Source organism: Talpa occidentalis, unplaced genomic scaffold (genome assembly GCF_014898055.3).
Source record: "Talpa occidentalis isolate TD23 unplaced genomic scaffold, MPIMG_talOcc4v2.1 talOcc4.16, whole genome shotgun sequence".
Taxonomy (NCBI): Eukaryota; Metazoa; Chordata; class Mammalia; order Eulipotyphla; family Talpidae; genus Talpa; species Talpa occidentalis.
In genome coordinates, this window is record NW_023601653.1 from 76,458,204 (window position 1) to 76,739,710 (window position 281,507).

General features: G+C 48.0%; 10 protein-coding genes across 22 annotated transcripts in view; 6 read left to right on the plus strand and 4 right to left on the minus strand.

Annotated features, from left to right (window-relative positions):
- Positions 1-433: 433 nt before the first annotated feature.
- On the plus strand, positions 434-3,883 carry PRPH (peripherin). The gene is made up of 9 exons (XM_037514677.2): positions 434-987; positions 1,342-1,402; positions 1,594-1,689; positions 2,065-2,232; positions 2,348-2,473; positions 2,552-2,772; positions 2,870-2,919; positions 3,158-3,237; positions 3,495-3,883. The coding sequence occupies exons 1-9, from the start codon at positions 446-448 to the stop codon at positions 3,561-3,563; spliced, it is 1,413 nt and encodes a 470-aa protein (XP_037370574.1). The 5' UTR covers positions 434-445; the 3' UTR covers positions 3,564-3,883.
- Positions 3,884-13,843: 9,960 nt separating this feature from the next.
- Positions 13,844-20,450, plus strand: TROAP (trophinin associated protein). Its single transcript, XM_054696596.1, has 15 exons — positions 13,844-13,942; positions 14,176-14,324; positions 14,428-14,614; positions 15,118-15,275; positions 15,362-15,499; positions 15,646-15,734; positions 16,225-16,277; positions 16,713-16,804; positions 17,726-17,842; positions 18,247-18,330; positions 18,444-18,503; positions 18,722-18,856; positions 19,015-19,624; positions 19,865-20,058; positions 20,221-20,450. Exons 2-15 carry the CDS (start codon positions 14,181-14,183, stop codon positions 20,266-20,268), a joined length of 2,109 nt encoding a protein of 702 aa, XP_054552571.1. The 5' UTR covers positions 13,844-13,942; positions 14,176-14,180; the 3' UTR covers positions 20,269-20,450.
- A 495-nt stretch (positions 20,451-20,945) lies between these two features.
- On the minus strand, positions 20,946-24,471 carry C1QL4 (complement C1q like 4). The gene is made up of 2 exons (XM_037515361.2): positions 23,935-24,471; positions 20,946-21,862 (listed from the first exon to the last, which is right to left on the minus strand). The coding sequence occupies exons 1-2, from the start codon at positions 24,469-24,471 to the stop codon at positions 21,683-21,685; spliced, it is 717 nt and encodes a 238-aa protein (XP_037371258.1). The 3' UTR covers positions 20,946-21,682.
- Positions 24,472-34,377: 9,906 nt separating this feature from the next.
- DNAJC22 (DnaJ heat shock protein family (Hsp40) member C22) lies at positions 34,378-39,318 on the plus strand. 3 transcript variants are annotated; one of them, XM_054696824.1, is made up of 4 exons: positions 34,378-34,390; positions 34,813-34,932; positions 36,501-37,451; positions 38,963-39,318. In XM_054696824.1, exons 3-4 carry the CDS (start codon positions 36,618-36,620, stop codon positions 39,137-39,139), a joined length of 1,011 nt encoding a protein of 336 aa, XP_054552799.1. In that variant the 5' UTR covers positions 34,378-34,390; positions 34,813-34,932; positions 36,501-36,617; the 3' UTR covers positions 39,140-39,318. The 3 variants fall into 3 exon arrangements, with proteins under 3 accessions (XP_054552799.1, XP_037371260.1, XP_037371259.1); XM_037515363.2 differs by lacking the exons at positions 34,378-34,390; positions 34,813-34,932 and adding an exon at positions 35,302-35,389; XM_037515362.2 differs by lacking the exons at positions 34,378-34,390; positions 34,813-34,932 and adding an exon at positions 35,519-35,569.
- Positions 39,319-55,414: 16,096 nt separating this feature from the next.
- On the plus strand, positions 55,415-137,328 carry SPATS2 (spermatogenesis associated serine rich 2). Of its 5 annotated transcripts, none has more exons than XM_054696599.1 (15): positions 55,415-55,467; positions 58,071-58,160; positions 71,270-71,358; positions 83,710-83,971; positions 99,648-99,727; positions 102,049-102,157; positions 103,235-103,284; positions 110,268-110,529; positions 112,253-112,432; positions 114,957-115,092; positions 126,625-126,683; positions 131,194-131,303; positions 133,584-133,686; positions 134,809-135,023; positions 136,095-137,328. In XM_054696599.1, the coding sequence occupies exons 4-15, from the start codon at positions 83,947-83,949 to the stop codon at positions 136,404-136,406; spliced, it is 1,641 nt and encodes a 546-aa protein (XP_054552574.1). In that variant the 5' UTR covers positions 55,415-55,467; positions 58,071-58,160; positions 71,270-71,358; positions 83,710-83,946; the 3' UTR covers positions 136,407-137,328. The 5 variants fall into 5 exon arrangements, with proteins under 5 accessions (XP_054552574.1, XP_037370576.1, XP_054552572.1 ...); XM_037514679.2 differs by having other exon boundaries at positions 71,270-71,345; XM_054696597.1 differs by having other exon boundaries at positions 71,270-71,336.
- Positions 137,329-147,365: 10,037 nt separating this feature from the next.
- KCNH3 (potassium voltage-gated channel subfamily H member 3) lies at positions 147,366-163,566 on the plus strand. The gene is made up of 15 exons (XM_037514680.2): positions 147,366-147,450; positions 148,820-149,053; positions 149,439-149,573; positions 150,447-150,580; positions 150,992-151,235; positions 151,616-151,773; positions 151,861-152,068; positions 154,790-155,071; positions 155,373-155,572; positions 156,011-156,260; positions 159,629-159,846; positions 160,874-161,205; positions 161,637-161,743; positions 162,415-162,491; positions 162,603-163,566. Exons 1-15 carry the CDS (start codon positions 147,375-147,377, stop codon positions 163,197-163,199), a joined length of 3,252 nt encoding a protein of 1,083 aa, XP_037370577.1. The 5' UTR covers positions 147,366-147,374; the 3' UTR covers positions 163,200-163,566.
- Positions 163,567-163,585: 19 nt separating this feature from the next.
- On the minus strand, positions 163,586-172,802 carry MCRS1 (microspherule protein 1). Of its 2 annotated transcripts, none has more exons than XM_037514681.2 (15): positions 172,691-172,802; positions 171,368-171,487; positions 170,726-170,864; positions 170,218-170,356; positions 169,469-169,627; positions 169,202-169,311; positions 168,185-168,293; positions 167,758-167,896; positions 165,557-165,632; positions 165,188-165,216; positions 164,998-165,090; positions 164,717-164,799; positions 164,453-164,540; positions 164,095-164,222; positions 163,586-164,002 (listed from the first exon to the last, which is right to left on the minus strand). In XM_037514681.2, the coding sequence occupies exons 2-15, from the start codon at positions 171,375-171,377 to the stop codon at positions 163,916-163,918; spliced, it is 1,389 nt and encodes a 462-aa protein (XP_037370578.1). In that variant the 5' UTR covers positions 171,378-171,487; positions 172,691-172,802; the 3' UTR covers positions 163,586-163,915. The 2 variants fall into 2 exon arrangements, with proteins under 2 accessions (XP_037370578.1, XP_037370580.1); XM_037514683.2 differs by lacking the exon at positions 172,691-172,802 and adding an exon at positions 172,598-172,683.
- Positions 172,803-192,163: 19,361 nt separating this feature from the next.
- Positions 192,164-205,425, minus strand: FAM186B (family with sequence similarity 186 member B). Its single transcript, XM_037514684.2, has 8 exons — positions 205,209-205,425; positions 204,216-204,441; positions 202,157-202,339; positions 198,065-199,739; positions 197,421-197,613; positions 195,628-195,782; positions 195,048-195,233; positions 192,164-192,450 (listed from the first exon to the last, which is right to left on the minus strand). The coding sequence occupies exons 1-8, from the start codon at positions 205,302-205,304 to the stop codon at positions 192,414-192,416; spliced, it is 2,751 nt and encodes a 916-aa protein (XP_037370581.1). The 5' UTR covers positions 205,305-205,425; the 3' UTR covers positions 192,164-192,413.
- Positions 205,426-217,314: 11,889 nt separating this feature from the next.
- On the plus strand, positions 217,315-236,995 carry PRPF40B (pre-mRNA processing factor 40 homolog B). Of its 6 annotated transcripts, none has more exons than XM_037514688.2 (26): positions 217,315-217,347; positions 223,066-223,146; positions 223,915-224,058; positions 224,286-224,351; positions 225,018-225,045; positions 225,277-225,302; positions 225,436-225,546; positions 225,812-225,932; positions 226,012-226,036; positions 226,246-226,449; positions 226,667-226,796; positions 226,877-226,941; positions 227,480-227,644; positions 227,744-227,852; positions 228,189-228,339; positions 228,983-229,116; positions 229,763-229,877; positions 230,025-230,116; positions 234,312-234,428; positions 234,627-234,764; positions 234,953-235,048; positions 235,295-235,381; positions 235,586-235,763; positions 236,025-236,086; positions 236,199-236,342; positions 236,442-236,995. In XM_037514688.2, the coding sequence occupies exons 1-26, from the start codon at positions 217,345-217,347 to the stop codon at positions 236,532-236,534; spliced, it is 2,685 nt and encodes an 894-aa protein (XP_037370585.1). In that variant the 5' UTR covers positions 217,315-217,344; the 3' UTR covers positions 236,535-236,995. The 6 variants fall into 6 exon arrangements, with proteins under 6 accessions (XP_037370585.1, XP_037370587.1, XP_037370583.1 ...); XM_037514686.2 differs by having other exon boundaries at positions 217,317-217,347; positions 236,001-236,086; XM_037514687.2 differs by having other exon boundaries at positions 217,317-217,347; positions 234,953-235,039; positions 236,001-236,086.
- A 1,057-nt stretch (positions 236,996-238,052) lies between these two features.
- Positions 238,053-281,507, minus strand: part of FMNL3 (formin like 3) — a 48,311-nt gene continuing 4,856 nt past the window's right edge. Inside the window, 26 exon segments of the mRNA XM_037514685.2 lie at positions 238,053-238,089; positions 238,799-238,915; positions 239,029-239,152; positions 239,430-239,522; positions 239,836-239,937; positions 240,250-240,410; positions 241,046-241,175; positions 241,277-241,357; positions 241,486-241,554; positions 241,645-241,879; positions 242,573-242,775; positions 242,958-243,082; positions 243,169-243,237; positions 243,926-244,205; positions 245,451-245,552; positions 245,914-246,063; positions 246,357-246,467; positions 247,067-247,141; positions 248,093-248,186; positions 248,505-248,581; positions 248,731-248,839; positions 250,016-250,168; positions 252,898-252,981; positions 256,051-256,127; positions 256,362-256,442; positions 258,364-258,447. Of these exon segments, the coding sequence (XP_037370582.1) occupies positions 238,824-238,915; positions 239,029-239,152; positions 239,430-239,522; positions 239,836-239,937; positions 240,250-240,410; positions 241,046-241,175; positions 241,277-241,357; positions 241,486-241,554; positions 241,645-241,879; positions 242,573-242,775; positions 242,958-243,082; positions 243,169-243,237; positions 243,926-244,205; positions 245,451-245,552; positions 245,914-246,063; positions 246,357-246,467; positions 247,067-247,141; positions 248,093-248,186; positions 248,505-248,581; positions 248,731-248,839; positions 250,016-250,168; positions 252,898-252,981; positions 256,051-256,127; positions 256,362-256,442; positions 258,364-258,447 (2,961 nt within the window). The 3' untranslated portion in view covers positions 238,053-238,089; positions 238,799-238,823.

Below are 281,507 nucleotides of genomic sequence, written 5' to 3' on the forward strand. Positions count from 1 at the left end.
ACCTGGACCCCTCCTCCGTGGAGCCAGAAGCCTGCCCTTTCACCCCAGTCCTCCTAGTCCCCAAATTGTGCCACCTCCTTCAAGCAGGGCCTACCCCAGCTCAAGGTAGGCCCCCTCTAGGCACCCGCTCCGCCTGCTGGCTGGGGGGCGCTGACTCCCCAACCGCCCCCCGCCCGCCGTGGCTGCCACTCCTGCTTCCTTCCCAGCCAGCAACAGGGGGAACCGAGTGGGCAGGGCGCCAGCCGGGAGGGAGGGTGCGGAGCGCCCTCTTCTCCGCAGGGGTGTGGCATCCCCCTCCCCACATAGCCCGCAGTCAGGCCAGTGGGAGGAGCTGCCCGTGGCCCCCCTGAGCCCGCAGGGCCATAAAGCTGCCTCGCCGCGGCCCGAGGCTCCTTCCCAGCATCCGGACCTGCTCGGCCTGCGGCGACTCCCATCCTCGGCCGCCATGAGCCACCCGTCGGGCCTCCGGGCCAGCGTTTCTTCCACCTCGTACCGCCGCACCTTCGGGCCGCCGCCCTCTCTGTCCCCCGGGGCCTTCTCGTACTCGTCCGGCTCCCGCTTCTCCGGCGGCCGCCTGCTGGGCTCGGCGTCGCCCGGCTCCTCCGTGCGCCTGGGCAGCTTCCGCGGGCCCCGGGCGGGCGCGGGGTCTCTCCTGCGCCTGCCCTCGGAGCGCCTGGACTTCTCCATGGCCGAGGCTCTCAACCAGGAGTTCCTGGCCACGCGCAGCAACGAGAAGCAGGAGCTGCAGGAGCTCAACGACCGCTTCGCCAACTTCATCGAGAAGGTGCGCTTCCTGGAGCAGCAGAACGCGGCCCTGCGCGGGGAGCTGAGCCAGGCCCGGGGCCAGGAGCCGGCGCGCGCCGACCAGCTGTGCCAGCAGGAGCTGCGCGAGCTGCGGAGGGAGCTGGAGCTGCTGGGCCGCGAGCGCGACCGGGTGCAGGTGGAGCGCGACGGGCTGGCGGAGGACCTGGCGGCGCTCAAGCAGAGGTCAGGGGGCCGGCGGCGGCCGTCGGGGCGGCTGCTCCTCCCGCCCTTCCCCGCCCCCCCTCCAGCCGCCCGAGGGAGTGGCACCCCGGGCGCGCCCTGGCAGCATCCTCACCCTCGGCCTCGCGGCCCCCCTCCCCGCGGCGCTGCGCCCCTGGAGAGGTGAAGGGGGGGCTTCCACGCCTCCCCCGGGTGCAGACAGGCCTGGTCTCAGGGAGACAGAGAGAGAAATGACCAACCCGCCAGGCAGCCCGCAGACCCCCCTCAGAGTCCCCGCAGGAGCACCATCGTGGGGGGCGCCGTCTGAGGGCCGAGCGGCGACCTGGCAGCTCAGTCCCGGCCCCTTCTTCCCTCCAGGCTGGAGGAGGAGACGCGCAAGCGGGAGGAGGCAGAGCACAACCTCGTGTTCTTCCGCAAGGTGGGCGCGGGCCCCAAGGGGCACCCCGCCTCCGCCCCGCCCCACCCCCTGGCCTGCGCGTCCCGGGGGCATTTGTGGGCGCGGGGGGGGGGTGGGCGCCCAGAAATCTCCCGAGGTGGCGAGGAGGGCCTGGCCCCTCCTCGGCCTCAGCAGCCCCTCCCTGCCGTTCACCCCTGTGCCACCCCACGAAGGACGTGGACGACGCCACCCTGTCCCGCCTGGAGCTCGAGCGCAAGATCGAGTCTCTGATGGATGAGATTGAGTTCCTCAAGAAACTTCACGAGGAGGTGGGGGGCCGGGGGTCAGGGGAGGCTCCGGCGCCGGGGGGGCTCGCTGGAGCGGGGACACGAGGTCTGGAGGAGATGGCGGGTGGAACGTAGGATTCCTGGGGAAAGACGTGGGGTTTGCCAGAGACAGCCCCACAGCCCCCCTCTACAGGTGGGGTAACTCCCACCCCTGCGCCACCTGGCGGCGAGCCGCGGAGCTGCACCCCGGGAGCCGGACCGCGCGCGGGGGGCCAGCCCGGCCGGGACGCGGCCCGCGCGCCGCGCTCCATGGCGCCCCCGTCTGTTCACTCGGCCGTTTCTCTCCTTCTCTGCGCCGACCGCGCGGCGCGGGCGGGGTCCTCGCCGCCCACTCGACCTCCGCGGCCCGGGCCTCAGGAGCTGAGAGACCTGCAGGTGAGCGTGGAGAGCCAGCAGATGCAGCAGGTCGAGATGGAGGCGACCGTGAAGCCCGAGCTGACGGCGGCGCTGAGGGACATCCGCGCGCAGTACGAGAGCATCGCGGTGAAGAACCTCCAGGAGGCAGAGGAGTGGTACAAGTCCAAGGTTCGAGACCAGGGCGGCCCCGGGGGCGCCGGGAGGGACAGGGCCCTGGGGGCTGGGGGGCCCTGGGGCTGGGGGGGCGCGCGGGCTCTTCACACCGGCGCTGCCCGCCCCGCAGTACGCGGACCTGTCGGACGCCGCCAACCGGAACCACGAGGCCCTGCGCCAGGCCAAGCAGGAGATGAACGAGTCCCGACGCCAGATCCAGAGCCTGACGTGCGAGGTGGACGGGCTTCGCGGCACGGTGAGTGCCAGGCTGCGTGCCCGCCCCTGGAGGGCGGGCAGCCAAGCTGTGCCCCCCTGACCTCTTACCACCCCCCAGAACGAAGCTCTGCTCAGGCAGCTGCGGGAGCTGGAGGAGCAGTTTGCCCTGGAGGCCGGCGGGTACCAGGCGGGCGCCGCGAGGCTGGAAGAGGAGCTCCGTCAGCTGAAGGAGGAGATGGCCAGGCACCTCCGCGAGTACCAGGAGCTCCTCAACGTCAAGATGGCCCTGGACATAGAGATCGCCACCTACCGGAAGCTGCTGGAAGGCGAGGAGAGCCGGTGAGGGGCAGGGCTGGACAGTGGGGGGACTGGGGGTGGGTGTGCAGGGAAGGCCTGGGGCCTGGGCAGGGTAGCTGATCACTTGCTCCGCCCCCAGGATCTCCGTGCCAGTCCATTCCTTTTCATCTTTGAGTATAAAGAGGACTGGTGAGTCTCCCACTCCTGGTTCCCACCCTGTGGCTCCCCTTGTGCACTCTGCCCTGATCAGCCTCTTCCCAGGGCTCTGCGGAGAGGCTGGCGGTGTCAGGGATCTGCAAGCGCTGGTCTGCGCTCTCCTCTGCTCCTCACACCCTCCTCCTGCCCTCCCCTCGCAGAAGTGAGGGAGGGTATGAAAGAGAGAAATTCCAAACCTCCTCCCTTCTACCCCTCCTCCTGCCTTTTCCAGTGCCTGAGATGGAGCCTCCCCATGACAGCAACAGCAGGAAGATGGTTCTGATCAGGACCATCGAGACCCGGGATGGGGAGGTGAGATGGGCCACTTGACCCCAGAGCCCCATCATTCCCCATGTTGTTTCTGAGCCACACCCTGCAGCTGATCCTAGGGCTTTGTGGGTTGGTTGCTCTGGGGTAGGAGGGAGGCAGGGTGAGCGATCAAGGTGGGTGGATAGACTCAACCTCAGCTGATTATGTCAGGGAGGGGGCACATGCCCCAAAAAAGCTCAAAAGGAGGGTGGTGCTGAATGGGTTGTGCCCCCCATCCCACCCCCATGTCTTTTCCACAGCAAGTGGTCACTGAGTCCCAGAAGGAGCAGCACAGTGAACTGGACAAGTCTTCTACTCACAGCTACTGAACCCTTTGGTCCAGAGCTCCCAGATCCTGCCCTAGACCTTCTCTAAGCCCAAACCCTAATGCCAGGCCTTAGTTAGTCTCCTCTCCTTCTGCATGTGTCTAGGGGATGGCAACAGTCACCCATACTGTGGCTAGTGGCCAAGCCCTACCCAGTCAGCTGTAGCTGGCCCCTCCCTCCCCTAAATATAAACATGACCCATTTGTGCCCCTTTTCTTGTCCTGGTAAGAGGCTGGTGGTCCCCAGGGCAAGTACTCCTGCTGCGGACTACTTGGGGTGGGCTAGTGTCTGAGCTTCACTTTTGAATGAAATAAAACCACTGTCAAGAGAACTTTCTCCAGCGCATTTTGTCTGTGGAGGTGGGGGTGCTTGTGGGAAGAAAATTCAAGTTTCCCCCCTTGTCTCCAGTGATCTCTTTTCTGACTCCTGCCATCTCAGCTTCCATGATGCCTGTGTAGTTGTTTATGTTTTCTGACTCTCTATTCATTCCTCCTCAAATTCAATTCCCCATGAATGTCCAGTTGCCTGGTGGTGTCCCCTCAAACTCAGCATGTCCAAAACAGAGTTCCTTATCTCCCTCCCCACCATTGGTGGTCATGTTCTTCCTACTGGACCCCCTACCCTACAAGAGGGCACCACTAAGACCTTGTGCCCGAATTGGAACTCATCTTATACCCCTGTCTTATACCTGCTCCCATTTCTGTTCATTCTACTTCTTAACTTCCCTCTTAACCTCAGAGACCTCAGGGTGTTTTTTGATGCCCACTGATTTTTGAAGGTATTTTATGCTACCTAATTGTCTGCTATGTAAATGTCTGGTATTTGTTTTTATCATTCTGACTTATTTTGCTGCATATAACTCTCTCAAATTTGCTCCATTTTGTTGAAAATAACTGCATCTCATTCTTCATTGTGGTTATATAATACTCCATGGTGTGCATAGACCACAACTTCTTGATACAATCAGTGGTCAAAAGACATTCAGGCTGCTTCCATGCCCTAGTTATCATAAATAATAATGCTGTAAACATTGTGGGATAGATGGGGTTTTTTGTACATGGTTTCATGTTCCATGGATATATGCCCAAGAGTGGGATTGCTGGGTGGTATGGTATTTCCATTTAAAAAAAATTTTAAGGTAAATCCAGATTGTTTTCCGCAATGGTGGCACCAGTTTACATTCTTACCAACAAAGTGATAAGGTTCCTTTTCCTCCACATTCTCTCCAACACTTTTTGCTTGTTGGGTTTTTTTTTTTAAGCTTTATTAATTTATGCATACGCGAACTGGGATACAGGTCAGAGGTGTGGGGGGGTGAGAGGATTCACCAGAGACAGAGTGGGGAGCAGAACAGGCAGATTGACTGAAATACACTGCTGAGGGGAGCAGTGGGCAGGTCAGGAGAGGTCTGCTGCTCCGTGTGGGTAGCCCCCGGCCAAGGATTGAACTCGTGCTGTGGTGGCTGCAGATAGCTTCACAGGTTGCATCTTAACCCCTTGGGCCACCAGGGAGGCCCTGGGGGTCTTTTTAATATATGCTGTTTTCATGGGTGAGATGGTAGTTTATTGTAACTTCACCCCGCTTCTCTCTTATTAGAACTGAAGATGATATGTGTTTTGGCCTTCAGAATATCCTCTTTGGTGATTTGTCTGTTCATATCTGCTTCCCATTTATTAATTGGAATATATTTTAGAATTGTTGAATTGTGCAAGTTTTTATTTATCTTGGAGATTAATCCCTTATTAGTTATATATTGTGTAAATATTTCCTTTTATTCGATAAGTTATTTATTTGATTGTCTTCTATTTTTTTTTCACTGTGTAGAAGTTTTTTAACTTGAGGTAATCCCAATTGCTTATTTTTGTTTTTAATTCCCTTGTAGTAGGAATAGAATCACCAAAAATATCTTTAATGTTGATGTGGAATGTGTTGCCAGTGTTTTCTTCTATGTATTTCATTGTCTTAAGTCTAAATATTTAATCATTTGGAGTTTACTTTTGTGCGTGGAGTCAGCAACCCAACTTCATTTATGTATGAATTTCCAATTTTCCCAGCACCATTTATTTATTTTTTTAAGGTTTATTTATTTATGCATACAAGAACTGGAATACAGGCCAGAGGTGTGGATGGTGAGAGGACTCACCAGAGACAGAGCAGGAAGCAGAACAGGCAGATGGACGAAAATACACTGCCGAGGGGAGCATCAGGCGAGTCAGGAGAGGTCTGCTGCACCATGTAGGATGCGCTCTGGCCAGCCAGCAGATTGAACCCGAACTCTGTGCTGCAGAGCCTGTGGACCGCCTCATAGTGCGGTGCTAACCCCTTGCACTACCAGGGAGGCCCAGCACCATTTATTACAGGGACCATCTTCTCCCCATATTATGGTCATCACTGCTTTATCATAGATTAGATGGTGATATGTACATGGATTTATTTATGGGCTCTTGATTCTATTCCATTGATTCGCATACCTATTTTTGTGCCAATGCCATACTGTTTTTAATACTGTGCTTTATTGTAAGTTTGAAATCAGGTAATGTGATACCTTTGTTTCTCTCCTTTTCCCTTCAATGTTGTTTTAGCAATTTGAGACCTTTAGTGGTTCCACATAATTGTCAATATTTTTTGTTCAGTTTCTTTGAAAAATATTGCTAGTATTTTGATGGGGATTGCATTAAATGTACATATTGCTTTAGGCAGTATAGTCATTTTGGTTAGATTGATTCTCCCCATCCATGAAGCATGGAATACCCTTCCATCTCCTCATGTCATTATGTAAGTCCTCTAGTAACAACATCTATAGTTCTTATCGTATAGGTATTTTACCTCCTTTATCAGGTTGATTCTGAGGTATTTAATTCTTTTTGAAGCAATTATAAATGGAATTATTTTCTTAATTTCTTTTGCTTCTTGCTAACTCCAGGGTCATTAGTAGAGGCTGAAAGATGCTTTTACTCACAGCCTGGGGTCCTCGTGGCTGCTTCACAGACTAGGGTAAGGCTGTTCTGATGTTAAACCCAGGCAGGTGGCTTTGCTCTCTTGCCTGCTAGATGAGGGAGGGGATCCCAGAACATACAGTGTTTTCTTTTTTTCAATTTTTTAAAAGATTTATTTGTGCATAAAAGAACTGGCCAGAGGTGTGGGGGTAGAGTGGTGAGAGGATTCACCAGAGACAGAGTGGGGAGCAGAACAGGTGGATCTACTGAAATACACTGCTGAGGGGAGCAGTGGGTGAGACAGGAGAGGTCTGCTGCACCATGTGGGTCACCTCCCTGACTGGGGATCGTACTCGTGCTGCAGTGGCTGCGGAGAGTTTCATAGTGCTGAGACTTAACCCCTTGTACCACCTGGGAGGCCCCACAGTATTTTCATACAGGTTACAGTTCAGTGGAAAAGCCAGATCACACAAGTAAGCCAACAATTAAATATTTAATTGGAAAATTGGAAGTGAAATAAGGAAAAGAAGAAAACACTGTGAGACTAATAGTACAGGAAGTAACAGAGATCTTTCTGAAGAAGTGAGAGGGAAAGTAAAATCTTCTTAATAGTAAAAAATAAATGTAGCTAGCATTTCTTGAGTGCTGACTAGCTACTGGGCCCTAAATTAATTGAAGAATTTATTCACTGGGGCCTCCCTGGTGGCACAGGGGTAAAAGTCTCAGTGCTATCAAGCTATCACCAGCCACAGTGGCCTGAGTTCTGTCCCTGGCCAGGGAGCTACCCACATGGTGCAGCAGATCTCTCCGGTCTCACCTGCTGCTCCCCTCAGCAGTGTATTTCAGTCAATCTGCCTGTTCTGTTCCCCATTCTGTCTCCAGCGAATCCTCTCACCCCCTGCACCTCTGGCCTACACCCCATTCTTGTATGTATAAATAAATAAAAATAAATCTTTAAAAAATAAAAGAATTTGGGCCTCCCCGGTGGCATAGCGGTTGAGTGCTGGGTTGCAAAGCTGCCCGCAGCCTCTGCAGCGCGGGTTTGATCCCCGGCTGCTCCCGGCCACCTGTTGGAGGGTCCCACATGGCGCGCAGGCCTCTCCTGTCGCCCGCTGCTCCCCTCAGCAGTGTACTTCGGTCCTTCTGCCTGTTCTGCTCCCCGCTCTGGCTCAGGTGAATTCTCTCACCCTCCGCGCTTATGACTGTACCCAGTGCTTGTATAAATAAATAAATAAATCTTCAAAAAAAATAAATATAAATAAAAGAATTTATTCACTGGATCCTCAGAGCAAATTCTGAGATGTATGTAATTATTATGTGTATAATTATATAATAATTATATCCCCACTTTATAGATGAGAAAGTTTATAGGGGAAGCAACTTGTTCAAGGTTATATGGTTAGTAAGGAGGAGATGGTGTTCTAACCTAAGTGGCCTGACTTTGGAGGCTGGACTCGTTGCTGAAGTTGAGGAGTTGAGGAGTCAGTTGAGGAGTCAGTCCTCTTGGGGGAAGAACTAAAAGTCCAGAAAGATCTTGCAGTCTTGGAGGAACTGAAGGAAGACTAGTGGTGGCAGATGCTGTATCCTTTTTTTATAAACTTGGAAAAATGGAGAGACTTGACTAAGGTTTGAGGGCTAGATAGTAGGAATGTATCACTGTTCTTTTCCTGATGTTGATGGCTGCGTTGTGTTTTGTTGTGTTATGCTTTGTTAGCATGAAATACACACTAAGGTATTTGGGGAGAGATTTGGCAACTTACATGTAAATGGTTGAGAAAAAAAGTTCTTTGTACTAGTATGCAAAATTTCTGTGAGTTTGAGATTATTTACAAAAACATGGTAAAAGTCGGGGGGAGTTACTCTTTGTTTTTTTACAAAAAGATTTTATTTATTTATGTGTAGAAGAACTGGGATATAGGCCAGAGATGTGGGGTGGGGGTGATGGTGGTGAGAGGATTCACCAGAGACAGAGTGGCAGACCTACTGAATACACTGCTAAGGGGAGCAGCAAGCTAAACAGAAGAGGTCTGCTGGCCCATGTGGGTAAGCTCCCTGGCCAGGGATTGAACTCAGGCCCGTTGGGGTAGACCTTTGCTGTGGTAGCACTGAGCCTTAATCCCTGGCCACCAGGGAGGCCCAGGATTTACTCTTTGGAGAAATTTTCAGTGCTTTTCCACAAGTGAAGGTTGCCCCTGACACTACTACTGTTTAATATAATATTGGAAATTCTATACACTGAAAACCAAACCAAACCAAACAAAATATGAATAATAAAAAACCAATAAGTATAAAAACTGAAAAGGAATATGTAAAACTGTTTTTATTTGCAAAAAAAAAATAATTATCTCTATAGAAAACCCAACAGAATCAATAGGCAAGCTAGGAAAACCAAGAGTTCATTAAGGTTGCCAGATAGAAAATCAATCATATTCCTCAAAGACCAAAGGGTAATATTTGCAATGTCTAAAGTGGAAATGGAATTAATATGCAGCAAGATCTTATAAATCAACAAGAATAGAGAGGAACACTAATAGGAAAAAATGCACAAAGAATGTGAGTAGGCATTTCAGAGAGCAGGAAGATCTATTGGGTAAAAAGAATATAAAGTGCCACTCAAAACAACTGGTAATCAGAGAAATGCAATTTAATATTATCAGGAGTACACTTAAAATAAAATTATAAAAAATTAGAAAGTGGTATAATATCAGTGTTGGAGAGGATAGATATAAGAACTTTTAACTAATATTACTGAGAGTATAAATAGCTACAAACCTTCTGAAAAAATATTTTGATGATATTTAGTAAAGTATGCATGTCTCCTGACCCAGAAAGTCCACTCCTGGATATATATAGTGGAAAAGTTCTTCAACAAGTTCACAGGGGACCATGTAAGAAGATAATTCTCTAGCATTGTTTGTAGAAGTGGAAAATAAATAGTATGATGGATACCTACAATGGAATCCTATGCAACTATTGTAAGATAAAAACTTTATTATATGTAGCAATTAGATGGATCCTAGAAGCAGAGTTGACTGGAAGAAACTAAAAACAGAATCATATGGCGATGACATTCAAGCAAATTAAAACATACAAACATCCTGTAGGAGGCTGAAAAATCTTCCTCCCCACATAGATGTCCATATCTTAATTTCCTGAGCCTCTGAATTTACCTTATATGGCAAAAAGAACTTTGCAGATTTTGTTTTTCTCGTAAATATTTATTTATTTTTATTTTATGCATAGAAGAACTGGGGTAAGGCCAGAGGTGAGGGTGTGTGAGAGAGGACTCACCAGAGACAGAGTGGGGAGCAAAACAAGTAGATCTACTGAAATACACTGTAGAGGGGAGCAGAGGGCGAGTCAAGAGAGGTCTGCTGTGCCTTGTGGGTTAGCTCCCTGATGGAGGATAGAATTCAGGCCTCGGGGGTTGATAGTGCTGATCCTTAACTCCTAGGCCACCAGGGAGGCCCTAGAACTTTGCAAGGTCCTTTGATTAAGGACCTTGAGATGGGGTAATTATCCTGCATTATATGGATAGGCCTGACCATGCACAGTATTTTTAAAAGAGGGTGGCAGGTGATCAGAATGAGGAATAGGTTTCCAATTTATGAAACAGGGACCACAGATGGAAATCCGTAAGTCCTGTGCAGACATAACTTGTTTTATTTTTTTTAAAGATTTATTTATTTATGTATACAAGAACTGGGGTACAGGCCAGAGGTGTGAGGGGTAAGAGGATTCACCAGAGACAGAGTGGGGAACAGAACAGGCAGATAGTCTGAAATACACTACTGAGGGGGAATAGCGGGGGAGACAGGAGAGGTCTGCTGCACCATGTGGGTACCTCCCTGGCTGGGGATCGAACTCGTGCTGCAGTGTCTACAGTTAGCTTCATAGGTTGCGTCTTAACCTCTTGTGCCACCAGGAATGCCCATACCTTGTTTTATTGTGCTTCACTTTGTTGTGCTTCACAGATATCACTGGTGTTTTGTTTCTTTTTTTAACAAATAGGTTTGTGATAATCCTGTGTCAAGCAAGTCTATTGGTGCCATTTTCCAATAGCAGGTGTCTGTCACATTTTGGTTACAGCATATTCCAAACCTTTTCGTTATTATTATATCTGTTATTGTGATCTGTGATCAATAATATTTGATGTTACTATTGTAACTGTTTTAGGGCACCATGAACCACACCTACATGACAGCAAACAATAAATGTGTGTGTTCTACACCAGCTATTCTCCTGTCTCTCCCTGTCCTCAGGTCTCCCTGTTCCTTGAGATACAACAATATTGAGAGCAAGCCAATGAACAACCCTGAAGTGGCCTCTAAGTTTTCAAGTGAAAGGAAGAATCGTAGATGTCACACTTTAAATCAACAGCTAGAATGATTAAGTTTAGTAAAGAAGATGTGTCAAAAACCAAGACAGTCTGATAGATAGCTAAGTCTCTTTCACCAGCTAGCTAAGTTGTTAATGCAAAGGAAAAGTTCTAGAAGGAAACTAAAAGTGCTGCACCAGTGAACACATGAATGATAAGAAAGTGGACAGCCTTATTGCTGATCTGGACAAAGTCTTAACGGCCTGGATAGATCAAAGCAGCTTCAACATCCCCTTTAGGTAAAGCCTAATCCAGATTTATGTCCCAACTCTCTTCAATTCTGTGAAGGCAAGGAAACTGAGAGACAAGGAAACTGCAGAAGAAAAGTTGGAAGCAAGCAGAAGTTAGTTCATGAAGTTTAAGAAAAGAATCGGGGTGCTTAACAAAACCTGTATAACAGCACACCTATTTATAACATGACTTACAGAATGTATTTTAAGCCCATCTATTGCTCAGGGGGATAAAAAGTTTCCTTTTAAAATATTATTGGTCATTGGGCCTCCCTTGGTGGTGCAGCGGTTGCGCGGCTACCTGCAGCCTCTGCAGCGCTGATTCGATCTCCGGCAGTTGGCGAGGGTCCCACACACACACACAAAAATAATAAAATAAAATAAAATATTATTGGTCATTGACAATACCTCTGATCCCCAAGAATACTGATGGATATTAATGAATGCCACTGGCACAACATCTGTTCTGCAGCCCATGCATCAAGGAGTAATTTTTACTTTCAAGTCTTATTAGATGAGAAATACATTCATAAGGCTATAGCTACCATAGATAGTGATTCCTCTGATGAATCTGGGAAAAGTAAATTCTACAGTAAATAGATGACATAAAGAAAATGTGTGACCATGGGAGGTCAAAATAGCAACATTACCAGGAGTTTGAAAGTTGATTCCAACCCTCTGAAGCCAGACCTTGAGGAATTCAAGACTTCAGTGGAGGAGGTGGAAATCGCAAGCGAACTAGAAATAGAAGTGGAGCCTGATTTGCTGCAATCTCATGATAAACTTAATGGACAGGGAGTTCCTTCTTATGGACGAGCAAAAAAGTGGTTTCTTAAGATGGAATTTACTCCTGGTGAAGATGTGAACATTGTTGAATGACAACAAAGTATTTAGCATATTACATAAAACCTAGATGCAAAGTAGCACCAACTTTGTTTTTTTTTTTTTTTTTAAAAGATTTATTTATTTATACAGGCACAGTCAGAAGCGCGGGAGGGTGAGAGAATTCACCAGAGCCAGAGCGGGGAACAGAGCAGGCAGAAGGACCGAGGTACACTGCCGAGGGGAGCAGCGGGCGGCAGGAGAGGTCTGCACGCCATGTTAGCATATTACTTAAAACCTAGATGCAAAGTAGCACCAACTTTGAAAGAAGTTATACTGTGGCTAAAATGCTATGAAACAGCACCATGTGCTACAGGGAAAGCTTTCATAAAAGGAAGAGTCAGCCCATGAGGCAAACTTCATTATTGCTTTATTTTAAGAAATTGCCACAGCCACCCCACCTTAAGGAAACACTAATCTGTTAGTAGCTATCAACATCAAGGCAAGAGCCACTTGTTGAAGGCTCAGATGATTAGCGTTTTTAAAGGAATGATGTATTTTAAAATTGAGCTAGGTTCTTTTTGTAGACAGCTAGTGCACTATTTGCGTCATAATAGCCTATGAAGCCTCAGCACATTTCCCAGGCCCCAAGAGAGGTAACCACCTCACTCTACGTGGGGTACTCTAGGTCCCCCGCAATTTCACACCCCTGTCTGCCAAAAAAAACAACAACAGGTGAGACCGGGCTCCCAATCCCCCAGGCCTGTGTATTGAATGGGTTCACAACACTGTTGAATCTTATTTCCTATCTGTGAAACGGTAACACCTCACCACAATCTGAGGCAGGGGTGAAAAAACTATTCTTTTTAGGGCCTTCCCTGGTGGCGCAGCGGTTGAGCGCTGGGTTGAGAAGCTGCCTGCAGCCTCTGCAGCGCCGGTTCGATCCCTGGCTCCTCCCCGGACACTGGCTCCTCCCCGGACACTGGCTCCTCCCCGGACACTGGAGGAGGGTCCCCCATGGCGCGCAGACCTCTCCTGCCGCCCGCTGCTCCCCTCAGCAGTGTACTTCGGTCCTTCTGCCTGCTCTGCTCCCCGCTCTGGCTCTGGTGGATTCTCTCACCCTCCCGCGCTTCTGACTGTACCCAGTGCTTGTATAAATAAATAAATAAATATTTTTTAAAAACCTATTTTTTTTATTTGTCTTAGGGTTCAGTTCAAGCTCCCCCAGTCCTCTACTCCCTCCTCCCCCCACGTCTAGGATCAATTCTTTTTTTTTTTTTTTTAAGATTTATTTATTCATTCATACAAAAGCTGGGGTACAGGCCAGAGAGGATTCACCAGAGACAGAGCAGGGAACAGAACAGGCAGATTGACTGAAATACACTGCTGAGGGGAGCAGCAGGTGAGTCAGGAGACGTCTGCAGCGCCATGTGGGTCGCCTCCCTGGCCTGCTGGGGATCGAACTCGTGCTGCAGAGGCTGCGGACAGCTTCATAGGTTGCGTCTTGACCCCTTGCGCCACCTGGGACCAATTCCCGGTCTTCGGCACAGTGGGCAGAGGATGCTCCCCGAGTGCCGGGAACCCCGCTCTGGCGGGGTCGGGCAGCCCGCCCGGGCCTTTCCACCGCCCCCGGCAGGGCCCAGGCTCCGCGACCTCGCCAGAGTCGCCAGGGCCGCGGCGCGGGGACCCCAGCGGAACGACCCTCTCCTTCCTGTTTCCCGTCACGCCGCGCTCCGGCCTCGGATTGGCGGAGGCGCCCCAGTCAGTTTCCCCGCGGCCGGGGAGCCGCGGGCCGGCCCCGCCCCCGCCCCGGGCCCCGCCCCCGCCCTCGCCCCGGGCCCCGCCCCCAAGGCCTGCGATTGGACGGCTGGGTCAGGTGCCCCGCGCCTCGCGGAGCGCGCACTGGCCAATCAGAGGCTCCGCGTATTTTACAAACTGGGGAAGTAGCTGCTGCAGGACCCCGGCGAGTCTGGGAAAAACGAAGGAAGTGGGAGCCGTCCTGGGGTGCCCGAGACGGTGCGGCGGGGGCTCTCGGAGGGCGAGGGCTGTGATGGCGCATAGGGAGGAAAGGCCGCTCGTGGGGCTGGGCCCTAGCAGGCTCGGGGTGCTGGAGGTGCACCCAGAAGAGCGGCCTTGCAGAGGCCGAGGGCGTCGGGGCGCTGGCATTTGGGCCGAGGTGTGGGAATATCAGGGTTGTTAGGAGCGTGGCCCGCGAACTCGCTGACCTTTGATCCCTGTCTCTCTTGTAGCCGACATGACCTCCCTCCAAGCCAGAAAGGATTCTGCCCCCCGGGGTGGATCCCCCACCCCTAGCAAGATCCCCGTGCGCCCTCACAGACGCCCGCCGCTCTCCGCAGTCAAGCCCGGCGCGGTGGACCAAGAGAACCAAGACCCAAGGGTAAGAGGGACCTGGTGGGGGAAGAGAGTGGGTACAGGAGGCAGCACACATCAACAGTGCACCCCAACGCTGAGCCCCAGCTTTTTGTCCTCCCCTCCCCCAGAGACCGGTGCGAAAGCTCAGTAGTCAGCACTTCCTCCGTGACGCAGCAGACCCCAGGCCAAAAGCTACACACCAAACAGAGAAATCCGAGCGATTGGGGGCCAGCACTCAGCACCGGAACCCCTTGGAAGAGCTCAGGCCCAGTCCTGGGGGACAAAGTGTGGGGCCTGGGCCTGCTCCCCAGACAGGTACCTGCTGGCAGAAGTCTGTGTCTGAGAATACAGTCTTGACTGGGTGGGAGGATGGCATCTTGCAGTGGGGTTTTAGTCTCCTGCTTGCTGAAGAGCTCTGGTCCCTGCTCCTAGAAATTCTTTGCTCCTGGAAGCAGTCTTCCTTCACCAAAATATCATCCTTGCTATAGACTTTCAGATCCCCTCGGTAACCATCCATTGCTTTGCAGTCTGATACTTTCCAGCACCTTTTACAACAAGCCGGTATTTGAGCTTGAGTCTGTAACCTCTCTATAGCTGATGACAGCTTTTTGAGAGGGGGGTCTTTCTCTTACTCATCTCTGCGCCCCCAGTGCCTGCCACATTGTGTTATATCAAGTTACTGGAACATTTGGTGAACTGAGTTCAATTGAACAAGGCTCTTTGGCTTTTTCTTTGCACTTCAGGGTGACTACACTCAGCTCCTGCCCCTCAGCCTTCCCTCTCCTGCTCCTTCTCATTTTCCTTCTCTCTCCCTGCAGAGGCTCCAGGGGCCATAGAGTTCGTGCCTGACCCAGCAGCCCTGGCCACCATCCTATCAGGCGAGGGGGTAAGGATCTGTCACCTTGGGCGCCAGCCTAGTCTGGCCCAGAGAGTACTGATTCGAGAGAGCCAGGGAGGCAGCATCCGGAGAGGCCAGGTAACGAGACAGGAAATGAGATCAGGCTGGGGTGGACTGAGGAGAGAATTCTGAGCCTGTGCTGACTGCCTCTTTTGGGGTCCCAGGGTGCCCGGGCCTCTGCATATTTGGCCCCCAGAACTCCTATGCACCGACTGAACCCTGCCAGGGCTTCCTGCTTCTCTAGGCTGGAGGGACCAGGCCCCCGCAACCAGACCTTGTGCCCCCAGAGGTCAGAGGTACTTGTGAGTATCCCTGAGGGACTAAATTCAGTGCTCCTTCCAAGCACAAAGCTGGGCTTTACGAGGAAATGGTAGACAGCGGGGTTCTGTGGAGACAGAGGTAAGACCTGAGGTTTGGGCCCACCTCTGACTCAGTTTTTATCTCCTAGAGTCAGAGTCCATCTACAGGGACTTCCTTCCACCCCTCTACTCACCCCCGTTTCCAGGACCTAAGAAGAGAGACAAGTGTCAGCAGTCGGTGAGAAAGAGGGGGTCATTTAGAAAAGAATGATCACATGTCTGATTAGTCTTAGAGCTGGGGCCTTCCAATGGCCTTAGGACTTCTCACCAGCCCAGGAGAAGCCCATGACTACACAGAGATAGCCCTTGGACTAGGAGTCAGGCCTTCGTAGCCAGACCTCAGTATGACATCAGTTTTTTCAAGGGGACCGGGGAGGGCGGGGGAGTTTGGGGACACAGATGAGTGTTCTGTCTCCTTTGTTTAGTGGCTGGAGCATAGACTGTGGCAATAAATGGGATTTGGGTTGATTCCTCACTCTCATCATTTACAGTCATACATCCCTGCCTTAACCTCCAAGCTTCACTTTCTTTAATCTGTCACATGAGGATAATGTTTGCATCATTTTTAGAGGTTGTTCTGGAAACTGAGAGGTTTGTAAAGCACTTAGTATAATGCCCAGCTTATGCTTGGTACTCAGTGACTCAGCTGTTGCCCTTATTGTCCTCAGGACCTCAGTGAGCCAGGCCTCAGGATTGCTCCTGGAGACCCCAGTCAAGCCTGGTAAGTGTGCCTGAATGTGGGTAAAGAACTGGAGAGGTGTGTTGCCTGCAGTGGAGAGCAAGACAAGAGAAAGCTCAGCAGGCTGGGGGAAAAGACCTTCATAGGCTAGAGGTTGGCCCAGTTGTGCTTGTGTCAAAGGAGCTGGTCTTCATTTCTACCCTCTCCCTGTCACTTCCTGCAAGATTTACTGTTCATTGTTCTGTCCTCAACTCCTAAGAGCCCCCACCACACCCCTAGCCTGCTCACACTATTTTGATTAGCAAGTATTTACTGAGCTAGTGCAGGATTCTAAGGAGGTACAGGATGGATCCCTGCCCCTTGGTGGTGCTGTGGAGGCTGTCAAACTGGCATATTCTCTTCCGGAGGTTGCAAAACTCTGTCGCAGACTTTGGTGGGTGTTCCAGATTCTATAGCAAACTTCCTGTCTCTTTCTAGCTTCTTCTTTCCCGGGAAGAGAACATGAAATTGTCACTCACTCAGATGAAGGAGGGGGACCCCTCGGTCTGGCCCAGCGGGTACCATTAAGAGTAAGCAAAGACATGACCTACACCAGGGTGAGATGGGACCCTCCTGGGGCCGGGGTAGTGGGGGAATCCCCCAGCTATAGTCAGCCCTGAGAATTATGAGTAGAACCTGGCAGTCCCCAGCAGGAGTTTTAACTGGGTTTGGATCTGCTTTAGATAGGCCCAAGCCCTCTCCAAGTGGGACTGGTCTCTGTTCACCAGGTGTGTTGGGCCTAGTACAGTATAGGTCATTTGTATCATCATCAAATCAGTGTTGAGAGTGAGACAGATCTGACACTTGTCAACCAAAGCATTCATTCATTCATTCACTCCACATGTATTTCTTGACGAGCTGCTGGAGGCCAAGCACTGTTCTAGGTTCTGGATATAGAGCATTAAATAAGTTGACATTCTAGAAGGGGGAGACAACAGATAAATACACATATAAAATAATATAGTATGTCAGATGGTGATAAGTTCTCTGCTTAAAAAAAGTATTACAGGGAGTAGAAGGGGTGGGGGATGATACTGCAGTTTCAAATAGTTTGGTCAGGGGAATCTCACTGAGAAAATGACTACGTAATTACCAAAAGATGCTGAGTGACTGAGCCAGCCATGGAGATATCTGGGGGTTCTAGGCCAAGAGAATTGAAGCTGCACAGGCCCTGAGGAGGGACCTTGTTTATTTAAGGATCAGCATAAAAGAGATGTCAGCAAGTGAGCAGAGGAAGGAGAATGGCCGACAATGAAGGTGGAATGATAGCGGATCAGATGGGCAAGGATTTATAAACCAGCATAAGACCTTGGCTCTTACTTAGAAAGCGATGGGGAAGGGAGGAGCAAGAAGGGGGTGATGCTTTCATTAGGTCCTGAAGGAATCGCACTGGTTACTACAATGAGAACAAGACAGAGGGGCCCACTCTTTGGCCTTGTTCCTCTCCACAGGACAGCCGAGACTCCCGCCTGATGCCTTCCCCTGGCCATGCGGTGCCACCTTCCGTCTCCCGTCCATCACTCTTTGGACAGGCTCAGCGTGTACCCTCCCCCAGCCCCTCAACCCGGGTTTGTACCTGCAAATTCAGGGGGCTGAGCAAGGGCAGAACTGTCTGGCTGGGCTCCCGGCTAGGTCTAGGTTTTTTTTTTTTTTTTTTTTAAGATTTATTTATTTATTTATACAAGCACTGGGTACAGTCAGAAGTGCGGGAGGGTGAGAGAATTCACCAGAGCCAGAGCGGGGAGCACAGCAGGCAGAAGCACCAAAGTACACTGCTGAGGGGAGCAGCGGGCGGCAGGAGAGGTCTGTGCGCCATGTGGGACCCTCCTCCGGTGGCCTGGGAGCAGCCGGGGATCGAACCGGCGCTGCAGAGGCTGCGGGCAGCTACACAACCCAGCGCTCAACCGCTGCGCCACCAGGGAGTCCCTAGGTCTAGGTTTTATCCCTGCTCAGGCCCCCTGTCTCTCTTCAGATCTCATATTCAGTGTTGAGGCGTCTTGCCAGTCACTCCAAAGCCCAGCTCACACCCATCCCACAAGCACCCAGAGTTCAGCAGGTAAGAGGTCCTAGGGGAGGCCATGACTGGGGAAGGAAGGAAAGTTATGACAGAGGCAAGAGAGATTGGGCCCCATCTGCGGGTGCCTTGCTGACATGTCACTTCTGTCGCAGGCCCAGGGGTTGAGCGGCCTCTCCCCGCAGTCTTGCCCTGAAGAGTCTTCCGTGCCATGGGTAAGTGGAAGTCTCTCCATGCCGAGATCCTTCACTCTGTCCTATTGGCCTTTGGCCTAGCATTCTGCGGTGGGTAAGTTCTCCGGAAAAGCTACCTTACTCTCCAGTTCTCTGTTTCACTGCTGCCCGGCCTAACCAAAGTCTGAGGCCTCTCAGAGACCTTGGACTCAGCCTGGTCTTCCTGCCCCAGCCTGACTTCCTCTCCTTCCATGTGGCAGGATCAGATTTCCATACGGTTATTTGACCAGGAGAGTGGCATCAGGTTGCAGGAGGGGCCTGGGGAACCACCTGTGGCAACTCTTTGTAGCCCCCACTCCGGTAGGATTTCCAACCTTCAGATGCGGAAGATGCAGGTGGGTCTGTGGGACAACAGCTTTGATGCCTGATGGGCAGTGAAAGGGCCACAGAAAGGGGACAGGAAGAGAGGGGCATTTGGGAATACGTGTATGTAGGGACCTGAACCCACATCTTGACATCACAATGGGCTTCTTCCACGCTCTTCCATCCACAGCGCATCAATATTCTGCAGCAGCTTTTGCAACAGGAGGTAGAGGGGCTGGCAGCAGACAAATGTGCCCCTCTGGATATGGTTGAACTGCAGCCCATGCTGACTGAGGTTTCTAGAACTCTGAATGCCCCAGAACCTAAATCTGGGCCTTTCCATGTTCCTGAACTGTTACAGCACTCTGGGCTGCCAAAGCCCTGCCTTTTAGAGGAGTGTGAGGAACCACATCCTGGCCCTGGAACAGAGCCTGAGGTGGCTCAGCCCTGTCCTGTACCAGAGCCAGACCCCCCCGAGTCCTGCCGCAGAAGGGAGTCTGAGATTCCAGAGCCCTCTGCCCAGGAACAGCCTGAGGAATCAGAACCCTATCCTCCAGTAGAGCCTGGATCCCTTCAGGCCTGCACTCCGGGGCAGACTGAACTCCCAAAGCCCTCCTCTAAGCTAGAGCCTGGGGCGTCAGAGGCCTGCTCCCTGAAACCTAGCAATCCAGAATCCAGCCCACAGCTCTGCTGCAATCAGTGGGCTCCAACAACCACCAGCCTGACCTCTCAAAACCCAATTCGTACCAGTCCCCCTAACCACGCATTCCAGTCTCCAAGACCTCCAACAGGTCAGCCAGGTAAGGAGTTGGTTATGAACAAAGGAGGTTCACCTGTCTTGCTGGGAGTGAGCCCCTGCCTGCACCAGTGAGCCCATGCTTTCCTTCCTGCACTTTCTACTCTGCCCCAGCTTGGCTTTCCTGCATTAAGATGGAGGAGCTGTGACCCTAGTCCTGTGCTCCTGATAGACTTAGCCCATGAAGAGGGGGTGGGAATAGAGAACTCCAGAACCTGTCCTGACCTCTGGCCTTGGCCCTCAGGCTCCAGCAATCTGGCCCCTAGAACCCTGGGCCTGAGGCAGCGCCTCAAGGCCTGTCTGACCACTATCCGCTGCTTCCATGAGATCTGCCTGGATGACGAGTGTGCCTTTTACACCAGCCGAGCCCCTCCCTCAGGCCCCAGCCGGGTCTGCACCAACCCCGTGGCCACATTACTTGAATGGCAAGATGCCCTGGTGAGCCTTCCATCCAGTCAGGCTGTGCCCACACAGCAAGCCTGGTGTAGTAGGAAATGGGGGGCGGGGGAGGGCAGGCAACCTTGACTCCTCTACAGGGGTCAGCGGGGTTGGCTACAGTCCAGGATGACTAGGCTTTGACAAGGTCTTCTCTCTCGCCAGTGTTTTATTCCAGTCAGTTCTGCTGCCCCTCAAGATTCTCCATCATGAGGCCTCTGCCTTCACCCACTCCTGCCCTGCCCTGCTCCTTCCTTTTAGCTCTTATTTATTGTTGGCCCAAACCACTGACTGGAAGCCGACACCCTTTTGTCCTTCAATAAAGTTTCTAAAGTATCAAAATGTATTGTTTCTTTCTGATCTGACCCAGTGGCCTGCTGCTGCCAGTGCCCACACGGTGGCAGTGTCCTCCACTTTAGAGACCCATCCTGGCCACAGGGTCCCCCAGGCCACTCACCTGGAGCTCTCCTGAAGGGAGTCAGAAATCATCCCCCTCGGGCCTACGCCATCCCTCAGAAAGCCTCTTATGAGGCTCCTCTATGAGGAGGCAAATGTGGGCCTTTGGGGACTGCTCCTGGAAGACCTTGCTCCTCCAAATCAGTGTCAGTTCCAGGAGCCATTAGCTATTCCCTCATCCCGTAGACCTGTTCCTACGTCAGGCAGAAAGAAGCAGCAGCCCGAGGTCTTTGGAATCTTCCTGTTAGTGCCACTGTGGTTGGTACCTCCCCCCCTACAGTATAAGAAGCTTCCTGAAGCGGACAGCCCCCTCATGCCACAAGGCCGGCAAAGCCCTGGGCAACTCTCCTTTTCCCCCTCCAGAGGCAGACCTCACCAGAAATGACTGAATCTTTGCCTCTGGCGGAGTGACAGGCGGGGTGGGAGTCCTTGAGAGGAGTGAGGAAAAGGGTCAGGCACTTGCCCCCACTCTGTGCACCAAGTTAAGAGGCACACACATTCTCCAATTTCCTTTATTGGAAGAGGCGATAGCAGCTATAGCCCCAGGGCCTAGCTGGGATGGGGATGAAACAAGGACTGTACAGAATGAGCTTTAAAGGCTAGGACAGAATTCACTGGTTCCTCCAGTTCTTAGGAAAGTTGCCTCAGCCAGAGCCAGGAGCCTGATAATGGAGGTGAGGGGAGGAGAGGGGTGGCCAGAGAAAGTCTTCATAACACAGGACCAGCCCGACCCCTTCCCAAGCGCTCTGTTCTCACTCCGATGGGCTCCTCCTTTTTCTCTGCCTCCCAAGACGCCAGGGCTTCCTTCTGCTTTTGGTGCCTCTAGCTCCAACTAATGAAAATGATCCCCAATCGCCTGCAGAAGAGAGGACTGCGGCCTCTCCCCTTCCTGCTCCCACTCTCACAGGCATGTAGGGTGTGGGTTGTCCCTTCCCAAGTCACTTTGCTCCAGCTATGGCCCAACCTCTGCTCAGCAGCCACTAATGCCCAGGAGCACCAAGAGTTGGCCAATAAGAGACCTCTAGGGGAGGGGAGGGGCGGCGAGCCCACAGTCAGCTCTCAGAGGATGGGGTGGGGTCTTGGGTCCCGGCGAGCTGAAGGCGTCGATAAGGAGGGGAGTCGAGGCGGAGGCAGGCGCGGGGCAAGCCGGGGCTGGGGCTGGGGTCCCGGCTCAGTCCGGGTAGATGATGAAGCCAGAGAAGGTGCTGTACTTGTTGGTGTTACCGCCGTGGACCTTCCCGCCGTCCAGCTTGATGAAGACTTCATCGCCCACATCCAGGTGCAGGATGACGCTGTTGCTGGCGTAGTCGTAGTTCTGGTCTGCGTCCTGAGCAATGGCGCTGGCCCGGACCTAGAGGGAGAAGAGGGAACAACCCACTGAAGTCTTGTGCAGAGCTGGCCGAACCGAGTAGAAGCACCTGGGCATGTGAAGGTGGCGTGAGGGTAACAGGCTGCAGGGGCCGGAGGACAGACGAGGAAAGACCAGGACAGACGCTGGATCGCTGGGCTGCTCAGGCTCTGCCACTCACTGGCTGTGTGACTTAGGCAAGTGTCACCTCTTCTCTGGTCCTGAATTTGAGCTATAAAGTGTAAGTAATAATAGAACCTTATCTCAACATTGTTAGGATTAAAGGAGTTGTTGTCTACCAAGTGTATTAGTTCAGTGTCTTGCACATGGGCAATGCTGCATAGGATTTGATCTATTACCGTTTTAAAAAAAAATATTAGCTTGTTAGGATAATTAAGATTCTAAACCCGCTTTGACCTCCTAAACTTGCGTTCCCTTCCCCCACTGACAGGACTCAGGTGTGTCTGGCAGCATGCAAGGGGCAGACCCTGAGAAGGTGCAAAAAAACACGTTCTCCCCTGGCTTGCTGGGTTTGCCGCCTCCTGGAGAGTTCGCGGGTGCACGGACCTGGGGGGTCGCCTCCGCTCCATAGGGAGCCCCCTCTGCCCTCTGGACTTGCTGCTGCTGTTGCCGCCGGCAGCCAGCCCCCTGCCCAGCCCCCCTCTTCCTGTCCCGCGGGGGCTGGTTATTAACTCATTAATTATTCATCATTATTCTAATCACTATTTACCGTCCCCAGGGCCGCAGCGCCCGCGCTACAGAATACAGAGTGGGAGCCCTGGGGCCCCGCCCCTCGGAAAGCAACACTCTCTGGTTCCACAGCCCCCCTCCACCCCTCACCTATACCCGCATAGACTATACACAGCGACTCTGTGCCATATGCAGACAGACAACTCTGTTTTCACACCTTTGCACTCCACAGCCCCAAGACACACTGAAATCACACACACTCTCACTCCCTTACACACACATGCTATCTCACGCCCATACAGGCACACAAACACACTTCTTTTCCCAGGATTCCTGGGGTGATCCTGCTGGGAGGAGACCCCAATGCAGCAGCTACAATCTTGGAGCTGGGGAGTGCTGCAGCCATAGCATAGCAGGACCCAGGCTTGGAACAGCCCGCCAGAGCAGGCCAGGTGCCCCAGGCTGTGGCCAATCCCACCCCTGGGAGGGGGGGCATTCTGAGCTCACTGCTCTGCCCCAACCCCAGCTCCTATGGTCTGGGTGGCTCAGGTCACATCTACCTGTGGGGCTTTCATTCCTTCTATGAATGGCAAATTGGCAGTGACATCCACTCTGACCACCGCAGCAAGGAGTGAGCCTAGAGGGGAGGTCCCCAGGGAGGGTGTGGGGCCGGCCAAGGGCCAGGGTTTCTGCTCTGTCCCTTGCCTCTATTTTCCTTCTCCAAATCCCTTCCTTCAAGCCACCAGACTGGGCTCTGAGCTGTCACACCATTTCCCATCCCTGCCTACCTAGCCAGGATTAGATGAGGGCAAGACACTGTGGCTAGCTGGCATTAAGCGGCCTGGCAAACCAACGAGTGTTTCCTTCCCTTTCTTTGACTATCCAAGCTGAATGCCCCATAAACACTGCTCAGTGCTTGAGAGGGGGATTTCATTCTAATCAGAAGGGTCCAGACTCCAGGCAACTGGCCCCTTGCCAGACTTTCAACCCAGAAACCCAAAGACCAAGGAGGATTGCCCCAGAAGAGAGAACACCCCAATGTGGGGCCAGGAAAAAGAGGCTAATTGGCAGAGTGAAATACAAAAGAAGTTTAGTTATAGTTAAGAGTGTGCGGTAGCAGCTGCAGAGGCACTGAGTTGTGCACACTGGTTCTCATTCTGACCCCATTCCTTATGCTCCTTGAGACCTTGGGCAAGTCCTTTCCTTTCTCCAGCCGCTTATTCCTCCTTGGCTAAATGAAGCCATTTCTAAGTTCTTGGCAGCCTGGGTTCTTGGATTCTGTGGCACTGTTTGGGGAAGGGGTTCGGTGTTAAATAAAAAGGGGGGATTTAGAAGACCACCCGATGGGATCTGGGGATGGCAGGAGGGTGCAGGGGGGGCCTCACCTGTCCGTTTTTCATCAGGTCGGCCCACATGCTGGTGCCGTCGCCACCGCGCATGAGCACATGGTAAGCAAAGAAGTAGACTCCGGGCATGGGGCAGGTGAACTTGCCGCTGGCTGCTTCATAAGCATTGCCCACGTTGGTCACCACGTCGTCGAAGCGCAGCACCTCATAACCTTCATGTGGCCGCCTCAGGCCCGCGTAGAAGGCGATTCGAGGCACGTACCCCGCAGGGGGGGCCACCCCGCTGGGGCCTGGGCCTGGAGGACCTGGGGGACCTGGCCTGCCTGGCTCTCCCGGAGGCCCCCTGGGACCTGGCGGTCCCGGGGGTCCTCGCAGACCTGCTTTCCCGCGCCGGCCCACCTCTCCCTTGGCGCCGGGCGGGAATGGGGGCGCGGAGGCGGGCGCGCCGTCGGGTCCCGGGCCTCGCGGCCCGTGCGGGTCGCACACCATGCGGCAGCGACCCAGCATCTCGTAGTGCGCCGGGCCGCGAGAGCTGTGCACCAGCAGCGGGATGGCCACCAGCAGCAGCAGCACCATGGCCACCCCGACGGCCGCGCCCGCCACCCGCTTGCGGCGGCTCAGCCGCGACGCGGCCAGGGCCAGCAGATCTTCCTCACTCTTGGGCGCAATGGCGGCGGAGGCCCGGGACTCTCCGCGGACCCCGGAGGCGTTTAGGCCTGACTTGGGACGATCTCACCCCCACCCCCGACGGCTACCCCCAGCACTCCCGCCCCTGAGCACTCCCGTCTCAGCTGTGCGGTGCCCCAAACCTTCAGTTAAGGTGCAAGTTCCCCCGTGGGTTGCGCCCGAGGCAGTTCCCGACGGTTCAGGGCCAGTGGCCCTCCGTGACCCTCCGATTCAGTAGGACGATCCCGGGTGCCTGAAATCGGCGACTTCTCGGACGGCTGGTTTCTTACAGACCTGGGATGCCAGCTTTCCGGACGACTGCTTTCTCAAGGATGGCGTCGCCTCGGTCCCGGGCTACCCAGACGGATCGCCCCGGGGTCTGAGCGGGGACTCCGCTGCTCTCTGGACGTCCCGGGCTCTGCGCTGAGGGTGGCGTCCACCGGGCGCGACCTTCTGGCAGGTTGGCGCTCTGGTCTCTTGCAAAGCACAGACCCGTCTTTGTAGCCCCAGCCGCGGCCCCCAGCCCAGCTCGAGCCCTGGCCCCCGCCTCTGCCCCGCAGGGACGCTCCCCTCCGCGTCCCCAGCCCGGCTCCGCTCCTCCCGGGCGGCGGTGCAGGGCTGCGAGCCGCGCGCAGCGGGAGCCGCTTTAAGAGGCCGGTGGGCGGAGCGACCCCTGGCGCCCGGAGCGGGAAGCGCGGGGGCGGGGCAGGCGGGGGCCCCCACCCCGTCCCCCCGGGCGCTGGGCTTCTGCTGGCCTCGGAAAGGGTTTGCAGGGTTTCTGCCCGCGCCCAGTCCTTCCTGTCACCCTCGACCAGGAGTTGAGTATTCACAGCGTCGGAGGAAGCCGTGCACAGCTGCGGGGTGGAAGGGGGTCGAGGTTACACAGAGAAGGCAGAGGTGCACCCCAGGGCTGAAAGGAGCCCCCCCACCCCGCTCAAAAACAAAAAAAGTGGGGGAGGGAGAGAGAAGGAAAAAAGAAAGATAAAAGAAGGGAAGAGGGTAAGGGAGAGGGAGGGAGGAAGAAAAGGAAAAAGAGCACAAGCAAGAAGGGCAAGAGAAGATAAATATCCCACCCCTGACCCTCCGTGCCTGTGACCGAATCACACACCAGCGCGGTAAAGAGTTCAAGGCACGCGTCGGGCTGGATCCGCAAAGACAAATCTCCAGCCACCTCTACCCTCCGCCCCAGTGTTGCGGGTCTCAGAGCAGCTGAGAGGCTTAGGGAGCGAGTTGGAGTGAAAAAAACATTATCAGCCTGGGTGGGGGGCAGGTAGGAGAGGGACAGGGAAGCAGAGAGACACAGAGAAATCAGAGACAGAAATCCAGCTAGAGATGCAGAGACAGAGACAAATCTTCTAAAAGAGACTCACAGCCCCAGAGGGGGAGGGGGGGGAGAGAGAGAGAGAGAAGCAAGACAGGTTGACAGATCGAGAGAGAAATGTAAATGGTGCGCTGCAGAGAGACACCCAGGTCCGTGTTCGGACTCCAATGTGACATATCAACTGTGGGAAGACTCAGGGCGGGGCTGTTCTTCCAGCAGAGTGGCAGGCTCTGGGCCTGTGCATTGTGACAGTTGCTGGCAAGTGTGGACGTGACCATGGGACCCTGGCCTTGTGTGTCCCTGGGTGAGTGGGACTGTGAATTGTGTGTTGTCTTTGTGTGTGTATCGTGAGGGCTGTTTGAAGGGGGGTTTTGTATTTCTCCTTCCTCGTTTTTTTAAATTTGGGGCCCCAGGAATGCCATCTCTCAGGCTAGAGGCAGAAGGCAGCTCTAGCCCCGTTTGCCCTGGGGCCTACCCTAGCGCCATACCTTGTCCAGACCCCAGGGAGCTCCCCTTTTCCCCTTCCTCAAAGGTCTGCGTTTAGATGGAGACCCAGAGGAGTTGGGACCCAAATAATAAATGTTTGGGGGAAGGGTTTGAAGTTGGTTATGCAAATTAATGTAACTAAAATGCAGCTTAAGTGCCAGGCACTCTCCTGTGAGAGATGACTGTGTCTGTCATAGCTCAGGGTGACCAAGAGGGAGCACAGCTTTGATCGCTCTCTCTCTGCGAGGGTTCGGAGCACAGAGAAAAAGGCAGTGATTGCGTCCTTCCTAAGGGCCTGGCGCCTCTGGGGGAAATTTCTTGCTCACAGGGATACCAGGGTCAGAGGCAAGAAGAAGGGATCCAAGGACTGCAAAAGTGGGGATGTTTGCAGACCCTAGAGGTAGACAGCTGCAAAGGACCTTCTTAGAGAGGAGTGGCTAAGCCAGGCCTGTAATGCATAGGAATATGTCATGTAAAGTGGAGGGCATGGAGCATACAGGCCATGATTATTTAGTGGAAGGTGATTTCTTCACCTCTGGTTTCCCAAACCCCTTCCCTGCACCTCCCATTCCATAGTGATGCAGGGAAAAAGAGGTTGCTGAGAACAGGCCTTCCTACATGCTTGAAAGGATTGGGAGAGAAAGGATTGGCAGTCTGTGGGGGAAGGGCCTCCTCCTCCGACCATAAATACAAATTTTATTCAAGGTCTTTGTCACCATTTGTCTGGGGGGGGGGGTGCCTGAGGGCCATGTCAGTCCCATGCATGGCTAATTCCAGATCTGCTCCCCCAGGCTGGGTGATAGATGGATGGGTCAGAGAAGAGAGCAGGACAGGGCCCTCAAGGGCCACCCGAACCCTAGTTCCTCAAGCTCCCCTGACCCCAATTCCTGCCACTCCTCTCCTTTCTTCTTCCCTCTCCCCCTGACCTCCCTCCCCTTATCAGAAGCCTCTCTGCTAGTGCTGCTCCCCACCCCACTCATCCTACTCACCAAGGCCCTCTTTTTGAGCCCCTCTCCCAGGTTCCTTTCAGGTCCCAGCCCTCTTCTCCCGGGAGCTTTCCTTTCCTACCATCCCCAGCCCAAGCTGTGAGCTGCGGTGACCAGCAGGGCTGCCGGCAGCAGCGGGTATGTGTGGTGGGGGGAGCAGGCTTGGCTCACCGGGAGCTGAGGGGCCAGCTCCATGAATTTATTCATGTTCTGTTGCTCTTTCCCCACGCTCTGGAATGAAGCTGCCAGCTCACCAGGTCCTTATTGCTTCCACTGCAGCTGTCACATTCGGCCGAGGAGGGACCTGGGTAGGGTCAAGGCCAGGCAGTGCTCTTGGGCCAGAAGTCAAGTATCCAGACCCATGAGGAAATGCCAGGGTCTGGAACTATTTACCCAGAGCTGCTCAGGCAGTCACACTGGGAGCCTCGGAAATGGCGTGGTTGGGAATGGGAAGTGGCAAGAGAAGAGTATGTTGTAGGACTTAGAAGGGGAAGTGGAGGTGGGGGTGGCCTGATGGGGGGAAGGAGAGGGGAAAGGAAGCTTTTAATGAGTCTCTTAGGCTCCCCGCTTTAAAGGCACAGCCTTTAAATCCTGCCTGAATCCTGGCTTAACTGCCACCCTGAACTCTGCACTAATACTGATCCTCATCCCAAAGTGTACATTTGACTCCTCTCCAATCTTAAAATGATTCCCAGATGAAACCCAACCTTTGTCCTGCCTAGGAACCCCCAGATCTCCCCAGAATTTCCCCCAGGGCTTACAGCCAGGTGTGCCAGAGTTCTGAGGACCAGATTTTGGCTTTGCATGTGATTAGCATATGATTTGCATGTAATATGTGCCTTCTACTCCATGCAAGTTTTCATGTTAAAATTTTATGAAGTCTGTTAGAAAGGTCCTGACTCCTTGGAGGTTCTCCCCTTTTGTTCCTTCTCCTATATCCCTTGCCACTGACCCGGACCGCCTCAAGGGAAGAAAGGCGGTGAGGAGCTGAGCAATAAAGCGTTCAGGGAATGGAAGATCCTGCCAGTGTGATCTGCTCCTGTCACTTGCAGTGTAACTCCCACAAGCCTCAGTTTCCTCAACTGTAAGAGGAAAGGAACCAGCTGGCTAATGTTAAATTAAGATCCAAGGCAATACTTTTTAATCTTGCACTTTTTCCTTCCTGACCTTTCAGGGTCATTCATAGTGTGGTTCTCCCATCGTCTGCATGTTGCACACACCCCTCCCCACCTGCTTTTAGCTTCTGATCACACAGAACTGGCAGCAGGCTGGGTTACCTGTAACCAGGCCCCTGATGGTGAAGAGAAAAGAGGGTCGTTAAAGAGGGCAGGGGTCTGCATATAAGGGAGAAGTGGCATTATCGAGGGCTTAGTATTTCAGGGTGTTCACATGCAAGTGCAGATTGCACCCTGGCTGCACCCCGGAGAGACAGATATATTGTTTTCATTTTAAAGATGCGTAAACTAGGGCCCAGAAAGGAGAAATGGCTTGTCCTTTGTCGCCCAATAAGTGGCAGCCCTAGAACGAAAGTCCTGGTTTCCTGGCTTCGGTGTGGGCACTCTGGAGAAGAGAAATGTCAGCAGAGGTAGTGGGCAGGGCAAAGAAACAGGGCAGAATAAGCACTGAGATTCGAATGAGTTCAGGGGAGATCTGTGTGAGGCCAGCAGGGCTGGGCCTGGGCTCAGTGTGGCCTCCCTTCTGCCCCCGTGGGATGGAGCCAGACACCCAACAGGTGCTCATTCATGTCAGCTAAGGGTGTTGGCTGAAATTAGCAGCAGAGAACTATTCAGAAGCAAGAGAGGAGAGCGGAGACAGCCAGAGGGAAATGTGCCCGAGGTGGAAGGGAGAGAGAAGAGCTGTGGAGAGGGCTGCGGATCGTTCTCCTCCCGCCACGGGTGGGAAAACAGTCTCGGCTCCAGAGCCTGCGGGGCACTTTGCCCTGTTGCGCAAAGGGTGCGCTGGCCTCGGCCGCGGACAGGGAGCTTGGGCACCGCCTGACCTAGAGCTTCCCACGGAGCCCCTGGCACCGCAACTCCGCGCGGCCTGGCTTCGGAGGGCCGGCCCGAGCGGAGATCCACCGGGAGGAGGTGGAGGTTGCTTTTGAGGTGTCTGCTAGGCCAGAGCGAGCGCCGACTTACTTCCACCGCCTCGGACCCCGGGCCAGGTGCCGCTTCGAGCCCCAACCTCCCGCTGCACCTCCTTTTGCGTCCTCACTCCCGCCGTGCGCCCGCTCCAGCCTTCAGTTAATGAAGTGTGGCGAGCGGCCGCACAGACAGCTGTCAGACCCCTCATTTCTCGGAGGGGATATTGGATGCGCGCGGGGAGACCGACAGGTGAGCGAGCAGCGGCGGGGTGGCGCGGGGCGCCGGGGGAGGGGCGCTGCTGCCGAGAGCCGGGAGCCCGGGGGGCAGCGCAAGCCCGAAGCCTCGAGGGCTCGGCCGGGGAGGTCGGCCCCGGACGCCTCTTCTGCGGGAGCCCCTGGCTCTGTCCTCTTCTCGGAGGAACAGGAGACTTGGCAGCCCCACACCTCCCAGGCCGGGCGCCTCCGGCTCCTGGACCCGCACCCGGGGCCGGCCTGGCTGCCGCGTGCGCTGCGCCCAGCGGCTCGGGAAGGCGGCGGCGGCCGGGCGCCTCCTCCCACCTCCTGCATCCCTGCCAGCCCGCTCCCCCTCCCTGCGCGCTCCCTCCCCGGCTGCCGCGGCCTTTATTAGGGATTCCGCGGCTGTCGGTCCCGCCATCCATCCTGTCCGCCGGCAATTAGGCGGCCAGACAAAGAGCAGCTTCGGATGGATGAGGGTCCCGGCGGATCGGAAATGTGAAGGGTCAGCGCAGCCGCCCGCGGCGCCCCCGGGCCCCCCCCGCATAATCACCGGTCGCCCGTCACTCAGCCGGCCGCCCGGGAGCGCCGGGCCGGGCTGGGGAGGCGGCGCGGGCGGGGCCGCAGCCTGGGCGCCCAGGGCGGGCGAGCGCGCGCGCACCTGCCCCGGGGGCGCCTCCCGCCGGAGCCCCGCGCGCCAGGCCGCAGGCTCCGGGAGGGGAGCGGGCAGAGCCAGGCCCGGGGGCGACCGGTGGAGGCGGGCTCGGGATGACCGCCCCGGGCTCTCAGCGCGGACCCCGCGCGCCGGCCGCACGCGCCCTCTGCTGGGAGCCGCGGCGCGCAGCCCCGAACCGGGCCGGCACCGGGGACCCGCGCGCAGGACCCGCCCCGTGGGGAAACCGAGGCTTGGAGACCGTGCGTCTCCTGCCGGAAGAGAAGACCACGGCGCTCCTGTTCTGCAGTCTTTTAAGTGATACCCAACCCGGTCCACATCGAAGCCAGGGAAGCTCCAAGGCTGGGTCTGAATGGAACCGAAAGGAAGTTCTAGGAGTCCGGGTTTTACTGCGAACTCTTTGGCGCTAGCTCCCTGCTGACAAATCATCTCAATCTGACAATTAGTGGTCGAGTGGGGTGGGGGAGATCGGGGTTCTCGCCGCCCGGGCCGCTTAGCCTTCCCGGCGAGCGGCGGCGAGGTGGGCGGTGCTGGCAGTGATGAACGACTCTGGGGGGGGCCGGGCCCCAGAGCGCGCATTCATTACTCGACTGACAGGCGGGCGGCAGGCCGCGCGGGCCTTGAGTGGACGTGCTGGGAAAGAGGCCAGTGGCAGGAGGGAGAGTAAGGAAGACGTTTAATAGCCCCACCGCTGGGTCAACTCCTTGTTCCTGGCCTGGACTCTGGTATCTTGATTTCCTTGAGAATAGCCTCTGGGTGGCTGGAGCTGGCCCTGGTTGCAAGATTTGAGAAGTGGGAGGTGGGACCTGAGTCCTCTTCTCAGGTTAAGCAACGTAAGGACTAGTACAAGAAAGGATGTGTTCAGGCCTGAGATTAGACAGCTCAGCCTGACCTGGGAGGAACTGTGCAGGTGTGTATACCCACCGGTGGTGTGTGTGACAGGGATCGGCGGGTGTGGGTCCCACATGGAGGTCAGTCACCTCGTGTCAGTGTAAGGCATCCGTCAGCCTGATTTTGTCAGAGGAAGTGTGCGCTGTGTGTCTGAAGATGAGTCGCTGCTTCTCCCTGTGTCTGCCCCAACACATACACACACCACTTGCTGTCAGCTAGCTCTCTGTCTCAGTCCTGAAGGAAGGCAGTGAGCACAGTGGTGACAGCTGAGGTGTACTGCTTTGGGTGGGGGCTAGACATTAACCATGACAATGCTGGTGCTTCTTCTCTTCCTGAATATCATCTCTTCCCTAAGCTTCCTGAAAACCGGACATGTTGTTTCCAAAGTCTGCAGACCCACTGCTGAATCTTGGGGAAGAAAGTGGTTACTACTAGAATTTATCTAGTCTTACACTCCTACACACACACACTCTCCATCACATACACAGACCATCTCCAATATAAGATGTGATCCTTAGCCCATCTGACTCCCCCCTAACCCACCCCCCAGGAGGTGGTCATGGAGAAGGAGGGTGGGTTTCAGGAAGAGAAGGGGCAGATCATCAGAACTCCAAGAGAGTTCTTTCTTCTGGGTCTGGGCTAGCAACCCTAGGGGCCCTTACCTTTTTTTTAATCTCAAGTCCAGTTGCTAGTTGACAGCATGGGAGGATAATGCTAATTTTATTCCACTTCCTCTCCCTAATAACTTTCTTCCTTCACCTTGCTTTGCCTGCACTCTCCTCTCCAACTCTCAAACACACCCCAAAATTGAGCCTGGCCTCCTTCCCAGTACTGAATCTTCTGGGTCTGCAAAGCAAAGTCCGTGTGGATCTGGATCTCTGGTCCTCTGTTCTGTGTAGTGTGTCTTTCAGCCACTTTCCCTTTGCGTTGCTCTTCCTCATAGCTAGGGTATGTCTTGGGGGTTCTATATCTTTGTCTCTGCACCCCTCTTCGTGTCTACATATCTCCACATGTCGGGACCTTCCAAATGTGTATCCCTACATTTTGCATCTTTCTTTGGTGCCCCTGGAGCCTCTTCCCCTGGGACTATCAGTGCAACAGGGAGGCCCAGGGGATGGGGGAGGAAAAGGAGCTTCCTTCCTCCTGCAGCCCAAGGATGGTCCCACAGTGCCAGGGCCAGGCCCCGGCCAGGTCGCTTCTCATTCAGGGCACAGGCGCCCGGTCGATGCCCCGCTGTCCACCACCCGCTCCACGCCGCCCTCCTCCAGGCCCCCCGCTCCCTCCGCCGGCCTGGAAAAGGCAAATTTGACATTTTTAAATCCCGAGCCTTAGAGGGATCGATGCGGCCCGGGGGCCCCCGCCCGGGGTCGATATTCCTGATTGGGAAGCGGCCGCTGCGCCAAGCCCGCGTGTAAATCACCGGGTCTGGGGGAGGGGGGCGCGGAGCCGGGCGGGTCCCCGCGCAGGCTGGACTCCCGGGCGAGGGCATGGGGAGACCCACGGCCTCAGCGCCCCGCGCCCCGCCGGCCCGAGGGCCCCTCCCCCCCGCGCCCCGCGCCCCCCTGCGCCGCGGGCTCGGGCGGGCGGGCTCTGGTCTCGCTTCGGCGGCCGCCACCTCCGTTGCCCCTGCAGCCGCCGGGGAGGCCGGAGTCGGAGCCAGCCAAGCGGCGGCTCCTCTCCGGCCGCTCCCGCGGGGCCGGAGCTTCGGCGGCGGCTGTCACGAAGCCGACAGGCCCGGCTGGACGCGAAGGGGCGGGAGGCGGGGGTGGCGGGGGGTGGCGGGGGGTGGCGGGGGGTGGCGGGGGTGGCGGGGGCGGGGGAGGCTGGCGCGGCTGGAGCTCGCGGCGGGCGCGCAACAGATGTCTGCGGAGTCGGGGGACCGCGCGGTGGCTCGGGACGCCTGGCGGCGCGGGGCCGGGAGCGGGGGCGCGGCGGGGCGGGGGGAGGCCCAGACCTGGCGGGGGCGGGAGCCCGGCCTGCGGCGGGGGGCGCCGGCCCCCGGGGGCACGCTGGGACGGCCGGGCGGGGTGGGGGGAGCCCTCCCCGGGGGCCAGGCCGGCAAAGAACAGAAGAGAACCGGGGAGCGGGAAGTTTGGGCCCCACCTACAGCCGCCTCGGTGGCTCCTGGCCCCCAGTCCTCGCAGTTCTCTGCTGGAGAAGTCGAGGCAGTCGAGGCCGAGACGCACCAGGGAGGTTAAAAGCCGGATCAGCGGCCAGAATTCCTGCCGGGGTCTCTGGAGCCACCTGCCCGCCCCGGGTCCGCGGCGGGGAAATGCACCACCCGCCCCAGGCGAAGCTCAGGCGCGCCCCTCCTGCTTTAAATCGTCAGATCCCCCCCCCGACCCCCCATTCTCCACCGCGCGCCAGTTTATAGAACAACAATTTGGGGAAAACAATCCGGGCCGAGTGACGGCCCCGTAATTGTGACAAAGTGAGTGCGGGCGGCCGGAGCGCGCCGGGGCGGGCAGGGGAGGCGCCGCCCCCTCGCCCGCCCCCCGCGCCCCGCCGCCCGCTCGTTCTCATTCCGGTCACCTCCCGTCCCTCTCCTTGACTCTTCTCCCATCCTTCTCCCGGCCCCTGGCGCCTCCCTCCGCTCGTTCCTCCATCGGTCTTCGCTTTCCTCCCGGCGACGGCTCTTCTCCAGGCGCCCCCCGGGCCCGCCCCGCGCGCTTCGCCGGCGCCACTTCTCCATCCCTCGGCCCCGCGCGCGTCTCCATCTTCCCCTCGCGCTGCGGCCGCCGGCGGGTCCCTCGCCCCCGCCGCACCGCCCGCCCCTTCCTCGCCCAGCCCTCGCCGCCCTCGCTGGCCCTGGGGCTCCCCACCCCGGGAGGCCAGCGCTGCCCCCGCGCCCCGGGTTTGTCCGGCCTCGGAGCTGGCGACCGAGGGGTCCGGGGGGCCGGGGTTGCCCCTTCCCTCTCCCTGGCGCCGCTGCCTCCCTCAGCCCGCGCCGGGAGCCCGGAGCGAGTTTGTTTGTCCACTGGCGGCCGCCGCCGCCGGTTCTGTTTGCCGAGCTTAGCTCGCCGGCGCGCGGTGCGGGCCCAATTAAGTTTCATTCATTATTCAACGCCCCTGTCCGCCCCCGCCCCCAGCTGGCGGCTCCAGCCTTGGGGTCCCTCCCAACCCTTCCCCCTCGACGAGCCCCGGGGGGAACTAAGGTGAGCCGGTTCCCTCCCAGGCCCCGACCAGAACGGAGGGCCTGGGAGCGTGGAGGGAGCCGAAGCGCTCTGCAGAATTGGGGGAGGTACTTGGGAAGGTCCTCCAGGCTCCCCCCGTGCTCAAGTGAAAGCCCGGGGACGGTGGACAGCCGGGCCTTTCCCCTGCAGAGGAGAGCACCGGCCTCGGAAGCCGTGACTTGGCCAAGGTCACGTAACAACAGGGCAGGATTCGCGCCCAGGGCGCGGCCTGAAGGCACCGCGCGTCCCGGGCCTGTCCCCGCGGGGCCACAGGGTGCTGGGTGGCGGGAGGGCTCTGGCCTAGCTCTTCTGCAAGGGCCTGGGCGCTCCCCTCACCCGCTCAACTTCTGCCCTGTTTTTCTTTTCTCTCTTATTTTAATCTGCCCCTGGTTGTCATCGCGCAGCCCGCGGGACACAGCAGGCCCGTGGCGCCCACTCGGGAGTTTCCACAGATCTCAGGCTCAGGCCTAGGTACAGTGACCCGCGACTGGCAGACTCGGAGGCGGGGCATTCGGCACACTCAGGTGTGTGTTGGGGGGTCCCCTCTCCGCGGGCTGTCGGCGGGTGTCTGTCTTAGAGGAACTGAAGGTGGAGTCAGCTCAGGTGGCCTCGAAGGGCAACGAGTAGAGAAAGAGGACAGTGCACCTGAGGTCAGGCCAGAGGCACCCTCTCTTTGTGGGGGTGGCGAGGGGCACTCCACGGCCTGCTTTGTTTTGTTTTGTTGGGGGGCGGGCGTTGTTTTGTTTTTGCATTTCCAGGGAACCGCTCGGGGCGGCTCACCCTGGCAAGGTGAGTCTGGGGACGCGCCAGCCCCGCCCTTCCGCGGGCCGCAGCGCCACCTGGCGGCGACGCGGGGCAGGCGGCGGCCGGGAGGGAGCCCCGCGGAGCCCCTCGAAGCCCGGGGGGCGGAAAGCGCCGGGACGACAGGAAACCTAGGGAGCCAGACCCGGGAGTGGGGCTAGAGGAGCCGGAGGCTGAAAGGTGACCCCGAGGGCCCGGGGAGGGCCTTGGGGAGGAGCCTGGCCCAGGAGGCCGGCCCGACTTCCGCGACGGCTCGCGCGGAAAGTCAAAGTCCACCGGGGCGGCCGGGGCGCGCGGAGAGGGGCCATCTTGACTCTGGGGTCAAAGGAAATGACCCGGCCTGGGGCCCGGGGTATCCAGGTACGGCTGCTCGCCACGGGGCTAGCGGGTTCTGGCAGCTGGTTTGGTCTTCTAGGGAATAATTCAGGCCCTTTGGAGAGACTTTGCAAGTGTGCCCTGGAAAGAGGTGATTGAAATGTGGGGTGCCAGGGTCTAGGTCGAAACGTAGTTTTCCAGAGCTGATTAAGTGGAGGGAATTCAGGGCTTCTTTCAAGATTGAGTTGGGGAAGATTTCATCTGTGGAGAGAGGGGAAGGCTGGAGAGGGGCTAAGACCTTGGCTAAGAGCCTGAGGACGGCCATAGTCGGGCGGGAAAAATGGTTGGTACCGGGGTCTTTTAAAATGTGTGGGCACTTTAGAAGGGTCTTCTATTTGCTCCGCTGCCCCAGTGGCATTTGGGGGTCAGTGTTCTGAGGGGAGTTCTAAAATCTAAGCGTCTGTGTTTTTACCTGTGTGCCGAGTTCTCAGTTACTCAGCTGAGAGCATTTAAAACATTCTCCCCCAAAGTGGCATCACTTTGGTTGTAAGAAATAGACCTGAGGTGCTGGTCCAAAGGATGTGGAGAAATCGGCATTTCAGGAAGATCTAATTCCATTATAATTGGAAGAAATGGTTATTGTGTTGGGACCTGCATATAGTCTTTTTTTTTAAAAAAAGATTTATTTATGTATACAAGAGCTGGGGTACAGGCCAGAGATGCGGGGGGTAAGAGGACTCACCAGAGCTAGAGTGGGGAACAGAACAGGCAGACTGACTGAAATACACTGCTGAGGGAAGCAGCGGGCGAGACAGGAGAGGTCTGCTTTGCCCTGTGAGTTGCTCCCTGGCTGGCCGGGGATCAAACTTGTGCTGCAGAGGCTGCAATTGCTTCCTAGCACAGTGCTTAACCCCTTGCACCACCAGGGAGGCCCCCCTGCATATAGTCTTACAGTTGCTTTTTTTCCATTCTTAAGGTGTATGGATAACTCTGGGGCCATGACTGCCATGATTTTCACAGAGGACCCCAGATTTCTGCAGTGTGAGCAGTGTCAAGTGCTCCTGGACTGGTTCTGAGAACTCTTGCCTAGAGAATGGCCAAGGGGCTCCTGGTGACCTATGCCCTCTGGGCTATAGGGGGCCCTGCAGGGCTCCACCATTTGTACCTGGGGCGGGACAGCCATGCGCTGCTCTGGATGCTTACCTTGGGAGGAGGTGGGCTAGGCTGGCTCTGGGAGTTCTGGAAGCTCCCAAGCTTTGTAGATCAGGCAAACAGAGCCCAGGGTCAGAGGCAGCACTCAGGACAGACACCCCCTCTGAGTCCCATTCGTTTTGTAGCCCAGGTGATGGTGGGCATGTATTTTGGTCTTGTGGCCCTCATTAGTCTTTCTTTCATGGCCAATTTCTATGCTGTGGGCCTCCCGCTGGCAGTTGGCCTAGGAGTCTTGCTGGTGGCTGCTGTTGGCAACCAGACCTCAGACGTGAAGAACACGCTAGGGGCAGCATTTCTCACTTCCCCTATCTTCTACGGTCGCCCCACAGCCATTTTCCCCATCAGCGTGGTTGCCAGCATTACAGCCCAGAAGCACCGCCGCTATAAAACTGTGGTGTCAGAGACACTCAGTGTGCGGCTTTACCGCCTGGGCTTAGCTTACCTTGCTTTCACGGGCCCCCTGGTGTACAGTGCTCTCTGCAACACAGCTGCCACCCTCCACTATGTGGCAGAGACCCTTGGCTTCTTCTTGAGTTGGTTCAGTTTCTTCCCTCTCCTTGGCCGCTTCTTGGAGTCTGTCTTCCTTTTGCCTTACCGGGTCTGGAGGCTGCTGGTGGGGGATCCTGGTTTCAGCAATGGCTCCTTCCAGGAGTGGGAGAAGCTCTATGAGTTCGTTCACAGTTTTCAGGATGAGAAGCATCAGCTGGCTTACCAGGTAAGGCACTCTTCCCTCTGGTTTCTATCTGGGATGATTCCGGGAGTAGGCTGAACATTACTGGAGCAGGTGCCCTTGTGTGGAAGTACTGTTTCCATGCCTGCTTAGTTAGTCCCGAGAAGGGTGTCCTAGCTTCTTTGCACTTCTGTGTAATTGGGTGATGGTGCAGGGCTCTGATAATGAGTGGGTAAAATATATGTGTTTATTATTTCCTTTTTATCATTTAACACATATAAACTACACTGGTTTTATATATATACCTACGTAACTACTGCTTAGATCAAGCTGTGGAATATTTCCAGCACTAAGAATGTTCCCTTGTGCCATCCCAATCTATATGCCTTTTCTCCATGGTAACCTCTATTCTGACTTCTAATATCTTTTTTTTTTTAAGATTTATTTATTTATTTATACAAGCATTGGGTACAGTCAGAAGCGCAGGAGGGTGAGAGAATTCACCAGAGCCAGAGCAGGGAACAGAACAGGCAGAATGATGAAATACACTGCTAAGGGGAGCAGCAGGCATGGCGGGACAGGGCTGTCGCGCCATGTGGGACCCTCGCCGGTGGCCAGGGATTGAACTGGTGCTGCAGAGGCTGTGGTCAGCTTCGCAGCCCAGTGCTCAAATGCTGCGCCACCAGGGGAGGCCCATATTCTGACTTCTAATATCATAGATTAGGTCTGCCCATTCTTGAACTTCATATAAGTAGAATCATGTAGTGCATACTATTTGGTGTCTGACTTCTTTCATTCAACATTATTTTTGTGAGATTTATTCAGATTATTGCATGTGTTGCAAATTGTTTTCATTGTCCTATAGAATCCCATTATATGGCTATACCCCCATTTACCCATCCACTCTATTGTTAATTGAACATTTAGGTTGTATCCAGTTTAGACTATTCTGAATAAAATTGCTATGAACATTCTTTTTTTTTTTTTCAAGATTTATTTATTTGTACATTCAAGAGCTGGGGTACAGGCCACAGATGCAGGAGGGGCGAGCAGATTCACCAGAGACAAAGCAGGGATCAGAACAGGCAGACGGACTGAAATACGCTGCTGCGGGGAGCAGGGGGCAAGACGGGAGAGGTCTGCCTCGCCATATGGGTTTCTCTCTGGCCGTCCGGGGATCAAACTTGTGCTGCAGAGACTGCAGATTGCTTCATAGTGCGGTGCTTAACCGCTTGTGCCACCAGGAGGCCCTGCTGTGAACATTCTTGTACATGTCTTTGGTGGACATATATATTTATTTCTCTTGCAAGCAGGAGCTTTTGTCAGTGTTGTGAAGTTCCATGTTGGGAAATGAACAGCTATGATTAAAGGCAAGTCCTGGTTCTTGCCATGATAACTTGTCCATGTTTCTACATATTGGAATTCCAACCTGACCTTTTCCTATAGGCAAGTAGAAGCCAGTTCCAGAGATAACCAAAATCTGACTTAGCACAGAGAGAACCAGAGGCCCTGACAATTTATAGGATTCTAATTTGTCAACTTCTGCTTTCCCTAAGGTTTTGGGTCTCCCAGAAGGGGCAACAAATGAAGAAATACACCGCAGATACCAAGAGCTGGTGAAGGTCTGGCACCCTGACCATAACCGGCACAAAGCAGAGGAAGCTCAGAAGCACTTCTTGGAGATTCAGGCTGCTTATGAAGTCCTGAGTCAGCCCAGGGCGTCCTGGAGATGAGAAGAAACTTCCCCTTGAGGAGGGACTCTTCCTGGCAGAGCAGGGAAGCTTGTGCCAGCCCAGCTCTGTCCATGTGGGACATTCCAGTAGCATTAAAGAGACTGCTTGCAGTGGAGATGAGAAAACCTTACAGTGGTGAGAGAGCTATTGTGGTAGAAGAATATATTTGTGTTTTGAATTCTGGAATTCTTGACTATTTTATTCCTGACTTTTTTCCTTTTTTTAAAAAAGATTTTATTATTTATTTTTGTATAGAAGAACTGGGGTGTAGGCCAGAGGTGGGAGTGGTGGTAAAAGGATTCACCAGAGGCGGAATGGGGAGCAGAACAGGCAGATCTACCCAAATACACTGCTAAGGGGAGCAGTGGAGCAGGAGAGGTCTGCTGTGCCATATGTGGGTCAGCTCCCTGGTGGGGGATTGAACTCAGGCTGCCGTCATGGTGACAGTGCAGAGACTTAACCCCTAGACCACTAGGGAGGCCCTGACTTTTCTTATAACCAGATAGCAAAATGAAAGACATATTATAAAACCAATGAAGTATCTTTTAGAGACTATACACCTTTATACCACCCCTGGTATATAGTAAGTGAGAGTGCAAGGTTATTTAACTGTGAGATGTAGTTCATTGAAGGAATTTTGTGGAAAATCCTCAGACTTTACATAGGTAGGTGGACTGGCTACATTCTCAGATCTTCTCAAAACTTGGGATCTGATTCTGAGCTATATACCCTGTTCCCTAGGAGTTTACTGTCTGATGGGCAGTAATAACACGTGCACAGATATCAAAGTGCCACGTTCACTGTTTTGAAGTCAGTGTCATAATTGGTGTAGAGTACATTGGGATATTGAGGAAGGGATAAATAAAAAAAAAAGGAATAAGTGACATTGTTTTATTGGTGCTCATGTAAAAATTCATGATTTTATAGCTCATGTGCCCTTACAGGGGTTTTTGGGAGACCCCAGAAAACCAGTAGCTTGAGCACCTCAAGGGGGCTTTATCTAATCCCTAAGTAACTAGCCAACTTTGAAAGAAATATCCCAGGATACATCAGGAAGCCTGGAGACTAAGAACATGTTGTTAAAATTAGGTAACTTCACACTTTATTTGTGTATATATCCCTCATACTTCCCTTTTTGAGGGAAGTGGACTCTGAATAGTATACGTACTCTTAAAAAGTGGTATTATTATTATTTTTTTAAAGTGGTATTATTTTTTAAGATTTATTTATGCATACAAGAGCTGGGGTACAGGTCAGAGGTGGGGGGGGGTGAGAGGATTCACCAGAGACAGAGTGGGGAACAGAACAGGTAGACTGACTGAAATACGCTGCTGAGGGGAGCAGCAGGCAAGACAGGAGGGGTCTGTTGCCTCCATGTGGGTTGCTCCCTGGCCGGCCAGGAATCGAGCTTGTGCTGCAGAGGCTGTGGACAGCTTCACAGCGCTGCGCTCAACCTGCTGTGCCACCGGGGAGGCCCCTTAATTGTTTTTTTTTTTTTAAGATTTATTTATTTATGCATACAAGAACTGGGGTGTAGGCCAGAGGTGCAGGGGGTGAGAGGATTCACCAGAGACAGAGTGGGAGCAGAACAGGCAGATCTGTTGAAATACACTGCTGAGGGGAGCAGTGGGCAAGAGAGGAGAGGTCTGCTGTGCCATGTGGGCCGCCACCTCCCTGGCCAGCTGGGGAATCAAATTCAGTGACTGGCAGTAACTTGATAGTGCTGTCTTTAACCCCTGAGCCACGAGGGTCGCCCCCATCCATAATTGTTAAGAAGATCTTTTATTTGGTTATAATTTGCTTCCCTGTAGTTTCTTTTTAGCTCTACCATCTCTTCCTACAAAGAATAAAGACCAATTAAAAAAAAACCCTTCTTGATAAGAACCTGCCCTGTATCTCATATTTCTCTAAATCTCCCCTTTTCCAGATTAAATATCCCCTTGTTTAAGGAAGCACTCAGTTTGACAGAAAGAGGATGTGTGGGTTCTACTTCTGCCTCTCATGTAACCAGCCTTCTGACTTTAAGCCACTTCAACACTCTGGGCCTCAGTTTTTTCCTTGCAATGTGAGGAAGGTGGTCTTCACTAACCTTTAAGATTGTTGCAACATTGGATTCTGGGTTCTTCGCTTTTCAACCCAGGCTAGTGATCAGTGGTTTATTTTGTCCTCTTCTGTCTGCCCTCTTGTGGACACTGTCTTGGGAAAAAAATCTTTAAATTTCTGGAGCAACAATATAATAGCCATGATCCCCAAATAAAAAAATTCTCTCTCCTTCATCAAACCATTTTCATTTATTCATGTTCTTTTCTAGACCTTGTCAATAAATGTATGTAATTAGCTTTTATATAACTGAATCATATCAAGGACAGAATTTTGTCGTTTCTCCTTCTCACTGATTCATAAGCATATACGTGAAGATTTTACATTTATGTATATGTTATATCATTGAGGTATATTTCATACACCACAAAATTCACCCTTCCATTTTATTTTTCATTCACCTTTTCAAAGTATAGAATTTAGAGGTTTGTAGTATGCATTCATCATGTACAGCCATCAACGCTAGATCCAGAACATTTTCGCCACGCCAAAAAGAAACCTCAGCCTTCATCCCCTGGCAATTACTAATGTACTTTCTGTCTCTATAGATTTGCGTATCCTGGACACTTTATATAAACGGAATCATACAATATGTCTCCCTTTATGTCTAGCTTCTAGCACTTGGTATAATGTTTTCAAGATTTATTCTTGTAGCATGCATTATCATTATATGTTTTTTATTTTATTTTTTCAAATAACACATTATATTTTAATGTTATGTAATATTCCCTTTTGAGGAGACATTTAGGATATATTTGTTATAAAAATGCTGCATCAATATCTTCATGTCTCTAATTCATCTATTCTCTTGAATTATTTCAGAATAAATTCCCATGGGTGGAATTACTAGGTCAAAGGGTATGAACATTTTTATGGTTTTTGTCAATATTGCTCTTAAATTGTGCCCAGAACTAAACGCAATTTTCAGATGTGCTCAGACAGAACAGGGTGTTGTGGGGCTATTAAGTTCTCAAGGTCTGGACAATATATCATCCATTAAATCAAGCAATCTTTAGAATTTACTAGCTTTTTTTGGTTGCTCATTGAGCTTATAGCCAACTGAGGTCCTTAGGTCTTTCCTAGGCACTATGAAAGCTATGTTTGCTTCTATTTTAGGACCCAGCAGATTTTGAGGACTCTGACCTGAATTTAGTGTTTTCTTTTTTTCAGTAACAACGTTATTGTCTTTTTTTTTTTTTTTTAGATTTATTTATTTATGCATACAAGAGCGGGGATACAGGCCAGAAATGCGGGTGGGGCGGGGTGGGGCGAGAGGATTCACCAGAGACAGAGTGGGGAGCAGAACAGGCAGACTGACTGAAATACACTGCTGAGGGGAGCACCTGGGCGAGACAGGAGAGGTCTGCTGCACCATGTAGGTTGCTCTCTGGCCAGCCGGGATCCAGTCGTGCTGCAGTGGCTGCGGATTGCTTCAGGCCCAACAATAACGTGCAGTCTTAGTAAGTTAGGAGGTTAGTATTCATTGCAATATTATCTAGGAACTGCAGATGGAGCTGTTAGGCTGTCACAAGGATACACCATGTCCTTTAATTCTTTTTTTAGGATCTGGAAGTGGAACATATTTAGCAGGTCCATTATCAGAATTCAGTTTTCCCCTTTTGTTGAGGAGAAGAGAGCTACTGTGAAGTTGGATTTTGGTGTTATTCAGGGTAAACTCCAATTGAAGCAGGTCTAGGAGACTCTGGGACAGTTAGAGTCCTCTGTTAACTGTTAGAGCTTTGCTTCAACACACAACCCAAGCCACTTTGATTTTTGAAGTTCACATCCTGAGAAACTGGGTGATTTTTTTGTTTGTTTCTCTTTGTTCCTTGCCAACCCCTTCCCTTACTTCAAGGAATTGAAACTTTTTCAACTAAGTGGATGGTTTTGCTAAGATGGGTTTTAAACACCATTAGCAGAAAATTTACAGTGTTCCCACCTAATGAGAGTTTTAGTTCAGTAATGCATTGCCCATTTCCTTTTCCTCTTCATCCCAAGTTATTTCTCCCCATCTCTCACTTGGACTTTGCCTGGTCAGTCTGTTTATTTGCAAACTATTATAACTTTAAGCAAGAACTTGGATTTCCTCGATTTAAATCTTAATGGCGATTCACCAGAATAGAGCAGTGCTCCATGTGGGAGAGTTGGAAGGGAATCATTGTAACCTACTCTGTGTCAGACCTTAGTCCCTTTTATGGGCTGAGAAAGGTTGTGGGGAATATCCTCTGCAGGGTAGTGACCCAGCTAGTATGTGAGCCTGACTTTGCAAGGGCCACTCAAAGGGGCATCGTCCTTAGCTTGCATAGGTCAGGCATCTTTCAGATGAATTAGTATCAGGAATGGAAGGGGCTGGGTATGGGGGAAACATAAATGTCTTCTGTTGATATCTTTCCCAATCATGTTACCCCTTCTGCCCCCGCTTCCATACCATCGCTGCTGTTTTTGGACTTGGTCCCTCTTTATTGCTTTCACTCCCGGGGTCTAGAGCTGAGACTCTGAGTTTACTGATTTTCTTTGTAACTTGGGTTGGAAAACAAATAATTGCTTAATTCAGGCAAATGGTATCATTACTGTTTTATTCAATGACTGGGAACTCATTGCTTCTTAGTTAATTTTTCTTCCATAGCTAAGAGATGGATAATTTCAGAGTCATCTCCTTCAAGCTCTAATTTTATTCCATGGGTGAGTTTCTTTGTTCTCATGTTCGTGCCCTTTGTTGACGTCATTCTTCTCTCCTATGATTTTTTTTCCTCTTTGCTACACATTTTACAATCCAGTTTAAGGTTTATCCCTAAGTGATGACTTCACTGATTAATTCTATCCAAAGCAATCTTTCTCCTTTGAATTCTTTCAGCATTCTTGTCCAGTTTGTATCATTTTATCAAGCATTTTCTCACATGTAGCCATGTAATTGTTCTCTGTACCATGTTTACAAGTCTTATCTCCTTAGCTATACCAAAGCCCCCAGAGGGCAGGGATTGTTCTCTTACAATGCAAATAACAGGACATTTACCATTTAGTTAAATTTGTTTTAAACTATTATTTATTATTTAATATTTTATTTAATATTTTAGAACCTCAATTTCCTCATTTGTTACACTAGGATAATGATGCCCTTATTGCAAAGATGTTGAGAGGATCAAATGTGAAAAGGTGTTGAGAGTGTTTTGTAAACCTTAAAACATTTTACAGAGGCTAGCATTATCAAGTTTTTAATAATGGTGACAAGGTATAAAAATAAGAGCATGCTGAAATTCCATGAATCAATTTACAGTGAAGCAGTGTCAGTTGTGTGTCTCACACACAACTGTTTTTAATAAACCTGCAGAGTATTAGCACGGAACTGAGAGTTTCAAATCTGAATCTGGTTCTGATATTGTCACTAATTTTGTGATGTAACACTTAAATCTTTGATAATTTAAGCCCTTTCCCAGTTCTAAATACCCAATACACAATTGAACTGCATATGTTATCCATGTCTTTGAACTTCACTTTTGTTACTGTAAAATGGGAAATGCTAACCTAATCAAATCCCTTTAATCGAACATTTTAGAATGGATGTTCAAAGGAACATTAATTTGCACAGAAGTCTTGGGAGAAAATAGCTTCCTTGGGGAGAGGTGCGTCCTGTATGGTGTTTTCCCTTTACTATTAACCAACCATATACCATATTAAGTACTTGAAGAAAACTGTTTAATGTGATTTTATCCAGTGGTTCCCAAGCTTATTAGAGCCTGGGATAGGTTTTTTTTTTTTTTCCTCAGATAACATCTATTTAGCATCCCATGAAACTAATTTTCTAAGATACACAGTTTGAACTGCTAACACGAATATTCTTAGGTATTAGAGGTAGTCCAAGCAAAGGGAAAAGAATATCTATATCTTCCTTTGATCTTTGTGCCTGTTATGGTTTGTGGCTTTAGCTTTTTTTTTTTATAATTTTTTTAGGTACTTTTTTTTTTATGATTTATTTATTTATACAAGCACTGGGTACAGTCAGAAGCGTGGGAGGGTGAGAGAATTCACCAGAGCCAGAGCGGGGAGCAGAGCAGGCAGAAGGACCGAAGTACACTGCTGAGGGGAGCAGCGGGTGGCAGGAGAGGTCTGCGCGCCATGTGGGACCCTCCTCCAGTGGCCAGGGAGCAGCCGGGGATCGAACAAGCACTGCAGAGGCTGCGGGCAGCTTTGCAAACCAGTGCTCAACCGCTGCGCCACAGGGGAGGCCCTGTTGCTTTAGCTTAATAAACAGAGACTTAAAAAAAATCATGTTCCTCAATTATAGACATTGATTATCAAGACTCTAAGATAATGGGCAAAATTTTTGTATCCATCAGATTAAGGTTTAACTTCGGCTTCATTTTCTTCCTACCAAAAATATGAACTCTGGGAATCAATCACTTCATACACAAAACATCAACTCGAAATAAACCAAAAAGCACACGTTAAGTTCTGATCTAAAGATCTATTGGAAAACATCAATGAGGTCAGGCTAAATATCTGCAGAATTCATATGCAAGGGTAAAGATTATGTCATGATTTATCTTTAGTTAAGCTAAAGATAGCTGCCACTCCATCATTAGGTACCCTGGGGTAAGTTAATTTTCTGAAGGTTGAACTGAAACATGGTATTTTGTATTGTTGTTTCAAAATGATCTTTTATAATCCTTGGCAGTTGCTCTAATCACTTCAGAAATTTGATTTTTTTTTTCTTCAGAGTAGCTCACAAGTATTATATGTTGAATTTATTACAGCATTTCCTTTCCTCCAAATATAATGTACAGAAGGATTTTAAACAATTTGTAACTATTTCAAAGCAAAGAAATGATTTCAAACCAATTTTATTGTGAAGCATACAAAATAGAAAATATATATGTAGCCTAAAGAACAGTGATAAAATTAATCTTTTTGTAAACCACGTCAAAAGCATTTTTGAAACATTTGTTCAATGTGCTTTTATAGAGAGGTTGAGTGCTGCATGGAGAAAGGATAGTTACATGGGCCATGATCTCCTCCAGCAAACCCCACTCAGCAAGACATGCTTTGTGTGACCACACCTTCTTGGAGTGCTGCTATTTTTTTGAGTAAAATCCATGTGAGGAGCCTATCCTGATTCCACCCTAGGGACTAAATATTCCTCTCAACCACTCTCAGGACTTTTCCCTTTGAGGAGCTCTGTTAACGCTGACATTCTTCATCTCATTAAAATTTTGATGTTGTTTTAACAACTCTCATAGATTGGACCTGGTGTGCTCCTTAATCCACCACCCTTCTCTTTGAGTGGGATACCCACCTGTAAAAACTCTCATTGGTATAGGGTTTCTCTAAGGAGAGGCATCCTGGCTTTCCTAACAAACTACAAAGTTTCCAAGAGTGACTTTTGGTAGGTGAAATCAGTCATAATGGAATAAGATCTTGGAATTTTAATCGTTTAATTCCTACTCTTCAATGTTTTCTGTTAACCATACGGTCCCTATTATCCTGTTCCTTCTCTATCTGGGAATAGGAATTGTGAAAGAATTAGTCACTCATTCCTTTGTGTTCCTACACCACCTTGCACTTTCTGTTTCAGCTCTTATCATGTTATTATAGTTAATTATTTAATAGCTTTTATTCTCCTTTACACCTGAATGCTTTCTGGGGGTGGGGGTGGGGGATAATGATCATGTTTTACTCTTTGTAAGTGACCTAATGCCTAAAACAAAGTAACACTCATTGTGTACTTATGTCAATTTAACTGATGGAGAACAGCTATTTGAATGTTTTGCTTCCATTGTACCTCAGACTTTGGAAGATTTAACAGTAAGCAACACATGGTATAGTACCTTAACTAGCCTTGTTTCTTTAGATCTGTAAACAATAATGTTGGATTAAATTAGGACTTATTAACCAGCCAGTGGGCTCCAGGGGATTTTGTCCTCAAGAGGATCCAGTGCGACATTAAAAAACAAGGAACAGGGCCTCCCTGGTGGCGCAAGGGGTTAAGCACCGCACTATGAAGCAATTCGCAGCCTCTGCAGCAGGAGTTCGATCCTGGGCCAGGGAGCTACCCACATGGCACAGCAGACCTCTCCTGCCTCGCCCGCTGCTCCCCTCAGCAGTGTATTTCAGTAGATCTGCCTGTTCTGCTCCCCACTCTGTCTCTGGTGAATCCTCTCACCCCTCTGCATCTCTGGCCTGTACCCCAGCTCTTGTATGCATGAATAAATATTAAAAAAAAAAAAACAAAACCCAAGGATCAGATGACTTCGTAGCACTCTTCTACACTCCATTACATGCACTAGGACTGATAGAATAAACGTGTGTAAAAACCAAAACAACTTCGTGCATGTGCTGTCTCACCAGACATGCACATAGATCCGCTCAGGTTGATCCATGAGGCCGACCCAGGGGCCCTTCAGCTTTTTTTGGCCTCCAAAGACTCTGAGGATAGAGTCCGGTGAATCTTTTCTACCCTGCTTGTCTAAACTTCCAGCCTTCGGCCAGTCCTGACCGACTGCTGACCGCGGCCAGGGGGTGAGCGCTCCACGCAGGCGGGACGGCGGCTGGACGGCACCGAACTGTCAGCCGCGGCTGCCGGGGCTGGGATCTGACCACGAAGACCGGGGAGTCCTGGGCAGTAAGATTTCCCGGCGGCGCGGCTGGCCACAGCCGCAGAAAGGGACGCGGGCTGCTCCGCCGACCTGAAGAGACTCGTCAGCGGACCCGGCCAGGGCGTCCCGCGGACGTGGCGGGGGTGGGGAACCCCCAAGCGGCGCGCGAGGCTCCCGGCGCCAAGCCAGGGCGTCGCCCCGCCCCCCGCCCCGGGACTTCCCCGGCTGAGGCGGCCGCCCGCCGCGGAGGCTTTTTCGGAGTAAAACTTGGGTCGGGAAGGAGGCGAAGGGGGAAACCGTGGAAAGTTCCGGGGGCGGGAGGCGAGAGAGCCGTGAGGGGAGGGCGGCCTGAGCGGCGTCCCGACGCGGGCCTGCGGCGGCGACCGTCCGAGGGTCCCCCCGGGCGCCCGCCTTCGGCAGCCTCCGGGGCAGTTTCGGCTCTTTCCGACAGTTCCGCGGGGCCTCCGCTCCCCGCCCCACCCCGCGCCGCCCGCGTTCCTGGGCCGGGGCCGTTCTGCGCGTGGACGCGAGCTCGCGTCCCGCCGCGTGCGCCCCCTCCACTTAACTCCCGGCCCGGCCCTCGGGGCACCCCCGTCCTCCCCGACCCCGGCGAGGCCCGCGCTGCTTCAGCTCGGGCGCGCGGCGCGAGGAGCGGCCACCGGCGCGCCGCGTCCACCTCCACGGGGCTCTGCCGCGCGCGCCCCCGCGGGCCGCAACGGCCTCGAGCCGGGCGTCGGGTGCGCGCCCGCGCGGGCACGCGCCTGTGCGCCGGCTGACTGGCGCGCACGCGCCCGAGCGGGCTCCGGGGCGGGGCGAGCTGCTCGAGCCGCGGGGAGGTCGGAGCGGATCCGCTGGCGCCCCGGCCCCCAGCGCGGCCGCGATTCCCAGCCCGCCGCCGGGCCGAGGAGGGGAGCCGGGAGGGCGCGGGGGCGGGGCGGCGTCCGGCTCGGCCGAGCTGGGGGAGGAGCGCGGCGGCGGCTCCGGGGAGAAGGAGGCGGAGGCGCTTTTCTCTTCTTCTCAGATACCCGAGCGTCCGGGACTCGGAGCCTGGAACTGGGGGGGCGCGGCGGCTGCTGGGGCCCGGGTAAGTGAGACGGGGGGTGTCGGGTGGGGAGTTGGTGGGGGACAGAGCGAGGAACGGAGTGGAGACGGGCTGGGGCGAGGGAAAAGGGGGAGGGGCCGTTGTTGGGGGTTGGGGGGCTGAGGGGCGGGGGCGGGAGCCCCTGGGGACCTGGAGTCCCTTGGCCGGTGGGAGGTTTCTGGGGTGCGTGGGGCGGGCCGAAGCCCATGGGTCCGACTTTGGGGGTGTCCAGAGGCACAGGCCGGGGAACAATGGAGTGAGGGGCGCTGGTGTGGGAGCGCGTGTGGGGTGTTGGGTTTTGAGAACAGAGAGCAGAAAGAACGGGTCGTTTGGGGTGAGAATTACGCCGAGTTGGGGATTCAGTGGGGGGGTGTGAGGTCGTCTCCGTGGGTGCCCGAGGTTCTTAGAATTTGGGGGGCAAAGTGGGATTTGAAAAAAGACAGAGAAGAGCATTTTGGGGACGAGGTGGGTGGGGAACGGGACAGAAAACAAGGTGAGGAGGCCGAGCAGGTCGGTGTGGTTGGGGCTCGAGGCGAAGCTGAAGGGGAAAACGAGCTGGGAGTGCACAGGGGAGGCGTCTGGAGTGGTGTCCAAGGCACTGGGGTTCTTAGAGGAGGTGGAGAGTTCTCTGGCTGTCCCTCTAAGGAATACAAGACACTCATTTAATAATTTGATTGCCATTTGCAGTCCGCTTCACTGGTAAAGCATGCTATAATGTTTATTTCCCGTCTGTTCCGCAGGTTACTGTACATAATTTGCCTGTGGTTAATGAAGCAGGAGAGGAGAGATGATCAAAAATAGGCATCTTGCTTTGAGTTAGTTCAGTGAGTGTGTAGTTCAGGGTATTTGCGGGGAGAACCGAGAGTTTGTTTTCATTCGAGACCAAAAGGTGATGAATAGCCTTGATGAAATCCGAGGTATCTGCACTTTGTTAGAATTGCAGTTTCTCACCAAGAAATGTTCATGTGCCATCTGCTATTTGTTTTATGCTTTTGGAAGAGATTTGGGTTCTGCCCCAAGAAATTCTTGATGTTGATTTCAAATGATCAAGCTGCCTTCATGCTTTCTAGTTTGAATTAAGGTGATTTGAAAATATTGTTTTCAATATTTTGACTATAACTCTTCAATAACCCTTGAAGAGTTCAAGGGTTATGATCTTTGTTTTTCTTTGACGCTTGTATTTCCAGACAAAATTGTCAGTGGCACTAGAGACAAGATTGCAGACTTGGAAATTGTGGTTACCTTTGTGTGTTCATAAATAGTCCACATTAAACTTTTGATTTGTTGGACATTGTTTTGCTGACTCATCCAAGATTTCTGAGAATTCATCGGCTTTTATTTCTCGCCTAGGTCTCTGATAGAAGCATTAGGCTACTTTATAATAAAGGTCCAAAAATAATGATCTGAATTGTCACTTTTCATACATGTTACAGAAACCACACAAAGCGGGACATGAGTGCAGTGTCTTCATTAATGATAATGTGGCTCTTTATTGACTTACAATGGACTACGCAAAGTGTTAAGGTCATTTTGCATGCATAATTTCAATCCTCACACTCGGTCTTATTTTATAAGTGAATAGATTAAAGAACTTACAAAGGTCATAGAGTTAGTAAATAAAGCAGAATTCATACCCAGTTGGATACCTTCTTTAAATCTTCATTGCCTCATTGTTTTTTCTGCTCTCACTCATACCCCAGTCTTGGCTGCAGCATAAATTGGATGAAATTTGGGTTTTGTATACAATACTAGTGATTAGATCATGGCTGGGTTAGTGGGCTGCATCGGTAGAGTTTACTGAAGCTTTATTTCTCCTGTGTCTCAACAGATCTTCTGGGTCTTGAGAATAGGGCTGAACATCCTGTTACAGGTTTGTCCTGTGAACACACTTAATTTTCACTTTAGTATAGTGTACTGCTGAAGTACTGTTACACGTACGTGACACTCTTCCTTGTAGAAGTCAAGATAGTCAGTGGTGGATCGAAGAACAGTTAACTCTGGAAAACAATTGAAAACTGCTGAATGCTCAAGTGTCCTCCAAGCACCTGTTGAGTTCATAACTGATACTGGCATTATCTTAAAATATAGACAGGATCCTTTTAGAAAAGTGAGTGAACTGCTAGAACTGAGAAATGGCTCCCTCCTGAAGGAGGAGCCGCTGGCCAAAACATGGTCATAGCCCCTGGAGGCTAGTGCGGAAGTAGCAAAGGTCTGTAGGTGAATGGCAGGGGGAAGGGAATTTTTATTTGTTGAAAATTTTATGTATTGAAGGCACTTAACTCAGTGTGTTTTACGTATCTGTTACCTTGTAAGGTCTTCACACAATCCTTTTATGGTAGTTGTAAGTATTATTCCCATTTTTCAGATGAGACTCAGAAAGGTTAAGTAGTTTATGCTTAAAAATGGCAATGTCACTTAATAATGGCAGTAAGGAAAGTTTGCATATGCACTTATTTATTTCTGCTGCTTGCAGCTTCCTGCTGTAGACCCATGGTATTAAAACTGGTAGCTTAAAGTCACTCTTTAGGAGCCACTGGACTTATTAGAAGTAAAACTGATTACTTCAGTCTTGCTGCTTCCATTGGAGACTGGAAGAAGAGGCTTGTATTTTTCTGGTTTAATTTTTGGTAAGGGAAGTTAATTCATTATTTATCAAATAACCTCCTATAGAGTATAATTCAGTCTTTTTCTCAGTTGTCATAGATCTATAGCAACATGAAAATGGCATGGCCATCCCTTCCTGTTCTGAGGTCTTGACTTTCAGGTTGGTCATCCAGGCTCTGGAGGGTGACAGTGGATAGGGAAAGGATCCCTATTACTGACTCTCACTGCTTTTTTAAGATTTATCTATTTATATAAGCACTGGGTACAGGCCAGATTCGCGGGAGTGTGAGAGGATTCACCAGAGACAGAGTGGGGAACAGAACAGGCAGACTGATGAAATACACTGCTGAGGGGAGCAGCGGGCGATCAGGAGAGGTCTGCTGCGCCATGTGGGACCCTCGCCAGCCAGGCTCGAACCATCGCTGCAGAGGCTGCAGACAGCCTCACAGCGTGGCGCTCAGCCACCTGCGCCACCAGGGGAGACCCCTTACTGCTTTTTATTAATTGAACTTTTTTATTTTCTTACATTGTTCATTTTTGTACAATGTTTGATTTCTCCCCTCAGGCGTAGTCCCCATAAATCTCCACCACCACATTACCTGTGAACCATCACATAGTCCCTTATGGTCTTCCCTCCCCTGTTTTGACTCCTTTCCCTCGCTGTATGCCTCAGAGCTATAGTTTGCCTGCAAGTTTTGTGTGTTTTTTTTTTTGACCCTTTGTTCAGTTTCCCTATATTAATCCTATAAGTGAAACCATCCGATATTTTTCTTTTTCCTTCTGACTTATTTCACTGAGCATAATCCCTTCCAGCTCCATCCATGTTGTTGCAAATGGCATGAATTTATCTTTTTTGATTGCTGAGTGGTATTCTACTGTGTGTGTATATATATATCACATCTTCTTGATCCATTCATCTTTTCTGGGGCATTTAGGTTGTTTCCATATCTTAGCTATTGTAAATAGTGCTGTAGTAAACAGGAGTGTAAGTTTCCTTTCGAATTAATCTTTTTATGTCCTTTGGGTAGATTCCTAGGAGTGGAGCCACTGGATCATATGGTAGATCCATTTTCAGTAATTTGAGGACCCTCCACACAGCTTTTCATAGTGGTTGGACCCATTTGCAGTGTAAGAGGATTCCTTTTTTTCCTCATCCTTGCCAGCATTTGTTGTTGCCAGTTTTTCAAATATGGGCCATTCTCACTGATTGTTCTTACCACTTCTTTTGATGTTTTTGCCACAAAAATTTGCTCGTCATTCCTTTAAACAAAAATTGGGGTAATGGGAACTACAACAATGCAAGAACAAAAAATTTAATTAATTAATAAATAATTTTTTTTTTTAAATTGTGGTACTACATAACATGAAATGAATCATTTAAGCCATTTACCAGTTCAGGAGTACTAAGGACATTCAAGGGTCTGTGCAAATATCACCACCATCCATCTCCCCAAACTGAAACTCTGTAACAATTAGACAATAACTCCACACTGCTGCTGTTCCACTTTCAGTCTCTATGAATGTAACTACTTTAGGTATCTCATATAAATGGAATCAGTTGTGTAGTATTTGTTTATTTTTGTCTGGCGCATTTGCTCAGCATGATGTCTTCAAGGCTTATTAATATAGCCCATGTCAGAATTTGATCCCTTTTTAGGACTGAATAATATTCCATTGCTGTGTGTACTGCATTCTGTTTATCCATTCATCTGTTGGTAGACACTGGTTGTTTCTGTCTTTTGACTATTGTGAATAATGCTACTATGAACAGATACCTGAGTACTTGCTTTCCATTCTTTTGGGTATATACCCAGAAGTCAGATTTCTGGGTCACATGGTAATTCTGTTTAATTTTTCAAGGAAATTTGGATACTTCTAAATGAAGGTTTTATTATGTGTTCACCTGAAGATACGAATTGGCCTTATGTTCAAGGGATTTTTCAAAAGTAATAGATTTACCCAGTTTTTCATGGCTCTCTCTTAGCTTCTGCTGCTTATATTTATATATCAGGACATCTGGCAAGTACATGGAAATACATTTCAACTTAGCAATAAAAGTAATTCTGAAAATCTTTTTAGACTGTTCAGATGATGAAGAAAATGAGAGTTTCTTTTCTAAAGTATGAAATGTATCCAGTGCAGAGGGAGCCGTTTGTCATATACAGCTCTTTCTAGTCATGCCTCTGAATGAGGATAATCATCCTAACATAAAAATTAAGGGCACATTAAGATTGTTTCATGTGTATGAACTGTGGTTACTGCTTATCTTCTGTATCCTTTCACTCATTGAAAGGATATAAAATAGTGCCTGCTAAGTGTAAAAAATAGCTAAAAATAGTGCTTTAACTGTTTCAAGAAGGTAGGTGTAACACAGGGAGTAAAATTGGCTACAGTCATTTGTGTGACTCCATTTTCTCTCCTTCCCTCCCTTCATATGTAGACACGTGTGTATGTGTTCTCTCTCTCTTTCAACCAAATATGATAGATTGGACTCGCTGCAGGAGACTGGCAATGAACTGACTCTTGGGTCTAACCTCCAGCTTCATTTTTCCTATATGTCACAAGGAAGGTAATTATCCCTGCCTCAGTCTGGAGATTATTGGGTCTCAGGCACACTTGTCATTTTCTGGGAGCCTTATGGGACATTTAGAGAGCCCACACTTAGCCTTGGAGGTGGTCTTTGCTTCTGAAATCTTTTTTCCCCCACCACCATCCCTTAAATTCTTACTTTTGTCTACTCTTTTTTTTTTTTTTAAGATTTATTTATGCATATAAGAGCTGCGGTACAGGCCAGAGATGCGGGGGTGTGAGAGGATTCACCAGAGACAGAGTGGGGAACAGAACAGGCAGATTGACCAAAGTACACTGCTGAGGGGAGCAGCGGGCAAGAGGCGCCATGTGGGTTGCTCCCTGGCCATCCTGGGATCGAACTCGTGCTGCAGAGGCTGCGGATTGCTTCGTAGTGCGGTGTTTAACCCCTTGCACCACCAGGGAGGTCCTCTTTTGCCTCCTCTTAATATCAGAAACCTCACTGTGTTTATTAGTATCTGCTAAATTTAATGTTTTCTTATGACCACTTGTCTGCTATGTAAATATCTAATATTTGTTTTTATTGTTCTGACTTGCTTTACTACACATGATTTTCTTTTTCAAGATTTATTTATTTATTTATGCATACCATACAGAGGTGTGGGGGGTGTGTGAGAGGATTCGACAGAGACAGAGTGGGGAACAGAACAGATGGATCTACTGAAATACACTGCTGAGGGGAGCAGCGGGTGAGTCAGGCGAGGTCTGCTGCGCCATGTGGGTATGTCCCTGGTTGGGGATCCAACTCGTGCTGCAGTGGCTGTGGATAGCTTCATAGGTTATGTCTTAATCCCTTGTGCCAACAGGGAGGACTTACACATGATTTTCTTGAACACTTCCATTTTGCTGTAAATGGCATCATCTTTCCTTATGAATGAATAGTATTCCATTTTGTGGATATACCACCACATCTTGATCCAATCCTCTGTTATTGGTCACTTAGGTTGTTTCCATGTCCTACCTCGCTATGGTGAATAATGTAATTTTTTTAGTTGATGGTTTCATGTTCTTTGATGATATATTTTTTTTTTTTTTTTTTTTATAGAGGCATGTTTTATTTATTTATTTGTTTGTTTGTTTTGTTTATACATGCACTGGGTACAGTCAGAAGAGCGGGAGGGTGAGAGAATTCACCAGAGCCAGAGCGGGGAGCAGAGCAGGCAGAAGGACCGAAGTACGCTGCTGAGGGGAGCAGCGGGCGGCAGGAGAGGTCTGCGCGCCATGTGGGACCCTCCTCCGGTGGCCGGGGAGCAGGCGGGGATCGAACCGGCGCCGCAGAGGCCGCGGGCAGCTTCGCAACCCAGCGCTCAACCACTGCGCCACCAGGGAGGCCCGTTTCATGTTCTTTGGATAGATGCTGCAATGTAGGTATTTCCAATTTTAGCTTTTTTAAGGTAAATTCAGATAACTTTCCAAAAATGACCGAACCAGTTCACATTCCTGCCAACAGTATAGTAGAGTTCTTCTTTCTCTGCTTGTACTCCAGCATTTGTTGGTGGTAGACTTTTTTTAATCTGCCATTCTCACGGGTGTGAGAGTGTGATTTTGATCTGCATCTCCTTTATTAAATGTGATACTGAACATTTTTTCATGTATTTTTTTGTCCTTCTGGATATCTAGCCTCTTTGTTGAATTGTCTGTTCAGATCAGCTGTCCATTTAATAATTTCTTTTATTGTTAAATTGATTTAGATTATTTAGATTATTTATTGTTAAATTGATTTAGATTTTTTGTATATCTTGGATATAGTACTCTTCATTGGTTGTGTAATGTGTGAATACTTTCTTCCATTCAGTAGGATGTCTTTTTAATATACAATACTTTATATATGTATGAATTTTTTTCTATGTAAAAGTTTCTTTTTTTTTTTTTAAAGATTTATTTATTTTTATACAAGAGCTGGGGTACAAGGGCAGAGGCTTGGGATGGTGAGAGGATTTACCAGAGACAGAGTGGGGAGCAGACCAGGCAGACAGACCAAAATTCACTGCTGAGGGGAGCAGCAGGTGAGACAGGAGAGGTCTGCCGCACCATGTGGGAATCTCCCTGGCTGGTGAGAAATCTCCCGCCCAGGCTGCAGACAGCTTCACAGCACTACGCTCAACCTGCTGTGCCATGGGGGAGGCCCATGTAAAAGTTTCTTAAATTAAGGTAGTCACAATTTCATTTTTGCTTTTACGTCCCTTGCTATAGGGGTTGAGTCTCCAAAAGCATCTTTATCATTGATGTCATGAAATGTATCGCCAATCTTTTTTTCTATGTATTTTATTGTTGTAGGGCTTATAAGTTTTCACTCCATCTTGAATTTGTTTTTTGTGCATGGAGTTAGAGAGTAATCCAACTGTCCAGTTTCCCCACCATCATTTGTAAAATAGACTCACTTTTCCCCCTTGTATGGTTGTGGTTCATTAATGATGGATTAAATATTGAGGTGTGAGTTTATTTCTGGCCTCACAGTTCTATTCCATTGACCCATGTGTGTTTTTATTCTAATACTGTATTTTAATTACTGTTGCTTTATAGTAAGCTTCGAGTGTAGTATAGCTTAAATTCAGGTTACATGATGCTTCTCTTTCTCACCTTTATTCTCAGGATTCCTTTTGTTATTTGAAGACTTTTATGGTTCCATATAACTTTTAATCTTTTTGTTTGAATTTTGTGAAGAATATTGTTGATATTTTAATGCGGATTAAGTTAAATTTATATATCACTTTTGGAAGCATAATCATTGTGGCTATATTGATTCTCCCCACCCTTTAGCATGGAATTTCTTTCCATCTCCTTATGTAATGATCTGTGTCCTTTTATAATGTCTTACAGTTTTCATTTTATAAGTTCTTCATTTCCTTTTTTAGGTTAATTCCTACATATTTGATACCTTTGATGCAATTATGAATGAAGTTATTTTCTTAATTTCTTTTTCTTCATGTATAAAAATGCAGCCTATTTTTGTATGTTGATTTTGTAATCTGCCACTTTGGTATATTCATTTATTGTTTCTAACAGCTCTCCTGCAGACATGTTAGAGTTTTCTGTACATTAGTAGTCTCTGTATAGTGTCACATTGTCTTCAATGTGAAGAATGGTTTCCCTTCTTTGGATTCCTTTTACTTCCTGCTGTTGTATGATAACTTTAACTCAGACATCTAACGCTAGATTAAATAGAAATAATGAGAGTGGGCATCCTTGTCTTGCTCCTAATCTTAAAGGGAAAGCTTTCAATTTTTCACCATTAAGTATTATATTGGCTGTAGGTTTGTGATATATGCCCCTTACTATGTTAAGGTGTGTTCTTTCTGTTTTAATCACATTTTCTTTAGAGTTTTTATCACAAATGAGTGCTGCATCTTATCAGATGCTATCTCTGTATTAATTGATATTATCATTTAGAATCTTTAAGAGTCAATTTGCAGACCTGTTCAGATGGTCAGGTCGCTGGTGCCAGTAAAGGTAGTGAGTAGAAAGGAATTGAGATAATAGGGCATCAAAACTTTGACTCTGTTGAGCTTCAAGAAGTCAAGCTTCCTGCTGTGCTGTGGGTACCTGAGTTGTGTGTTGGGGATCAACAGTGAGCCTCTCCGCTAGGTCCATTCCTTGGTCAAAATGTCTTGTGCCAGCCTCAACCTCAAGGCTGTTGTTGAGTGGTGAATGTGGCACTGGGTGAGGACTATAGTTGAACCAGGGCCTCAAGCTAGACATTTTCCTCTTTGATTTTCTTGTACAGTACCTTAACCTGTGCGTTTGTTCCACTTACTAAGATTCAGGTGCCTCAAACTCTGGTCAGTGAGAACATTTACCCCTGGGTGTGAGCAAAGCATGTATTTCACATATAAACTCAGACTACAATTAATAACCTGTTATATGAGGTGACACAGGTGATTCAATCTGACCCTTCCTTCCAACTGTCATAGTTTGGAAGCTTCAGACACAAGCCAGTAATCAGCATTCTGTGCCCTTGTTCCTGCAGTTCTCCAGCGTGTACCTTCTGTCCTGTCCGCCCACTCTGTGCGCACCCCCTTCTCCAGTACGGTGTCCTTGTTTGAAGTCCTTGATACAGGTATGTGCTTTCGAGTTAACGGCAGTAGAGGGGACACCTTATAGTAGCCACCTCCTCTCTGGGTTGTACTGCCCCCAAATGGCTCTAAACAGTTTAGTTTTTTCTTACCCTTTTCTGCCATACTATTGTTCCTGATGTATGCCATAGTTATTAGTTTATCTTCCATGGGTTGTTGTCTTTGTTTTATTGTAATTTGAGTATGAATGTGTGAAGGAGATAAGTAGGTTGTCTTCACTTTTTGCCATCTTGCTGGACTCCCTGAAATATTTCTAATGATTTAAAGTTTGTAAATATCTTCAAGTTCCTGCATATTGAAGACAGGCCAAAGGCCAGCATTCACTCTCCATTGTTAAATCCACCGTGGTGACCTGTAGGAGTAGGTTCCTGAAATACACATCACCTGCACAGATTCAGCAGAAGTCCCATGCCCTTTAAAACATTCTGTGGGGCCTGAGGATGTAGCCCTTAGCTTAAAGGCAACTTCTGCAATCATTGTCCTTTGACTCATTTGTGGTTACTGATCCTTACTATCGAATAGTTCAGATCCTAAATAACACCTTTGAATTACATGGTTACTAATTGTGTGTGTGTGTGTGTGTGTTGTATAAAATTGGCTAAGAGGTATTGGGACTGAGGAGATTTGTGATGAAGTCATAATAGGATTATAGAGTCATGATAGTTAAATGAAGATGCTTCTAGTAGTACTTTCTACTGACCTATATGGGTCTAATTTGAAAAGACTAATTTGCAGTACCTTCAGTCTTTCCTCTCTTGCATACATGTGATCTGTCTAGTTGCTGCTGTTTTAAGGCTACTGTCAGTTGTGCAGAAATAATTTCCTTTAAATTATCTACTCGGTCTCTGATTGCATCCTGTCAACGTGGTCCGCCCACTGCTGGCTTCTCTTTGCTGTCTTCTGTTACATTAATTCAAAATGTGCATTGATATGTAGTGGAAGTGACTCTTACCCTCTCACATCCTTATAGTAAATTACTTTCATAGCCTTACCTGCCTACCCTGCAAGCCCTCATTTACAAGGATCTCACCATTAAACTGCTCCCTGATATTTGAGGAAAGCAGTGAAACTTGTCTATATTAACCATGACACAAAGCTAAGGTATTATACTAGAATGGTAGGTGGTACAGAATCATGACAGACTAAACCATTAGTTTAGATAGAAACTTGATAATTTGTTATCTTACTAATCAGTACACACTAGGTTTCTTGAAATGGCTCTCTAATTCCTTGTTAAATTGATAGTGCTTTAAGCAAAGAACAAAGCATCCTAGGAAAATCTTTTTCAGCTCTGTCATGAGTCAAAGGTTATATTTTATGTAGGTTTTTTTTTTTTTTTAAAGATTTATTTATTTATTTGTACAAGCACTGGGTACAGTCAGAAGCGCGGGAGGGTGAGAGAATTCACCAGAGCGGGGAGCAGAACAGACATACGGACGAAGTACACTGCTGAGGGGAGCAGCGGGTGGCAGGAGAGGTCTGCGCGCCATGTGGGACCCTCGCTGGTGGCCGGGGAGCAGCCGGGGAATGAACCGGAGCTGCAGAGGCTGCGGGCAGCTTCACAACCCAGCGCTCAACCGCTACGCCACCAGGGGAGGCTCTTTATGTAGGTTTTTTTTTTTTAAAAAGATCTATTTATTTATGCATATAAGAGCTGGGGTACAGGCCAGAGCCGTAGGGGTAGGGGGGGAGCAGCGGGGGATTGAACCGGCGCTGCAGAAGCTGCGGGCAGCTTCGCAACCCAGTGCTCAACCGCTGTACCACCAGGGTGGCCCAGGGAGCTGAACTTTTTGATGTCTCAAATGTGGATCTACCGAATGCTGTTAGTTATGATGAGGCTAATAAAATATTAGTTATGATCAGGCTAATATACAATATTTCCATGTTGTAATATTTGTCTTCTAATTTGTTATTAATATAGGGAAGCTGTAAAACTTGTTAGTTAAGAGTACACGCCATTGGGTTCACAACTCTGACTTTCAATCTCTGCTTCTCTACCTAATCTGTCTGTGGATTTTGTTATCTAGTTTCCCTGAGCCCGTGTCCCCACATCTGCAAAGTAGGTACAGTAGTAAATCTTCCTGCATAGTTGTCATGACAGTTGAATTCTTTTTTTTTTTTTTAAAGATTTATTTATTTATGTATACAAGAACCAGGGTACAGGCCAGAGGGTTAGGTGTGTAGGGGTGAGAGGATTCACCAGAGACAGCGGGGAACAGAACAGGCAGACTGACTGAAATACACTGCTGAGGTGAGCAGTGGGCATACAGGAGAGGTCTGCTGCACCATGTGGGTATCTCCCTGACCAGGGATCGAACTCATGCTACAGTGGCTGCAGACAGCTTCATAGGTTGCATCTTAACCCCTTGCACCACCAGGGAGGCCCCTGAATACTTTTTGAAGTGAAATTCTCATAATGTAAAATTACCCCTTTGTTTACAGTTTAGTGGTATTTAGCAGTGTTATACAACCATCGTTATAGTTCTAGAACTTCTGCATTATCCCTAACATGGATCTGTTACCCTTTAAGCAGTTCCTATAGTCTCCTCTCCTTATGTCTGGTAACCACAAATCTGTTTCCTCTTTCCATGAATTTACCTTTTCTGGATAATTCAAGTAAATGGAGTCATATTGCAGACTTTTATATCTGGCTTGTTTTTACTTAGCATAGTGTTTTTCAGGTTCAGCCATGTTGTAGCATGAATTAGTACTTCCTTCCTCTTTTTATAGTGAATACTATTTCATTGTGTGTATTACATTTTGTATATCTGTTCGTGGACAGTTGTGTCATTAACTCCTTTTGGATATTATGAATAATATTTTTAAAATAAATTTAATTATTTTGGGTCTGTACCTGAGAATGGAATTGCTGGGTCATGTAGTATTTTTATATTTAACTTTTTGAGGAACTGCCATACTATTTTCCACAGTGGCTATACCATTTTACATTCCCACTAGCAATGTGCAAGGGTTCCATTTGTTCTATATTCTTGTAATATTTGTTATTTTTCATATTTTTGCTGCAGCTATGTTAGTAAGTGTGAAGTGGTAGCTCATTGTGAATTTAATTTGCACTTCCTTGGTGACAAGTGACATTGAACATATTTTGTGCATTTGTTGGGCTTTTGTGTGTCTTTGGAGAAATGTCTATTTAAATCTTTTCCCATTTTTCCACTGGATCGTCTTTTTATTGAGTTATGATCATTGAGTTTTAATGACTATAATTATTTCAATGTGTGCACATAGTATACACTCACTAAATATTAGTTAATAATATTATATAATATTTTTGCTACATGTGACCTGAATTGGAAGGAAACTGCTTAACTTTTCCAAATAGGAGTGGTGAGGCAATAAAATATTGTTTCTTATCAGTAAAGATTTTATTATGTTAGTGTTAATACTTTGCTTTTAGTTGATTTTCCCCAAATCAGGAAATTAGAAACACAAATGTATGAAAGCAGTTTTTCTTTTGACAGAAATCAGTGTATCATTAATGTTTAATTAAATCCTAAGAACTATAAAGCAGTAGTACCATCTGGTTACAGTTGAGATTTAGGTCATCTTTCTTCATTCTACCCTGTTATGAGATATTTGTTATAAATGCCACAATCAGAACCTTTGAAAAGTAGGTAAGAAATCCTATGGTATTACAGTGTGGTATTATTATTTTTATGCTTACTGCAACTTGGCTTTATGAGCTGGTGGAAAGAAGTCATAGGAGAATCGGAGATCAAAGTAATTATTAATTTAGAGTACTACCCCTCTAGTTAGGATTGTATCTTCTTGAACTGATGAATATATTCTTTTAGGTTTATAGGAATTTGAAGTGAGGTGCAGTAGCTTTAAGCAGAATATACTGAAATCTATGCACGTCTAAATGTGGTTATTTTCTTTTAAAAGGCAGCAAAGGGAAGTGTAGTGATTATTCAAGTCCCTGGTGATTATTTAAGTCCCTCTTGAAGGCCCTCTCCCCCTTGTACTTCCAAGCTTTGTTCTTTATGCCATAGCTCTGAACCCTTCCATCTTTTGTGATGTCTCTCCCTTTGGCCATTCTGTGAACTCTGCCTGGAATTGTGTTCTAAAGCAGTTGGTGACTCCTTCCTAAAGTCTCTGAGGCAGACCATACACTCCTTTTGGGTATTTAAAATCTGTTTCATACTTTCCTAATAGCACCTGTCATAGAGTACTTTCAAAAGTGCTCATTAAATTTTTTTAAAGCGATGCATGTGCATTACCAGTGCAGCAGTAAATGGTGAAAAGATTCCTCCGTTTTCTTCTCTAAAGGCAATCTCTGATAGTACTTTTTCTTATCTATTCTAGAATTATTCTATGCTGATATAAGAATTTTTATAGTGTGTGAAATACTTGCTTTTATCCTATTTTTTATTGCACAGGAACTTGTAAGTCTTGAAAAGTTCACACATAGAAATTAATACAGAGTGAAAGGTGAAAGATCCCTTTTACTTTGCTCCTTCACCCTTTCCCTCCCAGTGATAACACTCCTTCCCAGTAACATTTCTCCTTCCGGAGGTCATCTCTCTTGTAAACACGGTGTGCAGCCTTTCAGATTATTTTGCTTATAGTTACATATTCATATATATTTATATGTATTGTTGTTTTTATGATTTTATGTATTCTGTAACTTCCTCTTACTCTTTTTACTTATGCGTGTTCATTCCCATGATATGTACATGCTATTTTATTTAGGCATTTGCTAATTGATAGAGATATGTATAGCTATAGGGATATAGATACGGGGATATTTATATCTGTATATATATTGATATCTCCATAGAAACATGTCAACAGGGAACTTACCTATGTTTTCTTCTGTGTATTTTATGGTTCCAGGTGTTACACTCAAGTCTTTAATTACTTTTGTATTAATTATTTCATTCTTTTGTATGTGACTGTCCAGTTTTCCTAACACCATTTATTGAAGACTCCTTCCTTCCTCCATTATATATTCTAGGCTCCTTTGTTGTAAATTATGTCCAAGTATATGTGGGTTTATTTCTGGGCTGTTTTTTTCCCACTGAAATGTGTATCTTTTTCTTAAATCCTAATACCATGTTGTTTTGATTCTGTAGTCTGTAGTGTAGTTTGAAGTGGGGCACTGTGATGTTTCTATTTCTGTTACCTTCCCTTCTTTAAATTACAAAAATAATATGCTTATTGTAAAACATATAAAGTGAAAGTCTCTTCAGTCTCATTCCCATGCATATTATTATTCTTTTTTTTTTTTTTAAAGATTGATTGATTTATTTATACAAGCACTGGGTACAATCAGAAGCGCGTGAGGGTGAGAGAATTCACCAGAGCCAGAGCAGAGTGCAGAACAGGCAGAACGACAAAGTACACTGCTGAGGGGAGCAGCAGGCAGCAGGAGAGGTCTGCGTGCCATGCTGGACCCTCACCCAGTGGCCATGGATCGAACTGGTGCCGCAGAGGCTGCGGGCAGCTTCACAACCCAGCGCTCAACTGCTGTGCCACAGGGGAGGCCCCATATTATTATTCTTAACCCACAGGCTAATAGTTTGGTATTTTTTTCCTCCCACAACTTTTCTCGTAAAGATACAGAAACATATATTGTGTTTTAGAAAGAAAGTGTGTGTGTGTGTGTGTGTGTGTGTGTGTGTGTGTGTGTAGAGAGAATGATTGAAACAGGATTATACAGTATCAGTTCAGTAATAATAGATTTAACAAATCAGAATCCTAATGTGTTGTATATTTCAGTCTTTCTCTTATTAGATTACAAGCTGTTTTGTACAAAGATTGTTATTCTTCCCTCTACATATGATGTGAGTGCCACCACCATCTATCCATTTGCTCATGCCAGAAAAACTTTGTTTCTTTAACAAAGTTTTATTGAGTTCCTACTACCTGTTAGATACACAGGAGTGAACTAAGTATAAATCCTTGCCTCATGCAAATTCCAGTAGGGGAAGGCAGATATTAAGCAAAGGAGTAAAATGTTTAATAAATCAATTGGTGATAACTGGTCTTGTGAGAGAAAAAGAAGCGGGATGGGGCGGGAAGGAAAGGGGGGTATAGAGAGAGATTTTACTGGTCCTCTGGAGATTTTACTCTGGAGAAGCCTATCACTGTGACTCTACCTCCCTCTCTCTTGCCTCTGGATCTGTATAGAATGAGATGCATTATAAAGATTTGCACATGTGATTATGGGGCCCTAAAGGTCCCACGATCTGCTGTCTGCACGCTAGAGACCCAGAAAAGTGATGGGGTAAATTCCAGGCCAAGTCTGAAGGCCTGAGAATCAGGAGCACCGATGGTGTAAGTCCAAGGGCAGAAAATTGATGTGCTCAGCTTAAGTAGGCAGAGAAAGTGATGCTCCTTCCTCAGCTGTTTTGTTCTATTCAGGCCCTACGTGGGTTGGATATACCCACCCACAATGGTTAGAATCATGTCCTTTACTCAGTCTGCCAATTCAAATATTAATCTCATTTAGCACTGGCATAATACACATCCAGATCAGATGTTTAATCAATTATGTGGGCACCCATGATCCAATCAAGTTAACATATAATTTACCATTGCAACCAGGTTTTAGAGTTTTCATATAATATTCAAAGTGGGACTTTTTTTTTTTTGTGGGACCCTCGCCAGTGGCCGGGGATCGAACTGGCGCTGCAGAGGCTGCGGGCAGCCTTGCAACCCAGCGCTCAACCGCTTCGCCACCAGGGGAGGCCCAAAGTGGGACTTTATTTTTTTTATAGTTTTTTTTTTTTATAGAGGCATGTTTTTATTTATTTATTTATTTATTTATTTATTTTATTTGTTTGTTTTGTTTATACATGCACTGGGTACAGTCAGAAGCGCGGGAGGGTGAGAGAATTCACCAAAGCCAGAGTGGGGAGCAGAGCAGGCAGAAGGACTGAAGTACACTGCTGAGGGGAGCAGCGGGCGGCTGGAGAGGTCTGTGCACCATGTGGGATCCTCCTCCGGTGGCCGGGGAGCAGCCGGGGATTGAACTGGCGCCGCAGAGGCCGCGGGCAGCTTCGCAACCCAGCGCTCAACCGCTGCGCCACCGGGGAGGCCCAAAGTGGGACTTTTTAAGGAAGAGATGAAGAATCTAATTTGGAAGCATTATCAGGGATCAAGGAGGACATTTTCCTCAGCTTCAGGTCCAGTGTATAGGATGTGGTAATAACTTTCACCACGTAAGGGCTCTGAGCAAGGAGTATAACCCTAGGGGAGAACGTAGTTGTAATTAGAACAAGTCTGAGGGACTAGTCACAGTAGAGGTTGGAAAAGTAGGACACAGTGAAAGGGTTTTAAAACTTGAAGAAGTGTTTAGTACATGGGAGCAGATCAGGGGGGTGTGTAGGATTAGAATATGGGAGATGAGGGGTCCCGGACTGCTTTGGATGGAAAACAAGAACAGAGGTAGAGAACACAAGAGATTAGGGCATGGGACAATAGGTCGATACTGTAGGTGAAGGAGTGGAGGGCATGATGGGTCAGGGGTCCTGCCTGGGTGCTGGGGAAGGGCATTCTTGTTTGTTTGTTTGTTTTTTTAATATTTATTTATATAAGCACTGGGTACAGTCAGAAGCGTGGGAGGGTGAGAGAATTCACCAGAGCTGGAGCGGGAGCAGAACAGGCAGACTGACGAAGCACACTGCTGAGGGGAACAGCTGGCGCGGCAGGAGAGGTCTGCGTGGCAGGAGAGGTCTGCACACCATGTGGGACCCTCGCTGGTGGGTGGGGGTGGAACCTGCACTGCAGAGGCTGCGGGCAGCTTGGCAGCCCAGCACTCAACTGCTGCACCACCGGGGAGGCCTGGACCCTCTTCTTAAATATCTGTTCATGGTGGGGAAGGATGTCTTCCTCCAGGGGACAAGCTAATATACCACATCTTCTTGATCCACTCATCTGTTTTGGGGCATTTAGGTTGTTTCTATAATTTGGCTATTGTAAATAGCTTGCAATAAACATGGGAATGCAAGTTTCTTTTTGAACTAGTGTTTTTGAATTTTTTGGATAGAGTCCGAGGAGTGGAGTGCTGCGAGCCAGCTGCAGCAGCCTGGGTGTCAGGGGTTCCTGAAGGATGGGAAGGCGTCGGCGCAATTGTAGAGAATGATAAGGGAGGGGAAATGAGGAGATGCAAACACTTGATCAGGGTGCTGACATCATCCTGCTGAGGGCCTCAGCAGTCCTTTATTTATACTAAGCAAATCGTGAGTGCATAAGCATATACATTAAGCTAGAAGATAACAATCATCACATGTTTTTCAAGAGCAGCCAAAGGTCTGTTTGCCATCCTGCAGAGGTTATGACATTTATTATTCTTTGTCTTAAAGAAGGCACAGTTGTTAAACAAATGTTTTTTTTTTTTTTTTTTTTTTTTTTTTTTTGATAGAGGCATGCTTTATTTATTTGTTTGCTGGTTTGTTTGTTTGTTTTGTTTACACATGCACTGGGTACAGTCAGAAGCGCAGGAGGGTGAGAGAATTCACCAGAGCCAGAGCGGGGAGCAGAGCAGACAGAAGGACCGAAGTACACTGCTGAGGGGAGCAGCGGGCGGCAGGAGAGGTCTGCGCGCCACGTGGGACCCTCCTCCAGTGGCCGGGGAGCAGCCGGGGATCGAACCGGCGCCGCAGAGGCCGCGGGCAGCTTCGCAACCCAGCGCTCAACCGCTGCGCCACCGGGGAGGCCCTAAACAAATGTTTTTAAAATAGTTATTTACTTTAAACAACCCAACAGTTATTATATTACTAGCAAAAAGCCTATGTGACTGCAACTAACATTTCTAAGTTTGCCATGGTGAACGATTAACTAAGGGCTAGGGGAAACAAAGGGCAGAAAGTAACCTGGGAGAAGGCAGACAAAGGGATATTTTCTAACTAACCTATAAAGTTTAGACTAACATATAACCAAATGATTAAAGCAAATAGAAGGCTTTTATATAGAAATCATCATCTATAGTATATTGTTTTAATATTGATTCGATATTAAGGATCCAAGGGCCTGGAGGGCGTTAATGCCAGGCAAGCCGCACTGACTCTTCCCTAGCCCCTGCTCTCAATTAAGGGAGGAACTTTCCTAATCTAACAAGAGTTTTCTACCTATCACTCCTCTACTTATCTAGTCAGCCTAGTTTCCATATCTAACTTGAAGATCAAGGGACAATTTCTTTTTCCATAAGATTGCTGGTTATTGTTTTAAGGAACTACAAATATTTCATCAGGGGCAGGGTCGGAGATGGTTATAGCTTTTGGTTTTCGAAATGTTTAATATGTGACATATCAGTAGTTGTAACATTGACTATTTTCAAATGCATTATTTGTGCTGCCATGTTTATTAACTTAACCAGTAACAAAATTGTTGTTGACTTATTCTCGAATGCATAGTCTAACAGCTACCATATCAATTGTTACATCCAGGGGAATTAGCCCTAAACAAACAGGAAAAATTTAGCAGGACCTGGCTATGGGTCTCCTGGCTAAATAGGAATTTTTTTTTCTTTTTCTTTTTTTTTTTTTACATCATTGTTCATTTTTTTTTTTAAGATTTATTTATTTATACAAGCACACTAGGTACAGTCAGAAGCACGGGAGGGTGAGAGAATTCACCAGAGCCAGAGCAGGGAGCAGAGCAGGCAGAAGGACCCAAGTACACTGCTGAGGGGAGCAGCGGGCGGCAGGAGAGGTCTGCGCGCCATGCGGGACCCTCCTCCGGTGGCCGGGGAGCAGCCGGGGATCGAACCTGCGCTGCAGGGGCCTTGGGCAGCTTCGCAACCCAGCGCTCAACCGCTGTGCCACCGGGGACGCCCAAAATAGGAATTTTCTTAAAGACTTTGGCCGAGAGATGTTTACAGCTTTTTGTTTCCAGAAGTTTTTTCACTTTGTTAATGTAAGGCCGAATGTTGAATTACTGCCTTTTGGCAGAGAACTACTAATTTTATAAAAAATGTAATATTTGTATCACACAGTGCCATTTGTCATCAAATTGGCTGTTCAGTAATTGATTACACAGTATTTGCAGTTTTACTTTTAGATGCGTAATTAACAATGGTAGAAACTAGCCATAAACAAATGAGGAGAATCTAGTAGTTAGCTAACGAGATTCCTGACTTTTCAGAAATCTGCCCAATGCCCGGACCTTTGTCAGACGACATGAGTAGTATGGCTCCCAGCAGTGGAGTTACTGGGTCTTATGGCAGCTCCATGTTTAATGTTTTGAGACTCTTCTGTGCTCCTTTCCATAAGGGCTGGACCATTCTGTATTCCCACCAGCAGTATAGGAGAGTTCCCTTTTCTCCACATCCTCACCAGCACTTGTTTCTTTTCAATATGGACTATTCTCACAGTTGAGAGATGGTATCACATTGTGCTCTTGATTTGCATTTCCCTGATGATAAGTGATAATGAACATTTCTTCATGTGTCTGTCTGTAGTCTGTGTATCTTCTTTGGAGAAGTGTCTGTTTAGATCTTCTGTCCATTTTTTGATTGAGTTACTTCTTTTCTTTTTGTTGAGTAGTAAGTTCTTTGTAGATTGTCACTATCAGTTCCTTGTCAGATGAATGGTGTGCAAATATTTTCTCCCATTCAGGTAAAATGTCTTCATTTTAGTTAGTTTCTTTCACTGTGGGGAAGCTTTTTGGTTTGATGTAGTACCAATTATGTTCTCTTTTGTTTTCCTTGCTATTGGGGATGAATTCCTAAAGACATCACTGAAGTCATGTCTGAAACACTGAAGTGTGTTGCCTGTTTTCTTCTGTGTACTTTATGGTTTCAGGTCTTACATCCAAGACTTTCATTCACTTTGAATTGATGTTTGTGTTTGGTGTGAGATAATGGTCTAGTTTCATTCTTTTGTGTGCTACTGTCCAGTTTTCCCAACAACAGTTATTGAAGAGGCTAGTCTTGTTCCAGTGTATGTTCTTGGCCCCTTTGTGGTAGATTAGCTGTCCATATAGGTATGCATTTATTTCTGGACTTTCAATTCTATTCCATTGGCCTGTGTGTCTATTTTTGTTCTAGTACCATACTGTTGGTTGTTTTTTTTTTTTTAAAGATTTATTTATTTATGCACACAAGAACTGAGGTTTAGCCAGAGGTGTGGGGGTGAGAGAATTCACCAGAGACAGAATGGGGAACAGAACAGGTGGATTGACTGAAATACACTGCTAAGGGGAGCAGTGGGCGAGACAAGAGAGCTCTGCTTTGCTATGTGGGTTAGCTCCCTGGCAGGGGATTGAACTCCTGGCACAGTGGCTGGGGAGAACTTGACAGTACTGAGACTTTAACCCCTGCGCCACCAGGGAGGCCCCTATACTGTTTTGATTATTTTGGATTTATAATACAGTTTGAAGTCTGGATGTGTCATACCACCATTCTCTTTTTTTTTTTTTTTGTCAGTACTGCTTCAATTGTTTGGGGTCTTTTGTGATTCCATATGAATTTCAGTAGTGTTTGTTACAGTTCTTTGAAAAATGCCATTGATATTTTTATTGCATTGAATCTGTATATTGCTTTGGGTAGAATTGTTACAGGGCAACCCTGGTCTAAAACCAGTTGCCTGACTGTGGGGCCTCACCCTCACGCTTAAAGGGGACTTACACTGCAGGCACACGCAAAAGGTTAACCAAAGGTTTATTTACAAGGAAAGGGGAATGAGGAAATGTACAACTCAGGGAGAAAAGAGGGGGATAAATTCTTAAATGTGTCCTACCTGTTCTGCTGACCTGTAATCCCAAGTGACCCACTGACACCAAACCTGCCTGGCATAGAGCACAAGCCAAGTGAGCCCTGACCCCACTAAGATGGCTGGTTTTATTTACAAACAGAGAAAATGGCTGCTTAACTCCACCCTTAGGTCCTCACAACTTCCCTTTGGGGATCATGGGATTTGTAGTTCCCAGTGTCTTGATGGAATGGGGGTGGCATCCACAAAGCCTGTATGGAATTTGCTCAGGACATCCTTTCCCCCTAACAGCACCATTTGACAATGTTGATTCTTCCAATTTATGAGCAGAGAATGTTTTTCCATTTCCTTGTGTTTTCTTCAGTGCCTTCCAACAATGTTTTATAGTTTTCTTTGTATAGATCTTTTACCGCCTTTGTTAGGGTTACCCCTAGGTATTTAATTTTTTTGCTTTTGTGATTGCAAATGAGATTGCTTTCTCAGTTTCTTCCTCTTCTATCTCATTGACTTCATAGGAAGGCACTGGTTATTGTGTATTGATTTTATACACTGTCACTTGTTAATCTGATTTCTAAACTAAACTGATTGCTTTGATTAGGTTTTCCATGGAGTTTTGAGGGTTCTCTGTGTATATTATGTCATCTGCAAATAATGTTAGTTTTACTTCTTCTTTCCCAATTTGGATTCCTTTTATATCTTTCTCTTGTGTAATTGCTCTATCTAGAACTTGTTGAGTAGCAGTGGTGAAAGTGGACTTCCTTGTCATGTACCTTGTTAGATCTGAGTGGGAAAGCTTTCAGTTTTTCACTGTTGAGAACAGTAGCAGCTTTGGGTTTGTTGTAAATGGCTGTTAATCCCGATTTTCAAGTGTTTTCATCATAAATGAATGTAAGATCTTATCAAAAGCTTTCTCAGCATCTATGACACAATATTATGGTTTTTATCTTTCTGTTGTTGTAATGAATTACATTGATTTTCAGATGTTAAACCACCCTTGTGGCCCTGGTATGAATCCCACTTGGTCATGGTGTGTGATCCTTTTAATGCATTGTTAGATTTGGTTTACTAGTATTACATTGAGAATTTTTGTGTTTGTGTTCATAGGGAAATTAGTCTTTTTTTTGTCTTGTATTTGTTTGTTTTGGTATTAGAATAATGTTGGCCTCATAACATGTGTTTGGAAGTGTTTCTTTTTCAATATTTTGGAAGAGCTTGAGAAGGATATGTATTATTTATTCTTTGAAGATTTGGTAGAATTCACTTGTGAATCCACTGGGTCCTGGGCTTTTGTTATTTTGGGAGAGTTTTGATTACTATTTCAATTTCCTTTCTTGTGATAGTTTGTTCAGGATTTGTATTTCTTCCCTATTCAATCTCAGGTGACTGTGTAATTCTAACAGGTTGTCCATCTCTTCTAGATAGGAGCCTGGAGTGGAATACCAAGAGGTTGCTACTAACAAGTTCCAAGAGTTCGAGCCTTCTAAGGTGCTGCAGGTATCCAAGTTGGGTGTGTGTCCTGGGGGATCTAGGTTAATCCCTTGGTTAAAGTGTCCCAAGTAACCCCATGCTTAGTTCAGTTTTTCAGCTATGGTTCAGCTCTGGTATAAAGATTCTATGACCAATCAATAGTTGTAGCACTGGGAGGGAGATATAGTTGGAATAGTCATGAATGGGGATTTCCTCACTTTTACAGAGCCTTGTCATAGGGTGCTTGCTCCTGTTGCTAGTGCCTGGGTACTTTGAACTCTGGTTAATGGCAGTATGCCATTTAGTTGTTAAAAGCCTTGAGTGAGGCAGATGTTTTGCATAACACAACCACAAGCTGCAGGAATGGCTTCATTTGTGGATGGAGATGCAGGTGAATCTAGCCCTCTCCACCTTTCAGGGCTTGAACTGTTCACGTTTCAGTACCTCAAGTTTAAGCTGATACTCAGTACCTTATACTCTGCAGTCACCAAGACTGTTCACTGTCCTTAGGCTCCCCTGTTTAGGTGTGCAGGGTGTTAAATAAATGTATACAGCACTGAATCATTAATGCTAGAGATTGGGCATATACATTAGTTAATAACACGATACATTGTATTTGAATTTGGGATACATTTTTGGATTGTAAATAGATTAGCCTGATTGTTTCAGGTGCTTCTAATAGTGTTTAAGTATCATAATAAAATTAAATGGCAAAATTACACCTCAGAGGAATGTGAAATTGTATAGCTTCTGGCATTTTGTCTTTGATCAAATCTTATTTTTTTTTAAAAGCTGGCATCCAGGGAATAAATAATATCAGTCATACAGAGCACCTGTGTGGAAAGGTATAGATTGTAGAAGTGTCCTAGTTTTGAAAGGGCTTTACTGGTAACCAAGCGAGCTCAGTGTAGAGAAGGTATATCTGAAATTTACTTGTTAAACTGTATACTATATATCTAGAAATCAAATAAAATTTCAGGAAATGATCAAAAATTATAGAATCAGGGCTGAAAGAAACTTCATTCAATAGATACTTGAATGCGCTTTCCCCACTTTCTTAGACACTGGGATACAGAGGTAAATAAAGACAGAATTGTGGAATTCATGAGACTTATTATCTAATCATCCTCTCTAATCCCCATCTCACCTAATTTTATATTTTATAATGAAACTAAAGCTTGAGAGAACCAGTATCTTGTTTAAAGTCGTTACCGATAGAATGAAACTAGAATGCAAGTTTTCTATATGTGAGATAAAAGCAAAATTAATTATTCATTTACTCTAAAGTTTTGAGTATTCACTAATGTGTTTATTCCTGTATCAGTGTAAAATAAAACAGCTACATCTATTAATATAGAGCTTAATGGGAATATATATATATATTTTTTTGAAAATCAGAATTTTTCCACCATTATACTGTTTACAGTCCTTTGTCTCATGCAAGGTTTAGGGGCTCTCATTTATTCATTCTTTAATGCAACTAAGCTCAATGAGTTTATTGTTTTTCTGACTCCCAGAATAAGTTTTATTGAAGAAGGGAGACTTTTGAATGCAGAATTAGGAAGTTACGGATTCTCGGTGAGAGGTGTACTTACTTACTTCAAAATTTGTGTAGGGCCTAAACTTTTGCCCTGTGAGCAAAGAGAGAACTTTTTTTTCCTTTCCTGGGATTGGATACTGTTATCAAGAACCAGACTGATACATAAAATTAGCCATGTTATGGGCTAACGAGATGTTTGCATACTAGCCTCCTTTTTAATTTTAGCTAACCAAATTGAGTGTATATATTACTCATCCTACAGGGAATCAATCATATCTAAAGCAGAGCAGAGCACACATTTATTCTTTAAAATGTCTTCTCAAACTGATTATGGTTATATTTGATTTTTTTTCTTAGTGCTTGCTTGCTTAAGAGAATTCAAACATTCAGCAATCTAGGAAAGAGTGAAAAAGGTTAATTAAGCTGCTACTAAATAATTTAGAATGTTGTAGTTATTTGGTGGCATGGAGGGATTAAGGTTTTTTCGTTAGAATGTCTAGTTGGAAGTGCTCATACAATGGAGAAAGTTAATTACATTTTCAGTGTAGGTTATCTTGACCTTAGTCTTCCTTGCTGTGTCTGTTCTAGAGTACCTTCTGTCATTCTGTAGGGGTCAATTAGTTCTTAGCTCAGCTGTTTTAGTTTCTCTACAGAAGTTAAGTTTAACCATGTTTATAATCTGTGAACATCAAGCTCCGTTTTTTTATCCAGGAGCTAGCGCATTAAATTCTCTGCCAGTGATTTAAAACACATTGAATTATGTATCTTCAAATAGAAAATATTTATTTTCTCTGACTTAGATATTGGCATTTAAAAATAAAGAGACCTTAGAAATAGTGGTTTTTATGTATTAGTAGTGATTATTCTACTTCAGATATAACCCACTTTAAAACACTAAAAATTAGTGTTATGTTGCAGTGGAGTTATGTCTGTATACATAACACTAATTTTTAGTCACCCAGACATAATTATTTAATAGAAATTTTACATGACATGCAAGCCTTCAGATGGAAATGTAAAAGAACCAGACTTGAGTATTTTGTGAGGTTTGATGAAACTTGGGTGGTTATGGAGGACTATGATAGGTCAGAGCGTATGAGGTACGTGTAATAAAGTGGGGTGACTGTCCTGCCTAGCAATCCTGTTTGTTAGGATTCTTTTCGGGGCCCCTCTGTTTTTGGAAATGAAGATGCTCTTTTCTTGCCAGTGTAATGAAGGCACCAGTCACATGAGAATTTTATGACTTGTTTTGGGGGAAAAGGATTGGGGAAGGTCAGATTGACCTGAAGTTGTGCAAACTTGGGGAATGTAATGATTTGTGAATCCTCATCCATGTGCTTATAATTTTAAGACATGACTCAGACACAGTGTATAACGGGGTTTATTTACAAGGGAGAAATTGGGAAAGATTTTTAAAAAGGTGTTTCTGAGGCCACAAATGGCTGTCTGTCCTACCCCAGATAGTATTTACAGTGTCCAGTAGTCCAAACCAAAAGGTGCTTGTGAAAGATGGTGTCCCTCTGATGGGAGTTTGGAGCTGGTAGCACCGATAAGCGGTTGACCAGGATCCAGCGCACAGTGGCAGCTGGAGATAATCACAGGTGGTGCTGCTGAGGGAGCAGCAGCCAGCAGCAGTGATCCGGAGGCTAAGCTGGGCAGTGTTGGAGATGACAACAGCTACTGTAGACATCTCTGGAGGTGGTGTTGGTTCAGGCCTGTGACTTGGCTCAGGAGGCAGTGTTGGAGGATCAGGCAGCCCTAGTCTGTTCTTAGAGGCAGGATTGGTTCTGCTGCAGGCCAGAGATTAGAAGTGAAGGTTATCCCGGAAGAGAGTGTTTGACGAAACCCAATTGGCTCATTTTCAAAACTGGCACAGGTTTCAAAACCCAAACCACAGGGCCTCCCTGGTGGTGCAGCAGATTGAGCACAACACTGTGAAGCTGTCCGCAGCCTCTGCAGGGCCAGTTTGATTCCTGGCCAGCCAGGAGATACCCATACGGTGTGGCAGACCTCTCCTGTCTCGCCCACTGCTCCCCTCAGCAGTGTTTTCAGTCGGTCGGCCTTCTGCTCCCTGCTCTGTCTCAGGTGAATCCTCTCACCCTCCTGCGCCTCTGGCCTGTACCCCAGTTCTTGTATAAATAAATAAATCTTTAAAAAAACAAACAAACAAACAAAGACCCAAACCACACCAATGCCTGAATACCCAACCTGCACCAAAATTGTCCATCTCATGTTGGATGGTAGGCACAGGGGGCGCAGAAGAGCCATGCATGCTTCACTGCACCACCAAACCAGGAGACACACAACTCCTCTTAGACTTCTAGCTCCTCCCATTTTTTCAGGGTCCTTCAGCATACAATATTCAATATGCTAAGGTGTCATGTTTTGGGATAGCATGTCCTAAACCCCATCAGCTATGTTTAAGGCTTTTGTGGGACATCACCTTTAAGATTTTTACAAGGGGGCCTCCCCTGGTGCGCAGTGGTTGAGCGCTGGGCTGCGAAGCTGCCTGCAGCCTCTGCAGCGCTGGTTTGATCCCCATCCGCTCCAGCGAGGGTCCCACATGGCATGCAGACCTCTCCTGTCACACCTGCTGTTCCCCTCAGCAGTGTATTTCGTCAGTCTGCCTGTTCTGTTCCCCGCTCTGGCTCTGGTGAATTCTCTCACCCTCCTGCGCTTGTGACTGTACCCAGTGCTTGTATAAATAAATAAATAAATCTTTAAAAAAAATATTTTTACAAGGCCTTTTGTTTGAAAGGATGTATGAAGCAACATCTTAAATCTCTTTGGATTCTAAAGTTGGAGTAGGGAAGCTACTGCCATTGAACTAAAATTCATTTTTACGTTTTTTAAAGGGTTATAAAAAAATAATAAAGGATCTTTAACAGAGACTTTATATGGCCCTCAAAGCCCAAAATGCTTATCTGACCCTTAACAGAAAAAGTTTGCCATCCTTTGCTCAGTACAGAGATTTAATCTTTAGATCTTGTTTCTGTGACACTGCCTTGGATTTGGTGTTTGCTCAGAGGGCAGTTCTTAATTGGAGAAACACTTATTATATGTAGTGGCTTGGAATTAGAAACCATTTTAATTTTGGACCTAGTAGGTCCCGGTTCCCTTATAGTTCTTTCTGTTTGAAAATTACATAATTCCTTCTTTTTCTCATCTCTCTCTGTACACACCTAAAACCAGTTGACTCTTTTTGACATTATGCTTAGAAGTCTCCTTACTCATTAGTTATATTTTCTTTTTTCCATATTACTGCAGACAAAAGCTTTGCTAAACTTTCTTTTTTTTCTTTTTTTTTTTTGTGAGACCCTTGCTGGCAGCCAGGGAACGAACCGGCGCTGCAGAGGCTGCGGGCAGCCTTGCAGCCCAGTGCTCAACCGCTGCGCCACGAGGCTCTGCTAAACTTTCTACGGTTGCCTAATTGCATTCTTCTTTTCTTCAGCTTCCAGTAATACTTTCTTCACTTGCTTTTAAGTCAAGGGTCAACAACCTTTTCCCCACATGGGTCAGGTAATATTTTAGGCATACCAACTCAACTGCTGTTGTGAAAAAGCAACTGTAGAGAGACAGTTTGTGAACAAATGGGCATGACCATATTCCAGTAAAATTTTGTTTACTAGACAGATGACAGGTTAATTTTTGACAGTATATTGTAGTTTGCCCACCCCTGTAGTTTGCCCACCTCAGTTTCCTTGAGGCTTTACTTAACAGTTCCTTGAGACCCTCATACTGTCAAGGTTCTTGCTTCCTCCTGCTACCTAGTGACCTTTAATGGCCAAACATGTTACTTTTTTGTTAGGATAGCAGTGCACTCCCTATACCAAAATCTGTTTTGGTTATTGGTTGTGGTGTAGCACACCGTGCCAAACTTAGTGATCTAAAACAAAATTCCTTAATATCTTTTATGGTTCTGATATTTGAGCTTGGTTAGGCAGTTCTTTCTCATGGTTTCTGATCTGGATGTATTCAGATGCTATCTGAGCTGGCGTCATTTAAAAGGCTTCCTTAACTAAGTCTCTTATGCAGGAGGAGGCAGAGGATAGCTGGGCCTGGAGTCATTACCAAAGATTCCTCATTCACATCTGGTGACTTGGCTGGATAAAAGTCAGATAGCTGGCACCCCTTAGACATCTCTCTAACCCTATGAGACCTCCCTCTCTTTAAGGTAGTTGGATATCCTTACTTGGTGATTCAGAATTGCAAAGATGTTTGACCCAGGAGATTGGCCGAAGGAAGTTTTGCTCTTGTATGACCTAACTTTGGAGAAGTTGGGGAAGTATTACAATAATAACATTATTGTATCTTCATTTTATAAAAATATTACAAATAAAAGTATTTTTTGCTCACTGTCGCTTCTTCATTTGCTTCATGGGGAGAAAAATTTGATGGGGATAGAATCAAAGAATTTGCAGACATGTTTTAAAACACAAAATGCCCCACACATGCCTCTATCCCCAAATTTTGGAAGCTAGAATATAGTGGTTAGTTTTTCCTTTCATGGAGGGTGGAGGTAGGAGATGGTCTTTCTTCACTTAATGTTCAAGAATGAATTTATCAAGATCTTTGACAGGTGGATTTGTTAAAATACTTCTTCAGTAAAGACAGGACCTGGGAACTTTGGACTTGGATTCTTTTTCTTCTCCTTTAGGATGGTGTTTCCATCCTAAAAGAGACAATAGAACCATTTCAAACTATTAAAAATTCTACCATTTAGATATTTATTTGAATTTATAAGTAACATTTTTACAATAAAGGGTATAGTGCCTGTTTGTCATTTATACTTTAAAGTTAATTAGTTTAGCTAGTTTTTTTAATGCCCATATGTTACTTCTAAGGCAAACTTTGAAAAGAATGTAGATGATAGTAATAAATTTAAATTTGGGAATGCTGGAACAGGTGGTAAAGTCTAGTGATTAGATACTTGGAATAGCATTAGAGCATGGTCTCTAAAACTACTGCCTGCCCCCATCTGAAAATACCATGTTTACCTTATATAGTAAGTTCACTCTGGAGGTAAGATATTCAGAAAAGGTGGGCTATTTCATGATACATGTTTATAGAAGCTATTAAGTTTTTTTCTTTCTAAATGAAAATGAGGTGACTATATTATGCTTTGTTTATGGTCAAGCAGGAGGTGGTAATTGCATTTTTGTGTTCTTTCCATTTTGTTTTTCATCCTGATTTCTTTCTTTACTTTTTCTCTGGTTTTGTGTATCATGTGAGATTCACCTAAATTCTCTGATCTAAAAAAAAAGATAGCTTGTGAATAAGATGTTGTTACAGAGATAACTGCCTGCTGTATTGCTCTTTCCGCTTCTGAGAAGAAGGAATGCCTGTATTGAATTATTTACCTGTTTCATTTTTCTTGGTATCCAGTTCTGTACCTTGTTGAGTTGGGAGTGAGGAAGAAGTCTGTTAGCTTTGATTTTATTATTATTATTATTATTTTTTTATAGAGGCATGCTTATTTATTTATTTGTTTGTTTGTTTGTTTATACATGCACTGGGTACAGTCAGAAGCGCGGGAGGGTGAGAGAATTCACCAGAGCCAGAGCGGGGAGCAGAGCAGGCAGAAGAACCGAAGCACACTGCTGAGGGGAGCAGTGGGTGGCAGGAGAGGTCTGCGCGCCATGCGGGACCCTCCTCCGGTGGCCGGGGAGCAGCCGGGGATCGAACCGGCGCCGCAGAGGCCGCGGGCAGCTTCGCAACCCAGTGCTCAACTGCTGCGCCACCGGGGAGGCCCTATTATTATTATTTTTTTAAAGATATATTTATTTATCCATACAAGAACTGGGGCACAGGCCAGATTTGCGGGAGGGTGAGAGGATTCACCAGAGACAGAGGCAGGCTGATGAAATACACTGCTGAGGGGAGCAGCGGGCGCAACAGGAGAGGTCTGCTGCGCCATGTGGGACCCTTGCCGGCCGGCCAGGATAGAACCGGCACTGCAGAGGCTGTGGACAGCTTCACAGCGCTGCGCTCAAATGTGTGTGCCGCCAGGGGAGGCCGTAACTTTGATTTTAAATGATTAAGTTGTGGGTTTTTTTTTAAATTTTTTAAATTTTTATTTATTTTTTTAATTTTTTAAAAAAGATTTATTTATTTTATACACGCACTGGATACAATCAGAAGCGCAGGAGGGTGAGAGAATTCACCAGAGCGGGGAGCAGAGCAGGCAGAAGGACCGAGGTACACTGCTGAGGGGAGCAGCGGGCGGCAGGAGAGGTCTGCGCGCCATGTGGGACCCTCCGACCTGTGGCCTGGGAGCAGCCGGGGATCGAACCGGCACTGCGGAGGCTGACGGGCAGCTTCGCAACCCAGTGCTCAACCGCTGTGCCCCCGCAGGGGGAGGCTCTGACTAAATGTTTAGTTTGTATATTTGATTTCTGGTTTCAGCTTCATTAAGGTATATGCATATTTTTGAATCAAGTTAGTTAAAAAATATAAATCATTCCTTGCTTTCAGCTGACATACACCAAAGAAGATAACTATATAAAAACAACAGATATATTTAATATTTTTGTGATTTCTATAGATGCTGACTGGAAAATCAGCATTTGGATCAGAAAAGCATTTGTCAAATGTAGATTTTTAGTTCGCTATGAAAATGTACCATTTTTATTGGGACTGTAATTAACAAAAGTAGTTTAGACAAAAGATACTAACCATTTCTGAAATGAAGTTTCTGTACATTATTTACACAATGCATCAGGAGGAAAAAGCAGCTGGAAATCTATTTCATATATTTTTTTTGGCGAGTTTTGATACCTTTCACGAACTATCAGCTTCTACAATGGCTATGCTTCTTAGAGTCTTTTTTTTTTTTAAGATTTATTTATTTTTATACAAGAGCTGGGGTACAGGCCAGAGGCGCGGGAGGGTGAGAGGATTCACCAGAGAAAGAGTGGGGAACAGAACAGGCAGACAACCGAAATACACTGCTGAGGGAAGCAGCGGGCAAGACAGGAGCTGTTTGCCGCGCCATGTGGGAATCTCCCTGGCCGGCTGGGAATTGAACCCGTGCTGCTGCAGAGGCTACATACAACTTCACTGCGCTGCGCTCAACCCCCTGTGCCTCCGGGGAGGCCCTTCTTAGAGTCTTAAAATTTTGCAACTGGGAACAGACAAGGCATCTGTTTTAGATGTCTGTCCTTAAATAGATACATGAAAGCAAAGTTATGTTTCCTTTTCTTGAGCTTTTGTATTAACATTCTAAATTTCTGTGATATCTACTATATGTTTATGAAATTCATTGTTAAGGGATTTAAAATATAGGCAAAATCATGATCTTCATGCAAAGTTAAGTTTTTCTTTGGTACATGTAATATTTTAATTGACATTAGAATACTTCCTCAGGTTAGTGTTGAATTTGGACTTTGGCGGATACTTAAACTGTTGCTTCAAATGGTTAAGTACAGTCTTGTATGACTACTCAGTGCTTAATATTTTGTAGATATTCCATTAGTAATAATTTTCAGGGAGGTAAAACTGTCATGTCCCATTTTAGTCCTTAAATAAAGTACATATTAATTTGTTATGACTTTGACAACTTTCCATTGTTAAATATTTTCTACCTGTGAAGCTGAACTCAGGGAGGAAACATGGGGTTGGCATTATCTACTCCAGAGTCATAAAATTCTCTGATTTTAACTGAATCTTCGCCACTTTATGATCTTTAAGTTATTTTCTATTTTTGTAAATGTTAGTCTTCTCTGTGGTATGTTTGATCTTTCTTCTCTCCCTTTTTTTTTTTTTTAAGATTTATTTATTTATACAAGCACTGGGGTACAGTCCAGAGGCGCAGGAGGGTGAGAGAATCCACCAGAGACAGAGCAGAGAGTAGAACGGGCAAAAGGCCTGAAATACACTGCTGAGGGGAGCAGCGGGCAAGACAGGAGAGGTCTGCTGGGCCATGTGGGACTCTCCCTGGCCGGCCGGGAATCGAACCGGCCCCGCAGAGGCTGAGGACAGGACTCACAGCGCTGCGTTCAACCCGCTGCACCACTGGGGAGGCCCTGATCTTTCTTCTCTTTAAATAAGTATTCCCTGTTTTCGGGGAAAACTGCTTTTGCTTGACTTTGTTAAAATTTAGCTAATACTCTCTTTCATTCCTTTATTGTCAGATCATTTTTTCCTTCTTGCATAAACTCAAGAATAGAGTTGATCTTAATTGTCTTGTTTTGTTTTTTGCCTAATAGCTGTCTGCATTCCCCTGAGCTGCTTGCATGCTGCGCTTTGGGGAAATGGAAGGAATGGAGGGAGGGAGAGGAGAGGGAAAAGGAGAAAGGGAGAATGGGTGTGTGTGTGTACGAAAGAGAGAAATAAATGAAATGATCAGTGTTGTTTAAAATCATTCCTGAAGAAATTATACAGCTAAGGATAATTTGGCTTGATTGGGTTAGGGTTACAGTCACCTTCATAAGGAGGGTACAGACAACTCCTAACCACCCAGCTAGCAGTGAAACAGAGAGATAAACAGGTATTCCTGCTCTGCTCCTTTTGAGCCCTGTCTACTCCCACACTTACAGCTGCCACTGATGACTAATGTTTAGCAATTTTTAGGATCCTGTTCTTTTAATAGTAGTAAAGAGGAGTTGTGGTATCACATGGTTTCTGATTTTTTATTTAGAATGTATTTAATTTCCAGAAATTCTACTCTGCTCCAATTTCCAGTACCAATTTGAGGTTTTATTTTTAAAAAAAACACTGGATTTTATAAATGAAAGTTTCATTTTCCAAAATAAAATTTATAATCATCATGCTTTATAATTATGGGAGAATTTTTAGATTAAAGTGGCACATGGATTAGAAAGTCAGTGCTAATGAATAAAGACATTTGTTGAGAAAATGGATTGTGGAAAGGTTTCACATTCACCTTTTGACCTAAAGAACTCATCTTCTTTTGTTCCTAATTATTATTTTAGATTATATCAATGCAATTATTTGAGTCTCTTTCCTTTTTCATATTCCTTTACAAAGCTGATGAATTTATTAGGAAAATGATGGTCCTGTGGAATAAGAACTTGTGGTTACTTTCTTTTTTCTTTTTTTCCTTTCTTTTTGCATAGAAGAGGTGGGGTACGGCCAGAGGTATAGGGTGGGGTTAGTGGTGAGAGGACTCACCAGAGAATTCTGTGGGGAGCAGAACAGGCAGATCTACTGAAATACACTGCTGAGGGGAGCAGTGGGCAAGACAGGAGAGGTCTGCTGTGCCCTATGTGGGTCAGCTCCCTGCCATTGCAGTGATAGTGCTGAGACTTAACCCGTAGGCCACCATGGAGGCCCTATGGTTACTTTCTTACAACCAACAGTCATTAAAAATCAGAAAAGTTTTTATTAGGAAGTCCAGAAAAGAAAAGTTTTTATTAGCAAGTCCCCATTTTCTTTCTTTCTTGCTTTTTTTTGGGGGGGAGGGGGTTCTTTTTCTGCAGGACCTGAGAGTTAGCTTTGTAGTCTCTTGTTGACATATTTCTTGAACTTGTTGATTGGGTTTCTAAGTTAGAATAAATATTTAGATTTAACTAAAGGATTATCAACACTTATTTTTCTGGGGAGGGGTATTTAAAAAAAAATGAAACTTTTCTGAACAGAGAAAATGTTTACAGGTCCAGTGTCAAAATATGAAAAGGTAGACAGAAAAGTTTCTCAGTAGTTTCTGTTCCTCAGTAGATTGATAGTTGCTAGTTCTTGTTTATGCTTTCAGATGTACAGTATGTATGTATATACAAGCCAGTATAAATATATTTTCCCCATTATGTTCATTTAATAATGTCATACTGCATTAATTTGTAAGGAACTTCCTCTTAAAAACATCATAATTTATCAAACCAGTATCCTATTAATCAACAGTTAGATTGCTCCCAGTCTTTTGGTGTTGCCAGTGAAGAGTTTAACCCTTTGGTAAACCTGAATTCTGTTCTTTTTTCTAAATTTATTCTCATAAAATGTTTTCTATCGTTTATCCAGTGATAAATGATAGGCATTTCTATAGACTGGCTGAAATTCCCAGTTTGACTCAGTGCTATGGAAGATGGTAAGCCCAGAGTTTCAGCCTGACTTTCCTGACTTTCCATAGTGATTTGTAGAGGTTCTTACTCTTGACAGATTTTTTTGTTTTTTAATTTTCCCCAAACTATCTACATTCCTTCATTCTTTTCCTACCACACTGGAAAATATTTCATTTTGGGGCTGTCATTTGTAAAATGTTTTTCCTCTTAGATCTCCAGGAATAAGAATTCTGTAATCCTCATTATGTTTTCTTTACTCAGATATCTTGGGCATAAATTTTCAAATGTTTAGTCATATAGAAAAAATAGCATTTGTATCTGTAAAGATACAATTTATTGATGCTTCCTGCAATACCAGCACTAATCCGAAATTTGTTGTTTCTCTTTATTAAAATTCCTTTGTGTTCTCCCTGTTAATACTAATGCCTCACTCTTACCCCCAAGTTTCTCAAAGTTGTATTTGAGTTGGGAAACTTGAGGCTAGATACAGGTTATTGTAGAGGAAGAGAAAGGGCCCTAGATTTGAACACGTAAGAAAGATTGCTCAGGGAGTAATAGGAGGCAATATTTTAGTTTGTGAATCAGAAATGGGAATAAGATATTTGACATAGATACAGAAGAAAACATGCTTTCTGAATTAAGAAGATGGTTTAATTCTAAGATTAAAGTTTCTTAAGAAGCAAAATACTGCTATCGCTACAGTCTTTTTAGAATACTTTTAATAACTTTTCATGTAGGAAAAATTACAAGATCAAACTTGGTGGATATCTCTTAGAAAATTTGTACAGATGGCTGTTACTATAACAGTGAATGTATGTGTATTTTTTTCCTCTAGAATCTCTGGAAAAAGAGACGTGAATATCTGCAATGCTATTTCCTGACAAGAAGTTGATACAAGAGAAGGAAAGATCAGCAACTAGTGAGCAGAATTTTGAATAACCAGGATTTTGTATTTATCACCTCAAATACAGACTTCTGTTGTCTACTTTAAATCAGAGATAACTGCTTTCAGAACCCAGACAAGGCGAAAGGATACTTTTCTTCTGACATTTTTGAGATCAAAGAAATTGCAATGTCTAGGAAACAAAACCAGAAGGGTAAGATTACATGTAGGCATAAGTTGTGGGTAATGATCACATTTACATACACACATACCACACACATACTTCAAAGAAATTCTCAGCATTGTATTTTCCCTCACCCAGTGTACTATTATTGATAGATGTAACATATCATTTTTTTTTTAAATAATAAATTTTATTTTTATATTCCCCCATACAATTGCAAACGCCCCATTCTGACCCCAATCCTTCCCCTCCCGCCCCCCGCCCCCCAAAAAGTGTCTCTGGTTCATAGTTTTTTGTTGATTTTGATTTTCACTTTCTTATATTCATTTTCCTGGTCCCTTATTTAAGTTTTCTAGATTCCTGCTATGAGTGAGACCATCCGGTATTTTTCTTTTTCTTTTTGGCTTATTTCGCTGAGCATGATCCCTTCCAGCGCCATCCATGTTGCTCTGGGTACAGTCAGAGGCGCACCATGTGGGACCCTCCTCCGGTGGCCGGGGAGCAGCCGGGGATCGAACCGGCGCCGCAGAGGCCGCGGGCAGCTTCGCAACCCAGCGCTCAACCGCTGCGCCACCGGGGAGGCCCTGTAACATATCATTTTTGATTGCAGTTAATTTCAGAGATGTATAGAATATTTACAATTTTATCTGTTCTCTAGCTAATATTTGTGGATATTAGATTATAACTTTATGGGTTACTAATTTTAGAGTTAATTCATATAATGATTGCTTTACTGTGATAAACTTATTAATTGGAATATACTTTCAGGAAAACAAAATGCATCTTGAAAATGAACTTTTAGGAGAGTGAAGGTATTTTGAGGAGAGGTAGGAGATAATTAGCTGCAGGATATGAGTTGATGTTTCATTGAAGACAGGAAGTGAAGCAAGAGTAAAATACTTCCAGGTTTTTTTTTTTTTTTTTGCTTTTATTTTTTTATTTTTTTTTAAATAATAAATTTTATTTTTATATTCCCCATACAATTGCAGCCCCCCCATTCTGACCCCAATCCCTCCCCACCCGCCCCCGCCCCCCTAAAAGTGTCTCTGGTTCATAGTTTTTTGTTGATTTTGATTTTCACTTTCTTATAGTTATTCATTTTCCTGGTCCCTTATTTAAGTTTTCTAGATTCCTGCTATGAGTGAGACCATCCGGTATTTTTCTTTTTCTTTTTGGCTTATTTCGCTGAGCATGATCCCTTCCAGCGCCATCCATGTTGCTGCAAATTGCATGTGTTTATCTTTTTTGAATGCTGAGTAATATTCCATGGTGTATATGTACCACATCTTCTTGATCCAGTCATCTATTTTTGGGCATTTGGGTTGATTCCAAAGCTTAGCTATTGTAAACAGTGCTGCTATAAACATAGGGGTGCAGGTGTTCTTTGGAATTGATGTTTCTGTGTCCTTTGGGTAAAAGCTAGGAGTGGAATTGCTGGATCCTATGGAAGCTCTATGTTTAGTAGGTCCAGAAATCTCCACACAGCTCTCCACAGTGGTTGGACCAGTTTGCACTCCCACCAACAGTGCAGAAGAGTTCCTTTTTCTCCACACCCTCGCCAACATTTGTTGTTGCTAGTTTTTTTAATATGTGCCATTCTCACTGGTGAAAATACTTCCAGTTTTTAATTCCTCCTTTAACTTTCCTTCTGGGACTATTAATTTAGCGTCTTGTCTAAGGTAAAATGATAAGGTCCATAGAGTGAAGAAATATCAAAAATAGTTATAAGAGGGTAAGGACAACAATGACAGTAAAATTAGTTTTTCACCTTTCTTAAAATAGCTACAAAAGTTGTACAAAAATGAAAAATGATGTAAAAAATATATAAAATTAAAGAAAAATATAACGCAATGCTGGAAAAGCCTAAAAAATAGCTACAAAAGTTTAAAGATTTATTTTTTTATTTATGCATACAAGAACTGGGATCTAGGTGAGAGGTGAGGGGTGTGTGTGAGAGGATTCACCAGAGACAGAGTGGGGAACAGAACATGCAGATCTACTGAAATACACTGCTGAGGGGAACAGTAGGTGAGAAGGGAGAGGTCAGCTCAGCAACCTGACTGGGGATCAAACTCAGGCTGCAGTGGCTGGTGATAGCTTCGTAGCGCTGAGACTTTAATCCCTGCACCACCAGGGAGGCCCAAATAGCTATATAAGTTTAAAGGGACAGATTTACCAGTAGTATCAGAACTATTACTTGTAATTAGAATATATTTATTAAAAAAATGACCCTAGCTATCTTAACTTTTTTTCCTCATACAATTTACTTTTCAACTTATAGATTAATGTCTCACGTTTTAACTATGAAGGAAATACTTTGAACTTAATTTTGGCTTGACAGTTCAAAAATCCCATTATATGAAAATAATATACCAGAGTTGCTTTTGGTTTTGAAAGCTACAGTTTAGTTGTATAGTAAATCTCTAAATAAAACCTGATTTCTGAGAAATGGCTAGATGACTAAAGGAGGTAATCTATTGTGTGGAGTGAGATTTATGAACTGAAAAGCTTTCGTAGGCCAAGTTTGCTTTTTCTTAGTCATAATTCACTTTGCCTTTTCCCCAGTTATGGTTGAAATACTGAATATGTTTTGCCTCCTGCAGATGTTCCAGACTCTAAAATAAAATAATTTCATCTGAAAACCTTAGCATTTAACTCTTCCTAACTTCAGATTGCTTAAACTTTTTTTTTTTTGTGGGACCCTTGCTGGCGGCCGGGGAACGAACCGGCGCTGCAGAAAGAACCAGCGCTGCAGAGGCTGTGGGCAGCCTCGCAGCCCAGTGCTCAACTGCTGCACCACCAGGGGAGGCCCCCTGCTTAAACTTTTTTAAAACTGTAGTCTGTTCATTTCATGTCTGTATTTTGCAGGACTATAGAAATGTAATTGGTACTTAATTAGTATAAAATTAATTTAAATTTTAGACCACATCATAGGAGTTAAGTGCTAACAAATTTTGATTGACCTTAGTCTGAATTTATACTTAGTTGGAAACCAAAGAAGGCTAGTATGTTGTTAGACGTTTCTGTAACAAATGCATGATATTTGAACTAAGAAAAAGACAAAAATACTGAAAGAATTCTTTCTTATTTATATATTTAAATTTTTATTTTGGGGGCCTCCCCGGTGGCGCAGCGGTAGAGCGCTGGGTTGCGAAGCTGCCCGCAGCCTCTGCGGCGCCGGTTCGATTCCCGGCTGCTCCCCGGCCACCGGAGGAGGGTCCCACATGGTGCGCAGACCTCTCCTGCCACCCGCTGCTCCCCTCAGCAGTGTACTTCGGTCCTTCTGCCTGTTCTGCTCCCCGCTCTGGCTCTGGTGAATTCTCTCACCCTCCCGCGCTTCTGACTGTACCCAGTGCATGTATAAACAAAACAAATGAACAAACAAATAAATAAATAAATAAAACATGCCTCTATAAAAAAAAAAATAAATAAAAAAATAAAATAAAAAAAAAAATAAAATAAAAATATAAATTTTTATTTTGGGGTTTTATTAGTCCAAAGAAGTATGCTGACTTTATCAATTTAGTTAAGCTACATTAAGTAAACATTAATACATGTGAGATATTAAACTATAGCGCCATGGTAGTTTTTATCCTGTAGTGACAACTCATTTACAAAGTGCTATTTTGAGTTTTTATTCCTTAATGGATGATGTTTTCATATTTCTTTTGTCAGTAATACTTAGAGATTTCTTATTTAAGGTAATATTTAGTAGAGTTACATATGAATGGCTTAAATTAAGGTCAATTTCAGTTGCAACTATTGATTGTTCTGAGCTTTTTAGCCAACGCTGCCGGAAGTCATTCAGATCAGTGCTTCTCAGTATGATCCATGGCTGCTGCCTGTCTATGAGCTGGAGAAATACCTAGAAATGGACCGTATATAGAATTCCTTTTATAGCAAGTTGACAGTGCTCTACCATCCAAGCTCTTTTCAAAATAGCTTTATTGAGATATAACTTAATACCAACAAATTCACCCATTACAAATGTATAATTTATTTTCAGTAAAATTATGCAGTTGTATAACCATCACAACAATCCCGTTTTAGAACACTTTCCTCCCCCTAACCAGTTCTCTCTCACCTGTTTACAATCAATCCTAGCTCCCAACCCTAGTCTCTGGTAAGACTGATCTACATTCTGTCTCTCTTGTTTTGCCTTTCCTAGAAATTTTATATAGACTGACTAAGGCAGTATTTTTTTGTCTGCTTTCTTTCACTTTGTGCGAATGCTTTTCCCCCACTAACAATTCTCTGATAGCAGCTGGGTGTGCTACAATTCAATTCTGATAATTTATGCCTGGCGTTAGCATCAGGTTCCATAACACTGCCTGCCCCATTTCAGAAGCCGGTCGTAAGTATAGTAAATCCTCAACATCATGGATCCTTTCTTGGAAACTTGACTTTCAGTGAAACTGATGATAATGAAATGAAGGCAGGCCCTTGAGTAACACGGCTTCCTTCAGTCTTGGCTGGGATTATTTTGTTCTCATCAATATTATCGCAAAACCACTTTGAACAAAACAGATCTATTAAAAAACTTACTGTGGTGAGTCCCTAAGTTGTACATACTCTTGTTTGCCAATATGTGGGTCTACAGTCCCTTACCAGGTTCAATAATTTGTTATAACTAACATGCACAGAACTCAGGGAAAAAACTTAACTTACATTTATTGGTTTATTACACAATAAAAGATACAGCTGAACAGCCAGATGAAGATATATATAAGGTGAGGTCTAAAGGGTCCCTAGTAGCACAGTAACTTCTGTCACAATGAAATGGGGTATGCCACCCTTCCAGCACATGAATATGAGCACTAACCCAAGAAGTCTCTGAACCCCATACTTTAAAAGTATTTTTATGGAGGCTTTATCACATAGGTATGATTGAGTATTAACACTGTCTAGCTCTAATCCCCTTCTCAGAGGATAGGGCTTGGGGCTCAGAGTTCCAAGCTTCAATCATGATTTTTCTAAGAACAAGCCCCCATCCTAAAGCTGTCCAGGAGACAACCAAATTGCTTCCACCAAGAAACAAAAGACATTCTTTTCACAAAGAATAAAAGCACTTTTTTTTTTTTTAAATAATAAATTTTATTTTTATATTCCCCCATACAATTGCAAACGCCCCATTCTGACCCCAATCCTTCCCCTCCCGCCCCCCACCCCCCAAAAAGTGTCTCTGGTTCATAGTTTTTTGTTGATTTTGATTTTCACTTTCTTATATTCATTTTCCTGGTCTCTTATTTAAGTTTTCTAGATTCCTGCTATGAGTGAGACCATCCGGTAGAATAAAAGCACTTTTTATCACTTAGAAAATTTCAAAGGTTTAGGCAGTCTAGCCAGATACAGGGGATGAAGACGAAAAAATATATATTATATTACAATGTCACAGGTTGTATCACATTTTGACTGCCCTTTCATGTGGTTGTTAGCTTTTTGTGTATCTTTCTTGATGAAATATCTATTCAGATTCTTTACTCATTTTTTGTTTGGGCTACATTAAAAAAAATTTTTTTTTTAAAGGTTTATTTATTTATTTATACAAGCACTGGGTACAGTCAGAAGCCAGGGAGGGTGAGAGAATTCACCAGAGCCAGAGCGGGGAGCAGAGCAGGCAGAAGGACCGAAGTACACTGCTGAGGGGAGCAGCGGGAGGCAGGAGAGGTCTGCGTGGCATGTGGGACCCTCCTCTGGTGGCCGGGGAGCAGCCAGGGATCGAACCGGCACTGCAGAGGCCGCATGCAGCCTGGCAGCCCAGTGCTCAACCGCCGTGCTACCGGGGAGGCCCCATTAAAAATATTTAATCCCAGTTTTTAAATTGTGATTAATTTAAAAATTATTTTTTCCTTCGAGTATTGGAAATTTTATTTTCTTCAGCTGTGAATATTTTCATTATGAGTATCATTTCTTATTTCGATAACATTGGTTTACAATACTGTTTGTAATTGAGAGGTATAGGAGCACATCTCTTCAGATGTGTTTTTCCACACCACACCCAACACCCAGTTACCCATAATCCTTCACCATAGACCATTGTGCCCCCTCCATACTTTGCTCTTCATCCTTTTCTTCCCTCTCTGGTAGCCTCAATTCTGTAATCATTTATTTGGTTTAGTTTTGTCTGATCCTGTGTTTTGTTTCTCTCTATTCCATGTATGCGTGAAACCAAGAGCATTTGTATTTCACCTTCTAACTTATTTTACTTAGCATCATCCCCTCCAGTTTCGTTCATGTTGCTACAGATGGCAAGAGTTCATCTTTAGTGTTTTTTTTTAATAACTGTAGTGCTATTGTGTACATATACCACATCTTCTTAATCCACTCATCTGTCATTGAACACTTAGTTATTTCTATAACTTGGATATCATAAATAGTGTTTCAGTAAACACAGGAGGGATATATCCTTACAAGTAAGTATTTTTGTATTCTTTCACTAGGTACCTAGGAGTAGGATTTCTGGATCATATAGTGGATCTATTTTTAATATTTTGAGAAACCTCCATACTGTTTTTTTTTCCATGTGGACTGGATCATTCCACATTTCCAGCAACATTTTATGAGGGTTCTGGGCCTCCCTGGTGGCGCAAGGGGTTAAACACGGCACTGTGAAGCAGTCCGCAGCCACTGCAGCATGAGTTCGATCCCTGGTGGCATGAGTTCAATCCCTGGCTGGCCAGGGAGAAAACCACATGGTGAAGCAGACCTCTCCTGTCTAGCCTGCTGCTCCCCTCAGCAGTGTGTTTCAGTCAGTCTGCCTGTTCTGCTCCCCACTCCGTCTCTGGTGAATCCTCTCACGCCCCCCCCCCATTTCTGGCCTGTACCCCAGCTCTTGTATGCATAAATAAATCTCAAAAAAAAAAATTTATGAGGGTTCCTTTTTCTTCATACACCTACACGTTGTTTTTGCTCTTCTCGATATAATTCTCACAGTGTGAGATGATAACTCATTGTGGTTAGCATTTCCCTGATAATAGTGATGATCGTTTTATCATATACTTGTTGGCCATCTGTATGTCTTCCTCAGAGAAGCGTCTAACTTTTCTGCTAACCACTTTCAATATTGTTTCTTTGTCTTAACTCTTGGAAGACCTTTGACTAATATTGGTTGTGAGTTTGGTATATGTTGCTTTTATTTTTTATAATTTTTTTTTAATAGAGGCATGTTTTTATTTATTTGTTTGTTTATTTGTTTGTTTTGTTTATACAAGCACTGGGTACAGTCAGAAGCACGGGAGGGTGAGAGAATTCACCAGAGCCAGAGCAGGGAGCAGAGCAGGCAGAAGGACCCAAGTACACTGCTGAGGGGAGCAGCGGGCGGCAGGAGAGGTCTGCGCGCCATGTGGGACCCTCCACCAGTGGCCGGGGAGCAGCCGGGGATTGAACCGGCGCTGCAGAGGCCGCGGGCAGCTTCGCAACCCAGCGCTCAACCGCTGCGCCACCGGGGAGGCCCATATGTTGCTTTTATAATGTTTAGATAAAGTCCATATTTTACCATTTTGTTGACTGTTTTTTAATATAGATGGATGTTGAATCTTATTGAATGCTTTTTCAGAGTTTGTTGAGATGATTGTGTGGTTTTTATCTTCCTTTTTGTTGATTTGGTGAGTGGCATTAAGTGATAAGCATAAGCTTATGTTGAATCAGCCTTACATTCTTGGGATAAAGCTTGCCTGATTATGATGGATGATTCTTTTGATATGTTGATGTATTCGGTTTGCTTGTTTTTTGTTGAAGATTTTTACATCTATGTTCATCAGAGATATTGGTCTTTATTTAAGGCTTTTTTTGTACTGTTTTTGTTTGGTTTTGGGGTCAGGGTAATGGTTGGATTCATAGAATATATTGGGGAAATTTCCTCCCTCTGATAAATTTGAAGAGTTTGAGTAGGATAGGTATTATATCTTCTTTGAAGGTTATTGGTGAAGCCATCTGGTCTTGGGCTTTTTTTCTTAGAGAGAGTTTTTATTCCTCTTTCAGTTTCAGCACTTGTGATTGGACTGTTTAAGCTGTCTCTTTCACCCTGATTCAATCTTTTAGGTTATATGAGTCTAAAAATTTGTCCATTTCTTCTAGATTGTCCAATTTGTTTGCACAGAGCCTTTTGCAATAGGTCCTTATGATCCTATGTATTTCTGTATTTGTTGTAATTTCGCCGCTTTCATTTTTCATTTCTTTGGGGTTACTCATCTCTTTTCTTTGTAAGCTTAGCTAATGGCTGGTCAATTTTATTTTTTCATGGAACAAGCTCTTGATTCCACCAAACTTTTAGATATCTTTTTGTTTTCTATTTCACTTATTTCTGCTTGAATTTTTACTGTTTCTTTCCTTCTACTGGTTTTTAGATGTTTGTTCTTTTTCTAGTTCCTTCAGCTGCAGAGTTAGATTATTTGATTTTTTTTTCTCTTATGTGGGCCTGTATTGCTATAAATTTCCCACAGAGTTCTGCTTTTAGAGTGTTCCATTTTCGAGCTAGTCTCTTCATTTTCATTAGTCTCTAGATACTTTTTGATCTCTTTGATTTCTTTATTGCCCCAACAGTTGTTCAGATGAATTTTGCTTATTCTCCATATATTTTGGTTTATTCCAGCATCATTTTTGTGGCTAATTCCTAGTTTTGTAGCATTGTGGTCTGTGAAGATTGTTGATACAATGTTTTTTTTTAATGATTTATTTATTTATACAAACACTGGGTACAGTCAGAAGTACAGGAGAGAATTCACCAGAGCCAAAGCAGGGAGCAGAACATGCAGAAGGACTGAAGTACACTGCTGAGGGGAGCAGTGGGCGCGGCAGGAGAGGTCTGCCATGCCATGTGGGACCCTCGCCGGCGGTCGGGAATCGAACCGGCGCTGCAGAGGCTGCAGGAAGCTTCGCAGCCCAGTGCTCAACTGCTGCGCCACCAGGGAGGTCCCCTGAATATTTTCTGAGACATGTTTTATGTCCTCGTATACGATCTATTCTTGAGAATGTTCCATGTGCACTAGAGAAGTACGTGCATTCATTTCTTTTGTGATGGAAAGCTCTATAAATGTCCAGTGAACCCATCTCTTCTAACACTTTATTTAAGGTCTTTATTTCTTGAATTTTATCTGTGGATGATCTATCCCTTCATATTAGTGGTGTGTTGAGGTCTCTGACAATGATTGTATTTTTGTCAACATGTTTTAGGTCTTTCAATAATTGCTTTTTATAACTAGATACTCCTGTATTAGGTACATAAATTTTAGCAGCAGTTACATCTTTTTGGTGTACTGTTCCCTTGATCATAGTGTAGTGTCCATCTTTATCTTTGATTACTTTTTTTGTTGAATGTCTCTTTTATCTGATACGAGAATAGCAGATGCACCTTTTCTCTTTGAATTATTAGCATTTATAACCTTACTCCAGCCTTTTATTTTTAGCTTGTTTTTGTCTTTTGATTTTAAATAGGTCTCTCATAAACAAAGGATGGAGGGCTGAAATTTACACCCACAGTGTTAGTCTGTCTTTTAATCGGTAATACAGACTGTACACTATTGATATGAACTGTTTTCTGCTGTTTCCTTTTCCATTTATTTTTCTCTGCTCTTTCCGGATGACTTTCCTTATTATTTGTATCAGTTTCTTTGTTTCTTGGTCTGTGCATCTCTGTTCTGAATTTTTGGTTAGCAGTTATCATAGGGGTTTTACTTTAATTCGTGTGGTCTTAAGTCCTTTATGAGCTGGTGTCTGCTTTCTGACATTTAACTTTGTAAGTTCTGGCCATTTATTCCTCCCCTTTAGTGTTTTGTTCTTTTTTTTTTTTTTTTAAAGAATTTTTTTGGTAAAGGTTTATTTTTATGCAAGAACTGGAGTACAGGCCAGAGGCATGGGAGGGTGAGAGGATTCACTAGGAACAGAGTAGGGAGCAGAACAGGCAGACTGACTGAAATACACTGCTGAGGGGAGCAACAGGCACGACAGGAGAGGTCTGCCGCACCATGTGGGTTTCTCCCTGGCCGGCCGGGAATCGAACCGGCGCTGCAGAGGCTGCAGACAGCTTCACAGTGCTGCGCTCAACCCACTGTGCCACCGGGGAGGCCCTAGTGTTTTGTTCTTGACTCATAATAGTCTTTTTTTTTTTTTTTTTTTTTAAAGATTTATTTATTTATTTATACATGCACTGGGTACAGTCAGAAGCGCGGGAGGGTGAGAGAATTCACCAGAGCCAGAGCGGGGAGCAGAGCAGGCAGAAGGACCGAAGTACACTGCTGAGGGGAGCAGCGGGCGGCAGGAGAGGTCTGCGCCATGTGGGACCCTCCTCTGGTGGCCGGGGAGCAGCTGGGGATCGAACCGGCGCCGCAGAGGCTGTGGGCAGCTACGCAACCCAGCACTCAACCGCTGCGCCACAGGGGAGGCCCTCATAATAGTCTTACTCATGCTTCTGGTTTGTATTCCTATTGTCATTTTGCTCAGGAATTTGTGTTTCATTTTTTTCTTTTTTTATAGAAGAACTTTCAACATTTCTTGAAGGACATGTCTGGAGGTGATAAACACCACTAGCTTCTGTTTATCTAGGAAAACATTTATTGCATCTTCATCCTTGAATGATAATTTTGAGGAATAGAGTATTCTTGGCTGGCTGTTCTTGTCTTTTAAGATAGTGAATACTTCCATTCTCTTGTTGCCTGGAAAGTGTCTGGAATAGAGTCTGGGGAGCCTTATAAGTTACTGCATCTATATTGCATAACTTATAAGTTATTTTTTTCCTTGTGTCCTGGAGAATTTTTTATCTTTTATTTTTGATAATTTGTCAATGATGCATCTAGATATATACCTTTTATTTAAAAATTTAGGTATGCTCTCTGCTTCCTGGACATCAATATTTAATTCATTCTTTAGGTTTGGGAAATTCTCAATTATTATTTCTTTGAATAGTGTTTATGCTCCCATTTCTCTTCTCCTTCTGGGATCCCAATTATTCCTAAATTTCCTCTTCTAATTGAGTTTGATATTTCTTGTAGTTTCCCCATCTTCCCTTTGCATTGTTTCCTCTCTCACTGTTTTTAAAAAAGATTTATTTATTTATGCATACAAGAACTGGGGTACAGGCCAGAGGTGCGGGGGTGAGAAGATTCACCAGAGACAGAGTAGGGAACAGAACAGGCAGACTGACTGAAATACACTGCTGAGGGGAGCAGCGTGGAGACAGGAGAGGTCTGCTGCGACATGTGGGTAGCTCCCTGGTCAGGGATCAAATTCATGCTGCAGTGGCTGCGCATAGCTTTATAGGTTGCGTCCTAACCCCTTGCGCCACCAGGGAGGCCCTGTTTCTCTTTTTTAAATGTGTGATGTACATTTGAATCTTCTGTTTCTGAAACTCTTTCTGAAACTTTCTTCTCCCTGTTTAATTCTATTTAAAGAGCTTTCTAAATTCATCTTTTTTCCTGATCTTTTTATATATTCGGTCTGTTTGGTAAAGCATACTCTTTGTTCCTAGATCTTCTTTCTAAGACCTTACACCTCCCTATCTGCCTTTGTTTGACCTTCCAGCATTTTTGTTACTGTTGTTTTGAATTTTTTTTCTGATAGGTCCTTTATTTCTGTATCCTTAATATTTGTTCCAGGACTTCTCTATTTTTCTCATTTTGCTTGTTCATCTTTTGTTCAGATGTTCCTTGTTTTCTAGGCATGTGTGTTGCCTAATTTGCTTGTGTGTGTGTGTGTATTTGAGAGAGAGAGAGAGAGAGAGAGAGAGAGAGAGAGATGTCAGAGAGAGAAAGAGAGAAATAGAGTGGGACACTCTGTAATTAGTTTTGTTTGTTTTGTTTGTTTCTCTTCTTAGTTTACCTTGTGGGGGTAGGTGGGGACTCAGAGATTTCATACTTGATCTCAATTTGATGGGTAAATTTGGTCACGTCAACTTTCATTCCACAGCAAGCCGCATTCTGTGCTTAGGTTGTTGTCTTAACTTCCCAGCCTGCCTCCCTGCAGCTTCTTTCTCCCATGGGTCGTGATCTCTGAAGTTTGAGTCGTCCAGTGGGTGAGCTGGGTTTGAACCACCAAACTCACTCTGCGGGACTGAGCTGTGCCTGTTAAGCAGATGGTGCTGCATCCAACGGTGTAGGTTGGGCATATGTCCCCTTCTCACTGTTGTTACCAACAATGGCTGTTCCCACCCTGCTCCACCCCTACCTTTGCTGATGCTTCTGTGGGGCTGCAAGATCTGTGTGCCATTTGTTTATTTTTGTCATTTATAACTGGTCTTCTATGATCTTGTCTGGAGACATTTTTGGTGATTACTACTTGGGGCCAGGGTGCTACTGGTATCTAGAGGTATTGTTCCAGGATGCCATAAACATTCTACATTGCATGGGACAGCCCTCCCAATAATAAGTTATCTGACCCCAAATGTCCATACTGCTGAAGGTTTAGAAACTCCGATTTATTGATATGATCACGTGGTTTTTTTTTTAAGATTTATTTATTTATACAAGAACTGGGGTACAATCAGAGGCACGGGAGGGTGAGAGGATTCACCAAAGACAGAGTGAGGACCAGAACAGGCAGACAGACTGAAGACACTGCTGAGGGGAGCAGCGGGCGTGACAGGAAAGGTCTGCCGTGCCATGTGGGTTTCTCCCTGGCCGTCCGGGAATGGAACCGGCGCTGCAGAGGCTGTGGACAGTTTCACAGCGCTGCGCTCAACCCACTGCACCACCAGCGAGCCCTGATCATATAGTTTTATATTATTAATATATAGAGTATTATATTAACTAGTTTTCAGATGTTAAACCAGTTCTGCATATCTGATATAAATACTACTTGGATATGGTATATGAAACTTTTTGTGTTACTGGTTGCCATTCAGTATTATTTTGTTACAGGTTTTTTACACCTGTATGGTGGTTATTGATTTGTAGTTTTCCATTCTTTTGGTGTGATTGACTTGTATATTATTTTTCCTGAAAAATGTACCGTGTGTGTATTGAGGTGGAGTAGTCCATATATGTCACATCAAGTTGGGTAGTAATGATGTTCAAGCCTTCCATATCCTTCTTGATTTTCTGTTCTGTCATTTCCTAAGAAAAAAGTATTGAAATATTACACTATAATAGTTAAATTGTTTTTCCTGTCCTGTCTTCAACATATTTTGGAGCTGTTAGTAAATGTATGTACATTTATAATTATAGTATCTTGCTACTATATTGATTTTCTTATCATTACAAAGTGTTCTTTGTCCTTAATATTTCCTGTCTTTAAATTTTTCTAATAATAATAAAGCTGTCCCAACTGCCTTAAAGTTGCTGTTTGCAGAGATTGTCTTTTTTATCCTTTCACTTTCAATTTATTTGTCTTTGAACCATTGTGTGTGTCTTAAATAAACCAAATAGTTGGGTTTTGCTTTTTTATCCAGTCTAACAACTTTGCCTTTGACTATTTAGTACATTCACACTTAATGTAATTATAAGTATGGTTCAATTCATGCCTACCATTTGCAATTTTCTATATGTCTTCTTTTTTCTTCTATAATTCCTTTATCGCCACCTTAAACATATATTTTTAGTAATTTAATTCCTCTGAATTTTTTTAAGGTATCTTTTAAATAGTTATTATTCGTGATTTGCTCTGGAATTGCAGTAAGGATCTTTAACTTATTATAAGCTACTTCAGGTTAATACTGTCTTAACTCTGGAAAATATAGTGACTTATTTCAGTACAGCCTGTTTTCCCCCCCTCTTTTATACTGTTATTTTCACATATATCTTTTTATAATATAACCCCATCAGTGCAGTGTTATAATCATTACTTTAAACAATCCTATCCTTTTTGAAGAAATTTGGAGATGAGAAAAATTAAATATACATATATTTATATTTATATTTACTACACTATTTACCATTTTGAGTACTCTTAGAATTCCTTTCTCTAGACTTGAGTTTCTGTCTGCCTTTATTTCCTTTCAGCTTGAAAGATTTCTTTTTAAGTTTTCTTGTATGGCAGTCTTGAGAGGAATGCATTTTAAAATGTCTTTATTTCACCTGCATTTGTTGACGGCTAGTTCTGCTGGCTATAGAATTCTTCTTTGACAGCATTTTTTTCTCAATATTTAAATATTCCATTCTCTTTGTATGTCATATTTTTGTTACCCTGCTTTGTTGATTTATTTTTCTGTTGTTGCTCTTAAGATTTTTCTTTGTTTTTAGCAGTTTAACAATGATGCATCTTGGTATGAATCTTGGAAGTTTCATCAAATGTTAGTCATAAGTTTATAAAAAATTTTTTTCTTACTCCTTTCTTGGTGGGACTCCTATGATATGTATATTGGTAAGCTCAATGTTTTCTCCACTGAGGCTCTATTCTTTTTTGTTTCCTCAATTTCCCCCCCTATATTTTTCAGATTGTTTAATTTCTGTTGCTCTGTTTTCAAGGTCACCTAACTCTTTTTTTCTGTCATCTCAGATCTGTTATTAAGTCTATCTAGAGAATTTTTCATTCAGGTATTATATTTTCAATTAGAATTTCTTTTTATGAATTACATTTCTCTATGGAGAATCTCTATTTGTTGAGTCGGTGTGATCATATTTTCCTTTACTCTTTTGAATATGCTTATATAACCTGTTTTGAAATCTTTGTTAAGTCAACCTACTGGGCCTTCTTGAGTATATTTCTTTTGATTGGTGTTTAGGTTTTTACCTATGTATGAGTCACTCTTTTAACTTTTTTGGTAAACTGTGACTAATTTAGATAATGTATTAACCCTAGATTCTTATTTAATTTTCTTAGGGTATTTTAAAAATAGTTAACCTGGCCCCCCATGCACGCACATGAAGAAACACTAATGTAACCGAACATTTTTTTTAAATTGTAATTTTCAATTTTTTAAACTTTGTTTCTTAGTGTTTATCCTCATGTCTACAATATTAAGTGGTCAGCCAATCATTTGGAATGAAGTTGTGCTCAAATAGCTCAGGCTTTTATCCTCTACTGATTGATATATCTGGATTCAGGAGTACAGCCATTTCTCGTTTGCTTTGACTTTTACTTTCTACATGTGTGATTCTTCATTTCACTGATGATGTGGAGAGAGGTCTAGCTTTTCTGTGGACACTTCATTTCCAGGATTTCCTGTTAAATTTTCTGCTTGTTTGCCAAGCAGACTCCAATTTCAGACTAGTAAAAGAGCAACTTTTTCTATTTCCAGCAAGTTATTTACTTTAACTGACAAATTTGCAGGGGGTTGTCTTTCTCTCCAGATAGAGTTAGCTCCCTTTGGCAATAAAGCTGCTGGTTTTCATGGCTTGTATTGCCCTGGTAAAGCTGTTGTTCTCCAGAGAACTGAAGATAGGTGAATGGGAGCAGCCCTAGACAAGAAGGGTGTAAACCCAACCGTTGTAACAAGGCTCTAGCAGTTTCTCAGTAATTTGTTGTGTGCCTGTTGGTTGATTTTCCAGAGTCCTGAAATGGTTGTTTTTGGTAATTTTTGTTCAGTTTTTAACTGGCATGTTAAAGAGAGAACTTGACAACTTCTTTATCTACCCTGCCCCACAAGCCCAGTGTTATTGTATTTTATAAAAGCATGCACACACACACACACATACACACACGTGCACGCAAATGAAATAGAATTTTCCAAAATACAATTAAATTAAAAATAGCTGGGCTTGGTCTTTCTCTTTGGGAACTGGATTACATGTTAGTTTCAGATCATGTTTAATGTATTTTTACCTTTTCATTCTTTCAGATTCATCAGGATTCATTTTTGATTTGCAGTCCAATACTGTACTGGCCCAGGGAGGAGCTTTTGAGAACATGAAAGAGAAGGTATGGCTAATTACTATGGATGGTAAGCTTGAATGTCATAGTAAAATTTAGGTACTAATACTTTTAGTGGCTATACAAATTCATTAAAAAGGTGAAATTTTTGACAAAAGAGAATACCACTGTGTATCAGAAAGTAACCATGAAGGTTTTGAATCAAGGCCTGTTATGTGCAAACCTGACATTCTTTGCATATGTTCATATATATTCATTCAAATTCTGTTCAAGATATCTCAATGTTAATTAATGTTATATTACTTATATGGCTAAATTTATCTCATGGCAGTCTGAGTAGGATTTCTCATTCACTTGAATAGGATTCTTAAGTTCAGGAAACTTCACAGCAAGAAAATAAATCAATCTCCCAAGAAAAATTCCTTTAAAAGAAAACCAGGTGTTTTTAGTAATATGATCTCTGAACAGCTATATTGAGACAAACATAAAACGCTTTATGTACATATTCTGTCTTATAAAAAAGTATATTATTGATTATGGAGTCATGGATTTATATGGTTTAATAACACTTTCAGATTTTAAGTTATTAGAATCTTACTTTTATCTTTGAATCTGTTAGGTTTTACCTAATGTCAATTTTCTAGTTAACCAGAGCTTAGTTTTCTGCACATCTCAAAAATGTGAAGATTACTATATGAGTTCATGTATTTCTTTCTTTTTTTTTTTCCCCAGCATGGCAGAGGTTCTAGCTTGTCTTGTTGTCGTTAGAAAAGTTAAAAAACTTTTAAAACACAATTATCATTGCCAAAAAAAAAAAAGAGAGAGAGAAACAGACAGAACCAAGGAAATGGGATACCATTTGACAGTTCTGTGGCAAGTGTGTCTGGGATTCATGTTGGGCTCATTTTAAAAAACAAAATCTGCTAGTTCTGTCCGTGGAAAAGACTAGAAAGAATGACTCCAATAGCAATAAACACTCTTTAACACTTACATCTTGGTTTCTGTACCACTGCCTACAAAAAGAACCAGATCTTCTAGGAGAAATAGCCAATTTCATGTTGTATGGTAAGATAAGAAATGAAAATTATAAGGGCTGGAAAGGAAGAAAGAAAACTTTATTTTTAGACAGTGTAATGATCCACATAGAAAAACCAGGAAAGCAACAAATTATTAGGAATAATAAGAGTTTATTAAAGTGGCTGGACATAAAATGTTATACAAAAATAAAATCATACGCAATTACTATAAGTTGTGTATTTTTAATCTCAAAAATATAAATTGTTAGGAATAAATCTGACAAAAATTTTGGTATCTGTTTTAAAGTGCAATTTGGTATTTTCTAATTAAATTATAGATATCCTACTATTCAGAAATTGTACTAGTGCTTATATTTGATAGAGATGTTCTTTTGCTGCTTACATAAGACCCTTTTTCCCCCCATTGGTAACAATGTGTTGAACTTTCTTTTAGACACTGAGGATTAGTGCAAATAAGCATAGAAATGTTCATTAGTGAATTTTTCATAATATCCAAACTTTAGAAACAATATACATATCTACCAGTAAGAGAATGAATAAGTGGGCTACCTTCATACAATAAAAATACTATATAACAGTTAAAATAAATAAATGAGATATATTTTTCAAAATGAAAAAAACTATGTGAAGAAAGCAAATTGAACATAGACATATACAATATAATATTCATGCAATGCAAAGCAATAGTGTATATTACCTGTGGATACTTACATCATGAAAGTATGAAAATATTGAAATAGCACTAAATTCAAGGTAGATATCTAGAGAGAAGGAATGGATTTATGAGGGACTTCATTAAAGCTTCATATGCACCTATTTTATTTTATTAAACTGGCTATGACATAATGGTGTTCATTATGTTTTGTGTGCCTGAAATAGTTTATAATAATTTACATTATCACTACAAGTTATCATTACAGCATTAAATACAATTAAATGCTATAAGTATAAATGTTTCCAAAAATGCTATATAAAAACCTAAGTCGTTGATGATTCATTAAATTTTCTTTCTCTATAATATGCTAAAAAATGAGGAAATGTTGATACTAAATTAATACCTAGTACCTAAATTAAACCATCCTTTCTTGAAATAAAATCTAGCACATTTCTAGAAATGATCTGCTTTTCTAAGTTTTGAAATTAATTTTTTTATGTTGTTATCACTTATCTGTAAGTCATTCCCAAGAGATGGCTGTATGTACTCTCACTGGTAGTATACAGTGATACCTGTTGTTAGAAATAAAATGTTATTCTTTCTGTTATTCTTTGTAATGGGCTCAGCTAAGTGACACCTACTGATGTAAAATTAAATGACCCTGTTATCTTTTCCAGATAAATGCTGTGCGTGCTATAGTTCCCAATAAAAGCAATAATGAAATCATCCTGGTTTTGCAGCACTATGATAACTGTGTGGATAAAACAGTACAAGCATTCATGGAAGGTAATTCTAACCCAGTTTTTCAATAAGTTTAATTAAGTAGAAGTTGCTTCAAACTTTTATAACATTCAGTCAGCAACCTGGTGTTTCATAGATGATACAGGAAATCCCATGATAACGTGTATTCCTAAGCTTTATGATATCTGGAATATGAGACAAGCGGAGAAAACTCTTTTTGAGTCATAATAGTCTGATTGGTATATAAGAAGAAATTGTGTGGCCAGTGGTGTTAGGGACTTGACTGGATTTGGATTGAGTAAGAATTTAAGAAACTTCTAATGACAGAGCAGTGATTCAGAGCTCCAAACTACAGATGGCAAATTTAAAGACTCAACATTCTCTTCCAGGCTCAAATACGATTTAGCTTTCCTCCAGTGAGTGAGTCAAGTGTATGGGTTTGAGTTTCCTTATATAATATATAGAAGAGTGGAGGGCTTAGTCAATCTTTAGGTTTATAGATTTGAGGAGTATTTTACAAATGTTTTCCACATAATTCGTTTGAGAGAAACTTTACCTGAAGCTTTTTTGTCATTGAACAGTGAAGTCAGATTAAGTCTCTGATTATACGTTTCTAAATTTGCCAGTATAGAATGAACAGGTCCTAGTATACTGTAAGGTTTTCCTTCATCATCTGTTTTCTTTATAATATTGGTATTTGGATGTAGGATGGTGTACAGCTCTCTCTAAAACGGTATCGCCAAAGTTGTGTGTAACTTGGAGGAGGGAGGTGGGGAGAAAAGGGGATGGTATACTTGGGCTACAACCGGTCATCTTTGTATTTGGTTTAAGCTGTATCAATTTTTTAAAGCTTCAAAATGGTCACACTATATTATATTAGTTTCTTCTTAGAAGAACTCACTGAGGAGATTACATGGAGAAGGGGGATCTAAATGGGCAGGCTTCCTTTAGAAGGAAAGCATGATATAATAACCTTATATTATCTCAGAGACTTGCTCCTTAACTTTTCCTATAAGGAACTTTGGAAGTTCTCCAGCAATTACAAAATGCAGGGACCCTAATTCCTGTTTGATACCATGTATGTGATAGGAGAGGAAATTTGTAATTGGTTTCTCTTTTCAGGTAGTGCCAATGAAGTACTCAAAGAATGGACAGTAACAGGCAAGAAAAAGGTAAAAATGAAATTAAATTTAAAACTCTGAATTGATAATTACATCATAAAGAAATTAGGTTCTGCAAAAAAAATTTGAAAGAAGATTTACATATGCATATTAGTTTACATGATTCAAAAAAGTCTTCTGTGCCCTGAAACACAGCCATGTACATAGAGTACCCACACAATCTGTTCTGTGTGGTTTCAAGACAGGAAACAAGAACTTTGTCACAGTGTAGTTGCTGAGGAGATAGTAATATTAGGCAGGGATAAAACAAGAGAAGCTCTCTGGGACAGTCAGGCTTCACTAGAGAGAATGATCTGGTCCAGTGATTTTTAACACCATTCTTAACACAGTTCAGTTAAAATAATCCACATTTTTAATTCAGGCAACTGTATTGTAATTTCAGTTATTAATAAGCTTTGATTTAAAGCATAAAGAGGGACTTTGCTACTATTAGCTCTGCAGAGGGATCTGGTATTCTAATTTAGAAAAGTAGAAAGCACTTTAATTGTGGAGTCAGGTGAGAACTGGATTTATATCCTGTTCTACTACATGTTGGCTTGTGTCTTGGGTAATTGTTTAACCTGCGTGTGCCTTGTAATACTAACAAATAGAAGTACCTAATACAATGTCTAACACATTAATTCTCATTCCTTTCTTATCTACTAAAGTCAAAATGCTGTCCCCAGTAGATAATAGCTAGTCTCAGTGTTTCCCTCAGATTTACTCTAAATCTAGCTATGTCAGTAAATGCTTAAAGTATTTAATCATGTGTCTCTGTGAGATCTCTTTGGGATGTTGGATGTTCTAGATGCTGGAGTTCTACACTGCTTTCTAGATGACTCTAAATCCACTTCATTAGGAATTCTGTCAGGTCCTGACCAAACCAGTCTTGGCTTCAGTCACCCTGAGAATTTTTTCAAAGGAGAACCTAATATTTACTATAGATTCTCCTGAAGCTCTCCATAGCTGTAGGTTTGAATGTTTGATTAATTTCTTTCCATTACTTTCACTCAACATAAATAGCTATGTATGCTATGCAGGCCACCAGTATATTAATCTATGAACCCAGAATTATAAATTATTAATAATGTAAGGTACATATCAAGCTGGAAAATTATTTGTTGGGGCACAAAAATTTCTTAAAATTTAGAGGAAAAAATGCCTCCATTTCAGTTACATTTTCATTTGGGCAGTTTCAAATACCCAATTCATCTGGTTAACTGTTCAATAGAATGTCACCATGAGCAGTAACTGGGCTAGTTGTTATAGTCATGGCATAGTGGTATGAAAACTTAGCCAATTTACATGGAGAAGTAATTAATATAAAAAACAATGAGAGCTGTGGGAGGAGAAAATTATATCTAGAGTCCTGTCAGAGATGGCCCCAGAGAGGGTTTTGGGGAATGTTGATTCAGTCATGTCAGTCTAGCCTTGGGAATAGAATTGCTAGTAGAACTGTGAGTTGACAAGAATTAAAAAGTAAAGGACTTTTTTGTATGTTTTAATTTTACTACCTCAGTAAGTAAGATATTCATGTGGCTCAAAGTTCCAAAAATGTTAATGCGCTGAAATGTTTTTATTCCATCCCTGTTCCTTAGCCATTTGGTTCTCCACCCCAGAAGTAAATACTGTTATTTCTTATGTAACTTCCAGGATATTTTATGCATTTATAAGCAAATATAAATATATAGTCTCTGCTCTTTTTTAATGTAATGTATTTTAGAGCTTGTTTTATATCAATAAAAAAAGTGGTTTATTGTTTTTTGTATATATATAGTCATCCTACTGTTTGTACGTACCGTAATTTATTTAACCAGTTGTTTATTGATCAGCATTTGGATTGTTTTTCCTATCCTTTGCTGTTCTTAACAATACTTCAATGAATAGCCTTATATATATTCAATTTTATACATCAGTATTTGTTTAGGACAGATTCCTAGAAGTGGAACAGTTGAATCAAAGGATGTGTGCATTTGTAATTTTGATAAGTATCACTGGATTGCCATACACAGTACCACTCTTACTCATACAGGTGATACAGGAGAATGCCTGTTTTTTCTCTATATTCAACCCTGTCCATCCTATGTGTTACAAAACTTTTTGATTTTTGTTCATCTAGTAGATAAGAAATGATACTGAAGTACATTATATATTTTTCTCAATTTTTTTCACATAAAATTTATGATCTTCACTGTTTTTAAGGGTACAGTTTAATGGTATTAAATATATTCATAATGCTGTACCACCATACAACTCCAGGATTCTTACTAATTTTATACCCATTAAACAGTAACTCCCCATTATCCTTTCCTCCCAGTCCCTGACAATAACGATTCTACTTTATGTCTCTGTGAATTTGACTACTTCATCTAAGTGAAATCATACAGTGTTTGTCATTCTGTTACTGTCAGAGTTATCCATCAGTGGATAGTTTTGAGTTTTAGCTATTTAGCTGCTATGAACATGGGTATACCAATATCTTTTTGAGGCCCTACTTTCAATTCATGTGGGTATATGTCCAAAAGAGAAAATGCTGTATCTTCTGGTAATTCTAGTTTTAATTTTTTTTTTAAGAACTGCCATATTGTTTTCCATAGCAAATGTACTATTTTCCATCTTCCATGAGAGTTCCAATTTCTCCAAATCCTCCACAGCCAATAAAGTGCTGGTTGCTTTCTCTTTTGTTCATAGCAGCCTTCCTAATGAATATGAGGTGGTATCTCATAATTTTGATTTGCTTTTCTCTAATGATTAGTGATTTCAACATTTTTCATGTTTTTGTTGACTATTTGTACACATTAAAAAATTTTGGGGGGGATAGATGTGTGTTTATTTCATCACTATCCTTTATACCCTTTTGACCCTTTTACCCTCCCCCCTCTTAACCTCAGTAGTCTCACTTCCTTTATTAGTATTCTTTTTTTTCCCCAGAGAGATTCTTCTTCCTCTTTTTAATTGAGAGTTTACAACAGTAAGTTCCAAGAGTACTTTTTCTCACCATGCCCACCACTAAATATCTAGTCATCCATCACCAGCCAGCTGGCCCATGCTGTCATCACCATCCCCTTCCTTTGCTCTGGTAACCGCCATTCTGTTGTCAGAGCTGAAGGTATTGTTTTTGTTTTCTTTATATTCCACAAATGAGTGAAATCATTGTGGTATTTGTCTTTCTCCTTCTGATTTATTTCACTCAGCATAATTTCCTCAAGGTCCATCCATGCTGTCAAAAATGGCAAGATTTCATCTTTTTCTTTACTGGCTGAGTGTAGTATTTCATCGTGTATATATACCATATCTTTATCCATTGATTCATCGTTGGACACGTATCCATATCTTGACTGTTGTGAATAGAGCTGCAATAAATACAGGAATGCATATATCTTTTAGATAAGAGTTAGTGTTTTCATATTCTTCATGTAACTATCCAGAAGTGGGGTTACTAAGTGGTACTTCTAATTTTAATAATTGTTTTCATACTGACTGTGCCAGTTTACATTCCCTTCAGCAGTGCACGAGGGTTCCTTTTTCTCCTAATCTTCACCAACATTTATTATTTCTTGACTCTTTTTTGATACAGCCATTTTTTACCTGTGTGAGGTGAAATACCATTGTGGTTTTGATTTGCTTTTTGCTAATGGTAAGCCACATGGAAGGTCTTTTCATGTATTTGTTGGCTATCTGTATATCTTTTGTGGTGAAATGCCTTTTTAATTCTTCTGCCCATTTTTTAATCAGGTTTTTTTTTTGGTTGGCCATGAGTTTTTTTTTTTTTTTTTAAAGATTTATTTATTTATCATACAAGAGCTGGGGTACAGGCCAGAGGTGTGGGAGATGAGAGGATTCATCAGAGATGGAGTGGGGAACAGAACAGGCAGATCCACCAAGGTACACTGCTGAGGGGAGCAGTGGGCGAGTCAGGAGAGCTCTGCTGCGCCACATGGGTTGCTCCCTGGCTGGCCAGGGATCGAACTTGTGCTGCAGAGGCTACGGACAGCTTCACAGGCTGCATCTTAACCCCTTGTGCCACCAGGGAGGCGGTCATGAGTTTTCAATAAACATTTTCCTTTGTTAAATGTTCCACTGTGTAAACAGCCAATATTTATCTTTGTCTTTCTGACTTGCTTTATTTTATTGCACATAATTCCTTCAAACGCCTTCCATTTTGCTGTAAAAGGCAACATTCTGCTTTTACTTATGGCTAAAAAAATATCCTATTGTGTGGATATACTGTATCTTAATCCAGTCCTCTGTCAGTGGGCACTTAGGTTATTTCCATGCCCTAACTAGCTTTTTTTTCCCCTCAGGAAAGGGGCTCAGAGGAGGTGAGCCTGTAATAGTCTTTACTCTGCCACCATCTTGCTCTCTTCCCCTCCATTGTGTTTTTTAATTCCCATTTCTTTGTGTCTTCTATTTTAGTTTGTGGTTTTTTAGTTTTTCCTTACTTGTTTTGATGCAATTATAAATGAGATTGTTTTCTTGATTTCTTCATTTTCTACCTCATTGTCTGCGTATTGGAAGACAACTGACTTTACATATTGATTTTGTAACTGCTGCTTTCTCAACTGATACAGTATTTCAATTAGTTTTTTAGTGGACTCTTTAGCTCTTCTATATATATTATCATGTAATCTGCAAATGATAACTATTTCTTGTTTCCCAACTTGGATTGCTTTTATATCCTTCTCTTGCCTAATTGCTCTATCTAGTAGTTCTTTTTTTTTTTTTTAAGATTTATTTATTTATGCATACAAGAACTGGGGTACAGGCCAGAGGTGTGGTGGGTGAGAGGATTCACCAGAGACAGAGTGGAAAACAGAACAGGCAGACTGACTGAAACAAACTGCTGAGGGGAACAGCGGGAGAGGTCTGCTTCACCATGTGGGTTGATCCCTGGCTGGGGATCGAACTTGTGCTGCAGTGGCTGTGGTCAGCTTCATAGGTTGCGTCTTAGCCCCTTGCCCCACCAGGGAGGCCCTGTATCTAGTACTTCTAATACTATGTTGAATAGTAGTCATGAAAGTGATCATCCTTGTCTTATATCAGATCTTAGTGAAAAAACTTTCAATTTTTCACCATTGAGAATGATGTTAGCTGTGGGTTTGTCATCTATAACCTTTATTTTGTTGAGGTATGTCTGTCCACAGTTTTTTGAAGATTTTTTATCACAAATGGATTTGAATCTCATCAAATGCTTTCTTGCCATCTATTGATAAGCTTATGTGACTTTTGTCTTTCCTTTTATTGATATAGTGCATTGCATTGATTGATTTTCTGATATTGAACCATCTGTGTGCCCCTGGAATAAATCCCTCTTGGTCATATTGTATGATCCTTTTAATGCATTGTTGAATTTGGTTTAATGAGATTTTGATGAAGATGTGCATTAGAGAAATTGTCTGTAGTTTTCTTTGTGTTATGGTGTCTTTGTCTGGTTTTGGTATTAGGGTGCATGTTGATCCACTTTATGTTGTCATGGGCTAATATGTCCTGCAGGTTTTGTTTATTTTCTTCAGTTTTTTTCTTTCTGTTGCTGAGTTACAGTTATTTCCATTGTTCTATCTTCAAGTTCACTTATTCTTTTTTCTGCCTGTGCAATCTACCATTGAATCCTTCATGAATTTTTCTCTCAGTTATTGAACTTTTCTGTTTCAAAATTTCCTTTTTCTTTTTAGTTTTTTTCTTTCTATTGATATGTCCATTTTGTTCTTCATTTTCTTCATCCTTGTCTTCCTTTAATTCTTTGATTACAATGATTAAAGTTTCAATGTATCTGCCATCAGGTCTTTTTCAAGGGACAGTTTCTGTTGATTCATTTTTGTATTGTTTTGAATGAACCGTTTCTTTGTGTACCTTCTGATTTTTGTTGTTGTTGTTGAAAACTGGACATTTGAATGGTGGTAAATCTGGAAATCATATTCTCCCCCTTTAGGTTTGCTGAAGTTTTTTTTTTTTATTATTATTATTTATTGCTTTCCCCTGTTTGTTTTTGGATTATTTTAAGCTCTCTCTGCCATGCGCATATCTGAGGTGTAAACTTGAGATCACAGCTCTTTTGAGCCTTACCTGGGCACATGTGGTCTCTTTGAGATTTTCCCTGTATAAGGTCTTGTATTTGAAAGTACTAGTCTTTAATATTTGGATCCCAAAATGGAAAAAAAAGGACAAAAATGAAGTGTGGGGGAGGAGATTATCCCTTTAATTCCTCCTGAAAGTCACTTCAGCCAAAAGGGGAAGGGCTTATATCAATGGCTGCCTGTCTCTCTCTCTCTACCTTTGTGATCAGAAGCAACAATCAGTGATCTTAACACAGATCCCTGGTATTGGACATAGGGTTCCTTTGCCTACTCCGGCATACATAAGCTGTGATAGCTGCCTGTCCCTCACTGAGGGGGCAGTTAGTGTAAGAGGTGGGAGGCTGCTACTGTGCTAAGAAATGAAATTGACCAAAATTAACCACATATTACCATCTAAGTATTCCCCTGGAAACTGCAAATCTTCAGTAGATTCCAGACTTCCAAAATAGTTACTTTAGACAGATTTTGCTGTTGTACTCATCATCTGGGTAGAGAGACAGATTCCTGACGCTTCTCTGTCATCCCAGAATCCTGTGTAGTACAGTTTTAGTTTATGTCTCATATAAGACAAAGGCTGCATTTAACTTGGTACTATACTTTTTTTTTCTATTGGGTTATTCTGTATTTTTTCTTAGAACTCTATATATTTAGCTTGTTATATATGTTACATATATTTTTTTACATTTAGTAATTTAACTTTTGATTTTGCTTATGGTAGATTTTGCTGTGGATAAATGTTTGTATTTGTGTATTCTAGTTTATCCAAAGCATTTTATACATGATTATTTTAGTCAGTAATTCAAGCTATTAAAAAATGTCTTCAACTTCTGGAAGAGTGTATGAGAAATTAATAACATCAGTTGCCTTTTGGTTTTGGGGGATCTTCTTTTTCTTTTCTTTCAAATCTTTTATAACCATTAGAACAAAAAGAAGAAAAGCAAACCAAAACCTGCAGCAGAAGCAAGTAACAGTATCCCAGATTCCAGTAAATCGGTTTCCTTTCAAGAAGAGCAGTCTGCACCTTCTTCAGAGAGGGGTGGTGTTAATGGTTATCATGTCAATGGTGCCATCAATGACACTGAGTCTGTAGACTCATTCAGTGAAGGTATGGAGACACTTTCAATAGATGCCAGAGAATTGGAGGATCCAGAGTCTGCCATGCCAGATATGCTGGATAGAACAGGTGAGTTTATTAACAGATCTTTGAAAAGTTGCATTCAGTTGAAAAATATAGGGACTTCCTGGATGAGAAGTCAATCAATAAATTAAATCTAATTAGTCTTTTATTTTTCAGTTTTGTTCTCTTATGTGAGTCACATTTTGCAATTATCAAAGGCCTGGAAATATAAATCTTATTTCATTGTCTTATATATTTGTTGTCTAGATCACTAGTCCCTTTGTTCTTAGAGACTAGAGAGGGTGATCTTAAGATGTTTTCTTTAATTTCACACTTGAGGAAAATGATGATGGTGAGTCATTATTATTCTAAGACCCAACACAGTAAGGAATATATAATAATAACTATGCCATGGTTTCATTAGAAGTAGACTTGATTTTTATAGTCCCACATTTATTTTCTATAGAGTTGAGATTAATGTTAGTTGTATATTCAAATATCTTACACTTTTTGTTTTACTACTTTGTAGCGAAATTGGGAAGATATTGGGAATATCTCCTTTAAAATCGTTTTTAAATTGCTTGATTGTTAATCTGGTTCCCCTTGCTCTGTTTCAGCTGGCTTTCACATAATGCCTGTGTTACATGAACTATATCATCTATTTTGGATCTTCTTTCATTGATTATTTTTGCATACACACAAATACTTATAGAAGAATACAGCCCCTGCACTGCCCTCAAATAAATCAATGATAGTCATTTCCATTTTTCCCTGAGCTAGCTTTCTTCTCTTTTCTAGCTTTTTACCCTTTCCGTGCCCTAATGTTTTAAAAGCTCTTCTTTTCGGGCCTCCCTGGTGGCGCAGCGCTTGAGCGCTTGGCTGCGAAGCTGCCCGCAGCCTCTGCAGTGCCCGTTCGATCCCCGACCACTGGCAAGGGTCCCACATGGTGCCGCATGGTGCGGCAGACCTCTCCTGCCGCACCCGCCTGCTGCTCCCCTCAGCAGTGTACTTTAGTCGATCTGCCTGTTATGTTCCCCGCTCTGTCTCTGGTGAATCCTCTCACCCCCCACACCTCTGGCCTGTACCCCCATTCTTGTATGCATAAATAAATAAATCTTTTAAAAAAAAAAATAAAAGCTCTTCTTTTCCTGGGATAGGAGAAAACTCTTTTTTACATAACATAGTGTACAGAAGTTATCAGAAGCTGGTGATTTTGTCTGTCTTCATTTTCCCAGAGCTACCAGAAAGCTACCAAGGTACAGAGAATGAACTAAGCTATCTAGGGAGGAGTTAACACAGAATTCTTCATTAAAGATGCCAGTGTTAAGTCAGACACTACTAATAGATTCATCCAAGGTTTTGCTCTTTGGTCTATTTGTCAGCTGCTTTGTTCACACCTTTTTCTTTTCTTTTTTTAAGATTTATTTATTTATGCATACAAGAACTGGGGTACAGGCAAGAGGTGGAGGGTGAGAGGATTCACCAGAGACAGAGTGGGAACCAGAACAGGCAGACTGACTGAAGTACACTCCTGAGGGGAGCAGCAGACGAGTCAGGAAAGGTCTGCTGCGCCATGTGGGCAGCTCCCTGGCCGGGGATCGAACTCGTGCTGCAGTGGCTGCGGACAGCTTCATAGGTTGCATCTTACCCTCTTGCACCACCAGGGAGGCCCTGTTCACACCTTTTTAATAGGCATCTTTTTGCCTAAAACAGTTTTACCTTTTTGTATGTATGTATACTGCGTGATTAATTTACCTCTAAAATACTGTTGTTGTCTTTCATTGAACAGGGTCCGTGTTGGAGAATGGTGTCTCTGATTATGAGTCCAAGGCTTTGACTATGCATTCCACTCAGAATTCTCAACAAAATAGGAATGCTGGCAAATCTTCCTCAAGACCTAATACAGGGCCTCAGTTTTCAAATCTGGGCATGGAAGATGTTCCACTCTCCTCTACCAACAAAAAACTAGGTAAATCAGAGGCTATCTTCAAGAGAAATTTAAAAACTATATTTTTGGCTAAAGATAAAATTATCCCTTTTTTCCCCATAGATAAGGTTGCAGAAGAACAATTCTTTGTTGAATTATTTATTCAATATGAGCTGAATTTAATTAGTGAAGCTCATTTTCACCTCTCTAACGTAACTCTCAGCGTAGTACAGAAAAGCAAGTCTGAGACTATTAAACAAAAAGTTACAAGGGCTGAAAGCGTTTACTAGATTTTAAAAGAAATCCAGTTGAGATGAGGGAGAATAATAAGTAAAAAATTGTAAGTAAGTAAAAAATTGAAATAAGTAAAAAATTTATGTTGATACATTATAAACTTTGAATTTGTTAATTGTACATATAATTTTGATGTTGGTGGATATAGAAAGGTTGATAGAAGTCTTCGAAACTAGTTAAAATGTATTAGAGTAAGTGAATGTATTTAATCTCTGGAAAAATTGGATTACCCACATATAATACTTCAAACTCAAATTCTACTACAGAGAGAAATCCTTATCAATTTTGTAATGTCTATATGGTAAATTAAATTCTACTAAATCTTGTCATTTACTGAGTTTTGAATACCTAATAGGTTGGGGGTTTTTTTTTGGTCTTTTTTCATGTTTCTTTTCATTTTGGATGGTTTCTAAAATTGCTTTTTACAAATTTAATCTTTTTAAAACTTTTTTTTTATTAATGAAGTTCTATTTTATATTCTTGTTAATATTTTGACAATATAAGATTTCTCTGCTCATGAGTGGTCACTACAGCTGTCCCACTACCAGAGCACCCATAGTCCTCTGCCAAACTCTGTTGTGCTACCTCTGCCCCCAGATTTCACCTCTCCCCCTCCCAAAATTTATTTTTTTTAACCATTTGAAATCTGATAATCCCATCCAATATATTTTTCATAGCTGACAATGTTTTTTCATCTCTAGATTCATTTGGGATCTTTTAAAATATTTTCCATGTCTTTCCTTGATGTGCTTACACTTTCTCTACATTTTCAAACATAGTATCTGATTATATTTGTTTTTTTGATGTCCATATCTATGTGATTCCATGTGTCATTTCTGTATCAGTTTCTGTTAATTGATTTTACTCTTTATTGTGGATCATATTTTTCTGCCTCTTGTATGCCAGTATTTTTTTGTTGGATTCCAGACTTTGTGGATATTGCTGTTTTGTTTTTTTAAGATTTATTTATTTATGCTATTTATGCATACAAGAACTGAGGTATAGGCCAGAGGTGCAGGGGTGCAGAGACAGAGTGGGAACAGAACAGGCAGATCTACTGAAATACACTGCAGAAAGGAGCAGCAGGCAAAATAGGAGAGGTTTGCTGCGCCATGTGGGTAACTCCCTGGCCAGGGATTGAACTCTTGCTGCAGTAGTTGTGAATAGCTTCATGGTGCTAAGACTTTAACCCCTGCACCACCAGGGAGACCTCAGATTTTGCTTTGTTGATTACTAAGTATGTTTGTATTTCTTTAAATATTCTTGTGATTTATTCTGGGATCAAGTTACTTGGAAACAATTTGAAGCTTGCTTTTGAGCTTTTTTAGGTAGAACTGGAGCATCATTTAATTTAAAGCTAATTTACTTCATTACTGAGGCAGTACCATTCCAAGTGCTCTACCTGGTGCCCTGCTCTGACTATGTGAACATGAACTAATCTTGGCCTGGGTGAGCTCTGGACATTGTTCTCCTTGTTCCTGTCCAGTGTTTCATCCAGTGTTTCTTTTTCACTCTTTTCAGGTAATTTCTTCACACCAGTACACTCAGAATCCTCTGTAGCTCTCTGTACAACTCTCTCATCGTTGTGCTTCTCCCTCTTCTCCAGTACTCTGCCCTGATCATTCTACATACCTTTCCCTCCTTACCCACCCCCGAATTCTCAACTCTGTCCCCTCAATTCAGAGAGACCTCCAGGCTCATTTAGGATATTTCTTCCTTATATTGCAGCCTGGAAACTCCTGAGGCAGTCACAGTTCTCACTTTTGTTTCTGTTTTGTCATGGGAAAAGTGCTGCCTATTGTCCATTGTCTGAAAGCCCTTATTTCATGTATTTTGTCTGTGTGTATGTTCAGTTGTTTAAGACAGGAGGGTAAATCCAGTTTCTGTAACTCTATTTTGGCCTGGATACTTATCTATGTTGAGGTGTTGCATGGACATTTTAAATTGATACATCGTTATGTAAAAAAGTCACTGTATGATTCAAATGTAACAATGCAGAATTAAATATGGAGGCATGTATGACCTTCTTTTTAGGAAGCTAAAGGACTTGTAATTTCAAATTTTTGTGCAGTTAAATCATAATGCAACCCCCCCCAAAAAAAAATCTATGAAAACATAGTTTTTTGTCAAGGTAGATGTAGGACTGTAGTAAGAATATAGGAAACAGTCTACACATTTGTTATTTTACATGCTTAGGTGTTCAGCACCAATTTTCAAGATACCTATGCTCCTTTTTTTTTTTTTTTTAATTAATCCTTGATTTTTTTCCAAGGCTCCAATATTGAAAAATCTGTGAAAGACCTCCAGCGCTGCACAGTGTCTCTTGCACGGTATCGAGTTGTAGTTAAAGAAGAGATGGATGCTTCCATTAAGAAAATGAAACAAGCCTTTGCTGAATTGCAGAGCTGGTAAGTTAGATTGCATTTGATATCAGTAGCCCAAAAATGGTCACTTTAAAGATCATTCACCAAGTTCTTTAATTCCTAACTACTCTACATGATGGAAAGAGACTGAAAAATCCAATGATATATTTATCTTTTTGCATTATTTTATGTATTTCGGTCATAGTGTTGGAATGAGTGATACAGAGAATTCACAGTACTTTAGAAACGGTCTTGAGGTTAGTAGTTTGGAAAGGGATAAATATTTGTAGAATAGATCATGTATCCTTATTTTAACCAAAAATCCGTAACCAGTTACATGGGATATTTTAAAATAAAATTATAAGGTAGAAAATATCTCTTTGCTTTTTTACCTCCTTTTACCTTTCTAATGCACCTCATCTTAATAGTCTCTTCTGTCCCCCGTCATTAATCATTTGAAAGCAAAAAATTAAAATAAACTGTTCTGAACAATAACTGTGTGCTATGTAGGGGAAATACGGTTTGGTATAGTTAAAGAGGTTTGATGTTTTAAAAAAGTTGAATTATGGACTTCTCTGCCTGTTCAAGAGGGAACTATGCTATTTGTCAAATATATTTTATTATAGAATCTTTGGGGGGCATAAATGCATTCTAATATTTTGACTACTGGCGTACTGTAAATTTTAGATGTTAAGATGTCAACTGATAAGTCATAATTTCTTGAGGAGCTATTTGCATTTTCATAAGGGACTTTCTTGAAAATGAAAAAGCTGTAAGGACCACATTAAGTAAAATGATGGGAAGACAAGCTGCTAGATTGATGTTTAGGGATTTAGGCCTGTCTTCTCTGTATATTTGCAAGACTTGCCTATATCTGAGGTATGAGAGGAAGTGTTCACGACTAGAGAGAACCAGCATCACTCTTCCTTGCAACATCCTTCCATTTTCTTACCATCTGTGGACTTTCCTTAGGTCATTCTACCATGTCTCTGTTCACAAACACTTTGGTCACTTCATGCCACAACAGATAAGAGATAGAGGAATGTGGGTTGCCTCAGTTCTCCTGGTCTCTGGAATTAAATTTAGAAAAAATGAATTAACGAAAATAAAGTCTCCAAAACAATTGCTGACCCTTTTATCATTTGCAAAGTGTGGTATATAGTGTAGGTTCATTAAATCACCAAAACGAAAAATCTACTAGTTTACGCATGCTTTCCTGTTTCAGGTTTTATAACTGGAACATAGTATCATATTTTCTGTTGTTCTTAAATACATTTTTGCTCTAGCCAGCTTATGCATTGTGTCAAAACTTAACATTCATATTTTCTCTCCCATATGTTAATATCACCTTCCCAGCCTATTCGGATCTCTTATCTTTGTATTTTTCTAAATACAACTAACTTTTCCAAATTTGTCTTGTATTAAGCTCTAACATCTGAAAAATTTTCTAGGTAATGAATTTCTCCTCTTTCTAAACCCCTGGGAGGGAGGATCATGCCCTTTGTCCTAGATTATTATCATATAAGATATTGTTAGGTTATTTGGAAAAGAATGAAAAGCTAAGAGTAAGTTATCACAACTTTGTCTTGATAAGCCTTTCATCTCCTTGATTGTTTAGCTCACTGATTACTTGACATAGGATCTGATTCCATTCAGAACCAGCCTGAACCAGGAAATCCAGCTCTAGGAGAGAAATTTGTGAATTCCTGTCAACTTGGAAACCAAGGACAAGTGAAAAGGTTTTCCTGCCTAGGAACTGTGTTTTAGGATTGATTAGCAGGGGTAGCAACCAGGTCAATTTAACTTGAGGGAAGAGATTACCTACTCTTTCCTGCTGGTATAAGCCCTTTTTCTGGCTGATTGGATTTTTAAACTACCTTATTTCAATGCCCTTTGTAGCTACTACTTCAAGACTTAATTGGCAGTTGAGCTAACTTTATTTGGCACCAAACCAGAGCTTTGAGTCACTTAGGAAACCATTTTTTGTGTGTATTGGTTGGTTATAGTAGAAAAGAAAAGAATAGCTATCTAAAAAATATGCAACAGTAAATGTGCAACATATTATCCCTGATCGGACACTAGGGAAATTATACGAGTAACTGCTTTCACTTTGAGATCAAATGAAAGCTGACATACACCTGTGGGAAGGGCAGCTCAGAAGCTTTCCAGTGTATAAAACTTAAAATCTGTTCTCATTGGTGATTCAATTATAGACATCTCTAGGCCCAAGTTTACTTTTCTTAATTAATAAAACTTGCCTGACATTAGTTGACTTGAGTTTGAGGCTATTAAGCAGCAAAATAACGAGTACAGCCTGAGCTGGAATGTAGAAACTGCTTTGGTGACTCATATAATGTGTTGGTGAAAAATAGTAACAAGATAAATATTCAGCTTGCTTTTATATTAAAAATTCTATTTTATTGAAAATTCTATACTATTTATTTCCTTATTAAAAGGAAAAAATGGGTAAGAGAAAAAAAAAGACTGTCCAAAAATTTGAGATTATATGTCACAAAAGTCAATATAAGTCTATGCTTAAGATTTTGAAATTTTCCCTATGTGATTCCTCATTGACGAGCAAAAAGTAACTTCTTTTTATTTGAACTCTTCTTTTCTTTCTTACAGATGGCTACTAGTAGCCATTACAAGGGCTTTTAGTGATCCTGAAATTTAAAGTCCACATAGAGATGCTGAAAACTTAATAATCATTTCATGAACCAAAGTATTTTCAAAAATGTCTAAAAAGCATAGAAATAAAAGAGTGGACCAGTGCAATCAATTGTGTGTGTGTGTGTGTGTGTGTATTTTTTTAAGACTACGGTTTTAAATTGTTCTTTAGTTTTTTGTGCATAGGACATTGATATCTTTTTTCTGCTAGTACTTCTATGATGTTCTTTGATTTAAAGATTTAGTTCTTTTAAGAATTGCCTGTGAAAATAGCTAACAATATATGAAGTTTACTTCACAGTTTGCTAAACATGTTAAATCATATTATCTGATTTATTTATCCAGATTTCCACCCCCTGAAATAGGAATTTTTAATTCTACCTTACTGTTAAAAGGGATTGAAGTCCCAGGTTAAGCAATTTGTCTTTTTTTTTTTTTTTTTTAAGATTTATTTATTTATTTATACAAGCACTGGATACAGTCAGAAGCGCAGGACAGTGAGAGAATTCACTAGAGCCAGAGCGGAGAGCAGAGCAGGCAGAAGGACCGAAGCACACTGCTGAGGGGAGCAGCGGGTGGCAGGAGAGGCCTGTGAGCCATGTGGGACCCTCCTCCCATGGGGGAGCAGCCGGGGATCGAACCTGCGCTGCAGAGGCTGCAGGCAGCTTCGCAACCCAGCGCTCAACCGCTGCGCCACCGGGGAGGCCCTAAGCAATTTGTCTTAATGTGATTGATATCATAACAGTTCAAACCCAATATTTGAATCTATACGTTCTGATTCCCAGTAACCTTTACCCATCCATGAATGGCTCATTTCCCCACTAAAGCTTAAAAAGACTACAAACAGTTGGTACATGTCAACATGTTATTTCCTCCTCAGTTTAAAGGCTACATAACAGAGAAATACCACTGTGAGACTGAGGAAGTTAGTCATTATGGAACAGAGTTAGAATGAGGAACACCAGGATGTTGATTGAGTTATGAAAGTCTTTATAAGTTTTTTTTTTAGTTAGTAAAATAAAACTGTAAGAAGGAATGTTCCATTCCAATAAATAAATATTCATTTGATTTTGTTATTTAAAAGGTCTTAAATTACTCTTCTGAGGTACAACTTGGAGTGATTTGTAATTAAGATACTTTTCAGATTAGATTTTAGTTGTGGGAAAAGGTATGAAGGTTAAGGGAAAGGTCACTTAGAAAAGATTTCTTAAAGGAAATGAGTCATTATCGAGCCTTAAAAGAAGCATTGGGAGGAAGGATAGGGATAGAATACTGCACTCAGGAGATATGTTACAGACAGAGGCACAGAAGGAACATTTATGTTACAGATCCCCCAAAATGTGTGGGTCTGGACACCCTGTAGGAGGAAGAATTCACCAAAAGTTTCAGGTGAACTAAGGCAAGGCTGTAATTGGAGGCTTGTGAAGGAACCAGTGCCAGTGAAGGAGAATTTTGGCCTGACTCCGTGGGGAAGAAATGTTTAAAGAGTTGGTCCAAGGAAGTAGTGAAGGATGAAGTCAGATGCCAAGGTAGAATGGAATCATTTGATGAAAGGATCTGAGTTTTGTTTTTCTTTTTTCAAAGCTTTCATTATTTCTTTATTTTTACTATATTTCCCATCTTTTTAGCAACAGTTTTTAAACAACTTTAACATACAATATTTTATTTTCAGTGTCTCTTTGTGGCCCTTTTCTCTATACATATGTAATCTTAATAGTTGTAATCATAGGGTATAATTTTGTAGAGTCATTTTCACTTAAAATTATCTTTGATTCACCTCTATAACTCCACACAATGTTAGCATGTGTACATGTTTGCTTAAGAATTTCTGGACAGTGGAATGTATAATTTATTAGAGTAATAGGAAGATATTTTTTTAAAAAAATATGAGTCTCTTTTTTAAAGATTTATTTTTGTTTATACAAGAACTGGGGTACAGAGGCACAAGAGGGTGAGAGGATCCACCAGAGACAGAGTGGGGAGCAGAACAGGCAGGTAAGCCAAAAACACTGCTGAGGGTAGCAGCAGGCAAGGCAGGAGAGGTCTGCCACACCATGTGGGTATCTCCCTGGCCGGACGGGAATTGAACCCGCACTGCAGAGGCTGCAGACAGCCTCACAGCACTATATTCAACCCGCGGTGCCACTGGGGAGGCCCTGAAGACATTTTTCTAAATAGATACTCTGAAACCGAGAACTCGAGAAAACAAAAATTAGAATAATAATTCCTACTGTCATTTGTTGAACTTTTACTGTATGTCAGAAGCTTTTATGAGCAATTTCTGTAATCTTTATAAAATATCATTTGTAGTGTATGCTCCTTTTGTGGATGAGAAAGGATGGACACAGAAAAAATAATTTACCTCAAATTATACTTGAGTCATATGACACTTTCCCACTATCCCATGCTTCCTTTTTTGTGTCTCACTAGGTAGCTCTGTTTGCCTTTACACTTCAATCTTTGCCTTCTTAGCCCACACAGAACTCCCTTTAGACATTGCTTTAATTCCAGAGAGAGGTTCAAAAAAACAAAGCAGTTTCATATGAGGAGCTAATCAGCTACTTGCTATGTGGTTTTAACACTCCATTGACTTTTTTTCCTTACAAATAGAAACTTAACTCCTAGATTGCTACTTTTTTTTCCTAAACAGTTTATAAAATATTGTCATTTAGTCATATGATCCTCTAGTATACTTTTGACCACTGGAATAGAAGAGAAAGAAACGTGATTATTCCACTGAGGGCCTGTCCAGCAAGAACAGTTTATATTTACAGTCTAACTTTTATTTTTTTAAAGATTTATTTATTTATGTATACAAGAACTGGGGTACAGGCCAGAGGTATGGGGGGTGAGAGGATTCACCAGAGACAGAGTGGGGAACAGAACAGGCAAATTGACCGAAGTACACTGCTGAGGGGAGCAGTGGGCAGGAGAGGAGGAGAGCAACGAGTCAGGAGAGGTCTGCTCTGCCATGTGGGTAGCTCCCTGGCCAGGGATCAAACCTGTGCTGCAGTGGCTGTGGACAACTTCATAGGTTGCGTCTCAACCCCTTGCGCCACCAGGGAAGCCCTACGGTCTAACTTCTTAAAAGCTACGTCAGACTCTTGAAATATGAAATCACAGGTCCACATGCTTTGTAAAGGACTCCTTACAAAAAGGAATCCATCAAAAGGTTTCTAAAATCCAAGTTTGATTTAACAAACTAGTTCTTTCAATCCACTTATATACTCTAACTGTTCAGCTCTGTATGATAACCTGGCAACCTCAAGGGTTCTTATTTCTGTTTTGAGCATAGATGTGTATACCATACTCCAAAAAGCCAGTGTTAGGAGTGGAGTTTTACAAAACACTTGAAGCATCATTAATTCTCTGCAAATAAAAACTACTGACAACTCTTGGTTGTTTTATATGAGGAGAGGAAAAAATATCTTCAGGGAGGAAAAAGCTGTTTTCATTGTCTTTGCTTGGATTTCTGCTTAACTTGGCTAGTGGAATTCAAATAAATAGGTTTTAGGTTTTCAGCGAATAAAATCAAGTACAAATGTTTCCTAAGAACATTATTAAGTGATTTAGAGAATTATCCTTTGTATAATCCACTATGAAATTACCAGAGTTGTGTTTCCACTATACCCATTGGTTTCTAATGCAACCACCATAAACAAATGATAATAACTTTTTGGCACAGGATTACTGATGCTAACAGCTGGGATCAGTCAGATTCCTGTTAAATATATTAATTAAAGGGGCTGCTTTAAATAATGACCATACAATATATCTTAGCAATATGAATGATAATGCTACAGGAACAACCATTCTGAGCAATGAAATTAAATAAAAGCTTGTAGAATAAATTGAGCAAATATGAAGATGGTTAAAAAGTTCTAGTAAGGGGGAAAGGAAATAGGGAACATTTACATGATTTGCCAGTCTTTCTCCTTAGTAATAACAACCAGTCATTTCAAACCATCTTTGATGATTGAATAAAGGATAAAAAAAATTCTGTACACTGTATTAGGTAAAGGCTTAATAAAACCTAATGTCTTTCTAAACAGATTCCCAGCAATATGTAGCTGAATTTCATTAGCAGTTTCAGAATTCAGTGAATCAGATGCATATTTCCATTCAGGAAAGCTTCAAATAGTTGCAAGCATAGTACCTTCATGTACTAGAGTGAACAAGGTAACAAAAAGTCTGACAGACTGAATAAGCCTTTAATCACTCTCTAAGGGAACTCACTGCTTGCAGTTATAGCACTTAAAACTGTTAACCTCAAACCATAGATACTTCTGAATCTCTTAACCACAGCTCCATACTGGGACTACCCTTTGGCTTAGGAGCAGATAGAAAACTTTAGCTTAAGTTTCTTTACTGTTCAAAAGCTGTATTACAATAATTGCTTTTAATTGTAGAAGATGCTACTGTTATTTATCCACACCTAGCATAATTTCCATTTTTGAACTCTTCTTGCCTTCTCTATTTTATGATGCTGTCAGGGTGCAAAGGGAATCATCCCATACCTGTCTGGGTTTTTCTAGACTGGAAAATAAATAAGCCAAAAAGATTACTAACACGTGTACCTCCTGTATCCATAAGAAAGACCCAGCATGAATGAGTGACTCATCCACAGGGCTTCAGACTTCATCTTAAATAGCTTCATCTTAAATAGCCCATTAGCTAAGGGGCCTCCCTGGTGGCACAAGGGGTTAAGTCTCAATACTGTGAAGCTGTCCACAGCCACCACAGCATAAGTTCAATCCCCAGCCAGGGAGCTAACCCAAATGGCACAGCAGACCTCTCCTGTCTCACCTGCTACTCCCCTCAGCAGTGTATTTCAGTCAGTCCACCTGTTCTGTTCCCCACTCTGTCTCTGGTGAATCCTCTCACACACCCCCCCCCGCATCTCTGGCCTGTACCCCAGTTCTTGTATGCATAAATAAATAAATATGTCAATATTGAAAAAAAAATTAGCTAAGACAAGGGCAGGGGGAGAGGGAAGGTCTGTTAGAGTGGTTATGGAAACTCACTGTAAACAAAGATAAGGAGATGTAAATTCTACTTCCATGAAAACAGGTAAGGATATTAGATCTTCCTGGTACGTGCCTTTACAGGTGTCCCTGTAAATATCTTTTTCAAAAGTAATCTCCACCCAGCCTTAAGAGCACCTCCCATAAAATCAGTCTTTTATCAGAAAGACCTATGTTGGGGTGGCAGTTGTTTGCTTCCCTAAACTGTATATATCCCACCAACTTTTAAAATGAAAACTTAAAAAAATACAGAAAAATCTGAAGGATAGTACAGTGATAAATATATTTGTGTATCTGTGTTTTGGTGGAACCATATGGAAGTTAACAGATGTCATGATACTTCACCCCTGAAGTGCTTTAGCATGAATTAAAAAAAAAAATTATTTTTCTATACAACTGTAATGCATTATGTGATGTGCTTGTCAGAATACAAAGAATATCATTCTGTATCCTTTGGATTATTGTAGGCTGGCAAGTAATCAAGCAAACATTAGATAAATTGATAAAATTAAAAGTTTAGTAAAATATTTTGTTATATATAGTAACACACCTATAATAATCCTGTATAAATTGGAGAGACCCAGTAAAACTGAGTAACACTCTCATGGCTTCAGATGCCATCTTAAATAGCTTAGCTAAATCCAGTGGGATTAAGAGGAAGAAAGGGGGAGGTTATTTAGGGGAGTTTACCAAGGAAGGCACTGTAGACACAAGTATGCAGCTTTAAGTTCTGTCTTCTAATATTCTCTTTCAAAAGAGTCACCTCTATGCAGCCTTCAGAGCCCCTCTCTGAAATAAAGCTCTTGGGGGTGGGGAGGGAGAGCAGATTTTTGCTTTCTAGATTCTTTTTTTTTTTTTAAGATTTTTTTTTTCAATAGAGGCATGTTTTTATTTATTTATTTGTTTGTTTATTTGTTTATACATGCACTGGGTACAGTCAGAAGCGTGGGAGGGTGAGAGAATTCACCAGAGCCAGAGTGGGGAGCAAAGCAGGCAGAAGGACCGAAGTACACTGCTGAGGGGAGCAGTGGGCGGCAGGAGAGGTCTGCGCCATGTGGGACCCTCCTCTGGTGGCCGGGGAGCAGCCGGGGATCGAACCGGCGCGCAGAGGCCGCGGGCAGGGGCCTCCCTGGTGGCGCAGCGATAGAGTGCTTTCTAGATTCTTTAAGTGAGCAAGTTATAATGTTGTTTTCAGTCTCAGCCTATTCATGGTGCTGTTACAGACTAGAAATGTCTGGGGTCACTCACCTGGGGCCATGCTACTTGTGGCAAGCCCCCACACATTTCCCTAACCTGAGGCAATGTTGTGTCTAGATGGGCCCTTGCGCTTCCTGTGAGATACACCTCAGCAGTAACCATCAAGGACCTTGAAAAGTAATTAACAGTCTGGAGGGTACTTGGCATCTTCAGGGTCTCGTAGCTGGTTTCAGGTAAAGAAAGAGATCCCGCGGGCCTGGGGATTTGTCTTTATTGGGGTTGAAGTTTCACTGGTCTTTATTGAGGTTGAAGTTTTACTGATCTTTATTGGTGGATTTAAAGCATAAGAACAGAAATTAAAATATGGGAAGGGAAAAGCAGGGTCATGACGCCTATTATCTGGAGGTCACCCAGGACTTTCTAAAAGGGAAACTTCATGGGAAGGCAGTCTGGCTCTATTTAGTTGTGTAACTGTCTGGGTTGGGTTTGTTCAAGTGGTTGTCTTTGAAATGGATGCCTTGGCAAGCAAAAGCTTAAAGTCAAGCACTTCACTTACTTTACAGTCGAGCTCCCAACATTCCCTCGCAGTTGTTCTTACCCAGGGCTCTGCAGGCCCATGTGTCTTTCTGGGTGTAATTTCATTCTGTCTCTGAATAAACTTTGCTTTTGCTTCTGCTAAAAATGTGACTGTCAGTTCTTCTCACACCATGGTTAAGGACTGAGGAACCCCATAATCCAGGAACCCCAAAACCCAACAAGTTAAGTGGATGCTAGTCGTTCTCAACAGGAAAAAAAGGTGCTGTCACAATGTACTAGTTCATTTTGTACAAAACACGTGAGATTTTGCAGAACTTTTTTTCCTTGCAGAAAGCATCACGTGACTTTTCAATAATAAAAATTGTAAATTGCAAGAAGCTTACATGTTTGCTGAGATTTTTTTCATAAATATTTTACAACCTTTGTCAGAGACAAAGAATTTGTCATCCTGTGGATACAGTGTCTGCATCTTAAGGTGGTTCAGCAGCAGAAGAGAGGTAATGTCAAACTCAGGCCTGGCAGCTTCTGTCTCAGTTGTACTTCTGTTTTGCCTTTTAGGTATTCCAAATGCTGCTAGAGTTCTTGGAGCAAAATACTGCCAAGGTTTGGGAAATGCTTTCTTAGCAAAGTATTGCTACCCCACAATAGTTGTATCTTCTTTCCAGTCTTCTGAATTAATGTGCCAACCAAATTTGTTCTGTTACAAGTCTATTTATTAACATCACATATAACGATTATAAAACCTGAGTTCTCTGACTTTTGTTCCTGAGGCAATGACCCTGCCTTATACTTTTTTTGTATATCTCACACTGTAGTCTCTGTATTAACTATTTTGTGCTAACATACCTACATATTGAGCTAAATTGAATTAGTGTACATAATATGTGTGTGTGTTTGTGTGTGTGTGTATAATTTTACAACTAGAAGCAAGGGTAGACGTTTTGTTAATCCTGTGGCTATATTCCATTCAAAAGGAATGAATTCCAAATCTGAAGAATTGGAGCATTTCATGTTTCTATAGGTATTGAAATTTTAGACTTTTTTCCAACACTAAAAAAAATTGATAATTATTTGCACTCAGAAGCTGGGTTCTAGGGTAACCTACCATCTCTCTATATGTTGAAGGTGGTGGGCTCTTTCATAAGGATGTGGAAAATATATATGTGTCCATAAATCATTTACCTTTGCAGTGGAGAAAATTCCAATTGCCCATTTAGTATTCTTTGTCTGTTAAAAAAAAAAAAAAAAAAAAAACCTACCAGAAACTATTGGTTTCATTTTTTCCGATTACTTTTAAGTGTTTATTGGAAACCAGTACAATGTATGTGTGTCTTTTACTACTTTGTATTCTAAACAGTTAGCGGGGGGACTTGTTAGAACTGTGGTAAAACGTTCAAGATATACAAAATCTAATTGTGAATAAATTTACCATGCCCTAGCAGGGCTATTTCCAGGTAAAAATTCATTAGAAGCAGAGCTGTCCAATTTTTGTAGAACAAAATAATAAATAATGTGAGCGCACATGTGGAATTATGTCATTCCCACAAGGACTCATTTTTTTTTTTTTAGCACGACTTGAAATGAGTTTTGTAGCTTGCTACTGCCATCTACTGGTTCTCAACTCTTGGGCTTCTAGCTACAGTGTAAAATATTTAAAAATAGGGGCCTCCCTGGTGACACAAGGGGTTAAGACACAGCCTATGAAGCTATCCGCAGCCACTGCAGCATCGTTTGGATCCCCGGCCAGGGAGGTGACACACATGGTGCAGCAGACCTCTCCTGACTCGCCCTCTGCTCCCCTCAGCAGTGTATTTCAGTCGATCTGCCTGTTCTGTTCCCCACTCTGTCTCTGGTGAATCCTCTCACACACATGCCCCCCCCCCCGCACCTCTGGCCTGTACCCCAATTCTTGTATGCATAAATGAATAAATCTTTAAAAATATTTAAAAATAAAAGAATTTAGATCTTAATTTATTGGCATCATTATATCCTTTACTGAGGGTAAGATCAGAATTTTCTTATGGTCAATGCAGTGTTTCCTTTGTAGTATGCTTTTAGTGAACAAACTCCTAAGTCTTTCTCCATTGTTAACAGTATGCTATTTTTCTGAGTTTCTGATCAAATCTTATTTTCCTTTGTCATCCCTCCCTAGTTTAATGGATCGAGAAGTGGCACTGCTTGCTGAAATGGACAAAGTTAAAGCTGAAGCAAGTAAGATTGATTTTTAATTATAGCTACTGCCAGTTAGTAAGTACCTGCTCTCAACACCCATAGATAAAGCACGGTATGAATATCACAGTAAAAGTTTATATAACTTGTTTTATAGTCTTGAACAGGTGTGCTACACTGGCATATAAATCCTTTCAGGTGAAACAACTTTACAAGAGTCTTTTTTTTTTTTTAATATTTCCAAATTTTAACATTTTGACATAGAGTTCTATACATAAGAGCGTATCACAGTGATTAAACAATTCCATTGGGTTTTTCGTTTCTGCTTGGGGAAGAAAACCTTTGGCATGCTTAGAGGAGACTTTGCCAGGTTGCCTACAAGTTAGTGTTTACATTCCTGTTGCTACCTATCTCAGAACTCCTCTGTTTTCTTGATTTGTAGAGCAGTCTTTACTCAGTGTCCATCATCATTGGATGGGGAAAAAGTTGTTGAATTGAGGGTTCAGGGTACCATGACTAGGGTTCCTAGAAAGCTTACTAAAATTTATTTTTGAGGAATAGAGTCTAATGTGAGTAATTTGTGGGGCTCTATACAGAAGAACCAGCTCTCTACTTCTTATTTCTATTTTGGGTTAGGTTAAAGATACACAGCTGTGTGAAAAGAAGAGCCTGTCAGCTGCAGCTTGTATAGTGGAATTGATTTGGGGCTTTTCAGCAGTAGGTTTTACCTTCATGCATTGAATGCCAGATTTGTAGGTAGGATGAGTGTTTCTTTTAACCTGCTGTCAAACTGGGAAGAATAGAAATAGGCTGAGATGATGATACAATTAAATCATCTGCATCTATGGTCATGGACCAAAGGAGGCAGCTTTTAGAGCACTGAGCTGAGTTTAGTTTTCATCTACTTTAAGATAAAATATTGAATCCATAACAGAGATGCTTTTTACTGTTTTTCAGGGATGAGATTTTATTTACATTAAGTGGTAGGTATATCCTAAAATTTCTGAATGTGACAATTTCAGTCCATTCTGGACTCAAATGTGTCTCTTTGAAAATGAAGGTTCAGATAAAGAAAAACTAGTAAGAAGACTATCCTGACTTTTTAAAAAGTGCTTTTTACAATGTATCTTTTATAGAAAATTTCACTTATTTCAAAAAGAGAGGCTAATATAACTAAATCCCCATCACCATTCATCAGCTTTGTATCTGTATCTCCTTTTCTCTCATGCTGAAAATCCTGGTTCTTAGTGACTCTATTGTACTTACTTATTTACTAATATTATCAAAAAGGTGCTTTCCTCACACACACATTATAGTTTTATTAATTTATATGTTCATAGTATTTCACCGTTTAGGATTTCTTCACACTCATTCATATATGATCTTCATGTCAACCTTGTGGATTGGGTTTGTCTTTTTTTTTTTTTTTTTCTATTTCATAAGTGAAGAAGTTAGTTCTTTGAGAAAAAATGTGACTTATTCAAAGTCATTAAATTAGATCCTGAGTTACCTAATTTGTAGAAATCTTTTCTTGATACATTTTCTCCATCTTTAGAAAATTGTATCTTAGAATTCTAGCAGATTGGAGCAGTGAGAAAGTAAATTTGGAACAAGTGGCATGTAGGCCTTATCTCAGAAGCCAAACCAGTAGGTCATTTGTAGCTATTTAGGCTTGATGTTGACAAAATTTTATAGGCATGCTCATAACTTACTGAGAAAGTGTGCCCTTGTTTAACCTGCCATGGGTATGAGCAATCCAGGAGTGGCACATGTGGAGCGATCAGGCTAAGTAAACTTGCTAAAGATACTCAGCTCTCTGTAATTACTGGTACAGTTCTTTGAAAATTCATTTTTTTCCTGACATAAATTTGCTAGTTTCTCAGTAGTAGTCTGTGTGTATAGCCGTTAGGAATTGAGTTGACTACCTGCAGCCAAGTGGCCTATATAAATGAGAATTTATTTTTCTCTCACTAAATGAAAGGTCCAGAGGTAAGCAATCCAGGACTGCTAGGTATCTCCCAAATTACATGAGGAATTCAGGCTTCTCTGTCCTTCTACACAGCCATCCTTAGAGTTTGCTTCTGGTTAGAAGACACCTCCTCAGGCTACAGAGTTGAAGAAGGGCAAAGTGTTGCATGCTGGCTAAGATTCGTTTAAAGAACTTACATTTAAACCTCACCAGTGAGTTTTGCTCAGATCTCAGTGGCCAGAGTATATCACATAACTGTCTTATCTATAACAAAGCTAGGAAATATAGCTTTATACCTAAGTACTTTGGACTTCTTGATAGAAAAATGGAAGAATGGATATTTACTTGCTGATAGTCTTTGCTACATTCCCATCTCAGCTACCTGCTTCCCCCCTTTTCTGAAATGAGCACACACCCTCCTCTAGGGTACACCTCCAGAGTTTTAGCTAGCTAGTATATTCAGCTGAAAGTCCAGGACTTCTGAATAATTTCAAATCTTCCAACTGAATATGGCATGTTGTGGTCTGGGGTCCCATAAATTAAAACCTTAATTCCCTTCCTCCAATATGACATAGAGAAAAAAGGAGGATAATTATAATAAAAATTCTTAGTTGGAAAAGCAGTGGTTAAGTCTTACTGGACAAGAATAGCAGAGTTCCTGCCCTTTGGTAAAGTTCCTTGCTTCATCCTCAGTGGCTCCCTAGTTCTGCTTCCTAGCAGGATTTTGCCCATCATATTCTGAGGCCTTTGGCTTTCTACTCTGAGAAATGTCTGTTGTCTGGATTCCCCACATCCACATCTGAGTTACATATCTGGGAGTATGCTAAGGAAGATGCTTCCTTAAAGGCTGTGAACATTGAAGGGATCTGTGCACTCCCATGCTCATTGCAGCTCTATTTACAGTAGCCAGGTTATGGAAACAACCTAAGTACCCAAGGACAGAGGAGTGGATAAGAAAATTGTGATGTGTCTATGTGCAATGGAATACTGTTCATCTATAAAAAAATGAACTCTTGTCATTCGCAACAACATGGACAGAACTGGAGAGGATAATGCTAAGAGAAATTAGAAGGAAAAAGACAAATACCATATGGTTTCACTTATATGTAAACAACAGAGAAACAAAAATAAAGGGTCAGACAAAACCAAAACAATAACAAACCCTGACATTGGACTGCAAAACTGAGGCAACCAGAAAGGGTTGGTGGTGGGATGGGAACAGGGGAGGCAGGACACACAATAGATCATGGAGGAAGATTACTAGGGTACTGGGGGTGGCGTGGTGTGAAAATATACATTTGTAGAGGTTTGAACCTATAACTCCTAAAACAAATGCAGTGATGTAAACCAACTTTACCTCAAATTTAAAATAAGACTGTAAACAGTCTACATATTCATTGGGAACTTGATGAATAATTAGTATATCCACATGGTATAATAGTGAGGGAAATCCAGTATATTAATAGGGAATGAACTTCAAGATACATGAAGTAAAAATAACTAAGGTAGCAATAAGTTGGGGAAAAAAATAAGGTAAAGAAAGGATGACATACTTGATTTATCACTAATTAGTGAGGAGGGGAAAAAGGAAGAGAGATTATGTTTATAATGTATAGAAGATCTGGAATTATTGTCAACAGTGGTTTCCTCTGGGGTGGGAACCAAAAGTCAGAAGGGGCCTCCCTGGTGGTGCAAGGGGTTAATTAAGCACAGCCCTGTGAAGCTATCCCTAGCCACTGCAGCATGAGTTTGATCCCCGGCCAGGGAGGTGACCCACATGGCACAGCAGACCTCTCCTGTCTCATCCGCTGCTCCCCCTAGCAGTGCATTTCAGTCAGTCTGCCTGTTCTTTTCCCCCACTCCGTCTCTGGTGAGTCCTCTCAGCCCTCACTCCTCCAGCCTGTACCCCAATTCTTGTATGCATAAATAAATCTTAAAAAAAAATCAGAAGTAGGGGCCTCCCCCGGTGGCACAGGCCGTTGAGCACCGCGCTGTGAAGCTGTCCACAGCCTCTGTAGTGCTGGTTCGATCCCGGGCCGGTAGGTGAGGGTCCCACATAGCACTGCAGACCTCTCCTGCCGCACCCGCTGCTCCCCTCAGCAGTGTTTCGTCAGTCTGCCTGCTCTGTTCCCCACTCTGTCTCTGGTGAATCCTCTCACCCTCCCACACATCTGGCCTGTACCCCGGTTCTTGTATAAATAAATAAATAAATCTTTTTTAAAAAGTCAGAAGTAGTAGGGACACTTACTTTTCATCTTCTACCCATTTATTCTAGATGAACTTTTTACCACATGTGCATAATTCAGCTTTAATTTACATTCTTCTTGATTAAAAAAATTTTAACTGGGAACAGAAGAAAAATGACAAATGACTTATGAGTCTTTATGATTCATTAAAAGTATTTATCATTTAACTACCCACGGAGTCCCTCAAGAAGGTGGAAACTAAACCTTTGGTATTTTCTTTTCTGAATGGGTGGGCAGCTAAGTCTTTGTATGGACAGATATGTACTGCACAGTCTATACTGGAAGTTCTTTATCCTGTGTAGCAGAATGTAAGAGTCATGCTCCTTTTTCTCTTCAGTGGAAATTCTGCTCAGCCGACAAAAAAAAGCCGAATTTCTGAAGAAGATGACTGATGTGGCCGTTCGAATGTCAGAGGAACAATTGGTTGAGCTCAGAGCTGATATCAAGGTAAACGTCCTCCTTTTTTGCCTTTCTTGTTACCTGTGGGGAATAAGTAGTAAATCTCCTTATTCATACCCATGTATAATATATCGAACTCATGATTATCTCTCCCCAAAGATGGCCCTCTTTGAGTTTCCTTATCTCTGTAAATGGTGCTATCATCTATCCAAGCTGAAAACCTTAGGAAATTTTTTCTTTTCCCACATGAAATCTATCAGTACACCCTGTCCATTTGACCTCCTCCTAAACCTCAGGTGACCTTTTCTCTTCATCTCTACCACCACGATGACGATAAAGCTGCTGTGATCATTGCAGAGACTTCCTTAATAGCCTCTTAACTGATTCCAACCGTCCACTTTGCCATTACTTCATGATCCCCACCCTGCCATGTATCTTCTCCACTCAGTGACCTGCTTCCAGCTTTCCGTTGCTTTTAGGATAAAGACTATTACCCTTAACACTGCCTGCAGGGCTCTGCATGATCTGCCTCTGACACCATCCTCATTTCTCGGCATGTCTCCTTGCTCTGCACTGCAGCCATACTAGCTTGGCCTTTGCACAGATAGTACCTGTTCCCTCTTGCTAGAGGATTGCTGCACATGTGTTCCCATCAGTGCAAAGCATTCTCTTGTACCCTCAAACCCCATAATCACTCATAACCTGCTCATCCTTCCTTTTCTTATCACATTTCCCTATTTTGTGTCTTTATAGCACAGTCATAATTTTATGTGCATTTGATTAATTCTTCCCCATTAGGTTGTGATTCTTACAATGTTAGAAGCTGTGTCTAGGGCCAAGCAGAGTGCCTTGTCACAAAGTAGGGTTCGGTAAATATTTAAATAACTGGTTGCATGATTCTGATTTTATAGGGAAGAAAATGAGCGATTTGAGATGTTGATTATAATGTATTTACAAAGATTCCTTGGGTTCATATATATAAATTCTTATGTAAAGAACAGTATTTCTGAGACTCAGCATGGGAACCTGAGAGAGGGAGGTTGGAATATTCATGGTATTTTTGGACACTGGCATTCTACATAATTGTTGATAAACCATAAACTACATGAACAAGGGGAGTCAACCTTCTGTACTCCTAAGCCCTAAACCTCTGTTTTTTTTTAACATGTTCAGCGAAATAAGTCAGAAAGAAAAAGAAAAATACCGGATGGTCTCACTCATAGCAGGAATCTAGAAAACCTAAATAAGGGACCAGGAAAAAGACTAATTAATACAAAGTAAAAATCAAAATCAACAAGCAACTATAAACCAGAGACACACTACAGGGGGACGGGGGCGGGGAGAGGAAGAATTAGGGTCAAAATAAGGGGGGGGTACAATTGTATGAGGAATATAACCAAAATGAAAATGCATACATTGTGCAAAAATGAAAAATGATGTAAGAATTATATAAAATAAAATATTTTAAAAAAAGTTCTATTAATCTTTAAAAAAAAAAAAAAGTGACTCCAGGCTCCCTTAGGAAATGCCTTTAGACCCCCAGAAGCTCTTTATTCCCGATATGTTTCTAGTAACACAATTACTGTAGTATAGTTTTTGGCCTGACAGGTTGGTTGCTTCTCAGTTTAACTTGCTTAAAGTATTAGATTACTTGTAGCATAAACTCTTTGCAAAGTTGACTTTTTGCTCTAATGATTTTCTATCCTTAGAAATTGTTCCTATTTTAAGAAGTAAACAAATTTTACTTTATAAAGAGATGCAGTGAGTTTCCTAAGGAAGTTTCTATTAAAGAACACCAAACCAACTATTTACATTATTGTAACTTATGAGCGTTTTTGCTGTCTCTGCTTCTATTTTAAAAAGGAACAATGTGGAGTCAACAGTGGAAAGCCCCTCTACTATAATTCTCCATTCTCTACCATGTCTGCTATACCTAGTGGGCTTTGACCCTCAAGTAGCATTCCATAAAGCTCCCAAATATACTTATCTTGGACTCTTGAAAGTGACTGAATTTTATCAGTCACCCATTGCCCATTGGTAATATGAAGGCCATTTAGTAAATTTGAAGCAGTAAAAAGATAATTGAAAATTATTTTGCTTCAGTGTGTTGCAGTCTGTTCCCCACTCTGTTCTGTTCCCCACTCTGTCTCTGGTGGATCCTCTCACCCCCTGCATCTCTGGCCTGTACCCCAGCTCTTGTATGCATAAATAAATAAATCTTAAAAAAAAAAGAAAATTATTCTGCTTCAGTCTGTGTATAACAAACTGTAGCATTCATGTACTTACTATTTATCTCACACAGAGTTTTTTTCTTTGCCTTTTCTCTAGCACTTTGTTAGTGAACGTAAATATGATGAGGATCTGGGACGCGTAGCCCGGTTCACCTGTGATGTAGAGACCCTGAAGAAGAACATTGATTCATTTGGACATGGTGAGATGGGGAGAGATTCTGGGTGCTAGAGTGATAAGAAGACCACCCTCTGTGTATTAGAGGCTCAAGTGCCGGTTGGTCTCACCACTGGTTCTTCTTTAGTACCACTTTTTTGTTTGCTTGTTTTAATGGAAAGTCACTTGAGACACTTAAGTCAGTGGATGCAGATATTTTGAGCTCTGAAGATGGGTATATGCCAGCTCCTTAAATATGCAGTAATATTAGTTCATTATTTTCTGCTTAGGTGAGAGATGTGTAATATGTGGTGTAAGGACATGGACGCTGGTGTCAGATAGTTTGATCTTTGCCTCTATACTGACTTACCCCATTTTACTCCTCTTCAATAAGTAGAAAGCAATACCTGCCTTGCCCTGCAATAACAGTTTGGGTGGGGATTATCTCTAAGGTTAGAGTTTGTAGTGACGCCTCAGCCCAACCCTTAGCGTAGCTCCTGTGTTCTTCCTGTCTCAGTACAAAAGTGGACCCAGGTTGGTGATTGTGAATGCAACATTAGTGCAGGCATAGAGGGAAGAAAAAAAATTGAACTTTAACAAAATTTGTATTGAAAATATTAATATTTTTCAGTTAGATTTGTATTTTGAATTTAGGATTATTTTTGCAGAAAGGACCTTAGGAAAACATATTTGTTGTAAAAACTAGTTTGGTTTAAGTAACCTTATTTATAATCATTTCAAATTTTTAAAAAAATATTTAGCTTTCCATTTATATTTTCTTTCTTTGCAAATTCTGTACTTCAGAATGTTCCTTGCACAGGATGCTAAACATAGGGTCCATTCTATTGTTCCCAGGCTAGCCGGTGCTGGAGCCATAGCCAGGAGCTGAGGAGTGGGAAATGCCACAAAGTCACTAGTTTGTGAGGAGATGGGTCTCTTTGATCTTAAACACTTCTCCTGACCTAAAAATTCCTTTAGGAAGCAGTGGTGATATGGACGGAATAGAGGAAAAGAGCAGAAGGGAGATTTTTCTTCCTGTTCTCCATTTTGGAAGCATTTCTTTATAGCTATTCAAGTAGAGAGTTCTTTAATTGTTCATTGTGAAATGAAGAAATAGGGAAAACCTTACCCATCATGCTCTTCCACAAATTTCTCATATTTATTTCAGTGTCCCATCCAAAGAATAGCTATTCTACCAGATCCCGATGTAGCTCAGTTACATCTGTGTCCTTGAGTAGCCCGTGTGATGCCTCTGCTGCTTCCTCTTCCACCTGTGCCTCTGCTCCCAGCCCTACAAGTGCTAACAAGAAAAATTCAGCACAAGGAGAGACGCCTGCAGCTGCAGCAAACTCCAGTGGCCGGCCCTACCAGATTCATCCAGAGGTGACATAGCTTCTCCACTGAGCAAGTTAGGAAGAAAAGCTGCCAGATTGTCATGGTTTAAATGTTGACAGCTCAGTGCATTACCTTCCTCTCTTTATACCCATTTCACATCTATTTTGAATCCTCCAGCCACTGTTAGTTCCAGAGAAAGCATTTGGTGTGTATGTTTCAAACCGCCAGCCAGTTTAGATTGCCTGTTGCCAAGAACTGTTGACTTTCTGATGTTGGCGGTGATCCTAGCCTTTGTAGGTAGGATTGCGTAGTAATTAGGCACAGTGGGAGTTGTGCACGCATCTCAAGGTGGACAAGCACCACAGTGGCAGATTCACCAGAACACATCAAAGCAGCAACTCCTTAAAGCACAGTGTGGAACATACTAGGGAGAGGGAGAGAGAGAGCCTGGTGGGATGGGGAGCAAGCACTAGGAAGTCTAAGCATAATGCGTATTTTTTCCCCCTTGGTTTGAAGAAAATACACAACAGTCTAAGGCAGTGCTGTCAGTAATTCTTCATAACTGGTATAACATTGCAATCAGGAGACAAAAATAAAAGGCCATGCCTTAAGTTTTCTGGGTTGTAATGTGAAAGCTGTACTAAATGTCAGCAGCATGATTTAATCTACGGTTCATGATACATAGCAAAGCTGACTGTAACGTTTATTATCCCAAATGTGGTTATCTTTACAGAGGGCTTAAGAGCTCTCATTTCGACATGTGAGAAGATATTTGCCCAGTTGAAGGCTTGTAACAACCCAAAGAATGTCCATTCTTCCTTCTTAGCTTTATTTTTGTGCCCAGTTGAAAAAACATGAACTCTCTTTCTCCTCAGTGGAGAAGAGCCTAGGGGTGAAAGGCGGGGAAAAAATAGTGACACACTCATTAATTCTAATGTTGTGACTAGATAGGATTGGTTAACAGAATTCTGTGACTCTTGAGAGAGAACTGAATTCCAGGCCTGGGATATACCACAATTATGTTTTCAGAATACTCCTCCAAACTGAACAAATCGAATGGGAGCAAATGGGATATCACAATGCCAGGGTGCTTTGAACATTGTATTCTTTTATCCTTAGGTATCGCTGGGAAACCGAAGAGGAGGACAAGGCTACAGGCCGCAAGGTCAAAAATCCAGTGGCCCCGTGAACCAAGGGCGACATGACAGTGGGGGTCGTTACAGAAATAGCTCATGGTATTCATCTGGCTCCAGGTATCAGAGTGCTCCACCCCAGGCACCCGGGAACACTAATGAATGGGGCCAGGCTTACTCCACAGGGACTAATGGAACTGGAGCCAGCGCGGAGCCTGGCCCGCCCAAGCCCACGTTCAAAAAGGGGCTCCCGCAGCGTAAACCCAGGACCTCTCAACCTGCAGTCGTGAACTCTTGAAGGAAAATCCAGTTGGCCTCTCTTCTGTCCCACATTTTGACTTGATAACTGGACTTTGGGAAACTTATAATTAGATTTAATAACAAAAAGAAGTTTACTCATATCACTTTTTGTGCCATTCTAAATATTTTTGGTTTCCTCTTTCATTTCTTCTTTATCATTTTTGGAAGTGATGCTGGTTTTTTTTTTTTCCCTTGACCTTTCCCAATGATATGGATTGATTCTGATTGGTCATTGCCACCAGGAATCATAGGCAACTGTTGCTAGGTTCCTCAAGGGTAAGCAGTGTTCTTCCCTGTGCGCCAGGCTTGCAGTTGCCTGAGGAGGCCTTCCTCAGCACCTGCTGCTGCGCAGGCTGCCTCGAGGAGGTGGGTCAGCACTCCTTCCTGTTGCCTTTTCCGTCTCAGTGAACAACAGCATAGTAGGAAAGGCAAGAAAGGGCTTGTTTTCTGCTCTGAGTGAGCTGGAGGAGGGGAGGGTTAATGGGTGGAAAGGAAAGGACACTGGGAAACACTCACGCATCTCTCTCTGCACCCAGAATGTACCTGAGACTGACACTCAGATCAGGGCTTCAGTCTCCTGCTTGGCAACCTAGCCTCACATGCAACTTCTTCAAAATGCCTAAAACCCTTGTTTGCTATTACCTGAGACTACAAACCAATCTAGGGAAATCTATGGGAAGGTAGCATTTAATTAAAGTTTAAAAAAAGAAAAGTATTTCTTTGTTTCAGTGTTTGAAGATTTCGTTGTTGTTATTCTCTTGACTGAATACCCTATTCTGATCCTGAACCAAATTTCTAGCAATATAATTAGTGTTATCTAAGGTGTTACCTATCAAATAATTGCCATCAATCTTTACAGTTGAATAAATAAAAACAACTGCATCAGTATTCACACATTTGTTTCGCAGCAACAAGTGACTTCATTATCTGTTTTTCTTTGAGTCTCATGGGATAGAGTTCACTCGGTCAGCCTGTTTGGGACTCAAATGAGGGGTCTGCTTTCTAAGTCATTTGTCTACTGCTTAGCTTTAGAACCAAATTAAAATGTGAAAGCTAGAATGAGCAAATGCAGCTATTCCCTGTGGGAATGGATTTCCTCGGATTGGGAATGGTGACTTTTCCAAAGGAGAGCTTACCGGTTTAGGAAAGCCACAGCTGCCAACAGCTCTCCCAGACAACCAGAGGTTATATCAGCTCCCTCTCCTTCACTGCAGTCCCTTGACAGGAGCAGTGAACACAGCAGTATAATTGCACTCCTGCATGTAGCAGGTGGCGTTGGTGCCAGAACCCTCCACCCCTCTCCCGCCCCCAGAATCTATGATTTAATAACAGCAGAGCTTTTCTTTCTCCAAAATTTGCTCTCCCAGTCTGAGTCCCAGACTGTAAGTAGCACTGGTGCAGAACTTAGCTGCCTCAGGGCTTTCCCCTGGCTCTTCAGCTGAAGCTGAGCTGCCAGGGTTCAGGTTGGTTGAACAGATTGAAAGGGTGTGCACCTTCGCATGTGTGTCTTTCAGTAAAGAAAACAGTAGTCAAAGAATACTGAGAATCCATTTTCTAAGGGACTGATCACCTCATTTTGGGGAATTTATCCAACAATACCATCAGCCTGCTGGGTGTCAGGAGAAAAGCCCTGCTTTTCTGATTAATTGCTTACCTATGCTTAGGAAATCCAGAAATTAAAGCGACCTTAAAGGAGTATGAGGTCTATACCTGTATCCAGACAGATGGAAGCCACATGTTTGTCAAAACTACCTTGAAGTTGAAATTAAAATCCCCATATAGGAAAATACTGGAAGATATGTTTTCTATGGAACTTTTTTTTTTTTAGAGAGATTTATATATTTATTTATACATGCACTGGGTACAGTCAGAAGCACGGGAGGGTGAGAGAATTCACCAGAGCCAGAGCGGGGAGCAGAGCAGGCAGAAGGACCGAAGTACACTGCTGAGGGGAGCAGCGGGCGGCAGGAGAGGTCTGAGCGCCTTGTGGGACCCTTGCCGGTAGCCAGGGATCGAACCGGTGCTGCAGAGGCCGCGGGCAGCTTCGCAACCTAGCGCTCAACCGCAGTGCCACCAGGGGAGGCCCTCTATGGAACTTTTTAAAAAAAGATTTGGTTTTAATTATAAAAGTAGCATTTAAAATGCCAAATCTTTCAGAAATGTAAAAGGTAATAGTTTTCCATCTTCCCAGAAGATGTATATGTATCTCAGAGGTTATCACTGTTACCAAGTTGGTATGTATCCTCATAGGATTTTCCAAAGCATGCACGTGCCATGGATATCTAGGCTTTCAACTTTCTGTTCTCCTAAAAAAGGGCTCATCCTGTGTATGCATTCCGTAATTCCTTTTTAAAAATCATGTCTATCATAATTCATTTAGGATTTCATGCTGCAGATATAACCTACTCCTTAATTTCACTAATTTGTCTTTTTTTAAATAAAGATTTATTTATTTATGCATACAAGAACTGGGGTACAGGCCAGAGTTGGGGTGGGGGGTAAGAGGACTCACCAGAGACAGTGAGAAGCAGAATAGGCAGATTGACTGAAATACACTGCTGAGGGGAGCACTGGGCGAGTCAGGAGAGGTCTGCTGCTGCTATGTTGGTAGCTCCCTGGCCGGGGATCGAACTTGTGCTGCAGGGGCTGTGGACAGGTTCGTAGGTTGTGTCTCAAACCCCTTGCGCCACCAGGGAGGCCCAAATTTGACTTTTCTTTAATGAAGAGAAGTTAAGTTTATCTAAAGTTTGAATTGTGTGACTCATCCTTTGCTCCTCAGTACCTCAGAGGCCCCAGGCCCTGGACAGCACCACGGATGTCCAGCGAGCCTGCTTAATCCTCACTTCCTCTTTTCCATTTCCAATTAATGTCTTGCCTTTTCCCAAACTAGAGATAGGTCTGAGACTTCAGGTCAGTTACTTGCTCCTTGAGAGAGAAAATTTAGCGTGACATCATTATGAACATCAGATATTTCCTAAGCTCGCTCTTTATGGCAATTTCTACAATTTACTTTTTCAAAAAAAAAAAGTACAAAAGGTACAAAAGGATAGATGATGGAAAGTAAAAAATCCTCCCATCCTTTGTCCCACTCCAGAGGAAGCCATTGATGGGTTGTTTGTGTATCTGCACAAATTTCCTAAATCCTAACGTGCAGTGTTTTTTGTCACAGAAATGGGAACCATACCATACTTGCTCCTATACACCTTGCTGCTTTCACTTTTCCTTGATTTTTATAACAAGTTTTAAGAAAAATCAGTATATGTAAATGGAAAAATGGAAAAATATGAAGTGTTCAAAAGGATATATGATAAAAAATTAGCCTCCATCCCACTCAGATGTGTGTTTCCTCCCCAGAGGCAACCACTGGTAAGTATCTTGTGTGTCCTCTGGAGATGGCCTGTGCAGTGCACATCTGTCATAAGAATGTGCCATCAAGGCCTCTCTTCATGTCAATATGCCTGAGTAGATCTTCTGTGTAGTACCCTATCATGTATTAATTTATCATTTAATCAACACCTAATAATGGTTCTCAGTTTGTTATTGTAAGTATTGTTGAAATGAGCATTTGATAAAATATGTATCATTCCCCACGCGTGAAGGTGTATCTTCAGGTTACAATCCTAGGAGTGGAATTATATGTAAGTATTGATAACTTTTTTTAATTTATATATATTTTACATCATTGTTCATTTTTCTTTTTACAGTGGTTGCTTTCTTTTCTCAGGTGTAGTCCCTATAGAATTTTTCCCACCAGTTCACCCGTGCACCATCACCATAGTCCCTTGTGCTCCTCCCGCACCCGTCTCAATCCCACCTCCTGCCCTCCCCTGCAGAATGTCTCTGATTTATAGTTGTCTGTTCATTTTTGTTTTGTTGTGTTTTTTTTTAATTGTTATTATTTTCCCCCCGATCCTTTTATTTGGTTTCCCTATATTCTGCCTATAAGTGAAAACATCTGATATTTTTCTTTTTCCTCTGACTTATTTCACTGAGCAAAATCCCTTCTAGTTCCATCCATGTTGCTGCGAATGGCATTAGTTTATCTTTTATGATTGCTGCATAGTATTCCATTGTGTATATGTACCACATCTTTTTGATCCAGTCATCTATTTTTTTGGGCATTTTGGGTTGTTTCCAAGTCTTACCTATTATAGTGTTGCAGTAAACGGAGGGGTGCCGGTACCCTTTTGAATTAAAGTTTTTGTGTCTTTTGGGTAGATCCCTACGCATGGAATTGCTGGGTCATATGGTAGATCCATTTTTAGCAATCTGAGGAACCGCCACACAGCTCTCCATAGTGATTGGACTAGTCTGCAGTCCCACCAGCAGTGCAGGAGAGTTCCTTTTTCGCCACATCCTCACCAACATTTGTTGTTGCTAGCTTTTTTTAATATGTGCCATTCTTACTGGTGTAAGGTGGTATCTCATTGTGGTTTTGATCTGCATTTCCCTGATTATGAGGGATGGTGAACATTTTTTCATATGCCTGTTGGCCATTTGCATTTCCTCTTTGGAGAAGTATCTTTTAAGTTTTGCCCATTTTTTGACTGGATTTTTTACTTTGTTGAGTTGTGTGAGTTCTTTGCATATCTTTGTGATCAATCCCTAATCAGTTGTGTGGGGTGCAAAAATCTCCCAGTCGGTAGTGCATCTCTTTGTTTTAGTTAATGTCTCTCTTGCTGCACAGGAGCTTTTTAGTTTGATGTAGTCACAGCTGTTTATCTTTTCCTTCACTTTCTTTGCTTTGGGGGATGAGTATTTGAAGATGTTACTGAGATGTATGTCTTGCAGTGTTCTACCTATGTTTTCTTCCATATGTTTTATGGTTTCAGATCTTATGTTCAGTTCTTTTGATTCAGAACTCTTAAAGATAGAATGATTTAGACACGAATAGTGCTTGGGAGTGCTCTGTACATTTGCTGAGATGAAAGCTAAAGCTAAGGAGAGAGGAAGATAACTAAAACACGGTCCTGATTTCAAGGGGCTGATCAACTAGTTAGGGCAGCAGACATACCTACAGTAAGAGTGCACGGCGAGAGAGAGAGAGAGAGAGAGAGAGAGAGAGAGAGAGAGAGAGAGAGAGAGAGCTACCCCCAGTGGATGAGCAGGCGTTTGTCCAGTAGTTTATCATTTGGTGACCTAATATTTCAGTCACCCAAACCAGGGTAGTCTTACACATATGTATGGGTGAAAAACAGGATAAACTATTTTAGGTTGGGAGGCTTGTGGAGAAGCCAGAATGCCTGGTTGTGGATCTGTAGACCTATGCTTTGGGAGAAGGTCATAAGTTATTGCCCTGAAAATTCTGCCATTTGACCTAACAAAATGAGGCTTTGTCTTGCCTGATGCATAGGGTTCAGCACACATGGAAGAAATAAACAGGTGTTCAAAATGACACCTTTGGATGTCACCGACTGATAGAAGGAGCTATTTTGTCACAATTTTAACCAGTGAATTTGGGGTACCAGGCGTTAATGCTGGGAGCCAGAACAACATGCTGCAAAATCAAGCTTGATTCTGGTTGCTTTAGCCACCTGGGTACATTCTTTTTTTTTTTTTTGATTGATTGATTTATGCATACGAGAGCTGGGGTACAGGCCAGAGGTGTAGGGGGTGAGAGGAGTCACCAGAGACAGAGTGGGGAACAGAACAGGCAGACTGACTGAGGGGAGCAGCGGGTGAGTCAGGAGAGGTCTGCTGCGCCATGTGGGTAGCTCCCTGGCCCGCTGGGGATCAAACTCGTGCTGCAGTGGCTGCGGATTGCTTCATAGGTTGTGTCTTAACCCCTTGCACCACCAGGGAGACGCCACCTGGGTACATCCTTGCCTGCAAGCATTGAGGCACCAGGTACTGTGCTGAGTTCTGAGGCAAAAATAAATGGTTCCAGCTTTTTCCTCAGTCACTTTGCATGTTAGGAAAATAGAACTCTGAGCCCTGTCTGTGATTAGGCAGAGTGCAAAGACCCTGGACCTTTGAGACTTGTACTTGGGTTCTAGTTCTGGCTTCACAATTCCGTAGCTGTCACCTACTGTCCTTGGGCGAGGAACACGTTTGAGCTGCTTCTTGAGCCATGAAGTGGAGATGTCCGCCACTTTACAGAGGTGTATCCAGCCTGAGGCTGCACAACAGTTTTCTGGTGTCTAAGTTAAACTGGCAAATTGAACATTTACCATCACTCTTCGATTGTCTCTTTTTCTTTCATCAACAGTATGAAAGACTTCCCGTCTCCAGTCATACAGTCATTTTAACCAGGAAGAGTGTAATATTGGGTTGTTGGAAAAGTCATGATGCATTTTTGCTTGAAAAACAGAAAAAATACATGCTGCCTTTTCTGACAACCCAATAATTCAGTCATCCCGTTCCTTCTGCAGCTGTCCTGCATGCATGTGCCCCCAGCATGGTGAGCTTTGTGTCCATCTTGACTTAACCTGCTTAGCTCTCAGGCATGCACATCCACCCCCAGTGTCGGCTCTCGGATGAGGCAGGCCAGAGGCTGATGGCACTGACCTGGGTAAACAGCGCCTGGGCAGCATGCGGGGGTAAGGCTGGGGCGTTTCCCAGGGGAGAGCCAGGGAATGTTATTTCCATACCAGTGCTGAGGGATTTTTACTGCCTACTGTGCTACTCATTACCAAGGAGGGAACACCGTGATAGATTTTTCTGGGTGAGGATGCCGACCCACCGTCCCACCCCCAGCACAACTGTACTCCAGCCTGCCCAGCCTTTCACCACCATCAAAGCAGTAGGAACAGATAGCACCTGCTCTGACTCCCCAGGGTCAAGTCAGGTCTCCTTTTTTTTTTTTTTTTTGTCTTTTCCACTTAAACATTAGACTTTGTAACTTAATTTCAAGCCTATTTTCTGATGCTGCTATTGGGATTTCTCAGACCAACTTCCTTGCCAGCTCCAGGTGGGATTATTGGACTATCCCCCCGCCCCCCCCACACACACCCCATAGCACCCCTGAAGACAGTAGGCAGGGTCTGCATTCAGCGACAGGATCTCCCTGGGGCAGGATGTCCAGATTGCTCTTCGCTGTGGACACACTACAGTCACTGTCTAATCACTCGCCCAAATGACCACACTCTCCTCTTTCACTAACAGGCTGTTTACCTCGGGACAGGACAAAGCCACCCAGCATGGTGGCACAGAAGTGAGCTGTCAATTCTTAGTTCACACCTGGTTTCTGCACTTACCAGCCATGTGATGTAAAAGCTTTTATCTGTTAACAAAATCATGTACCTCCAGAATTTCCTTGTTTGAAAATGTAATGCGGTTTGCTCACAGTAGCTAGTATCCTTCACTAAAAGAAAAGGAATGACCTAGAATGAAATAGGACTGGCCAAGTACCAGAGACCTCAAAATATTCCAAAAGGGTTTGGTGGGAACAGGCTCTCAGGCTTTGTCCGGAGCTCATGTACCCGACCCCAGCACATGGGCCCTGGGTGTATTCTAGGGGGCTTTCAAGACAATGGCTACCACTTAATGAACTCATCTCATGCTCTCCACAATCCTTAGAAAAAGATTGTTTCACAAGTGAAGGAACGATGATGTCAACACCCGTCCCCCACGAATCACCCAGCTGGTCAGTGGCAAAATTAGAATCCAGAATGATCAGACTTGAAAAGGTGAGATTTTGCCCACCAGGCAAGACACTCCCGGGCCTTGGGACCTCCAGAAAGGAGGGGAGAGGGGAAGGACCCCTGGACTCTGTTCCTCGAGAGCCACCTGTTCTCTCACCCCCTGTGCACTGCAACAACGCCTGCGCTTTTGGGGTGGAGATGCTTTTTCCTCCTTTTGTGTGGAGCATTTTCCCCCTGCTTTGCTCTTCCCTCCTCTGTCTCCTTGTTCCTTTTGTAGATAGTACTCCCACAGGCCTCCCACGGCAGCACCAAAACACAGCCTCCTGAGTTCCTTGTTGACAATGACTTGGAGTCTCTGAGCAGGGCCTTCCCCTCCCTGTGACTCCCCACGGTGGCCAGAATGAGTCAAGAGCTGGGGGAAGGGGAGGCATAGGAGAAGGCTGCCAGGCCAGGGTCCCCGGCTCGCTACCTCCACCCCCAGTGCCCTGTGCAATCCTCCCCAACTTCCATCTGATTTCCCCACACTGGTGAGTAGGTCACTGCCTCTCTCTGTGTGTGTGTGTGTGTGTGTGTGAGTGAAGGGGCACGGGGAGGGAGGACAAGGCAAGGAATTCATCACTGAGAACTGAGGGAGCCTACAGGCCAGGTCTGGCCGCAGATCTGAGGAACTTGAGCTAGAGGGAAAGAGGAGAATGGACGGAGGCCCTGAGCCCGCGCACTCATGTAGATAGAAAAGATACAGATCAGGCTAGCACTGCACCCCACACACCCCATCACAGGTTCTTTGAAGGATAGTGGGGACAGAGCTTAAAAGGACAAAATGGGCTGTTTGGGACAAGAAGAATGATTCAAAATAGCCAATAAGCACTAGTATAACCGGAGCAGTAACACAGGCATTTTGCTTGGAGCCGCTGGAAGATATTTAACTTCTGCCTCAAAATTTTTCATCTGTTAATTGGCAGTTGTAGTAAATTCATGGAGTTATGGTGGAAATTGGTCGGATAATCTAAGTAAAACACTGAGTCTAATGGCGGGCACAGAATTAGTACTCAGGAAATGTAAGCTATTGTCATTCCACCCTGCTCGCCCTGCCCCAAGCTGTCTGCTAGCGGCTTAATGTCCACAACCATCCCAGCCAGAGGAGATGGGACTGGAGGTCTGAACTTGAGGCTTACAGGGGTGACCTGAGGACCTCTTGGATCTGATACACAACCCCAGACCACCAGGCCTAGTGGCACCCAGTGAGCCTCACGGTGGGAGTGAGATGTGTCACAGGCCCGGGGTTGGGGCTTGTCAGGCCACCGGCCTTGCCTTCCACCAACATGGGTGCCCCGAGCAAGTTTCTGCCCCTCTAGCTTGGCGCCCTTCCCCCTCCTGCCTATTTCCTGGGGCTCCTGTTAAGAGTCAAAATCAAATGATAAGCGTTTGCATGATGCTAAGGGTCCCACGCCGTTCTAGGTCATTTATTAATTTAATCCTAACAACCCTCTGAAGTAGTTATCCCCATTTCACAGATGAGAGTCGAGTGACAGGAGGAAAATCACAGACAGGGCAGAGCAAAGCTAGGTAGCCCGGTTCCCGGGCTGTGTTTTCACCCAGGGCCTCAGCCCGACTCTCAAAGTGGGCTGATCCCTAATTGCCCCCTCCTGGATGCGCCGCTCGACCATCACCTGGAAGGGTGCGGCTGAGCGGCTGCGGGGGCGGGGTGACTCTGCACCCCGGACCCCTGTAGAGGTGGGGGTGAGGCCCACTCTCCCTGCCAGCGCGATGCCGGGATTCAGAGGCGCGGGGAACAGGGGCGTCCTCACGTTCCCCCCAAAGCACCAGCGCTTTTTCACACAGGTGCCTCGTCGCCGAGACGGTGCGCGGAGCGGGCTCCCCCGCGCTCCTGCCTCTCCCCAGCCGCTGGCTGTGGCGCGTCTCCTCGAGGGGTGGGGGTGCCGAACCTCCCGCTTCACTCGTTCGGAAACAAATTGCTGTTTTGGCCCCGGCGGCTCTTCTCGGCGCGGGCGGGAGCTGCGCTCGCGGGCGCTCGTGGGAGGGAGGAGGAGCCGCTGGCAGCGCCAGGCCCGGCCCGCGCCGCGCCGAGGACGAGCAGGTGACGGCCGCCCCCTCCCCTCCCCCCCGCCCGCCAGGAGGTCGCCGCAGGCCCCCGGCAGCTCTCGGCCCTGGGCCCCGGAGGGCGAGGCCGCGCGGCTCACTCCGCCCCGGGCGCGCGCACTGCTGGGGAAGTTTTCCCGGGGTCTCCTGTCCCCGCGTTTGCACCCCGACCCTCGAGCGCAGCCGGGGCGCGTCAGGGGCAGAGAGACACAGGGGCGAGACTGGGGTCTAGGGTCCTCCCCCGCCCCAACACCCTTTCCACCCCCGGGCGCACAGAGGGCGTTCGGGCCGCACCCCCGGGCGCCCCAGCCCGCAGCGTCCTGACGCTCTGGCCGGCGGCGGCGCCTAGTGGCCCCCGGGCCCGTCTCCCCGAGGGTCACGCCGAGGCCGGGGCGGGGCGCAGACCGCCCCCCCGCCCGCCCCATCCGACCGCCTGCGGACACGCCCCGCCAGCCGCAGCTCCCGGGGCGCCCACCTCCGCCAGCCACCTTCCTCACCTCCGCCGGGCTGCCCACCCCCTTTCCAGTCACGGGCTTCCTGGGGGAAGGGGGGGACGCGTCCTCCGAAACGGCCGCACCCCGCCCCGAGCGCCCCTCGGACCCTCCCGGGAGCAGCGGCTGCGAGGGGCGCTTCGGGAGCCCCGCGTTGCGGGAAGCGCCGCCGCGCCCCAGCGGCCGGGGCAGGCCGGGCGGGGCCAGGCCCTGGCCCTTCGCTCCCCCAGGGGCGCGGGGGGAGCTCGGGGCATCAGGGGCGTGGCTGGAAGGGGGGAGGCACCGCCCCTCCCGCCCCCTCGAGGTCCACAGTGGGGGAGGAGCCCGCGGCGGGGGGACTGGCCCTTTAAGGAGGCGGACCTGGCTGGGTGTGCCCCGTCGCCATGGTTACCCGGCGCTGGCTGCGGGCGCGGGAGGGAGGGAGGGAGACTGCCACTTCTCCCCGACAGACGGAGGGAGCTGCGGGGACCCAGCGCCGAGCGGAGCCCGGTCGGGAGCCGACCCGCAGCCGCGGCGCGCGCGGAGGTGCGGAGCGCGCAGCGGGCGCGGAGCCCGGAGCCCGGGACTCGTGGGCAGCGAGGGGCGCGAGCCATGCCCCCCGCCCCGACGGCGCGGACACCCCCTCGGGCGCGGGCGGCCGGCGGGGCCTGCAAGCCGGGGGCGGGCTTTGCCCCCCGACGGCTGCGCTAGGGGGCGCGGGGCGCGGCGGGGGGTGGCCTCATCGGGCGCCCTCCCCCGGCGCGGAGCCCCGGCGCCCCGGAGGGATGGGGCGGGCTGCCACAGCCGCCTAAAATGCCGGCCATGCGGGGACTCCTGGCGCCGCAGAACACCTTCCTGGACACCATCGCCACGCGCTTCGACGGCACGCGTGAGTCCGCCCCTCTCCCCACTCGCTCGCTGGGAGCGCTCCTCCGCCGGGGTCCCGCCGGGCCCGCGCCCCGAAATCTCAGCTGGTGCCCTCCTGTTCACCCCTCACACGCTCCCCCGCGTCCCGCTTTTAGCTGGGGTCGCCATCTCCCTTCAGACGCCGCGCAGCCAGCCCCGGGTCTGGGGCCGGGAAGCCGACTGCGTGCAGCCCGCCCCAACTCTGTGGGGGGCGGGGGGGTGTCGTCCCATCCCAGTCCCGCACAGGCGGTGTCGGGGGTGAGGAGGAAGCGGTGCTCAGGGGTAGCCTAGAGCGCCCAGAAAACAGATTTAGAAAGAGGCTTTTGCAAAAGGAGCTAGAGCAGGCGGAACAGTGTGCCCAAGCTCCTCGCTGCCTAAGCCCAAAACCTGAAACCCGTGGAACCTGGCCGGCTCCCAGAAGGTAGATTCGGGGACTCCCACCAAGACTGAGGAAGTTTGAAGAAGGCGAACAGAGCTTATGGATCGCAGGTTCCCCGGGTCTGAAGACAGAGCGAGCAGTGAGAGGCCCTCCGGCCTCCCTCCTCACATCCCCGGGGGGGGGGGGGGGGGGGGGGGGCGGCTTCCCAAATCTCTGCCCAGGGGGCTCCGCGGTAGGAGGACACTGATAGAGGGTGGGGGACCATCCCTGAGCACCGCCCCCACCGCTCCCCAACACACACAAAGGCTTCTCCATCTGCTTTGCCCAGTGCTTGGCTCCTGCAGCCTGCTGATTCAGTGCCCCCCCTCCACTCCCCAGTACATTTCTGGCTCCAGACTCTGGTGCTCAGCTACCATTCTTACACCCCCCTTCTTGATCACATTCAGTAATTCCTAAGCTGGCTCCGGTGGCTGGAGCTTAAATTGAGAATACAGAATGGGTGGTAGCCTGGACTGCCTCTCAGTCCAGGTGAATCCCAGTGGGAGGAGCCAGGCTACCTGGGTACCTGGCCGGTGAGTGAGCAGAGACAGAGATGGGGCTGAGAGCCCCAGGAGCTGGTCTTGCAGTCCTCCTTTTGGGCATCCCCAAACCCATCTCCTGCCCCAAGCTGCTCCTGATAGACTCCAGAGGGCACAGCTCTCACACAGAGCTGCCTGTACCAACTTCAGTGCTTACACATGCTGATTCTTGGATGCCAGGCACACACTCACTGCGAGGAGTGGGCCCTGGCCGGGCGCTGGCATGCAGGTAATGCCTGTTTTTAAACAACTGCTTCCTCCCACTCCCAACACGTGCACTTAGGATTCCTGGGAATTGTAACACCCACCCTTTGGTTGCAGGCACTTGGGGAAAGAGGGGTAAGATGCTGTGCCCCTCACCCCCCACTCCACCTCTGAGGGGTGCTCTCTTGCAGACAGTAACTTCGTGCTGGGCAACGCCCAGGTGACGGGGCTCTTCCCCGTGGTCTACTGCTCTGATGGCTTCTGCGACCTCACGGGTTTCTCCCGGGCCGAGGTCATGCAGCGGGGCTGTGCCTGTTCCTTCCTCTACGGGCCAGACACCAGCGAGCTCGTCCGCCAGCAGATCCGAAAGGCCCTTGACGAGCACAAGGAATTCAAGGCTGAACTGATCTTGTACAGGAAGAGCGGTGAGGGGCCACCTGGTCGCCCCCTCCACCTTTGTAGTCTCACGCAGCCCGGCACCTCCCCTGCCCCCGGCCTTCCTTTCCATTCCCGTCTTCACCTCCGATCGCATCCCGTTTTCCCAAATACCCATCTCCTCTCTTCCAGCCTCAGCCTCCACTCAATTTCTGCTTTTGGCTGACGCCAGCAGGAAAATGTCCCTGTCTCAGCAGAGGATCTCTGAGCACACATGTCTGACGATCCCCTCTGCTGTCCCTCGCCTGGCCCTGCCCTGTTCTGGCAAGCCCTACCCTAAGTGGACTGGGCCTTGGTCACTCCCCTCCCAGGAAAGGCCTGGTCCCCTGGGGGAGTGGAGAATGGGGGCTGGGCTGAGTCTGTCTTTGTGCCCAGGGCTCCCATTCTGGTGTCTCCTGGATGTGATACCCATAAAGAATGAGAAAGGCGAGGTGGCCCTCTTCCTGGTCTCCCACAAGGACATCAGTGACACCAAGACCCGAGGGGGCCCTGACAACTGGAAAGAGACAGGTGGGTGCCCCTGGGGCTGCTGATTTAGCTGCTGGGCCTGGGGTGTGGTGGGCTCTTCCAGGTGGGCACTCAGGTGCCCCTACACCTCTCATCCTCACTAACTCCCTCTGGGACTGTTTGAGGCCCTGTGCTGCTCTAACCTCCACATGCCTAGGGGTGGACTTCTTCTTTACAAACAGACCAGTTGGGACAAAGTTGGAGTTTCTGATTCAACTTTACTAAGAAGCTGAAAGCAAACAACCTTTACTGGTGTCCATGAAATACCATTTCTGGGTACAGACCTGCTTAGTCCCCTTTCCTCATCATAAACCACTGCTCAAAGCCTTCTTTATTTAAACATTTGTAAACTTAGTTTTACTTTATTTTATTTTATTTAAGATTTATTTTATTTATACAAGAACTGGGGTACAGGTCAGAGGCGCCGGAGGGTGAGAGGATTCACCAGAGACAGAGTGGGGAGCAGAACAGGCAGACTGACGAAATACACTGCTGAGGGGAGCAGCGGGCGAGTCAGGAGAGGTCCAACGGCTCCTTCTTGCTCTACTCTCTCCCCACTTGGAACTACCTTCCTGATCTCCTCCCAGGCCTTTGCCTAGGGAAAGCCTCTTCCGCCTTGCCTTCGTCCAAACCCCTTCTCCTGGAAGCTGGCACTGGGAACAGTGTCTGTGAGCACTCATAAGATTGTTCATTTCTGGGCTTGGTAAATGATCCTAGAAAGTAGGAACCCTGGAACCCCAACTCTAAAAAGATAAGCTAGTCAATGAGCCAGACCAGTCCAAGAGCCAGCCACTGGTATCTGACAACCGAGACTCTGGACTGGGGTATGTGGGTGCCCCCCACCCCCTGCTTGTACTCATGGCTCCTGTTTTGCAGGTGGTGGCCGGCGCCGATATGGCCGGGCAGGATCCAAAGGTTTCAATGCCAACCGGCGGCGCAGCCGGGCTGTGCTCTACCACTTGTCTGGGCACCTGCAGAAGCAGCCCAAGGGCAAGCACAAGCTCAATAAGGTGGATTGCTCGCTAGGGTGTGTGTCGGAGGGATGGGCAGGGGATGGGCAAGCGGGAGAGACAGAAGAACTGAGCCCATCACAGATAGAATGTCCACAGGGTCACGGGGCCCCTCCCCAGTGCTTTGGGGGTTTTGGCCGGGCAAAGGAATGTCACCTGCCTGATGCATCAGAGGTGTAATGTTGGTGCTCGAGTCACATGGGCCTTGGCTCAATCTACTTTCCTCCCCTAACGGCTACATCGCTTGACCTTAGCGATCCTCAATTTCTGATTCGTAGCACGGGGGCTCTCGTGCCCACATCAGGGGTGGCTTTGAGAATGCAGGGACGAGAGACGAGTGGTTGCTTGTCCCAGACCCTAACCAAACTCAGCCAGTGTCTTTTCCTTTCCTCCCTGCCCTGCCTCACTTAGGGGGTGTTTGGAGAGAAACCAAACTTGCCTGAGTACAAAGTGGCGGCCATTCGGAAGTCACCCTTCATCCTCCTGCACTGTGGGGCCCTGAGGGCCACCTGGGACGGCTTCATCCTGCTAGCCACCCTGTACGTGGCTGTCACCGTACCCTACAGCGTGTGTGTGAGCACAGCCCGGGAGCCCAGCGCCGCCCGCGGCCCCCCCAGCGTCTGCGACCTGGCTGTGGAGGTCCTCTTCATTCTTGGTACGTGGGCTCTCTGCCTCCCACCCTGCCCCGCCTTGGGTGCCCCGCTAGCTTGGGTGGGCATAGTCTTCATGGCTCCAGACCCCACATATATCTCCCTTGCCCTCCTGTGTGTGTGACCGGTGGCCTCTGAAATCGGATCTGGCTTCCAAACTTGTCTCCACCACGAATGGCTTATTCGGCCCTGAGCCATCGGTGGCTTCTCCAAGCCTCAGCTGCTCCCAACTTCAAAGAGGCCCAGCAAGGCCCACTTCTCAGGGCTACTGTGAGCGTTAAGACGAGGCATGCACAGGCCCGGGCCAGTGTCAGATACCGAGCAGGTGCCCAGAGACGGCGGCTCCTCCCCGCCCCACGCTGACTCCCGCCTGCGCTCTCCACAGACATTGTCCTGAATTTCCGCACCACATTCGTGTCCAAGTCAGGCCAGGTGGTGTTTGCCCCAAAGTCCATTTGCCTCCACTACGTCACCACCTGGTTCCTGCTGGATGTCATCGCGGCGCTGCCCTTCGACCTACTGCACGCCTTCAAAGTCAATGTGGTCAGTGTGGCCGGGCTCGGCGGGCTCTGGGGCAGGACGGATGGCACCGGCCGAGGGTGACCGCCCTCCCTCCCCTCCTCGCCTTAGTACTTTGGGGCCCACCTGCTGAAGACAGTGCGGCTGCTGCGCCTGCTGCGCCTGCTCCCGCGGCTGGACCGCTACTCACAGTACAGCGCGGTGGTGCTGACCCTGCTCATGGCTGTGTTCGCCCTGCTCGCCCACTGGGTGGCCTGCGTCTGGTTCTACATTGGCCAGAGGGAGATCGAGAGCAGCGCGTCTGAGCTTCCTGAGATCGGTACTGGGGGGATCCTGGGGGGGGCTATTCAGGCGTGAGGACACCTCAGGGTGTCCTCAGGGTGTTTGTGAGCTGATGCCACGTGTCAGAGAGGCGTGCAAATCTGCATGTGTGTGCTGGAATGTGTGGCAGGGGGACACATGGGCACAACTAGTTGAGTGTTTGTGACGAGAAGGTGGGGACCTGTGTGTGTGCAGGATGCATGTGGCCTGCTCTCCAGCTGCCAGGCACTGGGGAGAAATCCTGCAGGTTGCCTGAGGGAGACTTGTTCACTCCTCGTGGCTAAACTTTTATCACATTTTTTGACCCCCTGCCCCACTGGGAACCCCTTCCCTCTCAGGAGAAGGCCACCTGCTGTCCTTCAGGGTCCTCTGGTTCCTGGCACATTGCTGCCACCTTCTCAGATTTGTCCCTCACCACCTTGGCTCCTAAGGCGCTTTCCTCTCTCTCATCGCCTCCAAGCTGCATCTCTTCAGTGGCTTCTTAGCCTAAAACACAGCTTTTTTCCATGTCCCACCAGTGTCTTCACTCTCCTTCATTTCACCTCCACTTTCCTAGCTCCTCCCTCTGTTTACCTCCCACTCACGTCTTAACTCTTGCCAGGAGGGCTTCCACCCCCATCTCTCAACAAAGACTGTCACCCACAAGGTCACTGTGCCCTTCTGGGGCCAACCTGCCATCGCCCTTGAAGTCCCTGTCCCACCTGACCCCCCAACCACACTCCCTCTACCCTGTGTGCTGCCCCCCCAGCCCCGGCCTTCTCCAACCCCAACCCCAGCCGCAGGCCCTCCCCATGCCAGACTTTCCTCAGGTCTCTCCCCCCCACCACCTCTCTCTTCCTGGTGATTCCACTGGGGCCACTAATGTGAGCACCTCAACTTCCATCCTTTTTCCCTCTGACTCCAGTCACTTTGTTCCAGACATTTCTAAAATGAGTGTTTCTTCCTCCCATGCCCTCCAGCTCTGTCGGCTTCCTGGTAACTAGCTCTGAGCACTGTTTCCAGTCTGTGGGCAGGAGACCAGCTGCTCAGATGGCCCCCCCATGACGGCCTTGCTCTTTGGTGGGGTCACCAGGCATCCGGTTGTCTTAGAAACCTGCTCTGATCAGGGACGAGGCGGCTCCTGCAAGTCTCTCCTCACCACGCCCGTGGAGACCAGCCTGTGACCCAGGGGCCCATGGCGTACTCCCCAAGTGCTCTAGTTGCTGAGCACACGGAAGCAGGATGCTCTGGGCATTGCGAGCTCCTTGGCTCCTGCCCTTCTAAGAGGGAGGCTGTGGTGGAGGCTCCCCTGCAAGCACGAGGTCAGGGGGCAGGAGACAGATAATGGTGATGCAAAACTGTGACCCCAAAATAGAGTGAGACCCCGAATCCTCAGGCCAACTTCCCTCCCCCTTGCAACAGGACCCACACTCTTAGTTTTGCATCCACATGGCTCCTCTGTTCTGACCACCTCATGGGGGCTGCTGGGCAGAAATGAACAGCCTTGGCTCCCAGGGAGACTCAGGCCGCATCATGGAGAGAGAGCAAGTGTGGGAGGCTGACGGACTATTCTTGAAAACCAAGCTCTAGAGTGGTTTTTTTCTATTTGGAGCTGGTACTAGTTCACATTGGGAGGAATTTCCAAGTCCTTCACATCATCATCTCCCCTTTTTTCCTCCAAAGAAACTACCCCTCCCCAACTATATAGGTTGGAGCCGCACCCAGCCCTCCCCAGGCCCAGTCCTGGAAGGGGTGTCCTTGTGGAGGGACAGTGCCCTCCTGCAGGCCCAGCTCTGCCTCATGGGTGGCACCTCCCCACAGTCTCCTTGCCTCAGTTTCCCTGTTCCACTGCCCATGGTGTGGACACAGGGTTCTTGGCCCAGATTTCCTTTGCGCCAGTGGAGAGAGTCTGGATTTTCAAAAGATTGTGCTAAATACAGAGGGAGATAATGCGTGGCATTTCTCAGGGAGCCACCAGCCTCCAGAACAGCCTCTGCTAGTCTCCCTCCCTCCAGAGGCACCAGCTCCAGGTGCCCACGTCCAAGACGGCCACACCCCCTCCATGCTCCTGCCTCTCACCCCCTTGTCTCTCTCCCAGATGTGCACAGGCCTTTTCTGTGTGAGTGGCCATGGTTGTGCCACCGGGAATGTACTCAAACATGTGTGTCCTTTGCCTGTCCACTGTGCGGAGCATGAATGTGGCATGTTTGCACACATCCACGTGTGTATACTTGAGAGCGTGTGCATGAGGCTCGGTGGGTCGTATGCTTGTGAGTAGGGGTGAAACTGAATGGGGAGCAGCTTTCTGGAACAATGACCTCAGAGAAAGAGCAAGAGGATCCAGTGGACAGAGTGGAGGAGGCGGCCTACCCCACCGGCCCTGGGAATGAGGCCGTGGCTGGCGCGGTGGGCCCAGCAGTTCCTCTGCCCTCTCCAGCTGGGCCTGTTGCCGGGATTAGTGCCAGCCATGGAGAAGAGGGTGCGATACTCCTTCCTCCATCCTCAGCACCCAGAGATGACAGCTGGGGAGATGACAGCTTCATCTCCGTGTGCTTGTCTTGCTGCGGGTTGAGGGGGTGGAGAGAGGTGTGTTGGGCTGGCAGAGGAAGAAAGTGGCGGGAAGCCACAGGGGGTAGATCTGCATCTCATGTCACCTCCCCCATGGGTGCCAGGGGGCACACCTACCTGAAGAGCCGCAGTGCTGTCCCATGACCTGAGGCCCGCCCCGCCCGCTCCCCAGGCTGGCTGCAGGAGTTGGCCCGCCGCCTGGAGACGCCCTACTACTTGGTGGGCCAGAGCGCAGCTGCCGGGAACAGCTCTGGCCAGAGTGACAACTGCAGCAGCAGCAGCAATGAGGCCAACGGGACAGGGCTGGAGCTCCTGGGAGGCCCCTCACTGCGCAGCGCCTACATCACCTCCCTCTACTTCGCGCTCAGCAGCCTCACCAGCGTGGGCTTTGGCAACGTGTCCGCCAACACGGACACCGAGAAGATCTTCTCCATCTGCACCATGCTCATCGGCGGTGAGGCCTGCCGCTGTCCCTGGCTCGGGGCCTACTCCCAGACTTCTGGCCTCAGGCGGCCCTCCCTTCCTAACTTCCCCGGGGTCCCAAGGTTCTTCCCAGAGGCTCTGCTTTTGGGGGCCTAAGGAACACGGAGGGGCTGGGAGACTGCACTCGGCTGCAGGGCCCGTGCCCCCCCACCCCGCAGGCCCTGTGCACCTTACCTGGGTGGGGGTCGGGGGGAGACAGGGACAGGGGTGTCTGGCATCATGTCAGGTCAGGCCAGGCAGGCCTGGAGGTGACCCTCTTGCCACCCCCCCAGCCCTGATGCACGCAGTGGTGTTTGGGAACGTGACGGCCATCATCCAGCGCATGTACGCCCGCCGCTTTCTGTACCACAGCCGCACCCGCGACCTGCGGGACTACATCCGAATCCACCGCATCCCCAAGCCCCTAAAGCAGCGCATGCTCGAGTACTTCCAGGCTACCTGGGCTGTGAACAACGGCATAGACACCACTGAGGTGCGCGGCCTCCCGGGCAGCCTTCATTCCTGCAAGGCGTGCGCGCTTGGCCTGAAGTTCTCCTGAGTGGCCTGGGGGGCCAGGCGAGCAGGATCTGCCTCCTTGTTTCCTTCCACTCTGTCCTGGAGGGACAGCAGAAGAGACTTGGAGTCCCTCTGCTCACGGCAGCCAAGCCTGTGGCCAGGAGGGGGAATGTTAGCTTTCTTGTGATGGGAGTGGGGGTGGAGAGATGGGGGCTTGTGGGGTCGGGGGCCAAAGTGGTTGAGATGGAGGCAAGGACAGCCTCGATGCTGTGCCCTGAGTGGTTGATGGTGTGCAAGGGGCCTCAAGTTCCTCCTACACCTCCCACCAGGGCCCCCTTGGGGTAGAAAGAGTCTGGTTGGAGGCTGCCTTCCCTTCTGCCACCCCAACCCCCCTCACCTGCTCCCCCACCTGCAGCTGCTTCAGAGCCTCCCTGATGAGCTGCGAGCGGACATCGCCATGCACCTGCACAAAGAGGTGCTGCAGCTGCCCCTGTTCGAGGCGGCCAGCCGGGGCTGCCTGCGGGCGCTGTCCCTGGCTCTGCGGCCCGCCTTCTGCACGCCCGGCGAGTACCTCATCCACCAAGGCGACGCCCTCCAGGCCCTCTACTTCGTCTGCTCCGGCTCCATGGAGGTGCTCAAGGGCGGCACCGTGCTTGCCATCCTAGGTTTGTGAGGGCAGGGGATGCCCCCATAGGCTTGTAGAGGGGTAGAACCCTGGGGCCCCCCAATCTGGACCAGTCCTGGAGAGGGAACTCTGGCAGGCCCACCTGGGGAGAAACAGCCAGAATGGAGCCGTCAAGCCCTGGGTAGAGCTTGAGAGGTGACTCAGTGGCCACAAGGTGGCAACACAGGGGGTGGACATGATCTTACGGGGGGTGGGGACAGGCAGTCTTTAGTTCATGAGGAGACTGTGGGGAACAAAATTTCTTGTCAAGAAGGAAAATTAAATGCTGCAAATGGAAGTGCTGGAGGGAGCGAGCAGACCCGCATGGAAAAGGGGGCAGTGAAAACTGTCCGGTGCTTGCTTTCTGGCCCTGCCGGGGGAAGGGGGCGTGGAGAGAGGTGAGAGGCTAGTCAGATGACAGAGCAGGCCAGCCCCAGATGGAGGAGAGCAGAGCCCCCCCTGCGTACCTACCTCCCTGCCCATGAGAGAAAGGTGAGGAGGACAATGAAGCGGTTGCCGGGGGGGCGGACCCCGGGGTCTGAGCGCCGCGCCCTGTGCCCAGCCCCGCACAGGCTTCATCTCAGGCGAACCTCAGAGTCCAGGGCAGTAATGGTTGGTTCAGAAGGAGACAGAGCTTCCCAGGGGGTCATCACAGGGTGCCTTGGCCTGGGGACCTCCTCTGCCCAGCGTGCTCCTCACTGCTCCAGGCGCTCTGCCCCGGGGAGGCGCGAGCTCAAAGGGCTTGATTTCAGGATGGGGGAGCAGCCACCTGAGGCTTTAGGAAGGCAGGCCTGAGTGCTCGGGAAATGCGGGGTGCCTGCTCTGGGGCTGTGTGAGGCACTCAGCAGTGACACCCCGGGGCCGGGGACACTTTGAGCTGCTTGGTTGGTGAGCAGAGGGACTCGGCACTGTCATGGGGGTTGCTCAGACCACAGCAGGGTCCTCAGGGAGTCAAGCGCTTGCGGACTCACTGTGGGCACAGCTCATGCCCTGAGAAGCTGAGGTTTGTCCCTAGCCCAGAGTGCCCGGAAGACCAGATGCCAGGGAGCTTACGGAGTGCCCATCCTTCCTCCTTTGGAGAGGATGATCTTCCCTCAGGAAACAGGAGAAAAGAAACACAGTGAGGGGCTGGGAGCTGCGGGGTGAGAGGCTCTTACGCACTTCTCTGCTGTTCTTCTCTGCTGTTCGTGAGCTTGGCGTCTGGGCCTTCTGCCAGAACTCTGGAGAGTGTGGCTAGTGACCCTGGGGAAACTGTGGCCACCTGGAGAGATTTGGAAGGATTTCACAGCAGCACACTGGTCAGTCCAAAGCGGGATGGCCGAGTGCATCATTAGGCAGATGGCTCTCCGCTCAGAGCCGAGGAAGCCGTGTGGCTGGGAGCTGGCGTGGGTCCCGAGAGAGAGTATCTCCTTACCGATGCCAGGCACCAAGGCTCAGAATAGCCACATTCAGTTTTAAGACGGAGCCTCGGGGCTGGCCACCCGGGGAGGTGTGCTAACTCTGATCCATCCTGTCCCTGCCCACTTGTTCCAGATTAACCATTTCCTCTGTTGACATGATGGCTCTGGACGCCCCGAGGGATGCTGGTTCCCAGCCCTCGGGATGACCTGGTTTTCTCCTTTGTCTTCCTGCACCCCTCCCTGCCTCCTTGCTTGAATACCCTGATGTCCCCTGCGCCCCTGATAGCTGTGCATCACAGTGCCAGTTCTGGCGCCTTCCCCTGTGCGTGAACTGATGACCAAGCATGTGCAGTCAGTTGTGAGGGAGGAAGGAGGCAAGATGAAGAGAGGTGCACTGGGTGGCAGGGCCAGGAGGACCTTATGGGGTTCGAGGAGCTGAGCAGGAGGCTCTGGCTGAGATGCAAGCCTGTTGGGGGTCTCGGGCCCTGAGTCCAGTGGCACGAACTTTCCTTGGTTGTGTCGTGTTTCACTTTTTTTTTTAAAGATTTATTTATCTATGCATACAAGAACTGGGGTACAGGCCAGAGGTGTGGTGGGGGGGGCCTCTAAGTTCCGTGGGAGCCTCTGGCAGCAGGAGGCAGCCCGGGTGGGGGGGCGGCTGCCCGTCTTCTTCCTTCAGGATAAGGAAACGCTTTCCAACCATGTGGACTGTCCTGCCGTGGCTTGAGTGGCCCTGGGAGGGCAGTGGGTGCTCTGCCCAAACCGGAAGGTGTACCTCCCTGTTGGGGAAGACCTGTGGGCAACTTCCTGGGAGGCAGGGAAGGAAGGTGGGTCCTGTTGGTGCTTGATCTACACTGACTCGTTGCTCCTCGCCGCGTCCCTGAGGGGAGACACCTATTTCGTCGCTTCTACGATACACATTTTCTTCCCCACAGTGTAATATCTCTAGATTGGGGTGTGCACTGTAATTTTATAATTGCTGCGTGGCTGCTCTCTATCACTGGCGCCTGCTGGTGAGATCCAGAAAGCCGCAGACTCGTTCAAACATGGCCCTATTGTATGGAGGAAGCCCTGGGGGTCAGGGGCGAAGGACACTGTGTCACATGAGCCGATGCCCTGCGGGCTCCTGTCTTGGCCCCTGAACAAATCACCTGTGGGGCCTGTGGGGTGTCCAGGAAACCCTCTGATTCCGTAGGTAAGGATAGCACCTGGGAGCCACACCCGGGAGCCCGGTTAACTTCACCTCCGCAGAGGATTCTGACCCGCAGGAAGCCTGGGAACCCTGGGAACCCTCTCCTTGGGCTGCTCAGTCTTCTCAGAGCTTAAATTCAAATGTTTCAATGTGGTAGCTTGGATTTCAAGCGTTCTTGTCAGCTTTGGTCAGAGTGCCCTTCACCCCAAGCCCATCTGGGGAGCGAGGGAGGCAGGCAGCTGGGGTCTGTAGGGCCAGGAATGACCACTGAGCAGGTTTTCTGACCAGCAGACCGGGTAAAGGAGGAGTCAGAGTCCTAGAGCCCTCAGCGGGTTTTCAGGCTTTTACTGGGGTTCACCAGGCATATGGCAGGCAGGGGTGCTGGGGGGCCGGGAGGCTGGCAGGCCTGCCAGCCCCCAGCAAGTCTTCACTCTGGGCTCTCTGCTCTTCCATCCGTTCTGCTTCTGCTGGCGTCCCCCTGACGCCGCCCTTACAAACCCAGTCTCAGCCCAGGTGAATCCCATCTACCTATGCCCACACCCCACTCCAGGTGCTGCCCTCAGGCATGCATTCAGGGCCGCAGGGTTCCGGCATCTGTCCCGATGGCGGGAGGGCAGAAAAGCCTGATATTTTTAGCTACCCTACAGGTCCCTTGGCTCTGTCCTGGCTCTAAGGCCTCACAGTGGGCACCTGGCTGGAAAGTCCCTGCTTGGCACAAGGATGCCCCCTGTACCAGTTGAAGGTAAGGGCTCTCTGACCTCCGCTTCCTTTCCGCAGGGAAGGGTGACCTGATCGGCTGCGAGCTGCCCCGCCGGGAGCAGGTGGTAAAGGCTAACGCCGATGTGAAGGGGCTGACGTACTGCGTCCTGCAGTGTCTGCAGCTGGCCGGGCTGCACGAGAGCCTCGCCCTGTATCCTGAGTTTGCCCCACGCTTCAGCCGGGGCCTCCGAGGCGAGCTCAGCTACAACCTGGGTGCCGGCGGAGCCCATGCGGAGGTGAGGGTGCTGGGTACGTGCATGGAAGGAGTTGGGGTGCAGGGAACCTGCTGGGAGGGCCGAGCTGAGTTTTGTGGAGGTTCTGTGTGAGCACATGGCCTGTGCAGAGACCCCTGCACACTGTCCCTGCCCCTTCACCCCTCCCTCGGCCCTTAGAGCCCAGCCCAACTGTCCTGGGCCACCTGTCAGGCTCACTCTGGCCCACTTAGACGTCCTGGTCCCGTCCTGGCGAAGCCTTAGGTGAGGGAGACAGGGAGCCTATAGGCAGCCGGTGAAGGGGTGGGGGGCCCGTGGGGCAGGGCCAGGCCGGGCTGGGCACCAGGTCTCTTCTCTGAATAGGGCCCTGTAGCTGCCCCTGCTTCGTCATGGTGAAAACAGGACAACTCTGGGGGCTTTTTTGAATTTTTCTGGTTTATGTCACTAATTTTAAACCAGTTTTTAGCACTTTATTCTCTTGGATAGCTCAGTGAGCCCAAGGGACCAAGCAGAGGTGGAGTGTCTACCACCCTTGGCTAGACTTTTTCTTTTTAAAGATTTATTTATTTATTTATACATACAAGAACTGGGGTACAGGCCAGAGATACAGGGAGGGGGTGAGAGGATTCACCAGAGACAGAGCGGGGAACAAAGCAGGCAGAATGACAAAACACACTGCTGAGGGGAGCAGCGGGCAAGACAGGAGAGGTCTGCCGCGCCATGTGCGTAGCTCCCTGGCCGGGGATCGAACTCATGCTTCAGTGGCTGCGGACAGCTTCATAGGTTGCGTCTCAACCCCTTGCGCCACCAGGGAGGCCTCCTTGGCTAGACTTTTGAGGGGCAATGAACACCTCCAAGTCTAGGTGACTTTATGTTAGCATCAGAAAATCAACCCTCCCCCACCCCTCGCCTCTTTGTCTGCAGGGTGGGAGACACGAGGCATCCTGCTTCATGCAGACAGTTCTCCCTTCTAGGGAGATGAGGCAGGGGTGGGGTGAGGAGGGCACGCGGAGGCTATCTGTGCTGGTTCCCTTTCCCCCACTGTCCCCAGGCAGACACCAGCTCCTTGAGTGGCGACAACACTCTCATGTCCACACTGGAAGAGAAGGAGACAGATGGGGAGCAAGGCCTTGCAGCCTCACCAGCCCCCGCTGACGAGCCCTCCAGCCCCCTGCTGTCACCTGGCTGCACCTCCTCGTCCTCAGCTGCCAAGCTGCTCTCCCCACATCCGACTGTGCCCAGGCCGCGGCTAGGTCGCAGAGGGCGGCCAGGCCGGGCAGGGGCTTCACGGGCTGAGGCTGGCCCTTCTGCTCACCCACGGAGCTTAGAGGGGCTGCGGCTGCCTCCTGTGCCATGGAATGTGCCCCCCGATTTGAGCCCCAGGTGAGCGGGCCCTGGGCTACTACACTTTGGCAGAGATGATGGTGATAGGGCTATGGCAGGCAGGAGCCCCACCTTGGCTGCCCATCCTTCCTTCCTAACCCCGCCACCTGCCTGGTTCACACCTGCCTTCAGGAAGCTTCCTCTGGCCTCCCTACCTCCCTACTGCCCCCACCCCACCGTCCCATGCATGTCATTCCCTGCCTCAGAACTCTTGCTTTGCAACTCTTGCTTTTTTTCCTGTTGCTCAAGCTTTGCTGCCCAACGAAACTGCAAGCTCTGATGCGTGTCACCTTTCTCTTGGGGCCCTGAGCCCCTCGGTCTAGCGCTGGCTTCTGCAGCCTCTGTGTGTGGACACTGGGGCATCGCGTCCCGTGAAACACCATAGTAGCTGCCTGGAGATTGACTTGTTGCCCTGGCGCCTGGGTCCACAGGGTGGTAGATGGCATTGAGGACGGCTGTGGTTCCGACCAGCCCAGGTTCTCTTTCCGCGTGGGGCAGTCTGGCCCGGAATGTAGCAGCAGCCCCTCCCCTGGACCAGGTACTGGGGCCCGGGCTTGGGGGGAGGTCAGTAGGGCAGTCCCTTTGCCCTGTGAACCTCAAGCACTCTCGGCCTCCGACAGACTGGCAGGGCACTGACTTTGTCCATCTTTCTTGTCCTCACCCACCCACACCCTTTGGGCAGGGAAGCCTAGTGGTTAAGGCCGGCACCCCGGTGCTGTCATAGCTAGGTGTGGGGTTTGGATCCCTGCTGTCAACTCTCTAGCTCTGTGACCTTGATTCTCACTGTTTCCTGCCTCTAGAATGATTGTTGCGCCTGTTAAATAAGACGTCACTAGATGCAGCAGTGTCTGGCTACTGCAGGGACAGAGGGCTGGGGCAGCAGAGCTAGAAGTGGGCCAGGGCCAGGTCCCACTGTCCTAGCAGCGGGTCAGGTGGTTAGCTCCCAGGAGTGTCCATGCTCCTGGAGGACGGTGCAAGAGACAGGCACAGACAGCAGCTTCCTGAGGGGGGAAGCCCAGGTGGTGTGTCCAAGCCTCCCCGACGCCCTGGGCAGAATTCAGCAACTTGGGTAAGGCTAGAAGTGGTTATTTCCAGTGATGTCCGGCCCTGCCCGGCCAAAGTGGTCTGTGCTAACTGGGGCCGAGGCCTGGACCCCATGCTGGCTCCTCTTGCGAGCCCCGGCTGATAACCCCATCCTACTGTCCACAGAGAATGCTCTGCTCACTGTTCCCCTTGGGCCCAGCGAATCGAAGAACACAGACACACTGGACAAGCTTCGGCAGGCGGTGGGTGAGGGGCAAGGTCTTGGAGGTGGGGCGGGGGGGTGGGTGGGCCGGGTACTGCTGTTTCACATTGGGCCAACTCTCCTCTGACTTCACCCTCCTCTCTCCCTGAAGGTGGTAGAGCTGTCTGAGCAGGTGCTGCAGATGCGGGAGGGGCTGCAATCACTTCGCCAGGCTGTGCAGCTGGTCCTGGCACCCCATGGGGAGGGCCCATGTCCTCGGGCATCTGGAGAGGGGCCATGCCCAGCCAGTGGCTCTGGGCTCCTGCAGCCTCTGTGTGTGGACACAGGGGCAGATTCGTACTGTCTGCAGCCCCCGACTGGCTCAGTCTTGAGTGGAACCTGGCCCCACCCTCGTCCAGGGCCCTCTCCACTCATGGCACCCTGGCCCTGGGGGCCCCCAGCATCTCAGAGTTCCCCCTGGCCTCGAGCCACACCTTTCTGGACCTCCACCTCTGACTCAGAGCCCCCTGGCTCAGGAGATCTCTGTCCCGAGCCCAGCACCCCTGGCTCGCCGCCTCCTGAAGACGGGGCTAGGACTGGGCCACCGCAGCCCACGAACCAGGTCGAGGCTGCCAGCACTGGAGAGCCCCCGCCAGGGACGGGGGGCCTGGCCTTGTCCTGGGAACCCCATAGCCTGGAGATGGTGCTTATTGGCTGCCATGGCTCTGGCACGGTCCAGTGGACCCAGGAAGAAGGCACAGGGGTCTGACTGCCAGCCCCAGAACTCAGTGTTGCCAGACATGCTGCCATCTGCTGCTCTGCCCAGCCTTGGGGTGAATGGGCGGCAGCTCCCCCAGGACTCCAGGTTGCCTGTTGGCTCAGGGCAGGGAGCTTGAGCACAAAGGAGGACCTGGCCCACGAATTGCAAAGGGTGGGCGGGAGTCTCTGGAGGGGCTCCTGGGCTAGGGATCTTCAGGCCCCTACTTTGGGGGCCCCTCCTCAGCCTATTCCTCTGACTGCGTGGTTTCCTTCTGCAGGCTGAGGGCAGAGGCCTGAGGCCAAAGGGGGGTTCTGCCATCCCCTGCATGTGCCCCCACCTCACCTGTCCCCACATTTTTTATATTAAAAAAATAATAAAAGGAACTACTTTGGAACTCAGTGCTTTTTATTTACAAAAGAAAAATAATAAAAGTCTGAAGCCAATCCACTGGAGACAAGGGTGGAAGTGGACCTTTGGAGGAAGAGGGAGGGTGGTCTGCAGAGCGCAGAGGGAGGGGCTCTGGCCCTAAGGAAGCTGGAGGGCCCCAGCAGCCAGGTTTCCCCAGGGCCAGCCCCACCCTCTTGCCAGAGGCTCGGATCAGTGGGCAGCAGCTGGGTTTCCACTGCCCACTCTAATTTTTCCAGTAGCTCGAGTTCCCAGCTCACAGGGGCTGGACTGGCAGGGGAAACAGGCCAGAGAGAGTCCGTGGGTCCCGTCGCCACTCCTCACTGTGGAGTGATCTTGGCAGCCTCTGCCCGGATAAGGGCGATGAGGTCCTGGTTGATGAGGAAGACGAACCGCAGGCTGGCAATCTGGGAGGGAGGAGAGACGCTCAGGACGGAGGTGGGATGGACGAGGCGCCCCTGGGTCCCATCCCGGCCTTCCCAGCCCCCTCCCAGCTCACCTCCACCACGGAGTTGTTGCTGAGGCGCCACTTAGAGCCACACAGCACAGGCCGCCCATCGATGTAGATGGGCCGCCGGCCCTCATTGGCAATGAAGAAATCACCGTTGTTTTTCAGCTTGATGACGCCTGTGGGGAGACAGCGGCAGGAGATGCTGGGAAGAGGAGGGGCAGAAGACAGCCTGACGCCCCGAAGCCCCCAGGTACCCTCTCTGCTTCCTGGGGACAGGCTAGAAGGAGCCCAGGATACCCAAGTTGGAGATCCTGAAATGTGAGCTCCTCGGGCCCAGCAGCTCCGTGAAGGGTCCCGTGGAAGCACAAGGCCGAAGGGGCGGCCTGGCGCTGCCTCCTGCTGGTACCTTGCTTCCGCGAGATCTTCCAGGCCGGCCCCTCCAGGGACAGGTCCACGTCAATCTGGTTGTCCTTGGTGGCTCTGCCCAGGGTGATCTGGGGAAATGCGGCAGGTGAGGGCGGGCCGGAGGAGCGTCCACACAGGTCGGGGAGAGAGGAGGAGTCGGGGACAGATGCAGAGAGGGCAGTGAGGGGAGACTGGCGGCGAGGGAAACTCAGGAAGGGGGCGGGGCGGGAGGAGGACAGGCAGGGGCGCGCCCCCACCGCCTTACTTCTCTGGAGCGCATCAGGTACCGCACCATGCGGCCCCGCAGGACGGCCAGCGTCTGGTTGTCAAAGTCCGGAGAGCTCATGCCTGGGGGAGGGGCAGGGGCAGGAAAGAGCCACCCCTCAGCGCCACCGGCAGACAGAAGGGAGTCAGCACCGGGGCTACTGAGGGCAAGGAGGCAGCGGCCCGAGGAGGGTGCACTCAGCCAGGCACTCGCCGGGGCTCAGGGGGTGGACGCCTGGCCAACGGGTCTCTCAGCACCCCTGCTGCTCACCGGCCTCTCACCTGTGATGCTGTCTACGAGCACCTGCCACTTATGCAGCTCCTGTTCCAGCTGCCGAATCTCTCGCTTCTGGCGCCGGTCAGCCACCGTCAGCTCTAGGGTGAGGTGCAGTGGGAAGGCCATCTTGCACTGGCCTCCTCTGGCCCAGCGGGAGCTCCCCCCACTTCAGCGTCCCTACTGGGGTACACTCACCGTGTTCCAGGACCTCATCTCGCATGTCCCTGGGGGGCAAGCAGAGGAAGACTCAGGCTCCGCTTCCAGCTCACCGGCCACCCCCATCAGGTACAACCTGGCTTATTAAGGGTTCCCCGAGCCCCTGTAGCTAAGTGGCCCGGCAGGCTGGTCCTCTGGCCTTGGCCTGGCCTCCTTCCCCGGGGCTGGTGTGGGGGCAGGGCCAAGGCACAGCAGGGTGAGGGTGTGGGGTCGGGGGAGAACGCAGACAAGCAGGCACCCGCAGCGACAACTGAAGCGGAGTCAGGGCTGACTGCCTGCTGCGGCAGGACAGGTGGGCCCAGGTGGCTGGGGCAGAGCTCGGTCCCGGGAGGGCCTCCTGCCACTCACTTGAGCTTGCTGTCATCGATCAGGTCTTCTGCATCAGAGAAGTTCAGCACTTGGTCCCCCTTGGGTAGTGGCTGCACTGAACAAAAGACAGGGAGGGTCAGCGCCAGCGCTCCTACTCCAAGCTGGTGAGCAGAAGCTACTGAGAGGACACTCTAGAGACAGAGTCCAGGTGAGCACCCTCATGCTGTTCGTGAAAGTTCTCACAATACAGTATCGGAGCGCGTGCCAGATCAGGCTGCACACTAATTTGGCATAAAGCATTCATGGGGGAGCCAAAGACAGAAGGGGTGCTAAGAGAAAGGAGGAGACAAAAGTTGCCCTTTTGTGTAGGTGTTTCGGGGTGTGCTCTCAGCCTTGGGCATGGCAGGGGCGGCCCTGTGTTAGCTCTACTTTACAGAGGCGGCAGCGGGAGGGAGCGTTCAACTGTGACTCTAATTTAGGAGAGCCAGGAGAAGCCCTGCTTTCCTGTTTACAAATCCACTATGCATCTCCTGCCACATAACAGGCCCCCAAACATTTTCTGCCACACTCAGTGAGGGGCTACGAGGCACTCACCAGTCAAGTCCCACTTAGAGAGTTGGAAGGGCGCTGTCCCACCTTAAACCAGTGCTTTTCAAAATGTGAGTTATGATGTGTTAATGGGTCATGAAATTAATTTTTTCCCCAAAGAAAAGGAATAAAATGTGATGATTAATATCAGAGTCCATGAGAGTAATTATTGTTTCATGAAAGTTTTCTAGTTTTATCCTGGTCACAATGTAACAGGGGTTAGGGCTCCAAAGATCTGGGAACTTCTGCCTTAAGGCCAGATGTTCCCAGGACGGCAGTGTCTGCTCAGCAGCAGCTCCCCCAAGCTAGAGGCTGGGGAATGGTTGGTTGAGGAGCTGGACCACACTTGAGGTGTCCTCACTGCCTGCCAGGGAGCTGAGCTGGGCTGCAGAGGAATCATAAATGCCCACCCCCACCCTGCCTCCTTTAGTCAGACAGCGTGGGGAGACGGGACTAGGGCGGTCACTCCTACTAACCCTCTTCCTGACAGTGCTGCCTGCAACTGCACCCATTTAACAGTCAACTGATTTGACACCCAGCAATGTACACTCCCTGTTCCTAGAGTCTCTCAGCTCCGAGCAGCAAAGGAGAAATCCACCCACATAAGAGGACTCATGAAAAGAAAAATTAAAGCTTTAAGCAACAAATAGGTTTTTACAAAATAACTTTCAAAATGGCAACAAGGGAACTAGTTATAGGAGCCAAAGTAAACTTTATCCAGAGGCCATTCCTCTTTCCTCTGAGCCTGAGGAAGCAGCAGTGATTTGGAAGCTGCAGAATTAGTGACACGAAATTCGGAGATCCCTGGGAAGGACAGACGGGGTGCTCCCTGACAAGCAGGTTTCCTGGAATCCGTTCATAGTAATATAATCATAATATAATCAGAAGGGGCAGGCCCAGGGAGTAAGGTGAAAGGCATGACTAAAGCTTCCTTTTCAGAACTGTAAAAATCTGTATAAGAGGTAAAGGCAGCAACTTGCAGGAAGTGAAAGCCGTGTGAGGTACTATGAAAGCCGACCCTGAACCCCAGCCCAACTGAGGTGCTTCCTCCAGTTTAACCAGACAGCTTTGCTAAATGTTTGTTACTAGAGAGTGAGTTTTGTTGAGGAATCAGCGAGCACTGTGGCCTCCAGGGAAGGAGGCAGACAGACAGACTGGGCAGGAAGTCCCCAAGGGAAGTCCTCCAGAGCAGACAGCGCTGCCCGCCTGGTGGGAGTGAGGTGGTGGGAAGGAACCGGAGGGAGGGAAGGAGCAGAGAGGGTCAAAAAATTGGTCGTTATCGCTACAGTCGTTATCTCCACAATAAAGAAGGGTAGCCGTGGAGGGGACGGTCACATTTTACTCAGGTCTGAACGCTATTCACGAAGATGTTAACATATCATTTATGTAATGATAAAATGTCAAAGGGAAAAATAAGACGTGGTAATGCCCAGTTACGGTAGACTTTTTCCTCAGGACTCCAGGCAATTTGGCTTCTCTTACCATGAAGCTTATGCCCATTTCAGCTCCTTTTTTGCCCTCTAGAAGGGATTTTCATTGCAAATCAAGTGAACAAGACACCAGGGGCTGCTGAGGGATCTGTTCCAGGGCACCTGAGGCCCAGACCACTGCACGTCACACACGCCCATTCTGTCAGCTCCGGGGTCAGGTACCTGTCTGGTCCTCCAGCAGGTAATACTGCTTCATGAGCTGCCAGTGGGTCTGCAGAGTCTTAGCAGTACGGGCCAGATAGAAGGCATCAGGGTGTCTATGCAGCAGGTCCTGGAAGGTCTCCAAGGTGGGCTGGCTGGCCTGGAGGGCAAGAAGCTTGAGGTTTCAGTGAGGGTTTTCTCACTACCACCTCTACCTTACCTCTCCAGTCCCTGTCCCAGTCTCCCCCAGTAGCTGGAAGAAGATAGCTACCGTTGCCCAGAGAGCCAGTCCTGAAGACCCTGAAGACCCTGTCCATCAAGTTCCCTGCAGATGTGTGAGCGCCTGCATGGGCATGTTTCCAGATGGTGGAGTTGCCCCCATCAGTTTTCTAGGTGGTCCAGCTCCTATCCTGCCCGGTCCCTCAATCTTACCAGCCCTAAGCCTTACCGATCCCACTTTGCTCAGCAGCTGCTCCTCTGTCTTGCTAAACAGGGCCTTGCTCTGGATGGTGGCAATGGCTTCTGGGTGCAGCTGTCTCATGGCCTGACAGGCCAGCCTGGAGGTGGCGGGTAGAGGCACAGGTCAGGGCAGGGACAAACGGAGGACGTTAAGCAATATGGAGTTCTTGCTTCGTCCAAACCTGCAGGCCTCTGAGATCCAGAACTAGAGACCAGGCCCTCAGTAGGAAAAGCCCGAGGCTTTTGATGATGTTTGATCTCATGGGTTTGTCATGAGCACGAACAGACCGCTCGGGAAATAGGTTGCTGGGTTGAACCCCAGGAAGAAACTTAAAGGCACAGTCCCTGAGAGACCCAAGCCAGAGGGAGATCCTGAGACCAGCTGCTGCTCCCCTGCCCCCCGAACCCTGACCTTCCTTCTTCCTTGGCCAAAGCTGCCACCCACTAGCCACTGACCACCTCCTCTTCCCCAAGCTGAGCCCTGCCCATTTCCTGGTCAATCAGGGCTGTGGCTAATGCTTAAGTGGTGCCCGGGGCTGAGGAGTAGGAGATGGGTGTTGAACATCCAAACTCCGATATTAAAAGAAGTGACTGGGGAGGAAGTGTGTGCACTGTGTGTGCATTGGTACTTGGCGCTTAGGCCGTTGGAGCTGGAGGGGCCTCAGTATTTTTTCTTATGGAGGAAGAAGTTGTAGGAGATGATATAAAAAGGTTAGGAGTTGACCTTCCCCAAACCACAATGTATACAGTGGTGGAACCAAGGCTCCTGCCACCCATCCGGGTATTTTCTACCATGCTACTTCCTGGGCTTCCAGATTACTTTATTTCTGGCATTAAGCCCGGATTAGCAGGGCTGGCAGTGGGAAGTTTTTCTCCAAAGCCTGGTAGGTCTTAATATTATCCCAGGATGCAAGGCCCCAGGAGCTCCACCGCAATTCTCTCTGCTCCAGGAGCCAAATTCTGGGGTCCCCAGTACCTCCTTGCTGTTGGCGGCAGCCCTACTCACTTGGAGATGACAGGATCGTACAGCAGAGCATACCAGCGCTCCTGGACTTCACGAAGGGTGAAGCGGCAGCTGAACTTCACACCCAGGTGGACGGATGTCAGGTCATTGGTCTGCAAGGTCCCACAGGGATTTGGTGCAGCCTTACAGCTAGGAAGAACCCTTCCCCTGCCACCCACTGACACTACTGGCCGAACCGAGGCTGGGGGGGGGGAGAGGGGGAGGGGAGTTTGCAAACTAGAGGTTGGGGGAAGAAGGGGAACACAAAACCTGCAACACAGCATTGATGAGCAGGAGGTCATCCGCAGGCTTCCAGCGGCCCAGATCCTTGGTCACCTGCAGTGGCTGTTTGCTTTTCTTCACCCGCTTGGTGAGTCCCGGAGCTGGGGCTGGGCTGGGAGGCACAGGAGTGCTGGGGGCCTTAGACACCTGTGCAGAGGACAGGAACAGAGCTGAAAGCCAGCATCAGGGCAGCTGAGGCTTCAGGTCCTGAGTTTTATGAACCGAGTGGAGGCCCCAGCCCAACCCAGTAATAAGCAGCACAAGCAGAAGCTCAGCTTTCTAATACCCGCCCCCACCAAAATAATTCTACATAGTCCTTGACCATATGGGGTCTACTTTTTGCTGGTGGCACCCCCAACTGGAGTGGAGGGTGGGTGGGGAGGAATACCAGGAAAACACTCTTGCTGGTACAGTGTCTGGGGCCAGATCAATGCCACCTGGGGGTTATTTTTACACCCAGCAATGCTGGGAACAGGCTGTCTGCTCCCAGAATAGATGCAAGCTCCATGCCTCCCACACAGAATGTGATACAGGATGCAATGACAGGGTAGGGGGGTGCAGCAAGAAAGGGAGAGTAGGGAAAGATGGGTTCCCAGGAGAGAGGCATCTGAGGTTGGGGCTGGGGGCAGCTTGGTCCTCTCATAAGCCTCCTCTGCAGAGCTCAAGCCAGCTGACAAGTGCTGTGGGAAGCACGAAATCTATCATGGGCTCCCGCCCCTCAGCTCCCAGTCACTCACCTTCTTCTTCTCACTGGAGGATGGTTCACTCCCTGAACAGCGCCCTGGTTCCACTCCACTGGCGCCCTTTGCCCGGGTGGAGGACTTAGCCAGGCTGCTCTCCACCAGCTCATCATCAAACTTCTTCCTTTTGATGAATCTGTGGAGAACACAACCCAGAGAGCACTCCTTGCCCCCTCCCTAGTGCCCACTCACATTTGCATCCAACCTCTAAAAGAGCAGTTCCCAGCAGGGTGCTCATTGCTCTGGTTCAGAGGATGAGCGTGGAACTGCGTGACTCCACCGTTCAAGAGCATTACAACACCACGAAGGTTTCACATCAAAGATCTAAGATTTCACTCCCTTGCCCTCAGGGCCACAGGGAGGGATTTGGTAGGGACAGGAAAAGTACAAGGTTCTGCAAATGCTTTGGCCCCCAGAGGGGATCAGGGAGCCACTTCCTACAGGGGTGAAGGCGTGCAGCACCTAGTGCCCCTGCCCAGTCTCTGGCCCTCCAAATCCTTACTACCTTGAGGAGCTTCTCCGTTTAGGGATGGTACCCAAGGCCTGGGAGGAGGCCCGTTTCTGCCCTGCCAGTGATTCTTCATCCTCTGAGCGGCTGGCAGTGCCTGATGCCATCAGGGATGAATCTAGCAGCCCCTGAGAATCTAGGAAAAAAGAAACAGTGAACTTAGACTTCTTAAGTTTCTAGCAGAGCCCCGAGCTTCTGTGTATGGGATCCCTTCTCAGTCCCTCTTCCCCCTGCTAGCCCTCATGGCCCCTTCCCTACTTCCTTGACACTTAAAGCTTTAAGGTGGGAGATTCTTGACCATTCAGCTCCCATCTGGGCTCAGACCTGGCCTGACCTTCCATGCTGGGCAGTTTTCCCAGTGCCATATGTCATGCTCAGGTCAGACTGCTGATGGTGACTCAGGGCTCTGGGGGCAATAGCTCCCTCTGCCATCAAAATGCAGTGATGTCAAAGTGTGGTAGCTCAATAGCAAGTCAGTCAATTGTGGCTTTTGCCGAGAGGTACAAGGGTAATGCTGGCCCAGGGGAAGGTGACAATCACGCCCAGCTAGGACCAAAAGACACGTGCGATAGAGCCAGCACAGGCAGAATCAGCAGATACTCAACACCTGAGAGTTTGGGGAGCTGCCCAAGCTCATACCTTTGTCCATCCTCTTACAATGCCACAACCACAGGTTCCAAACCACAAGGCTAGGAAGAAGGGTCCTACAGGCTCATCCAAGGATTCTGACCAGGCGAGGTTAGAGGCTGAGAGGAGATTCTGCAAAGGAAAATGAGGGTCCCTGAGGTTCAGGATTCTAACCGGTCAGCCTTATACCAGAACAGGCCTCCAACATCCCATAAGCTAGGGAAGACACAGGAGAAAAAAGACAGAAGGCTCCATTCTACAGATGTGACCCTGACAAACCAGTAGCCTTTTAAAGGTCACTGACATCTTTGAGAATATGATCAAACCTGGGGATTCCAGAAAAATGTAAGTCACATGCTACTGTAGGAGGTACAGGGACCTTTCTAATTCTATGCATAGCCCCTGGATTAAGGGCCTTGACTATATGCTAACAAAAATAAGGGACTTTTGGCTCACTTTTTTTTCTGTTGGCCTGTCACTGGCTCAGCAGCATCAACATCCCTCTCCCAGGCCAAGGTGGAGAAAAGGAAAGGGAGATGGAACTCCAACAAGTCCATCTCGCCTTTTCCCATTTGCAGCTTTAGCTGAAGAATCTGTGGGTGGTAGCTCATGGAAACTACAATTTGCAGTTTGGGAACTGCATTAATATCAACCGCCTGTGTGTGTGTGTGTGTGTTGGGGGGAAGAGGGGACGCTCCCAATCGCGGGTGAACTCAAGTACTGGGACTCTTTGGGGGCGCGTCGGTAGCGGGTCCCGCCCCTTCTGCCCTGCTCTCCAGCATTCAGGCCCTGTCCCCAGGTGTGCCGTCGCGGCGCTCCACAGGACGTCGTGGCTAGGAGTTTCGACATCGGGGTAGAGGGCGCCCGATTCTGTGGGCAGAGGCAGGGTCTGCAGCGCCTTCCTTCCCGGCCCTCCACCCGTCGCCACCCCCACCACCCCAGTGCACACCCAAGGAGGGGGGTTAGTCCAGGTCTGTTTCAGGGGCTCGGAATAGGAATAAGGATGTAGCCCTGCAACTCAAAGGCAAGCACCGAGAGAGTCACGACGCTCCTGCAGGTTTCATTCAAGCCGCAAGGGCTGACGGCGGTGGAAAGTGAGGGGAGGCCAACTCCCAGGCCAATTCTCACCCCACCTTCGGCAAGGAGCCTTTGCGCATGCGTCACAGCTCGGACCCGCTTCTAGCCCGGGACGGCCCACGCATGCGCAGATTTTCGGGGCGCTACCGGGGCGGGGCCCTATACCTGGGGGGCGTCGTCCCCGGTGGCACTCCGGGAAACTCCGTTTCACCCCCAACTCCGCTCAAGAACCCTCAGAGGCGAACCGCGAGGTCTCACCATTCCTGGACTGCCAGCTCCAACAATTTTTCCGCGGCGACGGCAGCAGCCGCAGGGCCAAACCCAGCTTCCGTGAGGTACGTCTACTTCCGGGCCCACGAACTAGGGGCTGCGCAAGCCCTTCCGGTTCGCCCGGCGCGTGCGCGGGGGGCGTGGCCGCGCCTCGTGGGTGTCCGGGCCGCGCTGACGACGGGGATTCCAGGCTTTCCCAACTGGGGCACCGCGGCGGGGACCGTGGGCCCCGGGGGGCGGGGGGTTACCCGGCTGGAGGGAGTGATTTCAGGGAAGGCGGGACGGGATAGGCTGAGGGGCGACACCCAGCGGGCGAGGTGAGCGACTCGGGCGGGGGGGGGGTCCCGCCCGAGGGGGGCGGGGGCGCCGGCTGGGGTGCCCCCTGGCATTCCCGCGAGATGTTGGGTCCTGGGTGGGTCCCAGAACCAGTTGTGCGGTGTTGGGGTCCACCCGCGGCTTTAGAAAAGCTGTGGTGTGTCACGGTCGGGCCCGGTAGCCGCTGTGGAGGAGCTCGCTCCAGCCGAGAGGTGTGGGGGGGGGCGAGGGGGGGCTGACGTCTAAGGAGCCGACGGAGAGGCGCGGGGGGGGGCGTGGGGGGGCGCGTTCTTACAAGGTCGAGGCCCTGGGAGCAGCACTGCCCGCTGGGTTTGTCAGTCCTTCCCCCCGGACTGCTGGAGCAGTTGTCGGCCTCTGGAGGTTGAGAGAGAGGAGGCCCGAGGAGGTGCCCTGGAGGGGATTTGGCTTGGAGAACAAAGCCTACAGAAAAAGGTAGAAATTGGAGAAAACCAAGAAGATTGCCTTCTAAAGGATGGTTTTATTTGCTTTGTTTCCTTGGAGGGCTACTAGATTATAAGAGCCCGAGAGAAACATACCTCAGCTCAAAATAAGGAAGGTCCGATTCCAAAGCTGGTCAGCAGCTACGGCCACCGTGGAGGTTTCAAGTGCAGAACATCTGATCATCGCCGAGGGGTTCAGGAGTGGGGTAAGATGACCTAGTCAGAGGAGGCAGCGAGCTCCAAAGCTAAAAAGAATTTGGTGAATTTGATGAGTTTGAGGAGCAGAAGGGAGTCCAATCTAGCTGGAGCAGAGTGATTAAAAAAGAGAGAGAAGAGGTCACCAGGGGCAGATCATTTTAGCCCTGGTCGTTCCTGGTCTGCTTTTGACATTCATTCATGTGCATTGGAAAGTTCTTCAAGGATTATAAACACAGCCCTTCTGTGATATGATTTTATTTTTTTTTAAAGATTTGTTTATGCATACAAGAACTGGGGTACAGGCCAGAGGTGTGTGTGTGGAGGGGGAGAGGATTCACCAGAGAGAGTGGGGAACAGAAAAGGCGGATTGACTGAAATACACTGCTGAGGGGAGCAGCGGTCGAGACAGGAGATGTCTGCAGTGCCATGTGGGTCACCTCCCTGGCAGGGGATTGAACTCGTGCTTCAGTGGCTCAGACAGCTCCATAGTGCTGCGTCTTAAACCTTGCGCCACCAGGGAGGCCCCTGATTTTATTTTTTTAAATGACCCCTCTGGCTGCTTGAGAAGTTTAGTGGGTAAGAGAGGAAGCAGAGAGATCAACTATGAGACCATTGCAGCAATCCAAGTGAGAGGTAAACCCAGGTGGTTTAGCTGGGTTGTGTGGGCAGTGAAGATGAAAGACTTTGATGTATTTTGGGAGGTAGAATTATGTACTTTCTGATATAGGTGTGTGGGAAAGGGAAGAATAAGGCAGAATTTTAGCTTGAGAAACTGGTTGGATGCTAGAACTTCCCCTTTAGAATATATCCAGAAGCTGAACCTAACTCACCAGCTCCTACATTGTCTCCTAATCCAAATCCCCATTTCTGTCACCTCTCACCTCCCTAACTGGTCTCCCAGCTTTCAGCTTTGCTACTGTCCCCACCACACCCCAACCCCCCTAATTTTTTCACAATAGCTAGGGCATGCCTATCTGCCTGTTGTGCTCCCCCACTCTCTGGTGAATTTTCTCATCCTCCCGCGCCTCTGACTTGTACCCCAATTCTTGTATAAATAAATAAAATCTTTAAAAAAAAATTAAATGGAAATCACTCATGTCAAATTACTGTTCAAAATCTTCCATCTTATGAGCAAAAATCAGTTGCCTGCAAACAATGAATTAGAAGAAAGAGAAATTTAAAAAACAGACCCATTTACAATTGCACACATAAAAAATGAAGTACCTGGGAGTAAACTAAACAAAGAAGGTGAAGGACCTTTATGTTGAACACTTAAAAGACACAAAAGGAAAGCTATGGCATGCTCATGGATTGGATAAACATCATTAAAATGGCCATATTACCTATAGCAGTTTACAGATTGAAGGCAATACCTTTTCTCAAGGAAAGAGAACAATTATAAGATTTGTATGGAAACATGAAAAACCCCCTAAAGCCAAAACCATCCTGAGAGAATAGAAAAAAGGAGGTATCACATTTCCTGACTTCAGATTATAATACACAGCACAGTAATCAAAACAATATGGTATTGCAACAAACAAGAAACAGACCAATGGAATAGAATAGAAAACCCAGAAATAAATCTACATAAATATGGACAGTTTATCTTTGACAAAGGAGCCGTGGCTATACAGTGGAGATAGGAAAGCCTCTTTAACAAATGATGTTGGGAAACGTGGATAGCCACCTGCAAAAAAATGAAACTTTCCATAGTAACTCCATATGCAAAAATTAATTCAAAATGGGTTAAAGATTTGTATATGAAAATTGAAACCATAAAATACTTAAAGGAAAACATAGACGATATACTATAGGATATTAATGGCAAATACACATATTTGGGGATGCAACCCCAATGGCAAGGGAGACAAAAGCAAAAATAAGTGGGATACATCAAATTAAAAAAGTTTTGTACCCCAAAAGTAACCATCAGAAAACCAAAAAGGCAACCTACAGATGGAGAAGATATTTGCACATCACATGTCTGAGAAGGGAGTAATCTCCAAAAGATACAAAGTACTTAACACAATACAACAACAACATTTTGCCCTCAAAAAGAGCAAAATATCTAAATAGACGCATTCCTGAAGAAGACATTGAGATGGCCAACAAGCACATGAAAAATTGTTTAACATCACTGATTATAAGCGAAATGCAAATGAAAACCACAGTAAGATATCACCTCACTCCTGTGAGAATGGCCCATATCAAAAGACTGGAAACAACCAGTGTTGGCAAAGCTATGGAAAAAAAGGAACTCTCATCCACTGTTGGTGAGAATGCAAGTTGGTGCTGCCTCTGGAAAATGGTATAAAGATATCTTAAAAAAATAAAAATGGAAATGCCATGTGATCCAGCAATACCTCTAGTAGGTATTTACCCAAGGAATCTGAAAACACTTGCAGACTTCTATGTTCATAGCAGCACTTTCCACAATCATAGAACCAACCTAAGTGCCCAATAGACAACTGGATAAAGAAGTTGTGGAATATACAGCCAATGGAATACTACTTAGCTCTTTAAAAAGATGAAATAGTGCCTTTTAGGATAAAGTGGATAGACCTTGACATGATTATGCTGAGTGAAATAAAAAGTGGAAGACATATCATAATGATTTTACTTATCTGTAGAATGTAATTAAAAAAAATTGGCAAGGCGCAGCAAAACAAGTCTTAGACTTAGTGAAAAATATTCTGGTTACCAGAGGGACTCGGGGGAGGAAAAGGGGTTGGGGAAGGAGATAAGGCTTTGGCAAGGGAGGTTTGGTGGAGGGTGAATGAAGCATGTGTACATGGAGTAAAATGGAGTAAAAATGTAATCCCAAATTATATAGACATGCAAGTGACTATAGTAATGAAAATAATGGTACGTTATTGATAAGAATTGCTTTAAAAAATCCCATCTTAGAATAAAAACCCCTTGTTATCTCTCTGACCTCATCTCCTGCTTTTCCAACTTGCCCTTCCCAAAATTTCAGCCCCCATCCCCTGCACATTCTGTCCCTTCCCTGCTTTGCTTTTCTCCTTAGCCCGTATTATCTTCTAATGTAATTTATTTTTTTCCTCTTTAGTTTATGTGCCCTAGTGGAATGAAGCTTTATGAAGGCAAGTGTTTTTGTCTAGTTTGCTCACTGCTATAGTAGGTGCTTAATGTTGCTGAATGTGTGTATTAATTTTACTGAAGTCTCCGGGAGATGTCTGTGTGGGTGTAGAAACAAAGATGTGTTGAGTTTGAGATGTCTGTGAGGTGTCTTGGTGAAGCTACTGAGAGGTGGACACACTAATCCAGTCAAGAAAGAGCCTGGATTGGAGATTTAAATTGAGATTGTTATTATAAGGATCTGGATGCCAGTGCCTAGGGGGTGAGAGTAGATAGAGAATGAGGGAGGTAGGCCCAAGATTAGAGTTGGGCACTACAACACTTAAGGTCAGGCCAAGAAGGAGCCAGTAGAGAGACCAAAAAAATGTGGATAAAGGTAGTGATGGCACCAATCATTCAACCTCCAATTAACTTTCTGGTTCCAGACTAATCTTTTAAAGTCCATCTTTCCCTGCGGTAGATGTGACTTTCAATGGAGGCCATATTCATGATTTCTCCTTGATCTTGCTCAGCTGCTCAGGCCCCAGGCTCCTTCTTCTAGGGGATAGAACATGGTGGTTAAGAGCACATGCTGTGGAGTCAAATTGCCTGCTTTTAAACCTGAGCTATGTCACCTACCAGCTCGTGACCTTAAGCATGTTACATTTCTGTGCCTTGGTTTCATTATCTTTGAGGAAATAATTATAAATCCCCTTCATAGAATAGTTCTGAGGAGTAAATCATTAAGCAAGTATGTCGGATACAGCAAAGGTCCAAAAATTGTTAGCTGCCAGTACTGTTCTTAGGGCTTAGATCTCTGTTTCCTGGCAGGTGGTCAAAGTCTAGGACCCAGACTTTAGCAGCACAGCTTCTTCTGTTCCTGTCCACTACAGCAGGACCAGTTTCTCTCTTACTTAAAGATGTTATCTTCTGGGATCCAGTCAAGAAAAGAGGATCTATTTGTTGGCAACTAAGTCTTCATAAAAAGTCAAGTTTAGTAAGGCTGTTAGCCACTATAAAGCTACCATTGGATTCACAGTACATTTAATTAATTTATTTATTTCTCAAAGATTTATTTATTTATACAAGAACTGGGGTACACACCAGAGGTGTGGAGGGTGAGAGAATTCACCAGAGACAGAGCAGGGAGCAGAACAGGCAGATGGACTGAGGACACTGCTGAGGGACACTGCAAGAGAGGTCTGCTGCGCCGTGTGGTTTCTCCCTGGCCAGCCGGGAATGGAACCCTTGCTGCAGAGGCTGCGGGCAGCTTCACAGTGCAGCGCTCAATCCGCTGCACCACCAGGGAGGCCCACAGTACATTTTAAGTCAACATATACTTGGTATCTGTACATTTTTTTCTCTAAGAGAAACCATCTGCAAAAGAAGAATCTCATATACAGGCTGAAACCTCTGAAATGTCAATTCCCAGAATGGAGAATCAGACAGACTTTATGAAACATTCAATTTCTTTAACAAAATGAAATGTGCACATCTCAGTTCAAAAGTCAGAATCTAAGGAAACTTAGATTATTCCCCATGAAGTTAGGTATTTGACAAGGATGTCCCCGAGATTACTTTTTACTTAACTCTGCTTTGAAAATTCTAGTCTATAAAAGAGAAAGGAATGAGATACAAAAACTGGAAAAGGAGGTAAAAATTACCATTTATGAGATGAAAGCCTACTAGAAAATCCAAGAACGTCTGTTTACTGTCCCTAAGACATTTTTACAAAGTGGATACAAATCAATACGTAAAATACCCAATTAACAGTCAATTAGGAAATAAAATGTATCATTACAATAGCAATAACTAAGTACATTTAATAATAGCAATAGTAATCTTAATAAAAGTACTAGATCTAGGTGCTCAAAACTGAAATGCTATCAAAGGACACAAAAGGAGCCTTGAATAAGTAGAAAGGCATACCCTGCTCTATTTTGGGTTAGAAAGATTTGCTATCATAAAGATGTCAGCTCTCCATAAATTATATGCTTAACACAATCTAATAAAAATGCCAATAGACTTCATAACCTGAATATAAAGTCTGTGTGAAAATTTTTGTACCAGGAATAGCCATGAACACTCTGAAAATGGAGGTTACCTCTATCAGATAGTAAACCATTAAAAGCCACAATTAAAATAGTAAAATCCAAAGGGCACTAGTGCATGCACAGGCAGTTTGATCAAGAGAACAAGTTAGGGAGTCCAGAAATGGGCCCAAGACATTTAAATTTTTAAATGTCTATAAGTAGCGGGAAAAGTGGATTATTGTAATAAGAGATAGTGAAACAATTGTGTAGCTGCCTGAAAAAAAAAAATGTAGTATGGCTACTTCAGTCCTTACACTAAAAGAAATCCATATGGATCAATTGTGTTTAAATAAATGTAAAATAGTAAAAGCATAAATTTATGTCATAGTGGAGAAAGTATTTTTCAGAATAGCACATTTCTCAAAGCATAAAAAAGACATTGTCAATATAAAAAAATCTATAACTTCTGTGAAAGACACCATAAACAAAGACAAATGACAAACTGGAATATTTGCAACTCATCGACAAAGGGACTAATTTGGTTAATATATACAAAATCTCTTCCAATCAATATGAAAAAGAATAAAAATCCAATAGGAAAATAGAACGTTGACATAAAAGGAAAGATAAATGTTTCTTAAACATAAGAAAAAAATTCAATCTCACAAGAAAATTGAAATTATATTTAGATGTCATTTTTCACCTATAGGCTGGCAAAAAATCCAAATGTTTGACAATATATCCTTGACATGGTTGTCATGTCCGTTCTCCATTGTTGGCGGAGCTATAAATTGTCAATGCTTGTTAAAATTACAAATGCATACAAATTCTGATCCAATATACTTGCACACATGCAAAATAAACTGCATATATTATACACACATAATGCTACATACAAAGTTATCAACTATAGCATTGTTTACAGTAGAAAAAGTTTACTAACAACCCAAACATCTTTCACTAGTAGACTAAATTCTGATCTATCTATCTAGTGGAGTATCAGCAGCCAGGGTGAGAGCTGTTACACACACATAAAATCTTTATAAGTCATGATTAAACTTATGAAGAACCTAAAGAATTTTTTTTTAAGATTTTTTTTTTATTTATTCATGTATACAAGAACCAGGGAACAGGCGGATGTGCAGAAGGGTGAGAGGATTCACCAGAAACAAACTGGGGAACAGAACAGGCAGACTGACTGAAATACACTGCTGAGGGGAGCAGTGGGCGAGACAGGAGAGGTCTGCTGTGCCATGTGGGTATCTCCCCGGCCAGCCGGGATTGAACCCGTGCTGCAGAGGCTGTGGACAACTTCACAGTGCTGCGCTCAACCATCTGCGCCAGCAGGGAGGCCCCAAGGATCTAAAGAATTTTTAAGCACAAATGTGATTTTTAAAAAGATCTCTGACCTATTATAGAGCACAGCTTAAAACTAGAGACAGATCTGTTGTGGCCCAAATTAGGGTAGTCATGGAGGAAGACACACCTGATGTAGACCAGTTAGGATTTGGTGGTAGATTGCATGTAGGTGTGCAAGAGACAGGCACTGATCCTTACACTGGTTTCTGACTTTGGCAGTAGATGGAAAATGGAGGTTACGCGTGGAGAGAGGAAGCACAAGTGGAAAAGCAGGCATGGGCAGTGGCTCCGTGGCCCTGTGCACCTGTCTGTTTCAATAGTGTTTGGGCTGAACAGGCTTCTGTCAGCAACGACCACTCTCCAACCTTTTATCCAGTTGCAACCTGTAGAACCATTTTCTCTGCAATCCTTTTCCTCTGAGACTAACCAAACCCGATTTTTATGTTTAGCTCCTTATTGCTATACAACCATGAGGCTCCCACATTGGTCAGAATTATTCCACCAAGAGGGAGGCCACGGTCAACCGCCTGGTTACCCTATATCTGTGAGCCTCCTAAATCTGGGCTTCTATCTAGAGCAACAATGTGGCTCTGCAGGGTGTGGGGCACTTCTGAGAGTTGGCCAAGGGAAGGAAGAGTGCACGGTGCCTTTCCAGTGAGGCGGGTGTGCCCTCTTTCAGGACACAGTAGCTGGCACAGCATGGGTGGGATAAAACCGGGAAACCATAGAAGCAGCCGTGGTCCTGGGGAAAAACCTTTTGGATTGGCATGCCCTGGGTTCTGCCCACGCAGACAACTATCTCTGTGGCTTCCTGGAGAGCTATTTTCTAGATGAGGATGTGAAACTCCTCAAGATGGGCAACCACCTGACTAGCCTCTGCAGGCTGACTGGCCCCCAGGCTTGGCTGGGCACCTATCTCTTGGAAGGGCTTACCCTCAAGTACAACTAGAAGCCTCCTTTGACAAGGAGCCCCCTTTAAGGGACCCAAGTGTGACCCCCTAATGTCAAGAGCTTCTGCCTGAGCCTCTCCCTGCAGCCACTAGGCATCTTTTTTACTATCCTGAAGTCCTCTCCCAAGCTGTGGGCCAAAAGAAAACAAAGCTTTTTTGGGGAGGATGGGGGTAAAAGAGAAGAAGAAGGAAAGCAGGCTTGGGTGTGAAGGAGAGATGAGTTTCATGTGGATGCACTGAGTTGGCAGTGGCAGTGGGCAACACGTTGAGATATTCTATGACTCAGGAGAGAGATAGGAATTAGGGATAGACTTGGAAATCAGCACCACAGAGCTGATGTTTGAAGCCATATGGGGAAGATAAAATCATCTTGAGATACCCTGTGGCATCAGGAGAGAAGAGAGTCTAGGCTCTGGCTTGATCCTTAGAGTCCCATGCACAAGATAATGAGCTCCTAAATGGAACCAGAGGCTCATGGGGCACATAGAAGGGGAATTAAGTATCACATGACAGAAGTCAAGCCATCAGTGTGGTAGCATTTTAGTGCTCTGTGTCTTTCACTTAATTATGGTGTCCTTGAGGACATAAACAGGGTCTAATTTTTCTCCGTCTATTCCGTCCCTTCCTTATATCAACACAAGGTTCAGTAAATATGTCTGTGAACAAAGACGAGCATGCGTGAGTGAATCCAGTCATGGCTGAGTTTTATGCTGCTTTAGTTCACACCTTCATTATTGACCCTCTAATCGGTCTCACTTCACATTGCCACAGCAGCCTTGGCCTCTAAGCCCTTCTAAACCCAGTCCACTCCCAGCTTAACTCCCATAACACCTGGCTTGCTACCCACTGAACTACAAGCAAACTGATCTGAATTCCCCCATCCCGATTCTACCCATTCTTCAACATTCTATTGAAATCTCGCATAGCTCTCAAGGCCTTTGCGGATCCTCACTGCAATGGAACATCTTCCATTTACTTTGCACCTGGGTTTTATCAATTACCCTGTGCTATGTCTGTTACATATGGCAGCTCCGCACTGCTTACTGTACCTGTCAGCATGCTGGAGTGTGGAGAGGGGCTGTATCCCACTGTCATCCTCACACAGCCAGTGCTGAGCACAGTGCGTTCAGTAACTGAAGCTGGCAGGATGGTTGGATGGAAAATCCTTGGGAGTACAGGGATTTGGTAATATATTCTTTTTTTTTTTTTTAAATAGAGGCATGTTTTTATTTTATTTATTTATTTGTTTGTTTGTTTTTTGTTTATACAAGCACTGGGTACAGTCAGAAGCGCGGGAGGGTGAGAGAATTCACCAGAGCCAGAGCAGGGAGCAGAGCAGGCAGAAGGACCGAAGTACACTGCTGAGGGGAGCAGCGGGCGGCAGGAGAGGTCTGCGCGCCATGTGGGACCCTCCTCCGGTGGCCGGGGAGCAGCCGGGGATCGAACCGGCGCCGCAGAGGCCGCGGGCAGCCTCGCAACCCAGCGCTCAACCGCTGCGCCACCGGGGAGGCCCTGGTAATATATTCTTAATTGAATTAAGTGAATAGCATATAAAATTTACCATCTTAGCCATTTTTTAATTTTTATTTTTATATTCCCCATACAACTGCACCCCCCTCATTTTCACCCCTAGCCCTTCTTTCCCTGCCACCCCCCCCCCATAGTGTGTCTCTGGTTTATAGTTGTTTGTTGACATCTTAGCCGTTTTTCAGCACATGGTTCAGTGGTATTAAATATATTCACACATTGTGGTGCAGCCATCACCACCATCCATCCCCATAACTTTTCGTTTTATAAATCCGAAACACTGTTCCTAGCCCATGGTAAATGCTATGCCATTTCCACCTCTTTAACCCTTGGGAACCAGTATATTTTCTGTCTGTGTGACTGTTCTACGTCCTATAAAGGGAATCACAATATTTCTCTTTTGTCAGTGGCTTGTTTTGCTTAATATAACGTCTTCAAGGTGTTCCATGTTGTAGTATATTGCAGAATTTTCCTTTCTTCATGCATTGTTTGTCTATAGAAATCTACTGATTTTTGTCTATTTATTTTGTATCTTGGCACTTTATTGTATTCATTTATTATTTCTAGTATGCTAATTCTATTTTGTTTTTTGAGGAGCTTCCTTAATGTTTTCCACAGTTGGACTAGTTTGTATTCCCACCAATGGTGCACAAAGATCCCTTCCAGTTCCCCCACATCATTGCCTACACATTATTATTATTATTATTATTATTAATTATGTGGATAATAGCCATCCTAGTGAGTATGAGGTAGTATCTCATTGTAGTTTTGATTTGCATTTTCCTCAAAGTGACACTGAGTGTCTCTCCAGGCGCTTCCTGCTCTTTCTTGTGCTGCAGGTCCTCACTTCGCGTCACCAGCAGGCTCTCAGAAACAGATTTTGAGCGAAACCACACGTAATAAAAGCATTTCCTCAAATGGTGTCGTTTATTTAGTTCAACATTGGTCAGGGTTGCTTTTTTTTCTCATTGAAATTATACCGTGTTGAGTGAAACCATGTTATTTGAAAACCCGCTGTGTCTTCTTGGGAGACGTGTCTATTCCAGTCCTTATTTTTTTAATCGGGTTGTTTGTTTTCTCTTTCTTTTGATGAACACATCGTGCCTCGGGTTTATTTGTATAAACAGCACATGAGGACTCCGGCCCTGTGCAGATAGCAGCCCAGGGGTCCTGCCAGCCTTTCTGCCTGCACATGGTTCTCTACTCTGGAGCTTAGTGTGGGCCTGTGGACCTCTGAGGTCCTGACCACCTTTGGGAACCGGGGCTACAGCCACAGCCTCTACCTTGGTTTGAGCCTGGCCTTTGGCCCGCAGAGTCCGAGACCCTTGGAGGTGCAGGCATGAGCACGCTTCCTGAGCTTGGGGTAAAAGATGCAGGCAGGTCGACTGAGCTTCGGGGTGTTGGCCTTGACCTCCTTGGGCTTTATTTTGCAAGGGCATCGATAGCTTCAGCATGCACGTTCACGGCCTTGTTACCATCGTTGACCCACGTCTTCTTCAGGCCCTTCTTGTGCTTCTTAGTAAAGCAATTGTCCACTGCCTTAAGAGATTCTCATCTTTGTGATTGTGGTTTCTTGATGCCATTTCTGTGCCGCTCTGGGACTGACTGTGTTCGCCATGACTTTTGGACTTGCCATGTCTGCACCGAAGCCTGCAGCTCCCCGGGCTCTTAGAACCAGCAGAGCAGGTAGCCTGTTTTCTTACTCTTGAGGGTTTCGAGTTCTGCATGTATCTATCAGATAAATGATTTGCAAACATTTTCTCTCATTCTGAGAGTTGCCTTTCTGCACTGTGTATAGTTCTCTCTCTCTCCCTCCCTCCTCCTCGTTCTCTCTCCCACATTTATTGTAGGCTGGCAACGTTTCAAATGGCGGTGTTTCTACTGGTCTTTCAATTCCTCTGTCCTCTGATGGTGGACTTTACTGTGATGGCAGGAGTGATGCTGTCGGGCCAGATACCACCAGTTAGTGGGGTTTTTTTAATTAATTAATTTATTTATTTATACAAGCACTGGGTACAGTTAGAAGCGTGGGAGGGTGAGAGAATTCACCAGAGCCAGAGTGGGGACCAGAGCAGGCAGCAGGCAGAAGGACCGAAGTACACTGCTGAGGGGAGCAGCGGGTGGCAGGAGAGGTCTGTGCGCCATGTGGGACCCTCCTCCAGTGGCCGGGGAGCAGCCGGGGATCGAACCGGCACCTCAGAGGCGTGGGCAGCTTCGCAACCCAGCGCTCAACCACTGCGCCACCGGGGAGGCCACCACCAGTTAGTGTTTTCATGCAGAAACCACAGTGCCAGATCCCCACAGCTCGTCTCTTCATCTTGGCTTTGCCACAGAGGAGCAAGTGCACAGGGCATGCTGGCTGATCTCAGTTTTCCTCACCATTTCTCTGAGGCAGGCAGCATAGCAGTGCCATATTTACTTTGTACATTTGGCCATGGCATGGCAAGCTAGGTCTGAGCCTGGAGAGGATGGGTAGTGTCTCCTGATGGAAAATTTTAAATAATTTTCATGAACTCCACTTTGTCTATTTTTCTTTTGTTGCCTAGTTTTATTTTTGTAACCTCCCCAGAGCTTTGCATTTTATCAACACCCTGTGTTTGCAATAAGGTCCTCAGAAGTTTGTTTTATACTCTCACCGCTCAGTACAGAGCATAGCACCACGTAGGTGCTCAATAAATGTTTAAGGAACCAATAAATAATTGCTCACTTAATTTGCTGTCAGGAGCTTCCAGAGAGGCCAATATCTTCAGCAAACAATGTTTTGTATGTGCTTCCTGCCAGTTCTGATAGGCTGCTCACAGGCTGTGTCGTGTAAACATGACTACCCAGGGACTGTGAAGTGTGGCTGACGCTGCATCAGGGCTGTCATGGAGGTGAAGCATTTAGCATGAAGACATGTAGCTCTTAGGCAGAAGAACAGCCTGGAAGAAGCCTCGGAGGCAAGAGCAAGGCAGCTCCAGTAAGGACGGATGGGTCACTAACTCTGTAGGGAAAAGTCTGACTTGGTTTCTACAATGTGCTCAGCCCTCTGTGCTGGGGGCAGCTTCAGCTGTGAAAGCACCCGGGCACCTGCTGTTCGGGGCCAAGGTCTGGTGGGACTGAGGACAGACCACGGGTAATCCCAGGACAAAGGCAAGATGGGCCTGTGCCTGGACAGACACGCACAAACAAAGGGAAAGGAACACTCCCAGGAAGGGGGCGGGGAGGCTTAGCAAGCTTAGCATCTGAGCTCATTTACTGGGCTTTCATGAATGAAATGGGAATTGTAATAACTTCCAACTGGTCTCCCTGCTCCCATCCCACTCTTCAGTCTGGTCTCATCACTGTTGACAGAGCGATGCTCTTGTTTTATCAGTCAGATTATGTCACTTCTCTGCTGAAAACTGTCATGGTTCCCATTTCATTCAGAGTAAAAATAGCTCCTGTTCATTCAGAGATTTTTTTTTTAAGTACTTATGAGGCCTCCATGCTCTATCGCCAGCCACTTACCCAGCAGTATTCCTCCTGCACTCACTCACCTGACCCTGGCCACACTGGATGCTGCTCTTCCTTGAATACCTCAGGCCTGCTCTCTCCTCAGGCAGTCCCCTCTGCCTGGCAGGCTCCCCTCCCACCCCACCCCCCACTTGTTTCCTCAAATATTACTCCAGTGAGACCTGGAACGATCTATTTTAAATTATACTCCTGCATCCTGGTACTTTAGCCCTCTTTTGAATGGTATCTTTTAACATCCTACATACAGTTATTTTGCTTTTTTTTTTGTTTGTTTAATGTATGTTTCCCCTCAATAAAATGTAAGTTCTGTAAAAAGAAAAACAAGCACGTGTTTTCTTCATCCCTGTACCTCTAATCCCCAGAACAGTGCCTTGCATTAGGGACCCTGTAGTTATTTGTTGAATGAATGGATGGATGAACGAGGACCCGATACATGTTTCGTTTCCCGTGGAAGGAAGTTCTGCAGGAACTCCTGGAGGAGTTCCAAAAAATAGTTGCTGGAAGAAACATTTGCAAAGATAGATCTCTGAACTGCATAACTGACAAACCTGCCTGGGGTGGTCTAGTAAGGAGTAAGTGCCCCCAGGCTGAGGCAGAGAAAACTCAGGTCATCAGGAATTACCTGCAGGATTCCGTTGTTCAAAGGATGGATCAGGAGCCCCTTGTTTCCTTCTCCCCCCTTTGCTACCCTTGCTCTCCGCTCTAAGCCCAGCGTCTCCTTAGACTGCTTTGGTTGTGTTCTTTCAGTAGTTCCCATCATTTTAATTTGGCTCCTTCCTCCTCCAGGCCCTCTGAGGTCCTTTCGCAAGCCCTTTGCTGCCTCCTTGTGGTTGTTGCACTGAAGGCACTCTTGCAGACGGGAAGGCTGCAGAGGCATAGACTCTTGAACAGGGTCTTGAACCTGAATCTTTTTAACCCAATGGCATCCATGAATTATTAACAGCTGCCCTCTGCCCGCCCTTGCCTCTGGCCCTGACACTACCACCAATGGCAAGGAACATCCCTGACGGGTGTTCCAGCTAGACTCGGGCCTTGGGTATTCCAAGCTGGTCACCTTGGGGAAAAGAATTGGAGGCAATAGTCAGATCCCAGGGCCTACCTTGAGGGGCAGTGAGGCCAGCTGACTAGCTTATTTAGCTCCCACCTACTCTGCCTCCTCCTACCTCACAGCCATAGTTTTCTCCAATTAAAAAAAAATCTCCTCTATTGATCTTTTAACATCTTGTGTCTCTGTTATTTGTGTAAAGCTTTGGTATCTATTTTCTGTTCATTAATTTTATTTGATAAGACATTCGTTTTTTCTGACTTTTGTTATGTCTCCTTTTCAGAGTTCTTTTGTATCACTTTCACTTGCTTTTCTGCTTTTTCTTCCATTTCTTTGAATTTTCTTATTGTGCCAGTTTTGAACTCTATCTGATAAGAGGATAAACTCTTGTATGTCTTTTTGGTTGGATTTGCTCTTTTCTTGTGATGACATTTTCCCTTGAGGTCTCAAGGTGCCAAGTGTTTTGTATATATATAAATATATATATTTATATAAATATATAAATGGGAAGACCAATATATATATATTGGTCTGCCCATTTTGCTTCTTCATTAAAAAAAAAATTTAAAGATTCATTTATTTATGCAAACAAGAGCCAGGGTGCACACCAGAGGTGCAGGAGTTGAGAGGACTCACCAGAGACAGAATGGGGAGCAGAGCAGGCAGATTTACATTTTGCTGCTTCAGATTCCCCTATTTTTAGAAAACTATCTGTAATAGTCACTTGGAGATTTGTACTCCTTCTGCTTTTCCAGCAGATGGTGCTGTGGTTTTATTTGATTTTAGATTATTTTGGCCTTTCCCAGCTTCTATGGGCCAGGAGACCTGATCTTGCAGATGCTGAGTCAGCAAGTGGAGGAGGGACCTGTAGGGGTTCAGTTGCTGGTAGGAGTGCAAGGGAGTTTGTGTGTGTGTGTGTGTGGGGGGGGGGTGATCTTCTGGCTTATGTTTGTGGCACTGCTGATATGTCTCAGCTTCAGTATTTCAGACCTGAGTCTCTGTAGTCTGTGTGCTGTTATTGTACTGCAGAAGGACAGTATGAGCCTGAGGGATCAGGGAAGGGGAGTATAGCCTGGCACACTGTCCTTTACAGTAGGGACCTGCCCCTGGGAGCATCCCAGCTCCTCTGAACATGTTCCCTTAGTCACAGATGTATACTCCACCCTGCTCAGCTTCCCCCTTCCTAGGACTGCCAGCTGAGTAGCAACACCATACATTGTATGGCCTCCTCCCTGCCCCAGACCACATTTCAAGGCATTTCTCTGCACCCACCTCTTGTTTAACAAAGCATGAATCTTCTCAGTGTCTCTGCTGGTGTTGTCCATGCTGGTCCAAAAGGTGCTACAGTTTTGCCCCAAATCATGGAATCTTCTGGGGTTTGTGCCCTTCTGAATAATTTTCAGATTATTCTCCCAGGAATGAAGCAAGGAAATTCCAATCCCAATTTCTATTGACCTAGCTTTCAAGTTCAGATTTTTTTTCATCTGCTTTTGCCCAATGAGCTGATAAACCTGTTGAAAGAATTCTTCTAGTATTCCCATTTTTTCCATTTCTTTCCCCTCACCCCAATTTCCTACTCTCTGTTCTATTTCTCTATCTGCTCATGTATGTTATTCACCTTTTCTACTAGACTACATCTTTACCATATTAAATCCAGAAATCCAGGCATACCTTAAAGGTACCATGGATTTGGATCCAGACCACTGCAATATTATTAATATCCCAATAAATCAAGTCCAGTGAATGTTTTGGTTTCCCAGGCATATAAAAGTTATGTCTACGCTAATAGTCTACTAAGTGTGTGATAGCATGATGTAGCTACCCTAATTAAATGTGACACAAAGTGTCTGATGGAAAATGGCACAAATAGCCTTTCTTTAATTTGTAAAAAAACAAAAAAACGGCAGTATCTACAAAGTGCAGTAAGGTGAAGTACAACAGGAGGAATGTGCTTGTGTCCTTATTTAAAAGTCCCCCATTGATGCACTGATAGTTACATCTTAATCATGTTCCTTTTTTATAGAAGATGACAGCTCTAATTATGAGTCATGCTTGTCCTTTTTCTCATTTTTTTCCAAGTTGGCCATACACAGGCCATACCAGACCTTGTGTCACTTTTCTCGCCCTAACCCTTTGGGTTGTTTCCAAAAGGTTTTTGTGCCTTCCACTTCACTAGAGTTTCCTTGAAGGTCACAGTTAGGCTAAACAGACATTCCTGTCCCCTTCTGCATGGGTATTCCTCATCTTGGAGGACATGGGGACATGCATACAGAGCTCTGTACCACCCTCATATCCACTTGAAGAAATATGCCAAGAAATATTTCTTCCCATCCCAAATTTTGGGTCTCTGGAATTTGTTTTTGTTTTTGTTTTTAAAGATTTATTTATTTTTATAGAAGAGCTGGGGTACAGGCCAGAGGTGTGGGAGGGTGAGAGGATTCACCAGAGACAGAGCAGGGAGCAGAACAGGCAAATGACAGAAATACACTGCTGAGGGGAACAGCGGGCACGATTCTTGCCGGCCAGCCGGGGTCGAACCTGCACTGCCGAGGCTGAGGACAGCTTCACAGCACAGTGTTTAACGTGCTGCGCCACTGGGAGGCCCTGTTTTGCTTTTTTGAGGGTAGAGGCAGTATCTTGTTTGATCAAACACATCAACTTTGCACTGAAGAAAAAAATGAGGCTGGTGTATACTATCATAGAATCTCATCGCTAGAAATACACCATATATATGTGGTGTTTCCAACCTCCTTGGCTTCATAGCCTTTTTTGCCTTCAGGGAGATGAAAATGTTGGCAAAGTAGGAGAAGAATCTGTCAGACACTCTGCTCACTTGCCAGAGAGCTTGCTAGGGGACAGCTAGAAAGTCAAAGTCCTTCATCACCAGAACAGGTTTAGCCAAGCTCAGTGCCAGGAACCCATGAAAACACACGACACCTCTGAAAATGTAGTTGACATCAAAATACAAAAATGTAAAAGAAATACATAATTAAATGCTTATAAAACATGATATTGTCAATTTCACTACACATCAAAATTTAATATTCACAATATTCTCATTGCATTTACCAAATGTATTAGATTTCACTGCATCCATGATGATTGTTGAGAAATCACTGCCAACTACCCATTCAAAAACTTACACATAGTCGATTAATTTCCAAAGTAAAGTCATAAAATTCCTTTCACATCATTTAAAGCATTTAGTGTGGGGAAATTTTAGTATCTTGGATACAATGGGAATGAGGCCTCCAAAAAAATAGGCCTGGGGCCTGGAAGGCTAGAAATGCCTTTACTCCCACCACTGCCCTGTGCGATCCGCATTGACGTGTCTCTCGCTCTCCTTCCTCTTATGGTGGTATGTTAGCTCGTGGCTTAGGAATCAAATCCTACTTTGACATCATCCAAGAGCACCTCTTTATACCCATTCCCCTTTTGCCTTTCAGAGTCTCAGCCTTAAGCTGGAATAAAGGATGGATGCCATTCCTGAGAAATGGGATTACCTAGTTAATGTTTTAAACATTCCTAGTTAATGTTTATTATTCCTGGCCTCTAGGCCAGGTGTGGCTGGGTGGAGAAGGCAGGGGAGTGTGGAAGCTAGTGGGAGATGAGGTAGGTGGCTGTGTGCATGTGAGGAAGAATGAGTGTGTGCTCACTAGCTAGATCAACTAACTAAAGCAGTATCTGAACTGAATTGATAAACGGTCACCAGAGATGCCCTCCTTAGCTATAACTTCTAGATCTGAAACCTCTGTGTTTGCGTTTCTTCAATCTTAGAACTCGCTCTTCAGAGACTGCTAGCTTTTCCTTCCCGCCCAATTACACGTGGCTCTGACTTGCATTCCATGTCGCCTTTTGTCCTTATCCTCTGTACATCCTTGCTAATCATCAGTGGATCAATTGCCTACGTGTGTATATCTTTGGTTAATTGAAGAATTAGTGAACCCTGCAGCATGCCAGGTACTAACTGTGGCCATCTCAGCCTTCTTGCTTGCAATGGGCAGAGACCATACTTGGCGCAGACATGGGGTGTCCTCTCTGGTATCCCCAGGTCAGTGTCCAGGTGGTCATAGACCTTGTTCCAAAAATTGAGAGGGCTTCCCTGGTGGCGCAGAGAGTTGAGCGCAGCGCTGTGAAGCAATCTGCAGCCTCTGCCCCACGAGTTCAATTTCTGGCCGGCCAGGGAAATTCCCACATGGTGTGGCAGACCTCTCCTGTTGCACCCGCTGCTCCTCTAAGCAGTATATTTCAGTCATCTGCCTGTTCTGCTCCCAGCTCTGTCTCTGGTGAATCCTCTCACTCTCCTGCGCCTCTGGCCTGTACCCCAGCTCTTGTATAAAAAGAAAAATAGAGCCTCCCCTGGTGGCGCAGGTGGTTGAGCGCTGCACTGTGAAGCTGTCTGCAGCCTGTACAGCGCCGGTTTGATCCTGGCCGGCTGGCAAGGGTCCCACATGGCGTGACAGACCTCTCCTGTCTCGCCTCCTGCTCCCCTCAGCAGTATATTTCATCAGTCTGCCTGTTCTGTTCCCCACTCTGTCCCTGGTGAATCCTCTCACCCTCCCGCGCATCTGGACTGTACCCCGGTTCTTGTATAAATAAATAAATAAAATTTTTTTTTAAAAAGAAAAATAAATAAATCTTTAAAAAAAAATTAAAATAGGGCCTCCGCAGTGGCGCAGTGGTTGAGCGCTGGGTTGCGAAGCTGCCCACAGCCTCTGCAGTGCCGGTTCGATCCCCAGCTGCTCCCCGGTCCCACATGGCGCTCAGACTTCTCCTACCGCCCGCTGCTCCCCTCAGCAGTGTACTTCAGTCCTTCTGCCTGCTCTGTTCCCCACTCTGACTCTGGTGAATTCTCTCATCCTCCCGTGCTTCTGACTGTGCCCAGTGCATGTATAAATAAATAAATAAATATTTTTTAAAAATTTAAAATAAAAAAATCAGTTGAGGAGGTATGGATTTCAGCAATGAGACAGAAAAATTTAAACATACTTCTATTTTATTAAAAATATAAAGTTTGTAGATTGAAAGAGGAAAGTGATGTCTTTCAAAGTTCTAGGTCTATTTAACAATATCCAGAGTGTCTGTTTAAAAACAACAGCTGGAGACCTGCATTTGGAACAATTTCTTGTGTGGTTTTTAGTTACCATGAAGTTTGAGGATCACAGAGACTGGGATTATCTTGATTCTTCTGGCTTTTTAGGGTTCCAGGAAAGCACTCACTTGACTTTTTTGCAAACAAGTTCAGCTGACTCATCTGGGGGTTCCTGGCTTTGCTTTCTTTGGGTCTCTAAGACATGGAAAGAGTTAATAGTTACAGGCAAGGGAGTTGCTGGAACAAGGCCCCAGGATGTGAGCACCCACTCAGCCCCCCTCCCCCAAGAGCTTTCCTGGTCCACTCTGGGAGACCAAGCCATGGCAGGGTCTGGATCTGACCCAGAGGTGGAGCTACTTAACATATTTCTGCTGCATCCCAGGGCTCTGCTGCTTTTCTTGAAAATCTGCCTGGCTTCCTCTTTCCTATTCCTTCCTACTCATCCATGTGTCTTCCTCTCCACCCCCATCTAATCTCCTTCCTTGTAGCAATCAGAAGCCCGCTCCTCCATCTGCAGCACACCGAGTCTGTGCTTGCGGCATCTTGGTGCATGCATGTGAACACTGTGGTCTTCAGCTGTGCTGGGTTGTGAGGCTGCCCGCAGCCTCTGCAGCGCCGGTTCAATCCCCGGCTACTGGCGAGGGTTCCACAAAAAAAAAATAAATAAAAAAGATTCTTTTACTGTAAACAGCCATTGGTGTGTGCACACACATGGCTATCTTACCTGTCAGACAGGGAACCCAAGGGAGATGCTGGTAAGACAAAGCAGAAAAAGATCTAGATCTTTCAGAAAGGGGTCTGCGGACTTTTGAGGGACCAACCTGGTCTTCAGTGTCCGAAACCACAGGGGAAAGATGAATCGCCCTCCCCAGTGGCCTGTAGGTGAGTCAGGCTGTCAGCGCCAGGCAGGGCAGGAGAAAAGGGCTAGAAGCATGAGGTCAATCCTAGTTATGAACCTGACCAGTGCTGTGAACTGGACAGCACAACGGCAGAGCTGGTGAGGTCACTAGGGTCCCATGGAGGTGAGTGATCCGGAACCACAGAACAGGTGAATGTGAGGATTCACAGCGAGCCAGGGATGGTGGCTGTAGAGGAGGAGCATTTTTGCAGGCAGGAGCAGTGTCTCCAGAAGGGCTTGTGTAGGAGCTCGTAGAGAAAGCAGCATAGCCGCTCAGAAGCAGCAGCCACCTCGGCAACTTTGGTTAAAAGAGGCAGATCCTCCATCCATGATAATGGAACCCCAAGTCAGCACAGGGGACCCCTGCATGGCCATGCCAGATGCAGGGTTGCAGATAGAGGTGACAGAGGACACGGGGCTTTCTCTCTATGCCTGGTAGTGAGATAAGCTGAATAATCATGTATAGAGCTAAAAAGAGGGTAAGGAAATTATATCCTCCTAAATTCCCCTGGAAAGTGGAAGCTGTCTTTGCTGGGAACAATATTTTGATAAATGCTTAAGCCTGAAACTGAGATCCCAGTGGAGAACTGGGTGTGGGTGGAACAGCTCCATGTGAGAATGAAGGAGTTTTTTTAATTTTGCTTCTCATACCAAAGATAGATGAGAGGAAAGGCGGCTGCAGCATGGCACAATTCACTGCGCATCCCTTTCTCATCACCCACCTCCATTTTCAGAAAGTTACTAACATCATGAAATGCTTGCGGCCAGGCAGAGGGCACACTCATATCCTGGTATTTATGTGTGTGGGAAGAACAAAGGTGCTGGGCTTCTGGTTCAAACAGATGCTGAGCTGAGCGCAGGCAAGGAGGCAGAGGGCAGGAGGAGCTCGGAGGGAGACGCCACCATGGGCCCTTGGGCAAGTGTAGCCAAATCTCGGCTGGGTGGGGTCCCAGTTGACTGCAGTTACTGAGTTCTGCCCGTGTTGTTCTGGTTGTCCTTCATTCTGTTTGTTATATCCAAATCAACTAACAGCAACACACATCTTAGAAACCCTGGGAACTAAAAACCAGGTGTCTGTCTGTGTACTGGGTGGAGGGGATACTGATGTCCAGCTGAGACTCTCGCGCCCGCTTCAGGACACAAGCACAGATCGGGACTGTCCTGTCTCACATGCGGCTAGGACGGGGCGGCACCGGTGTCTTAGGGCTTTCGGTTCCGGTGAGGTCTGTGCTCTCAGGCATCAGTGCCCTCACTTTGTCAAAGGTCACCCATTGGGCCGGGGTCACAAGGGGCAGCTGGGATTGGTAAACTAGAAACGTTCCTTGAAAGAGTCTTGAGTCTTCAGTTGTCATATCTTGAAGCCGAGAGTCAAATGAGAGTTGAACCCTCCTAACCAGGAAAGCCGCTGTTGACCCACCGGTTCCTGCCCCCCTCACCCTGCTGCTCTTCCTACAGGTAGTAAGGAGACAGCAATGCCAAAGACAGGCCTGGGCCCCTCGGCTCTGGTTCACCTTGTGTTTCTTGATCTCCCTCATCTCTCCCTTCCCGCGCCGGGCACCCCTTGAGAACAATCCCTGGGCTTAAGGCAAGATACGTCTTGAGAGCAATTCAGGCACAGCCCAGGAGACAGCTGGGAAGGAAGATGACTCTAATGATTCTCTGAGACACTGTGTAAAGTCCTTTGAGAGAACTAAAATGCTGCTGGCATGGGGACCCAAGCTGATAGCCGATGGAAGGATGAGGCAGGCAAGCGCCTGCCTGAGGTGGTCCAGTACTGAGGTCATTATTAATGTTCGGAAAGAGATCTCGTGGGCCCCTGGATAGAGGCTGTGTGCTCTGGCCCCTGCTCTTGGTGGGCTGGTCTCCCTGAATCCAGATTAGGTTTGCACCTTACCTGGCAGTGGGAGACATCACGCTTTTGTCGCCCGAGGCACGCACACCCACTGCCAACAGCTGGGGAATATCTGGGTGCCCCCCTGGCTGGTCCCAGGACAGGTTGACGGGTGTCTTCTTTTCTATTGGGTGACTGGAAGAGGCTACATCAGTCTTCCAAATGGCCTTCATCCGATTTCCCTGTTGGCTGGGGGCGTGGGGGTCAAACATATAAAAAAGAGATAGAGTTGGAAATGAATGCAGACAATTGGAGAAATACCAGAGCTCTGGAGGGCGCAAGGTCCAAGACACTGCTTTGTTTTCCTCCCTTTCTTAACAGTTGTCACTGCCCTCCTCGCCACCTCCCTCCACCCCCTACTCCCTGGGGCTCTTCTGGCTAAGGAGCTACCTAAAGAGGCTTCTGGAATTATCCCCATGCTTGAGGCATTTTACCCTGGGAAAGCCCTCAACCAGCCATGCTGTGGTGGGTGTGAATGTGGTCTCCTTGGTTGCCCAGAGGCTCACGTTGGCTCATTGTGAACCTGGGGCCACACTTGCTTCCCCGCCATCAGTTGGCTGCCCTTTGTCTTCCCCGTGGCTACCTGGCCTCTTTTGATGGAAAGCGTTCCTGGAGCTGCTTGCCAGAGGCGCTGCTATGGTGGATGCCCTGGGTCAAGGATGGGGGCTGCTTGCTTTTCCTAGACTTTGGGGAGGTGACCAGAGGCGTGTGCAGGTGAATTTTCCATTCCAGCTGGAGCTAGAGGTAGCAGCAGAGAAGCATTAGGGAGAGGTGAGCAGGGAGAGGAGCATGGAGGGCAGGTGTCAGGACTTCTTCCAACCAGGACTAAAGATTCCTGGAATCCCAAGCAATCATTTCTAGAAATTCCTTGAATTCTTATTTGCTGAGTTGCTCTTCTTTGTCATGGAGAATCTGGACAATGGGCCAAACAGTAAGGAAAAAACTAAAGAAAGACAGAGCAGCTGGCACTCGGGGAGCAATCCTGGAAGAACTGTCACGTGGTCACTTTCCTTCTCAAGCTTAAAACCACTTTAGCAAGTCAAGACATCTGCAGGCCTTCAGTGATTGTACCTGCCAAATACCCCTTGTCAGGAAGTGACTTGCGGAGGTACTCCCCTACTCAGGAGAGACCTGGTATCTAGAAAGCAGGGGCGCTGTCCTCAGAGCAGGTTGAGCGCAGCACTGTGAGGCTCTCTGCAGCCTCTGCAGCACCGGTTCGATTCCCAGCCGGTCAGGACGATTCCCACATGGCATGGCAGACCTCTCCTGTCTCGCCCACTGCTCCCTTCAGCAGTGTATTTCAGTCCTTCTGCCTGTTCTGCTCCCTGCTCTGTCTCTGGTGAATTCTCTCACCCTCCTGCGCCTCTGGCTTGCACACCAGTGCTTGTATAAATGGATAAATCTTAAAAAAAAAAAAAAAAGACATCTGCAAATGATCTGGACTAGTACAAGTGACATGAAACTGAGTTGGGATACCTCCATGGCCAAGGCTGCCCCATTGTGTGATGCCATCGCTTAACACCAAACCGCTGCTGCTCAGAACTCAGAGGCCATTACCTCCTGGTCCAACCCCTGCAGGTTCTGAGTCCAGGCTGTGGGATTCTCCAATCCCCCTGTTGTGGCTAACCCTTTGTGGACCATGTCAGCGCTCGCTGCTTCTCCACTCCTGTTAGCAAGGAACAGAATAGAGGAAACTGAAGCCAAACCTCAGAGAGTAAAATAGATCAAATCCAAAGACTCAGGACTCAGAGTGACCTTAGATTCTCAACGGCAACACCAAAACCTAAAGGCAATGAGCAGGGCCTTCAACATTGTGAGGGAAAATGAATTCTAACTGAACTTTCCTGTCGACTAAGAGTGACGTTAGAGACCAAGTAAAGACATTTTCAGACAAGCAGGATCTCAGTGATCGTACCTGCCAAATACCCCTTGTCAGGAAGTGCCTAGCGGAGGTGCTCCCCTACTCAGGAGAGACCTGGCATCTAGAGAGCAGGGGCGCCGTCCCCAGGGGAAGCAAAACAAGCCCCAGCACAAGGGTGAGAGGACGACGCCTGGAGAGCAAGCAGAGCTGCAGGAACAGGGGAGGGACACCCCAGAGTAAGGAGAACCTTGGTGTGAAGTGGGGACTGCGGGGTCCAGCTGCCCCACTTCCAGGAGTCTTCTGTAGCTTTTTGAGGGTTCCTCTCTCTTGCTCCCCCAGATGTGCAGACAGGAAAGCTGCTCTTCTTTCCACTCGGGTTTCTTTCTGGTTCCAAGGCTTCTACGTCCCTTCTGCTCCCCCGCCCCAGACATGACCCACATCCCACTAGATCACACCCTGCCTAGCCCCGCTGACCCTCCTGACCCTGAGGGGGAGGCTGGGAGGGGGAGGCTCACTTTGGGGAACATGATCGCCATGCCGCTCAGGCACTCCTGGCGCGTCTCCTCCAGGGCCTTCTGCTTGTCTGTCCAGGCCTGCAGCTGCAGGTTCTCTAGGTGGTCAATGTTTTCCAGAAAGATGTAGAGGTTTTGGATCTTGTCAGGAGCCCCGGTTTCTCGCATGACTTTTATGTGATCGATCACTTCTTGTCTGGGAAGAGAGGGAAGTGATTTAGTGGGTGCAGGCGCCTCCTCTCCCCACCGAGTCTGTTCACCAAAGGAATCTGTGTTTGTAATTCCTGGGAGTAAGAACAGAAATGGGAAGTCAGAGAAGCTTGGGAAAGCAGAACAGAGAGAGGTGGTGTCAGGTGAGGAGACTTGGGATGGACTGAAACAGGGAGAGAAACAAGGCAAGACGGGGTGGGGGAGGGTTGCGTGTCAGGTGGGATATGGGCCAGGCATCAGGAAGAGGAAGAAATAAAGAAGCGGGCTTAGGGGGAAAGCCATATGCTGGGGGGCGGGGTGTGTAAATGCCCAGGGCCACCCAGGGGGGCACTTGCCAGGCCTGGTGTGATCCTCCGCATCCTCCCCTTGCCTTGCACCCCTCCTCCTTTAGACTTTGGGAGAGGGTGGGTGCCAGGTGGGCTCCAGGGAGGACCTACCGGAGGTTCTGGAAGTGTCGGTAGCAGGTGTACTTCCGGCAGAGACACTGCAGTCTGAGTGCGTTCAGCTCCATGGCGGTGGTGGTGAGCTCCAGGGCCTTGCTGCGCAGGTAGTAGGGCAGCTCCAGCCCAGCCTTCTCACTCAGGAGCTGCAGGTTCTTCCTCTGGGCCTTGGTGTCCATGTGGTACACCCTTCCCTTAAGCGTTATTGGGGTTATGTGCAAAGAGGGCTGGGTCACCTTTTGGGGGATTGTCCCCCCGGCAGGAAGGGAGGCTGAGTTTTTGGGTCTTGCGGGAATCTGGTGGGCCTGTGGTTTCTGGGTAAGCTCAGATAAACTCTTGGTCCTCTGGTTCCCCGGGGCTGTCTGCACGGCACTACAGGGCCTGCGCAAGGGTGCCCTCCTTCCTTGGCCAGCAGATTGGGCCCGTCTTCTGGGAGGTGCCAACGGTGGCTCTGCCTTCAAGTCCGTCCATCGCTTGGTGGGCATGAAGAGCATCTTCTCCGTGCTCTCCCTTGGCCTCTCCAGCTCCTTCCTTGGGTTCCTTTGCTCCTTTCCAGGCTGGACTAATCTCTGCTCCTGCTCCCTGGCCACCCCCTCCACTGCCGGCTGCTGTGGCTTCTCCTGGTGCTCCTGCTCCAGCAGGGGCCCCTTCTTCAGTCTCTGCTGCCAAATCTCTGCTTCCAGCCACTGCTGCTTCTGCACCTCCCCGCTGAGCTCCTCTTCCCAGGGCTCCACGTCGCTCTGGACGGCCACTTTCTCAGGACTCTCTGGGGAGAGTTGCTCTCTAAAATGGGACTTAATTTGGAATCTTTCCTTCTCCTGGGCTACTCCCTGGAAGAAATCCTTCTGGTCTTGATCTTTGTGGTCTGGATTCTCTGCCTCCAGTGTTTCCCACTTCTTAGGATACTTGTGATCCACCGAGGACAGCAACAGGGGCTCACAACTTTCAGTGCACCTGCTGCTGTACACATCTGCAATCCTTAAACACGTGGTCATGATGGAAAGTGGCTGATATGTTGAAGGCCTAACACCACCATCCCAGACCATTGGCATGGGACTTGGTGAGAGTGATGAAAATAATTGCTTCTCCTTCTTGGGTTCCTGTTGGGTGTCCTCCATAACTCTTTCTTCCTTTGGGGGAGTCTCTTTCTCAGGGAAGACCAGGGAGTCATCCAAGATCTTACCTAGATCTTTTGCTTGATCTCTAGCAGACTGAGTCTTCTTCAGCTGGAACTCTGAGGCATGGTTTAACAGAAGAAGGTCATGGTACTTTTTCTCTAGAACTTCTACTTGGCTTAGTAGGGCATCCCTCTTCTTCTCGAGGTTGTGGAGGGACTTCTGAAAGTATAGTCTCTGGCTGCTGAGCTCCTTGGTCATCTCGATTTTCAGCCACCTGTATTTGGTCTCAAGGCTTCTATTCTCCTGGTGCTGGAGGATGAAGGCCTTATTGAGGTTTTCCATCATAGTAGAAATGTATTTGATGGCCCTGACCTCCCCTTGGTTGAACAAAGGGGAATCCAGAAGCTCCTGCAGCATAGACTTTACCTCAGAGACCCTTGTGCAGGTGGTCTGCTTGTCCTGGAGCATCTGTTCTGGGCTCAGTGGCTGATGGAAAAGCACAGATACTTGTGGGCTCTTTTCCTGCCAGTCCTGCCAAAAGTTGTGTTTGGCCACTGAGAGAGGTGGAGAGAACAAAGACGATAAGCACCCATGCATCCCAAGGACTACAATGATTCTCAAGAGCCTGCTTGACCAAATTACCATGGGTCTGGCAAGAATAAGGAGCTAGGGCTTTATGTGAGGACGAGTAGATGTTGTCAGGACAGATATCTATAGGACTCAGAGCTTAGCCATTAGGGTCTGTCAGCTCATGGCACCTGCAGGGCCCAGAGGGGTCTGGAACTACTGTCTAGCTCAACTCAACGTATTTCTTTCTTTTTTTTTTTTTTAAAGATTTATTTATTTATACAAGCACTGGGTACAATCAGAAGCGCAGGAGGGTGAGAGAATTCACCAGAGCCAGAGCGGGGAGCAGAGCAGGCAGAAGGACCGAAGTACACTGCTGAGGGGAGCAGCGGGCAGCAGGAGAGGTCTGCGCGCCATGTGGGACTCTCCTCCGGTGGCCGGGGAGCAGCCGGGGATCGAACCGGTGCTGCAGAGGCTGCGGGCAGCTTCGCAACCCAGAGCTCAACCGCTGCGCCACCGGGGAGGCCCAACTCAACGTATTTCTGATCCTCCATATTTCTGGAGAGTTGAGTTATTTTTCTAATCATGCTACTTCCCCAAACTCAATATCTGTGTTTGCCTTTCTATTGCCAACAGCCCAGAAACCTATCTGGCACTTAGTACATTCCAGATCACCTGGGAAGCTTTATTTCCCCCCTTCTTTACCATGGTACTGTGTTTATAAGAAATTTATCACATGGTCCTGCAACTATTCACGTTTTTTAAAACAACTAATGTCTTTTTCTATTTTAGGAGTCATGACTTCCTCTGATACTTTGTTGGAAGCAGAGGATTCCCTCTGCATAAATGCACATAAACACAGATTGTGCATTTTGTGCTCAAACCCATTCATAGAGTTCATGACTCTTATGGGTCATGATCATAGTTGTATCATCTTAGAGCAACATTGTGTAGAGCTGGTGGACTGACTGTTCACTTGTCCATTTAATGAACATCACTAGCAGAAAAAAAACAAAACAAAACATTGACTAACTTTGGATGAGGAGCTAAAAGAAGTATGAGAATCAAATGACATGGAAGTCTGGCTAACATCTAGCTAATATTGCCAGAGAAGTCATGTGGTTTGGGGACTCAGGTCTTGGATTCTGGAATCAGATAACTTGGGCTTGAATTCTATCTTCACCACTTGCTTTGGGCAAGTTAACTACCTTCTCTGTGCTTCATTTCTGAAAACGGGGGATAATCATAGCATCTACTGCACAGAACTTAACTAGATTATGCATGTTTAGTTCCAAATACGGTACTAGGTACCTAAAATGTACCTATTAACTAATCTCTAAAAAGAGATGAATAAGACACAACCTTTGCCCTCCAGGAGTTTATAATCTAGCAAGGAACTATGAAAAGTATGAAAAAATGTTTGTCAAGACATAATATGGTAAGGGTTATAGAAGAGGTTGTCTCCTCATCTACCTTCCCTGGTCTCCTCACTCCCCAACCTTCCAACCTTGTTTGACTGATAATAAACCTGACCACGAAGACAATGGTAAAATGCTGATGTTAGCTATTATTTATCAAGCCTTGTGCATGTTCTAAGCATGGTGCCTTAAACCAAGTAGAACCCTGCAAGTAGGCAATGCCCTCCTCATATGCCAAAGCATATGAGGAAGATGAAACTCAGAGAGATGAGTTCTTGCCCCAAATCACATAGCCAGAAACTGGCATAGATGGGATTCAAGCTCAGGACTATCTGATTCCGAAGTCCATGCTCTTGAGTAGTATGAAGAGGTCAGGAAATCTAAATGTGGTGTCTGGTTTTGCCACAAGCTTTCTTTGTGATCTTTTCTATAAGCTTCAGTGTTCTTTCTCATCTACAAAATATGGGAAGTAAATAATCTTGGTTCCCTTCTAGTGTTGAAAGGAGTAAAAAAATCTCAAGGTTAAGCCATGTTGTTGTCTGCCTATTTCTGGAGTGATCACAATTGAGAAAGTTCTGGAAGAGCCTCTAGCTCCACCTCACCAGATTTCTTGACTCTGGGTTTGGAATATAGAAGGTTGTTCCTTTACCTAAAAACTCAGCCTTTCTGGCCTCTGAACCTTGTTCATCCAAACCTTCATGAAACCACAGATCCATGGAACACAACAGGGACCTGTCTCCATATTACCCCTACCTCCAGCATTGAGGGACAGTTCAGAACTTCTCAGGAACTTAACAGGAGTTCAACATCCCAACCTTTCACCACTGCCTGACTGAGGTAAAGCTTTTGTTGTGGAGGAGAACTGAAAAGATCCCTCTAGACCTTGGCATGTGACTTCTTTCCCTGCCATGGCATCCACCATACCCAGCAGCACCCCCTCAGCCTCGCCTCCCACCAGCCCCTGCTCAGATGCTCCTAGAACTTACTTTGTGCCCTTTTCTTTTGTCTTTCAATAAGAGTAGAGCAAAGAGAAATGAGAGACTTGATGCCTCCTTTGGTGGTGATGAGGGAGAGAGGTAACATTTTCTCCATCACCTGGATCCATTTGTCCAGGGATTCTTCTTCTTCCTCACTCTTCCTGTTCCTGATCTCATGGGTCAGACTGTCACCTGGAGAGGGGATGGGAGGCGGAGGCAGAAAACAATCTGTTCTCTGGGGAGCCCCCAAGCAGCCCTTTAGCACAGGGAATACACCAGCAGACCATAAAATCAGATTGGGGGTCTTCCCTGGTGGCGCAGTGGTTGAGCGCTGGCCTGCGAGGCTGCCCACAGCCTCTGTAGCACCGATTCATTCCCCGGCTGCCGGCGAGGGTCCCACCAAAAAAAAAAAAATCAGATTGGTTTCACCTCTGACTAGCTGTGTGATGTTGGGCAAATCACTTAACTCCCTGAGCCTCAGTATCCTTCCCTGTAAAAGGATTAGGTGAGGATTAAATGAGATAATACATGTGGTATTATTAACATGAGGCCTTCCATGTAGAAAATATGTAATATACATTAAATAGTATCATTCTATTATAAGGCCAGGGATGTGTCTGCCTTGTTATACTTCCATCCCCATTGCTAGTCCAATATCTGTACAATTAAATGAATTAACTGGAGTCAACAGCCCTGCTTTGTTCTTGGGGGCAATTGCGGGAGGAATCACTAAACTGAGAGTCCTGGGGGCAAGGCAGTGTGAGGGCTGTGGGGCACTTCCCTACACCATCTTCCCCCAAACATTGCAACATCCACAATAGACTGAGTTTCCAAGATGGGATAATTCTGGCCAACAGGTACACAATAAGGTGCTCCAACATCATTAATCATCAGGGAAATGCAAGTCAAAACCACAGATAGCCATAACCTCACACTTATTAGAAGGGCTATTAGCAAAAAGCCGAGAGAAAAAGTGTTGGTGAGGACACTGTTGATGGGAATGTGAATTGTATAATAATTATGGAAAGCAGTATGGGGGCCATTCAAATAAAAACAGAGCTATCATATGATCCAGCCTCCCCTCTTCTGCACCACACGTTCACTGAATCATTATTTATAAGAACCAAGACATGTAGACAGCCTAAGTGTCAGTCAACAGGATGAAAGGATAAAGAAAATATAGCATGTGTATATATTAATAGGTGTGTATATCTACACATACTATACACACATATTCAGTCATAACAAAGATGGAAATCCTGCCATTTGTGACAACATGGATCAACCTTTAGGGCAAAATGGTAAGAGAAATAAGTCAGACAGAGAAAGACAAATACTGTATGATATTACTTACATGTAGAATGTAAAAGAGTCAAATTCAGAAAGAGAGAGAGATTGGTGATTATGGGGGCTGGGAGATGGGAGAAATGAGGGAACTCATTTTGCTCAAAGGTACAAACTTTCAATTGTAAGAGACAATTATAGAGACCTAAAGTGAGGCTAAGTTAATACTATACCGCATACTTGAAATTTGCTAAGAAAGTCGATCTGAAATGTTCTCATCACACACAAAACAGGGTAACCTTGTGGGGATGATGCATGTCTTCACGAACTTTTTTGTGGTAATCATTTCACAACATATATGTATATTAAATCATCACCTTGGGTACCTTAAGTTAACACAGTGTTATTTGTCAATTATATCTCAAGGAAACCTAAAATAAAACAGCTAGTGTGGATTTGAATTTAGTTTCTATCTTGCTAAAAAATGAGATGTCATAAGGGACATGTGACTTAGACTTCGTCAGATCTCAGCTAATGTCATAATCTATTATGTTTTGTACAATTACATGTTTGCCCCTCTGGGGAGTGGAGATGATATGTTGTAATATGAGCTGGAAAATGTCTCACTGAAGAGGCACTGTGATGTGCCTTCTGCTCCCCCTGCACCTCCCAATGGCCCCAGGGAATGCTGATCTAGATGGGGAAAGGAGTAGACTGAGCAAGACAGACAAGTATCTTGGGGGAGGTACCTGCCCTGAGGGCTGGACCCAACCTGCAGACTCACCCCAGTCATCCAGCCAGTGGAGCATTTCACACAAGTGCTTCTCTTTAGTCTTAGCATCTTTGGAGAGGGAAGCAATTTTTTCTAGTAATAGGAATCGGCTTTTGCTCTTTTGTTCCATCTGGTGAGATTTTGCCTGTTCTTTTAAATCATATCCTAATTCTTGCTGGAAGCGGTTGATGACACCGTCGACATTGTCCAAAATGTCTGAGAGCTGGGAAGAAATATCCTACATGGGAGACAGCAGAGTGTCATATTTAGTGGGCTTTGGTCTGGTGGTGTGATCTTCGACAAGTCAGTGCCTTTTAGGGCCTCAGGTTTCTTATTTATAAAGTGTGGATCGTTAATACCTATGTCACATTTTTGTAAAGATTCAATGAATATCTGTAAAGTACTTGGGGCAGTGCCTGGCATTTTAAAAAAGTGTTCACTCTTATTACTATCATTTTTACTCTTAAGATCAGATTAGGAAGGAAGAAAATACTAAAAAGCCAATGACCATTTCTTCAGAATTTCAGAATTTGCTGGGGACTTTTGAACCTCTCGCAAGGATTCGGAGGCAACAGAAGACTGGAAAAATAAGTTCCCAAGAAAACCTTAAGATTAGAGGCTCGCATCAAAAAATATACTAGGGGTCCACAGGAAAGATGGGACCAGCCTTTGGCCATTTCCATGTGAGTTTCTAGGACTTGGCTGGGGGGATTCTGAGAGGTTGCAAAGAACAGAACCCAAATCGTGAATTCTTGCCACACACACACACACCCCCACCGCCTCTGTCTCAGAGCCGTTCTGAGGTTGCCCTGTGAGCTGCTCTCATCCTGGCTCCAGCCCCGCCTCTGGCCTTGCCTTGCAGAGGCCAAATCTAAGAGAAGATGTTTTGCACTTATCTGTCTACAAACAAGTTGCTGAAAATCCCAGGTCCCCATGCAGAACTGGAATGTTGCCCAAACCTGAGTTAAGTTCCCAACCTCCAATTCAGATCCCAACAGAAGTTACCTCCTGGGCACGAGCTAGCTGGGCAGCCTCAATCCTTGAGACAATGCCTTCCACTGACTTAGGGGTCATTAGCTGTGGGGGCTCATCTTTCTCCATTTTGGATCTGTCAGTCCAGCCTGCACACACAATGTTGGCTGCTTTGGGGTGAAGGGCCCCAGAGGAGCTCCTGAGCACCCTCTGCCTAGTCACAGCTCCCTGTAACTGCCAGACATCAGGTTCCAACTGACCTTCTCTCCTTCAATGACATCATCAATTTGATTGAAGGGTGACTCCCTGTCATCATTCTGTTTGGTTTCTGGCTTTCTATCTATTCCCTAATATATATCAACTTGACCTGTTGCTTTTTGAAAATCATTAAGTAATATGCTCCCAAGTTAAACATTATTGGCTAAAAATAGGAAAAAGCAATTTAAAAAGTTCTTTTCCCACCAAGAACTTTATTTTAATTAGAACCAATCGATAACCAATAGGAATATGTTTACATTTCCACCAGGAATCACAACTCAATCAACACTTTCACTTACCGAAGCTGATAATCATGGCAGAAGGCCTTTTAAAAACAAATGGTTCAAATAAACATTATTGTACGCCCAGGATCTAGAATGTCCCTGGCATATAGGAGGCACTTAATAAACACTTGTTGAATATGTAAGTACAAATGTAGATACATGCATATTATTCCTTCATGCTACTAAAAAGTATTACCATTTAACAACTAAGGAACCAAACAGTGTAATTTCAGTTTTTATCAGTGCCATGGTCATTTAATAACTTGTCACCTCAACCTCACACCTACCTGTCTTTCACATACATTCATACACTTATCCAAAGTTAATTCTTTCATTGCTTCACTCACTCAGTAAATATTTATTGCTGATATTCTATGTACCAAGTATGAAAATAAAGAAATGGTGGGACCTAGTTATGTCTTTAAGGTGCTTCTGTCCTGCTGGCTTATTGATACTTGCCCAGCTGTAAATCTGGCACTAGATCGTACTTTAATCCCTTATGATTTCACAGCATGATGTACAGATAACTTATTCATCCTTACAAACATATGCAAACCAGGGTCAGACTCAGAGGAGTTTTGAGATTTATTTAAAGTTACAGAGTTGAGACTCCAACTTGGTTTCCTGACTCCCAGCCTATGGTACTTTGCATCCACCCCTCCCCCCTTTTTTCTCTCCTTCCTTTCTTTCTTTTAAGTTCAACCATACTGATAATTAGATTACATATGAATGACCCAAAGAAGCCAATTAAAAAATAGAAATTGTAAGCTTCAATTAAGAAAAATCTAAAACTCATCTGTGTGCTATGTACAAGACACACACCTTAATTGAAAGCTACACGTTGCTTAAAAGTAAGAGGATGGAACAAGATAAACCATATTAATACTAATCAAAAGAAAGCTGGAGAGACTACTTTAATATCATATTTTAGAACAGGAATTATTAGCAAAGATAAAGAGAGAGGGACATTACGTAATGATAAAAGTATCAATCCTATATGGATATGCAACTAATAACATAGCTTCAAACTACATGAAATAAAAAACTTACAGAAGTAAAGGAGAAATAGAAAAATCCACAATTATAGTTAGAGATTTTAACACTTCTCTTGCAGGAATTGGCAAAATTACAGAAAAATAAGTAAGGCTATAGCAGTTTTGAAAAACGCTAGCTGGATGCAATTGATACCTATAGACTATCTCACCCAACAATAGCAGGACATATATTATCTTCAAATGCATTTGGAACAATACTCTGAGCCATAGAGTAATTATCAACAAAGTTAAGATTAAAATCATGCAACATATGTTTCTAACCACAGGGAAGTTAAACTGTATATTAATAATTGAGAGCTATCTGGAAATTTCCCAAATATTTGTAAATTAAACAAGACACTTCTGTATAATCCGTGAATCAAGGAAAAAATCACAAGGAAAATTATGAAATATTTTGAAGTGCGTGAAAATGAAAAAATGACATATAAACCAAAATTTGTGGAATGCTGTTAAAGCAGTGCTTAGAAGAAGTAACCAGAAAAGGAAGAACAGAATAACCGAAAATAAGCAGAAAGACATAATAAGTATAAGAGTAGAAGTCAGGGGGCCTCCCTGGTGGCACAGGTGATTGAGCACAGCGCTGTGAAGCTGTCTGCAGCCTCTGCAGTGTGGGTTCAATCCCAGCTAGCTGGGGAGAAACCCACATGGCGCAGCAGACTTCTGTCTCGCCCGCTACTCCCCTCAGCAGTGTATTTCGTCAGTCTGCCTGTTCTGTTCCCCACTCTGTCGCTGGTGAATCCTCTCACCCTCCCACACAGCTGGCATGTACCCCGGTTCTTGTATAAATAAGTGTTTTGTTTTTTTTAAAAGAGTAGAAGTCAGTAAAATAGAAAACAACCAAATAAAGATGAAGAAAATCAATACAACCAAAACATGTTTCTCTGAAAAGATTAATGAAATCAATAAATCTCTAGCTAGGTTTTACCAGGAAAAAAAGAGAGAAAGTAGAAATTACCATCAGCAGAAATGAGAAAGAGGAATCACCACAGACTCTACAGTGAGGATAATAAAAGAGATTTATTTAAAAAGTTCTGCCAAGGGTTCTCCCTGGTGGCGCGGGGCTTAAAGTCCCAGCGCTATCAAGCTATTGCCAACCACTTCAGCACGAGTTTCATCCTGGCCAGGGAGCTGACCCATATGGTGCAGCAGACCTCTCCTGTTTCGCCTGCTGCTCCCCTCAGCAGTGTATTTCAGCAGAACCACCTGTTCTGCTCCCCACTCTGTCTCTGGTGAATCCTCTCACCCCCCCGCACCTCTGGCCTGTACCCCAGTTCTTGTGTGCATAAATAAATAAATCTTTAAAAAAAAAAAAAGGCATAACTACCAATACATGCAACAACATGACTAACTCAAAAGCATTATACTAAGTGAAAGAAGCCAGACACAGACTACTATAAACTGTAAGATTCCACTTGTGTGAAATTCTAAAAATACAAAACAGAAAGTGACAGAAAGCAGATGAGTAGATGCCAAGAGCCAGACAGGGGGAGGAGACTGACTACAAAAAGGCACAAGGAAAGTTTTTAAGTGAAGGAAATGTTTTACATCATGATTATGGTGATGGTTACGTACCCTGTTCATTTGTGAAAATTCACTGTATTGTCCACTTAAAATTGGTGAATTTTGTTATATGTAAATTGTTCCTCAGTAAACCTGATTTTTAAAAATGCAATGTTTTATAACACCCACAACTGTAAAGAATTGTGGGAAGGGCCTCCCCGGTGGTGCAGCAGTTGAGCACTGGGTTGCGAAGCTGCCCGTGGCCTCTGCAGCGCCGGTTCGATCCCCGGCTGCTCCCCGGCCACCGGAGGAGGGTCGCAGACCTCTCCTGCCGCCCGCTGCTCCCCTCAGCAGTGTACTTCGGTCTTCTGCCTGCTCTGCTCCCCGCTCTGGCTCTGGTGAATTCTCTCACCCTCCAGCGCTTCTGACTGTACCCAGTGCATGTATAAAAAACAAACAAACAAACAAATAAATAAATAAACATGCCTCTATTAAATAAAAAAAAAAAAGAATTGTGGGAAGACAGCACAAGGGGTTGGGAGTTAGGCAGGAGGACCTAGGCAGGTGTAAGAAAATAACTCTTTTCTTAGGTAATGATTCTGCCCTACTCTTCCCCTGGGGCTGGGGTGCTCCGGCTTCCAAATCTCTACCCCATGAACAGCTCTCTGACCAATAGCAACATCTTCACTAACACACACTTCGGGGATTATTAGCCCAGGAGAGATGTTTATAAACTTTTTCTTTCTAATTTTTTTCTTTTTTTTTTCTTTTTTTTTTATTTATTTATTTATTTATTTTTTTAATTTATTTGTTTTGTTTGTTTTTTTGTTTATACATGCACTGGGTACAGTCAGAAGCACGGGAGGGTGAGAGAATTCACCAGAGCCAGAGCAGGGAGCAGAGCAGGCAGAAGGACCGAAGTACACTGCTGAGGGGAGCAGCGGGCGGCAGGAGAGGTCTGCGCGCCATGTGGGACCCTCCTCTGGTGGCCGGGGAGCAGCCGGGGATCGAACCGGCGCTGCAGAGGCCGCGGGCAGCTTCGCAACCCAGCGCTCAACCGCTGCGCCACCGGGGAGGCCCTCTTTTTTTTTTTTTTTTTTTTTTTAAATGAATTTATTTTTAAATTTTTTTTTAAATATTTATTTATTTATACAAGCAGTGGGTACAGTCAGAAGCATGGGAGGGTGAGCGGATTCACCAGAGCCAGAGCAGGGAGCAGAGCAGGCAGAAGGACCGAAGTACACTGCTGAGGGGAGCAGCGGGCGGCAGGAGAGGTCTGCGCGCCACATGGGACCCTCCTCCCGTGGCCGGGGAGCAGCCGGGGATCGAACCGGTGCTGCAGAGGCTGCGGGCAGCTTCGCAACCCAGCGCTCAACCTCTGCGCCACCAAGGAGGCCCTCTAATTTTTTTCTTAAAGCAGTCAACCCCCTTTTCTAAGCAAAGCCTTATGTAGAACCTTACTCTCTAAAATGAAAACAATAACTTACCAGAATACATTTATAAGTTCAAATTCATGACATGTTTGGGTTATAAAATCATTTAATGTTAATAAGGCTGGGGTTTTTTTGTTTTTTAAAAAAGATTTATTATATTTATGCACACAAGAGCTGGGGTGTAGGCCAGGTGTGCGGGCTTGGTGGGAGGGGTGAGAGGATTCACCAGAGACAGAGTGGGGAGCAGAACAGGTGGATCTGCTGAGGGGAGCTGCAGGCAAGACAGGAGAGGTCTGCTGCACCATGTGGGTCACCTCCCTGGCTGGGGATGGAACTCATGCTGCAGTGACTGCCGATAGCTTCATAGTGCTGATGCTTAACCCCTTGCACCACCAGGGAGGCCCAATAGGCCTGTTTTGATGAATTAAAAAATGTGATATGTAGGACACGGACATGTGGGCATATATGTTTTTAAACTACTATTTTAAAAACAGTTAAATGTACTTAAAAGTGTTTGAATAAGAATGGTATATTGAACATATGTATCTAATTTTGCTATACTAAAAATACACTAAAATTATGGCAAAGAGACTTTTTAAGGCACATATTTACAAGGATAAGGTAATATGAGAGGTGTCCAGAGCAAAATACTTTAAGAAATTGGAAAGCATCTGGGTGAGTGGTTACTGACTCTGAGTGGGATGGATCCAGGGCAGCATGGGAGCAAACATCGGTGAGCAGAACTGGTTGTGCCAGATTGTTGGTTGTGCCAGACCACTGGCCACCCCAAGAAGAAGTATCTAAACGTGCTTACATCAGAGGTTACCTGCAGTAAAGCTCCTGGCCCACAAGTCCTGTCCATGTACCTGAGCTGAGTGAGCACAAATGTTTCCCATCAGTTCTTTGGTAACCCATCTTTAAATGTGAGAAGACAGCCAAGAACGTAATCTAATATGAAAGAGACCATAATAACAGAAAAAGAAAGTTAGAGCAAAGAAATTATGCAGAAAGAAAGCTTAAAACTATGATAGCTTCAGAGATTATCTTAGCTGTTCGGACTCTGAAACAAAGAGGCTACTAAAAGAAATATTTGGTGAAAAAGTGAGAATAGAAGACTTCAAAATATTGAATAATTCAGTACAAGAAAGAGAAGACAGAGTCCAGCGAGATGGCAGTGGAATGAAGACACTGGACCCGCCTCCCCTGTGCACTGTTGTCAAACAAAGCCAAAAATATCTGAGGGAAAAACAGACAACCACAGCACACACAAGGAATATTAGTCCAGCAGAAAGGGGTAGGAGAAAACCTAAGTAAGCCTTGTTTAGAGTGATAAACAGGGCAGCACAACCCACAAGAGGGAGGATTGGCTGGGGTGGTGTCCTACAGCCATTGACTTGGGCACACCCCAATATCAGGGCTCCTGAGAGCCAGCACTGGATAAAGGGGTGCACAAGCAGTCATCCGGGGTGGAGGTTACATTACTGGAGAGCTGCAGAGGTGGGGGTCAACAGAGCGAGGTGCGAGGACTACTTGCTTGAGCCTCAGGTTCTTAATACTGAACAGCTGTAGCCTGAATCAGGTCAGAGCACCTGGGTCTCTTTATAGACAAGGCAGCTAATTGAAGCGTAGGTTGATACCTGAATATCTCCCCACTCTCACCCCAGGGCTAAAGTCAAAACAAAGAAATGCTTACAGGAATTAGAGCTCAATCCCTACTAATAACAAGAGCAGACTCCCCAGAATAAGATTCTGTGCTGGAAAAGAAAACAAGCCCTGCTCTGTGTCCCCATATTAACTACAGTCCATGCCCATTGCTGCACCTAGTGTTTAAAAACAGCTTAGGGGGCCTCCCCTGTGGCGCAGCAGTTAAGCGCTGGGTTGCGAAGCTGCCCGTAGCCTCTGCAGCGCCGGTTCGATCCCCGGCTGCTCCCCGGCCACCAGAGGAGGGTCCCACATGGCGCGCAGACCTCTCCTGCCGCCCGCTGCTCCCCTCAGCAGTGTACTTCGGTCCTTCTGCCTGCTCTGCTCCCTGCTCTGGCTCTGGTGAATTCTCTCACCCTCCCGTGCTTCTGACTGTACCCAGTGCTTGTATAAACAAAACAAACAAACAAATAATAAATAAATAAATAACATGCCTCTATAAAAAATTAAAAAAAAAAAAACAGCTTAGGGAGGGAGGGGAGGGGAGGGGCAGGGAAAGGAAGGACTAGAGTCAAAATAAGGGGTGGGGGTGCAATTGTATGGGGAATATAACCAAAATGAAAATGCATACATTGTGAAAAGATGAAAAATGATGTAAGAATTTTATAAAATAAAATATTTTTAAAAATTAAAAAAAAAAAAACAGCCTAGAGCAGAAGTGGACACAAAGGCAGAGGAGCTGGCCTAAAGGCAGGGATATCAGTGGATCTCCACCATGCAACTCTGACACCCACAGCACAGCAGAAGTTCAAATTCCTGAGTGAAGGATCACTGGAAGTGATCCTTTGGTATCCAACTTGCCACAGTCCTCGTTTGTACCTACTACTCTTAGCTGGTACCAGTCATTGCGTTACTTCAACAGGTACAAAGAAAACAATTGAAAATCTGTCCCTATTTAAAACCCATAAAATATTAAAAATGAGGTGACAGAAGAACACAGATGCCAGAGTCAAAAAAAGAAAAACAAAAACAAAACTGTTGAAAAGAGCCCCACTCTGAAGGGGAGTTCAGGACAATTGTCTGGCAGTGCTTATGGAACTCAGAAAAAAAAAAAAACAGTGTAGGATATTAAAAAAAAACAAGCAGAATAAAGATAAGAAAAATGTGACAGCTACAATTAGAAATAGTGGAGCTAAGAAACATAACAGCTGATTTAAAAAATACAATGAGGGCCTCAGTAGCAGACAACCAGAAGCAATGAAGAATTAATGAGCTCAAAAACACAATGTTAGAGAACACACAAATAGAACAATATAGAGAAAAAAAGAATGATTAAAAAAAAGTATAAGAACCCTTTGGGACAACTTAAAGAGAAATGACATCTGTATCATGGTGGGGGGGGGGCAGGAGGAGATGAGAAAGAGATGTATTTGAAATATATTTTCAACAAAATGGAGGGAATTTGAGTATGCAGCCAAATGAGGAAACAAATACTGGACATTTACATAGCAGACAATTTGATAACATAAAACACTTTCAAAAACCAGTGGACAGGACTCCCCTGTGGCACAGCGGTTTGAGCACAGCACTGTGAAGCTGTCCGCAGCCTCTGCTGCTCTGGTTCGATTCCCGGCCGGCTAGGGAGATTCCCACATGGCGTGGCAGACCTCTCCTATCTCGCCCGCTGCTCCCCTCCGCAGTGTGTTTCGGTCGTCTGCCTGTTCTGTTCCCCACTCTGTCTCTGGTGAATCCTCTCACCCTCCTGCACCTCTGGCCTATACCCCAGCTCTTGTATAAAAATAAATAAATCTTAAAAAAAAAAAAACAAAAAACAGTGGACATCAGTAAACATCCCAGGAGCTCGGAGGTTAAGAGGGAGAGAAGTGGGAAAGAGGCATGGGTACACAGGGGATGGTGTTGTGAGAAAGACAAAGTTGAGGAAATCTCCCAAAAACAAAGTAAAATAGGTGAGAAGGATGCGAGAAAAATGAGAAATTAGGAGGACCAGCTAACACTCTATCCTCTGAATTATAGAAGTTCCATAAAAGCAAAAAACAGAAGGCAAGAAACGCCAAAGGGATGATTCAAAAGAATTTCCTAGTACAACAAATAACCTCTCACCAAGAATTTTCACTGTGGTTTCAGAACATTGGATAAGGAGTTAAAGGTTCTTCGATTTTTCAAATGCTGTGATGAAAGCAAGATGGCAGTGTCGTTCATAATTCTTAAGGAATTTAACACTCAGTCAAATAATCAAGTGTCAGGGTAGAATAATGGTAATGTCAAGCATGCAAAGTTTCAAAAACAGTTTATCTCCTCCTTTCTCAGGAAACTTCTAGAAGATGGTCTCCAAATAGAGGGAATAAATCAAGAATGACAGAGACATGGAATATGGCAAATGAAAGAGCTAATAAAGGAACAGAGAGGTAAAGAAAATGCCCAGGAAGTTGAGAAAGGAGATGCCAGGTGGGTGGATGTGCAGCAAGGGTAGGGGATGAACCCTCACTGTGATGCAGATCAGAAGGTTCCAGCAGAGACATCTTCAAGAAGATAAGAGTTGATAAAATATCTACTAGATATTCTGGGAAGAGATTTAAACAACTGAGGGAAGATTTTGAGGCAGGTTTTGTGATAAATACATAGGAAACTAAACACAACCCCCAAGATATTATTAACCCCAGGAAAAATAAAAATGTGTAGAAAAGGAACAGTAGTCAAAGTTTTCTATGGCTCAAGTCTGAATAGTCACAGTGTTGTAAAAACTGAAAATTGCACTAACAAAAATTCTACAATTAAATTTGGCAGGAAGAGTATGGGACTGATAGACAAAAGATCAGGACAGAGGAAGGGAAAAGAACTAAATCCTCAAATCTACCCCTGTTATTTGCTGGTGTTGGGGCAGCCCAACAAATGAAGATTTATGCATTATTTTAATGTTGTAAATTAAGCTGACAAATTGTTTCAGAAAATACACTTCCAGCTTCCAACTTTGCAAAACCTTCATAAACACCTGGGAGGCCAAGTTCTAAATTAGACTTTTTGTACTCCACAAAGTTCTACACTAGAGAAGAGCAATCCTCAGCCTCTGTCTCCTGCCTAATTTCCTTTCCTTCTGCCTTTGGCTCTGCCCTACCCTGAAAGTGCCTCACCTACCGTCCTGTGGACACTCCAGCTTGTATATGCCTCTCTGCAAACAGCTGCCCTTTAACTGCCCCTCCAGCCCAGGGATGGACTGGAGGTCTGCAGGACTCCCTCAGGAGAGAGCCAGCTCTCTCCTCCTGAAGAAAAGAGTGGTGCAGATCTAGGAAGCAATGTAGCCAAGGACTTCCAGGGCGCTGAGTTTAAGAAAAAGGGTAAGTGCATCTTGAACAGGCATACCCCTCTAATCCTCTGGAATGGGCATACTCTTGATCCTGTGGAGGGACACAGCTGGAGGAGGGCCACAGATATGAAGATAAATGCCAAATGAAATTGCTTAAAAGAGCTCACCATCAGGGAGGGAAAGATGATAGAGAAGGACTCTGTTTTTCTTTCTTTCTTTTTTTTTTTTTCAAAGATTTTTATTTATTTATTTATTTATACAAGCACTGGGTACAGTCAGAAGCGCAGGAGGGTGAGAGAATTCACCAGAGCCAGAGCAGGGAGCAAAGCAGGCCAGAAGGACCGAAGTACACTGCTGAGGGGAGCAGCAGCAGGAGAGGTCTGCACGCAGTGTGGGACACTCCTCCGGTTGGCCGGGGAGCAGCCAGGGATTGAACCGGTGCTGCAGAGGCTAGGGCAGCTTCGCAACCCAGCGCTCAACCGCTATGCCACCGGGGAGGCCCAGGGCTCTGTTTTTCTTAACAAATTTTAAAATGTGTCTATGAGGGCCTCCCTGGTGGCACAGGGGGTTAAGTCTCAGCATTATGAAGCCTATCAGCAGCCACTGCAGCAGCCTGCATGACACAGCAGACCTCTCCTGTCTTGCCTGCTGCTCCGCTCAGGCAAGCATTTCTGTAGATCTGCCTGTTCTGCTCCCCATTCTGTCTCTGGTGAGTCCTCTCACCACCTTCCCCACCTCTGGCCTACACCCCAGCTCTTGTGTGCATAAATAAACGAAATAAATCTTAAAAAATAAAGTGTTCAAATTGAAAGGTCCATGCAGCAGGCCGGAATGCAGGAGCCAACCAGGAAGCCCACCTGGGGGGCAGGAATGCGGATACCTGCCTGGAGGACTCAGACAATGAGCCTCCCCCCTCCCCCTACCAGTCTGGTCTCAGACAAAGAACCTCTACCTGCCCTACAAACTTTTCCCGCCTTACGAGCCCAACTTCCCACCTGACCTCTCCTCACCCTATAAAACCCTGCTTCCCCCTAACAACGTGCGCGGCTTCACTGACCCCCACCTTGGGTGCGTGAGGTCCGCCCGGGGCGCAATAAACTTTCCCTCCCTTTGAGAAATGTAGCCTGGCTCTCCTTGTCTTTACCGCGCCAAACCTTTCACAAATGTTAATAAAATGTGTCTGTATTCTAAGAAATACCTTATGAAAATAAGAAAAGCTTAATATAAAAAAGACTGATAAAAGTCTGAACCACCTCTGCTATGCCTGAGAACCACAGGACTATGCCCTCATTTGAGGCCATCAGGTATTCTGATGAAAACACAATGATGTTTCTGCAGCAGCCCCTTCCTCCATGTCTCCCTGTTATTTTAGGATATCTACATTGTGGTGTTTGTTTTCCTACGCTTCCTTGCTAGACTCAGCTCCTTGTAAGCAGGGACTTCGCTTGGGGTTCTAGCAGAGTACCAACCACAGAGTGTAGGCGCAGTTAGGTGTCGAGGAATGAAAGAAAAGGCAAGCACGTTGACCCGGGCTGCGGAGGGAAGGTGTTCCGTCCTTCAGGTGTTCAGCCCTTCTGGTGTTCAGCACCTGGAGTCCCCGGCGGTTATCAGTTGCTAGCTAGGAGCCCATCGGCATATCCATTAAGTACTTTTGAGTCATATGCACAACAGAGTATTTATTTCATGTTCCAAATTTCTATAAGGGCCTCCCTGGTGGTGCAAGGGGTTAAGCCACCGCAGCCTCTGCATCTCACCTCTGCATCTCAAGTTCGATCCCCGGCCAGGGAGTTAACCCACATGGTGCAGCAGACCTCTCCTGTCTTGCCCACTGCTCCCCTCAGCAGCGTATTTCAGTCAGTCTGCCCGTTCTGCTCCCCATTCTGTCTCTGGTGACTTCTCTCACCCCCCTGCACCTCTGGCCTGTACCCCAGTTTTTGTATGCATAAATAAATATTAAAAAAATAAATTTCTATAAGACATTGAGCCCTCTACCCCTTAAGATTTGGTGGGAGCCAGATCTCAAAAGTAAATTCAAGGTCAGGTGAGAAGCACGGGGGAGCCCCACGAGGGCGGGGATTTCGAGGATGTCTGCTTTTCCCCCAACTTTTGTAAGCCCAGGTGCTCGATAAATACTTGTTGAATAAATTTTTAAAAAGTGCTAAAAATAACTACGCCTGGAATTAAAGGCCCTGTGGAGTCCAGAGGGACCCTGGGCTCAGAACGAACACTCGAGTCCAGCCCCTGGCGCCGGCCCGGGGCGCGTGGGGTCCCGCGGCTCGGAGCGCGCGCGGGGCGGGGAGGCCGGGAGCGCCGGGCGAGGCCCGGAGGCGGCCGGCGAGCAGCGCGGGGAGGCGGCGAGGCGGCCGCGGGAGCCGCGCACGGAGGCGCCCGCCGCCCGGCCCGGCCCGGCCGGCAGCCCCGGGGGGCAGGCCCCGCCCCGAGGGCGGGCCCGGAGCCGGCGGCCGGGGCGGGGCCTGCTGTCCGCGCCGGGGGCGGGGCCGGGCCCGGGCGCTCCGGGCCGGTGACGGGCCCGCTCGGCGGCGGGAGCGACCGGAGCCCCGGCTACCCAGGGGTGGACCCCCCGCCGGCCCCGCCTTCCCGGCCGCGGCCGGGCCAATCAGCGCGGCTTTTACTGGCGGGTGGGCCGAGCCGGCTCATCTGCTCGGAGGCTCTGGCATGGTAACGTCCCGCGCGGGGGTGGAGGGGCCTGGGGCGGTCCCACAGCGCCCCGGGCGGCCCGGGCTCGGGCCGAGGGGTCGGGGAGGCCGCCGGGGGGTCCCCGAACCCCGGGGTGGGCGAGGGGAATGAAGGGCTAGGGAAGGGAGCCAGGGGTGGGAGTGGGGCGGGGATTTGGGATGGAAGGGGCGGGGGAGGCCATGATGGAGGCTGGCGGGGTGGGGGGCTGGGGAGTGTGAGGGGATAGCTCGGGGTTGCGGGAGGAGGAGGAAGGGAGGAAGGAAGGTGGGTTTGCGGAGAAAGGTCGGGAAAGGAGAGACGGGGTCGGAGAGGTGGGAGCCGGGGGACAAGGGGAGAACTTGGAGCCACAGTTTCCCCTCCTGGGGTATTTGGCTTGCAACGTGCCCCTCCCCCAGCCCCAGGGCTGCTTCCCTGGGAAGCCCGCGACGTTCCTTGAGACCCCCTGGAGGGCCCCTCCGCCCTTCCCCGAATCCTCTCCTGAGGTGAGGAGGGGGCGTTGTCTCCTGAGGAAAGAGGGTTCCGGGCCCCCAGCCAGTGCTGGATAACCCAAGAAATGGGAGAGCCGAGGTCCCTAGATCCCAGCCCTGGCTCTGCCATCCACTAAAAGTGGAACAACTCCGTGTGACCTTGGGCAAGTCACTACCTTTCTTTGGGCCTCAGATTTCCTGTCTATTGAAAAAGAAAGAAAGGCAAATGGATGCAAGAGAATGATATCCCAGATCTTTTCCAGCTCCAAAATGAGTGGTTTTTGAGGAGAAGAGTTTAGGAAAATGGGTTCTAGGAAGCCTAGAAGCAAATGAAAGAAGAATGAAGATGGAGGGAGGCCTTCAGCTGGCACTGCTGGGGCTGCAGAATATCCCCAGAGATGGGGAGGTGGTAGGCACAAAGCCTGCAAGGCCAGCCAGGGCCTGTGGAATCCTGTTGGAGGGATGGGAGGACTCTAAGTAGGGAAGGTGCTTGAGACCTATCCCAAGAAAGACCAAGATCACAGTAACTTTCTGTTCTTCTGAGGGAGAATGATGAAGTCATGGCAGGACCAGAGAGAAGCAACAGAGATTTTCTAGTAAGAAAATCAGTGTTTGGGGGCAGCAGGAGAAATAGTAAGGCTGGTATGAGTGTTGGGAAGAGGGTGGTCTTGACACCAGGGAGGGAGGGAGGACTGGCACTGTTTGAGGCAGGTGAGGAAGGGCAGTGGGTAGATAAACCGCAAGGTAATCAGCTGATCTCAGCCTCCTTTTCTTTCTGATGATGGCTACCTCTTTCTGAGAGTTGTTTCTCCCAGCCTTCATTTTCCAACACAAATCTCTTCAGGGAGTGAGTCAGATCAGGCCACCCTTTGGATCACCTGGCTGTCTTGAGGATTTCAGGATTGTGTAAGGATTGGAGTGAGAAGAAAATGGGAATTTGAGTATAAGATACACCTGTGGCACCATCAGTCCTCTTTGCCATTGAAAGCACAGGCTTTGGGGTCAGCCTGCTTGAATTTCAAACCTGCCTCTGCCATTTAATCTCTTGGAACCTTGTTACTTAATCTCTCTGCACCTCAGTGTTGTTGTCGATAAATGGGGATAATAACCTCTAAGACGGTTGTGAGGATTAAATGATGGTTTGGCATGGTCTGGCTCATAATAAGCGCTCAATAAATATTAGCTATTAGATGTGATTCCCTCTTTCCGTTCTCTTCTGTCTCTCCATGCTTGTCCTTTTCTTCTTTTGTTCTTTCTTCTGAATCTTTAAGTCTGAGATGCCCCATAGGTGTGGAAGTTGAGAAGAATTGGTTGCAACTTGAGGGTCTTTCCATTGAGCCAGGTGAACCAACATGGTAATTAGGTGGTCGGTTGTCTCTTCATTGTCTTTCACTTACAGGTGTGCCTTGTTCCAGGCCAAACCAAGAATCTACTTAAAGTCCTTTTCCTCTGTTCCTCTCTGACACATCATTTCTTTAGATTCTGACTCAGAAATGTAATAAGATCCTAGTTGTGGGGGTTGTGCTGCAAGTGAGGTAGGGACAGAGGTGTTTGAGGAAAGGGAGTGTCCATATCTCACGGGGGGGGGGGGGGGGGGGGCTCGGGAGTGGAGGACTTTGGAAGTTCCATAGTAATTTATGTACATTCCATTGCCTTGTCTTTTGTGGAGAACTTTCCAAAACAGGCCAGTTTCTGGATCCTGGCCAGGGTTCTCCATTCCAAATAGAAGATGGTCATATACAGTTTTTTATAATGTTGGTTTTCCCGCGCCAGTATATGATTCTAGTTCCCTTTTCCCAGCCACACAGACCTCCGCCAAACCGCTTCTCTGTCCTCACAGCAGCCTGTACTCAACAGAATTTGTACAGATGAACCTGGGTGTGCACGCACACATCTGTTTTAGGATATTCCGCTACGTAAAAATCAGATCAGGGTAGGGATGAGTCTGCATTTTATCACAGTCTCTGACTTGACACTTAGAAAAAATTTCAAAGGAGAAACATAACCCCTGAATGTAGGAAAATCTCCACCCAAGTGGGGAGACAGGCAGTCCCAGCAACGAAGCACTCAGCCAGCATCCACGGAGGAGCTTGTCACTGTGCAGAGTGCTGCATTTCTCCTGAGGGGACACAAGAAGGTTGGAGTGTGTCTATCTATGGAGAATAGTCATAAAGGTAACTTGAGGAGGTGAATATTGGATAATCTTTGGCAAAGGAAGAGACAATGGAATAAAAGAAAACTGGAGTAATTAACTATTCCTGTGCAAAGTGGAGGAGGGCAGCCATTGAGTCAGGGTGAGCTCAGAGTGTGGGAGGAGTCTTGTTGGAACACTTCAAATGTTAGATGAGAGATTGTGTGGGATGGACAATAGGGAGCCACCACTGGTTCCCAAACAAAATGTCGGGTTCTTGCTGATTTAACTACATGAGTTACAGGGTACGTGAGAGTGAAAACAAACAAACAAACAAACAAACAGGCTTTCCTGTGGCAGGGATTGTGCTTTTAATGTCTGAAAGGCAGATTGGATCCTCTTTGACTTTCCCTAACCAGTGGTGGGACCTTAGACTGATCATTCCCCCTTAGATTTTTTTCATCTGAAAAAAGAGGTCTACCCTCTGTGCTTGCCAGAGTTGCCTCCAGCTCCGGCTGCTTTCCTTGCATAAAAGGGGCCTTACCAAGCAATGACTGGTTTGTGGAGCCTGCCAAGACCATTTAGTCATTAGCACCTACTGTGTGCCAGTCTGAGGTGGTGAGGAAAATGCTGTGTGGGTCGGATGGCGTGAACAAAAGCAAAGTCCCTGCCCCTTAGAGTTTTCAGGCAGGCAGCAGATAATTGATTCTAAGACTCACATTTTACACTGCTCAAGTCGAGACATCTTAAAATCGATGGAGTGTTTAATTTGCAGCATTTTTTCAAATGAGCGCCACATAAAATAACAGTACAATCAGAATTGTACAAATAACTGTAAAATTCCAGTGGGTAATTGCTGAAGGAAAAGGTACCCAGTGTGTGAGCTCTAGCTAGTCCTCTGAATTGGGAGGAAGGTATTTTGAGGGAATGATGCCTGACAGATAGGAAGGCTGTGTCAGTTAGGTGTGCGGTTGGCAGCAAGATTGCCCCAAGCACAAGTGGATATCTGAGGTGGAGAACAGAGAGAGGCAAGTGTGACTGCAGCGCTGCCCCACGTCAGCATGACAGACTGGCAGAGCTGTTGAGGGAGCAGACCTGACACGCACAGCCTCCCAGGCTTTAGGCAGGGGCTTTGGTCTGAACCCTGAGAACAGTGGGAGCTCTGGTCTGAGGTGCGTTACGATGAGCTTATCGTGGCTTCAGATTGGAGTAGAGGTGGGGAAACCAGTTGGGAGACCCCTGCAGTTGGGCAGGTGGAAAGAGGAGGAGTTGTGGTGAAGGAGAAAATGGAGAAAAATGGATGGACTTAAATCTTTATCTAAAAGGAGCAGCTCTGATATACTGCCAAGGAAGAGGGAGGAGTGACCCAAAGACGGTTTCCTAGCATTTGGCAGAGGGTCCCAAGGCTGCGTCAGGGAAGAGGGTGTGGCGCAGAGAATTGGTTTTTCTCTCCTCTTTTCCTCAGTGTCTAACTTTCCATGCTGAGGAAAGTTTTAGGGGCAGGAACAGGTCTGATGCAGGAAATAGGTGATTCAAGTTGGCATAGTTTGGTTTTTCCCCTTCTGTCCTTAGGACAAAATGGGCTGGAGGAGAGAGAGGACAGAGCTTGTGAAAGGCAGAGATTAAAGCATTTCTAGGTGCTGCACCTTCATATAGGGCTGACTGGGACAGGGAATTTGGGCAGCAGGGAGGCGGCACCTCTAAGCAGCTACCACCTTCCGTCCTTTCTGCACGCCCGTCCCCTTCAAGCAAAGCGGAGGAAGGACAGAGCCTTTACCGTGCATCTGCAACCTTGATTCACTTACGGGTTGTGAATGTGTAATATGCGTGTGCACATTCGAAAGTTACCAGAAGGTATACCGTGTGAGGTCTGGCTTCCACCGCTGTCTCCTTTCTACTGATTTCTTGTGTGTCATCTTTGTCTCCCAATTTTTATGCAAGTGGTATAATTTGCTGCCCTTTGATTATTTCCCTTCACTTGTTAAATCTTAAGCGGTTGTTCCATATTAGGACGGTGAGCTTCTCCATTCTTTCTGTGGCTGCATTCCATTTTATGTTTGTGTATAATCATATAGCCTTACTGATGGATATCTAGGCTGATGCCAGTCTTCTGTTTTCACAAATAATGCTGAACTGGAAATCTTATACATACATCATTTTGGCCACAGGCCTAGTCTATTGGAATGAATTTTTAGAATTGGAAGGTTCCATATAAAGAAGATTAGTTCCTTCATTTGTTTATTTGTTCAATATTTATTGAGTACCCACTATGTGCCAGACACTGTGGCAGGTCTCAGGAATCCAGCTTTCAACAAGTAAGATGTGATCCCTGCCCCTCATGAAATTGGAAGGATCTGCTTTAAATAGAAATACTTTTTTAGCAAATGATATTTAAGCTGAGAATTAAAAGATGAGGTTGTGGCACAGAGAACCCTAACTTGTTTATGCATCACCTCTGGGAAGATGAGTTCAGGACCTATAGTGGCAGGGGTGGGGTGGGGGGAGCCTGGGGGGGCGGTGGGGAGTAGAGCCGAAGTGACGGAGGAAGTGCTGGGGAGTGGAAGATGTCAAAGAAAGCGAGTGACTTAAGACGGGGCCTGTTAGTGGAGGAGCTGGCAGTGGAGAGAGGATTGGAGGGCTAGTACTTATGGGGCATTGCTGACTGTGGTTAGACGGCTTTGGGGTTGAATCTTTCTGATGGCTGAATTCAAAAAAGGAAAAGAGAAGCCATTTCCTGAGTGCTTTGGGAATGAGAGGCTTGTGAACTGCTGTAAGGAAGGCCCAGCTTTGCCCACAGGCAGGAAAATGAAAGGAAAGCCTTGAGGAGAACCTGTGATAGGGTCTCCTACATCTTTTTGGTGGCTTTGGCAAAGTGGAAACTTCAAAACTCAAGTTGGCATTGACGGGGCTTACCCAGCTGGCTCTGGGCTGCCAGAAGCGGACCTGCTGGGTCTCAGAGCTGGAGGTGGGCAGGAAATTGGCCTTGGAGACCCTTCTTCTGAACTTTGTGCTCCTTTTCCATCCTCACCCCTCTGCTTCCCTTCTGCGAAAGCCCATCTCTTTGCCCGTCCTGGGTCCTATGACTTTTCTCTCCCTCAACAGTCGGTTCCCGATTCTGGTCCCCGGCCCCCTGCAGCGCCTGCCCCCTTCCCACCGGGGCCCCCCATGATGCCACCACCCTTCGTAAGTTTTATGTCTTTCCCTGGGCTTGGCTTTTCCAGCCTGCACCCCCAACTCCCCAGTCCCTAGCTCTGCTGCATCGCCAGCATGGTTTTTGTGTAACTCCCCTTCTGTTACCTTTGAAAGGTGATGGTTTGGAAAAGGGATGGTTTTGCTTGGGTATTGGGTGGGAGGAGTTGCTGCTGAGCTCTCCGTCCATAAAGTTGACAGTCGTCCCTTTGTCTTTCTGTCCGTGGGACGCTGGGGTTGGGCAGGAGAAGTGGCGAGGAAAAGACCCTGAGAGCGAGGGCCGGATGGCTGTCTTTTTCCTTCACTGCTCCTCGTCTGTGTTCCTTAAATACGCCACACAAGTTAGGCTGGAACAACAGTTGGTGATCTTCGAATTGGAGAAAAATGGGATGCAGAACGGGGCAGTTTGGGCACCTGGACACCTGCCTCTGGCCCTGCATCTGAGCGGCCTCTTTGGGGAGAGCTGCTGAAGAGGTGGATTTCTTCCAGCCGCAGTCTGGTGGCAATTACACTTCCTTTTCCCTCTCCATTCCCTACCTCTCAGGAGCTGTATGCTTGCCTGTTAGACCCCCAGGAACCCCCAGTTATCAGTCTTTCTCAGTAGTGAGGAGGGAGGCAGTTTCATGCTTTATATTCCTCAAACTACAGCTCAGGAATTGCCTCAGAGCCGGGGTAGAGGTGGGGTGGGAGACAGATGGGTTTCCTGACAGGTCCAAGGCAGTGTCTTTACTGCTCAGTATCTCTTCTTTTCCTCATTTTCAGATGCCCCCTCCAGGAATCCCCCCACCCTTTCCTCCCATGGGGCTACCCCCCATGAGTCAGAGACCACCAGCCATCCCCCCCATGCCACCTGGCATCATGCCCCCCATGCTTCCACCAATGGGAGCACCACCTCCTCTCACACAGGTAATCCTCACCCCTTCACCAGGGCCTCAAAAAACCGCCATTTTAGCTGGGAGTGGAGACGAGAGTGGGTACCTGACTTAAGAAACTGGGAGGGAAGGGAGCTTTGGATCCATGTGGATTTGTCTGCTGATTGATGAGAAAGCACTCAGGCTACGCTGCGAGTCCAGAACCTGGGAGTTGACTGATCTCACCTTGGTAGCTGGTTTCTGTCTTCTTTGTATCCCTAGATACCAGGAATGGTACCTCCAATGATGCCAGGAATGCTGATGCCAGCGGTGCCTGTCACCGCAGCGGTAAGCCCTAGGGACCGGCAGGCAGCAGGCCCTGCCCTGCAGTCCTGTGGGTCTGAATTGGCGTACAGGGATGGGGCCGCCATCGTTCCCTCTTCTCATTGGCTCCATCCTGGTCCCTGGCAGCACTCCCACCACTTGAGACCGCCTTTCCAGCCATATACTCTCAGCTCTTCTACTGTCTCCTTCACCCCCAAAGGCGTATGCATTCTCTTGTAGCCCCTCAGCACCCAGCTCCCTAAGGAGCACTCACACCAGACACCCCTTACCCTTGCAAAACTAGCACCGTGGATACGAGGATATAATCTCTTCACGTCGTCTTTGTCTCTGGAGGAAGCACTTGGTGATCTCGCTGTACCTTTTGTGCCATTTTTCAGTAGTCGAGTCTGGGTAGGATGCAGAATTTGGCATCCACTGTGGAAGAGAAGGGCGTTAGAGGTTGACTTAAAATACTCTCACTTGAGGAAGGAGAAAGGAGCTGCTGTGTGATTCCCCCTGGGATCTTAGCGCCACAGCCCTATCGGGTGGGGGAAGCCTGTTAGGGAGCAGAGAACCCTGGGAGCAGGACTCCTGGATCCTGGCCCGGCCTGCTTCTCCATTCCCCATGGCCTGGGTCCTGGGGGCCTCCGGGCTTGGCCCCAACCCTTCCCCCTCCTCTTTCTTCGGCAGACGGCTCCGGGTGTGGACACCGCCAGCTGTGAGTCTTCTGGGGGCCTGCTCCCCCCAGGCTCGGAGGTTGGGGGGTTCAGGGGCAAGGGGACCATGGACTAGAGCCTTCCCTGGATCATGCCTGTTGGGATGCCAGGGAGCCTGGGATGTTGATGGGCATAGGGGCGATTTATTGGGGATGGAATACGGGAGGAATAGGCGGGGATGAGATGGGGTTTGGGACAAGGGCTTAGGATATTTCCTTTGGCTTCTTTTCTAGCTGCTGTGACTGGGACAGGCCCTCCGGTGAGTTCTGACTCGGGGGTCTCTGGGTAGAAAGGCTGAAAGTTGGGAGCTAGTGGTTCAGTCTTTGGAGAGAGGAAGACAGACTTGGGCAAAGGGGCCTTGACCGCAATGCTGTGCCCTCCCCCTTCCCCAGAGAGCCCTGTGGAGTGAGCACGTGGCCCCCGACGGGCGCGTCTACTACTACAATGCCGACGACAAGCAGTCTGTTTGGGAGAAGCCCAGCGTGCTCAAGTCTAAGGCAGAGGTCCTGAGTGGAACTTTTTGGCCCTTCTTTCAGCTGCCCTGACCCTTTCAAGTACTGGCCGTCCCCGAGTCTCTAACCATACACTTGCGGCTCCTTTGATCTCCCGACCTCCCTAGGCTCTCTGGAAGTCCACTTCCCAGGTTGAGCCAGGCCAGATGGTAGCCAAAAACTCTCGTGTTCCCTTCACCCAGCCCCCTTAGTTCTCCCACCGGGGACTCGAGGGCATGTCCAGCCCACAAACGTCGTCTGACCCATCCTCTTACAGCTGCTGCTGTCCCAGTGTCCCTGGAAAGAATACAAGTCAGATACAGGCAAACCTTACTACTATAATAACCAGAGTAAGGAGTCGCGCTGGACCCGGCCCAAGGACTTGGATGACCTGGAGGGTGAGGTGGGGATGGACCTGGGAAGGGGCTCTGGGGGTGCCCTTGTACCCTGTGACCATATCGTCTTCTCCCATTGCAGCTCTGGTCCATCAGGAGGCTGCAGGGTGAGTGGCTTGCTTCCCTGTCTCCTTGGGGCCACCTGAGGGGTAGGCGGGAACTCGCCCCAGTGGTCCCTACTCCAGGGGAGAAGTGTGGCAGTCTCCCTATGGAGTAGCCTACTCTGGCTTCAGTCTTTCCCAGGATAGACCCGCCAACCCAACCGCCTCTGTCCCTGTTCTACTCCCGGGACACTGTCCTTCTGGCGCACCCGCAGGAAACAGCAGCCGCAGCCACAGGCCTTACAGCCGCAGCCTCCTCAGCCGCAGCCTGAGCCACCTCCTGCGCCTCCTGGCCCCACGCCAGTGCCCGCGGACCTCCTCGAGCCTGAGCCAGGTGGGAGTGAAGATGGCGATGTGTCAGAGGCCGCCCAGCCCCTGGAGCAGGGCTTCCCACAGCGGCCAGAGGAGGGCCCCAGCAGGTGAGGACTGCCCCCGTCTCTGCAGAACCTACCGTGGCTTTGTGGTTGCTGCTCTCCGGTTCCAGCCCGGAAAGGGGGTGAAGGTCTGGGCACGACCTCCGAAGGGCAGAGAGGGGCTGCCTGGGGAGCCAGGAGGGAGTGGTGTGCTGCTGGTCACGTGGGCACTGAAACCTCAGGGACTGGGGGATGCCGTGGCTGAGTCCCCTCTGCCCCCCAGTTCTGCTGGACAGCATCAGCCACCCTCGCAGGAGGAAGAAGAATCAAAGCCAGAACCAGAGAGGTCTGGCCTCAGTTGGAGCAGCCGGGAGAAGGCAAAGCAGGCCTTCAAGGAACTGCTGAGGGACAAGGTGCTGGGGTGGGGCTCCTGGGTAGGCCTGGAGGGGGCTGGAGGTGGGCGGGCCCGTGACTCCCACCTGCTCCGTTCTAGGCTGTCCCCTCCAATGCCTCGTGGGAGCAGGCCATGAAGATGGTGGTCACCGACCCCCGTTACAGGTAGGCCTGGGCAGAGGGAGCCAGGCCCTTTAGCCCCTGTTCGTGAGAGCATCTGGGCCAGGGACTCCCCAAACTCCATGTGCAGGTCCCAAGGGGGCCCAGAGTCAGGGGAGTGATAGATGGGCGAGGGTGCAAGGGGAAGAGAAACCGGAGGGCCTCCAGGAGGAGGGGAGAGGTATCTGACGTGAGACACTCAATAAATGCTTATTGACTTGAATTGATTTGAATTGAATTAATTGGGCAAAGAGGGGGCTGGTTGGGGCAGAGGCGTGGCTGCGACTTGAGAACTCCAAAGCAGAAGCGCCCAGGATTAGCAGTGTCTTGGAGCCGCATCTCTTCCCCTCACTGCCCCTCAGACCCCCACATCCTGGGACCTGTCTTGCCTCCTTTGTGCCCTTGGAGCCCCTGCCACCTGCTGTGCCCATGCATGGACCCCCTCGCTCAGTGCTTAGAGACCCAGCCCAGTGCCAGGATCCTGTTCTGCGGGAGGTACTGGATACTTCAGCTGACTCCTGTATCCCTACCTTCTCCACCTCAGTGCCTTGCCCAAACTGAGTGAGAAAAAGCAGGCATTCAATGCCTACAAGGCGCAGCGGGAGAAGGAAGAGAAGGAAGAGGCCCGGCTTAGGGCTAAGGAGGCCAAGCAGACCTTGCAGCATTTCCTGGAGCAGCATGAACGCATGACTTCCACCACCCGCTACCGGTCAGGGGGCCAGGCTGGGGTGGGACACGGGGACCCTGAAACTCGCAGGCCCAGGGTCTCTGTTTTCTGCCTCCTACCCACCGCCCGTATGCTCCACAGGCGGGCAGAGCAGACCTTTGGGGAGATGGAGGTCTGGGCGGTGGTCCCCGAGAGGGATCGGAAAGAGGTTTATGATGATGTCCTCTTCTTCCTGGCCAAGAAGGAGAAGGTAACGAGCCTAGTCTCTCCATCTCTTACTGCCTTATGGACCCTGGCCATTCTCGTCTCCATTTCCCCAGGGGCCCAGCTCCTTATTGGAGCTGGTGTGGCACATCCCCCATTTCTGCTCTGGGCCTGCTGCCCTGGGGGTGGGAGGTCAGGAAGGAACTTCTGAGGGAGTTGGTCTGGAACCTGTGTTCCTTCCTTGTTCCTAGCACACGAAAGCCTTGAGTCTGGCTCTCCTAAGGTGCCCTCGGTACCTGCCTTTTCCTCGAGTCCTCCCCTGCCAGGTCCACTTGAGTATCTGTGGCCTGCCCTCCCTCACCCTGACCCTGTGGCTCCCTAGGAACAGGCCAAGCAGCTCCGGCGCCGTAACATTCAGGCTCTGAAGAGTATCCTGGATGGGATGAGTAGCGTCAACTTCCAAACTACATGGTCCCAGGCTCAGCAATATCTTATGGATAACCCCAGCTTTGCTCAGGACCATCAGCTGCAGAGTAAGCCTGGGTCTCCAGTCCTCGTCTCCCCTTCCCTTTTCTCATTGGCCTGGGCCCCAGAGCCTGCCTCACACAGCTCCCGTGCACATCCTGCCTTCTTGGATGCCCGGGAGTCCCCAGTGCTCGCTCAGCCCCTGTACCTCTCCTGGAGATCCTGTAATGCTTCAGGACAAGCGCCCTCCCCCTCCCCACCCCCGGCCCACTATTGATCTCCACATTGTGTGTCCTTGGAGAGACAGGCGCCAAAGGTTCTGGAGATGATGGGGATTTTTGTGGCTCATGTGAACGTGTTCGTAAGTCGCCATGGCACCCTGGCCTTACCTGGTCGGTGCTATGATAAGCTGCCGGAGGCCTGTAATCACTGGCTGTGTCAGCATCTTGCCTTCTGAAGTTGCCTCCAAGCCCGCTAGATTCCTAGATCAGTAAAATGTGAAACCTAAGATTCTGTGGAACTGTTTCCTATGTTGAGACTTCAATAACCAGATTCACAAGAGCTGAATACTTGCTCCAGGAACTTCCCCCAGAGTGCCCTTCACCACCACCTGGCACTACAGGGGCGGCGGCCTGGAAACACTGCGGGGCATGGGGTGTGAGGGGGTGTCTCCCTGGAGTGGTGCCTGTTGAGCCTCCTTCCTGCCATCAGACATGGACAAGGAAGATGCACTGATATGCTTTGAGGAGCACATCCGAGCACTGGAGAGGGAGGAGGAGGAGGAGAGGGAGCGCGCTCGGCTTCGGGAGCGGCGCCAGCAACGCAAGAACCGGGAGGCCTTCCAGGTATCTTTGCCACCCTCCAGATCCGAACTCAGCTCTCCCCAGACTGCAGTCCTCCGCCCGCCTCCTCTCAGCCAGGTTCACTGTTTGGTCTGTGCTCGGTCCCGTGTCTGCTGGCGGGCCTTCTGCCGGAAGCGCTGCTCCCGCCGTGTCCCCGCAACTCGGGCCATGCTTCCCTAGGGGGCGTAGATGTATGCGCCACCCGGAAATTGCCAGCGTAGAGCCCCCCTCACAGCACGGCTTGGCAGCTAAGCCAAGGTTCTTTCCCGAGTTTATGGGGAACCAGGCAGGCAGAGCCAGCTTGTCCCCCAGCTTGGCGATGGCAGTAGTATGGTAGTGGTGGGGGTTTCTTCGCTGTAACACACTGGGAAAGTAAAACCAAGTCTTGGGAAGATGGTGCTGCAGGCAAGTTTCTGTTTCTTTGCCTCCCAGACCTGTTCCTTCTCACGTCTTGGTCTGTCCCTCCATGGTTACGTGCTGCCCTTTCGCATTGCTCTCTGCCTCCCCATCTGTGTCTCTTCACCTTCGTTGCCTTCCCTGCATTTCCTCAATCTGGATTGTCCCTTCCTCTTCCTGTGTTCCCTCTCCCCCCCAGTATTTGCCTCCCTCCCTGCCTCACTCTCCCTATAACTGTCCTCTCCCTGCTCAGACCTTCCTGGACGAGCTGCACGAGACAGGGCAGCTGCATTCTATGTCCACCTGGATGGAGCTGTACCCAGCCGTCAGCACTGATGTCCGCTTTGCCAACATGCTGGGCCAGCCGGGTAAGGCAGCCAGGCTCTCCCTTCTCTGGCCTGGCTTCCTGCCCTGCCAGCCTCTCTGCACCCCTCTCCCTGGTCCTGTCCTCAACCCTACCCCCTGGCCTTGGGAAGCTGCCGCCCGCCAGGCCCCCCTCCCTCCCTCCCCCACAGGCTCCACCCCTCTGGACTTGTTCAAGTTCTATGTGGAGGAGTTGAAGGCACGGTTCCATGATGAGAAGAAGATCATTAAGGACATCCTTAAGGTGAGGGAGGCCTGGGCTTGTAGATGGATGCAAACTGAGTGCAGGGTGTGCTTATGCCAGGGGTCCCTAATAAGTCCTGTTCTGCAGGTGCATGCAGCTCAGTTTGGCAGGTATCTGGGGGGCATGCCAACATGAGTAAGGTAGTGTCTGCCCATGGAGCTTCTGGCTTAGTAGGAAGGTGGATGTGACAACTGTTGAGGAGAGGGACAGTGCTATTCCAGAGAAGAGGATCAGAAGAACTCACATTAGGCCGCCTCTTTAAGGACAAGGAGGTGAGGGAGGATGAAGAGCAAAGGCAAGGGGGTGGAGGGACCCGGTGGCTGGGGCCGTAGGAAGTGGCGCTAATCAGTTGGCCGCCGTGGACGTGCTCTTGCTCGCCTGAAGAGTGTCTCAGAAACACTGACACTCACTGCTAACGTTTAAAAAAAAAAAAATTTAAAAATCGGGGTTGCCCTTAAAAATCTGCTTCTTTGGCTTCACTTGCAATTTGGAGTTCCCTAGCCGCCCTCGGCTGGGTTTGTCAGGCATTCGGGGGACTCGGGTCGAGATGCCGCTGCCTTTTAGAAAGGGCCCCTAACACGACAGCAGCAAATGGAACTGCCATTTTCTGGCATGTGAGTGTTTTTATTTTCTTATACTGGAGACATACTTTCAACATAGGTGCCTGTCAAGGTGGAAAAGCGAGTGGTGGACTAGGAGAGCCTGTGTTCAAGAAATAAACTTGAACTGCCCTGAGAGAGTGAGGGGCATTCTTAATGCCCGCGCGGGAGCCGCGGGGTGTGATAGTGAGGGCCCGGGGTGGAGGCAGACTGCTTACGTGGTGTGCAAGTTCAGCTTCGCCACTTACCAGTCGTGTGACCTCGGGCAGGTTAACTTTTCTGATCCTTAATTTCCTCATCTAAAAAGTGGGGCGTTTTCCACCAAACAACACCTGATTGCCGAGGGGAATAACTTGGTACCTGGAATGAGGAGGGTCTGATGATAAAGCTAGAAGTGTCCACTGCATCTGTAGCATTTCTTTGAAGTCCTGTGTTTTGCCTTGTGAACCATGCAGGTATTGTACTTTAATGCCATGTTGCTTTTCCATGAAATATAAAGAGTATTTTAACATCACCATTAGGTAAGATGTAGCATATCTGTGGCTTCCTGTTTTTCTGGAACCACAGACCCCAGTCTGGAAGTGGCACCCTATGTGTAACACGCCTTGAATGCTAACATGAGAAATGTTTATCTTGTAAGTGATAGGGAGCCGGAGAAGTATATGTCCAGATGGTGACTTAGAGAAGCCCTGGCGTGTGGCGCTGACTACCTGTGTCCTTAGGGGTAGGGAGAGAGAGGAGCCTCAGGGTGCTGAAAGTGATAGTGGCCAGTAATTCAAATTGGAGTGTGAATCATCTTCTGATCCACCCCAGACCTTTCCCCTGCTGCTGGTCTGTTGGTGAAACATCTGAGCAGCACTTGGCTCTCAAGGCTGGGCAAGAAGGTTGGGGAGTGAGTGGGGAGACCGGTCTGGAGGCGACTGCAGCATCCAGGTGTGAAGTGAGCTCAGGTGGGGATGCAGGGAGGACCGATGAGAGGGCCGTAGTGTTCCGTGGTTTTCTAAGACACCCTGGGACAAGCAGGGGGGTTGAGTTGGGAGGGGGGTTTTATTTCCCTTCCTCTGTTTTCAAGGATAGCAGCTGGCTTTTCTTTTATACATTGAGGTTCTACATAAAATTTTTATTTAAAAAAAATAGTTTCTGCTAGTAAAAAAGTTCAAAGCCAGTGGAATAGTCTTTAAAAATAGAATTGTAGCTCTCGTGTGTGTGGCGTGGAGGGAAAGGAAGGAGTGGACATGGGCAGGGGTGGATGATTGGGAAGAATGGAGCGGGAAGAATAGGGCTGGAGAAAATAAAATTCCACTTGGGAAATTATTCTCAAAAGCAACCAGGGGCATGGAAGAATAAAGCAAATTCCATGTCTTAAGTATGCTTACTATATAAAATAGATAGGCTAGTTGGGTGCTTATTAACTTCTAGTGCAGGGTGACTGGTCCTGCTGACAGTGTGCAAGAGTCCTGTCCTCACGGAGTCCTGCCTTGCTACCTCCTAAGGAAAAGCTTCTTTAGAGAGTTCCCCTTCCTGTACCCCCTTTTGGGCTCCTGCCTAAGGAAGGCGGATGAGCCCAGAGGACACTGTGGCTGTCCACCTGCCAGGCACACTGTGATGGCACCTCTCATCCCGTAGGAGAATGCCAAGAGCCCTGGACGTCGAACAGCTGGAAGACAGAAGATCCGGGCCTGGGAGATCGGTGGGGGTGGGGCCTGTGGAAAATACTGAATTTATTTATTTATTTTTAAAGATTTATTTGTGCATACAAGAGCTGGGGTACAGGCCAGAGATGCGGGGGTTGAGAGGATTCACCAGAGACAGAGTGGGGAGCAGAACAGGCAGACTGACTGAAAACACTGCTGAGGGGAGCAGTGGGCAAGACAGGAGAGGTCTGCTGCACCATGTGGGTTGCTCCCTGGCCGGCTGGGGATCGAACTCGTGCTGCAGAGGCTGTGGATTGCTTCATAGTGCGGTACTTAACCCCTTGCGCCACCAGGGAGGCCCGAAAATGCTGAATTTAAGGTATCCATGAAGCATCCATTCTAATAGGCATCTAGAAATCAGGAGAATTGGGGGTGACTGCTAGGAACAGTGTGGATGGATAGTGAGGGGAAAATGCTATTTTCAAGGAATAAGCACGTGCTGGTGTTGAGGTGGTGAAAGGTCAGACAGGAGGGAACCCTGGAGAGGGGAGTAATGAAGCGGTAAACAGTGAGGTGCACAAGGACTGAGAAGGGGCCCTTGCAGTTGGCTGTTGGGACACGAGCACCCTCAGAGAGCAGTGTTGGAAGAGGGTGGAGTGGGTGCAATGCAGGCTGGGAGCCCGGCAGCTCCTGGCTGCTGATTGAGACCCCTGCAAGCTCTAGGATGTCTCAGCCTCATTTCCTCATCTGTAAAATGGGGATAATTTATGTGCAAGGTTGTAAGAACTATGTTTTTTGTGAAGTGTCTTAGGGTAGGCTCAGTAAATGTGTATTCCTTTCCTCGTTGTGTTGCATTTAAAGAGATTTTTGAAACAAAAGGAAAAGAAGCAGAGACTTGGCTTGAGAAAGGTGAGAGCAGGGTAGAGGGTGCTCCAGGTTAGGGGAGGTGTGTGCTTGATGGAAGGAGCCCGTGAAGAGGTGAGATTGAAGCTTTCAGTTCCCTGAGAGAACGGGCTTGAGTGCGTGGCCTGAGGAAGCCTCGTGGAAGAAGCAAGCAGAGCGCGTGCCTCTGCCAGCGGTGGGAAGCTGGATGTGGGGCGTGTGCCCTCGCTGACTTAAGAGCCAGACTTCAAACTCCAGTCACTCCAAATACTTGGTGATGTCTTGGGCCAAATGAGATGACTTTCCCAAGCCTTTGCTTCATTTGGGGTATTTGTGGAGCTTATATGAGGGGCACGGAGCCTGGCGCATACGCTTCCAAAATGTGAGGTGATTTTGTTGGGACGTGGCGCACCTGATGGCCTTTCTCCGTCGTGGAGTAAGTGATCTAGTCCGTGCGGGGGGAGAGGGGGTGTTCTTACAAGGACGCGCTTGGTGTTTCTGAAGCCCTGGGGTGGAGACCTTGCCTGGCATGGACTGCTGGGCGAGTGGGGAACTGCTTTGCTTTCTCTAAACCTTGGTTTAGGGGGCTAGGACCTCTGCTTAAATTTATGGATTAAGTGATGTGTGACGCACTTAGCGCCGTACCAAGTATATAGTAAGCGCTCAATAAAGAGACGCAAAGGGCAGGGACCAGCGGATGCTGCTGGAGAATGTGTGGAAGTTACTGAGCAGCAGGAGGGCCCTGCCAGGACCCAAGATTTCAGCCAAAGGAACAAAGAGCTAATTGTGAGGAACCCCGACGTCAGTCAGCGGGCAGGGAGACACACCCCTGCTCTCCCTCCCTGAGGGAGCCAGTGCCCCCAGCTCCCTGTGACAGCCAAATCAAGGGTAGGTAGGCATGGGGGCTTGTCCCCTGTGAAGTTTGGGATAATATCTTTCCTGAAGTGCGTCTTGGTCCTGTGGATCACTTCTGGGGGCAGGGGTCGTCTTGGGTATCCTGTAGCCTGACCCCTCTGCCTGCTCCTGAGGCCAGCCTGGTACCTCAGCTGGTGGTGCTAAGTGTGCCTGCTGTGCCCACAGGACCGGGGCTTCTGCGTGGAGGTGAACACAGCCTTTGAGGACTTCGCCCACGTCATAAGCTTTGACAAGAGGGCGGCTGCGCTGGACGCAGGCAACATCAAGCTGACCTTCAATAGTGTGAGGGGCTGGGCTGGGCAGGGCTGGGGCTGGAGCTGTGCTCGAGCTCATCCTTGTGTTGTCCCATTGTGACTCTACCTGCTGTTCAGGGGGGTGACAATAGGGGCCCGAACCCCAACTTCCCACTTCCTCAGGTATGCCTGAATGGGACCCAAGCACCCACCCTTCTGGGTGACCTGCTCTGTCTTCTGCCTTCAGCTGCTGGAGAAAGCGGAGGCCCGGGAGAGAGAGCGGGAGAAGGAGGAGGCGCGAAGAATGAGGCGCAGGGAAGCTGCCTTCCGAAGCATGCTGAGGCAGGCCGTGCCCACTCTGGAGCTGGGCACTGCCTGGGAAGAGGTCAGGACTGCAGCCACACACCCAGCACCACCCCTACCCTGAGGAGGCTGGTGCTTCTCTACCACCCAGCCAGCCCCAGTTGTAGCCCCCTGCAGGCCGCTGACGCGCTTCCTCAGCCTTGCGCTGCGCTGTCGGGGCCTCCTTGCCCTGCGGGGCTGCTCTGACCAGTGGTGCTCTCTTTGTTCAAGGTCCGTGAACGTTTTGTGTGCGACTCAGCCTTTGAGCAGATCACCCTGGAGTCGGAGCGGATCCGGCTCTTCCGGGAGTTCCTGCAGGTACTGGAGGTGAGGCGGTGCTTTTGCTCCTCCGGTCTGTCCCAGGCTGGCGAACGCCTTAGGGCAGCTCAGCAGAGACCTCACCTCTGGGGTTCTCCTTTCTCTGAACAACTAGGGAAGGCGAGGCCTCAGGGTGCCCTGGGAGAGGCCTAAGGCCCTGACCGGAGAGGAGGCAAAACCAGGTTTTAGGGTGCAGGTTCCTTGCTAGGGCTAACCCTAATAACCCTTCGCCATCCCTCCCCCTGCCTCTGCCAGACCGAATGCCAGCACCTCCACACCAAAGGCCGAAAACATGGCAGAAAGGGCAAGAAGCACCACCGCAAGCGTTCCCACTCGCCCTCAGTGAGTTGGAGGGTGGACGGCATGTGGGTGAGGCTGGATGGTCTTGGGGAAGAACCGCTTTGCTTGTTTTTCCCATAATTCACCTTCCCTGGAGATTTGAGGATTACTTTGCTCCTGGACCCCCCTCTGCATCCCAGTTCCCAGGTCGGAGGACTTTGCTAGGGCGGAGAACCTCTGCTGACGTGTGTTCGCCGATCTGCCTAGGGTTCGGAGTCAGAAGAGGAGGACCTGCCCCCGCCATCTCTCCGGCCCCCCAAGCGGAGAAGGCAGAACCCCTCAGAGTCGGGCTCTGAACCCTCTTCCTCACTTGACTCAGTTGAAAGTGGGGGTGCTGCCCTTGGAGGACGGAGCTCCCCATCCTCCCACCTTCTCCTCGGATCCGGTAAGCAGTTGCTGAAAAGGGTGGGCCCAGAGGGAGGGGAAGCCCTCGAGGAGCCCCAGCGCCCTGGAGGGCAGCGTGCAGTGGGAGGCCGTGCCTGTCCGAGCAGGGGGACCGTCCCATCCCCGCCGTGGCCGGAACTGGGAGAGGAAGAAAAACTGAACCTCCTCAATAGTTTTGTCTGTGAGGAGCGAGCACATGCTGTGGAGAGGAAAGGGTGAGTCCTCCCTTCTCCCACAGGACTTGGCGTTTTTCTGCCCCCAGATCATGGCCTTCGGAAAGCCAAGAAACCAAAAAAGAAAATGAAGAAGAGAAGACACAAGTCGGTGTGTAGAGAAGGAACTTCTGTCCGAGGCCCTGCTATTTTGAGATCTCTTCCACCCGCCTCCCGGGCTGTCCTTCACAGGAACTGAGGAGGCGGGCTCTGGGCTCTTACAGAACAGTCCCGAGAGTGAGACAGACCCCGAGGAGAAAGCTGGCAAGGAGAGCGATGAAAAAGAAGCAGAGCAGGACAAGGATAGGGAGCTCCGGCGGGCAGAGCTCCCTAACCGCTCTCCAGGCTTTGGAATCAAGAAGGAGAAGGTGAGAGGCAGGCACCGGGCCCCGGCCCAGTCAGCCCTCTGACCAGGCCTCGACGGCCCCTGGGGAGGCTCTGGGTGAGCTGTGCCTTTGCTCCACCAGACGGGGTGGGACACGTCGGAAAGTGAGCTGAGCGAGGGCGAGCTGGAAAGGCGGCGGCGGACACTCCTGCAGCAGCTGGATGACCACCAGTGACCCGACGAGCTGCTCGGCCTCGGGTCTGTGTGAGGCTGTGGCTCCCAGCTCACCCTCGCCATCTGCCCCAGCCTCCTTCCTTAGTTGGTCCGTTTCCACTCTTCCTCGAGTCACCCCACTCCCCACACTACTGCCGGCACCTTCCCAGGTGGCTTGTGGTGGCCAGGGGTCCCCCACTTCCCGGACGACTAGCGCAGCCCTCGCCCTCGACCCCAGGCAGACTGGCGGTACCTGCTGTGTGGGGAGGGTGGTGCCAGTAGATAAAATGTGAGAAGGGGCTCCGGGGAAGCGACAGGCCGGTGGACACAGCCAGGGTGGCAGAGGGCGGGGTCCTTACCCTCTTAGCATCAGTGCCTGCTCCTGCCTGCCGGGGCCCTGGGCTCCACTACTTCCTCCTCCAGCCCCAGAACCCAGTGTATGTGTGTTTGGTTTTGGTTTTTTAAATAACAATATTTATAACACGGCCAGTGGCTCTCTTGTCTCTTGCATATGCTACCGGGGCGGCTGGGGCCTGGCCGGGACACGCGTGGCCAGCAGAGGGCAGCAGTGTCTCACGGCAGGCCACGCTCCCTTTGTGTGCTTGGCGTCCACCCGCTCCGGTTCCCCTCCCTGGGTTCTCACCCCCACCTCCCCCAGGCAGCTGGCAGCTCTACCCAGACGCCTTCCCATCCCACGGCTCAGGCCGCTCTGGCCCCCCACACTCAGAGAGGAGACAGAGGCAGGCCTGGTGCTTCAAGCTTTTGTTGAAAGTGGGCTGGTCTGAGGTTTATGTACAAGAGGGAAGGGAGGTGGTACATGTACAAAAAGGAGTGGGCCCCTGTATTCCTTCCCTTGCAGGGGCTGAAAAGAAACTGGCGGAGACTGAGCAACTGGTCAGCTAGGACCACCACGCCTCCTGCCAAAGAAAACCTAGCTGAGGAGAGCAGGTGAGGGTGACGCTGCACCGCTCTCTCTAGCAGGGCGGACCTCCACCCCCACCCCCACCCACGGCAGGGCCCGGCCATCCCAGAGTGACAAGGGCCAAAGGAGTCGGGTGGTGGCACCTCTGCCCCCACCACTGGACACAGCTGCGCAGGGCCAGGCTGAGGCGGCCTTGCTCCTGGTAAAAGGTGACCTGACACTGCAGGACTAGATGTTTCTAGAGCAAAGCTGGCCACAGGGCTGTGAAGAGGAAGAGGGGGGATTGTTCTCTCTCTCATCCCTCTGCTCTAGAGGCAGCAGAGCCTTGGTGCCCGTTTAGATTGAAGCTGGAAGTGGTTTTTTCCCAGCCCTGTGCTGACCCTTTAGGAACTTAAGTTGAAACCCTTGGGGGCAAAGTGCAGAACTCGAGGCACCAGGGAAGTGCCAGGTCCAGAAGACCCAGTGCCCACAGTGGGCAGGCAGGGCAGCCAAGAGCTGAGGTGCACGCTGGGTGCTCGGCCAATTTCAGGACCGAGAGTTGAAGTGCTTCTGCCTCCAAGAGGGTGTCAGTGGGGGCCTGGAGCCCGAGGGGGGCCACTGGGTGGTACAGCGCTCTTGGGTTGGTGGCAAACCACAATGGGCTGGTGACGGAGGCCTGTAGGGAAAACAAGAGGTCTGAGAAGAGTGTGGCAGCCAGCAGGCCCACCCTCTGTAGAAATAGCACCTTCGGGAGTGGCCCCCACAGACCAGAGACCCACTCACCGGGCTGAGGAGGGAGAAGCTTAGAGAGAGGCTGGAGAGAGGGTCGGGGACTGATGGGCTCTGCATTTTCAGAGGACCAGGTGGGGTGACTAGAGGCCACTGGGCCATGGGCAGAAACAGGGCAGAGCTCCACAAGAGCCAGAAGCTGGGAAGAGATCCCGAACAAACTGGGTATCAGGACACGGGTCCAGGGGCACTGATGCCCTTGGGCAGAAGCTACTTGCGGAGCTCTTAGGAGGAGGAAGACAGGACACCCAGGCACGGGGAAGGAGGCTGCAGCCTCAGTGCTCAGAGGTGGAGCGGCCTCAGCCCACCTGCCCCGGCTCAGCTCTCCACCAGCTCTGGCCACTCCCTGCCCCTTGCATCTTAGTGGAAGCCAGGACAGCATTAGTGGGAGAGACGCCGCCTTCCCGAGGACACATGCAAGGATAAGCCATGCTGCCTGGAGCTCGGGGCACGCAAGGAGCGGAGTACGCGCCCGTCACTGCGGGGCTCCGGGTTATGGTTCCAGGTCATGCAGAGGAGGAAGGGCCTCGGCTCGCAGGAGTCCTGGGAGGTGGGCATGCGGTGGGCATGCAGAGGGCAGCTGTGGTACCCGGTACCTGTCAAGGGCCCCAACCTTGGGGGTTAACAGTTTGACTCATCATGGTGGGCTGCATCGCAGAAGAAGCGTGAGCCCCGCTTGGCAGTGCGGGCCGTGAAAGGGACACTCTTCAGTACTGTGGCCCAGGAGAGAGACACAGTGGTCAGACCCCAAGGCCGCGGGCCGGTGTGGTTGGGAGCTGGGAGCCGAGCTCGGAGGCCAGGCCCCGGGGAGGGGACAGGGCCGCACCTGTGATGATGTCCTCGATGGTTCCGTCCTTCCCCTCGTAGACGGGCCGGTGCTCCTTGGCTTGGCGCCGCCGCAGCTCTGCGATGAGCTCCTGCTGCTGCCACTTGTTCCGCTGCGACGGGGTCTGCAGGCGAGCATCGGAAGGGGAGGGGGTCATCGGGAACCTGCAGGGACTGGCTCCTGCCCCACCGTGCAGTCTGAGGACTGTGCTGCAGGCCCCCCCACTGCCTGGGCGCCTCCCCTCCCCCAGCGCCCTCCCGTCCCTCCCGACCCTCGACTGCAGCCTCGGGCCCTCTGGGTGGTCTGCGGCTCCAGCTTTCTATCTCCTCTTGTGTTCTCCGCTCCACCCACTCCTCTTCCTTCGCCCTGTTCTCCAGGCCTCAGCTCTTGGTCCCACCCACCTTGGCATCCAGTTTCTTGGCTTCCTGAGCCAGCTGCTTCTCCCGCATTACCTCCTCCTGCTTTTTGCGGGCTTCATTCTCTTGTTCTGCTTCCTAAGAACCATGGAAGGTGGGGGTGAGGCTCACCGAGGCGGTGAGAGGAGGGGCTGACGCAGGGTGGAGTGGGTGGCAGTGGGACGCTAACCCCAGGTGGCCACCCTCTGGAGGGGCACTTCCTGCTCCGAACAATGACAGGAAGGGCCTGGGCCCCCACCCTGCCCACCAGTTCACGGCTAAGAGGCCTGTGGCCGGCTTCCATCCCTGCCTCCCAGGACTCAGGAGACGGAAAAGGCCCAGACTTGAAGCCCAGCCCTCTCCGTTCCAGTTTTCCCCGTCACTCTGCGTTCAGAGCATCTCTCCCGCTCACCTTGTACGAACGAATGAACCGGACAAACACCGGGAAGAACACAGAAGGAGGCGTGGTCTTGGGGCTCTCCCCGAAGTAGCGCACGACGGCACTATAGGCTTCCTGGGAAAGGGGGGGCAGCAGGAGTCAGCCCGGCCGGGAAGGAGAAGTCTGGCTCCCCCCGAGAGACAGGAGGGCCACAGAACGCGGGCTCCAGGGCCAGCGCGGGAACTAGCGACTCCTGCCCCGGGGGCTAGAAGAGAGCCTGGGGCTCCCCGCGGTGGGCTCTGCAGCCCCTCGGCACCCGGTGCCCTGTCTCTGCCAACAGCCCGCCAGCTGCTTGGTGAAAGTGCTTTGACCCGAGAACCAGGCCCTACCCAGGGAAGGCCAGCACCCTGGCCCCAGCGGCTCCCCCCCGCCGGCGCCCGTGCTCGCCTCAGCGGTCTTGGCGTCACGCTGGAGCTTGTCCAGTTTGCCTTCATTGGTGCCGAGGAAGTTCCGAAGGACGCTGTTGTCATGGATGCTGCACTCCCGCCGAATCAGCTCCATGCCCCGGCCCAGCTCCTTCACGTCTAGCAGCACGTTCTCCAGGGACACTGGTCACCAGAGCCCAGACTGAGGCCTGTCCGGGCCCAACGTGCCCGCCCCCAGCCCATGCACAGCGCACTCTGCCCCCCCCCCCCTTCAGCATGGGCTCATCTGGGTCCTCATGCCCCTGCTCCCTGAGCCCCTGTGTGGACACGGAGAAGAGACACCGCCGAGCGGGTCCTCACGGGAGTGAGGAAAGGCATGGTGGCTGTGCGTGCACGCCCCCGAAGAGCAAGGCCGCAAGGAAGGCCAGCCAGAGAGGCTGCCGGTCTCTAACACAGAGCGGTCTCAGGCCTGCCCAGGTGTTCATGAATGTGGCAGAACTATGAGCTACCTCCCATCTCTGGGCTCTCTGATTTTTCTAAACAGACCCCTCGGAGAAACGCAGCCTCCGTGGCCAGCCAGAGGAAGTTGGGAGTGGAGAGCCACAGCTGCCCTCCTGCCTGCTCTCACCGCACCCAGGTGGGAAGGGCTGGGTGGGCCTGGTGCCCACAGGAAGGCTCCCTCTGGGGTGGCCCCAGCGGAAAGCTTTGAAGCAGTCAGAAAGACAACGCGAGCCAGAAACAAAGGGGCCCAAGTGTTCCCTCTCCGCATGGCTTCCTGGGATTGTCCTGAGCTGGACCTGAGGGCAGGCTCCCCTCACCTGCTGCAGCCTTCTCCACAAAGTGCAGCTCGTGCCAGAAGTTGGCCAGGTCCGGGTATTTCTCCTTCACCGTCAAGGCGATGAAATGCAGCAGTGTCATCTTCCTGTCCGTGGACTTGGTGTCCAGCAGCTGGGAGAGAGGAGCAGGAGGCAACGCGAGAGGGCTGAACACCCTGGCTCCATGGCCGCTGCCCCCTGGCTAAGGGCCCCGTGTGGTCCCCACCATCTTACCAGGTCCAGGCTCTGCAGCTTGAAGCCGTACACAGCTCCTCGCTTGCTGCTGTTCATGTAGTTCCCCAGCGCGAGGATGATCTGCCAACGACACAAGGGAGGAGAGGTCAGGTCAAGCTTCCAGGCCTCCTTCCTCTCTGGACAGCCCCAGGCCCCCCCACTTCAGGACCTGGGAAACAGCAGTACCCCCATCCACAACCTCTCCCCACCTCCAACATCTGCTTCAGCTTCTGTGAGGACTTGACCGAGGCCGAGGCTGCAATGATGGCGTTGAGTTGCTGGAAAGCAAAATGAAGAGCTGAGTAACCAGGCCAAGACGGGGGCCCCGGAGAGGGCAGGGAGGCGACCAGCAGGTAGAGCGGTTGTACCGGCGTAAGCATCTGCAGGTTGTCCTGGAAGTTGCCCAGGAAGGCCATGCCAGCCATTCGCTGGGTCAGCCGCTCCACCTTGCTGAAGAGCAGCATGAAGCGGTCCTCGGCCGCCAGCTCCTCCAGGGGCTGCCGCTCCCGCTCATACTGGCGCAGCAGCTTCACCTCAGCCTCGGTGGGCAGGAAGCGCATCAGGCACTCCACGAAGTCCACTGGGAGCGTCTGCAGGTCAAACCTGTGTAGGAGGGAGGGCCACCTCAGGGCTCGTGTGTGCCCACACTGTGGGCTTCCCCTTTTATTCTCCAACTCCCGGAAGGACTGAGGGTGGGTGCTGTGAGCAGGACAGCCAGAAGCCAAGGACCCAGGACTCTCAGCCAGCAACTTCCACGCCCTATTAAAGCCCCCTTCAATGTCTTCCCTCTGCTCCTAGGGAGCCCCGATACCCACACGTGGCTTAGGAGGCCCAACCTGCAAGACTCTGCCCAGCTCTACCCGTCTCTCCTCTGCTCCTTACACGAAAGATGCCATCAATTTTCAGTCCCATGTTTCTCCTGCAGGCCCTGAACTGGACTTCAACTGCTTCCTTCAGGTCACAAGTGAAATATCACCTCCCCTGGGCAGCCTGCCCTGATCACCAGACTGTATGGTATCCCCTGTTCTCCCAAAGCTGCCAAAGCAGCTCAGTCACCCGGGTGGCTGCCGCCCAGTGCTGCTGGACTTTGCCCACTAGACTGAGAGCTCCTCCAGTGAAGGTCTGGGCAGCACCCCATACAACCCCACATAGCAAGAAAGCAGTGAGCTTTGGCCAAGCCAGTAAGTGACTGAGGGGTACGAGGCGGGTCTGTCAGGTGCTGTGCAATCCAGGAGCCTGAGAGAGAGCTGGGTTGCTAACTGGCTAGGGGCCAGGGTCAGGTCAGCAGATCCTCACGTGTGGATGGCCCTACAGATCTCCTCAGCCGAGCGGCCAGCCTTGCGTAGGGTGATGGCCAGGTTCTTGGCACGGTTGGCTTCCAACAGTGTCACCTTGCTGGCAGCCTTCTGTGCTGTCTTGTTCTTGGAGCAGATAAGGTCAAGGGCAGGGCCCTGGGCTTTCGTCTTGAACAGTTCTTCAAACTTGTCTAGGTCCAGGTCCTGGCAGGAATTGGCAGAAAGGGAAAATGCTGTGGCCTCACAGCTGGAGGGGCCTGCGGCACGCCTGGCACCAGCTCGGCTCTGCTTCATGGGGGCCGGACTGTAGTCAGGAGATCTGGCTGAAAGAGTGAACTGGGCCCCACTCCCAGCCCCACCCCCACTGGGCCCCAGCCCCCCACTACCTCCAGGATCTTCTCATCATCAAGTTCACTGAAGACAGTGCCACTGATCTGGTTGGGTTTCAGTGCTGTCCAGTTGAAGACAGGCAGCCGGAACTTGGTCTTGATAGGTTTCTTGATGCGAATGGCTAGTTTGGAAGGAGGGTCAGTGAGCAGAGAGCAGGGACACCTTTCCATGGTTCCACAGGTCCCACCCAGAGCCTCGGACACTCACCTGACAGGCCTACTGTCAATACCACAGAGGGGGCAGCACCGGGGAGAGGTGGGGCTGGAGGACATTTATCTGGAGGAAGAAACGGCACAGTGGTCCAGGGTCAAGACATTCTTCAGAGGAACCCCTTTTTGTCACCCCCCCATTGGTCCTTAAAGACATTCAGGGAAAGGCCTTGCACCAGGTGGTGCAAGGGGGTAAATCTCAGCACTGTGAAGCTGTCACCAGCCACTGCAGCACGAGTTTGATCCCCGGCCAGGAAGCTGCCCACATGGCACAGCAGACCTCTCCTGTCTCGCCCGCTGCTCCCTTCAGCAGTGCATTTCAGTCAATTTGTCTGTTCTGCTCCCCACTCTGTCTCTGGTGAATCCTCTCACCTCCCTGCACCTCTGGCCTGTACCCCAGCTCTTGTACGCATAAATAATCTTTAAGAAAAAGACTTTCAGGGAAGGCAGCCGCCCAGCCTGCTCTCAGGGTTCCCAACTGACAGAGGCAGGTTGTGCCAATCTCTGACCCACTCTCCTGCTCTGGCCCAGGGGCGTGTCTTCAGAGGAGCCAGGAGCAGCATCTTTCTGATACTTAAACGTCCCCAGCAGCTTGAGCCTCCTTACATTCTAGCCCTCCCTTAGCTCTCTCCCATCTGGGTTTACAGCCTTCGAGCCACATCCCCAGCTTCTCCCTGTGGAAGACATTGCTGACTGGGGTTTTGGTCCGACAACTCAATGAGGCTGCCCCTCCTGGCTCCTGGGGTCCAGCTTACCTGGTAAAGGGGGAGGTGGCGGGGGCAAGGGAGGAGCTGGTGGTGGAGGCAGAGGTAGGGCCTCCTCGGAGGGCAGAGCGGGAGCCAGGGGGTCCAGGTCGGAGGGTAGCGCGCCCTCAGTCAGCTCCACATGGCCGACCCGGGCCAGCGCCTCACTGCCCGCTGACTCCAGGCCCCGGGCACTGGGGTCTAAGTGGCACTGGCGCTGGAAGGCCTCCTCCTTCTCTTTAATGAGCCGCCGCAGGGTGTGTACCTGGTGGCTCGTGTTCTCATAAGTCTCCTATAGGGCAGAAGCACCATTAAGGGAAGAGTGAGCTGAAGCGGCAGGAGTCGCTGCCCCTAGGAGACTTCCTATCCAGAGGGCTCTCAGCAGAGGCGCCGAGCAGCAGAGACCCAGGCCGGGACCAGGGAAAGCTGGACTACAGACAACCAAAGAAGTGAGCAGAGGAGGCGGGCAGGAAAGCCAGCCTGGCTCAGCTGGCCCTGGAACGTCCTTCCTCTCTGCACCAGCCTTAGTCTCACCGGCCCCACAAGGCCAGAAGGTGCCCCTGTGCATCGTCCTCGACCTATCGCCAAGTAGTGACGGCTGCTCTCGCCACAGTCCTTTGAGCCTCACCGCTCTCATTTCACTGGGCTTTGGATGATCTCTCACTGGGAGCCCCTATGGACAAGACCTGGCCTAGCCAGCTCTGTCTTCCAGATTCCCAACACAGCGCCTAAGATTCTTATCGGGCTCAGCAGATGTGTGTTAAGCGCCGCAGAGCCAGCCTAGCTTTCTCCTCTGGAAGAAAAGACAGGCTGAGTCATGGTTTTACATCTAACAAACAGATGAAGGGAAGGAGAAGACACTGAAACCTCCCCGTTGAGGACACCAGGTGGCTGGCCTAATAAACAGCCGGGGCACAGGGCTCCTCTGGCCTGCTCATTCCCCGGGGCTGGAGAAGCGCATGGCGGTACGGGGAGCGGAAGCAATGGGGGGGGGGGTGGCCTGGACTCCAGAGGCGCCCATGGGTGCCCCATCTGCTCCCACCTCTTCTGTGTGTGTCTGGGCCTCTCTGACTTCAGCTTCCCTCGCCAACTGAAAAATAAGGTGAAGGGCCTCTCTGGTGGTGCAGGGGTTACGTCTCAGCACCATTGATGTATCTATTGCCAGCCACTGTGGCCTGAGTTGGATCCCCAGCCAGGGAGCTGACCCACGTGGCGCAGCAGACCTCTCCTGTCTCGCCCAGGTGCTCCCCTCAGCAGTGTATTTCAGTCAGTCTGCCTGTTCTATTCCCCACTCTGTCTCTGGTGAATCCTCTCACCACCCCCCCACATCTCTGGCCTGCACCCCAACTTTTGCATGAAGAAATAAAAATTTTTTAAAAATCTTGAAAGAAAAATAAGGTGAAATCACCAGCCTACTCTCATCTGGGAGAACGAAGTCTAGAAGGCATCTCATGACCGCCAAGGAAAGGAAAGGAAAGGAGGCTCCAAGCCCTGGGCCCAGCACCAGCCGGGGGGGCCCTCCCAGATCACATGGTACCTTGATGCTCTCTAGTTCCTTCTCTCGCTGTAGCAGTTGCTTTTCTAGCTCTGCCACCCGCATCATGTTCTCATTCTCCAGGTCCAGAAGTTTCTCCGTGAGCTGCAGGATCAGAAGGCAGGTTCAGGGCTGGACACTCAGTACAGTGTCCAATCAGGACCTGGGCCCAATCTTGCTGCCCAGGGCCCCAAAAGCAACAGAGCCGGGCGGCTCCCTGCATCATTCCTGTGGACCCAGCGTCTGAGACCACATGACACCGATATCAGGCCTGATGCCGCTTCACACCAGTCCTGGAGGTCAGTGTGTTCTGACCCAGCGCCCCAGCCACAGCGTGCTCTGAAGAGCCTGTTGGGGCTTAACAGGGGCCCAATCTGGAGGCAAGTGGGTCAACCAAGCTCAGGATTCCCGGAACTCAGAACCCCACCCTGCGCAGCGGTCCCGGCAGGCAAAGCAGGACACCTACATGGGACACGTGCTCCTCCAACTCCTCCACCTTCTCCAGGGCCACGTTCTTGGTCTCAGCATCCTCCAGCAGACCCCCCACATCGAACACATTGTCCAGGTAAGCCTGGATCTGCACCTGCAGCTTCTCACTCTCTGTGTGCCTTGACTTCTGGGGAAGAGCAGAGGGAGTGGTAATTGGGGAGCAGGCATAGGACTAGGGGAGCCTCCCGAGAAAGATCTAGTCCTCATCACCCTCCACAACCATCTCCTGAAGCCTAAGACCCAGGGAGTTGATACTGCAGTGTCATAGGGCGGCCTGGCCTCTGCAGGGGGCCTGAGTCCCAGGCACAAGGAGACAGGCCGGGTCCAGGGTACCCATGACTAGGCTCTTGTAAAAGAAAAATCCCTTGTGATTGGTAAGCTGGCCTCTGCCCAAAACTGCTCAGACGCGAGCCCGCTCACCTGGAGGAACTCCTCCAGCCCCAGCTTGGTGAACTCATACTGCAGATGGACCCGGAAGTTCATATCCTCCACCGAGTGCACCACAATGTTGATAAACTGCATGCAGGCCACCTGAGGAGGAGGAGCCCAGAGAGGCAGAGACGGGAAGGGCATGGAGAGACGCAAGAGACAGGGGTGCGGGAGGCTGTTAAATCCATCATCATGGGGAGGGGGGTCATCAAAAACAGTGAATAACATACAAAAGGTAAGTCTTTCTGGGAACAAGAGTACTTTTAACTGAAAAATGTCAAGCCCAGGAGTCATTGTATGCAGGCCAGTAAATCACATGAGAAATCAATGCAGTAAATCACATGAGAAATCAATGCACGGAGATAGTTCTTTGGTTTCCTCCGCACAAGAGTTTGTATTTCTTGAGACAGCGCTACTTAAGCTGAAGACCCTGAACGGAAGGGGAGAAGGTAGAGAAGAGACTGGGGAAAGGAAAGCAGCTCAAAATGGGGTGGTAAAGTCCAAAACGGGACAAGGGGATGGATCTGAGAGGCACAAGTTTCTCGAAGCTCTCTGGGGTAGGCGGTGGACAAGGAGCGTGTGCTGAGTAGAGAGAATCACTCTACATAGACTCTCAAAACACGCCATCTCCCTGGCCCCCGTTCTGAAGGAGCATGCAGGCCCCTGCTGGCCACGTGCCTGACCCAGGCCCCGTTCCTCACCATGAAGTCAATGTTGCTGTCCTCATTCCGGAAATACTCCATCAGTTTCTCAAAGCGGTGCAGCTCCTTGCATACCTGAGCAGGCAAAGTTTCTCACTGAAAGGCTCTGTCCCAGGTAGGGCCCAAGCCCCGAGCCCTGGCTCCCAGGACAGGTCCACGCCAAGCATGACCACAGCTCGCCCTATGCCATGGGCCAGCTGCCCTGGGACCCTCATCAACATGCTGAGGTTGCTCAGCAAAGCCGTGCCCTTCATCTGGATTTCTGTGCCGCTGGGGGTAGGCCAAGAAGGAACACAGGGGTCTGCTGTTGCCGAGTGATTGAAGGAAGGAAAGAGGAAGAACATTGCTGGCCATGGTAAGGCAGCAGGCTCAGGGCCTAGCGGGGACACGGGGGAGAGGCCAGGTTGCAGGAAAGCCCCTGTGCTGAAAGGGGTCTAGAGACTCCTCTGAGCCTCTGGCATCAAGGAGGAAGAGCCATTTCCTGGCTTGAACAATGGCTGCTAGGAAAGCGGCCCAAAGAGGAGGAAGGGGTGGGACCAGCAGCTGTGGGTGGATGTTGAGGAATCCTATGTTCAAGCAGACAGGGGTTTCAGGAAGGCCCAGAGGCTGGAGAAATTCCAAGTAGGGGCTCTTTCTCCCCTCCCCAACAACGAGGGAGGACCCCTGCCTGCCTTCCCCTCCGGCTGCACACTCCTGCTTGGCTGCTACCGGTGAGCTCACTGCCTCAGAACCAGCAGGGAGGCCTGTACGCCAGGCCTCCCACGGTCTGTGATTTAAGTTTTCTAGGTGATTCTGAAGACATGGCGAGTTAAGGACTACCGGACGGCAGCCCTCAGCTACCTGAGGACATCTTCTCTGGCCATTCAATTTTCCTGGCACCATATCTGGTATGAATGAAGCCTGACTGTGGTTAAAAAGAGGAGGGGGCAGCCTATTTAACTGAGCACTGGGGTGTCAGAACCACTGGGATGTGGAGATCACAGGAGAGGGCACTTACACACACACACGCAAATTCAGGACACTGACCTCTTTGAAATTGTCAAAGGCAGCAAGAATGATTTCATGACCTCCCCGCACCAAGCACACGGCTGCCAGGAGTTCTAGGACAAGGGCTTTGGTCCTAAGGGGCGAAGAAGGAAGATGAACGCCCTAACCGCCACACAGCTCACTCCATTTGCAACCGGGTGACTTCAGAGTGGAGACACCTCGCGGGGCGGGGGAGGGCTGCCGGCTTTCAAGGGCAGGGAAGAAAGGCCCCCCCCTCACCAAGCTGTGCGGACCTGAGGGAGGTCAGGGACCCTCCGCCCTCGGCAGAGGAGAGGGAGCTGAGCCGAGGCACTGACCCAGGCCATGGGCCCCCCAGGACTTGATGTCAAAGATAAGCGGAGCCCAGGCCTCCAGAGCGCTGGGCAGAGGCAGGAAGGAAGGAGCGGCTCACCTGGGGTTCTTGTTGTTGAGACTGAGCGCAATCTCGTTGACCGCGTGGGGGTGGGACATGACCAGGTTGAATCCGTACTTCAGCCCGGGAAAGAGGAAAAGCACAGACCGCGCTGGTGAAGGCAGGCCCCGGCAGACCTCCCCGACCGCGGGCCCGCCAGCCGCCATCCAAGCTCTCCTGGCTTGGCAGAAGCGGCAGGGCCCCGAGACCAGCGCTGCCACCTTACCTGATAGTTCATGATGGCTCTGAGGCAGAGGATACAGACGTGGACATCATCCTTCTGGCTCACCAGGCGGGAGTTCTTCAGGGCCCTGCGCCCCGGGAGAGTGCTGTACCTGGGGGAGGGGGAGCTGCTGGTGAAGTGTCTGGGCTGCCGGCATCCCCCAGACGGCAGGCTGCCCCTCAGCAGCAGCAGTAGAAATGGAGGAAAGAGTCCTTGCACCAACAGCCCAGAGAGAGAAGGTGCAGGAGGCAGGTGCTCAGCTGTTCTCGCCTCCCTGGAAAAGGTCACCTAGGACCCCAGCTTTATGAGCAGCCCCCAACTATCCTAAGTGCAGAGGCCTCTAAGCTGCAACCAGCAGGCGTGGAGGCCTCCGAGTCCTTGAGGTGGATCCCAGAGAGACGTTCATGTGAGCTCCCTTCTCCTTCCAGTCGCTGCATCTTCCACACATTCCCTGGGGCGGGGGCCTCTCGGCTCTACCCCACTTGTGAGTCCCCGGACAGGCAGAGGAGATGCAAGGCTCGAGGAGGATACACCTGACTTTGCGCCACGCCCCTCCCCCACGATGCTTCATGAAAGGAGGAGGAAGCACGAACGGCACCTGCTCGTACATGACCAGACGATAAGCAGAGTCAGAGGGCAAAACCCAGGCCAGGCCAGGAGAAAAGCAGGATCACAGAGAGCAGAGAAAGGACCACAGACCCCGGAGGAAAGCCTCCCTGGTGGCAGGGGCTCTGGGGAGTCATTCAGTCCATCCTCTGCCTCCGGGCGGGATGGCTCCTACGCGACTGCGGACGAGCCAACACATGGCAGCCTTGGAGAGAAAGGGCCTGAAAGGAAGACGTGACGGGGAGGCGAGCAGCGGGCGGGCGAGGGCTGGTCTCTGAGCAGTCGGCAGGCGGAGTGCGGAGCCGGAGGGAGAGACAGGAGGGCAGGAGCTGATCACCCAGTGAAAGCCAAGGAGCTGGAGAAGACAAGCCCTGCCCGGGAGTCCCGGGAGGAACGGCAGAGCGAAAACATGGAATGGAGGGGCCCCCAGAGAGGGGGTGAGAGAGGGGAGAGCTGGAACCCCAGATGGGGTGCGCACAGTTGAGGTCGATGTACTTACCCAGGACAGATCGCTGGGCAGAGTCAAGGAGACAGAGAGGACAGACCAGAGACAGACGGGCAGGCAGAGGGCTAGAGAGCTGAGCCTGGAAGCGAGAGTGGGGGCGGCGCGTGAGCACTCACCGCGGGCACCTAACCCCCGGCCGGGCGGGGAGGGAGGCGGGCAGCGCGAGAGCACACATACCGGAGCACAGACTGGCGCGCAGAGCGAGCGAGGCTGTTGGTGAAGGGGGCTGACAGGGCGCTGGGTGGCTGCAGGTCCTCGATGGACCTGCTCCAGGACCGGAGCTTGTCAAACGCGCCATCGTCACCACTCTCCAGACCCTCAAAGTCAAACCTGGAGCAGGAAAGGACACACATGCGCACACACAGGACAAAGTCGGTGCCAAGCCCCCCCGGCGAGCCCACCCCGACCCTCAGACTCTCGGGCAGGAAGAAGCAAGGGCAGCGAGGCGAGAAAGCAGGGCTGGGCAGCAGACGTCCAGCTCCGGTGGGAGAGCAACCAACACCGGACAAGGCCGGAGCAGCACAGGCAGCACCAGGAGGGCAGCTGAGGAGCTGGGGAGATGGATGAGCAGCTGCTGCTCCCCACTGGCCACACTACTCCCCGAGTGAGCTCCCCAGGGGCGCGAAGGGACCCGGGGATCTGGCCGTCCCAGCCGCAGCCTTAGGTGGGACATCTCTAAGAATCTGTGGCTGCTCGTGGAGAACCCGGCTCCAGGAGAGGTGGCGGGGGACAGGCCAACCGCAGGTCGTGCTGGCTGGCAAATAGCAGCAGCCGGGGTGGGGCCTGCCCATGAGGGCAGATGTGAATGGAAGGGCAAGGCAGAGTGGACGGTTGCCTCTGCTCAGGAGGAGCGGCAAGGCGTGTGGGGGCTAGCCATCCTTGCACTGGGTTTTCTGTGGTTCTATTTGGAGCTTCTAGGTGTTTCTAGCATAGAGACTCTTTGGGCTTCAGCTTCCTTGGGGGAAGAAATTACAGGTTGAAGCTGTGGATTGGGGCCCTTCCGACCCTACAGGAGTTGTGATGGTTTCTGTTGCTCACTCCTCACTTCTGGGGCCAGAGGCCTGCCAGCACCAGCAGGCAAGAGGACAGCCTGAGATCACAAACCCACAGGGCTTCTCCTGCTACCCCACGTGGGGATACACCGCCCTGAGCACAGGCTCTGCTCCTCCTCCTCCCTCCACAGGTCACTAAGGTCCAGTGAGCGTCTCTTAAGGCCCTGCCCCGAGGAAGCCCTCTGCTCACACATGCAGCCTGGGGGGTGAAGGGCGCAGAGGCCATGGCTTTCTCAGTAGGAAATACACTGCAGGTGCCCGAGTGTTCCAAAGGAAGCAGGAGCAGAGCCCAGTCAGGAGATGTTTAATGGGGTGCTCAAGCAGACACCGGGCTTGTCACTGACCACAGCTTGCCAGCGCTCCCTCCGTCAACAGCAGTATCCCCTGCTCCGGAACACACAGGCCCCAACAGAGGCCGTCACGCGAACACGATCCGGCTTCACCCCTCTCCTCTCAACCTTCCCCAAACACCCACTCTCTCTCCCCCTCCCTGCCCTCCCCCCTCACCTTGGGGTCTTTCTTTTTTTAAAAGTTATGAATTAGTTTTTTTTTTTTTAGATTTAATTTATTTTTGTGTAGAAGAACTGGGGTGTAGGCCAGAGGTACAGGGGGCAGAGTGTGTGTGTGAAAGGATTCACCAGGGACAGAGCGGGGAGCAGATCAGGCAGACTGACTGAATACACTGCTGAGGGGAGCAGCGGGCGGCAGGAGAGGTCTGCTGCGCCATGTGGGTAGCTCCCTGGCTGGGACTGAACTCAGGCCCTTGTGCTTGGGGTCTTTTAAAGGCAGCCTCGAGGCCCTGCCCTGACACTACAGAGCCATGGCTCCCGTGGATTTTGGTTGAGAGCAGCTGCAATTTGTTTGCTTTTCAAAACAGATAGGCTTATTTGGAAAAATAATCTATATCTTTCTACTACAAGAGCTCTGAATTAAAAAAAACAATCACATCAGCAAGTCTTTTTCTTTTTTTTTGTCTATAAAAGGAGCGGGTTTTAAAGAGACAGGAGGATCACAAGGCATGACTCCTGCAGGGCTAGGAAGGGGGAGTGGGCCCCTCTTGGATTTAACAGGGGGTGAGCTGGAACGGGGGACAGAGGAGAGGCGCTAGTCTGAATCCCTAAGGGAATGAGAGCCCCTGGAGGACGGAGAACAGCGGGCGGCAAGGACAGCAGCAAGAGAAGTGAGTCTAGGCGAGGGCTGAGGCCGGGACCGAGGGGTTCCCCAGGAAGACGGACTTTCCAGGGCTTAATCTGGGGAAAGTCCGGGGCGATCCAGGAAGGCTGTCTGGCTAGGGCTGACTTCCATCTTGGGTGTCAAGCGGGAGTGTGCTCGCGAATCCCTCTCCCCGCAGCTGAGGGAATTCCGGAACGTGCACCGCCTTGAGTGACAGCAGTGCACAGGCTTGGTTGTGCCGGCACTAGGAAGAGCCTCACACGTGTCCTCTCCTAATCCTCGCCCCCGGGAGCGTGGGTCCCGCTCCCACACGGGGAGCAGTCGGCAGGACAGAGCCGCTGTCGTCCTTGAAAGGCCCCGTTCCCCGCGCTGCCCCACTTTACTTCTCGTCCCTCCAGGCGCCCAGCCTGCTGGAGAGGCCCCTGAATGCTGCGCTTTCGGTCTGGATCGAAGGTCATGCTCCCTGCTCCTGGGGTGACCTGGGGTAACCCTCTCACACCTAGAGACCCAACGCCTCAGCCCTCCACCCAGGCATCTCCCAGCAACCAGGACCTCCCCTTGGGCTGCTCACAGTCTGGAGTTTGGATCCTCTGGGTTCTGGCTCTGAACCCTCTTTCCACATTACTCTCCTCCTGCTCCCCCAAAAGACTTTCTCCGCCAGCCCCCCTGGCATTCTTCAAAGACCCCGAGTACCCCTGGGCTGCCGGCCATGCCCACACTGCTGCCTGCGCCGCGCCCTCTCACTGGCCCTCCTTGCCACCGTGACCTCGCCCTCCTCATCACTCAGAAGCAGCGCATCCAGGGCCCGCGCCCCCGCCAGGGCAGCACACTCACATGACAGAGCACTGGGCGAAGGACAGGTAATCCACCAGCACGTCCAGGCCTTTGTTTTCATCATTCAGAAACTCCCGTACCCACCTGCAGACGAAAGTGGAGCAGCCACCGAAGTGGATTAAAGGTGAGGAGGGCAGGGGGTCTATGGCCCACAGCACCCCTCCTGGATTCAGGAACTTAGCAAAGGGCTGAGAACATTCTGAAGATCAAAACCCACAGCAGCCCCGGGTATGGTCACGTCACCAGCCGGAGCAGCCCCCGGGTAGGGTACCCGTGGCAGGAGAGGGGGAGAAGGTACGACATCAGCCACACGAGTTTTCAGGAGCCCCCTCCTCAAGATCCAGGACCCCAGCTCCGCCATTTCTCTACCCCGGGTATCTAGCACGGGCCGGGGACACAGGCCGCGCCCAGCGCTGGAGGAACTGGGCAGGGGTGGGGGGGGCGGCGCTCAAGAGCATCCCCTGCAAACCCTGCGCAGAGCCGTGCCTGACGGGCCAGCAGGCCCCCGACAGAACCCAGTCGAAGCACAGGTAGGAAAGGTCGCAGAGCACCGGAACAGAGGCAGGTCAGGCCAAAGGGCTGCCTGCCAAGTTCAAGGAAAGGTATCTGGGCAAGAAGGGGACACAGGGGGGTATGGGAGGTTGTGTTTAGTCAGGGCGCACTCGGCCCCACAGGAAAGGGATGGGGGGACAATCGGGAACTCAAATAAATCCACGATGGCAATGACTGCCCAGAGCCGAGAGAGGACTCGGGCCCCTCGGGCCAAGGAGGCAGGAAGGTTTGTCCACCCAGGCCTTGGGGTTGAGCTGCCGTCCCGGGAAGGTAAAGAGTGACTCTCAGGACCGTAATAGGATGGGTTCATTCCGCAGCAGAAAACTCTCAGGATGAAATCCTGACTCTTCTATTCTCTTAGACCATCTGGGGGGGGGCCTCTGCAGGCCAGCTGTGCCAAAGAGCCCTTAGCGGGCTGCTTCTCCCCCACAGCTGGAAAACCAGCGCCATGTTTGCCAGCCACACCCGGGGCTGCAGGGTTGGAGCACCAGGCCCAGCTGAGAGCTGGCAGCAGCTCTGGCTGAAGCTGACTGACACCGGAGCTGCCTGAAGTTAGCTTCCTCTCTGGGGGCGACCAGGCCTCCCGTTTCCTGTCTGTCTGCTCTCCAACTCCCCACCCCCTTCTCATTTCCTGTCTGAGTCTACACTGCTATTTTCGGGATCTTGACACTTTGAGGAGAGGTTAAAGGGCACTTATGCAAGGCCCAGAAACCAATACAAACTAGGGAGAGGAGGAGCTGGAGAGGCTCTGGAATCTCACTTCCCAGCCTGCCCCTCGAGGGTCAGAGTTCCCATCGGCTGCCCCTGCAGTTTCTGTAGGCCTGGGGCTAACCAAGCGGTGGCTTATGCAGGACCCTCCTCTCTCCACCTGGCCCTGGCCAGCTACCACTCTGCAGCACCCACAGCCCAGCCTGACATGACAGCCTGACAAGCTCTTCCTGCCCAGAAATCCGGGAAGGATCCCTGCCCTCCCACATAACTCTACCGGGAGAAGTCACAGTTCAGATGACAGCGGCTCCTAAAATGCCAGACAAGGGCTGTTCCCTGGGAACCAAGAACCAGGTCTAGACCTCTAACTTGTATGCCAGCTCCTGAGCCTGGGAACCATTGCTGCTCTGGCCCGGCTCCTGGCCAGTGGCCAGCGGGGCCGGCACCAGGTGGAGGACAATGTCACACACTCAGTAGCCCTTTCCTGAGAAGAGTAGACCCCCGTCCTCACAGAGCAGGGCCTGTAAGGAAGATAAGGGTGCCTGAGGGAGGGAAGTCCCTACGAAGGAACGCGGTGGCAGGGTTTGGAGCAGCCACCGGTGTCACTCCTGCCCTGACACACAGCATCGCCTGCGGGACGGACCGACATCTGAGGAAGCCCTGCCAGTTTCCCATCTGTGAGGCTTCACCAAATAAAGGTGTAGGCTCAGTTACGCTTCCTAGCGAGCCAGCTTTCAAAGTCCGCTTCACAGATGAGGTGTGGAAGCCAACGCTGGCGCAGCTAACGAGGCCAGGAACTGTCCCTTTCCTGTTCTCTCCTGCACCATTTCCCTTGTGACTGCTGCTGCAGCAGCTGGCTACAGAGAGCAGCCTCTGTAAGGCTGAGGAGGCGCAGCAGGGAGTAGACTGGTGAGTGGCTACCATGGCAGGAGGCGAAGGCAGACGACGCCCTGAGGCGCTATCCACCCCTGCTCTCCGGGACACAGGACCCTCAGGCTGGCACCGACCGCCACCCCCGCTCCAGGCCCAGCTTCTCACTCATGTGAGTGCTCAATATTCAGGCAGGTCTCCAGCCTCTCTGCATACTCCATCCTATGTCTTCAGACCTTCGTATGTATGTGCGTGTGTGAGTGCACGCACACCCACATGCACACATGCACACACACACACACACACACACACACACACACGCAGGCAGGCAGTCTGTCTTTCTCTCTCCCTGTCACTTTCACCACAGATTCCTTTGCTGGGTATGGTTTTATAAAATGGAGGCCATGGTCTCCTTTCACCGTACCTCACACGTTAGCCCTCTCCCTCTTCACTAAGTCCTGGTTTCCCATTCAAGAGCTGGAAAAAGGGACTCCAGCAGTTCCCAGGGGCCCTGTCAATGGGTGGGCAGTGCCACCTGTGAATACAGAAGACCTGCAACCCCTGCTCACCCCCTTAGATCCTCTTCCCTGGTGTTTCACGACGTTATTTCTGTTCATGGGCTAACATTAATCTTAGTTCAAGCTGGGCACCAAATAGTTCAGGAACTAGGTCTCAGCTCCCCAACACAATAGGCTCCCCCATCTCCAGCCTTTCCCGGGCCTCCCTTGGCCCAGCCCCAGGCCACAGCCAGACTCTCAGCCACTGCAGGAATAGACACCACCCTCTCAAAGCCACAGGCTGAGGACCCCAGGAGAGGCCCTGTGTTCACAGCAGCATCCACTCAGCAGTGGCAGGGCTGGGGGTGTGGGGATGAAAAGGAACACTCAGAAGCCGTTACAGGGACAACTCTGCCTCAAAGTAGGGAGATAAGCCGGCAAACCATCCTCAGAGGACACCAGCTCCTATGGGGCCAGCAATGGCCTGGGCCAGCTGAAGAGGCTCTGAGGACCCAGTTCCACTCACCCGATGTGGTTGGTCCGCAGTGAGATCTCCAGCTCCCTCAGTACTTTGGTGGACTCCTGCACCCTCCTCCTGAACTTCTGTAAACAGGAAATTTTCTGTCACAGATGGAGACCCCCAATCCAACTTTACCAAAGGGACAGAGAAGGAAAGGGAGGGATACAAGAGGGCAGTTATTGGCCTGCCCCCCATGACCAGCCAGCCACTCTGGGCCCAGGCTCCGAACACAGAACATCAACTCCCACTGCTCAGAAGCAGAGACCTCACCCCAAATCAAAGCTTGGCCCCACCGGACTCCCAGCCTCACACTTTACCTTGCGGGTTACACTGGGGTCCAAGAAACTCTGGAGTTTCTGGATATAAGTGTGGGGAGGATTCTTCACCTGGAATCTTTCCTGAAAGGGAAAAACACGTGTACACAGGCATCCCCAGTGCTAAGAGAGTGAGTCAGATCAGTCAGGCTTTGCTGTAAGGGGACCCAGCCTCCTGTTTGTCACCTTAACATTCCCCAAACCCTTGACTAATTCCTGGGTATTTCCCATCCGCTGCCATCTTCCCTTGTCCTAGTTAGTGCTCCCAGCCCTAAAACATCTTCCTGTGTCAAGAAATTATGTTCCAAGTCCACTGCTTGCTAAGAAGGGGGTAGATCACAGGGCTGTAAACAGCACCCAATACAACTGGGAAGTGTTCCCGGCCTGACCAACTGATGGACGGGGGTTAGGAAGGCCAAGGGGACTGGAGCTTGGCTTTGTAGAATAGAATGCAGCTTTTTCAGTCCTGAACCCCGAAGTCGTTCTGGGCTGCTCTGGAATTGTTAACATAGCTCAGGGCTGCAAACACACTTTCTGCTCCATGCCAGGCCCTCTCTTCTGGGGTTTCCCGTTGGTGCAGGGGCTAAAGTCTCAGTGCTCTCAAGCTATCGCCAGTCACTGCGGCATGAACTCGGTCCCCTGCCAGGGAGCTGACCCACACGGCACAGCAGACCTCTCCTGTCTCGCCTGCTGCTCCCCTCAGCAGTGTGTTTCAGTAGATCCGCCTGTTCTGCTCCCCACTCTGGCTCTGGTGAATCCTCTCACCCCCCACACCTCTGGCCTACACCCCAGTTCTTGAATGCATAAATAAATATCTTTTTTTTTTTTAATTGACTCTCTTCCACATGGGGAACAAGACTAAGCCCTCCTCATTTTGACCCAAACTCCCCATCTGACTCTAGAGGAAATTCAGGGACAATGCAGGAGTTCTGGTATGTGAGGGCCTTCCCAATTAAGATATCTAAAGACCTGGGGGAGGAAGAGGCCAGCAAGGGTCCAGAAGAATGACAGAATGTTAGCAAATAGAACTAAAAACAAAATGAAAGAAAGAGAAAAAAAAAGAAAGGTTTGCAAGTTGAAACCATGTGACCTAGGAAGGAAGGAGAGGTTAGCAGTTGAAGAAACTCAGTACCACAGGGTGACTGTTCTCAGCCCCCAAGCAGGTGCTCGCCCCTCTGACCAGCTCCTGCTGGAGAAGGAGCAACCTGGACTAGGATCTCTGAAGTCTAATGTCAGCTCCTGACACACAAGCATGCCTGAGGAGGCAGGAGACGTGACAGTTGCTCAGGACAAGGCTCCACGGCAGCACAGCACTGGGGGAGCCCACAGGAAGGAAGTGAAAGCTACTCTTTGCCCCGCAGACCTGCCTGTCTGCCTTCAGAGACTTGTGACTTACAAGCCTCAAATGTGTGCAAGGCAAGCATCAAGCTGCATGTGTTCCGCCTCGACTGAGCTAAGTAATGGTCTCTGTATTCTCTTCCAGCTCTCACACCCCTCATGCAGAGGAAGCGCTCATCCGCATGTTCTGAAATTTGGGAATGGGTGTCTAGGGGACTGGGCTTCTCACTCCCCAAGACCTGAAGATTATGAGAAAAACTCTGCTATTTGCCAATTCTGGGGTAGAGTGAGAGGGAAACAGTTCTTGGGGTTACCCTGTCAGCAGAGCCCTCACCCCAGGAAAAGGCAGAAACAGGCTTTTCTGGGAAAACAATCAAACTCCTCGACTGCCTACCCTGTGCCCCAGACCTGCACCCACCTCTTGCAGGCCACTGCCCATTGGGAAGGGATCACGACAGCTCTTTGCAGGTGCTAGAGAAGCTTTTGGGGGCAACTATCTCTGCGAGGAGAGTCCTCTTGGAACAGAAAATGAGCATGGACTAAGGCCAAGTCCAAAACAGGGCTCCTCAAGGGACCACAGGGCTGCAATCAATGCAGTCTTGGGCCCTGCTGCCTTGTCCAGCGTAAAACCCAGCCTCCACCCCCGGCCCTGCCCCACACTCCATACCTGGTCACAGATCAGATCCCACTTCTTCTCATTGTCGTACTGCCGCAGGAGTCGGGCCTTGTCAGGAGGCAGGTTCATGGAACTCTGGGGAGAGAGTCTGGGTCAACCGGGCCAAGGGCCCCACCCAAAGGAGAAGGCTAGGCTGCATGCACCCTCCCCCTCCTGGACCCTCAGGTTTCACCCTGACCCCGCCGATGAGACAGGACAGGACGGTCAACTGCCTCCCTTCATTTCAGGTTCAGGCCGGTGGATCGATGGCGTCCAACTATAGGCCATCAGTTTATTTTAAATGAAAATGAACAGATTAAAACAGAAGATACCAGAATTCACTGGAAGTAGGGAATATAAATAATATTTCATGCTTTTGTTTCTTTTGTGTTTTCCGCTTATCCAGAATACGCACAGAGGTCATGCATTAAAATGTGTTTCTTAGCATGGGGCAGGTCCAACAAGTTTGAAAGCCACCGGGCTAAAGCAGCAACTTTTTTTTTACTTCATTTATTTTCTTCTGTCATTGCTCATTATTGGACAGTATTTGATCTCTACCTCGGGTGTAGTGCCCGTGATTCTACCACCACCAGAGTCCCCTGTGCGCTCCCCTCCCCTGCTGCAGGCCTCAGATCTACAGTCAGCTTGCAAGTTGTGTCTTTTTTCCTGATCCTCTGTTTGGTTTCTCTATATTCTGCATATAAGTGAGATCATCTAGTATTTATCTTTTTTTTCCTTCTGACTTATTTCACAAAGCAGCAGCTTCTGACCTGCCCCTCCCCCAAGGTCTGAGAGGTGGACAGTGTTCCTGTATCAAGTGCACCCCAGGTGAAGTCCGAGTGCCCTGCAGCCTGTGGAGACACGACATCTTGCTCTCTTTCCCCCATGACAATGAGGACATTAGCATAAAGACAACACTTCAGTCTTCCTTAGGAAATAATATATATTTCAGTATTTTAATTATTAGTAGCAAATTATTTATGACACACCTCCCAGCTTTTAAGACATAGTACAGGCTTCCGTTGAGACACTCTAACCTGCACTAAGACACACCAGGAGTCACTTTATTCTGTTCACTACAGTTTGTTAAATGAAGAGTGTAAGTGAGAGAGTGAGTGGAAGCCCCACACAGGCCAGTCAAGGCTCTCTGACCAGCTGGTGACCTCTGCTGCAGGTCACAGGCCCTGCCCCTGAAGGCAGACTTACATTTTAATCAGGTCCTCGCACCCACCCTGCCCCCGACATTCTGAATCAAATGCGATCTCCTCTCTGAAGTATGACAACTGTCTGATAGCCCGCAAGACCTCCCACAAATCCAGCCCTTCCCCCAGCTCCTGCAGACCACCTGGAGGGCCGGCTCTCCTCTAACGACTGCTCAGGCATGGCTCAGCTCCTGGTAGCCCAAGCATGACTGTGTGGTTTTCCTGGGCCCACTCCTCCCAGCCCTGGGGATGTGAATCAGGCGTGCCCAGGGTCCCCAGGAGTCACACAGGCCCTGCACTTCTCCAGAAGCAGGAGTATCCTGGAAGTGAGCCCTCTCATTTCTAAGACACTGAAAGAAAACATGTTATTTGTACATGTCTCCTTCGTGATGCATCTCCACACACATGTAACTCGCTGCACGCCCATCGGGCCCCCACACCTCTAAGAGGGTCTTGCACCGTGACAGACACCCAGTAGAGGTAAGTTGATGGCACCTTATGGTTAAGATGTCCCCACCCCAAGCTATGGATCCGGCACCTGGCTGGACACGGGGTCACTGTGGCTGCAAATGGAAGGAAGTAGGGTAGAGGGCTCTGCCTTGTTTGAAATGCAAGAATTTAAATTAGCAGAGCAGAGTGGGGCAGCAGAAAGAAGGAAATTAGGGGAAGAGACCATGATATCACACCTCTGGCCAGAGTTTCTGCTGCCTCTGAATCTACCTGCACTTCCTCAGGAAACGGGCTAGCAGAATCCTCCCAACTACGACACAGTGCGGATGGCTGGGTGAGCAACTACACACCCAGAATGTTCTCTCCAGCCCTACTTTGCTAAGGTCCCATCTCAGCATGCCTGTGGATGGCAGACAGCGAAGGGAGGGAGTCTACAACAAAACAGGAACCCAAAGGCTAAAGGTGAGCCTGGAGCAAGGTCTCCCACCTAACCGGGGCCAGGACACTGCCAGTTGAACCCAGAGAGAGTAGAGAAAGAAACAGCCCTGAGGCCCATTGCTGGCTCTGCACACTCTTAGTGCATCCTGCCACCCGCCCGTCTCTCCCAGGTCCATGCCATGGTTTTCTGTTGTCTCCCCCAGAAGAAAGAGGCTGGGCAGGGCAGGAGAGAGCCTATCTCTCCTTAGCAGATATCCACACCAACTTCCTCCCTCAGCCACCCACCATCAGCTGCTGTGGCTACCATGTAAAATGGGGAGGGAATATCTGGGGGCCCCATCTCTTTCAGAGAAAGAGTAAAATCACCCCTCTTGGGAGCCCTAGCTTAAGAACAGGAAGGACGCACGTTGGGCACCTGGCCCAACCCTGGATGCCCAGGAGGGCTAGATCCCTGGAGCATGGAAACTGGTGACAGAAGCATGAATCAGCTCTGACCACAGGCCTAAGTCCTCCAGTCTAGAGCTTTGGGTGGCACTTTCCAAACCACAGTGATGCCAGCCTTCCCTGCTCACTGGGGCTAAAGCCAGTGGGGAGGGAAGTGGGGGAAGAGCTAGCACTCTTATAAGCCAGAGCTAGCACTGGCTTGGGGTGGAAGCCACTGCCAAGGGGGCAGGGCCTGGCCAGGGCAAGTGTCCCTCTGCCAGACAAGGGAGGCCTTCTGCCCCCCACCCGTGCAGCAGTCCACAGGGCTCCTGTGTCCTGAGGAAGCGCTCTCCCTGAGGAAAGACAACTTCCTGAGTTCCAGAGACGGTCAGGGAGCAGGCCCGACGCGGTGCTGGGCTCTGTCAGAGGTCTGTTTCCTTGACATTTTCCTCCAGTGGTCCCACCGAGCCTGTGGGCTCTGGGAGGCTGAGCGGAGCTCTTGCCAACTCCTGGCTGAGACCCTTGTGGAAGAGGAAGGAGGCACAGCTATCCCAGGGCAGAGGATCCTGGACGTGGAGTCAAAGTGCAAGACCAACTCTGCGCTCTTCAGCGTTACTAGACCTGTGAACTCCTCATTCAAGCGAGATAATCTCACTCAGGGCGCGTGTGGAGCAGATGACAAACTGTCCATCTGTGTGTGAACATGGTGGCTGTTCTTCCCAGTTCCGCTTCCTCCTGAAGTTCCGTGTAACTGGGGGCATCCCGAGGACCTGCCCTTTGGCATCTGGGGCTGCCTCTGGCCATCTTCCAGCACTGCTAGCTTGAGTCAGGCAGAGAGCCCTGCTCAGTGGCTGTCTCCCCCTCACCCCCGGGTTCTGGGGGCACAAGGGCCCAGCCCCTCCACCGAGGCTTCCTTCCCTCGCACCTGAGGGCACTGGGGGGCCTGGCTGGAGAGGTTGCCTTTCCTGCTCTGCGCCCCCGGCCACGAGCCCCTCCTCATTTCCTTCCCACTGCAGGGGAAGGGAAGGGAAATGCTGGGGGGGCTGGAGTTTCCTTCAAAGCCATGAGCCCTACTCTGGGACTTGCCCCAACTCTGTTGGTCTCCTTGGGCCAGGCCTGGGGGAAAACCCAACAAGCAGAAATAGGAACCACCAAAATTTCTTGGCCATTTCTGTTGGTCCCAGCCAATCACATTACAGGAAGAGACAAAACAGCATAGCTCCTCTGAGAGACAGGCAGAGAGGTCTGAAGCCTTTCTGCAAAGGGGATTCTGGAGGTTTCAGGAAGGCAGTAGGGGCTGTTTATTGTGAGCAAATACAGATTGTGAGTCACGGTTTTATTACTGTTTTCCCTCTCAGAACCACCTCCCCACCAAGTCCCCAGCACTGGACACTTCTCGCAACTGTGGCAGCCCCAGCCCCCGAGCTCAGTCCATGGGAGTGAGGAGCCCTGGAAAGAGGAATTTAGAACTTTCCAGAGATGCAATGAGGCTGTCCCGGGGAACCACATGCTGTTGAGTCTCTGGCCACAGCTGCCACCAAGTCCTCTCTCTGGATGAGTCCACTGTACAGGGGGCGGAGGTAGACAGTGGTCAAGAGGCATAGGTCCAGGAGCCCAGGAGGAGCTGCAGCCCTGGAGTCCCGCCAGGGTCCCCCGCACAAACCGAAAACCCTGCCCCAAGTCAACGACAAATCAGGCACTACCCGGCACAAAAGCCCATGCCCAGCTGCCAAAGGGCAGAGCATCAGGAGTGGCCCAGCCTGTGCTCCACGTGTGTCTGGTGGGCAGTGGGCACAGCCACACGCGGCTGGGCACTGCTCCCAAAGGGCAAGAGCCCAAGGAGGTGGGAGGGACCAGCTCTGCTGCCATAGCCCCCTTGGCAGCCACAGCCAGCCTGCTGCAGTAGCAGCTCCCAGACAATGAGAGTTATTTTCAGCCAGCACTTTAACACAAGCCAGCTGGCCAGTGCGCAGGGCGGGAGTCCTCCACCCAGCCCGCCCAGACGGCCGGCAGGCAGGCAGGCAGGCAGGCAGGCAGGCAGGCAGCCCACACTGCCTGAGTTGCCGCCGCCTCTGCGTCAGTTTGTTTATCTCGTTGTTTCAGCGCAGCTCCTCCTAATTCCCCTCCAAAACTACAATGCTGTCAAGAGGACACCAAAGAATCAGAGTATGATCAAAGATCCAGGCGCTAAAATTAAGAAGGTCCAGACATGGGAAGCACAGCAGTCCCTCCAAACACCCACACTTTTCCCCAGCCCTGTGATTGGTGGGAGTCAGCGGAGGGGAAGAAACAGACCAGACTGGTGGCCAGATCTCACTGCACCTAGGCCGGGTTTGGCTTTGCTGCCAAGCTGGGAGACGAAGCTGGAGACTGCTCTCCTCAACTCCCTCCCTTTCATCTTCTTTTCAAGCTCAGGTTTGGAGAGATAACTCGAGACAGACAGCCTGGAATGAGCTCGAGTCAACTGTGAAAGGCTCTGGGAGAGGAATGGTATCCTGCAGTGGAAAGGAAATCACAGCAACAGTTGTTGACACTTGGCAGGAGGGAGAGGTAGCCTCCTCCGTGATGGGATGGGGGTGGGCACTACAGCCAGCCCCCTGCACACTGAGTGCGAGGATAGGAAGGGGTAGGTGGCAGCAGTCCCTGCCTGCCCAGGCCCTGGTCCTCCAGTTCTGCTGCCGTCAAATCCCACAGCCTCAACGGTGCAGCCAGCGCCCCATCTGCTCCTTGCCACTTCCATCTGTGACCCTATCAGAGGAGCTCATGAGTGCAACACAACTATACGCGTGCACACACACACACACACACACACACACAGAGTTTCCTATAGGCTTCGAACTACCCTATTAGACTTCTTGAGAAAGTTGCTGGGGTACCTCATGACAAAATGCATGAGAAAGTGGGTGCTCCTCGACAGACGCGACTGTAGTGGCTGATGTCTGGCTTTCTGTTTTTCTTTAATTGAAGCTATCACTTTGGGGACAAGCTGCCAGGGGAAAGTCAGCTTTCACAGGCTCAAAGTCCCGTCTGGAGAACGTGCTTCTGTGGTCACTGATGACTCTATAACCAGAAATGACTTGCTGAGCAGTTACGGGCCAAGTCCCTGAGCAGCCTGGAGGAAAAAGAGATGGATTCTCCAGATGTCTCAGGCTGAGCTCTGCAGCTCATGCCAGGGGAGTCTGATGAAGGAGGGCCCTAGAAGGTCAGCATCAAACAAAGAGGTGACTTTACCCAAATCTAACGATACCCCTGAGGGCCCCAGGGGACTCCTCCTCTACAGCCCGAGAAGGCAAAAGAAGTTGGCCCTGTCCCCCTGCCACACTGTTGGCCTCACACCTGGTGTCAGATGACTTCTGCAGGTAACCTGGCCCCCGGATCCTGGCTGAGGACCACCCCCTTCTGGCTACTCAGTCAGAAAGCATATAATCTCAGATAGAACCCATCAGCCCTTCCCAACTAAGGCCCCAGGACCTAGCTAAAAAGCCACCAGCGCAGCAACTTGATCTGGCTCCTGGCTCCTGAGCCCCTCCTCGCGGTTAGCGAGACCCAGCACTCCCCACTGACACAGAACGGAAACTATTCTGCTGGGGGCAGCAGGCTTTCCAAAGCAAAGGGAGTCCTGGGGCAGAGCCTCATACCCTTCCAGCAGCCAGCAGACTAAGGTCCTCCCTTCTCTTCATACAGTATCCTCCCGCCTGGAAAGTGGTAATAAGCAGCACTACCTCTCAGAGGACACACGATTTCTGAGGTGACATCCCACAGAGGGCATCCTCTTCCCAGACCACAGCCCATTAATCTGAGACCAACCCAGCTGGCACTCCTAGTTCCAAACCTCCCACCCCTCCAATCTGCACATGGATGAAATCACTTAACTTCCAGAAGACAGACCATGTTTCTTCTCAATTCAGAACGCTCCTCTGACCCCTTATCATGGACACAAGAAAACCCAAACCCGTTGGCCTTATTGTTCTTAGCATCTTAAAATAAGAACGAACTTCAGTGGTAAGATTATCCCCCAAATACCCCAACATTTCTGACCAGCCTTATCCTGTCCTGGAACAGCCACTCTGCCTTAGGATTGGCTTGAAACTGACACTCCCCCAATCTTCTGAATCCCTACCTGGACCTGACTCAGGGTCCAACAGCTCTGTGACTACTCAACCTAAAATAGCTGCCATCTTCTGAGCTCCAAACACTGTCATCTGCAAAGACCCCAATCTCTCATCTTCCTTAGGGATGAACCCCCAATATTCAGTTGAGCACTTGGAACCCAGAACTAACATATCCTCGTCTTCCCTTGCATCCAGGTGTGCCCACGCGGGGTGCAAGCAGAAGCGCTGCGTACAACTCCTCAAAGGTGTCACTAAAGGAAGGGCCCTTCTTTCCCCCTTTCTGCTTCCAACCGGCTGGAAAGCAGAGGTAATGGTGGAATTTCAGCATCTGTTCTAGACCATGAGGTGAGCTTGGAAATGAAGACCAGATGGGTGAAGCGACAAAAAAGAAAATACCTGGTCATGACACCATGACGTTAGCACAAACGGAATGTGTCCCACACAGTGACTTTTCCTGCGCGCTCCCTCTACTCACAACTAGAACACCTGCTTCTTGCGGGTAGGGCTGTGCCTTACCTGCCCCTGAATCGTAGACAGGTGCTTATAACAAGTAACTGACTGACCCTCTGACTTCCTCTCCCACCACCAGATCCTTTGTTCAGTCCTTGGTTACTGGGGGCAGGGAACGGGGGACATACATCTCCACCTGCTCACCTCGACCCGTGCTAATCTGGGCTCTCTCACCTATCACCTGCCTTTTGTGCTACAGCCCAAATCACTTTCTTTATATGCTGCTTCTCTCTCAGCAAACTCTCACTTCTCATTCTCTCTCTTTTTTTTGTAAAGATTTATTGATGCGTACAAGAGCAGGGGTGCAGGCCAGAGATGCGGGGGTGAGAGGATTCACCAGAGACAGAGTGGGGAGCAGAACAGGTGGATTGACCAAGGTACACTGCTGAGGGGAGCAGCAGGCAAGACAGGAGAGGTCTGCTGCAGAGAGCAGCGGGTAAGAGAGAGAGTCCTCTGGCTGGGGGCTGAACTCGTGCTGCAGTGACTGCAGATAGCTTCATAGTGTTGTGTCTTAACCCCTCGCACCATCGGGGAGGCCCCTCACTTCTCATTCTCAGTTTCAACTCTGTCCTTCCGTTCATGCCATCAATCTAAGCCCTCCCCCGCCATCCTTTTTTTTTTTAATTATTTTTAAAATTTTTTTTTAAGATTTATTTATTTATACAAGCACTGGGTACAGTCAGAAGCGCGGGAGGGTGAGAGAATTCACCAGAGCCAGAGCGGGGAGCAGAGCAGGCAGAAGGACCGAAGTACACTGCTGAGGGGAGCAGCGGGCGGCAGGAGAGGTCTGCGCACCATGTGGGACCCTCACCCGGTGGCCGGGGAGCAGCCAGGGATCAAACCGGCGCTGCAGAGGCTGCGGGCAGCTTCGCAGCCCAGCGCTCAACCGCTGCGCCACCGGGGAGGCCCTCCCCCCCTGCCATCCTTTTTAACTAAACTCATCTTCTGAGAGTTGGTGAGACCACCGGCTCCTGAGCACAGGCCACCGCCCGTGTGCTGACCATGTAACAGGCGCTCAAAACGTCTGGGCAAATCGAGCTTCCCCACCCATACACTCCTCGTCCTCCTGACTCCATGTTTTCTACTCCATTATACCCCAAAGAGATCATCTCCTTCCCAGCTGAGGCATGTGCTGCCTCCAATTCACAATAGATAAAATTCCACCTTCTCCAGCTAACCTTTCGTGACTGAGTGTGGCAAGATCTGCATCGCCCCCCATGCGTCTCCACACATTGACCAAAGCACGTGATATGTGCTCATGGCACTCTGATGTATGGTGAGTGTCTCTTCTTGTCTTGGATGGTCAATAAACATCCCATTAAAAATCTCCCTGTGCCGTGGTAAAGCACAGACTGTGGAGCACACAGCCCTGGCGTAAAGCCTGGCCCCACACATACAGTTGTGTGGCATTAGGAAAGTTATTTAATTTCTAGGAGCCTCAGTTTCCTCATCTATAAAGCGTAGACAGAAATAGCACCTAACTCATAGGGTTTCTATGATGATTAAATAAGTTAAAACATGTAAAGCCCTTAAATCAGGACCTACATAGTAACATGTTATATATAATGTTAGATATAATGAGCTTTTCATTTGACCAGAACAACAACTAAATATCAAGCTCTAAGCTAAGAACTCAGGATATAAAAATAAACAGACAGTTTCTATCCAGGGACCGGGCAGACAAGCACCCCAAGGGCGCGTGCAGACAGCACTGCTGTGAAAGCGGCAGGCGGGGCACTGTGGGACCCCGGGGAGGTAACTTCTCATCCGCTGGGGAGTCAAGAAAGGCTTCCTGGAAGAAATGCTACAGGATTTAGCCTTAAACATCAAAGCAGGGGGGAGTCAGGAAAAGGCAATAAAGGAGGGGAAGATGGTCCTGTTTTAGCGATGCAGACAGACTCTGCAAATACCTCGATGCGCAAAACACCACAAAATGACCAAGAGTCCGTGAGTGATCTGCAATAACAGAATGCGGCGCATGTGAGGAAGTCACAGCAGACAGGAGGTGGCCAGATAACAAAGGGTCTTTGGAGCTAAGGTAAGTAGGTGGGTCTGAGTAGGAAGTAATGACATGATGACAAAAGCTGACATTTGTTGACAGACTGTGATAAGAACTCTGGATTATCTCATTTAATTCTCACAACATCGCTATGAAGTTGGGGCTATCATTACTCCCAATTTACAGGTCAGGAAAAAAAGACTTGGAAAGACTGTAGAACTTGCCCAGGGTCACAGAGCCAGCATGGGGTAGGGCCGGGATCCAAACCCAGGTCTGACCCCAAGGTCTGAGCTCATAACCCCGCACGCACAATGTCTCCTCCAAGACCATGAATGATATTAGTCCTTCTCTGGGCCTTTTCAAACTGAACTCATCCTTCAGCCCAGCACAATCGATGTTCCTCATGGAAACCCCCCTAGCAACCCACACCTCTGCACACGCCTCCTCTGAGCTGCGGCGCTCACTGGCCTTCCTCCTGATCGTCGCGGTCAGTCACCCCTTCCATAGCACTAGTGTCTTCTATGTATCGCTCGCTGCGCCCACTGCAAGGCCAGCTTTGCGTGTGATAACTCATATATTCACAAACAAGGGGGAACTGGGGCTGATCGACATCCACTCCGGCCCAGGCACTGGGCTAGACGCCTTAATCACAAGATTTCAAGGAAAAATCACATCTCTCATTGTGTTATCTGCCTTCCACATTCAGTGTTGCTTTCTGAACTGCACTGTCAGCTCTGTGAGGGCCTGGACCTTGCCTTGAACATACCTGATCCTAGACAAGGACGTCTGGCACATAGAAGGAGCTTAATAGAGACCGTGGGCTGCCATGTGGCTGGCAGAGGCCGGTGGGGGTAGCATTCCATCTCGCCCAGTGCATAGCTGGGGACCCAGCTTCGGTCTCCCAGGAGTCTCATTATAAATGCAGGAGCTTATTATCAAACCATAAAACTTAATGAATCCCTTCCTACTTCAAGACTACATTGGGAGGGGCATGACTCCTGCTTTGTGGGAGAATAAACTGAGGCCCAGCGCGGGCACACATGTGTCATGGTCACATCAGCGAGGGAGAGGCACTGTCAGTCCTGTCTCCGTGCTCCGCGCTCCGTAACTTGCTCACACACAAGTGGGGGTGTGTCCGCAGTGTTCCTGTCCATTTGGGGGAGGATCAGAATGACCCCTGTCTGCTCTTGGTCCTTAAGCTGTTCTCCCAACACTGACCCCCCTCACGCCTTCAAGACCAGAGCACAACACATAGGTCATGGCTGCCCCACCTCAGCTCCCAGCTTTTTTACACCTTACTTGATTGTCCTGCTTAAAAAAAATGAAAACTCTCTATGGAGTTAGTCTTCTGAGAGTTCCACCCCCACCACCTACAGCTCAAAGAAACCCTGAATCTTCTGTTTTTCTGCAATGTCTGGAGTCCTAAATGCCATATTCACTCAGGGTCAGGAATGGAAGGAAAACATAAGCTTTTCCTATTGTGCCAGGCATTTTTCTGACATGGCCCCACTTACTGTTCTCAGTAACCAATGGGGGTCTGTAATCACGCCTGCCTACCTGGTGAGGGAATTAAGAACCTATAACCAATGACTCAAGGTCACGCAGAAAGTGACAGAACTCAGATTCAAATCTAAACATGTGGCCTCCAATATAACTTTTGCCAGGAGGTGGCTTTTTCTACCATGTCCTGTCATCTCCTTACAAAGAAAACAAATCTCCATTTCTAACTTGGGAAGGTCCACCTGGATTTGTCTGATTGGCTTCAGCAGATCATTAAACAGCACTTCCCTCTCCAGCATAACTGGGATAAAATCGGCTAAGGTATGTGTGCTGGATGCCTAAAGTTCAAGGCTCTGTCTCAGAGCAAGAGGGAGACCATGCACAGTAAAAAGACAAGGGGGAGGCCTCCCTGGTAGCACATGGGTTAAAGACACATCCCTATCAAGCTATTGCCAGCTACTGCAGCATGAATTTGAGCCCTGGCCGGCCAGGAAGCAACCCACATGGCGCAGCAGACCTCTCCTGTCTCACCAGCTGTTCCCCTCAGCAGTGTATTTCAATAAATCCACCTGTTCTGCTCCCCACTCTGTCTCTGGTGAATCCTCTCACCCCCCACACCTCTGGTCTATACCCCAGATCTTGTATGCATAGATAAATAAATCTTTAAATAAAAAAAAAGACAAGGGAACTGCCTTCTGGGACACCATGTAGTAGCAATTCTCTCATATCTGGTGGCACTGAGACCTTCAGAGTGTTGTGGGTAACAGCTGGACTCTAATACTAGGACTTTTCATTAACAGTGGGAAAGTTATTAAGCTTCTCTGAATCTCAGTTTCTTCATCAGTAAAAGTATGGGTCTAAATCTACATCTTGTAAGAGTCAGGAGAAGGGATGAATGAATGAAATGGACTCTGCGTGTTGTGGGGCACAGAAGGACTCCGCACATGCTAACTGGATGAGCCACACTGCCAGCCACAGCTGACTTGAGTCAGTTAAACACAATTTCACAGTACTCTAAAATCCAACAAAAAGAGTATTCAGATATAGCTGAGAACTGAGTTAAGCGTACGATCCATTAATCCTCTAGGGTAGAGCAGCTACATACATGCCCCTTCTACAGGTAAGACGGAGACACCAGGGCCTCCCTGGTGGCGCAAGGGGTTAAGCACTGCACTATGAAGCAATCCGCAGCCTCTGCAGCACGAGTTCCATCCCCAGCGGGCCAGGGGGCACATGGCATAGACCTCTCCTGTCTTGCCCGCTGCTCCCCTCAGCAGTGTATTTCAGTCAATCTGCCTGCTCTGTTCCTCACTCTGTCTCTGGTGGATCCTCTCACCCCCTGCATCTCTGGCCTGCATCTCTTGTATGCATAAATAAATCTTTAAAAGACAGAGACACCAGCAGCCACCAGGTGATTCACAGTAAAGCTGGAACCAAGACTGAGTCATCGACTACAGTGCTCTGCCGGGTGACCTGGGCCACTCTGAGCTTTCGAGGATTTTTCTGCCTCATGTTTTGAGTTCTCTCCTCATCTCAAATCCCTCGCTTCCCCAACTGCCTCCCAACTTCCTCATGTTAAATCACTGTCTGCAAACCTGAGGTCTGATCTGCCACAAATCTCTATTGTCAGTCCCCTCAGCAAACTGCTCTTCTCAACAGCTCTGCTTTTCTCCTCATGACCCAGCTTCAGTCTGAGCAGCTGTCCCCGAGTCACCGAAGGACGGTGCTGTCTGTGGGAGATAGTCACGAGAGTGTTTCGGCCTCGAAGTTCATCTGACAGTGGACACCGATGACAGTGAAATACGCATTTCTACCCAGCGTCTCTGAGCTTCAGCTTTAAGTCCTCAACCGCCATCAGACATTCCACCTGCTCTGTGGTCTCCCGCGCCTCTCCTTGGCCTCATCACTCTTCCTTTTACCTTATTTCTCCTGGGTGCTCGCTCCTTTTTTTTTTTTTTTCTCATTTGAGGCAGCATCGGTTTACAACGCTGTGTGAGGCTGACAGGGGCCTCCCTCTCCAGGCATGTGCCTCCACACCACCCACCACCAGGGCACTGTCCTCGACCCAGACCGCTGCCGGCCCTTCTCCTGTTGCCCCGACTCCTGCCCCTCGGCCTTGGGGAGCCTCCGGTCTACAGTCAGATTTCTAGGGTTTGTTTTGGTCTAGTTTTGTCTACTCCTTTGTTTTGCTTCTCTGTATTTCACATGTGAGTGAAATCATCTGGTATTTGTCTTTTTCCTGCTGACTTAATTCCCTTACCCTAATCCCCTCCAGTTCCACCACATTGCAAGCAGCAACACTGCACTCTTCGGTGTTCTCGTAACAGAGCAGCCCCTCTGCCTAAGCAAGCTAGAAATGAGGATGTCATCCTGAATTTCTCCTTTACCCTCAGCTCCACCTTCCTGATGTTAAATTTAACTATTTACCGACTCTTTCCTGTCATCTCTGCCAGGCAAGCAGGCCGTGGTTGAGGCTCCCATTGTCACTATGCGGCCAAGGTCTTCCACCCAGCTGCCATCTCCAGTTCCGATGGTCTCTCTTGACAGTTCCACTGACCTGTCCACACTCACAATCTGATCATGCCACTCCCCTTCCACAGCATTTAAACCTCTCCCTACCATGTCAGCCTCCCCCCACCAGCTCCCTGACCACTCTGCCTTACCCCTCACACCCACAGCCCCAAGCAGTTACAGGAGGAGTCTCTGAAGACATCAAGTTTGGTCTCGCCCTGATGCCTCTACTCATGCTGTCTCCTCTACCTGGAATGCTTTCTCTCCCACACTTCTCTCCAACTCCCAATTATCCTTTTAGCCAGCAAAGATTTCCTCCTACAGGCAGTATTCCCCAAGCCCCACCTCTCTGTGCTCCCCAGATGCTCCCTCATATCTATACCATCGCACTTCCCAAACTAGAAATCACAATTATATGCTTAATGTGTTTGTCTCCCCTCCAGACTGAACTCCTGGGGGCAGACACTGTCTTAGTCATCTTTATTTCTCTGGCATGGAACACAATTCTATGTGCTCGCTCAGTGAATGAACAGCAGGCTGCACTCAGAATTTCGGGGAGCTGGTGTCACGTCCCTCTGCCTGTCTCCAGACAGGGAAGGTGACACCTCGACCACTCTCACTTCGCTGCCTTAGCCCTCCCCAGCCCTAATGTGAATCTCCACCTGCCTGGCCACAGAACAAGGCCAGAGTCAGCTCCCTGCCCTCCTGCCTCCAGACAATCAGAAGCAGCTGGTGGTGCTTTCATAATGTTCTTGCATCATCCTCACATTTCCCTGGGCATCCAGAGGCAACAAATACTAGATAATTTCTTTAGAGTTCTTGGAGGGAATCAACTGAGAAGCCAAATGCCTTTAGACACTCTGTAGCTGGTTACCCCTCAATTCCTGAGGTTATGCTCACAACTTTTAACAAGGATATTCTGGGGAAATGACAGATTAAAAACTTTGGGAGCTCACCAGGACTTGTCCCATAAATGCACAAGAGATTCTTAATCCCTTAGTCATTCATGATGCCAGCAGTAATTAGCCAAGCCCAAAGGGAGCAATTAATAGCTGCTATTGGACCACCGATATGGAACTCATGCCAGATGCATCAGAAAATAATCTGCAGACGTGAGCACTTCACAAAGGAGCAGGATTCACCAAGTGCCCCCACTGCCACGGGCCTGAGGATAATGAGTGCTTGTGTGATGCTGATTCTGCTCGGCAGCAAGTAAAAACAAAATAACCACAACCACAAATAAGAAGTCTGTCCACAGTAAGTGGAACAGCATATCCTGGACACAGAAGGTCCCATAACGATGCTCTTTCCTAGTTAAGACCTTGCTCATCCCCCCGTCTTGAACATTGTCTGGCCTCATGCCAAGGCTGGTGCTGAACGGAGGAGAACGTGTGGTCTCCAATCTGCAAAGTGAATACAGAGGGTGCAGGCTGGCAGTGAGTCCCAGTCTACTATCCCAGAGGTAAGTGCAGTCCCCAGGAGCAGTCCTCATGTCTGACCTGGCAGGCCTATCCTGACTGCTGGAGCCTTGGTAAGTGGCCCAGTCCAGAAGGTTCTTAAAGTCTAAGGCCTCCGTGGCTGTAATAGTGACGAAACCTGCCAGACGGCCATGGCAGTTCCTGGCGATCCTAAGCCCTGAAGGTAATGAGAGAATCAGCGACACTGAGAAGGAAAGCAAGGTGACTAATGTGTGGTGTGCTGTTCAGTGAATTTACAACTTGGAGGTACACAGAAATACTCTCTATTCATCAATGATAATTCATATTTCTTTTCTTTTTTTTTTTTAAAAAGATTTATTTATTTATTTATACAAGCACTGGGTACAGTCAGATGCGCGGGAGGGTGAGAGAATTCACCAGAGCCAGAGCGGGGAGCAGAGCAGGTAGAAGGACTGTAATTCATATTTCTTAAACATTCTCATTAGGCTCCTGAATACCAGACCTTGGCTCTAAGAGGTGAGTAGTTTCAGAATAAAATTTATTGAGCACCCACTATGCCAGACACTGCCCAAAGTCCTTTACATATGTTCCTTTAATCCCCACAAAAGCCCTGGAAGCTAAGTATTATTATCCCGACTTACAAATAAAGAAACAGAGGCTCAAAGAGTTTAAGGAACGGCTCAGTGTCACAGAGGCAATAAATAGGACAGCCGGATTCAAATCTCAATCCATGAGCCCCAAAGCTCTAGCAAAAGGCCTGGCTGAGCAGGTAATCATAGGCAGAAGGAATCTCTGCACTCCCTGAGGTTCCCCAGGCCTGACTTCATCCTCTTCCTCCAGCCAAGAACAGAGAGAGTGACTTCAGGAAACCTTGGGTGAATCGCTGGAGCAGCCCTGGAAAGACTAGTATCTATTTACAGTTAACCAGCACTCTGTCCTGCAGACAGCTCTGACAAGTAGAGCTGGGAAGCAGCAACCACAAGCCAGAGCCCCAGAGGAGCAGTGGCTCTGACCCCCGCCACAGGGAACCCCTTCCTCAAAGACACCTTTGGGAGCTGGCATGCAGAGTGCGCAGAAAGTTGCCCTTCACTATTTTGCTTTTTCTCTGTGCTTAACCCCCACAATAGCCTAACCTCACTGTCTAAACTATTGCCTCCAATTACTCTCTACCCCTTGCCTTCTTTTTCAAGGCACTTTGTCACCTGCATGGTGTACTTGTGTATTTGCTTCTTGTTCTTCCCAGCACAAACATGAACTCAATGAGGCAGATCTCTTTGCCTTTTTTATCCACTATCGTATCCCTAATATATAAACTACAAATTAAACACTCAATACAATTGTGTTGGATGAGTGTAATCACATTTTAAAACTGCTTCCATCCCAGTGCCCTACTTCCTGTGAAGCCCATTCAAGCCCGTTGATGGACCCTAACATACCTTCAAATATCTCCCCAAAGTCACCCACATCTCACCCCCTTGGCATGCAACCCCCAACTAGCACTTCACCCCCACCAAAGCAGGTACCAAAGGGAGAATCTGGAGCTGTGCCTAGGGAGGAGACACATTTCTTCTCCAGTTAAATACAGCTCAGGACCTCTGTAAATTAAAAGCTCCCTCTTTACTGAATCCACTCAGCTCTAGTTATAGGTCGCATTTTTTATTTTTGTAACCAGCCAACCCACCAAATTATAGGCTCAGGCACCAGGAGGCACGCCAAACACTGGGGCCAGCATAGCAGAGGCACTGCTCTCTCTGGCCTAAGGGTGGGGATCGGAGCGAGGAGGAGCACCAGTCAAACCTGAAAGGGCAGAGGGCATGCTCACTCCAGCCACATTACCCAGAGGGGAGCTGGCTTCCCTGAGGCCAGCAGGCAGCCTAGAGGGTAGCCAGATTCTGGGTTCTCCACACAGCAGCCATGGTGCATGCGGAGTACTGTAAGCAGACCAGGTAACTCCTCCACACTGCAATTAATACGCAAACTCCTTACCCTGCTCACCTCCCTCCCACCTTCCTGGAACTCTCCAGTATCCTATCAATACTGGTATCACCCAATCTGGTATTCCTCCCATGCCTAGAATGTGCAGTTATTTCCCACCCAAAGTTTGCATAGATTGCTCTCTCTTCCTAGAAAACCCTTCTCCCAGGTCTTTACATGTGGCTGATGGTGGACTATGGTGTCTTATGGGTCTATAATACTGGAGTAGAGAAGCCACCACGGAGTCTATCACAACAGACAGGGCAAGAGGTGAGGACCACTACAGCAGTGGCAGAACCACATGAAGACACAGTGAGAGGAGCAGGGACCCAGTGACACCTGAGAGCCGGGTGGAAGATGATGACCAGGTGGAAGATGGTCCCATTTTCCCACCTCCCATCCCCCACACAGTGCCCAGTGAGAATAAGAAAACACTAGCAGGTGGAAATGTGCTGACAAATACTGGACACTCACTATGCAGGGAGAGCTATTCATGAATAGCCTTAATGGCAGTGTAAATAATACAAATTATTTAGTACCTGACAACATTTTACCCTAACAGAAGGCAGGATTAATATGGCAAAGGCAAGAACTAGCCCCAAACTAGGTAAGGAGAGATGGAAGAATATTCTTTTTTTGGACTTGTACAGTTCAGGGGTAATATGTGGGGTCATTTTCTTCCCAGTTTTACTTAAATTATTCTACTCAACCTGAAAGGGTGCTCCACCTGTAAGGGTCGAGTACGCCATTCATCTCCAGTGTATTGCAATCATGCAACTGAACGAGCAAACCTACAAGCGGCCAGGAGCCACTTAACATCTAACCTCCATTCCCCACAGAAAGTCTGGGCAGAAAGGCCGCCATAGCTTTTTCTAAAAGCAGGAGCTCTTCAGACAAAACTCTCTGTGAACTGATCATCCATTCTGACCCACGCTCACCTCTGGGTCACTTGGCTTCTCTATCCCAGCAGGCAGGGCTCCTGGCTGCCCCCACAGACCTGGCTCAAGCCTCCACTCACACCCCTCCCAGACCTCTACAGTCTACAAGAGCTTCCTCTCTCCTGGCCCACCCACACCTGTGGCCTTGAAGACCTGGCTTCACGTCCTCAGGACCCTGCCTAGTTAGCCTTCCCGTGCCATGTGATCCTCCCCTAACTCTAGTCCTTCTGTGCGTGCAGCTGTGTGGCACCCCCTTATCTGAGGATCTGATTTCGTCTTCACAAAAACATATGATTAGGCAAGATAACTAGCATCTCCACGTTAGGAATGAAATAACTGAGGTACACGGACAGCCTCACAGACAAGCCAAGGGTGTGTGTTGCTTTCATTCTCTAGTTTCTCAAAGTACGGTTCTACGTAAGTATACAGTTCGTCTCTCTAACTTAGTTATCTTCTACTTCTCTGGTATTCTCCAAAACACTTGGGAAAGTGCATGTATACAGCAGGCGCCTAAGACTTATTTTCTTAATTAATCAAGAAAGGGGGGCCTCCCTTGTGGCGCAAGGGGTTAAGATGCAGCACTATGAGCTACCCACAGCCACTGTAGCATGAGTTCGATCCCCGGCCAGGGAGCTGCGCACATGGCGCAGCAGACCTCTCCTGTCTCGCCCGCTGCTCCCCTCAGCAGTGTATTGCAGTAGATCCGCCTGTTCTGCTCCCCACTCTGTTTCTGGTGAATCCTCTCACCCCCCACACCTCTGGCCTGTACCCCAGCTCTTGTATGCATAAATAAATCTTTAAAAATAAATAAATCAAGAAAGGAAGGAAAATGACATGAAAGTAGAGTATGTCTTAGCTTCTAAGTCTGTCCCTGGCCTTCATTTAAAGGGGATCCTTGGTTATGCCTTCTCCTAACAATCTGTTCTTTGCCTCCCAAGGACATATCATAATCTATAATTAAATGTTTACTTGCTTAATATCTGCCTTTCCTCTAAATTCCACAAAGGCAGAGATGATATTTGTTTTTTCTATACCATTGTATACCCAGTGCTATCACTGGCCAAGAGTAGTCAAAAAACAAACAAACAAAATAACCTGAATAGCAAACGTCCTACTGGGGTAACTGGGATTCAAACCCAAATCTGGCTGTGTCCAGAGCCCAGATCTCCCCAGTACACCTCTTAGCAAGGGAAGACTTGTTCTCAAACTTCTATATTCTGCTGTCATCTATACAATCCCCTCCTAAGAAGTACTAAGAGCAAGGGATGGGAGAGAAGGTGTTACTCTGGAAAGTAGGGAAACTATAATTAAAGATGTGGGTTTTGGGGTCAGACTGCTTGGATTTGAGTCCTAACTTCATCACCTAACTGTGTGATCCTAGATGAGCTCTTTATCCTTGGACCTCTGTTTCATCATCTATAAAATGGAGATAATAATAACCAATTCATACAGTTGTGATGATGAAATGAGATAATGTGTGTAAAGAGCTTGCACAGTGCCTGACATACCCATCACACTCAATGTTAGCTATTAAAATGATTAACTATCCTTACTCGTAGGAGACCAGCATCTAGAGAAAGCTGCTTCCTTGAGTCTCAGGGCTGCTGAACTGACCTACTTTGAGGAGCTTAGCTGCAGTGAAGCTCAAAGTTCATGTTCATTCCCTTTGCTGACTTCACCTGCTCTAGCTCTGCTAAGCTTGGAGGTGCAGCTTTCACCGACCTCAAAATAAAAGAGGCTAAAAATATACAACCTGGTTCTGTCTGGGGGACCAAGATAGTGTCTACATTTAAGAATTTAAAACAGTCTCAGGGAAGAAAGGCATCTCTTAGGATTCTTTCTGCGATGAAAACCAGTAGACACTGTGGCCAGTTGCTGACCCTGCAGGTGAGTCCCCCCCCACCCACAACCGCCTCCTCTCTTCTTTTGGCTCAGTGCATAGAGTAAGAGAGAGGAGCTTTCTTCTTCGCAATAAAAGTTGAGTCTTCCTTCCCTATTTTTATTCCTCCTTTTCCCTTGAAGGAAGAATAAATATATGAGTACAAATTACAAAAAAAATTCAATCAACTCAAAAGTTTATAGACTGAAAAATGAATCACTCTCCAGTCCCTAAGCCTAGCCACCCACTCTACAGGTCACCATGGCTTGGTATGGATTCTTCCAGGCCCTTTTAAAAATACATTTACATACAAACATATGTGGTTTGTAATATATATACAAACGTAAGTGCTTTACAATATATAAACTTATCAACATATAAGGTACTATGTATGTTTTATAAAGCCTTATGTATCTTTATCTTTTAGATGATTATATCTACACACACAGACCTTGGTGATTCACATCAGCCACAACCATTCATTGACTGCCTACCCTGCACTAGGTCCTTGGCTGTACAGTGATAAGCATTAAGTTTCCAGCCTCATGGAATCAACAGTCTTGGTAGACATAATAAACAAATAATCAAACAAATAATTTCAAAATGGACAATAATACATAAAAAATTAATAGGGTGCTAAGATAGAGAATAAGGGAGAAAGAAGACCTCTCTGATAGGTGGTATTTTTTAAATTGGGACCTGAAGTATCAGCTGGCTTGAATTATTTGAAGATCCAGGGAAAAGATATTCCAGGAAAGAGTTGTGCAAAGGCCCTGAGACAGAATTATCCTGACAGTCCTGAGCTGGAAGAAGGCTGATATGAAACCTGGTAAACAGGAGGGCTAGTAAGGGCAGAGACCCAACAGGAGCCAAACCATACACAGCCTTAGGGCCATGACAAGGAGAGGTTTTTTTCTCTTTTGTTTATATAAAGAGAAGCTATTAAAGGCTTTGAGGCAGAGAGGCAATAACTTATATTTTAAATTTGGCTGCTTTCTGGAGAATGCATGGAAAATAGAGAAGGGGGCAGTTCCAGGAAATCAAGAGTCCACTTGGTTAGATGTAATTCAGCAAGAGCTGATACTGGCTTGGGCTGAGGCAGTGAGAGAGAGAATGGGTAGATCTTAGATATATTTTTGGAGATAGTCTTCCCCATCGGGACACAGGACAAAGGAGATACAGATTAGTACATTTATCTCCACAGGGATGCTATCAGCATTGTGGGCAGGATTATTCTTTATTCTGCAGGAATGATCCATGATCCAAATACTATAGGATGGTTAACAGTCCCTGGCCTTTCACTGTTGTCTACGATAAACATTCTCAAAATCCTGCAAGGTAGGTATTATCATCATCCATATCGTAAAGGATGAAACTGGCTCAGAAAAGTTACAGGCTTTGCCCAAGGTCATTCAGTGGTAACAAAAAGGCTATAAAGCTGGATCAGAACCCAGGTCTTCGGATTCCAAAACCAATATTCTTTCTTTCAAATTATCCTGAGTGAGCAAGAGCCTCCAACCAATTACTTCCACCAAAAAGGAATTTTTTTTTTTAAGGTTTCATGGGAAACGCTGGACGGTCTAGGGATTGGCTCCCCAGCGCCTGCAAGGAAGCTGGTAAAAACTGAACAGCAACTAACTCTGCACTAAGCTGTAGGAAGTTCTTAAAACAGCACAATCACCGCCGGAGGAACCCAAACAACAGGCTCCTCTCCAGCTCTTAGTAGAGAGGGACCAGGCAGATGGAGGAGGGCAATGGCACTTTCTAGTCTCCATCTGAGAAGAGATGAGCAAGCAGAGAGAAGAGAATATGTGTCTCCCCTATTAATGTTTATAGGGACCCAGACGCAAGACCTCCAGCCCCAACGCCTGCCCTGGCGATAATCCTGTATGAGGATGGGAAGATGGCCAGAGATGGGGACAAAATGGACAAGAGAAGGGGATAAGAACTGAGCGATGATGGACACTCACAGACCAAACTCTTCCTCTACTGGCAAGAGGTCATGTAAATAATTCTGCCTATTCTCTTGTGACTCTGAACATTATTCAGAACACCTTTCAAGGCTCCCCGGGTGTTTGTAAACTGACAAGAGTCTGCATATGAGTAAAGCTGGGGCGAGGGAGAAAACTAAAACCCAAAGAAAGTCCCTATCCAGGTGCTCCTCTATCCAACCTACAAACTCTCAAGCTAAGGCTTCATTGTGAGGGGATGAAAGATGAAAAGTGTAAGAAAATTCTGGAAGACGAAAAGAGAAGAGAGCAGGGTGACAGACAAAGACAACTGGAGTCTCTCACAGGCATAGAGGCAACTTAACATCTCCACAGCTTTCTCGGGGGCCTCAGCCTCCCATGCAGAAAGTAAACAAGATAGCAAGATGTGGCTTTGTCAGGGGAGATACGAGAGACTGGAATTGGGAACTCGGGAATTCTGAATGCCAGTTCATCTCTATTCTGGAACCCACTTCTCTTCTTCATTGATGACAATTTCAAAATTGTGAAGTTCCTAGCAAGGAGATGGGGTGGGGCTATGTGGAGACAGCACCCTCTCTTATCTTCAAGGAAAAAGGTCCTTCCACTTCTCTGAAGTGCATTTCCGAACTGGAATGAACCCGGCCTTTCCCTGGCACTGCTTCAGCTCAGCTCAGACTTGGGAGAAATGTTCCCCCAGAATGAAGGTGATCAGTCGAGTTGCCGAGATGACCCGCTGACTTCAGGCAGCCCGCACTGCCGTCCCCCAGGCTACAGTCAGCTCTGGGCTGGACACTATGGCTGTGACGACAGAATCAGACCAGCCTTCCCAGGCTCAGACCAGCCTTCCCAGGCAACCTCAGGGGCAAGGGCGGCTCTGTGGCCTCATTTCCTCTCTATGTTGGCTTCTTTTTCACTTCTCTGAAGATAAGCTATTTTCACCAAGACCAGTTCCTGTTCTCATCAGCTGCAGCAGTTGTTCACCACAGACAGAGCTATGAAGCACTGACGTGACTGCCACCTGGACTGCCCCAGCTACAGGAACAGACCCAACAAGACCTGAGCTAAAGGGCTTTTGCATCCCAGCTGAAATGCCAGGGATGAGAAATTAAGGGAGGGGAAGCAATTCTAAGACCTTCACGGTGGGCAACTGGTGTTCATTTTATTGTTAGTTTGATCTTACATCAGAGAAACACGTATGTTCTTTCATATGTGAAAAATATTTTATAATGAAAAATTATAGAAATATATACATTTTTTACTACACAGCTGGCCTATACCCCGGTTCTTGTATGCAAGAATAAATCTTTAAAAAAAAATACATGTTAAAAAATTTATGAAATATTGAAAGAAGTTCAAAGTACCATTTCTCATTGGTGAAACTGGCAATGGGTTTTAAAAAGTAAAAGCATCCAATAATGGTTAGCTTATAGGGAAAAGGAGATACTCACACTATCAGTAGAAAAGTCAACTGGTACAACTTTTTGTAGAAAGCATTTAAAAGTCTAACTCAATCATTTGACTTCTATCAATTTATACTAAGGAAAAATCAGAAATGACAGACATTTATGCACAGGGTATTCACCACAGTATTATTTAAGTAGCAAGAAAGATCACAAGAAAGAACTATAAGGCAGGAATAAAGTACTATACTATGGAGTACTATACAGTCATAAATCATGATACTAAAGAATATACACATGAGAAAGTGCTTAATATAGTAAAATAAAAATCAATTTACAAAACAATATGTAGTTTGATACTGTTAAATCATATATAAGTGCATTAAAAATGTTCATCATGAATGTAAGATT

Bases quoted from the DNA above. Each gene is read 5' to 3' on its own strand.
- PRPH (XM_037514677.2), top strand. From the start codon at position 446: ATGAGCCACCCGTCGGGCCTCCGGGCCAGCGTTTCTTCCACCTCGTAC. The intron at 988-1,341 runs GTCAGGGGGCCG...TCTTCCCTCCAG, and splicing joins CTGGCGGCGCTCAAGCAGAG to GCTGGAGGAGGAGACGCGCA. The intron at 2,773-2,869 runs GTGAGGGGCAGG...CTCCGCCCCCAG, and splicing joins CTGGAAGGCGAGGAGAGCCG to GATCTCCGTGCCAGTCCATT.
- TROAP (XM_054696596.1), top strand. From the start codon at position 14,181: ATGACCTCCCTCCAAGCCAGAAAGGATTCTGCCCCCCGGGGTGGATCC. The intron at 15,276-15,361 runs GTAACGAGACAG...TTGGGGTCCCAG, and splicing joins GCAGCATCCGGAGAGGCCAG to GGTGCCCGGGCCTCTGCATA. The intron at 18,504-18,721 runs GTAAGTGGAAGT...TCCATGTGGCAG, and splicing joins AAGAGTCTTCCGTGCCATGG to GATCAGATTTCCATACGGTT.
- C1QL4 (XM_037515361.2), bottom strand. From the start codon at position 24,471: ATGGTGCTGCTGCTGCTGGTGGCCATCCCGCTGCTGGTGCACAGCTCT. The intron at 21,863-23,934 runs GTGAGGCCCCCC...TTCTCCCTCTAG, and splicing joins ACCTGATGAAAAACGGACAG to GTCCGGGCCAGCGCCATTGC.
- DNAJC22 (XM_054696824.1), top strand. From the start codon at position 36,618: ATGGCCAAGGGGCTCCTGGTGACCTATGCCCTCTGGGCTATAGGGGGC. The intron at 37,452-38,962 runs GTAAGGCACTCT...GCTTTCCCTAAG, and splicing joins AGCATCAGCTGGCTTACCAG to GTTTTGGGTCTCCCAGAAGG.
- SPATS2 (XM_054696599.1), top strand. From the start codon at position 83,947: ATGTCTAGGAAACAAAACCAGAAGG. The intron at 126,684-131,193 runs GTAAGATTGATT...TTTTCTCTTCAG, and splicing joins CAAAGTTAAAGCTGAAGCAA to TGGAAATTCTGCTCAGCCGA. The intron at 135,024-136,094 runs GTGACATAGCTT...TTTTATCCTTAG, and splicing joins CCTACCAGATTCATCCAGAG to GTATCGCTGGGAAACCGAAG.
- KCNH3 (XM_037514680.2), top strand. From the start codon at position 147,375: ATGCCGGCCATGCGGGGACTCCTGGCGCCGCAGAACACCTTCCTGGAC. The intron at 151,236-151,615 runs GTACGTGGGCTC...CGCTCTCCACAG, and splicing joins GGAGGTCCTCTTCATTCTTG to ACATTGTCCTGAATTTCCGC. The intron at 161,744-162,414 runs GTACTGGGGCCC...TACTGTCCACAG, and splicing joins CAGCCCCTCCCCTGGACCAG to AGAATGCTCTGCTCACTGTT.
- MCRS1 (XM_037514681.2), bottom strand. The intron at 170,357-170,725 runs GTAGTAAGGATT...TGTTCTCCACAG, and splicing joins AAACGGAGAAGCTCCTCAAG to ATTCATCAAAAGGAAGAAGT. The intron at 165,091-165,187 runs GTGAGTGTACCC...ACCTCACCCTAG, and splicing joins AGATGAGGTCCTGGAACACG to AGCTGACGGTGGCTGACCGG.
- FAM186B (XM_037514684.2), bottom strand. From the start codon at position 205,304: ATGGAGAAAGATGAGCCCCCACAGCTAATGACCCCTAAGTCAGTGGAA. The intron at 197,614-198,064 runs GTAGGTCCTCCC...CTCTCTTCCCAG, and splicing joins CGACACTTCCAGAACCTCCG to ACAAGAAGTGATCGATCACA. The intron at 195,783-197,420 runs GTGAGCCTCCCC...TGCTACCTCTAG, and splicing joins TGGCGATCATGTTCCCCAAA to CTCCAGCTGGAATGGAAAAT.
- PRPF40B (XM_037514686.2), top strand. The intron at 226,797-226,876 runs GTGCTGGGGTGG...GCTCCGTTCTAG, and splicing joins AGGAACTGCTGAGGGACAAG to GCTGTCCCCTCCAATGCCTC. The intron at 235,382-235,585 runs GTGAGTTGGAGG...CGATCTGCCTAG, and splicing joins AGCGTTCCCACTCGCCCTCA to GGTTCGGAGTCAGAAGAGGA.